This window comes from Anguilla rostrata, chromosome 12 (assembly GCF_018555375.3).
Source record: "Anguilla rostrata isolate EN2019 chromosome 12, ASM1855537v3, whole genome shotgun sequence".
Lineage (NCBI taxonomy): Eukaryota > Metazoa > Chordata > Actinopteri > Anguilliformes > Anguillidae > Anguilla > Anguilla rostrata.
The window spans coordinates 9,306,930-9,595,287 of NC_057944.1; the positions used below are offsets into that span (position 1 = coordinate 9,306,930).

At 47.2% G+C, this 288,358-nt stretch overlaps 6 protein-coding genes and 1 long non-coding RNA gene across 16 annotated transcripts in view; 2 read left to right on the plus strand and 5 right to left on the minus strand.

The window, feature by feature from the left end:
- Positions 1 to 23,121: 23,121 nt before the first annotated feature.
- LOC135236209 (uncharacterized) lies at positions 23,122 to 105,152 on the minus strand. 2 transcript variants are annotated; one of them, XR_010324528.1, is made up of 5 exons: positions 104,315 to 105,152; positions 103,684 to 103,730; positions 46,258 to 46,314; positions 26,070 to 26,118; positions 23,122 to 23,277 (listed from the first exon to the last, which is right to left on the minus strand). It is a non-coding gene; the product is annotated as an uncharacterized LOC135236209 (long non-coding RNA). The 2 variants fall into 2 exon arrangements; XR_010324529.1 differs by lacking the exons at positions 103,684 to 103,730; positions 104,315 to 105,152 and adding an exon at positions 88,199 to 88,333.
- Positions 105,153 to 107,127: 1,975 nt separating this feature from the next.
- LOC135235625 (ubiquitin carboxyl-terminal hydrolase 25-like) lies at positions 107,128 to 139,309 on the minus strand. Of its 3 annotated transcripts, none has more exons than XM_064301307.1 (24): positions 139,087 to 139,309; positions 137,248 to 137,325; positions 136,202 to 136,328; positions 134,148 to 134,253; positions 133,727 to 133,877; positions 131,615 to 131,701; positions 131,205 to 131,342; positions 129,852 to 129,922; positions 129,301 to 129,374; positions 128,677 to 128,825; positions 127,686 to 127,813; positions 127,304 to 127,399; positions 125,996 to 126,166; positions 124,818 to 124,942; positions 123,987 to 124,057; positions 123,056 to 123,284; positions 122,111 to 122,305; positions 121,651 to 121,790; positions 117,524 to 117,702; positions 115,953 to 116,031; positions 114,750 to 114,829; positions 112,257 to 112,380; positions 108,195 to 108,390; positions 107,128 to 108,054 (listed from the first exon to the last, which is right to left on the minus strand). In XM_064301307.1, exons 1-24 carry the CDS (start codon positions 139,126 to 139,128, stop codon positions 107,882 to 107,884), a joined length of 3,009 nt encoding a protein of 1,002 aa, XP_064157377.1. In that variant the 5' UTR covers positions 139,129 to 139,309; the 3' UTR covers positions 107,128 to 107,881. The 3 variants fall into 3 exon arrangements, with proteins under 3 accessions (XP_064157377.1, XP_064157376.1, XP_064157378.1); XM_064301306.1 differs by having other exon boundaries at positions 129,852 to 129,925; XM_064301308.1 differs by lacking the exon at positions 139,087 to 139,309 and having other exon boundaries at positions 129,852 to 129,925; positions 137,179 to 137,318.
- A 2,384-nt stretch (positions 139,310 to 141,693) lies between these two features.
- zgc:153372 (uncharacterized protein LOC767695 homolog) lies at positions 141,694 to 148,109 on the minus strand. 2 transcript variants are annotated; one of them, XM_064301310.1, is made up of 11 exons: positions 147,845 to 148,109; positions 147,421 to 147,475; positions 147,161 to 147,291; positions 146,713 to 146,863; positions 146,483 to 146,619; positions 146,095 to 146,164; positions 145,209 to 145,290; positions 144,008 to 144,139; positions 143,657 to 143,799; positions 143,299 to 143,421; positions 141,694 to 142,324 (listed from the first exon to the last, which is right to left on the minus strand). In XM_064301310.1, exons 2-11 carry the CDS (start codon positions 147,448 to 147,450, stop codon positions 142,178 to 142,180), a joined length of 1,146 nt encoding a protein of 381 aa, XP_064157380.1. In that variant the 5' UTR covers positions 147,451 to 147,475; positions 147,845 to 148,109; the 3' UTR covers positions 141,694 to 142,177. The 2 variants fall into 2 exon arrangements, with proteins under 2 accessions (XP_064157380.1, XP_064157379.1); XM_064301309.1 differs by having other exon boundaries at positions 147,421 to 147,491.
- A 9,550-nt stretch (positions 148,110 to 157,659) lies between these two features.
- nrip1a (nuclear receptor interacting protein 1a) lies at positions 157,660 to 212,140 on the minus strand. The gene is given in 3 exon segments (XM_064301645.1): positions 157,660 to 162,592; positions 162,595 to 164,675; positions 211,493 to 212,140. Coding segments are annotated over 2 exon segments (3,624 nt in total). The 5' UTR covers positions 164,203 to 164,675; positions 211,493 to 212,140; the 3' UTR covers positions 157,660 to 160,576.
- A 41,601-nt stretch (positions 212,141 to 253,741) lies between these two features.
- On the plus strand, positions 253,742 to 274,870 carry samsn1a (SAM domain, SH3 domain and nuclear localisation signals 1a). Its single transcript, XM_064303266.1, has 18 exons — positions 253,742 to 253,892; positions 255,889 to 256,044; positions 257,684 to 257,730; positions 258,698 to 258,738; positions 259,753 to 259,836; positions 260,380 to 260,477; positions 261,240 to 261,305; positions 262,948 to 263,074; positions 263,206 to 263,661; positions 264,948 to 264,967; positions 266,548 to 266,616; positions 267,914 to 267,988; positions 270,027 to 270,167; positions 270,661 to 270,787; positions 271,325 to 271,476; positions 271,976 to 272,182; positions 272,992 to 273,142; positions 273,739 to 274,870. The coding sequence occupies exons 1-18, from the start codon at positions 253,869 to 253,871 to the stop codon at positions 273,903 to 273,905; spliced, it is 2,208 nt and encodes a 735-aa protein (XP_064159336.1). The 5' UTR covers positions 253,742 to 253,868; the 3' UTR covers positions 273,906 to 274,870.
- A 1,413-nt stretch (positions 274,871 to 276,283) lies between these two features.
- hspa13 (heat shock protein 70 family, member 13) lies at positions 276,284 to 281,960 on the plus strand. The gene is made up of 5 exons (XM_064302005.1): positions 276,284 to 276,470; positions 277,095 to 277,438; positions 278,333 to 278,546; positions 279,215 to 279,382; positions 279,883 to 281,960. Exons 1-5 carry the CDS (start codon positions 276,446 to 276,448, stop codon positions 280,443 to 280,445), a joined length of 1,314 nt encoding a protein of 437 aa, XP_064158075.1. The 5' UTR covers positions 276,284 to 276,445; the 3' UTR covers positions 280,446 to 281,960.
- Positions 281,961 to 282,201: 241 nt separating this feature from the next.
- gdpd5b (glycerophosphodiester phosphodiesterase domain containing 5b) overlaps positions 282,202 to 288,358 on the minus strand; it is an 80,051-nt gene continuing 73,894 nt past the window's right edge. For 4 of the 6 annotated variants that reach the window (XM_064302001.1, XM_064302002.1, XM_064302000.1 and 1 more), the window contains 2 exons: positions 287,667 to 287,779; positions 282,202 to 286,202 (listed from right to left, as the gene is read on the minus strand). In XM_064302001.1, the coding sequence (XP_064158071.1) occupies positions 286,111 to 286,202; positions 287,667 to 287,779 (205 nt within the window). In that variant the 3' untranslated portion in view covers positions 282,202 to 286,110. Of the gene's footprint in view, positions 286,203 to 286,760; positions 287,030 to 287,666; positions 287,780 to 288,358 lie in introns of all 6 variants that reach the window. The other 2 variants (XR_010324466.1, XR_010324465.1) reach the window with 1 other exon arrangement.

A 288,358-nucleotide genomic window follows, 5' to 3' on the forward strand; every position in this document is an offset into this window, starting at 1 on the left:
ATGTGTGGAGAGGGACCTCCACCTCACCAGGGCGTGCTTCCTTCGTGAGGTAAAGATGTGTGAGAGGGACCTCCACCTCACGCAGGCGAGCTTCCTTCGTGGGTTAAAGATGTGTGGAGAGGGACCTCCACCTCACGCAGGCGAGCTTCCCTTTCGTGGGGTTAAAGATGTGTGGAGAGGGACCTCCACCTCACGCAGGGCGAGCTTCCCTTTCGTGGGGTTAAAGATGTGTGGAGAGGGACCTCCACCTCACGCAGGGCGTGCTTCCCTTTCGTGGGGTTAAAGATGTGTGGAGAGGGACCTCCACCTCACGCAGGGCGAGCTTCCCTTTCGTGGGGTTAAAGATGTGTGGAGAGGGACCTCCACCTCACGCAGGGCGTGCTTCCCTTTCGTGGGGTTAAAGATGTGTGGAGAGGGACCTCCACCTCACGCAGGGCGGCCTTCTCTTTCGTGGGGTTAAAGATGTGTGGAGAGGGACCTCCACCTCACGCAGGGCGAGCGTCCCTTTCGTGGGGTTAAAGATGTGTGGAGAGGGACCATTACTCACAGCATTTCATTTGACAAAGAGCTCGGACAGATCCCTCGTCCGAGGCTCCGAACCCCAGAGTTCCTCGAGGCGCCGTTGCGTTTGGCCAGGTGGGATCCGCCGCGTTCTCATTTTCATTTAGAAGCGATTTCGCTAACGTCCCGTAACCGGACACAGATGGTCTGGAGCGGGCGAGTTTCGGCCGCTCGACATCTGAGCCGCGTTCGACACAAATTCCTCTTTCGACACGCTTTTCTTGCCGCGGGTTAGCCGCGCCCCGGTGAACGAGCGCGCCGAACGCAGCGCAGAGAGAGCCGCCGGGGGGGGGGGGGGGGGGGGGGGGGCGACGGCGAGCGGGAGAGAGCGCACGTACGTTAAACACCGAGCGGAGGGACACGCTGGACCAGGGGGCAGGGGGTGGCGGGGGGGGGGCAGGTAGAAAGTTCTGGAACTCCGCACGAGGACACGCGTGAGCGAGAAGGTGTGCCCGCGGATACAGGCACGTACGTACGGGCGAGCGAGTACGGAACGCGCAGACGTCTGAAGGTGGGGAGAGGGAGAGGTTTTATTCTGGTTTTAAATTCGACGTTCATTTAGCTGAGTGCAGCAGCTCAGAACACCGGGTATCCCCGGGGGGAATTCACACTCCAAAGAAAGCGCGTCTCGCACTCCAAACCTCAGGTCTTTTCTCAGATCTGTTCCTTTTCTCTCCGTCCCCCTATTTCTATACACGAAAAAAGCGAGAGGGGGGGAAGTCTGGCTCCCCGGCCCTGTCTGGTCACGTCCGGCTCCGCCGCCGCTCGAGAAGGAAAGAAAAGATGGAGGACGTCCCGATGCCCGTGACCTCCGCCCGGGCCCTGAGAGCCCGGCTCGTGATTTTGGCTGGAGAGAGCTCACGAGTTAGGGTCTCAGGGAACGGGAGGGGGTCATACCAGTCCGCCGAGCCCAAACCCCGGCCCCCCCACCCCTCCCAAAATCCGCAAAGCCCTTTTGGTCGCCGGGCCGACTGCCCGGCCGCTCGAACCACGTGCTGTCTGGCCCCGTCTCTCCACGCTCGCCAGGGCGGACAAGTTAATATCAGCCCCCCCCCCCCCCCCCTCAGGTAACTGCACACCCCCCCCTCCCCCCGCACGCCCCATATTCGGACAGAGAGAGGATGGGCATCCTTACAGACCCTCGCATGGCACAGAGACCCAAACACACACACCGCGCACGTGCACGTGCACGCTCCTACAGCGAAAAAGGGGAGAGAGGGAACAGAGACAAAGAAAAGGATCGGGCGCGTCAGACCAGGAGAAAAACGAAATGACGCTGGGACTTTACTGAGCAAACCCAGAACAGCACAGCCTAGCCTAGCCTAGCACAGTACAGCACAGCACAGCACAGATCAGCACAGCACAGTCTAGCCTAGCACAGCACAGCACAGCACAGCAGAGCACAGATCAGCACAGCACAGTCTAGCCTAGCGCAGTGCGACACAGGTTAGCACAGCACAGTCTAGCCCAGCAAAGAACAGCATAGAACAGCCAAGCGCATTACAGAGACAGCAGCACAGCACAGCCCAGCACAGCTCAGCTCAGCTCAGCACAGCCCAGTTTAGCGCAGCACAGACACAGCACAGCCGGCACTCTCCCTTTGTGTTCGCTAAACGGAGGGGGGGGGGGGAGCCTCCCAGCCAGATGGTCAGTCCCTCGTCCCTTTGTCGTCCAGGCGGCGGGTCATCTCGCCATCGCCCTCCCCCCCCCCAGCCCCAATCGCTGCCCCCCGTCCCCGTCTGTCGGATAGCAAACGGCGACGGATGCGGAGGGAGACGGGGCGAGCGCGGGACTGGCGTCTCTCTCTCTCTCTCTCTCTCTCTCCCGCACCGCCCTCCGTCTCTCTCCCCCCTTTCCAAACATTTGACGAAAAAAAAAAATAAGAAAACAATACGCCATGCTTTCCCTGCCAGCCGGTCTGGCCATAATAAAGGACGCTTACCGTAAAGGAGCTGGAAAGACCGCCAAAAAAAGCCAAACGGAGAGAAAAAAAGCACGCCAAAGAAAAAAAAGCCAAAGAGAAGAATGCTTCTGTCTGGAGCAGAGCTTTAATCTGGGAGCGTGGTACAGTGCCGCCCCCCCCCCGCCCGCCCGCCTCCCTCCCTCTCTCGCCCCCCCCCCCCTCGCAGAGCAGCGCAGGAATAAGCTGTCATTCCAGCTGCGGGAGCAGCAGCCGCCGCCACTGAGCGCGCTCCGATCACCGCCACCGCCGCCGCGCGTCCCGCTACAGCCTCGGCGCCGCGCGCGCGCTCCCTCCCTCGCTCGCTCGGGCCGCGGGAACCCGCCGGCCGCGGCTCGCCCGCTCCCGCCAAACCCGGCAGCCTGCCGCCGCAGCGAAACCGGCAAACCCGCGAACGGCAAGAGCTACAACAAAAAATAACAACTATGTTTCCTTCTCCAGCCAGTCTCATTCTCATTCTCTCCACGTGGACTGACCGATCCCCCTAACCTCCCCCCCCCACCCTCCGCCCCCGCCCCCCCAAATCAGCCCCCAGTCTGTTCGAACCCCAGAATCTCCCCCCCACCACCACCACCACCAGAACAGAGGCGACAGCGCGGGATAGGGCTGCAGTCTGAGGCACAGTCCTGGCTTAGCACCTTTCCTTCAGAAAATATTTTAGGGAAAGGGGGGGAGGGGGGGAGGGAGGAGAAAGGAGCTCCAAGAATAGGAAGGGGGGGGGGTCAGGAGAGGTGAGGGGGGAGGGGTCTGAGGCTGAGGGTGTGAGGCCAAGGCGATCTCCCTGCATCACTGCCACATTGATCCCCACATTTATTACCTACCCCCCCACCTCCCCCCCACCCCAGCCAGCCCCCCCACCCCCCCGTCATCTACCAGAGACCAGAGACAGGTAGCGCAAGGACACCAGACCTTCGGCATCTGGTCCGGAGCTCCGCCTCTCCTGAAACCCCCCCCCCCGCCAAAGCTTCCGCATAAGACTCGCCGACCCTCGACCAATCGCGTCTCTTCACCCGGGCGCTCAGGGTACGAGGGGGGGGGTTATAATTGGCTTCTGTGCGCAGACTGGCGGTTTCAGTCGTTAACCGTTTATTTATATCGCTCCAGACCGACGGTGGGGGAGGGCGGGCGGTAAACACACCCTCGCGCCGACGCACGGACGCGGACAGACTCGCGGACAGACCGCACCGGCTCGCACCCCGTCCGAACTACGCCCCCGGATCACCTCCGCGGCGGAGGCGACCGGCGACTGGCGGCCGGTCGCGCGTCATTAAGCCCTGAAACGGGAGAGAGAGAGGAGCAGTCGTGGCACCGGCAGCGGAGGGGGGGAGGGGGAGGGGGTGGGAGCTGCGGCGTCTGTCGCAGACACGCGTCTGCTGAACGCATCAGCGCGCTCGCGGCTGCGCGGGTGACCTCGCATCACCTCGAGCGGCTGTCCGCAAACAACTCCCCCGATCCAGACGCGTCCCCGAGGGAGGGAGGGGAGGTCTCTTTATCCGACTCGGTTTTATATTCCCCCGACCCCCATCGCCCCGACTTAATCTGCCGACCCCTGACCCCCGTACCCACAATGCCCCAGGCGCGATAGGGTCAGGACCCCGCCGTGACTGCCAGACGGGCGGGAGGGAGGGAAGCGTCTGGCGGGCGCTCGTTGCTTATGCGCGTAACGCAAACGGCCCCGGCGACGCCCCTCAGCGGAGCCGCCGCCGCCGCGCCTGAATTTCGGGGGACCGGCAGACATGACGCGCGACGGCACAAAAGATGTCATTCTCACCGCTAAAATCCCAAGAGCGTATTGTTCTACCGTGAATATTACAAATTTATTTTTTTGGTTTTTAAAACACGGGACATTTCTTTGAGGGTTGGTAACCATAGTGACCAGGTTCAAGTCCGTTCACCTCAGGGTTTGGGGAAAGGGGGGTGGGGGGAGGCGTCAGAGTGAACAAAATCAATAAGAGCTTTAAACCAGAGCCGCTGATCAATCAAATCTATTACTCCAGTCCCCACGCCGGGGGGAACAGTCAGGCCTCACCAACCCCAACCCCCACCCGCCCACACACCCACCCCCGCCCCCCTTACCCCTACTGCCGCCCCCGCCCCCCCGCCCCGACGTCCGGATCAGCAGCTGCCACTGCGTGAGCCCCCGCGCATGGAAACAAGCTGAAATCACGCGCGCGGCAACACGCTTAAATCACCTCCACGCGTCAGGACGCCGCCCCGGCCTCTGCATTATTAACCACCGCCCCGGTCGAGTGTTCATTCAGAGCGATCGATCCGTCCTACGGTACGGTTCAGATATCGCCACCTTCTCCTCCTCCTCCTCCTCCTGCTGCTGCTACTACACGTAGCCGGGACCCCTCCCTCTCTCCCTCTCTCTCTCCCACCCCCCCCTCGGTCCACGGCCGACAGCGTACGCATCCCAATCCCCGGCGCTCTTAGCGTAGCCCAAACGGCAAAGACTCACGTCACACACACACACACACACACACACACACACACACACACACACACACACACACACACCCGCCCGCCCGCCGAGTCGCACCGCGCCGTGCCGTACCTCGGTATTCCGCGGTGACTGGAGCGAGCCCGTGGAGCGAGACCCTGCGCCCGGGTTTCCCTCCTCCTCCTCCTCTTCCTCCTCCTCTTCCTCCGCCGCCTGCCCCGCGTCTGACAGAAGCGCCGGCGTTCCTCATCCCGCCGCCCGCAGCCCGCTCCGCTCTCTCTCTCTCCCTCTCTCCGCCCCTCCGTGCAGAGCTCCGTCTCCGCCGCGCTAGCCGCTCGCTTTTCGGCCAGCCCCGCCGCTCGCGATGCTGCGTTTTCGCTTTTAATTCGATCGATCGACGATCGCCGCCGGTTTTTATCACGACTCACTCTCTCTCACGCACACTCTCTGTCTCTCTCTCTCTCTGGCTCTCTCTCTCTCTCTCTCTGTCTCTCTCTCTGGCTCTCTCTTTCTCTCACACTCTCTCTCTCTGTTATGCCTTATTTTCTCAGCAGATATTCCTCTCTGAGGCGAATCACACAGTTAGCATTTTTAGCACGTCAGCCTTTTTTTAAACAGCCCGGTGCATTTCAGGTTACTTTCGAGCACTTCTTTTTGGGGTTCGCCGGCACCCGTCGCCCCAAAGAACCTGAACCCGTTCGCCCCGGGCTACGGACCCCGGGCGATTTACTGCCCTGCCTCTGAACGAGCGGGAGAACATCCAGCAGCCCTCCCCCAAACCCCCCCAAACCCCCCCTAGCGTTGCTCGTCTGAAACTGGCGGGGAAGGCGTCTGCCCGCGGGGGAAGAGAGAGACGAGGGCGATCACCTGTCACCTGAAGGACGGGCTCTGTTCAGTACCTGCTCCCACAGTCCCCGACAAAGTCTTTAAAAATGAAAGGGAACTGCGGCGCAAAGTAAAAGAAAAAAAAAGAGAAATTAAAAAAAAAAAAACAAGGGAGGGGAAAAATATTGAGCCGGAAAAGCAGACCTAGCTGCATTGCAGCAGGGACGGGCGCGCTCACGAAACAGCCGCCGACGCCGGCAGCGCGAACGCAGCTGAGAGTCACGTACGCGGGAGACGGCGGCGGGCGAGGCCCGGGCGAGGAGACGGCGGGCATGACGGGCGAGGACGTGAGGTCGGAGGCGGTAAAGCGGCGCCAGCCAGCCGCGCGTCGGGGCAGTGAGACAGATGACCAAATTTACACGGAGCGCAAAACAGCACGGGGAGCTGAACGCAGCGCAGACGTCAAAGCGCGACGCGTGACCCACGACCGCACACAACTTACTCTGGGGGAGGGGGCGGGGCTTAGACGCCAGCAACACACAACCAAGAAAACCTGCATTTCATTTGTCAAACTGTCCTAATACCCTCTCAGGAGGTACTGTAGCGTGCGGGTTAGCGTTAGCTACATGAGGGCTGTTTGGAATACGGGGAGCCCAGAGACAGCCACTCCAGTCGGTGACTCCTGGCGAGCCAGACTTCGGTCTCACATAATCAGACTTCAGACTCGACTAGCAACTTGTCCTTAAACGACTCGTGCATCGACTCCGACTCGCCAAATAATAACTATTGGACGATAGGTCTTTAAAGGATCGGTGCTGTGAAAATCATACATGAAAAAAATGTTATTTGATTATCATAAAACCCTTCCCCCATACCTTTACGAATCACACTGTGCGCAGCTGCCAACCAGAACATAACGTCTAAACGCGACCGAGACGCACGGCGCAGCAAGACTTCGGTTTAGCACGTCGTTGCCTTTCCTCTTCAAAGACTTTACATCTCTCGGGCCAAACTAAAGCACTGCGACGTAAAGAACGCGACGCAGAAAATAACGTTTCGGATCGATGAAATCAAACTTTATCAGACACCAGAAAAAACACATCCGTGTCGCTCAGCGTTCCATCACCGGAGCTAGCCGCCGCTGTTCCTACGATAGCGCGTTAGCATGGCTCATTAACTTCACTCACGTTTCAGTGTACGTTTGAATTTACCGTTCGGTACGTCAGTATCACGGCAGCACACACAATTCCTCTGACACGGCTTCTCACAGCATGGCAAATTCTACCCTGCACCAGGCTGTTTGTTTCAGCGGCCGTCCCGATAGGTTCAAAAGAACTGCGCCGTCACATTCACTGGAAAACAGTAAGGCTGGCTACTGGTCATGGAAAATATTGGCCTCAGTTGTGGAGCAGTCACAGCAAAGTTGTCAAATATCATGGAAAACAGGACATGAAAATGGCAGAAATGTTGTGAGAAACATACATTTTTAAATTTTTAAAACGAAGTGATCGAAATAACATGCGCAACAGTAACAAGCACTTAAAATTTAAATAAAAAAATAAAAAAATCAGTGGGCAGTTTTCATTTTAAACAAATACGAGTAAAAACCACTGACAGGCTGCTGCACTTTGGTCCATCACAGAAAGAAAGAGCATGCTTTTTGCCTATAACAGAGAATACTCAAAATACTAAAATAATAAAACAGTGTGTCCATTTTTCTATGCTATGCATGGCAAATTGTGGTCACTCACTCACTCACTCACAGACGACCTTTGAGGGACGTTTTGTGGGACGCATGCGCAGGCGGTGCCAGCCAAAATGTGTCTGCGGAAGTGAGTTGCGCCGTGGGTCTGGATGGTTACGCGCTTGTTATTTCTTTAAAGTTTGTTTTGGAAAAACATGTTTAACACTGCAAGTTTTGAGTCTTCGATGCAGCTCCCACTGACAATGTTACTGCAATGGCAGGAGTGCCCAACATCAACGCTGTCGAAAGGGGGCGTTTGCTTCAAACGACTGAGGAGGACGGAATCTGTATACATTCTGTATGCACAATCCGTACCCGCTGTCACACTTCCTTTCTCCCAGCATTGGGCAATGTGTTTAAAATGCTTAGGCCTGTACACATCACACTGTAGGCTACATTAAGGTTGACAGTTTCCATTCAAAACTCCCAAAAAATCAGGGAAAGCAATAAAAAAAGGGGGAAACCGCAGAGATGGCAAAAAGGGTAAAGTCACAGAACTGGCAAAAAAAAAAAGGCATAAATCGAGGAATCTGTGACACCCGTTGATGTCCTAAAAGTGAACCTCAGAAGGGCTGTCTGTCCTAGTTGGCTGATGGTTTTGACACTGATACTTTATTCTGGGTTCAGAGTTGCGCAAATAATTAATCCACTGAGCTCGAAGGGAGTTAGTAAGGACTCAGAATTACAACTGTCAGATTTCACCACGTAGCTGAAATCTTAATTTCATTAAGTCCTTCAAAGTGTAAAGCTGTTGCTAATCATTACTTCACATACTTCTCATACCCTCTCTTGTGTATGAGTTGCCCTCATCACATACAGGTCGAGTTCTTATCAAGATTCCCTTGTTCTATAAAGGAAAATACAATATTTTCAAGTTCAATGCTGTGTTTTGTCCCTTCGTTTTGCAATATAGTATTATGCTTTAATGGTCCAGGCAACTGGATTCGAATTGTGATGATGTTCCCCAGAAGTGACAGCTGATTGTCTTCTTAATATTGATTTCAAGTTTTTAACCCAATTATAGCCATTAAATTGTAATGAACACTAGCGTTCCTCATCGCTAGCTAGGTTAGAGCCAGTGAGAGCAGTAACATTACAGTAGCAGACAAAACGAAAGAAACAAACAAACTAGCCTTTACCATTGTATAGTTAAAGCTGAAGATAGTTTAATGTGTAATAATGTTGTAACACTGAGCTACTGTACATTAGACTCAATAGCAGTCTTAAACTCCACACATTAAACCCAAATAAAGAAAGTCTTTGATTCCGCATGTCTAAGCTTGAAAGCTGATGGAAGACGTACTTACTGATCCACTGCGTTCTGCGACAAGTACCAGGCAAAAATGGGCACTCCAAATACTAACTGTACGCGTTATTGTAATATTTCAGTACCCATGGGCTCCAGAAATAAAACACATTGCTTGTAGGTCTCTTCATTTTTGTAAAAATGAAACTTAGCTTGCCTCATCCGTGCCAAAGTGGAATAATTTAAATATTACATATAGAAAAGATTCCACTGGTTTTTGTTATGTAACTAACACCCAGTTAACCCTGCACACTGAATATCTGGCTTTCGTCCAAGGGGGAGAGCAAGCCAATTTCGGCATTTTTTTTTTTTTTTTTTTTTGCAAGAATAATTTGAAATATATCTTTGCCCTTTGTGAATGCAAAAAAGTGCTAAAATAACACATCAGCAAATAATTAATAGATTTTGGCTTCCTAGGCCTTTAAAGTTATCATATACGTCTGGTTAAAATGTACCCTCATTTATTAATTAAAAAATAGGTAAATAAATAAGTACAGTCAGTAGGCAGTTAAAATTTCTTGAAACAGCCATATTATGATTTAGGCTGAGCAATTCTGGAGACTTCAGACCTGTCTGACTTAAGAACTAAGACTTGAGACTTGGCATGGATTCACCCCATAGAGACTTCAGACTCAACTTGGACTCTAGCTCAAAGACTTTGGTCTCGACTTGGACGCTAGTTCATTTTCTTCAGACTTGACTCACACTTGCACCTGATGACTTCTGAATATCTCCGAGGGGACGTCACCGGCGAGTTTGCACTGTACTTCATAAGCATGCTGACTTGAAAATTTACTGAACAGATCTTCAAAAGCCAGCGAGCAACTGCCAGGTACTTCACCCCAGTGACCCACCATGGGAAAAATAACATTGGGTATGTTTTTAAAAAAGCACCCAAAAAATAGCTAGATCATGTTGACAAGAATAAAACCAAAGCAACCGTTATTATTATTAGCAATAAGGATGGCGAAAGGAAGGTGGGGGAAGCCAAACAGGACCAGGGTTCACCCTCTGCTCCAAAGCCCAGCTGCACGGCCCTGTTTGCAGCTCCAGCACGAGCGCGTGTCGTGACACTCCATCCACCCACAAGCCAACCCCCCGCGGTGGCCATTCGATATGGGGGGAGCAGGAAGCAGGAAGCTAACAGGATTAGCTTCTTTTTTTCTTTTTCTTTTTAAAGTTCATCCTCCTCTCAGGTTTTGGTGGGACTGAGCCCACCAGGACGACTGCGACGATTCCCTCTTTCTGCTTCGCATTTTATCGTGCTTAGTTTCTCTCATTTATTAACGTGTGCATTACTCGTGTCTGTTAAGCTGACACGCAAAATGGTGTGTTACCTCTCAGACAGAGGAGTGGATGTCAGGGCGGTCTAAAAGGGGGACTGGTCAGGCCCCCCCCACACCCCCTTCCACGCCCTCCCAACAACGGAGCCAAAATGAAGTCCGGCGGCCAGGGGGGCGGGGGCGTCGGTCAGGGGGCCGCTCCACGGGAGAGCGAAGCCTTAATGGATATCACGTCGTGTCACGCCGGACGAGGGGCCCGCCCACTGCATCTTACCCGTCTCCAATCAATGGCATTGATCTCACCCCAGGGGTCAAAGGTCGCGGGGCCGCATCGATCCCGGAACGTTCCTGACGCAGCGAGCCAGAGCGCCAGCCCCAGACGGATCAATGACGCCTCCGTACGCCATGTATATATTACGGCTATTTACAAAGCCGAAAACGGGTCGCTTTATCGCATATTTCACTCGCGCCGAAAAGGCCGAGCCCCATTTCCATTACGTGCCAGTAAGGGCAAGGCCTGGTCCAGTGCTTACCTGCTGCTAAACGGCGGCTGCATCGCCATATAAGATTATTTTTTAGCGTGGGAAACAACACGTTTGAAGCTCTTTCACCGACAAACACAGTAAACACTGAATGAATAACACAAGGGGAAATGGACATCTACCTAAAATAAAATATAAAAACATAATGTGCTACCAGCAATGTCTTAATTTATCTTAGCTGTTAGCTCTTTCACCAACAAAAAAATAAACACTGAAAGAATAAGACACGAGGAGAGGTGCTGCATTTTACTGTTGAAATACTTAAATAAAAAAAATTTGAAGGTATGAGAAACATAGTGTGGTTGGGCATAGGCTAGGGTAATTAGCCATTAGTCCACTACTTACAGTCCCTAGAAAATAAAACTTATCTTGCCTCTTCTTGCAATTGTTCCATTTTAACACAGGATATTTTAACATAGGACTCTGTGGTTCATGTTGCACTATGGATCAATGAATTTGAAGCTCTTTCAACAACAAAAAACTCTGAATTACTTAAATTGTGTAACAAACAAAAGGTGCTGTTTTACAAAAACAGGTGGAGATACATTTTACTGTGACTGTCGATACTCTCAAATGCAAATAAAAACGTTTTCAAAGGGCAGCTCCTGTTTCACGACGATAAGCCTACAAATGGCCAACAAAGGTTGTCTGGCAAGACAGCCAAGCAAAATCCTTTGTAAAATATGCAATACAAATTCAATTTGATTGATCGATTGGTTGTTCATTCAGTTTAAGGGCGTAACTTTAGGCTGAATTTTGGAGGTAGAGATGATCATCCTTACTGGGGGGTCTAGGGGGGCATTTGATTCAGTTTGCCATTCATGTCACTCATGCCAAAACATCGATCCACCTAAAATAAAATTTAAAAACATAATTTTTCGACCAGGAACAAAGTCCTAGTCGTTTATCTTAGCTGTGTGCCGGCGGTACCGTATGAGACAGAAAAAGACCATAACCATCACCAGATGGCTTTCGAGAGCATTTTCACATTCACACAAAAGACGAAAATGTTATGACAGCACAACTTCGCCGTGACACTCGACTACGATGACAACAAACCGGATGATCGTATCCAGGGTGGGCGTAGGGACCGACGAAGACAATATCACTGCCGGTGGGAGAAACTCTTGAAAACCTTCAACACGTCAAGCCGTGAACATTCGCACAAAGGCAGCAAATTGAAATGTCTTTGTGAGCCTAATTGTAACAGTACCCGGGCAATAACACCACTAATATTTCCATTGTTAAAATATTTCTAGATATATCTTCATTAGCAAATTTCCTGAAACTGATTGGTTCCCAGAAAGAAGTATAGGTTTCCAGGATTATTGTGACGAAGATGTTTGCACTTACAGTACTTCAAAAACATTGACTGACTTTTCGTGAACAGCATATTTTGTGTTTTATTCTTGCTTCTTCTCCCCATAGCACGAAAAGGATTCAGGCGAACCGACAGAGGCTTCTCAGTGCGCGTTGGTCCAAGGCCTTCTGAGAAGCTAAACAAAGGAGTCCTCTTTCTAATCTGGTCATTTATTTTTTCAGCCATCTTATAAATGGAAACACAGCTGTTACCAATGGCTCGCAGGCCCAGAGCCATGCCAGCTGGAGCGAGCTCTGCTGAAACAGCCAGATTTTTCAAATTGTTCTCTCTCTCCCGGCAGCTCCCCGGCGGATCTGGAGCAACCGCTGGGGTCGGGGAGGGGGGGGTTGTTGGGTGGAGGGGGGGGTGCTCTTTAAATAAACCCCAGTGTTCGAGGCTGGGCTTTATCACCCTCCTGCCCCTGCTTTTTGAAACCTGTGAAAGGCTGAAGGCGGCCCCTCGGACCTTGACTGCACCCCCCCCTCCCCCCATCGCCACCGCCACCCCCACCCCAGTGTTAACGATGGGAGCAGGAGCCACTGGGAAATGGGCGGAGCTTAGGGCTAGGCTCAGGGTCCGTGGGTTTTCACTGGCTCGTTAATCAGTGCTAATTGCAGTGGGGCTTTCTTCAGTCCTCTGAGGAGAGCAGGACTTACGGGGTTCGCAGAGCCTCGTTCTGCATCACCAGCTGTCTGGGCCTGTCTGCAGCCCTGGAAAAGGGACACAGAGTCTACGCACCGTAGTTTCTGCTCTCAAATCAGTGGTTCATTTCTCAGGACGATATGATCACCGTTCCCCCACACACACAAGGTCTCCACCAAGGGAAACTCGATGATCTAAAGGCCAAAGTGCATCCATATATGTAGACCTGAGTTACCTGGTATGACACCATCAGGTGCACTACGTAACCACAGGCTATTTACACACAGTTTGGCAGGATGAAGACCCAGCTGTGGCGAGCGGGAACTGATTTGGGGAGCGGGAACTGAGGTGTGTGTGGACTGTCCTGCACAAGCTATAGTATGGACAGTGTGTTATCTTCCAAACGTTTCAATCGATTGGCCCCCAACATCATTCAGTTCAATCTGCATTTAAACCCAACGCAGACCATGAACCTGGATTGCAGCTAAAGGCACTCACTCGGTTATCGTCAATCAGGTCTGAATCTGTTTCTCCAGCAACAAACATAGAGGATGCACAGGATGGCATGGATGACTGTTCTTTAGGATAATGGCCCAGTTCTTCTTGACTGCATTACCTTTGAGTCGCTTTACACACTTGGACAGACCAACCAAAACAGCACTTAATCTCATACCTTACGAGAGCAGAGTAGAGGAGAAGCATTTTAGGGCAAGCACAGGCCTGAACTGTGGCTCATATTCACTGAAAGTGCAGTGGTGCAAGAGAGCGCACCAGATACTCCTTCCCAGCAACCAGCCAGTTGGACTTTGTTGATTTAAAAAGGTTGCGGGTACAACAGCCAGGGAATTGGTCTTTAAAACTGCCAGCGAGCTGGTCTACACAGCAGTCAATCAGCTGGTCATTAAAACTGCCAGCCAGCCGGTTTTTAAACTCAATGAACCCAACGTTTTTTTCCACTGCCCTGTTTTTTTTTTACAGATTAAACCGGTCTATCCAATAGATAGCCCCTCTTGCAACCCCTCATTTTTTTCCACAAGGCTTGCCCCTATGTATAAGTTTAGGATATGATATGGATTAATTGGTAGGCCCTATTATGGGAGGAAAAAATCATTTTTTCTTGAAAAATGTTTTCGCTGGAGTATATCTCCAAAACCAAAAGTGTTAGCACAGGTATACCATCTCACAGTACAAGAATGCCATGTACAAGCCATGTCAATAGGACATACTATTGGTTTATAATGTATAAAAATATCAGTACCTGGCGGAACCATTTTCTTTAATGTTTATGACACGCAAATCAATTCAAACAATAAATAACTACGTTTAAATTTAAAATACATTTGCCATGAACTGAATGATTAAGCTACAAGCTATTAAACCAGGTCCTAAAGCCAACAAAAGTCAGATGAATCCCAACACTGTTGGGAAACACAGGTCCTGCAAACAAGAAAATATGAGGGTCCTGCAAACAAGGAAGGTCCTGCAAATAAACCTGCAGCCCCTCCCTCATTTACGCCCTGTTCAGACGGGGTCACTCCAGCTAAAGGGAGGAGTAACTGCTAAAACGTCCATTCTTTACCCTCCTGTGTCTTCCCCACAAAGAGTCTGATGCAGCCTGAATTTTGGCCCCCGTGCATATCCTGGGGTGTGCGCTTTAAGTGGGGATGTGACAGGAACATGCTTGGACAGGGGTCTCTCCGAAAAAGTTAAAAAAAAAAAAAAAAAGATTTGTCCCATTGAACATTGAACTTGGGCACTTTTTGATAGTTTCTCTCTAGTTCTGGAATAAATAAGGCATTTATAGCTCAATTAAATCCCCCCCCCCCCAACAATAGACAAAATTGACTGAACCTATGCCATTTTACGACAATGGACAAAATTGACTGAACCTATGCCATTTTACAACAATGGACAAAATTCCCCCAGTTTAATTATATCTCTATGATGCTTCCACTAAATATTCCAGACCTGATTTTTAAGCAGTATGGCAAAATAATTAAAGACTTTCTCTGGGGAAAAAAAGAGGCCAAGAATCAAGTTGAGCAAGATGTGGACACCCAGAGATAGGCGTGGTCTAGGTCTACCTGATGTGAGGATGTACAATATATCCTAAAATGGCTAAACATTGGTGCAAGGTGAATCAGGATTTAGACTGGGTAACCATGGAGCAGAATTTGGCTTCACCATATCGTCCCATCGACATTCTCTCACAACTAGCAGGAAGAGAGTCCAACCCAAACCCCATAGTATCTCATTCAAGAAATGTCTGGAGGAAAATTCACGAAGCATATAAAATGTCGCATTTTAAACAATCACATTCCTCACTTTGGAATAATCCTGAAATACGTATAGGGAAGACAAAGGTGTACTGGAAACAATGGCAGTCTGCAGGGGTGAACACGATTGGTGAAGAATGGGATTTTTATGTCATATACGGATCTGAAGAAAAAATATAATCTTGAAAATGAAGGGAATTAATGGGGATTCTTACAAATAAGACACTGTATTAGCAGTAAATTTGATGTTAGTGATAATAATCCACTAAATAAATACTTTAGTTTACCACATGAAGTTCATACATCATCTGTGTTTTATAAAACATCCACACAAATTCTGGGTGACTCATGTGATAATCTCCAAATAATATGGCAGAAGGATCTGGGAAGTAATATTGAAGACAACGACTGGTCAAGGATTCTATCGAATGTAGGAAAAGTTGTTCGAGAGGCTAGAGGAAAATTCACTCATTGTACAAGATAATACACAGATATTACCTGACACCAACTAGGCTCTATAAAATGGGAATAGCTGATAATAATATGTGTTGGAAGTGTCAGGATGAGGTGGGCACATATCTACATATGATTTGGGAATGTCCCATGGTGTATCCATTCTGGTGTAAAATTCCTGAATTCCTAGAGAAATGGTTGGGATCCACACTACCCCCACAGCCACGGCTCTGTCTCCTCGGCGACAGGGCAGTGGTACTCAATACAACAAATAACGAATTTACCGTTATAAAAGTTGGTTTTATATTACAGCTGCCAGAATTCTACTACGTAACTGGAAAAACCCCAGAACCCCTGATCTCAAAGAATGGAATGAGGAAATGATCAAGATTACATTATATGAACACATGTTGGGAAGAATTAATGGTGAGGGAGAGAGACATGGGATCGATTCTGGACTCATGTAAATCTTAAATGAAAACAAAAACATCGACCTCGTACTGTACCTTTTATGTCCACCTTGTCTTCTGTTTATTATTGTTATCTTATCTTATATTATTGGAATTATTATTTCATTTTATTTATTTTGTATTTCCTGTAAGGAATGGCTGTATTCTAAAAATGTACAAAAATGCTGCAATGTACTGTATCTGTACCATTTTGCACCGCTTTGAAAATAATAAAAAATTTGACAAAAATTTTACAAAAAAAACAATGGACAAAATTGACTGAACCTATGCGATTTTACAACCATTTTGACTCTTATGTTCAAATATATTACATGAAAGCAAGTTAAAATGGTGTACATGTCTAAATAAACATTTAACTCACCACATTCGGGAGCCATTACTAATGAATTGTAAAGTATGCCCCTATTATCAAAGAGTTTCTATATTGCATGGCCACCATTCCAGTCCAAAGGCTTCAGGCTCACTTGCAAAAGAGATGTCATTCTCAATGTGACTACCCTGGTTAAATAAATACAAAATACATGAGTCAGCCCCAAAAGTGTGTGTCTAATTACAGATAGCACTGACTTTCTTTGTCACCATCATTTTGCTTCCGACAGAATTAACCAAGCATGAACATTTTTATATGGACCAATAGCAGCTGATTATGGGCGGGGCTTACAGCTTAAGTCTGCCATGTGCATACCGTTAAGCCCAAAGCCTTTCAAATATCTATGGTATCTGTGAACGCAGGGGCATCTATGGTATCTGTGAACGCAGGGGCATCTATAGTATCTGTGAACGCAATATCTATGGTATCTGTGAACGCAATATCTATGGTATCTGTGAACGCAGGGGCAAGAGGCTCAGACGGCTGATTTGCTTGATTAACAAACGTGACGTTTTGAGACGAGTTACTGGTGATCATCTGCAGCCAATTAGCTTTTGCCTGATGCAACACCATTTTGTTTGTTCAAGTCAAATAAACAATGTTCAATTGAACCGAGTGAAAATCAGTGACTTTCGTGGAAATGGCGTGATTAGCTGTACTTTAACTTCAGCGGGAAATCCGAGTGAACGTGGCTTATTACAGCTGAATTACCGCGCCACGAACGCCCGAATGAAAATGCTGCTCGTAAGCGCGTGCTTGGGTTCAGCCCTTTCTCACAAGCAGTCATTTCAATGTACTGTACGTACGCACTGGAAACTATTTTATAATTGCAGTCACCCCTGACCTTCTGCGAAATAACAGGTTTTTATAGAGGAAGGAGAAGTGGAACAGGCACATTCACATCTTCGCACCGTGGGCGCGGGTCGGGACGAGCCAATCCCTGCGCTCCGTGCACCCGGGAATGCGTAAAAAAGCACTTAAGTTCCACGAGTCAGGAGCAGGTGCAAAGTTAATGGCCAATCAGAAGCATCTCCGTGGGCAGACGGACAGGGCCTGTTGGACCCTGCTGACAAAAGGCAAGGGGAGGGGTTTGGAAAGGCTGTACTCCGCCCGGCAACAGAGCTGGGAAATGGAGCACTTTTATAGCACTGACCCCCAGCAACAAACACTAAGCAACAGCCAATTAAATAAATAAATAAATAAATAAACAATGACAGAATTACAGCTTTGAAACTGGAGTTAAGGGCATGGCTGTCAAAAACAAAGTTAACAGCCTTAAATCACTTGGGTCTCTGTCTCGCTCTCTCTGTCTCTCAGTCTCTCTCTCTCTGTCTCTCTCGGTCTCTCCCTCCCCATCTGGCTGTGGCCAGAAAGCACAAAGCATGAAGACGCTCACCGTCACCATGGCAACCCACACTGTAAACCAAAATGGAGGCGACAATAAAATAAAAAAAACCTCATAACTGCATCCCATCGGCCAAGTGACAAACCAGAGACGTGCTCTTCACACATCTCAGGAGCGCTAATCTAGGATCAGTATTTCCCTGTTCATTTCTTAGCATTATCCATCATGAGCAACAAAATGCACAGTTCCCAGATCAGTCATAAAGCATCTCAGATCAGCTTTCCCCTGTTCGTACCCTAGCCGAATCCATTCAGAGTTCAAAGTCGAAAGCTGACCTTGAATCAGCACTCAAACACGAAGATGCTTCATGAATACCGATCCAGACGCCACAATCCCCGGTCCTGTATTTTCTGGGTTTTTTAAGAGCGGTTTTACAAGCCGAGGCGCACGGCCGAGGTCCAGAGCACGGCGTCCCGTTAAATAGAGCTTTCAGAAGGTTACCGTGGGATACCAAGGGCCTGCACGCTGCATTCTGGGATTGGCCAAAACCCCAGAGGGGCTGGAGAAACCCCAAACGAACCCACACTGAGTTAGCGGTGCAGGGTAGTGACAGTCCTGCCGTGACCCCGTTCCCCCCATTCTACCCCGGTGACCGGCGCATCGACAGCGCACCGCTGCATTTCCACAGGACCGGCGAAAGGCCTCCGCAGCGCCCCCTGGCATCGAACTGAGGTAAACGCAGCCGGCAGCGGCCGCTTGGAAGGGGAGAAGCACGAAGAACGGGGACCCACTACGAGCCGCGTCGGGGCCCGACGGAGGCCTTCAAAGGGAAAAAGAACGACTGGCCTCACAAAAAAAGCCGCTCCGCACGTGTACGATAAAAGCATACGCAGAGAAGCGATGCACTTCTTTTTCTGTTTCGTGTGAAATTAAATAATGAGAAACGAGTCTGCGGTCTACGGGACTGCAGAGAGGCTACGACAGAGAGGATGATCCTTCCCGGCCAGTACAATCAACGCTGCAATAGCGACAATTTAACTTCATTTTATCCGTAGCTTGGCTACAAACGCATTGGGAGTAAATGTTGTTCAGAACGCTGACATTTTCATAGCTTTGAAAGTGATGTCAACACACGGCAAATTTAAAAACCCAAAATACTTTCATTGGAATCACGGCTCGAATTACGGTCACATCCACTGCGGTTCCCATCCCGTGGCTGCAAGCCACAGCTACATTCACAAATAATCAGACCGGCATTAGTCTGGATCTCGTTAAGAGCGTTTTTAAAACCGTTTTAGTACATCGGCTTTTCGAACAATGCGTCCCGCAGTTCCAGTAACCAGCTGTCTTTGGCTTCGCATGCAAATGGGCTGATTTTTTCACCCCGCTCCTTCTATAACGGACTGTGATTTTCCCTCTAGCAGTAGCGCCAAGACACGTCCTTTTGTCTAATTTCGACAGAATTTGTTATTATTTCAATCAATGGCTTTATTCGTGTCAGTTAATGGTTGCCAGTTGTGCAGAGGACCTTGATACTGATAAACGATAACTGCGTTTATGCTGCTTTGGGTTTCATGCCATGTTCGGTTATACCGGCAGCCAGTCCACAACTCTGTCCATGACATATTTGAAAAAAGAGTGCGGTAACAATGATCCAGAAGGGGAATTGGCTTGTAGCTTGACTATTCACAACGTGTCGCACAAGGCTAAATTTCAACCCCGCGATCAAAGGACCAGCTCAACACAACAGAAAACGGCCATAATTAATCTTCCGTGAAACCAAATCTCTCCCGTTATTTATTTTAGGGCCGCTTTTATTTTCACTATTTATTTTACAAAACGTGTTCGCGCGACCAGACACGGTGCAGGATTGTGTAGCTACTGGCCCGTACAGCACTCGCTCGGCCTTGGAAAACATCCATTTAAAATTCTATTTAGTATGTTCTGCTTCTACGGCATCCTACTGAGTCAATAAAGGCAAAACAAATTGCTTTAAAAAAAGAAAAGAAAAAAGAAAAGAGCCACTCAGCCACAAAGAAGCACCGCCTGCTAGGAATAAGGGCTGTACTCTAGTGAAGCACAAGCCGGCAATTTCTGTTTATTTTACCTCTACCAGAAAGAACAACTTATAAATGAAAGAGAGATCTCCAGAGGTGAATACCATGGAGCATACCATTTAACACCGCCTTGCTCCGACAGCGCATTCGAGAACATCGACGCGCTTCAGAAAGGCCCCGGAAACATACGTTCGATTTTGACGTTACGCCAGCCGGGGCCAAAGTTCCTACTACAGACGATTACGCCGGTCCGCCTCGCCGCTTTTCAAAACCGCAAAAGAAAAAGAAAAAAAAAAGAAAAAAAAAAAACCGCGAGGTCCAAGGAGGGCGACTCGCGGAGGTGCGGAAGACCAAGTGCGGTCCCTTTTCAAGAGCGCTTGGAGAGCGCGGAGAACCGCCCACGCGCTGAATTCCGCCGTCGCCGCTGGGTTCTAATAAAAGAAAATGAATTCCCCCCCCCCCCCCCCCAGCTAAAGGGAGGCTATCGCAGTGTTCCAGCACGCATTTTATGTTTCGAACGCTGCGGACTGCTGCCCATCTAAAGAAAAGTGATGATATTTCCATTTATTCAGTTCTTTCGTTTGCTCGGAAGACGTTGACCGCCTTCACCTTTTCGAACGCCGCGTTTATAATTTCAGACGGAACAGCACAGGGCATGGGTGTGAGCCAGTGGGACCTTTTCATAAACAGCCTGGTGGGGGGACTGTCGCTAGAGCTAGCCAACCCCCTCGCAATTACCCCAACAGCAGGGCCTTTTACTGGACCAACTGAGCGCTAGACTCACCTGCTCAAAAAACCTCACACACGACAGAGCCATCCATCTTAAAACTAGAGCTCAGACTCACAAAACCTCACACACGACAGAGCCATCCATCCTAAACCAGAACTCAAACTCACAAAACCTCACACACGACAGAGCCATCCATCTTAAAACTAGAGCTCAGACTCACAAAACCTCACACACGACAGAGCCATCCATCTTAAAACTAGAGCTCAGACTCACAAAACCTCACACACGACAGAGCCATCCATCTTAAACCTAGAGCTCAGACTCACAAAATGTTACACACCAGCATAGCCATCCATCTTAAACCTAGAGCTCAGACTCACAAAACCTCACACACGACAGAGCCATCCATCTTAAAACCAGAGCTCAGACTCACAAAACGTTACACACGACAGAGCCATCCATCTTAAACCTAGAGCTCAGACTCACAAAACCTCACACACGACAGAGCCATCCATCTTAAAACTAGAGCTCAGACTCACAAAACCTCACACACGACAGAGCCATCCATCTTAAAACTAGAGCTCAGACTCACAAAACCTCACACACGACAGAGCCATCCATCTTAAACCTAGAGCTCAGACTCACAAAACCTCACACACGACAGAGCCATCCATCTTAAACCTAGAGCTCAGACTCACAAAACCTCACACACGACAGAGCCATCCATCTTAAAACTAGAGCTCAGACTCACAAAACCTCACACACGACAGAGCCATCCATCTTAAACCTAGAGCTCAGACTCACAAAACCTCACACACGACAGAGTCATCCATCTTAAAACTAGAGCTCAAAATCACAAAACCTCACACACGACAGAGCCATCCATCTTAAAACTAGAGCTCAGACTCACAAAACCTCACACACGACAGAGCCATCCATCTTAAACCTAGAGCTCAGACTCACAAAACCTCACACACGACAGAGCCATCCATCTTAAAACTAGAGCTCAGACTCACAAAACCTCACACACGACAGAGTCATCCATCTTAAAACTAGAGCTCAGACTCACAAAACCTCACACACGACAGAGCCATCCATCTTAGAACTAGAGCTCAGACTCACAAAACCTCACACACGACAGAGCCATCCATCTTAAACCTAGAGCTCAGACTCACAAAACCTCACACACGACAGAGCCATCCATCTTAAAACTAGAGCTCAGACTCACAAAACCTCACACACGACAGAGCCATCCATCTTAAAACTAGAGCTCAGACTCACAAAACCTCACACACGACAGAGCCATCCATCTTAAAACTAGAGCTCAGACTCACAAAACCTCACACACGACAGAGCCATCCATCTTAAACCTAGAGCTCAGACTCACAAAACCTCACACACGACAGAGCCATCCATCTTAAACCTAGAGCTCAGACCATCACAAAACCTCATCTACACGACCAGACGCCATCCATCTTAACACTAGAGCTCAGACTCACAAAACCTCACACACGACAGAGCCATCCATCTTAACACTAGAGCTCAGACTCACAAAACCTCACACACGACAGAGCCATCCATCTTAAACTAGAGCTCAGACTCACAAAACCTCACACACGACAGAGCCATCCATCTTAAAACTAGAGCTCAGACTCACAAAACCTCACACACGACAGAGCCATCCATCTTAAACCTAGAGCTCAGACTCACAAAACCTCACACACGACAGAGCCATCCATCTTAAAACTAGAGCTCAGACTCACAAAACCTCACACACGTCAGCGTCATCCATCTTAAACCGAGAGCTCAGACTCACAAAACGTTACACACGACAGAGCCATCCATCTTAAAACTAGAACTGACTCACAAAACGTTACACACAAACAGTCATCCATCTTAAAACCAGAACTCAGACTCACAAAAGGGCCAAGGAAGTGCACCGTCCAATGGCAAGCACTGCCACAGGGAAGTGCATCTGAAGTCATTTAAAAAACATTTAGCCAGTGTTGATGTGCCCTTGGATCACTACCACAGATGCCTTATAAACAGGGCTACTGCAGAGGAATATCGCTCAGAGCTACCATCATGGCCGCCACCCAGACAGCATTTTGTCTATAAAGTACTAAAGTGTTTAGAAGGTCACAGTCACAATTAAGTTCTAACGTTCACAAGATGGAATTTCACTGGTTTAGCCCGATTAATAAAAATATACACATATTAACATTGATAATCAAACTCTCAATCTATACACAATCGGGCTGGTTAAAGACACCCAAAAAATGCTTTCAGTATGATTTTGACAATTAAAGGGAAAAAATCACTCGGTTCTCGTAAAATAAAATGAATCCCAGCCGCAGGCAGAGGGGAGACCATCACACGTTTACTGTTCTAAATGCCACAGATTGCTCCCCATCAAAGCCAATGTGATAATAAAAAAATACATATTACTATCGATTATGACTCAATCTATACACAAATCAGGCTGGTTAAAGAAGCCCAAAAAATTGCTCTTGTTGCGATTTCTGGAATTGAAGGAAAACGAAAGCGCTCTTTTTCTCCTTTGCAGCCGTGCGATTGGCCCGATTCCGCTTCGCGCTCGGCCCAAACAGACGCGGCGCACGCGGACGCGTGGAGTCGTCTGACTCTGGCTCGGTGAGGTGTTGCTGGACGACTCGAGTGCGCTCCAAGGAAAGCTAGAAGGCTGTATAGTTAACTCCCAGGGTGTAATTCTAAACCATACAACCTACTACCTCAACTCGGAAGCGCACGTATTCAGAAGCTGGGGGGGGTGGGGGGGTGGGGGGAGGGCCGACCTCTTCTCTTCTTCCTTTGGAAAAAGTCAGAGCCGTATCCTGTGCTTCCACGAGGCCTACACAGACGCACACGCTCCACCGCTTCCTCCCGGTCCACCTCTGATCCAGCGAGGAAAATCATAACAAAACAAAAAAACAACAAAAAAAAAAACAGGTGTTTCACACAATGTGAACGTGTAAGATGCGAAACTTTGGGCACTGGACTGAACGAGCACCAATCGAGACGCAGTGAAACACAGACGCAAAGCAGACTTGTGTGCACTTGAATTCACGAAAAACTCGAAATGAAAATCTTCTTTATTTCTAAAGCCTCGGTGACATATTTATGGAACATGACCGAAAAAAGAAAAGAGAAAATAAACTGTGAGCTTAAGTGCACAATGCTGTTAATTAAGAAGTGGGACGGGTCCTGGCATTATAACCGCCCGGGACATGACACGACTATCAGCTGGAACAGTCAGACGTAATGCTGAAAAACATCTGGATCATTTTGGATCTCTTAAAGCAGCATCTACCCCGTTCAATCCCAGAATTCCTTGGCCTCTGGGACTGGGCTTAAGTAGCGCTCATCCCGCCATTTACACCGCCCGAAAATCCTCCCCAAACGGCGTAATAAATAAAACATGCCCCAAGAACCACGAGCCGTGAGGGCGCAGAGACCCAACGGGGAGAGGATGTGGAAAAGGAAGAGATCGTTCGTCCTGTTTAGGAAGGGCACTGCTCTGTGAATTTAAATGAATAATAATAATAATAATAATAATAATAATGATTCAGGAACTCCTGCAGACGTATGGCATCAAAGGTGCGGTCCACAAGTCTAAAGGTTTGATGTTCTTATTGAAGAGGTAAATAACGCAGTTGTTCCTTCTGTTAAAGTCGCATCAGACATTTCCCCCCAATTAAGTTGTTTATGGAAAGAAGCATTACTGAAATCGGTATAAAAATATCTCATTAACTTTAAAAGCCTCAGAGCCCATGAACGGAAGTGTACAGCAAAGGAGGTTCTCTGCACGTACGTAAGGGTGAGGACACGAGAATGAACCTGCGATCCTGACTGGACAGGAAATGAGTGTTCCCGAGTCTGAACCGTGGCAGAGATCCTCAATCTTCTCATCACTGCGGCCACAAAAATTCGAAATAAAAAAACATCAATACCTCAAGCTCCTCGGATTCTCGTCGAATAAACGGTAGCCCCTCCCCAGCTGTGGCCATGGAAACGGCTTCCGTGGGTCTGACGTTAACTCCGCTGGGCAGCAATTAAGTTAATAAGTTTTTTTTTTTTTTTTTTTTTTTGGTTAAATTACAAATAAATTCACGAGGAAATGAAAGAGCCGGACGGGCTTGGTCTCCTGCGGACCTGCCAGGCCGGAGCTGAACCCGCAGCCCCAGCCCCGCCGTCTGAACGAAAAGCAAAGCGTGGGGACGGCGCTACCTCGCCGGGAAAGAGGACAAGCAACACCAGGGGGACACAAAACCGCCTTTTATTCAAGCGCTTGGCCGGGGAGAGAAAAACACATACTTGTACACGGCGGCAGCACAGCCCGAGCTAGAGTACTCTACTCTGGTGCGTTAAAAAAAAAAACAAACAAAAAAAAAAAAAACGTCAGGCTAGGGAAGAGGTTCACATTACCGCACAGCCAGAGACCCGTAGAGCGAGCTTGTGCGGTCAGATTCACCACAAGATCGGATCTACGGGTTTATGACAAGCGGCGCGTCCGTGCAGCACGGCGGCCTGAAACATAAATCAATCAACAAAAAAAATAATCTAAACACAACGACCGAGACAGCTCGCTGGTCCAGGCTGGCTAGGCCTAAAATAAAAAAACAAAAAATAAAAAAAACAGACAAACAAACACTGAGGTTAGCCAGGCGGAAAACATACATCAAACTGAAAAGAAGTCACACAGATAAATAAATAAAAATGACAGTGAGTGCTTTGTCAAATGTAGAGAGCAACGCAATGGGGGGGGGAATAAGCCACGCTCTCTGTAGCCTTGAGGGCTGAGCACTGCTGGTGAGCGCTGGGCACAATGCTATCGGCACAATGCTATCGGCGAAACGCTATCGGCACAATGCTATCGGCTCGATGCTATCGCCACAATGCTATCGGCACTCGCAACGGACGAAGATTGGAAACGTGGCGGAAGCGAGCCTCGCAAACGAAACGACACCACGGCCATACGGCGCAGCACTTCGCGGCAAATTCCCGCCGCATTCTGTAAACCCGACAAACTCCCGACCCCCCTCGCGTGCCCGCGGGCGCTTCGCGCGACGGAGGCGGAGCCTCGATTCCGTCTCTCGCCGCCGTATCGGGGCTTCCGCCGAGACGTTTTTTCAGAGACGCTCGAAAAAAAAAAAGGAAAAACGGGGCTGGGATACCGCGAGGCCTCGGCGGTCAGAGGAGGACTCGCTCAGCCGCAGACAATGGGCCTCCGACTGGCGGGCTAGCCGCGGCGCGGCTCGGCTCGCTCCGTCCGCCCCAAACGCACCCCCAGACCCCCGAGAACAGAGCGAGAGAAAAGCCACAATAGATAACCGCGCCGGACGCCTGATCTCCCTCTCGCCTCGTTCCCCCGACACACACTTCCCAAAAATGCCCCTTTTTTCTGACGCCGCGAAACGAAATCGCCGTCGCACGTCGTGACTGTTATTTTTTTTTCACACCGCGAGCGCTGAAATCCCTGCGCGCGTTCGTTAACGAACTCAACCTCGGATTGGATTTCAGCGAAGAAGGGCAGATCACTACCGTGTCAAAGACAGACGGGAAATCTTACAGTGTGTTAAAACATGTATAAAACGTAAGGCCTAAACACTCACAGCTTGTATGTACATACTGTGCATACACACATACAGAAATAAATACAGGGGAAAAAAACAGCGTTTACCTACCGGCCCAACAGTGCGATTGGCAGCCCCTCTGACTCCCAGACTTCTTTCACTGAAATGAGAAAGCCATACCGATTACAAAAAATCAAAAATAAAAACCACACGCTCTTTTTCTGGCGTACAGCTGAAGCCGAAGCAACAAGTGAAAGCAGACGACGGCCATGTGCTGAAGCACGTGTCGTTACGCCGAGCGGTAAAAAAAAACAAAAAAAACTGCGCTTTTCTAATCCTCGTCGCCGTCTCTGGGTTCAGGAATCACTCCGGATCCGCGTCCAAATCGCCGGCGGTTCGTTTCTGCTTCGGGTTCGCGGGGAACCCTGAAGCCCGGTCCGATCACATGCCTCCTTCCTGCACGTTCGTGACAGCGCGCACGGCTAATATTTTCCAGCGAGCGCTGGAATATCCCCCCCTCAAAAAAGACAACTGAAATAACCTCTCCGTAGAGAAGAGAAAAAAACAGAAGTTGCATGACATAATTCTTCTTCAAATACCAAATGTTTCCAAATATGGGCCAAATGGCACAGTGTTTCAATAAAAAACTATGGATTTAGCCTGAACTGTTCCAGGAGATACTAACTTCTATATAAGTTAAAACGTAAAACTTCTACTTTCAAAGCAATATGGCTAGTTCACAGAAGAAATGAAATGTTAAATTTACAAAAAAGTTGTACTCATTGTCTTGGTCACAAAAGCTCATTCATAATGAAATGTGACAAAACAGAAGACAATTTGGAAAGAGCAGCATTTAAAATAAAATTAGGAAAGAGCAGCAATTAAAATAAATATACCATTAAAAATGCATTAGTGTCCAAGCATAGCCTTTTCACAGAAATAAAGAAAAACAAACTAAAGCTAAAGGTTTCATTGAAACCAAGATCTCTGCATGAACACGTACAATGTATGTTTATGCTTCAAAATTATGTGAGAATAAAAACTGAAACCAAATTAGTTTCATGAATAAAATAAACTATTTTTATCAATAGGTATTGGCAATATTATAGCAATAAGCATAACTACAAAAAAATTTAGTTTACTGAAGCAAAGGAGTGTTGACACAGCCCTTAATGTCAATAATAAAATTAGGTTCTATCATTGTAAAAATGTTACTGTTACGGCAATAAGTAATTAAAAATTACACACATACTATATTCACACACTTTCATCCAACACCATACCATGTTTTTAAATGGACCTATGACAATTCACTGACTAATGTACATCTCTAGCATCACATGCTACAAGCATATCAAGCAGTTCCCTTATGCACTTCTGTAAACACAACATAATTATATTACCTTTTTTCATCAAGCATCCTCACTGTCTTCAGTTTATACATTAAAAGCTCTAGATATGCCCAGTTCAATGTCAAGAATTCCATTTTTTTTCAACTGATTATTTGTTGTTCATAATACACACTCCACGATGATGAAAAATATACTTTTTCACAAAGACAATTTATTGCCATGGTACAACGTTCAAAAGAACATCAGAAGACTCAAACAGCGTTGACACTTAAAAACTGTTCTGCTATAACACAAAACGTTTACAAAACCAAATATAAATGAAAAGGTTTCGCGAATGGGAAAAATATTTGCGTATTCACCAAAATTATTTGTGTGATTTCCCGCGCTCCAAAAAAGTCCTCACCTTCGAGTTCTTTGAGCCCAACATTATTTTCCTATTTATGTTTGGGTTTAAAGAAGCATACAACTATACATGCACATCAATCTCTTTTCTTGCAGTTTGAAGGGTTTTTTTTTTTTATCACGGAAGTTTCCATTTGGACTGAGGAACGCTCCAGTGAATCCCGGCGTACAGCTCGCACACAATGCCCCCCTTTATTCCGTATTAAACGAAAATAATTCAATTTAAATTCGGAGCGGAGCCGGCTGCGAGACACCAGGCATCATAAGATCCCCTCAACGTGACTGCCCCGCCTGCCAGGCTCGCCGGATATCAGGGCCAACTTCGCCGAGAGCGCGTCCGATTCTGTACGTTCGTAAAAAAAAAAAAAAAAAAAAAGCTGCGAAGAGCGACAGACCCGCCGGAGGCGGAGGAAGAGTGCGGAGCCGCGGAGGAAGAGCGCGGAGCCGCGGAGAGCTCGCGTTCAGCGCCGCTCCGAGCGCCCGAGACCAGCGCCGGCAGCCGCCGCACGGCCTCACAAACTTTTCTTTCTTCACCTCAACAAAAAAAAAAAAAAAAAAAAAAGGCTCGGACCGAGTTCGCCGAGCACCAGGAGAGACGCGGCGAAAAAAAGCGGCTTGTTTTTTATTTTTATTTCAACGCGATCGTTGCCCGGGGTACGTCCATCCTGAACCTTCATTCCTTTTTATTTATTTTTTTTGGTTTTTCGATCCGTAGACAATCGGCCAGTTTTTTTATCAGGCACTGAAAGGGTCAGGATCCTGGTGCAGTGCCAATGCGAGGGGGGGGGGGGGGGAAGAGAAAGAGGAAAAAGAAAAGGCGGAATGAAAGAAGTTGCATTTCGGAGAACTCGATCTCTTGCTGAGTCGGGGTAAAAAATTCAGCGGCGTATGATCCGCCATTTTCTGCGAGAACGCAAATGGGAAGGAAGGGGAGACGGGGGGGGGGGGGGATAAAAAACATTCCACAGACATCGCTTTCTAAGTTTCTCCCCTCTCCCTCCTGGCACCATAACAAAATTTCAGCCCGTACGGGTCACATGCTTCCCCGCCAATAAGCGCGCGCGGCGTTCCCCCCTCCGCCCGATCTGCTGACATGGCGAAGGCATCTTTTGTCTGGTTCTGAAACCTAGACTCAGCCCACTCGACAAAAAAAAAAAAAAAAGGAGAAAAAAAAAAAAAAGAGCTCAGCACCTTCATGGAGGGCGCGGGGAAAGGGAGGCAGTGGGGGGGGGGGGGGGTGGGGCGGGCGGGGGATGGGGGGGGGGGCGGTGGGAGTCATGGCAACATCTACCTGGCAGGCTGCCCACTTCTCCTGCCCGTCAAGCGGAGATGAAACCGCGTCGGCTAATGCGGTGATGAATAGGAATGCGCACGGCCGCCAAAAGTAAATCTCGCGCTCGCGTGGCGCACCTCCGTCTTCTCGGGCGAGACCGACGGGGAAACGCAACCTGAGAGAGAGAGGGGGGAATCTTTCCTGTTCATAACAGGAGGTGAAGTCCGGCGACGATACTTTCGTAAACAATAGCGATAATAGCGAATAGCGGAATAGCCTCTCCTCTCTTCCTTGTTCGAAAAAGCGTGGCCTCGCATTTGACCCAAAAAAACTGAGGAACAAGTCCTGAGTTCTAAGGACCGAAATCCTTCCCAGCCTGTGTATCTGCAGAGAGAGGAGCGGGGAGGAGGAGGGGGGGGGGGGGCTTTTCTCTCACCCGCCCCAGTGTGGGAGCATCTCAGGCTACATAGCTCTCATAGTTGTCGTGCTTACTCAGAGCACGCCCATTCGCCTCGCCTCGACTGTACTCGCGCCAGGGTTTTACTTCCCTCCCCGACGGCGCTCCGCTCCTCTGAGAGGTCGGGCCGCCGGCTGGCGAGGGGCTGAGAAATACCGCCGCGGAACCCGGTCGCCGGGGAGCGTTTTCCCGCTAAAAAAAAATGCGACGGGATGGTTCTCTCGAACGCGGCGGGGAAAACGGAGGCGCGCGCGCGGCGCGCTTTACGGCACCACGTGGGGCACGGATACTTCCGGCACAGCGCGAAATAGTTTTAAATTCGGTGTTAGCTAAATTTGACATTGTCTTTTGAAAACATGAAAAGATGCCATTCAGTTAAAAGGGAAGGAAGCACAGGAAAGGGGAGGGAGGGAGGGTGGGGCGCATTTTTAAACATTTTAGACAAGAAGCACATCTTAGTACAGGTAAAGGAGAAACTGAACCAAAGTACATTACATTACATTTATTTGGTAGACGCTTTTATCCAAAGCAACGTACAAAAAGTGCATTTCACGGTCATAGACAACTGCTAAAGGTTCAGTATTCACTTATTTTGTACAGCTATTTCTAGCCAAGAACACAGTTCACACAGTGAACACTATTCTGACCTAACCTCTGCAAAGCCAACCAGGCAGAAGAATAAGCTACAGTATTACAGTATTAAAGAAGCAGCCATTCAACCAACCCACAGCAGCACATGATACTGAGCTGAAAGACTCAAATGAAAACCACCCATGCGTAATATCATGGCGTGTTCCTGAGAGACGTCCAACCTTGCGACGTGCTTTAAAATATGAAAAGCAGAAGGAACCGTTTTTGATTTCGTCACTCGAACGTAAGATGAGAGAACCACAGCAGCCATGCTGAATGGTCTCCGTACGCCCACTAGAGAGAGAGACTGAGACTGAAACGTCTTCAACCGTCCCATTGCACACTTTACTGAACGCCAAGCTGCTGCCCCAACTTCATGAATCACACGGGACCCTTCCATCAGTTTTGGAGAAACATCCAAACACCTCAATGGCAGAACCGCAGCTTGCAATTACGCTCAAAGACAGTGGAGCTCAGTTAACGAGCGGACGAGCCTGCAGTGGGTTATGAACCATGGCCCTTCTCAAGCAGGCAGTGAGAGAAACACCACTGGACTGCGGAGCTAAAGACCAAGGTCCATGGCGAAAGGGCAGCGAGCATGTTCCCAGGGGAAACGCGTACACACGGACCCCTCAAAGGTAACCAGCCTCTGGCTACACTTACACGCCAAGAGCCGCGAGCTTGAGAACGGGGGTCCTGGAGGAAAGGAAATGAGCAGGGAAGAGTCTGACGGGACGAGACAGAGGACTGGAGAGCAAGAGAGCTCAGGAAACGAGAGGAGACACCAATAACGTTGGGTTGAATCCAGCTCCTGACCAACAGCATCAACCTGAATCCAAATGACCAAAAAACTTCAGCCCGAACCCAGCGCCGGACCGAAAATATCAGGCGAAACCCAGGAGCTCGCCAACAATCCAGTCCAGAACAATCGAACGATGAGGTGACTGACCGGTACCGTCTGGAGGATCCTCGTTTGAATCTTCAAAATTTCCCGAGTCAGTGCTAAGAACTATAAATACCGACTGGGCCTTAGAGGAGCGGGCACAACCGGCGATAGAGGAAATAAACAGAGTGCGCTCACGGGCATTCGCACAGGCTCCACACACCATCGTTTCCATCACGGCTCTGCAAACAAACACTCTTCACCGGAGGATAACAGCGCGCATTCTTGCACTCTGCCTCAACTCACGCCTGCATTCGGGAAAAAATATACCGCTTTCTCGTTTGGGTTCAGCACAGATAAGATAAGCAAGCCATCCCACCTGCCTTCCCATAATACAAACAAAAAAATTGTTTTTTTTTTTAAAGGAAGCACTACTGGTAAGATAACGGTGCTCAACCGTGATTTTGAGGTCACTGTACTGGACTCACCAAAGTCAAAGCAAAAGACAAATAGTGATATTTACTATGATGTGATGCCTCTGTAAGATTAAAAGTGCTTATTACATAAACATGTAAATCGAGGGCAAGTATGTATGTAGTCATTGTGGGAGACCTTGAGGGGAAGTCCAAGGTCAACCCGTAAATGAATCTCCACTGTGCGGCGCCTCTATCTGCTTTCCCCATCTGAATAAAATGAAAAATAAAAATGCATCAGGATGGCGGACTATCCACTCTCCTTTTAAAAAACAATCATCATAATCGCATGCCAATCAAACCAACACATGCCCGTCAGGAACATGATAATTTCATCGACTAGCATAGGCAGAAATGACTGAAGCCTCCCTCCGGTCAGCAATCCCAAGGAAAGAACTTGCCAGAACTTCTCCAGAAGCTCTTCACACAACAGCTTTAACCTTTCCCTCCTCTGCGCTGTCACAAGTACAGGGCAGATCTAGGACATCTTCACCTGCAAATCTTTACTTTGATGGCCACATCCTGCCCGGTGTTAGCAGGAATTTAATTAAATGCCTTATCGTTTTTTAACGTTAGCAGTGAGCCATCTTCTTATCGCCAAAGCTGGACATTAGAGAATGAAGTCAATGCTCCATCTTATCTTGTTAACAAAAAGTAATGAAATGTACAGTATAGGGGAAAAAAACCAGAGCTTTCTGTGTGTCTCAGTAAAGATGCACAGGGCAGAGAGCAGTGATGTATAAAACTGTGTCATGGCTGCCCCATAACGAGGCTAACACTGACGGCTAAGGTTATGATTTTATCACAGAGAAGAGGACAGTATACCTTAGATCGCTGGCAGAGGCATCCCGTGTCGATCAATTTCATACGCATAACTAAAATGAATAAAATCGGCTGATCAATCAGTCGGTTGCAGTAATTTCTCCACTGGTTCTTTTTTTTTTTAAATGTGGGCCTCTCCAGAAATGTTCAACTTTCCCCCGAAATCGCAGTTCCAGCGATCTTCCGTTCTCCGCGGGACCGACGGCGGGTACCGACCCTCCTCACCGCGGGGTGAGCTCTCCCGCGCGGCGCCCAGCTAGCTCACGCGAGCGCCGGCTAGCGCGCTCGCTAAGAGGAGGCAAAACGGGCGCCAGTGTTTCGTCCCCTGAAATTCCGACGATGGTTCGGATCGCGGAGTGCCCACAGCCTTGCCCGGCGGACAATCCTCCCGATTCACGGAGTGTCCTCGGTCAAACCGGCGCCCCTGCTGCCGGGGCGGGCCCGCTTAACGCCCACCGCGCATACCGTCCGCGCACGCGCACGCGCCAGCCGCGACACGCGCAGCAGAGCTGAGCTGCTCTCGCCATCAACCGATCAAACATTTTGACCTAATAAACCGAAGAACAAAAGATAACTTAATGAAGGATCATTAAGCTCTGAACAAGGGACCCCAGTCACAGAGCGTGTCACAAACAAGCGATCGGCCCAGAGCAGGTCCACAGTGAATACTGTACATTCAAAACCCCGATGACATCATCGCCCTCGGGACCACTGGGATGTCGCGCTCCCGCCAGCTGCGCGCACACGAACAGCAGCGAGATCAGCGGGGTTAAACCAGGACCGGTTTCATCCTGAGCGATGAGACGAGTGTGCAATTATCCACCACGCGACTGCAAGAGCTGGACAGCTTTTTACTATACATTCAGAAAGGGGGGACCACGGTGAGGTCTGTTACCGCTGCTGCTGCTGCTGTGGACCCTTTTTCAGGCAGCGGCTGAAGCGTCTATATCTGGATGAGGGGGCCACGTATCCCCCCCCCCCCCACCCCCAGTGGTGACATGGCCATTTTTATTCTTATTCTCGTACATGCTATATTCTGTATGCGTCCAATACACCTCACAGCCCCCGAAATTTATATGTAGCACCCCCCTGATGAGGTTTCACTTACCCCTCCTGGGGTGGGCAGTCACTGACGCTACAGAATCTATATCAAATAGCATTATAACTAAGTTATGCCGGTAGACAAATATCCTCACATGATACATCGTCTTTATAAAAGCACTACCTCTACCTTCTACGAGGCAGAACAAGCACGCACAAGTCACACTGTTAAAATTATTAGCTTAATTCATCCAGTTAATATAATTAATTACGAGGAGAATTTTGGAGAATTGCACTCAGCACTCAAGTATCAGCCACCTTTATTCGAAAATTAATTGAAAAAATTTTCATATCCAGTGTTAAGCCCCTGCCGCCCCCCCCCCCCCCACCCCCCCACCCCCCCAAAAAAAGCAATATTCGGTTAAGCACATTTAAACAGTGAGAAGCCCTTCTATTTGAGTTGGCTTAAATATAAGAGTTCCTAACATCAGGACTGCTTGCGCGGTAACTTATCTGTTCAAGATGTACAAAATCAACGTGAGCCATATGAACACTGTCAGTAGTCGGCGTCTGCCGCTCCAAGTTATTGGTTAGTGTCTTTTTTTAAAATTAAAACGGGTTATTTTCTTTCATTTTCAAATTTTACACAGGGAGCGTGACAGCCATAAGTTTGTTTACCTTCTTCCCGGTTTGGCCTCCTCTGTGACCGAGCGGACGACCCGACGGTCCAGAATGCCGCCGCGGTATCGGCAATGGCTAACGCATTACAAGGAAGCGCTCGTACGGGAATGCGTGCGCCGGCTCCATAACCGGGCTGTTTGCCGACGTTCCCTCAACGGATGACAGAAAAGCAAAAAAAAAAAAGAAGTAAAAAAAAAACACAAAAATAGAAAACAGAAACAGTGGTAGGAACACGGAGTTAACCAGCTCTGGTCGTAAAACCAAATCGGACCCCCCTTCTGAAGAGGCGGGTTCAGAAATATTCAGAAGAGAAGCTGGGGGGGAGGGGGGAGGGGGGTGTTATAAGTAGGGGGGGGGGGCCTGTAGCTAAAACTTTGATTACAGCTCCGGCCCCCGCCAAGGTTGTTAAAGCAGATGGGGAGAGGCAGTGAGCAGGAACATTAGGAACATGTGTCCCGTAGCGGAGAGCCCAACCCCAGCCCAACGCGCGGAGAGCCCAAACCCTGCCCAACACGAGGAGAGCCCAAACCCTTCCCAACATGCAGAGCCTAAACCCTGCCCAACACGAGGAGAGCCCAAACCCTGCCTAACACGCAGAGCCCAAACCCTGCCCAACACGCGGAGAGCCCAAACCCTGCCCAACACGCAGAGAGCCCAAACCCTGCCCAACACGCAGAGAGCCCAAACCCTTCCCAACGTGCAGAGCCCAAACCCTGCCCAACACAAGGAGAGCCCAAACCATGCCCAACACGAGGAGAGCCCAAACCCTGCCCAACACGCAGAGCCCAAACCCTGCCCAACATGCAGAGCCCAAACCCTGCCCAACATGCAGAGCCCAAACCCTGCCCAACATGCAGAGGCCAAACCCTTCCCAACACGGGGAGAGCCTAAACCCTGCCCAACACGAGGAGAGCCCAAACCCTTCCCAACACGGGGAGAGCCTAAACCCTTCCCAACACGAGGAGAGCCCAAACCCTGCCCAACACGGGGAGAGCCCAACGCGCCGTCGCCTGCACTCTCAGGCTATTTTCTCCTCGGCGAGCGAGAGCCCCGGGAGGGAAAAATCGAGGACGGCTCTCTCTCTCTTTTTTTCTCTCCCTCTCTTTTTTTTTTTTTTTACCCACAAGGCCTTGTTACATGCTCGGAGGAGTCAGGCGGTTCATAGCAATTACTCAAAAACTGACAGAGCTTACGACCCGCACACAGCCCGGCATTTAACTGACTGGAAATCCAGACTCAAGGCTGAATTCTATTCAAGTTACAAAAGCTTTCCTGACATGTACAACCCCCCCACCCCGCACCCACAAAACCCCACACCCTGCCCCCCCTTCACCCAAACCCCCTGTCAGTTAAGCTGAGCTGTTTTTGAAAGCAAACCCACAAAAAAAACCCCAGCACCTCAGTTCCTTCCCCTTCAACAGTAATAATAATAAAAAAATGAATATGTAAGTTACGACCGTCAGGCTTGTGGGGCTTATCTAAACATTAATGCACTTTGCAGAAAGTACATTGTCCTTGCAATTCTTTCTTTCCGCAAAATGCCTCAATTGCTTTTTCCTTTTTTTCCCTTGAAATTCCGCAGACATTTTAATGTGAAGCACTGAAAATCCAAACTATTGAGAGGATGTAAAGTTTAACGCATAATAATAACAATAATAATACATTATTAAGAATAATATCAGAAATAATACATCTGTGTTGCTTTTTAATATAGTTAACAAAGAGTGCAAATAGCAGCATTATCATTTTGTGGACAGGATTTTATTTTCAGATGGAATTTTTTTTTCTTACATATGCATGAAACATAATTTCTCTGAGACAGACTATCTTCATTTCCCAGCATATAGAACACGTAAATTTGCTTAAATAAGACCATTTAAATAAGTTTTTTAGTGCCATTTTAGCAAAGCACTTGGAGAGAAACTTATTTCAATCTAAATAATCGAGAAATCTTTTGTTTTTAATCAGTCCCCAGTCCAGGTCTAACGTTGACAGTTTTTGTTTTGTCCGTGACCAATTATAATAAACTAGCATCAGCCAGTCTGGAAGAAGAATGGAAAGTTATTCGCTCTCATCGCTCATCGAAACTTACAGCAAGAACAACAATAATATTCATTCTTGAAGATATTTGATGAGGTTATTCAGTTATCCGCACCTGTCTGGAAAGGACTGAATTTATTCGGTTTTTGGTTGAAACCCCAGTCTGGATAGGCCATTTTATAACCGAAGAGGCAGCAAGATGAGGACAGAGTTCGGCCGGCGAAAAAGACTCCCCTGGGAGGGAAAGTCCGCACCACTGCAAGCCAGACAGGGTACGAAAATGAGACAGGCTGCCCTGGGTATTTTGAGCCTGTGGAAATGGAGGAACAAACCAATTGCCCAGGGGAAAGGGGGGGGGGGGGGCAAACTGTCTGGGCATTAGTGGGGAATACTCCTCAAAATCTCAGGGCTTTATTTAGCTCTCATGTTCACTTTGCACACAGAACACTAGGACAACTTGTTATCAATCAAAATTATTGGATACTTTGCACATGCTGCAAATGCCTTTACCATTGGGTGTCTCCATTGCTAATTCTGACTGGTGACAGGACAGCGATGCTTTGTGAGTCCAAAAAGAGGCGGGGCTGTCACATGCTGTCAATCACTTATCAACTCATATCAACCAATCAAAATACTTCACTCTCCACAGCAACCGCTATGACTGGCTTCAATCACTAAGTCACATGATACAGTGACACATGATACAGTAAAAGTGGCTCTAGGGTTCCTTGTGTCATGTTTACGGACTCAGATATGAACAGAGACATCAGCTTTCTGTCAAAGTGTCTTATCGAGTTTTTTTTTTAAAGCGCATTCCTTGCTGGGGGAAAAGGCTTGTCAGAGATTATTTTTACACGGCTTGCTAATCTTCATCTCAAGCCTCCCCAGCTTGTTATCGTAGCTCGGGGGAACGATGAATAATCCCAGATAAAGTCATTTTCCCCTCCTTTCTGAGGGCCTCGCACCGGGAGGGAAGTTGTCTTTGGAGCCGAGCCAAAGGAACGGTGCGCGAGCGCGAGGGGCCAGGTCGCTAATTTAATATCTCCCCGAAGCAGCCACAACAAGCCAGGGATCGAGGAGCAACGGGCCGGCGAGGTGCGGCGAACGCGCACGAGCGACGCTCGGCTGAAGCGCTCCGGGGCTTTTCCCCTCGAGAGAAAAGCGGTAGTTTGCAGAGGAACCCTGCCGGAACCAAACTCAAACAAGCAAGCAAACCTTCGGGGTCCAAGTTGAACTATGCGGTTGTTCCCTGCACTTGGAACGGTACTTCTCTCTAAGGGTTTCGTCATACTTGTTCCTGGTTATGGTTATTACACTTTGTTGTACGTCGCTCTGGATAAGAGCGTCTGCCAAATGCCTGTAATGTAATGTAATGTAACTTAAAAAAAGAAAATACCGTTAAAAGAGGGCGTGGCAAATCAAGGAAATCAAGGACAACACATCGCACAGCTTCCACCGGAGGTGCTCCCCTTCACTGAGCCGGGTTCTGTACCGAATGGAATTCAACATTTGCTGCTTCAACTGAGCGGAGCTCTTTTGCAAGGCTTAACGAGGGAAATGGAGCAGCTTATTCAAAACCGGTGGCATTCCAAAAAAACTTCACAGTATTTGTTTTCAATTCAAAGTTTTGGTCATGAATGTAAAAAGCTATGTTCACAGGCCGTGTTCGTGAATGTAAAAAGCTGTGTTCACAGGCCGTGTTCGTGAATGTAAAAAGCTGTGTTCACAGGCCGTGTTCATGAATGTAAAAAGCTGTGTTCACAGATTTTTTTCGCACAGTGGGAGAACTGAGTGTAGAGCAGTGGAGTCAGTGGCAGGGAGGAACAGGTCATGTCTGGACCTGATCAAGACCAGCATGCTCTCTGATCAAGACCAAGAGCTTCTGATAAAAAGCTTGTCTCGTGTTCATGAATCAGCTGTGTTCAAGATCCACATGGTAACTGGTTCAAGACCAGGAGTCATGGCCAAGGGACCAGCATGCCACCTGATCAAGACCAGCATGCTCTCTGATCAAGACCAAGATGCTCTCTGATCAAAGCCAGCATGTCCTCTGTTCAAGACCAGCATGCTCTCTGCTGAAGACCACCATGCCATCTGTTCAAGACCAGCATGCTCTCTGCTGAAGACCAACATGCCCTCTGTTCAAGACCAGCATGCCCTCTGTTCAAGACCAGCATGCTCTCTGTTCAAGACCAGCATGCCCTCTGTTCAAGACCAGCATGCCCTCTGTTCAAGACCAGCATGCCCTCTGCAACTTTTGCCACGTCTGGTATGCCTTTTCCTCACCCATGCATTGACTCTGGGAGGTTGTTAGCACTGATGGAGTGAGGGGATGGATGGAGGAGGAAAAGGCTTGCAAGGCTGGAGGGGGGGGGGACGTTGGGGACGGGAGCCTGGCCCACTCAGCCACCCTAAATACTAGCAGACGTTTCCTGTGCAGCGGGCCAACAGACTGACTCTGTTTGGCCCCAGCTGCCAATCAACAAAGCAACCCCGCCCCCTCCCCTCCCCCAGGAGGCTGGACTATGAACACCGGCTTCTTAAACAGGACTCATTGGCTGCAGCTGTTGGCTCCGGGGGGCAGGGCCACAGTGGTGGGCGGGGCAAGCGAGAAGATGACCTACATCACAAGAGGGGAGGGGACTGTTATTTGTTTGGCGTGGGGGGGGTGGGGGTTAGCAGGGTTCAACACCATCATACCCCGGTGTTATAACCATTTCTGCGCACCGTTTCTCAGCCTACGCACACACAGGGTTGCTGGGCCGAAGCTGACATTCGTGTTTCCGTGGGGGCAGAGTGTTGCTGGAACCTAATCTGTGTCTCATGGCTCTACTTTACAGCTAAAGGGTAATTGTTTTCAGACTCGAACGAAACAACCGCAGCCGGCTTCGGTCAAACGGATTTTACTTTAAACGGTTTCGTTTCCCTCCGTCGTACGAAACAGTCATGTGACCAAGTGTCCAATTTGACTTTGGGACTAAACACCGCTGAGACCAAACAGTTTTTAAGAAAATATTTTTGATGCACGTGCAGCATGAGTATGAGTAAGTCCTGCAAATAAAAGGAGGCCTATGAAAACCCGACACTGTTGAGTGTAACTGTAATGCAGTAAAATTTGGAAAATGCCTATCAGCATATGTGGCCATTGGTGTCGGGTCTTCCAGTTGACATAAATATGACACACAGAGTAACTGCAGTACAGCTGTAAAACACAACAGCTGTTTTTCCATCATTTTAAAGCACCTGAAGATTTGAAAAAACCGATCCCCTCTCAAACGAAACAAGGCAACTAAAGCAAGCTGAACACTGAGCTGAACACTGAGCTGAGCACTGAGCTGAGCACCGTTTGACTGACAGAAGCATCTTATTCCGAGTCTTCCTCTTAGACATCCTTTAGCATGCAGAGCTGTGATACCACCAGCAGGGGGCACTTGTACAAACTTGACAAGACCAAAAAAAAAAAGTTCTTTTTGCTGCATTCTTCAAAAGAAAATGTCAGAATTTTTCATTCAGATTTTTTTAAAGATGTTCCAGGAGACAATAATCCAAATTATGAAATCTAAGAGCCAGATGATTCATTTTCCACAATTTAATCTTCATACTATTCGTGAATGACCAGGATTCAATCAAATGCACTCTGAAGATATAGGCAATTCCATCGAACCAAATCAAAACCTTACCGGCAGCCCCTTATCTACGGCTAAATGTCTTAAATTTCACGCTGTTACACATTTAGCAGATACTCATATCCAGAGCAGCTGACCCAACGCACATTCTTTCACATAGCATCCGTAACACAGTGGGATGCTGCCTGAAGCAGCACAGGTAGTGCACCTTGCTCACGAGCACCACAGCCAACGCCCACCTGGGAATTAAACAGACAACGCTGGAGCGACAAGCCCAGTTCCCTAATCCTGCTCGACCGCCTCGCGAGCTCAATATGGCCGCTTTGTTTGTTCTCTCTATCAGAAAACAGAGGGAGAAAGACAAGGCGCTAGCCAATAAACATGAGCTTTACCATGTGACTTATTCCATGGGTGGCATCTGGTTGGTCCAGCAACGGTAAAAACCCGTTCTTGTGTTGCATATAGCTTATTGTTGTGCGTGAAGTTTTAAAAAAAAGAGAGAGAGCGTAATGGTACTTTCACGCAAATGAAGCCATTTTGTAACTACATAAAACAATGCCATGTAAGGTCACCTCAGAGTTTGTGCCAAATACAGCATGATGTTTAAATTTAGCCCGATTTAAAGACACGCAGGTTTGCATATCGAATTCAGTGCTGCAACCGCGGCAGCGAATGGTTATTTAAGCCATCCGCAAAACCAGCCCATGCTGTTAGGTCAGAGTCATCCACAAAACCAGCCCATGCTCTTAGGTCAGAGCCATCCCAAAACCAGCCCATGCTCTCAGGTCAGAGCCATCCGCCAAACCAGCCCATGCTGTTAGGTCAGAGCCATCCGCAAAACCAGCCCATGCTGTTAGGTCAGAGCCATCCGCCAAACCAGCCCATGCTGTTAGGTCAGAGCCATCCGCCAAACCAGCCCATGCTGTTAGGTCAGAGCTCGAGCCAAACACCGATGCTGTCAGGTACGAGCCATCCAGAAAAACCGCCAAGTGCTTACGGTCAGAGCCACCCTTGGGCCAAACAGACAGCCAGTGCCCCGGGAGAGAGATGAGTCATCCTTTGGATGATTCAGCCGCCAATTCATCGTGTTCATTAAAGATGCCATTGCACTTTTCTAAAGAGCAGGAGCTTGAACTCCAATGCCCTGGTCATATTCCTATAAAACTCTGTCTGTCTGTCTGTCTGTCTGTCTGTCCACCTCTGCATTCCTCCTGTATCTGATTCGCTACAAAATCCCTGGCACTCTCGACTTGTGTGATTCCTAAATCACTGCAGAAGAGACCCAAGTCCTTAGTTTATCTACAAGCTTAAATAAAGGTGTGTGTGTGTGTTTGTGTGTGTGTGTGCATACGTGTGTGTGTGTGCGTGTCTGTGAAGGCATGCGTTTCTGTAAGTGCGTCTGTGTGTGTGTGCGTATGTGTGTGTGTATGTGTGTGTGCGTCTGTGTGTGCGTACGTGTGTGTGTGTGCGTGTCTGTGAAGGCATGCGTTTCTGTAAGTGCGTCTGTGTGTGTGTGCGTATGTGTGTGTGTACGTGTGTGTGTGCGTCTGTGTAGGCATGTGTTTCGGTAAGTGTGCCTGCGTGTGCGTACATGTCTGCAATAACACACTGTTAAAAGTTCTGTAAAGCTGATACAATACCGTATCGGACGTATGAATGTTAATTACATTTTAATCCTTAAATACACTGTTCAGATCCTGCAATTTTTTTCTTAATCTTTGACTCCACTTTAAAAATTCTTTAAAATCTTTGTCTCTCGAAAATCCTGACTGCAGTACTTACAAAACCAATCAATGGCTGCGTTTAGAAAGTCTTAAAAACCTAATTCCCAGATATAATCTGAGTAAAATGAGAGCAAAATCCAATTAGCAATTTTATTATTTCTTTAATCAGGCCAAGGAGACTAGCTGATTCTTTTAGCTACAAAAAAGTGGATGAGTAGATACACGTAATGAATTGCAGTAGTTCAAAGTAGTTTTTATTTCAACATTATTAACTAAATTCTGACTGAAGTTAAGGACTGAGGGTTCAATATTTTCTCCACACAAGGGCATCCATCCAAACCGGACTCAGATCTCAGAAGTGAAAACACTACAAAGAAATAAATTCTATGTTCGGACATAAATAAATAAAATTAAAAAACTAAAGACGGGCTTCTTTTTTGTTTGTGGTGCATGTTTAATGTGGAGGTGGGTTCTGTGGAGTAATGTCTGTCCTTGTTGGCAGTGATCTACGTGAGACCATCACTACTGGTGTGCGCATGTTAATGACAGTCTCTCACCTCTCCCACGTTCATCTATCGGGCAAGCGGGGTGACTGTCAGCAACCTGCCGGAATGTTCTGAAACGGTGCCTCCTCTGTACATAGTTTCAGCCATTCCACGAGGAACACCCCCCCCCATCTTCCCCCACACAGAGTCTGTCCATATTACATAGTCTCGTTTGTAGGAAATCATAAAGAGCAGGGTGAATACCATGAGGATTATATTAACGTTTGCATGCTTCCGACAGCCTGGTACATTCCCGGAGTGGACATTATAACAGCGTAGGTCTGACCCGAGTCCAAGTTCCACCTATACAATAATACTTATTGTCTGATTACTTAGAATTTTTTCTTGTGTCATCGTGTCAGCAGTTCCATATAATCACAAAAAAGCACAGTAATACAAAAAAAGACATAAAAAAACAAAATAGAAACAGAAATCCCAGGTACTGTAATAACAAGGAGGGCAGAACAGGTCTTACTATCAAATTCCCAAAAATGAATCTATGCAGTAAGAAAACTATGACCTACATAATGGGAAAATACAATTTCTGTGTACACAGACACACCTCTTCTCAAAATGCAGTCTAAGATACATGTTCAAATACGCAATACAACATGCTTATTCACGTTTTCCGCCACGTCGGCATGAAAACTGTAACTAGCGCGTGTCACAAGGAGTCAGTGTGAACGTCCGTGGAAAGTGTGTTCTGTACAAGTGTATCAGAGCTACACTAAAAACAGACATGACCTGAAATGACCCTGAGAAACGTCCCCTTTCCTTGGCGGGCTCCCAGTATGGATGTAGGCACATTCTCAAAATCTACTCGGTAACACTTTACAGTAAGGTCACACGAATAGGCATTAACTAATCAGGTTGTTAACTACTAACTACTAAAAAGTAAATCTGTACAAGTTGTATGTATTTGTAGATCATTGCTTCATGTCAACAACTACATTGTGTTATTCCATTATGAATTGGAATTAACTAAACATGTATGTTAATGTATTTGTTAATGGTCGACTAATTATAAGTTTGTCCTATGTTTTACTAATGTTTAAATAATCATGTAACTAATACATTTGTTAATGTATTTGCTAACTACTACTGACTCATGAAAAGTTCATTTCATGCTTAATTAATGTATTTTTGCATTATTAATTCATGTTAACAAACTACATTAGTTAATGCCAATTCATGTGACCTTATTGTAAAGTGTATAAAACTCCATAGTTTTGCCTTCACCAGGAGTGCAGTGTGGGCAACGCAGCCTTAGACATCACATTATCAAGCACGAGTTATAGCACCGGCCGATTCTGACCGAGGACACTGCATCGACGCAAAATAAACATTCCTTCAGCATATTCTCCAAATTAAAACCAGTGACCCTACAGCAGAGACCCTCCCTCGGGGGCCAGTGACCAGTACTGCTGGTTTTCATTTCTCTCCTCCAATCAGGGACTGAGTTAAACCTGACGCACCAGGTGAGCATAATCTCTGACCAATCAGAGGCCTTATCGGACAGTCGACCATTGAGGGGAGGTTGTACTGACCGTGAGGGCCAGACGTAGGAGGATATTCCAGTGATGGGGACAGGGCGGTGTGAACCCATAAACGTGGGCACCTATTATATGCCAACAATGACTCCCTGATTCCTACTACTCATTACTGTTTGTTGCGGAGAACAAAAAACGTCAGTGAAAACAAACATCGTTAAATACGGAATTTATGTTCCCCAGGAAACGCATCGCTCTAACTGACTGAGGTATTGTGAAGAGATTAAAACGATTTAGCGTGATTACTTCAGGCAGAGGGTGTATGTAAACCTAAATATTTTTCAACACACAAATTAAAGTTTGATCATTTTCAAATGGACAAACAGGGTATACATACAGTGTATTTTCTTTGACAGAAAGACTTCTCCCTGTTGACAGGGGTCTGACAGCTGTCAGATGAGTTGACACACTCTTTCAGAGTTTGCACTGAGCCACAAATGTTATTTACGATGAAATAAATCTACTACTAACTCGCTTCCATTTTTCTCTTGAACCGGGGTCTGAATAATACTTTGCTAATATAGTTAAAAATGTAAGACATATTTTACAATATATTACTTGGTTTAAGCATTCATGCCAGTACTGGTTATAATTGTCAAATGCTAATACTGTACATAAATAGTCACAAACAGACCCATAATTCAACATCGCAATTTATGCAAGGTTCAATATGCCAGGATGTTACAGAGCTACTGTACCCTGCTGGGTGCTGGACACAGATGCTAACTCAGATGCTATCTCAGATGGTAACTCAGACGCTAACTCAGAGGCTAACTCAGACGCTAACTCAGAGGCTAACTCAGACGCTAACTCAGAGGCTAACTCAGACGCTAACTCAGAGGCTAACTCAGACGCGAACTCATTGCACTGTGTTGGGTCCACAGCTACCTTACTTGGGGAACACTGAGATTAAAGCATTCAAGAGTTGCCGCTCTACGACACTGTCGATGACATAAGGCCTTGGAAGCGTGATTCTGAACTGTCCCGCGTCCTCTATGACAGACTGCTCTTTTATTGAGCATTCCAAACAGGCAGTGTCATTATCCCACATAGTCTTCCGAAGTTCACCTCCAAGTTCCCTCCGTTTAGCAGAACTAGCCTTCCATACAGCCCGGAGCCCAGCCATTAAAGGTTAATGCGTTGACTTGCTGTGAATCGCCTCAGGGTTACTGTCGAGAACAGAGGAAAGACGGGGGTCTCGGTTGCACGTGTCACATTTAATATCTTTCATTGGCTTAACAGGGCTCTTTCAAAACATGGGGCACAGCACAAGCGTTACACCAGTGTCTGGGGAGGGGCCAAACTATGACACGGAGGGGGAGAACGTGGCCCGAACAGGTCTGTCGAAGGGGAAGTCTGCTGGGTGAAAAACATTTAACATCAAAATAATGTTCATGTATATGTTGTTGGGCATATCTCACTGTGCACCGTGTACCGTTGATGGGCCGAGAATTACATGCCACAAAAGCCACAGGTTCCCTAAACAGGTTCAGGCCTACTGCCTGATGGCCTCACGCACCGCTTGTATCGCCTATGTCTCCATGAGCTCACAATGACCCAACTCCACCAGAAGCCTGGGAATTCCGGTGTTACACCGATGTGGCTGCAAACCGGAAGATTCCCTGGTTCTCGTTTCGATCAGCACCCTCAAACCTCCCCCTCACCCCCAATCCCCCACTCTCCATCCCAGCCCATGAGGAACATGGCATATCACAGCACCAAGCTGAACTCTGAACATCACTCAACATACTTCTGCATAGAGACCAGGCAGGTGAGTACATACCACACATAGTGCTATGAAGCATTATAACCATGCCACTGGGACAGTTCACACAGTCCACACTTTAAGGATTTTAACATACGTACGCCACTTCCTGTCCATGCTCTATTTTACCGCATACTCTTCGTACGCCACTTCCTGTTACGTTACAACTGGACAGCTGCGAATGCAAGACTGAATCTACACAAAGCCACCAACTTGTCTCCATGCATTCCATGGAACCTGTCATCACCACTGGGGGAAAAGGCCTCGGTCAGACACCTCCTTCTGAAGGGCAACCGTCTCCTGCAGCGCTGAGAAATGGGATATTTTTGGTCCAAAGGGACCAAGAATATCCGATCCCCCGACTGGCTAATCTTCTCACCGCTTCAACTGCCAACCTGTTTTTTTACTGTCCCACAGCCAATCGCTAGGCTAACCACTCTTAGCTTCAGCCGCCACAGAGGAGAAATAGGGCACAACGGCGAAGTCGAGCAAACTTAACGGTCACGCACCTGTTGCTGAAGGACATGGGTAAAATAACATTGACACGACCGACCGAACCAAACAAAGTTGTTCCCACAAGGCCCCCCCCCCCGCCTCAAACCAAAATAGTTCCACACTGATGGTCCCAAAGGCACAGGGAATAACATGGCTATGACCTGGTCTGGTATATTAAAGTGAGTCTGGGTGAGTCTTCTGCAAAAAACCAGGAAAAACATGCTAGGAAGGCAGAGCGTGGCGGGACGGGACCGTAAATCTTTCTCAGGGTCGAGGGAACAGGGACAGCAGGGCTCCTCTCTGTTTACTGACCTAACATGCAGCCCAAACATGGAGCCCAAACCCGGAGGGCAAGATCCCGGACGAGCCCCTCCACTTTTTACGATCGAGCCAGGACAGATCCACAATTTACCAGGCCAGGTTCACGGACGAAACCAAACAGAGCGCAACAAATAAACAGTGGCCCAGAATGACCCTGAAGCAACCCAGCGGGGGAACAACAAATAATCAGCCGAATAATTCGGCAGACATGGTGCTTACCCGTTATTAACGTTCATCTCGTTAAGGAGTCGTGGGGTCTGATGTTCAGTTGTGATCCTGAAAAAGAAAAGGGTAGATGTGTTCAGACTATCGTAATGAAAGCAATTGTACCTCAGCAAAAGAGAAAATCAGACAAAATTACATGTTATCTTGAAAATAAATGGGATGTATTCCAATATTTTTTTTGTGATTCGCTTTTTTTATCCCGATGCACGGAGCACGCACGGAAAACTAATATAAAGGCCACGAAGAGAACAATGCAGACGGGAGGACGGAATAAAAGAGCAGGGAAACACAGAAAGGGAGCCCCATTATAGGCCAGTCAATCACACGGTATTAAGCCTATCTACCCCATCACATTGTATCTGCTATTGGTGTGGCTTAAAAGAAGAAAATATGAAATGGATCATCCCAAGCCCCCTAATTACACAAACCCATACATACCACCCTTACAGCCCAGCCATGCACTCGTAATATTCCTTTGTGGAAGTAAATGTAGCCTGCCAGTCTATCTACGCGGACACTTAATTTATTGTAGAGTTCGATACGGTCACAACAAGTTGCAGCCCCAGACTGAGGCCCCTGAGCCTTAAAGCCGACCGCGTCGCAGTTTGCCTCCCGCTCAGCACAGCCGAAGTAAGAAGCTGCCCTTTTCAGAACATCTTTGACTAATTACCGCTGCTGCCGAATGATCCCGCAACCACGGCAAGTTAAAACAGAGAGAAGCCGGGCTTTTCCGAAAATTCGTTAGCGAACGCCACGGAGGACCCCGGCCGCGGGGCGTCTGAGTCCGAAAGCTTAGCCGTTCCGGCGCTAGCCTCCGTCTCGGATACGGCGATGGGGGACCGGGTCCTCCCTGCAGACGGGCAGCCATCAGATATCACCAGCCCCCCGCGCCGACCAAAGATCCACAGCAGGACGCGGTTTCGGGACTGTTAACTCCTGTGAGCCTTGCCACACCCAACAGTTATGCTTCCGGAGTTAAGGAAGGACGGCAGAGGTGAAAAAGGTTTGCGGCCAATTTCTGTGGCGAGACAATCCTCTCTGTGAAACACAAAAGCCTTCGGGCTCACCACAACGCACCACGGCCTCAACTAATAAAACCTCCAGGAGAAATACATCGAAAGACATCGCTACCCTGGACGGTAATGCTTCTACACAAACTGAAAATTAATGAATGAGTTTAAAAGGTACTCACACAGACTATTGTCAAACACCCCCTAGGGCAGTATTTATTTTAAGTTGCCGGGACACGAGTGACCTCCAATCAAACAATGATGACTTCCTCTCATCTCCACCAAGCAGCAGATTTCACGGACTTAAGGAAACTTTCTGTGCCCCAGCTGAACTATTAATATCTGTACTTCTTTTTAGAAAAAGGGCACTGTATGAGGTGTCACCGTCTGGGTCTGCAGGCTTTTTTGGGCTGTAACAGAAAGCATTAATTAATTTAAGAAAATTAAGCAAAACTACCTCCCTTTTCGCACCCCTGCTTCACGGCGAAGGTGGAGGCTGAATTCCTGCGATGGAGATTACGAGGCAGTGCAAACAGGAAGTGGGACAGTCCACAGTACGGGTGCCTGGTGTTTTCCAGCACGCTCCATCCCCCCCACCCCCCGCTGAGCAGCAGAAGTCCCGCTCCCTTTGTCTGCACTTAACCCCTTAAATCCCACACAAGAGGCCATTGAGCGGAACGTCACCAAACCCTGGGGTGTTGTTGTGACAGCCCTTTGTTTGGGACAATGGACTTAAAGGAGTTAGATATAACCTTCCCTCCTCCCCCTGAATCACCACCCCTACCACCCCGTAGCTCATCAAGGGTGTCAGTGTCCTCAGGCTAGCACATCCCTGGCTTAAATAAACAAGCAATCAAGGCCCAAAAGACGCCTGTTGTGTGTGACCGTCAGTTTGGCTTTGAAGCTTAGCTGCAGTGGAAAAGGACTGCAGTAAACAAGGGTCACAAACTAGACAGAAGTCAAACTGTTCATTGACGTCAAATAAAGGTGACTGCTTGGCAAATGAATAGTAATTAAACAGCCTTTCATTGGTTTCACCACCACAAAATGAGGTCACATGACTTCTGGCCACTCAAGCGCTTTCCATTACATCAGACAAGACACAAGTAGGCCTTATTTAGCAGCAATATCTCAAACAGCCAGACACAAGGGAAAACCCGTTTACAATACGCACTATGTACACATTAATGTATTTAATAAGAAAAAATACAGGTGCTGGAGTCTAATACTCTACAGGCAACTTAATTTGGAGTTTTAGAAATGTGAAGGCAAAAGCTAACCCGTAAAATTGCGAATACCGACACCAACCTTTCACGGTGATGCTCTTTTTGAAAAAGCGCCACAGTGTCAAGTGCAGCTCAACCATGACTAGAGACATCCATCCGTGGCATTGGACAAAAGTACAGGAGTAATTATCCATGTAGGGCAGTGTCCGCCGTAGTTACTGATCTGGGAACATCAGACAAATGGCACGAAGGTTCAAAAATAAAACGGCTCATAACAGTGACAGGAGAATTTGATGCGCAGAATGTTTTAATGCGAGCATACATTTGATAAGTAGTCTACTTGCTCTGGATACAGGGAAACGCGGAAAAGGCTCGCGCCTGAGCTGCAGCGATTGATAGCTGGCTCGCGGGTCTGAGGACAGTTTGAGCCGCGTGCACATCCCTGTCGCCCTAGAGACACTGCTGACTCCGGTGCTGAATTTAAGCGTAAGACTCGCCGTTTCTGACGAAGTCGTTCACGTTTTCCTCCACTAAAGACCATAAAACGTTGTTTTCTTCAAATAAAACTAGGATCGTCGGATACGCACTTCAACCCCATAAGCGCTATTTGCTTCCACAATGGGCATGGTCATGTTCAACCGAGCGGGAGCGTGAAAACTCAGCTGGTGTGATAAGGTCGAGCGTGAGCCGCGAAGCCCACTTGATCATCCAATTATCGTTTAACAGGGCGAAAAAGTTTAACACGGCGAAAAAACGCAGCTTCTCTCAGCCAATTTAAATATAGATTTTCGTTGTTTGTTCTGCAAAGAAATCTGCTGTCTCCATATTCGCCCCAATATAATAAAACACGAATTTAACAACAAGCAATATTATTAAAGACAAGGAGGTACATGGTCAAAATCACAACCAGTTTCACTGGATCTCATTCAACCCCTTACCTAATTAATTATCATCCAGGCTACGTGTGCAAAATCTGTGCGACCACAATCTTAGTTTTAAGCGCATTACAGTCAATAATTAAATCCATTAGCCGAGGAAATGCGGGAGGAAATCACCTTTCCCTGCCAAAGTTAAAATAAATCAGAGACTGCTGTCTTCAGCAATTGCAAGGGAGTCAAATAAGGTTACTAAGGCTACAATAACCCGCCTCAGAATAGTCAATTCTGTTGCTGTCTCCATGTCAGGTGCAGCCCTCAAACATCAACATTTCTGAGTGGACCAGACCAACAACAACCCAAAAGTAGCTTGAACTGTGTTTTAAAAATTTTATTCTAACACTAACAACATACTAATACAACATAATCATATAACATATTTTTAAGTGAACGATGGTAAATGCTGTCACCAATAGTAGCTTTACACCAGAACGAAGTTAAATATGTATTTGTAATACATTTATTCTTCAGACGCTGGTAAAATGTGAACATACTCTTGAGCATCCAAGAGAATTAAAGAACCCTGAAACATTTTTCTTCTAAAATGTAAAATCATATTAAAAAATAATTATTTTCCTAATATGTATAAAAAACACTGGCTAACCTGGATATTTGAACCTAGCAATAGGGACCAATATGTCCAATAGGGACCATATGTACCCTGTAAGAGCAGTTTTAACACTTAACAATTTTACTGTGCACCTTCAGAGAATGTTTTGAAAGATTCACGGCCCAGGAACACTGATCAGAAGCATTTTCCTAGTGATGACAAATGAGCATTCATGTTTGTGATGCATTTCTGATGAGGATGTGCGGCAAAATGTGCTTCTGAAGTCTGACAGGTAGCAATGAACTAGAGGGCTGGTGCTGGCTGAGATCTTAGAGGGATGACTCTGCATTGCTATAACTGAAAATGTAAAGCAATAACTTACATTCAATAATTAATACAGGTTTATTCACCTGTCCATCACAGGGCTGTGTGTGTGACAACTGCACTCCACACACTGGACAGAAGTTATTTGATCCAAAACAATATGTACACAAATAAAAGCAGAAAAATTCTCAATCCAATACTGTAATACTCAAAAAATATTATGAGACAGCAGTGGTTGGGCATGGTTTCCTATTCATAAAATGTCCCAGTGCTGTACATAAAGAGCAGAGCACTTATTTAATTGCTTTGCCCCCTGTGCAGTATGTAAATAAGCCTCAGTTTTTCCACACAGTTAATGGCAGCAGTGAGCATTAAATATACCCCCCGCATCCTCAGTCATTATACTGTGGTCAAGAATTATGGTGTTCTGTATTCAAAAGGCCCAGTTCTGTGGGTAAGTTAAAACATTTTCAGTCCATAACGAAAGTTCAGTTGTCATGGGAGGTTATTTTAACCCTGGTCAACTGAAGTCTATGACTTATTATTTAGAATACATTTAGGAAAAACACTCTTTGAAATTATTTCGGTACGTTATTTCTTTTAAAAAAATTTAAGTAAGTAAGAAGTAATGGTTCAGTCATGTGGCAATATGTGATTATGTGTGAAAATTTCTTGATGGCGTTCAATAAAAAATATGCATTTGATTATTTTATAACCTTTGAAAAATTCTGAATATGTATCAAATATAGATGTGTATACCTAATATTATGTCCATATAAATATTCAATATATGTGTATTACAATTATATACCCCAAAATAAAACAAGCATTTCCCAATGGTTTAAATTGAAATGTTATAATAACAATGAGTAATTTCAAATCAATTGTATTTATGCTACTGTATGTAGAGTCATTTTACAAGAAGTAGGCCTAGTTATGATCTTTTAAAAGTCCAACAACTGATTACGTGTCACAGTGTTTTGAAAGTTAACAAACATCAAACATCAATTACGGTAGATTAAATAAAGAGCAGCATTAACAATTTTCTGCATTAGCAAGTTTCTGAAACATATTTGAAATGATTATACAATTACTATTTGAAGTTTCTTTTAAATATTGAGGATTAATTATGAAATTTTTCAAGTAGCAAGAAATGAATTATTTTCTAGAAAGTATTTCATTGTTTCAAAAACACAGTCTTTGTTCCTGAGGTGCTATTTTGCTATTTGAGAATTCTTCAGATACCCTGAAAATGTCTTTTAAAATACAAATACGTTTCACACACATATATTTTTCATATACAGTGAGCTCCATAACACGTTTCTTTCCCCCTGAACTGAGCACTGCACGCCTAAATTTTAGATTAGTAATCAAAGAATACATGTGATTAAAGTGTACACGTTTTTTTAACACGAGGATGGCCAGATTTTAATGGGATGGCCAGGTTGTAGTTTGCAAAGAAGTACCTAAGAGTTCTGGAAAAAGGTAATGTAGACAGAAGAAAACAAAGATTCATTTGTGAGTGTAGCCCAAAAGAAACTACCCAATACCCAAAGTATGGCTCCTCAGGTACTGCTTCACTTGTCTTCACTGATGATGTAACTGCTGACATCAGCAGCAGAATGAATTCTTAAGAGTACAGAAACATCTTATATGCCCCCAAACTCACTGCTCGGCCCTTCATTCTACAGCAAGGCACAGATCCTAAACAAACTGCCAAAAAAAGAGGGAGTTTTTCAAAGCGAAAAACCTGAACATTCTTGACTGGTCATGTCATTCACCCAATCTGAATCCAACCGAACATGCATTTCATATTCTGAAGGGAAAACCTAAAGCAACTAGCCCCCAAAACAAGCAGGAGCAGGAGCTATTCTGGCAGAGCATCACCAGAGAAGATACTCAGCACCTGGTGATGGCTATGTGTCACAGACTTCAATGAGTCACTGCATGCAAAGGATATGTAACAAAGTACTAAACATGACTAATTTCGGTTACAAAAAATCAATATGTCCCAAACATCATGGTACCCTGAAATAGGGGGGCTATGCATAAAAAGTGAAACCAATGTGTATAAAAATACTCTTATAAATATAATGCGTGCTGAGAATGTGCATTTTAACCAAATGTGAAATGTGTTTTATTACAAATCTCAAACATTATATATATATACACAAACACACACAGGTGCTTATGCATATTATATATAAGTAAAATACATAGATACATACATACATAGACATAATGAAAAGTTATGGTGAGACTTTTCTCACTTCATTTCACATTTATGATTGAAAATACTCCAAAGGCTTTTCTGTGCTGTAGGTCTCCTTTGTTTTTGAACCTGTTCTGTCTTGTGTTACGCTCTGAGCTATGAAGCTCTTAAAAGGTGTGTGGAAGACAACGCAAGAAGATGACTGCGGGAAAACTGACTGAATGGATCAGAATAAATCAGTTTTATTTCAGCGTTCTCTACTGGGATTTAATGGTTTGGTTAAAACAAACAAAGTTGCCCTTAATCAGGAAGGCAATCAAGCGGAACCTTCTGGAATGGAAATTAATCCAGATAGATTCATTAGACAGAAATCAGGGACCCTGTCTGACCCCAGCCTGATAGCCTGACAAAGGATGATTGTATCATTCTGCAACCTTTTCCATTCTACTCTAAGGGGATGTTACACCCGTTTTTTCAGGAGCTATCCATTGCTACACAAAGGCCAGACGTGCAGACCGTCAAAAAATATAATCTCAAGCAGCAATCCAAAAAGAAACACAGTTCACTGTTCAGAGATTTAGCCCCAGCTTTCTTTCCCATTAAGTGTAGCATCTTATTACAGAAACACATAGCTGCTAAATGCTGCTTCTTTTTGACAGAGACTCACAGGCAAAGGGAAATGAATCGCAGACCACAGTGGTGGGCGAGTTAGCACGTATTATTAGCGCACAGGGCGAGTTAGCACGTATTATTAGCGCACAGGGCGAGACAGCACGTATTATTAGTGTACTGGGCGAGTTAGCACGTATTACTAGCGCACAGGGCGAGTTAGCACGTATTACTAGCGCACCTGTGCTGCGAGCACTGAAAAGAGGAGCCCGCTGTTTTAATGCGGAACAATTCAAGTGAGGCTTGGACTTACAAGTACGACTACCACAGAGGAGTGTGCAGTTTCTCAGGAAATCAGAAAAAATAATTAAGAAATGTTTAATCCATCAATAACAAACTCAACAGATGGCCCACATATTATTAAACAATTGGAGAGCACAGGAATTAAACAAAAACAAAAATTCCTAAGGCAGATTTTTTTTTACCACCAATAAAATCTTTTTTGACACTATTGTTTAAAATTATTTAATAGTTAAAAGTAACATGTCTGGTTGGACACTTATTTATTTTGTATTGCTGATTTTAATTTTGCCTCCACTGTATTTTTGACAGACATTTTACACAGTAAAATGTCCAGTGTTAATTCAACACTAAATAGATAACATTTGGTCCCACTGGGAAAAAATAGTGTTGAAACTGAAATCCATATGCTGGAATAGGTGTAACTAAAATCCATGTGCTGGAAAAGATCCTTTCAACATGCATACATTCACGACTTCATAAAGGACCAGTTCTTTTTCTTCTAGCCACTGGCCGAGAATTCCAGCTCTCTCATTGGCTCCAGAGCACGCACCAGGAAATCAATGACCACCAGCTATCCAATGACCTTCTATCTCAGTATCCATGTCTGTGATGTCATCACCAGAGAGCAATTCCCAGGCAGATCAAGCTGCAGGATTTTAAGACTGAACGCACAACCGGTAACAATTATCGACACAGCAAACATCCGTGCAGTGGTGACTCCACGCTAGTCACCGTTTGATAATACATGTGAAGACTAAGCATGAAATTGCAAACACCAACCACAACCAACTCATTTCATGAATTCATACTTGACACTGTATTATTCTACTGCTTGCACAAATAATAACTTCCACGGGTGTTCAACCGTTTTCATCCTTCACCAATATAAACAGACTTACTCATGAAAGAGAAATAAATTTAAAAAACAGGCAAAAAAATCCTAATTTTGTCCATCAGCAAGACAGACAGCGGGGGGCGAATAAGGGGGTGTGGGGTTGTCTCTGGGGTCATCCATTGGGGGGGGGGGGATAAGGGGGTGTGGGGTTGTCTCTGGGGTCATCCATTTGCCTGACAATTAAAAGCCCTCAGCAGCACCCGGCTGACCATTCAGCAAGCGTCTCTACATCACCGTCAGTACCAGCATGCATACTGAGAACACCGTCAGGTCCAGGCTCATACAGCCATTCACAGACAGTGACACAGACACATCTGCAACTGAGGCCCAAGATTTAAAAAAGACTGTGTGTGTGTGTGTGTGTGTGTATATATATATTTATATAAGAATTTAAAATTACTGGCTGCCTCATAAAACAGCACTTACAGTATAGAAAATAATCTGGCAAATACCTCTCGGTTCTTGCAAAAACACGATCGTAGTTTGTCAAAACTCTGGAACGGAGATAAAGAAACGAGACAGTTTTTAAGGTAATTCTGTCACACACTCTTAAGAGTTTTGGCTATACAAGAAACTCGATCCTATCATCTCATCTACTTGCAAGCCCAACATTCTGATACTAATTTTAGAGAACTGAAAGGAATTAAAATGGAACCACATCTATACTAGAACAAATGTAATTCATTAAAAATCTGAAAGCTTTTCATGAAACTTATTTTTTTAAGTGGAAAGGAAAGAGTGTGAAAACCAGTAATATAAACTAATATTGAAGAGAATGTCATAGTTTTTCCTTTTTAGATCCGGATTTTTTTTAATGTGTACTTTATTAATAAAAAGCTTTATTATTACTGGGCTTGGATTTTCTTAGCCAGCACTGACTTGTCAGCTGAATTTGTCTTTAATCATAAATCTGATTCCGTTGTCTTCCAGTTTTCTCTCTCATTTTACCCAGGGAGTCAACACAGCCTCACACTGCACCTTTTTTCTAATTCTCTGTAAAAAACAAAATCTGTGTGTGTGTGTGTGTGTATGTGTGTGTGTGCAGTGTGTGTGTGCGTGTGTGCGTGTGTGCATGCGTGTGTGTCTGTGTGAGTGTGTGTGTATGCATGTGTGCGTGCGCGTGTGTGGTATGTGTGTGTGTGTGTGTGTGTGTATATGTGTGTGTGTGCGTGCGTGCGTGTGTACACTGTGTGTGTGTGTGTGTACGCGCGTGCGTATGCGTGCGTGCGTGTGTGCGTGCGTGTGTACACTGTGTGTGTGTGTGTGTGTGTGCACGTGTGTGCTATGTGTGTGTGTGTGTGTGTGCGCGTGCGTGTGCGCGTGTGTATGTGTATGTGCGTGTGTGTGCGCGTGTGTATGTGTGTATTAGGACCACAGGCAGGTGAAGCCAGTCGAAGGCTTTCCCACGATCCCTGCAGAGAATCCTCAGCTCCGCTCCGTCCCCAGACCCCAGAGCAGCCATCTGTCTGCATTGTGTCTGTCTGGGAGGGCAAGCTTTAGCGGCAAGAACGGATTCAACATTCCAAAACACACACACACACGCCCGCGCGCGCATACACACACTGCACACACACACACACACACACACACACACGCCCGCGCGCGCATACACACACTGCACACACACACACACACACACACACACACACACACACACACACCCGCGCGCGCATACACACACTGCACACACACACACACACACACACACACACACACCCGCGCACGCATACACACACACACACACACACACACATACACACACACACACACGCCGCCGCGCATACACACACTGCACACACACACACACACACACACACACACACGCCCCGCACGCATACACACACACACACACACACACACACACACACACACACACACCCGCGCGCGCATACACACACTGCACACACACACACACACACACACACGCTAGCGCACGCATACACACACTGCACACACACACACGCCGCGCGCGCATACACACACTGCACACACACACACACACACACACACACACACACACACGCCCGAGCGCCAACACACACAGCACACACACACACACACACACACAAGCACACACGCGCACGTGCACACACACACACACACACACACTGCACACACACACGCACGCACACACACACACACACACGCCCGCGCGCGCATACACACACTGCACACACACACACACACGCACGCACGCACGTGCACACACTCTCCACAGAACACAACCCACAAACAACAACCATGGTCTTTACATATCAATAAAAACTAAAATCCACTGTTTCAAAGGAAGAGCTTAATTAATGCTCTCTTCTGAATTACTGGTGCATATGCAATGACATGCGCAGCCCTATATTAATAACTATACGCTCCAAAAATATTAAGCAGCTGTTTTTGACACATATTCTTTATTTTATGTGTAGGTAAAGAATATCATATTTTTGGTTGTGCGCTTTACAAAATTGTAACTATTGAACCCTTCTGGAAATATGTATACATTGTGGACTTTAATTATGATGGTTTCATTTTTGGACCTAATTTTCAGAGGAAAATTATGTTCTTAGTGTTTTTTTTTCTAATTCAATTTCATCTACAAAAAAACCCTAATCATAACTCTCTAAAATGAAGCAAATGCTTATTCACTTATTCTAAAGCAGACAATGTCCATCAACAAGAACATCCACAACAATGACAACATCAGTTGCTGTTCATCAGTCAACAATAATAATAATAATAATACTATTGAATGTTATTGAACGCTAGATTACCCGAAAAAATGTCGCTTCATGATTCATTGCACGTTTTGTCTTACTTTGGTGGAAATCAGAGGTTTGCTAAAGGAAATTTAAAACGAAAAAATAAAACCATACAAAAATGAAACGTTTCGGCGGCTCTGAATGCAATAGTCTCATGCTCTGTCTAACCTGTAATGAGCCAGGAGCCCAAAACAGGGCGGGATCCTAATTAAAAAGACAATCCCACCCCAGAAAATCTGAACAATGCAGGTTTCTATTGCCCTGTTACATAAACCTTGACCCCTTGACCTTTCTCAAAAAAAAAAGTGACAGACGAAAACAACAAACGAAAAACAAACCGAAACAAAAAAAAAAAAAAAGAATATCATCCTGTCTTTTTCTACACACAACAGAACTCCCATTTCGGAGGTCATGTGATGCACACACTTGTTCTTCCCCCTTTCTCTCATACACACACACACTCTCTCTCTCGCTCTCTCTCTCTCTCCCCGTTTTTACTCGTCCCTCTCTGCGATCGGCTGTGCGGGAGCGTTTGGTTTGGCTGGGAAAGGCGGCGTCGCCCGAGCGCCGGCTACATCCCCGGCCGCCGCCTGGACTCGCCGCGCGTGACACGGGCTTCGCGGGGGCATGAGAACGGAACCCTCTGAATGGTGAGGTCTTCATGCTCGCTCCGTAACCATGGAAGCAGATGCCTGCGCCCCCCGGACCCCCCCTCGCCCCGCGGCCCCCCCCCCGCCCGCCAGCCCGCCCGCCCGCCCGCCAGCCCTCCCTGCGCACCTCCTTACCTCCGGGCCGGCCGGCGGCTGCTGAAAGGAGACGCTACGATCGCGGGGTCTTTCTCTTCGTCGTGACCAAACTTGCCCCGGTCTTCAAAGGGAGCGATTCAGCGGCAAGGGGGGGTGTGGGGGCGAGGCGAAGGGCGAAGAGGGGAGGGGGGGGGGGGGGGGGGTCACCGGTCTAGACTGGCTTCCATGGTCCAGGGAGCAGCCTCGGGGTAACCCCCGCGCCCCTCTCCCCTGCTCCTGCAAGCCGCCGCGCGGCTGCCGACTGCGGGGGGACATCGGAGATCCGCCAGTGAAAAGGAGCCCCGTCCGATTTTTTTTTCTTTCTTTTTTTTTTTTTTGCCATTGTGTCTTTTCTTTCATCGATCGAACGAATATCGAACCTTCAGCCGGGGTGAGCGTGAAACAGATAGCTTAGTAAGCAGTTTTTTTTTCTCCTGTTCAAACTTGTGTCACGGGCCAAACGCCTGGTCTCCTCGCTCGGGCTTCCGCTCCCGTTTTGTGCAGCGTTGTTACGCCAGGAAGACTCATTTGCATGAGTTCTTTAAAGAAACATTTACCTTTAAGGAACAGAACTAATGCTCAAAAGTGGTCGATGTTATGATGGCTATTCCTTTAATCAAGCTTTTCTCGTGCATTCTTCAGTGTTGACTATTATTTTTGTTTATGTTTTTTATTTTGTTTTGGTTTTTTTTAACCAGATTTCAGTGATTGCTTTTTTTTTTTGCTTGTTGTCTTTTTGTTAACAGATTTAGTTGTTCATTTTGTTGAAAACATAATTTAGATGAAATTCTGGTCTATAAATTGATCCAATTAATACAGATTTAAATAACAATTTAATACAATTTTTGTTAATAGAGCAGTCACCATAAAAAATATAATTTTAAGAGCATACAAACTATCGATATTTTAAACTACTAATTTCTGTATAAAATATTTTGTAAATGTAGTCCAGTTTACTTAAACAATTTTTTTAATTTCCTGATCAAAGAAAACAATGTTCGTCATTTTTGGAGTCTACAAAATAAATAAACACTGCAATACTATACCAGGCGCTTGTTATTTATCTTATATTTATCTTATATTTTCCCCAAAAAATAACTGGAAGGTAAGTTGCTACGTTGCTTGTTAAGAGTACGGACGTACGTGGCTGTAAATGTTCTCTGTTTACACGTAGGGCTGGAAACAAGCGGCACCATTCAAGCTGACAGGGAAAAGGACTGAAGCCGGTCGCTCCCTTTCATGCTGATGACGGCGCGAATCACAAATAAGTTCCGAGACCGGAGCGTTTCCCCCGCTCCATCGCGCGCCATCGCGCACCTCGCGCTAGGTTCACCCGCGCTCGCGGATCCCTAACAATGGAAAAAGCGGCCAGAGAGCGAGAGCGCGAGGCAAAGGATTCAGAGATGCTCGAGCAACGGCGGTTCCACATCAGTCAACAGCGCGACCGAGCTCCGGCTCAGGGTCACAGACACAGAGGATGAGTGTGACCCGCACAGGCAAAGTCAGAGATAGGAAGAGAGAAAAAAACTGAAAAGAATAAAGGAGGTTTTCAGGACCCATGAACCATAATGGAGACAAAGAGGGCTTTTATCTTGCCCCAAGTGGTGGAAAGTTACAGCCAGCTCATTCACCAAGGCCCATTTTAACCCTGTTTAAAAACAGAGGAGGAGGATGGCATATGTTAATATATACTTATGAATATATATTTTATTTACAAACCCATATTTTAAGTGAAATTTTAAGGTGGGCTGGGATGCATTACATCATTTGTGCGGGAGAAATTCAGCAGCTGTTCGTCAAACAAAATAAAGACTTGTAACTTACACAGAGGGAGAGCGGGCCAGATGAAGTGCCACTGCACAGACGTTAAACTGATTTTTTTTTTTACGAATAAAACAAAAGACCAGATTTAATCCACGTCGGCATGGCGACTGCGTTTGCCGCTGCATGTCTTTCAACCAGAGGCGAACTGAAAGGGTGAGGTTCACCGCGCTCGACGCCAGGCCCCGTTGCTATGGACATGCCGAACGGGGAGAGGGGGCTGGACGGGCGGAGAGAAATCCGGCGGATTGAAAGACAGAGGAAGGAAAAGAACAGAGGGTCAATGTTCCCACAGCGAAGGAAAACACCAACGAGCCAGGACGGCCTGACTGAGGAGCAACAATCCAACACACACACACGCGCGCACACTCGCGCACACACACTCGCACACACACACATACAAACACACACACTCACACACACTCGCACAAGCACTCGCGCACACACATACACACACGCGCGCACACACATACATACTTGCACACGCACTCACACTACCGCACACACACACCTCATATTATCACAATAAACACAAATAAAACACGTATTCACTCAAACGTACAGACAGTCAGAAACACATGCAGACATACACAGACACACACATAAATGCACACAATTTCTCCCACACGTACAACATATAAAGCCTGTATTATACCAGTAAAATAAGACAGGTTGATAAGCAGAGAGGCACATGTTTCAATGTGTAAAGGTATAGGGAGCCTCAGTGAGGAGAACATTAACTTATCGTCAAAATATAAAATGAACACCGTAAACCCGTTATAAATATAACAAAGTACTTCTTCTAACTCAGTCTTTAAAAAAAGAGTGAAGCAAAAAATATAAAATAAAAGCAAACAAAAGAGACAAACAAGAAGACAATGTCAAAGGCAAAAGATAACTAAAGCCAACACGGTCATTTAAAACACTAGAGCCACAAAATGCACATTTAATTACAAATGAATAGGAATGGAGAAATGAGGGATTTCTGTTTGTGCAGTATTCCTTATCAGAAATATACAATGTTCACTAAGCCACAATTCAATATAAGACTAAGTAAAAATGTATATATCAAAACAATATTTTCCTTTTTATGCCTTTCCCTAAATATGTTTTCACTGCTCAGACCACCACTCAAGGGTTTAAATTCACCATCTCTGTACAGAAAAGTGGTGTTATTACTAATAATAAAAATTGTAAGAAAGAAAGACTTCTTTTTTTAACCAAATGAAAGCATCTTTTACCCAAATAAAATGTTATAAAAGTAAATACCTAAAATACATTTTTAAAAGAAATTCAATATAATCTGGCCACACTGCTTACATTTAATACATTTGTGCAAGAACTGTTACATATATGTAATTCATAAACAGTATTTTTTATTTGAGAATTCCCTTATGACTGGAACAAGAAAATTATTTTCCCACAGATTTTTGAGATAAACCTTTGTTTAGAAATATTCATATTTCACTACCTGAATATGTACATTGTTGGTCAATAAGAATAATTAATTAAACAAATTTAGTTAAATAATAAAATGAGAACAAAAAGTTACGTCAAAAATGTTTAAAACAATTATTCTAAGACTGCTTTCAAAACAGATCTTGAACATACATAAGACTTTTTTTTTAAAAAACAGACAGCCGACAGAAATTATCTAGAGTGTCAGGTCATGCCAGAAATAGTAAAATTAGACTTTGAAATAGATAAGATATTTTAGTTTTTTTTCTGAAAGTCATATGGTCAAATATTTAATCAGAATTAAAATCTAAATGAAAATGATATGTTTATAAGTAAACGAAATAATTTGACCAGACATTTAATCATGAAATGCTGATTAAAGACCCAAAGTTACCTTAAACTGAAACAAAAATTATGCGCACACATACGGCCATCATTATTGCGGTATTATAGTATTTCGTACCACATTTTTAAAACGAGTGAAAACTAATGGACAGTCAGACATTCTGAAAATAACATTTCAAGAAAGACTATTTTAAGTATAAAAATTAACAAGGGAAAATCAGCAAACAAAAAAATTAAGTTAAACTTAGCAACAACAAAAAAAAACTCGAATTGTTTTGCAGATTATTAAAACGGGGATGTTTTGCTTCAGTGTCTAACACTGAAACCAAGCTGAGTTGAAGTAGGAATTAATATTAGAACTCAAAGACAGAGAAAGTGGAAAACAGAACGGCGAATTTGAAGACGAATTTGTTTGCTGCTACTTGTATCGAACGAAAAAAAAACGTTTATTTCCATTGCCGAAATCCGTTCAGACTCGTGAAATGGGGCATGACTGCAGAACGAGCGACGGACTTTTCGGTTCGGGTGACATCATAAACGTGAGAGAGAAGAGAAAGGGGAGGGAGACATCGAGAGAGAGGGAGCGTTTTAGCGTTTAGAGTGTTTTTAGTTGAAAAGACGGGGTCGGTCCTGAGACGACTCTGCCACACGCGGAGAGCCACCCCGGCAGGAACAAAAGGTAAAAAGGAATCAGGGACCGTGCAAGCTCAATGTCTAAGCGCTTCCTGGGGATTGTTCCAGGGCCCCGTCGCTAACTCCCCGTCCCACTGCCGCTACCCCGCGGGACGAGCGCATCTGCATGTACTGTACCCTATCAGACCCGACACCAATATCCAAGCCTACTCAACAGCCTAAGGACATCTGATATTCTTATTCTTCTTATTATTATTATTATTATTATTAATCATAATAATAATAAATTATTATTGTTATTATTATTGTTGTTGTTGTTGTTTATTAATATTTTCGCTTCAATTATACACAACAGTAGGTTATTACAAAGTAAATGAAACGGTGGTAATTTTCAGTTTCTGTTTACATGTTTAATAAATAGCAAAAATATGTAAACTGCGGTTGAGCGACAGAATGAAACGTCAGGGCAACATTAAGGTTTTTTTATATGTGCAACTCTTATACATCTGAGTGAATTTAGTAAGCTGAAGGTACCTTACAAAAGACATTACTTTTCACAAAAATATATATTTTTAACAATATTACTTCAGCTAAACAGTAAAATTACTGGCATAGAATGTTCCAAATTCAAATATATTTCATGCTAACTTTGCAAAAATATTTACATCACTTTTGGATAAGGGACACAGCAAAAATAAGATATTATTCATCAAATACCTAACCAAGGCAGAAGATACAATTTTCACAATAAACAAGGATATTCCAGACATCCTGTTAAACCCGTCCGCATGTACCCTTACTAAACTCCATGTACAGCCACTGCACAGTCCTAGGGACAGCTTCAACTACACATACAGGAACAAATTCCTCATTCTCCCCACATTTTACATTTACATTTTACACTAAATCAGTGAGATTATTCAGTTGTTTAATTAGCTGATTCGGTCCACCCTCTGAAGCCAAGTCCAGCACGGCAGGATAAAACAAACACATCTCGCAAAACGTGCTTATATAAGAAATGTGCCAAAATAATGCATACACTACAACCGATACTCCCATCACAGCCACTGTGACATCACATTCTCCTCAAGAATATAAGAGAAAAGAAGAAGAAAAAAAATCAAACATCCACCTCGGTGCAGATGTTAGAACATGCAGGGCGGTGCACACATGGAGAGCCCAACCTCAGCAGCTGCATATGATTTGGGTACAGTCACGCTGTTCACACACACGAGCAGCGATAACTAGCACAGCCGCTCTTATCCTGCATTGCCCTGGCATTATGTGGAGCACCGGGGACTGGGATGTGTTCAGACACACCTCGGCCTGTCAGAGTCCCTGTCTCCTCCCTCGCGGGTCACGTGACACGCCGACAGCCCTACCATACCCCTCCACCGCGGAAGTGCGCGGCACCGCACCGTTAGGACGAGGGCCTGCTCCAAACTTCAGGGCCTGATCCATATAGGGACACAGCACTGCTGCTTTTACAGACACACCTCTACATCTGCCTGTCTGACTGACATCATGACATCATCAACAGAACAATGTTCACTGAGTGAACACTGAATATCCGCAAAAATGAGTACTGCACCTTATCGAACCTGCGTTTTGTAGTTGCTCCAATGATCATGATATGCACTTGTGTACGTTGCATTGGATAAACGCGTCTGCTAAATAAATGTAATGTAATCAACCAAAAGGTTGCAAGTTCAATTCCTTGCAACACTTTAATCTTGCAACACTGCCGTTGTCCCCTTCAGAAATGGTACTTGAACTTGAACGGCTTCAGTAAAAAAAAAAAAATCCAACTGTGTAAATGGATGCGATGTAAAAATGCTAACAAAAATATTGAGTTTGAGTCACTCTGGATAATAGCATCTGCTAAATGCCAGTAATGTAAAAGTAAGAGTTATGAATTATAGGAATTTAAGGTCAAGGAACATGCTCCAAATTCATTCATGACCAAAAATTGAATTTTTACTAATAAACCAAATGAACCTCATCTGACCACTGAACATCAGCCTTGGGCTTTTCCAGTTACCGTATCAAGATATTTAATTGCTTAAAAAATGTTCAGAATTATTATGAATCCTTAATTGTACATATGTATTAATTTTCCTTGCTTTAAGATTTGTTAAAGATGTGTCAAGTGAACTTTTCATTAGGCATTACCTCTTTGCTCTCAAATATGCTCTTAAACGCTGGGTTTAGTATTCAATAAAATCATACGTGTCACTCAGAATCAGACCACAGAAACGAAAAAATATCCAGCAGTTTCAATGAAATTGCAAAAAGAGATGATAAAATTATATCAAGTTACAACAGATAAAATATGCATATTTCATGAGGGAAATCTGATGTTTGTCCTGAAAAAAGAGCAACCTGAAACCAAGCTGACCAATCTTTTCTCTAAAATAGGTTACAACAGAATGTTTGTGTTCTCTCTGTCAAAGCATATCAACACCGCTTTACCACTGTGCCGTCTGGTGAGAGATGGAAACTGATGATCCGGTGGAATAATGCATTTTATTTTCACTTTTGTTTTAGCAGCTATCGAGCACTATTCGTCTCCCTATAAACGGCCCGACCTTCCTATTTTCCCCCCAGATAAGCCACCAGGCTTTGAAGCAGAATACCTGCTTCCTACTCCCAGGACAAGACCCCGCCCCCCCTCGCCATGGAAACAAAGGGACGCTGCCATTGTCTCCGCGCACAGAGGGACATTAAAGCGTTTAATTATCTGAAAACAAGCAAATACCCCCGCATTTACATGACAAGACACTCGCTCGCTCCCGGAGCGTGTTACGCATAAAAGCCGCCATTCGGCGGGCGGAAGTCGCGGCTCGTGCAAAAGGCTGGCAATCCGCGCCGCTCCGACAGGCTTAGCCACCCGCTTCTCCAATTAATTGCGTTTTAAATGGGTTTGACGCGGACGCGAATTAGCACCCGCCATTCAGCGGGCGGCGTAAACAGTCTTTAGCTCACAATTACGCTGGTGTTTCAAATTACCAGGCAGAACGATCTCGGAGCGTTATTGAAACAAGATAATGTTTTGTTTGTGTAACGACCAAGAAAGCACCCACCCGCCCCCCGCCCCCTGCTCCTCCCTGGAACCTGGAAACAAAAATATTAAAAAGTGAATGTTTTATTCATGATGAAATAACAAAACGCAGCACCCCCCTCCTCTGTGAAACCTCAACCTCAGGCCAATTATAAATTTCATAAGAATAATAATAACGTGTGCTATTATTACAGATTCACAATGATTATTAATGTACTGTTTAGCTATTTTATTAAACAAATACACTTTTTCCATATAAAAGATGTTTCCATATAGTCTAGATGCCAGTGAAACAGTACTCTAAAAACATGTGCATTAAGGAACAAAAAGAATGTTAAAATAAGCAAAGGTAGTGACAAATTATAAAAAGAGAAAATAATCTATCATAACCAGATCCTGTACTAAAAGAACAGTAATTAAACAAAATATTACATACGGAATTCAAGCCCAAAAATAAATCTGGGTTGTTTGGTTGGATGCATTACAGATGTTGCGTTATCTAACATATAAATGGTGTTATTTTTGCAATGTGAGACAGGACAGAAGAACTGCATACTGGTACATCATTTCCACAGCGTATTTATCTCATATAATATCACTGTATGACGTGTCCCAATTAAATGTTACCCATTAAACGTGACTGACAAATTCAACACAACTGAGTGAACACCATCTTGCTGGGTACACAATGACTAAACATGCAAGTCACTCACCCAAACTGTGCCAAACAATCACTGTTATTGCACAATTATTGATATGCAGGCTTCAAGAAAGTATTTTACATTGCACAGTCACATATACTGGATTTAAGTGAAAGACAACATACTGTAATAAAGATTGATATGTGACACAAACACAGGGGTCCCACTCTTTTCAAGACATTATTTCCCCGGACATTATATTTGGGGGGGGGGGGGCAGTTAATTGCAATAGTTCATGGGTTGGGTGGAGTGGGCTGCAATCACGTACTGGGTATGAGGGGGGTAGCAATTGTAAATGGCACCTGCAGTTTTGGCCAATAATGTTAGCAATAAAAATATTTTCCAACAAATAATTTTCTGGGACAGTTTGGTAATTTTTTCATTTTCCATGACTTTTCCATGACAGGAAAACTGTATAAAAATATTCCAGGTTTTCCCAGAATGAGTGGGAACCCTGAAACACAGCCGGGAATCCTTAAAAATGAACATAATCTGTGCAGTTAAACACAGGCATATTACCAGCCGGCCTCAGGGCGGGTCATGAAACCGAGTGTTGTGTCTGCCATTTTGCTTTGACTGACAGCCCTACACCAGAGAGGGCGAGTGTGCTTTAACAGGCCAAACCTATCGCGCGTGAGCTAACTAACGAAGCTAACCGAAATGGTGAGCGCCGCAGTATTAGAGGTCGAGGGACGGTAAGGATGCCCCTCTCTTTTGCATAGCGTGAGGTGCAAGCCCGGCTCAAGCAGAAAAGCCATTATTCCGTTACAAATGGCCGCTTTCTGTTTATTTTGGTTGGAACGAAAGCGACGAATGAACACCCAACAATATCTATAGAAATACAGAAATACAAACAGAACAATAACCGGGCACAGGTGCACATGTTCAAAAAGGAAACCAGTACCATAGTCAAGTACCATCAAGAGGAGACATGGGGGGGGGGACAGTTGGGAGAAGGGAGAAGACAGGGTGGGTACTGGATGAGAGGAGGAAGACAAGAAAGAGGGATGAGGGAGAGCCCGGACATCAAGAGAGAAAAGCAAGAAGTGAGAGATGGAGGAAGGAGGGGAAGAGAAGAGAGGGGGGGAAAAGCAGAGAGAGATGGGAGAGATGTGAGTTGGAGGAAGCAGGGATGAGGGGAGGGAGGACCGCAGTGCATTGTGGGCAGCCTGTGTGGCTCTGGTGCCTCTCTTTGTGCTGTGCTGGAATGTGCCGTCTTTTTATTGGCTGCCTTTGTGTTTGAGAGCCAGGCCCTCCTTCTCTCTCAATCCCTTTCTCCCTCTCTCTTTCTCTCTCTCTCTCTCTATCCTTTCTCCATCTCTCTCTCTGTCTCTCTCCCTCACCCTCTCTCCCCCTCTACCCCTCTCACTCCCTCTCCCTTTCCCTCTCTGTCCCCCCGTCTGTCTGTCTGTGTGTGTGTGTCTGTGTGTGTGTGTTTGTGTCTGTTTGACTGTCTGTGTGTGTGTGTGTGTGTGCGTGTGTGTGTCTGTCTGTGTGTGTGTCTGTGTGTGTGTCGGTGTGTGTGTGTGTGTGCGTGTGTGTGTGTCTGTCTGTCTGTCTGTGTGTGTGTGTATGTCTCTGTCTGTCTTTGTGTGTGTCTGTGTGTCTGTGTGTCTGTGTGTGTGTGTGTGTCTGTCTGTCTGTGTGTGTGTGTGTGTGTCTGTGTGTGTGTGTGTGTGTGTGTGTGTGTCTGTCTGTCTGTCTGTCTGTCTGTGTGTGTGTGTGTGTGTGTGTGTGTGTGTCTGTGTGTCTGTGTGTGTGTCTGGATCCGCTCAGGGTCAGAGCCACAGGGCTGCTTTCAGCTGCAGGGCCTGGGGAATGGGAGAATCAGCCCCTGCGCTGGCCTCCTCCTCAATCCTGAATAAACTGAATAAACCCACAGCCTGGGACTGCAGGACCTCATCAGCAATAAAGCACTCTGCTTTAACTCCTGCAGGGACTCAACAACCAGAGCCACCCTCAGAAACTACAGTCACCCCACCTACCCTCAGAAACTACAGTCACCCCACCTACCCTCAGAAACTAGTCACCCCACCTACCCTCAGAAACTACAGTCACCTCACCTACCCTCAGAAACTACAATCACCCCACCTACCCTCAGAAACTACAGTCACCCCACCTACCCTCAGAAACTACAATCACCCCACCTACCCTCAGAAACTAGTCACCCCACCTACCCTCAGAAACTACACACCCACCTACCCTCAGAAACTACAATCACCCCACCTACCCTCAGAAACTAGTCACCCCACCTACCCTCAAAACTACAGTCACCCCACCCACCCTCAGAAACTACAGTCACCCCACCTACCCTCAGAAACTACAATCACCCCACCTACCCTCAGAAACTAGTCACCCCACCTACCCTCAGAAACTACAGTCACCCCACCTACCCTCAGAAACTACAGTCACCCCACCTACCCTCAGAAACTACAGTCACCCCACCTACCCTCAGAAACTACAATCACCCCACCTACCCTCAGAAACTACAATCACCCCACCTACCCTCAGAAACTACAATCACCCCACCTACCCTCAGAAACTACAATCACCCCACTTACCCTCAGAAACTAGTCACCTCACCTACCCTCAGAAACTACAATCACCCCACCTACCCTCAGAAACTACAGTCACCCCACCTACCCTCAGAAACTACAATCACCCCACCTACCCTCAGAAACTACAGTCACCCCACCTACCCTCAGAAACTACAATCACCCCACCTACCCTCAGAAACTACAGTCACCCCACCTACCCTCAAAACTACAGTCACCCCACCTACCCTCAGAAACTACAATCACCCCACCTACCCTCAGAAACTACAGTCACCCCACTACCCTCAGAAACTACAATCACCCCACCTACCCTCAGAAACTACAATCACCCCACCTATTCTCAAAAACTACAATCACCCCACCTACCCTCAGAAACTACAATCACCCCACCTATTCTCAAAAACTACAATCACCCCACCTACCCGAGACACGCACATCCTAAACGCACACACCACACACACACACTCCCCGGACTGCGTGTGATTTCAGGCCTAGCCCTGCTGGAGTCGCAGGAGAAAGGGGGTAGGGGGAAAACCTGACAGGGGGGGGCGGTGAGCGACCCTGATAAGAGCAGTGAGGGTGAGGGCGCATCCTGCTCCCTGCATGCACCCCACTTCCTCAGCATCTCCCGCACCCCCAACACCACCATCCCCCAACCTCCTCTTCCACACCATGTGTCTCCCGACCCTGCCACACTTTCCTGCAAATCTATCCCAGCATCCTCCTCTGCCCCCGCCGCCTCGGCCACAACACACCCCACCGCCAACTTCCTGCCTGCCCAGAGAGGATCCATCGTCAATTAAGAAGGAGAGGAAACAGGACAGAGAGTGTGTGTATGTGAGTGTGTGTGTGAGAGAGAGAGAGCGGGAGAGTGAGTGTGTGTGTGTGAGAGAGAGAGAGTGGGAGAGTGAGTGTGTGTATGTGTGTGTGTGTGTGAGAGAGAGAGTGGGAGAGTGAGTGTGTGTATGTGAGTGTGTGTGTGAGAGAGGTGGAGAGTGGAGTGTGTGTAGTGTGTGTGTGTGTGTGTGTGTAGGAGAGAGGAGAGGGTGGTGGTGAGGAGGGTGTGAGAGTGAGTGTGTGTGTGTGTGTGTGTGTGTGTGTGAAGAGAGAGTGTGAGAGTGAGTGTGTGATGTGTGTGTGTGTGTGTGTGTGTGTGTGTAAGAGAGAGTGTGAGAGTGAGTGTGTGTATGTGTGTGTGTGTGTGTGTGTGTAAGAGAGAGTGGGAGAGTGAGTGTGCGTATGTGCGAAGGGTAGGGGGAATGGGAGCTAACTTGAGGCTTACATAAGACCCCCCCCCTTAAAAATATCCAGAGAGGAAGCATTTACAAAAGCACTACAGATACAAGACGAGCTCAGTTTCAAAATCTGACGGTATCTCAAAGCGAAGATAAGCGACAAACTTCAATCTGACAATCCCTCCTCTCCAGTTCACTGCCAAACACACAAACTAATAACTGAAATCAAAATGCACGTCAAAGACCTAAAAGAACCCAGCATTCAACAAGAAAAAGATGTCATCATCCAGCTCCAGCTCACCGCTATCGTGTGCACGTGAGTGCGTAAAAACAAAGGTGAGATAAAGTAAGAATGTTAAACGTGTGTCAACACAGCCGTTTCCTGCCACCAGAAAAAAAAAAACAATTAGCAGATTATTAAAAAGTGTCACAACGACATCTGCAATTGCTCTGGTTTGGTAATGAATTCTAAATCTAAATATTTTCCAATCACTAACATTTTTTGAAACTTGAATGATTCAGTTATCACAAATGAATACTACAATACTATACCATAATATAATACCATATTAGAAATTTTTTCAGAATTTTATTTACTAACATTAATTTTCTTTTTTTCCCCCCATAATAGGCAGTTGGGAGCAGACTACGTCAGTTAAAATACACAGAACAGAAACTACAAAAATGAATACTGTTGTTTCATCACAGTTTTGAAATGGTATCAATTAAAAGTACAAATTGCAACATAATTCTAAAATTTGCAATCTAACATGCCCGTGATCTACACAGGGTAAAAGAAAAATTCATGAAATGAGTTAAAAAAAAAAATTGATTTTGACAGCCATTCGAAAAGGGTGTCATAAACATGAGCAGTCCTGTTTGTTATCCGATCGATTGAAACATTTTAACCCAAACCCCGAAAAGCACATTGTTACGTGAAGCCTGGAAGGCAAAGAGGCTAACCGTGTGACAGAGAGGAGCAGGCACAGACATTACGGATAATGCATGGATGTCAGACTTTACAAGCAGTCGAACACATCCACACAGGCAGATCAGTGAACAGCTGCTTTCAAACAATGGGGCCTAGGCCGGGGGGCAGACTGAGGGGAGGGGGGGGGGGGGACACAGGGGGGCACAGGGGGACACAGGCCTCAGATCCCGATTTGATTTAATTTAATCGTCCAGAGTTTCAATTTATTTACCCAGCCAATAAAACGACAGCGCCATAAAACGCGGCGTCCAATCAGAGCGTGCCATGAGCCGTCGCTCCGCTCCGTTGGCTGGAGAGACGAGAGAGAGCCCGTCGGGGAACGTGAGACGCGAGCTGCGGGCCCACGTAAAGATGGTTTTCTCAGAAAATGTGCAAATTCGTGCTCGTGCACTCAACGACCTCACGCATGTTTCTCATTTGGGGGGTGGGGGGTGGGGGGATAGGGGGGGGATGGCACATCAGCTAGGCCCCTCCCACCCGCACCGACAGGGCCCGGCCAGCCCCAAACAATCACAGCTGAAATTCATTAATTATCCATGAGAAATTGTAATGCAATATGTCCTTGGATGACCCCATTCAAAACTTCTCCATTTTTTTTTCTTTTTCTGCTTTCTCTCTCTCTCTCTCGCTCTCTCTCTCTCCAGCGCTGGATCCTCACCCAAAACAACATATCTGCGTGCAACGTGAGAACGCTTTTCTTCTCTTTATTTTCCTTTTTCGTATTTTCTAAACTGCTGTGCTGGGAGAGAATTAAACGTGCTTCCCGGTCAGATGAAATAATTATTACGAGACACGTTCAGCGGTTTGGGTTGTGTCTTGCCAATCGTTGCGATTGTATTCCCCAATTCGGAGTGGCTAACAAATAAAAATGTTTTGGCAGGTACACAACATGCCACAGGAACTGCACAAGCACTGATTCAGCACGGTTTCCATGTGAACAATTACCAAAAATATGGGAAGACAATATTAATACTGCAGATTAACAAGCATTCTTAAGAACAACACGCTTTCATCACAACAGAATGCACATGAAGCGTGTTAAAGATGTGTCCCAGTCATACATGTTTGTACTGTGAGGTTGACAACACTCCAGAGAAATGTTCTCAGACACCAACAACCCCTCCCCAAAAAAAAAAACCCTCTCTATTCATAGGACATTTTCTGTATAAATATTTCATGTTATTAATGCACTGGAGACTGAGCTCTGAGTCAAATCTTTCAGGGCTTGATTTCACCGATTCAAGATGGTGGAATACCATCAGTAAACATCAAGCACATAAATGGCGTGGTTAATAATTAATGTGTGCGCAGTTTTAGATTAACTTCAGTGGGGTGGGAAAACTGGAGTCAGAAGCATAGAGGAAATCACAGCACGGATCCTCAAGCTTTCTTTACAGCTATATTTGCTTTCAATAACTAATTCTGCAATAATTCTACGTTTATTAAGTTTTAATACTGGCTTTCGCCTTGAGAATTGTAGCTTTTTTTTACCGTTCCATTCTGGCGTTGGCTTTCCGCACCTCCCTGTCAGAGGGCTTATTTTCTCCGTCTACATCCAGCGAAACGTTCAACGAAACGAGAATGACATCAGAAATCACTTCTTCAGAGAGGACCCACTCATGGCCCAGGGGGAGGGGTGAGGGGGTTCATGTTGGAGCTCTGCGGCGATTGGGTGGGGGGGGGGGGGGGGGTAGTGAAATTCTAGCCCTGCATTATGTCACCCCGTGCGCCCGGCTAGGCAGACCAGTTGCGAAAAAACGGAGCGGGCTCGGTCATTAAGACCGGGTCGGGTTACCTCGCGGTCTGGGACGGGGCGGGGCGGGGCGGGCGGGGGAGGCGGTCGCGGAGGACAGAGCCGGGAGGGGTTTGAGGTCGGCGCTCGTCCCCGCCCGGCCGTAACGTGCCCGCGTCTCTCCGTAAACACAGCCGCGCTGTTCACCCGATAGCACGCAGCGCCGCACCTCTAAATCACACTACATACAACCCAACGCTCAAGTGATATTAGATAAATGCATTTCACATAACCTATACAAATATGTATGTAGCCATGATATATATGTATATGGATGCATATACACATTTATATACATTTATGTATGCATACATGTCTAAATATATTTGTGTACAAATTATAAGCTTGGCTGTGTGTACACCCATTGCTGCCTATATACAGTCATATTCACATATAAAATAGATTCAAGAGACGTATTGCCCTGTAATTCATTAATACACAGACAAATGTACATTTACATCATTTTTGTGTCATTTTCGCGTCTAACTTTATTGCTTCCTGGTCGTGGGAATTCAGCTGCTACAGCACATCTATCACTGAAGATTCAACAAACGGACAGAGGATTTTTAATGTGTCTGCAAACAAGCTTGGCTGACATCTCCGTGCGCACAGAACCGGTTGCGTTGCGGGAATCCGTGGGAATCGAGCGGGAAAAGGCAAACTGCGGAAGATTACGCTCAGAACTTCAATTAATCAGAGAAGTAGTCACGACACAAAAAGACAAAAAGAAAAACCAGCAGATGACACAAAGATCACAAAAGTAAAATAAATAAATCAAAATCTAAATATGCATATCAGGTCGTTCCAAGCAATGTGCTTTTCCTTCTGAATTCTCACCTTTAGTGTTTACCTCGGTGCACTAATGTTCTGTTTTAATGCGAGAAACAGAACGCTCTGGTCCAGCCATTAATTGTTCAGTCTTAGCCGTTCAGGAGGCAGAGAGCCTTTCACACGAGCCGAGGTGTCAGCCTTGGCCGACGTCAAGCGATTTTCTTTCACGCGGCGAAAGCACTCGGAAAGCCTTCCGTCTCTCGAACAGAAGGCGGAAGCGGCGCTTGGTGACGCTTAGTAACGAGCCGGCTAGCGGCTAGCAGCCAGCGGCGCTGCGTTACCGACGACAACCGCCACGGCTTCGCTTTTAATTTATTTTGGGGCGAGCCCTCTCCCACCCCCCACCCCACCCCCACGTGCTGAAAGACCGGTTTAATGGGACCCAGGGACGGGGCACCAGACGGGTCAATACCAAACCAGACGACTAATTATCTCCCCGCCCGCCATCTCCGCCTGCCTGCGCCACAATGGCCCGGGCCTCAGCTGCGTCCAAACCTGCACCCCAATATCCCGGGGCACCCCCCCCCAGTTCACCCTCAGCGACAGAATCCACACATCCTACCTGCCAGATACGCATCCATTATGACAGCCCCCCACCCCTCCACCCCATTTTCTTTCTTCCCATTTTATTTTGATTTTTGTGCACGTCTGGACTCCTTGCTTAGAGCGCGGATATGAGAGCGTATGAATTCAGGATCCTTGATCTGGCATCACCACAACACAGCCCTGGACAAAGCAAACACACACACACACACACACACGCACACGCACGCACGAACACACACACGCAAGCATGAACACATATTCAACCTTTCTACTGGATAGTTGAATGCCTTGAGCAAATACTTTTTGTTGTCATTACTACATTTGTTTATCCGTTGTTATGGCCTTGATATGGAAAGATCACTGCCCTGTGTATTCGGTGTGAAAGCCAGAAAATTATATTAACCCAAGCATACTGAAGTACTCAAAGCTCACACAAACATTTTCAGTAAAAACTGCTTCAGTAAAAACACTAACTTGTAACTGACATGCTGCATAGTGAATGACATATTTGACAAAAATGAAGGAAAATGGATATCCACACACTGGACTATGGCTCCAAATACTTAATTGGCTAAAAAGCAACATCTCAACCCAACAGGGTCTTCATCAGGCAAAAACAGGTTGGATGTGCACACAGCTACTCTACTATATTTGACAAAAATGACATAAAAAAAGAAAAACTCAAACTCATGTCAACTCACATCAACCATGATTATATATTGAATACATTATTTCAAATGTCCCTTTTATGTGAAATAAATGACTCTCCAGTGTAATAGCAGTAAAACGTGTGCTGCAATATGCCCTTCAGTAATTCACAATGACTGACTGAAATTATACTTTGCCTTATTACCTTAATGTAGTTCATGCAAAAAATATATTCAGACTTTAAAAAAATGCTTTAATATGTTTGTAAATTTGCAAAACATGGATTTCTAAATCCTTGAACTGAAAAATGGTTTAATTTTATAAAAACATCATTAGATTACTTATTAATAATAATAAAATAATATTATTATATTATTATTATTATTATTATTATTATTATTAATAATAATAATATTACTACTAAACTATAAACTATAAATGAAGATAAGTGAATTAGTTGTTGTAATGCAAAACAACATTATCTTGTATCGAATCATTGTTACTTATTATTTTGATTCAACACAAAAAGAGAAAACAAACAATGACTATGTCTCTTTCTCAACAGGCCTCTGTCTCAATACCCACCATGCTGCTATAAACTAAATTCCTGCAGTAAAAGTCATATCAAAGAAGGGTTTGTTTCTACAATTAGGGAGATTATAATAAACAGAACCTGACCATAAGGAAAAAACGAGGATAAAACTGAGCCATTATGCCACTGCTGTTATTAATACCGTTTCAGAGCGCATACTCAGACAGAATGTCAGCAATACCACGTTAACGAAGTGATAATTGCGCAAGGCAGACGAAAGCAAAATACAGAGGAATTTTAATAGTGATACACCGACATGTTTTCCCTTCGGTCAATAGGCTAACTCTGGCAGATGTATTCATAAACTGCGTGACACAAGCTTTCATTTAATATAAAAGAAGCTGACGAACCCACATTTGATTTATTTGTGTGTGTGTGTGTGTGTGTATAGACAGACAGACAGACAGAAAGATAGATAGACATACAGACAGACAGATAAATAGCACCCCTGGCCACAACGCTATGAAAGAATTACGCAGCCCGCTTCACTGAAACAACACGGGATTTTAGCCACGCAGAAAAGAGCGTCAACTCCTCGGCTGTCGGCTGAAGAAGGCCAGGCTGAGGGGGTCTACTCTCCGACGCACGCGCGCTGGCCCGGGCGGCCTGCTCCCTCTGCCGCGTAGGGCCTGCCCGCACCCCCCCAAACAAAGCGCCTTTCATCCTCTGACTTCTCGCTCAACTCACAACCAGAAAAAGAAAAAAAAACAAAAAAAATAAAAAAATCCCTGAAGTGATATCCAAACACGGCGCGGCTTCCATTAATCACTTCCAAGGCGAGGCGGCCTTTAAAATGGCCGTTTGTGTGTCACCCCGAAGGACACGCTTCCAGGCGGAGAGAGAGAGGAAGGGTCGCACTCACAAGCCCGTTATTCATGAACAAAAACAAAAAGGAGAGAATTTATTCATTTATTTATTTATCTGTTTACGTATCTATCTATCTATCTATATATTTATTTATTTTAAAAGATGGCAGAGAGACACAAATAATGACAGAGAGAGAGAGAGAGAGCGCATAAAGGATGCATAATTAGCTCTATGGCAGGACGGACCGGGGAACTCTGGGGGCGACCCCGAGCGTGACCCCGAGCTTGACCCCGGCGGGGGGGGCGGGGCTCTTTGTAGCGGGCGGCCCGATGAATACGCGACTCTAATCACGCCCCCACGCGGGCTCAAACTATGGGGCGCGCATCAACCCCCCAGGGAGCTGCCTTCAGCGGGCCCCGCCTCGCACTAAATATTTGCCCAAAAGTGTGTTGTGTCTGCAACCCCCCCAACCCCAAAACACACACACAGCCGCCCCCTCCCATCACAAACACACCCTTTAAATACCACACATCCTAGTTGCTTCAAAAAACAAACTGAAAAGTCCCCCCCCCTCCCTAAATGGACACTAGCAGGGCTGTATAAAGGCCCCCCCCCGTGGTCTTTTAGTGCCCTAAACAAACGCGCCGCAGGTCTGAAACAAAGAGGCAGCACCCCTCCCTCGTGTGCGGTGTCACTGCTAATGAGAGAAGGCCACAGCAAGTGCAGTAATTAGTGACTTCCTCAACACTACTGCACTGCGTGTGTGTGTGTGTGTGTGTGTGTGTGTGTGTGAGTGAGTGTGTTTGTGTGTGTGTGTGTCGGTGTGCGTGTATGTGCGCGCGTGTGTGAGTGTGTATGAGTGCGTGTGTGCGTGTGTGTATGTGAGTGTGTGTGTGTGTGTGTGAGTGTGTGTGTTTGTTAGTGAGTGTGTGTGTATGTATGTGCGTGTGTGTGTGTGTGAGTGTGTGTGTTTGTGAGTGAGTGCATGTATGTATGTGCGTGTGTGTGTGAGTGTGTGTGTTTGTGAGTGAGTGCGTGTGTATGTATGTATGTGCGTGTGTGTGTGAGTGTGTGTGTTTGTGAGTGAGTGCGTGTGTATGTATGTGAGTGTGTGTGTGTGTGAGTGTGTGTGTTTGTGAGTGAGTGCGTGTGTATGTGTGTGTGTGTGAGAGAGAGATTTTCCAACAACTCTCATGCTTCTTTTTTCAAATATGCACTATGACATTAAGTAATTACAACACCAAGGAAAATGATATTTCCAGACCAGACTTAAATGGCACTCTATCCAGTATTTTCTGGTGACTGGTGACTGCTGTAACAGTTTTAAATTGAGACAGATTAAGGCTCTGTTCATATAATTCTGTTAAATATGAAAAAATGATTGGAAAACTAGAAATTTGACAAATTATAGTTTAAAATCCACATTTCCTGAAAACCCACCACCTGTATGGACATTCTCCAGAAAAATGCGTGCGGTTTTCAACACACAAAGACACACACACGCGCATGCACACACACACGCACACATTTTCCCGTAGAGTTTCACAAGATGAGCAACATTCATGTGACCATATCTCTAGTGCAGAAAGAGCCCCTTTCTTAACTGTTAATCATTTCCTCAAACCGGACCCCTGAGCCAAAACTACCCCAAGGAGGCTGGACCAGATCCAAACCTGCATAACCACGGACAGTAAGAACTCCTGTCTGCGACAAAATTTTAACGGTCCAATTAGCAGACAGCAGGTGTGAAGAACTCGTTTAATACTATACTAAACCAACCAATGGCCTGCAAGTATTCTGAAAGCTCTTCTGTGTGCTGGTTGGCTTGATACTCTTTGATAGGTGGATACTACTGTGATGTCACAAAAACGGCCACTTGAGAGCTCTAAAAATCTGAGTCACCAAAACAGCAGAATGAATACGAAGCACTTTGCATTTTAAAACATTCAACAGAAGGGGTGAAAGTCTGATATGTTTTTTTTCAACCGGATGGCTGCAAGTTGAAATGCCAGGTGGGGAGAGCTTCTGTTGTGACCCAGAGCTAAGAATCTACCGCACTTAAACTTCGGTTTTTAAAGAAAATATATACCTTTTAATGAATTACATGTAAAGCCCTGCAACTCAATCAAGACGGACATGCTCTGTCTCATCGTGGAGACGGTTCTTCGCGGTAATCGAACCTCAACCGTAATTCAGAATGTGACACCGATGGAATAATTTATGAAACAAAAAAAGAGAAGAAAAAAATCAAATTCACAAAAATATTTACAGAAATGAAAACTGAGCTGGGTGTTGGGCAGGACCGGTCTCTATTACTCATAATTTATTGCAAACTACAGATGGCTAAAGGTGCCAAAACAGACCACCAGGGGCGACTGCCACATACTGTTTAATATATTATATTTCAAGGTCAGAAACCTCTTAGGAGGATATTACTGGCAGCACATTTTCCCATTTATATTCAGGTATTCAGCAAACTGTCTTACCCAGACCATCATGCACAGCGTACAGTTGTTTATTCCATGTACAGTGGGACATTAACTGAAGCAATTTCTTGCAATGCATGCATCCCAACCTATCGGTTACAAACCCAGCTCCTAACCATTATGCTACATTAGCTCCCAGTTATATACACACACCACACAGCCTGGAAATCAATCCAGCAACTGGTAGGACTGCCCAGGTTGGGAGGGGTTCAAGTTAAGCCTGTGCTATGTCTCTCTCAGCACACAGGCCAGCCTGTGCTGTGTCTCTCTCAGCACACAGGCCAGCCTGTGCTGTGTCTCTCTCAGCACACAGGCCAGCCTGTGCTGTGTCTCTCTCAGCACACAGGCCAGCATGTGCTGTGTCTCCCTCAGCACACAGGCCAGCCTGTGCTGTGTCTCTCTCAGCACACAGGTCAGCTAGAGCTGTGTCTCTCTCAGCACACAGGTCAGCTAGAGCTGTGTCTCTCTCAGCACACAGGTCAGCCTGAGCTGTGTTTCTCTCAGCACACAAATCAGCCTGTGCTGTGTCTCTCTCAGCACACAGGCCAGCCTGTGCTGTGTCTCTCTCAGCACACAGGTCAGCCTGTGCTGTGTCTCTCTCAGCACACAGGCCAGCCTGTGCTGTGTCTCTCTCAGCACACAGGCCAGCCTGTGCTGTGTCTCTCTCAGCACACAGGCCAGCCTGAGCTGTGTCTCTCTCAGCACACAGGCCAGCCTGAGCTGTGTCTCTCTCAGCACACAGGCCAGCCTGAGCTGTGTCTCTCTCAGCACACAGGCCAGCCTGTGCTGTGTCTCTCTCAGCACACAGGTCAGCTAGAGCTGTGTCTCTCTCAGCACACAGGCCAGCCTGTGCTGTGTCTCTCTCAGCACACAAATCAGCCTGAGCCGTGTCTCTCCAGCCTGTCAGCTGCCCTCTCAGCACACAAGCAGCCTGTGCTGTGCTCTCTCAAGGCACAAAATCAGCCTGAGCCGTGCTCTCGAGGCAGCACGCTGGTTCCTGAGCGCAGCCGGCAAGCGCAGCTCAGGTGCGCTGCAAGAGTGGAAGAGAAGGGCTGGCTGGCAGAACGGGCATCTGAGGACACGCACGCTGGTCTGAGCCGAACAGGCCGTCTACTGTCAAATAAAAACAACATTTTTACAATGAGAGGAACAACTGGGAATGCATGTGGAAAAATAAACTTTTCAAGCGAGGAAGAAAAGTGACACGAATACCGATCAACATGTTTGAGAAAGTAGAGTTTTTTTTGTTCTGTCAAAATAAGACTGCATAAACATTAGCACTTTTCTAAAAGATAAACAAAAAAAAGGGTGGCAGTCTCTCCCAGTCCGCTAAATAAAAAAACGAAAGAGGGGAGGTCTCTCTCCCAGTCCGCTAAATAAAAAACAAAAGAGGGGAGGTCTCTCTCCCAGCCCACTAAATAAAAAAACAGAAGAGGGGAGGTCTCTCTCCGAGTCCGCTAAATAAAACACGCCAGCGTTTACAGCCAGCAATTCCCGCCGATCAAAATACACCACTTAATGACATTACAAACTCAAAGCAAGAAAGCAAAGGTAATAATTAGTGCCAATTTGCAGGTACTGAGAGACCAACAGGTCAGCTTAACTCATACGTCTAACCCCAGGCTCTGACTGAGCATCCAGCAGTTTTCTTCAGTTCTGCGCTGAGTAAATCTGTTTTTTCTTTTCCTCGGTGGAAAGAATGCCTTTCCTGGGCCTTGCTTGTGAAGAGGTAAGTGAGATTTGTGTTACTCAGACACAGAAAAGCCATAATTATCCCACGCAAATTTATTAAGATGTCTGACAATAGATCAAACACCTGCCTCTACCTTTTTCAAGTAGCTAACTCTAACCCCAACCCCAACCAGAATATCATCCTCCCAACCCCCCCCCCCACCTCCACTTAATTTCCTGGTTCACAAATGTTCACAAAAATAAAAATACTTAATCTCACTAATCTCACCTGCAGCACAGTGGCATAGGTAATGTTTCTATGTGTGTACTTCTGAGGTCAAAGTGAGCTAAGGCCACCCGCTATCCCCTCCCCCCACCCCGTCTCTGCTGCGTGCATTATGCATTACAGACTGCGCAGATTTCCATTCCCAAAAATAAATGCAGAATTTTTAAAAACTGTTACAAGAACCACATGTTAATTCTGAAGCACAGTAAAAAAAAGTATAATGATGAAAGTTCAACTGATCTGTAGTTTAAAATATGAATTTCAAATCCATGATTGCTTGCTTTGAAACAACTTATTTCAAATCTATTAGACCTGTACGAATTTGCAGTTACCGGGTGCATCTTGAGGGCATAAAGTGGGCAGTCATCCCATAATACATAGAACACATTCTGGGCAAAACGACAGTTTAGTTTCCAACGCCAACCGAAAGGCCCTTACTACTCACTTCCCCGGAAAGGCACCGTCATTTCATTTCTTAGTATTAAACCGGGGATTTAGGGTTTAATATCTAAACAGCCCTCAACATGTTTCAACATTTTCTCAGAAAACTTTGCGTGCTCGTTCCCATATCCTGAGAAATCACAAGTCACCGCAAGCTATTAACCCATGACCACAAGGACGCACTCCAACAAAAATAAAAAATATAACAAGCCATACCGCGCTTTTATTCTATCATGTTTATTCTCAAAGCTAGTTAATCGCCTCTGGTTGGTTAAAAGCCCCCCCGTTTAAAACACTTGGTGAAAAAAAAAAACTTTAAAACACAGGAAGAGAAGACAAGCAAGGCTCTCCTGTGCAAGCTCCGCCCCTTCCCCCTGTATGGCTGGCAGGTAGCCGGCAGGCCACAGAAGCTCCGCCCCCTGGTGCCACTGTTAATTGTGGTTTCCTTCTCTGCCCTGGAAACGTTAATGAGACTAATAATTTATGATCTGTGAGGCTGCTAGACGCTGCAAGCCAGAGCATTCCACAGTGTCAAAGAGTGCACAGGCACACGCACGCTCACACACACACACACACACACACCACAGAGTCTCTCTCTCACACACACAGGCGCACACACACACCAGATTCTCCCTCTCACACACACATTCGCACGCTCACTCACACACACACACACACACCACAGAGTCTCTCTTTCACACACACACACACGCACGCTCACACACACACACACCAGAGTCTCTCTCTCACACACACACACGCTCACACACACACATACACACAGGCGCACACACACACCAGAGTCTCTCTCTCACACACACACACTCACACTCACTCACACACACACACACACACAGGCGCACACACACACACCAGAGTCTCTCTCTCACACACAGCACAACACACAGGCACACAGGCGCGCACACACCACAGAGTCTCTCTCTTACACACACGCACGCTCACAAACACACACACACACGCACGCACGCTCACACACACGCCACAGAGTCTCTCTCTCACACACACACACACACACAGGCACACACCACAGAGTCTCTCTCTCTCACACACGTACGCTCACACACACACACACAGGCGCACACACACACCACAGAGTCTCTCTCTCTCACACACACACAATATACTCTCTCTTTTTCACACACATGCACGCTCACACACACAGGCACACACACACGGACGCATGCACCCCCCCAAACACACACACCACACACACAATATAATCTCTCTCTCACACACACGCACACACACACACAACATACTCTCTCACTCACACACACAACATACTCTCTCTCATGCACACACACACACCACAGAGTCTCTCTCTTGCCCAACCACACACACACCGAGTAGGCAAGGACAGCAAAGTCTCCCTCTGACACACAAACACGGCTGAATCCTCAGCTTGCTGACTGGCAGGCTCCTGTGAAGTCGTACAGTCAGTTACACGCAAGCTGTGCTCGCCGACCGGCCTTCGCCTGAGACCTGGGGTTCTGGGAGGCCCAGCATGCACTGCTCTCGCTCCTCAACTGGGCCCTCCTCCAGGAGGAGACGGACAGGCCCGCCCGTTACACGCACGACACGGAGAACGAGCTTCACAGGGCCCTTACGACAGCGAGAGCCCAGCCCAGCACGGGCTCACAACAGCAAACTCACCCCAGGAGGAGGAGACTAACTGCATACACCGTGTGCAACAGCCCAGACCCATGGTAAACAAACAGAACAGTGTGGGGGGGGGGGGGGGTTAAGCGCTCCACTTAAAAATGGGTAACGGCCCTGAACCCCTGAGATTGGGGCCCGTACTCATAATGCACCTCAGCAGACCAGGGCGGAAGTTCGGACGCGTTACAGGGACACCCAATTCTGCGTTCACCCTGATTTTTACAGCTAACAAACGGCAGTACTAACGGCCCACAATTCTCACGAACACCATTTTAGCTACGGAAGCAACCGAGGGACGGAGTTACGTGGAATTATTTTTGATTATATCAGGTACGATGGAGCGTGATTACAAAGCCAAGTCCACCAAATAAAATACAGCGAAGCGAATGTCCAAAATGATCTGACGCAAAGCGCACAAAGCTAACAACGCTATATGACGCAAAGCTGTCAGAGGTGCTCCTTCATCTGAGCTATCAAAACAGATCTGGGCAGGAACAAAAGACGACAACCACACCAAACTAAACTGATAAATATTCCATTTTATACTGCGTGCCCAAAGTCACACAAACTTGGACAAGGAAACATAAGGAGGCCTTTCATACTCAAGACTCTTTAAAATAAACTCTTTAAAATACTCCACAACTGGGAAATCAACCAGGGTAAACCTTCCCTCCCTCAAAAATAAAATATTTTTATTACATTTTATTTTGTGAAATCATTTAAGAAAGTTGGTCAGCTGAGGCCAAGTCTTGGGATACTCAAATATTCAACTTTTCATTTGAGCACAAATTAGTTACTTGGGGGAAGGGGGTGAAATGCTTTAGTAACAAGAAAGAAAAACAAAACAATTTCAGAAGAAAAATTGCCAGCGGTCCACTCTTTCTTATTAATGTTTAATAAAACATAAATAAAACAGCGCTACATAAAATAACAGTTAATTAGCTAATAGATGTGAATGACTGAATGAATGCAGGTTTCCTGTCTTAGTCTTCATTCACAAAAGGAGGAAGCAGAGTTTTTTAGTGTACTTGGCATGTAAAAGCAAGGTTCCATTTATTGTGATATTGCAATAACATGTTCACCAAAAGCCACAGCCACAGTTCACACAGCTGTGTGGCACACTCCGAAGCAGAAAACACAATGCCGCAGTTTTAAGCAGAGAACACACCACGTCAACAGCAGCTGGAGAACATCGCCTCCTTGCCAACGTTCCCCGTGCTGGAGAACTTTCCTCTCGAACCAGGTGAGGGGAGCTTGAAGGGTTACTGTAATCCGGCTGCAAACTTCCACCGCGGTCAGAATCTGTTTGAGACACTTCATAAAATGGCGTCGCTGCAATTCCTCAACGTGAAATGAATCTCCCCTCAACGAGGTGCGGGTAAAATCATTTTCCACGATCGGCTCAAAACTGACACACACACCCCTGGCAGTTCGCACTGTGAACGGAGACTTTCGTGTAAATTCATATTCAGAATGTTGCCGAGTTACGACTTGGTGGGGCGGCATTCCCCAGACCTAGAGCACAGAGAGTTTGGCACTTTCTCAGGGTTCCCTACAGAAAATAACCACAATGATCACACACGCTCAGCCCTTAAGAACATTAAGTTCTGTACCTTCTGACCTCCTGTAAACACACAGAATTCAGATACAACTTCACAGGTCCAAACAATAAACCCCCAAATTTGGGTTATTTCGTGTTCTCTCTCTTTTTTCTGCCGATTACATCATCACAATAGCCCCAGTCCAACGATCAATAATTCTCCCCATTGGACATTTAGCTATATCTGCCAATGACAACATATAACCAGTACTCTGTACTCTGATGAAAGTCACCAATTGTAGGATACTTGAACAGGCAAAATGGACATATAAGGATGTGCGTGAGATGCTATTTCAATTTCAGCCAACAAAGCACGTTTTTAATAACTTAGTGGTCGTCATTTTGCCAATAATAATTGCCAAAAACATTGAAACTATTGCTTTTACAGCTGCATAATCTTTGTGGGAAACTCATTTATATTTCTGAAATGCATCCTCTATCATTTCACATGCCAACCCCACATAATATCATTTCATGACTAGGGACGGGTATCATTTAGATTTTGATGATACCCGTGCAAAAACAATGAAACCTGAACCGGTAGTCCATCTTCTTTAAAATAACAAGCACATGACAACATTCAAGAATGTCTTTTTTTTTTTATTGCAAAGGCACGTCCCATTGTTTGAATCCTTTTGGGTGAAATACAGCCTCACTAAAGCAGTTCTGGCTGAATGGAAGCGAATCCTAGCAGCAATGCTCCAACATCTAGTATGAAGCCTTCCCAGTAGAGTTGAAGTTGATATAGCAGCAAACGATGGACCAACTCCAAATGAATGCTCATAATAGAAATGTTGGATGTCAGTTTTACATAGTTTTGACCAGGTAGCTTATGCACATTTGCATGTATGTGTACACACGTCTCTCTCTAGATTTAATTATCTTATGGTTCATAAATTCATATACATTCTCATTATCAGTTACTCATAACAAATACATTACAAAAAGAAATCATATCACAACAAAAATGTTTCAATGTACAAAAATGGAAAGTTACTCATGCAAACAAAGGACGGTCTATAAGTCATCGCAAAATCTAGGTATGCCACGAAAGGTACTGATGTCAAAATGGAGCCAAGTTACAACAAACAATATTTGCTATCTTAGCTAATAAAATTATAAATCTGTATTCCGAAGCAATGCTGAATGTGGGTGGCTCAAACTGTGTGTCATACTGAAGTGTCAAATAACAAAAATTGCCCCATGGAAGAAGACATAATTTTAATGAATGTTTTAAACAGCTGATGAAAACTTGCACTCCAGAAGGAATAAGTTTATACTTGGTTGTCAAGTTAATTCTAAAAAATATACAAGTTTTGGTATATGTGCAACTTAAAATAAGTATCAATTGCCAAATAGATACAGTACTATAGATAGATAAATAAATAGAATACTTTATTATCCTCATGGGGAAAAGTCTCTAGCAGCATTCACATTTACAAACAGATATTTATACCAAGTAACATGCAATCATTTACACTAGAGAAGGGGGGGCGGGGGTGAATAAAAAAATACAGATATTAAATACAGATAATATTTAAAGAAACATCAAATTTATTGTTTATGGGGCACATAAAGTTCAGACAAATGATTAAAATAGTATCATTTATTTTAAAATGTAAAATAACAGAAAATCTTATTTGTGATCACAATTCTCAGAACAAGATAATAATAGTACATTGTATTCATGAAGTCACGTAGACAACTGTTCACATAGTATAGTCACTTTAAAAAGTTTATTACAATAATAATAAGATTTTTCCACTATAAATTATTGCAATTTCACACTTTCATGTAAAACATAAACTTTGAAAGACCTCATTCTCTTCAGACGGTAAGATGAAAAAACACATGGCCAAGTTACATTACATAATTTAGGAAACATTGGGTAGCATTGCTTTGAAAGACAGCTTATTTAATTTGTGTGAGGTAAGACAGCCAATATTGTTTGTTGTAACTTGGCTTCATTTTGATATAAATACTTTCAATGGCAGGCATAGATTAAGCAAGTTTTAATTAATGGCTTGTAGACCGTGTTTTGTATGCATGAGTAACATGGCATTTTTGTACGTTAAAAACATTTTTTGTTGACATGAAGTTATGCAAAGGGGGCTGGATTCAAGTTGTGATTTACCCAGAGAATGGTATGAAACCAAACTAAATACCTTCACATATCCATTGTTTTCACCAAAATGGGCATTAATCCAATAATTCTTAAATACAGTAATATTTTTCAGTCATGAGACAATAACAAAAATTGTTAAGAAATAGTCACGCACCGGCTTCTTTAAAAGAGACAGGCATCAACCTTTTCTGTAATGTTTTCGTTCTGTTTTGATATGACATCTGCGCAGACGACATTTACTGAAACTACAGGCATTTAGCAGACATTCTTATCCAGATGCACGTACGCACAATGCCTACAGTTTTCTCTTACAAACAAACAAAGCAAACACCAGGGACTGAAGTGCAGTAATTCCCTAGAGGGGGAGGGGGTGCGTAAGGTCCTCAGAGAATAATTAATCATCAAGATTGCACACCTGACCCCCACCCCCAAATAAAAAATAAAATTTGGTTTCATAGTCAATATTGTAACACCGGAAACAGACACGCTCGACACAGTGGGCCGTGTGTTCCTGTATGTACAATTCAAGTTTCCCTGGCGGGGAACATATTATTCGGTTCACAGTCTTCATGCCCAAACCCCTCCACCATCTTTAGGAGAGTATCCAGAACAAGAGTTTGAGAAAGTGGAAAGTTATACCGAGTGCAAATGCTGTTTCCATTACAGGATTCTGCCTGGGGGGGGGTAACTGGAATGTGACACAAACTCAGTCCACCTCTCCTGTTTGGTTTCAAAACATGGTGGTGGCCTCTTTCCGCGCTGTTCCCTACACGCCTGAGCTCACTGTCCTGAGAAGACCGGGGGGGGACGGGGTGGGGGGGGGGAGTCTGAGGCGATAATGCTGCGAGTGCAGGTACGCCAGTCCTCCGAAAAATTTCACTAAAGTACAGAGGGCCCGCATTCGTCCGATTGCGCTCTTATCTTTACACTGCACCGCACGCAACAGAGGCACACGCTGCCCGCCTTTTAAATGGGAAGGCATGAAGCAAATCCACACACACTCTCAGTCTCAGCAAAGCTCACACTTACATGTGTGTGAGTGTACATGTGCATGGTGTTCTAAACGTTGCCTGGTACAAAATACAATGAAACGGATACCTTATGTTAGTCATCTTTTTCCAGATATCAACATGTTTTCTGTTAAAAAAAAAAGAAGCTAATTCACAGATACAAGCATTGCTGAAGGGAATTTCAACAACCAGGTTGGAAAACTCAGAACTGCGTCTCAGAAAGATCCAAAACAACCCCAGAACCATTCACGGCACCCCGATAGCCACGCTAAGCCGCTTCAGAACTGCGCGGGACGGCTCCACCACCACACAGGCACCTCCGTTCCCCCTCGTGTTCAGAGAGGGGCGGACACGTTGCCCCGCTAGCCTGCCGGCGCAGGTGCCGGAGAAAAAGTTTCTAAAATCTCCTTCGGCTCCACGCGCAGCCACAGGCAGCGTCGGGAGGAACTCGCGCTTTCCCACCGCTTTCACACAGAGCCGCGGAGGGGGAACTGGCTCTCCGGCGCTTCAGAAACGCAGTAATGTTTTTAAAACCCGCTGTGCTTTTCGGACCGGCCCGATTCTGGGGCGGATACGCGCGTCCGCAGCACGAACAGCCCCAGGCCCCAAACCTCCGGCTCTCCTGGAATCCCAGCACAAAGCTCTCCTTTGACTCTGACCCTGAAACTCCACACGCACCGATAAGGCTCCCCCTCTCTCTCTCTCTCGCTCTCTGCCCCTCTCCCTCTCTCTCTCTCTCTCCGTCCGCGGCGCGACGCACACAATCTCAGAAGCCCCCAAAACCGGAGCCCCCTCGCTCGCTCGAGCGTTTTTACAAGAGGATGCGGGGCGGAAAGACCCCAGAATCCCCCCGCTTTTCCCCGGCGCTCCACGTGTGCGCCGAGCCACGGTCCCTCCCAGCGCAGCGTTCGAAAGAAAACGGCATTGAGCAAACAACCGCGGGACAGAGAGAGGGAGAGAGCGAGAGGGGAGAGAGAGAGAGAGGGGGAGAGACGGGGAGAAAAAGAGACTCGCTCACCACAAAGAGAGGTCGACAAACGGCCAGAGAGGAGAAGAATTCCTTTTTTTTTTTCTTCCTCCGGTCCATTCTACACTGAGTTTCTGCCCAGTTCCCTTATTAGACCGAAGAGAAACTTGGAGCAGCTGAGTTAAGCCTGGGCCTCCCCTCCCCCTTTCCCTCCCCCTTTCCCTCCCTTCCTCTCCTCTCCCCGCCCCTCCCCGCCCCCAGAAGAGAGGAGAGAGGCGCTCGGGCCGCCTGTCAGGCTGAGAGGGGTGGTCTGCTTTGTGCGGCTGTGCACCTCAAACGTCCCTCCCCAATCACGGTCAAACGTCCCTCCCCAATCACGGTCAAACGTCCCTCCCCAATCACGGTCAAACGTCCCTCTTTCACAGACAAACATCCTCGTTCACAGTGACACAAAAGCGGGTGAGAGTGTTCTCCTCACACACACACACACGCACGCATGCCCGCACACACACACACACGCCCACACACACACACACACACACACACACACACACACACACACACACACACACACACAACACAAAGAAAAAGAAAGGGAATACACCGGTGATGAAGGGAGAGGGGTTTTGGCGTGGTGTGTGAGTGGGTGCTCTGAGGGGGGGTGGGGGGAGGAAACCGAGCGTAATCCTGGCCTGCAGTGACTTCCTCCCTCTGGCCTCTAATAAGCGGTTGCCCCGCGCTCCAGCGCTGGAATGCAAAGGGCCGCACTTCAGAGGCCCCGAAACACAAGCCTGCGAGTCACCGCACTGTGACCCGGGGTCAGACACGGCAAGAGTGTGTGTGTGTGTGTGTGAGTGTGTGTGTGTGAGTGTGTGTGTGTGTGTGTGTGTATGTGTACACGTGTCTGCATGTCTGTTCATATATGCGTGTGTGTGTGTGTGTGTGTGTGTGTGTACACGTGTGTCTGCATGTCTGTTTATATATGCGTGTGTGTGCGTGTGCCTGCACACAGCGTGTGTGTGTGTGTGTGTATGTGTGTGTGTGTACACGTGTGTCTGCACATATGTATGTGTGTGTGGGTGTGTGTGTCTGTGCATATATGTGTATGTGTGTGTGTGTGTGTGTACACACGTGTGTCTGCATGTCTGTTTATATATGCGTGTGTGTGTGCGTGTGCCTGCACATATATATGTATGTGTGTGTGGGTGTGTGTCTGCACCTGCACATACATTTGTATGTGTGTGTGTCTGTCTGTACATGTGTGAGTGTGCGTGTGTGTCTGTACATGTGTGAGTGTGCGTGTGTGTGTGCGCACACGTGCGTCTGTACATATGTGTGAGTGTGTGTAGAAAAGTTGGAAAAAGTGCTAAATGCGAGCTGCCAGAACAGAATCATTTCAACACATCAGGAACCTTAAGTGCTATAGGTGCTTTGAGCAGTAAACACAACATGGTTTTAAATTAAACAAAATACAAATGTATATGTGCATATACATGGTAAATGGTAAATGGACTGCATTTATATAGCGCTTTTATCCAAAGCGCTTTACAATTGATGCCTCTCATTCGCCAGAGCAGTTAGGAGTTAGGGGTTAGGTGTCTTGCTCAAGGACACTTCAACATGCCCAGGGCGGGGTTTGAACCGGCAACCCTCCGACTGCCAGACAATCGGTCTTACCTCCTGAGCTATGTCGCCCCATAGTCGCCCTGAGCTATGTCGCCCCATATATATATATGTATGTAATAGGGGTGGAGGGGTGGAGGGAGATGCCAATATTTGTATTTATATCTGTATTTCTTCAAAAAACAAAAATATTTGTATATGTATTTTTAAAAATTGGAAGTGGGTGTGGCCAGAATTGGGTGGAGTTTAATCCGGAAGCTGTATAAAATCTGAACCTTTATTTATACAGGGAAATCACATTGAGACAATGGGTCTTTAAATTAATTAATTAATAATAATAATAATTATTATTATTATTTTATTATTATTAATAATAATAATAATAATAATAATAATAATAAAAGCAATGAAACAAAATGCCAAAAACCGCTATTGTTCAGATATTAAAGTACTAAAGTCATGGTTTATGACTTCAATACTTCAATGACATCAATAATAATCCAGTTAATCAAAAGGTCATTTTATTTTTAAAGTTGTATGTAACAAACAATGACCAATATATTACATAGCCATAACAGGCTTTTACAACACTGAGGAAAACAGTCAACTCAAGTTTCAAATATTAACAAAATGTTTTTATAAATCAAAACATAGTTACTCATCCTTACTCTGAACTGCAGAGTATGAACTGCATGGACACCCCCCCCCCCACCCCCCCACCTCTACCTGAGGGACACTTAAGTCAATTATAAACTGAAAAAATAATCCCTCATCTTCATTATGTACAGTATGCTACAAACTCCTAATGAAATAAAAAACTACAGAATGTAAACCTAACGTTTTGTTGTTTTTTTGTTTGATAATACTAGTTCTCCCCTCTTTGCTGAAGCCCCACTTTACCTGTAAGTTTGATTTGCATAAGCTTAGATAAATTAAATTAAAAATCGAAAAGCTTCCCTGGATGGAATACATACGTCAGCTATTATGCTCTTACACAAAATTCACCAAGTTGTATATTGAGAAGACAAGCTCCTGCGCGTGTGTCGGATACATCCAGCATTACGGCATCGATTTCTGCACCAATAACGACCTAATTTGATAAAGATTATGAAACTGAATATTGCAAAACTATTTTCTTAAAATAAAGGACGCAATTCAATCAATTTGAGTTGCAAAACCTGGGATGAAACTCTTTTTAGATGAGTCTGAAATGAAAACCTGAAAAATTTGTCAACGTTTTTATTTCTAAATAGAAATATTCAAGGGAAAATGTATCTAGAAGAGCTAAAATGTGCATGACAAGACATAAAATAGAAATGGAATGGAAAGTAGTTAAAGAAATACGAAGCGCAATAATTTCTTCGGTCACAGTGAACTCAGCACATTTCTCCCTCCCCTCCCCTTGGAGTGTGTTTTTACACAGCCTACGCACCAACTCACTCCTCTGATCAATTCCACAGACGACGCGCAGCTTTGGTGGTTTGCTGGGACCGCACGCACACAGATCGGTTACATTTCATGCGGTCGTCATGTTGCTACTCTATTCAGTTTATTCAAAGTCTCAGTTTCAGTGGAAACCTGAAAATATGTTGGCACAGGGTTCCAAGCTTATCCTTTCTGTAACTAAAGCATCGACAATTACCCCTCCCCACCCCAAAGGCTTCATCAACTTCACCAGACGATTGCAGTGAATGAATTAATGCAGTCATGTGATTATATGCGCAAAGTAAATTACGATAGCGCTCGATTGGGAAACTTGTACCAAAAACGCTAGCCATTCAGTTGCTGAACAGCGTGCTGGAGCAGACAGCGACACGTTCACACCTGGGGAACAGCACCTGCTGTCTATTGTCCAGGGGTCGTGAAGAAAATGTCACAAACTGTCTGTATTTCTTTTGAGTCCATTTTTTCTAATCATAAAAAATTCCTTAGCCCAAAAATTTAGTAAAAAAAAAAAAAGTTGTGGAAAGACAATATAGCATTTACAGCGTTGCATGTAATTTTAATTATAAAGTCCCCAAAGTGCGATGGCATCGCTCTGGCCTATGTAGTATTAAAGGAAACTCCCACTCGCTGTCTCTCTGCAGGTGTGTGTGTGTGCGTCTAATTGAGATACTTGGTGCAGACTTCTGAGCGAATTGCATCAAAGAGATGGGGAAAAAAAAGATCCAAAACCAAATAATACTGGCCAAGTTCAGGAGGAGAAAACATTCAAGGAGAACGCGTTATTCAAGCATTGCCAAATATGGTATTTGTATTCGTTACTATCCCTAATATATATATATATATATATATATATATATTAGAACACTCGCCCAAAGTAACTATGCATACTATTCCCTTGTCACTCAGAAAGTTGTTGTCAATTTGTGGTAATTTCGCCACAAAGAAAGTGGAGAAAGCGTGAATGTACTGCGTGTCCCATCGCAGGGCACGGTTTGTGTTCTCTGGGGCTGCTCGCGTGACAGTGAGGAATGAGCGGGCCTTGAATTTCAATAAGAGCTTTACGGCCATCTTGCTTTTCCAGGGGGCTCAGAAGCTCCGGAGCAATTTCTCCCGGATCGATGAATGAAAAAGTTTGCCCGTATTTTACCATTAGCCCGCTAAGAAGCCACAGCGCTCCCGCCCCCTCATAAAAACATCAGGCGATAATGTGCAATCAATGCAGGAATGAAATTAAAGATATATAAAAAGCGCGGTGTGAGTGGCACGGGCTAAATCTTCATCAACGCAGAGAGCAAACAAAGGCACCCGCCCCTCCCCCGTTCGCTGTGCTAACTTTGGCGCACCGTTTACCCACAGTGCTTTGGGGGGGGGGGTGGGCAACGAAGCGCTAATGCTAACAGACTGCAGAAATAGTAATTTACTGCCAACCAGGAAAACAGCCAAACAGAAACCCCCCCAAAGTGGCTTTTGGGTTTGGAGAAATCGCCATGAGGGGAGAAGTTAGCCTGGAGCAAAACTGCGAATCGGGGAGACAACGTGACCCGCCGGCTGGTCAGGGGGGGTGTGGGGCTGGGTAGCGCTTCCACAAGCGTGTGCTGCCCGGGCCCAGTGCAAATTCAGCTCCGGGTTCAATTCAACAGCATCAAGTATCCAAGCAGACTGTGCCAAGTGACGACACACACTTTAAGGCAGAAAACAGTGCATGTACAAGCACACAAAGACATGTGTGTACACACATACTCGCATGCATACACACATACAAGCATGCACATGCACACACACGCGCGTACACGCACACATACACACACATACTCACACACATATACACACGCACACACACACACATGCACACAACACACACCACATCACACCACACGCACACACACATACACACACCACACACAGACTACCACCTACAAGGATCGTTGGGTTGGGTCGGGGGTTTTTTCCCCCAGTGCAGTCTGGTTATTTGAGGTGATGAGAGAGGGGGGCCTGGGGCTGAGTTCTGAGACGGGGGGAACAGAGCGGAGGAAATAAGGTGAAGAGCGGAGGGGGGGCGGGGCTGCACCCTGCGGACGCACCTTCAGCAGGGCCTGCTTAACCAAGGGCCCCGGGGGCCCCAAGGGGCCCCAAGGGGCCGTAAAACAGCCAGCTGGGCCTCCTCTCAGCCGCCGGGGAGAAATGAGATTCATGAGCCTTAAACCAGCGGGCTTCAGCACAGGCTAGTCAGGCAGGTCTGTGACACTTCTGCGTAAGCACAGAGAATGATCATATATAAAACAAAAACATTTCTAATTATATTACTCAGAAATAAACAAATACCGAGTAATATTATAAAATATGAAGTGTAGTATTATGATAACCTTTATGAATTACAGTAACACAAGAATACGTTATAATAAAGTAAGTCCTGTAGATACCATAAATAGCCAGTGATATGCTAACCGGTTGTTTATATACATGTATTTACATTTCACTTTATTTAAACTTTGCATTTACAAGTTTTTCAGCATTTAACAGAAAGGCAGTCCGGGTTGATGTGAGGGAAGAGCCAGGATTCGGTTAAAAAAAAAAATCATCATAATAATAATTTTTTAAAAAGGCCCCACCCACAGTTTTATGTCTACGGCGAACCCGAAGGTTATTAAACGCTGGCACGGGATCGGAAACCCGATCTGCCGTTTCTCCGAACGACGGAGATGCCCCGCCCGGACGCGCCCACGCGCCTTTCTTCACCTCAGCTGACCCCGTCACTCTCGGCGCGAGCCCAGAGACCAAACCGCGCGCGGGGTTCGCGTGGTGACCTCACGCTCACCCTCGCCGGCCAAAAACGGCCTCGTCCACGGACCGCCACGGGCCCGTGACGCGGGATTCACTTCCTCCCCAGTGTGACCGGACGGCCATGTCTCAACACCGCCCTCCAGACAATCACAAGACCTCACACCGCCCCGCCCAGGGGGCGAGGAGACTCGGCCACCCAGCGCCGCAAACCCAAAATAACCGAAAAACAACTTTCGCCGAAAAAGAGCTTCCCGAAAAATAGGAACGCATGACCTTCACTTACTCTGCAGCCTGAACTAGGCATATATGAACCTTGCTTCAGCACAAAAGCAGAACAAGCTAATAATAATACTTAAATGAGAAGTTAGGGAAATATATTCTTACGTTAAAGGTGCTGAAAATATGGGGAGATAAATAATTAAGACAGTGTAGCAGAACGGTCTGTAACTGCACTTGGTCCAAAATGTCAAGAAACAATAACTAATGAGATTTAAAGATTGGTGCTTCATTCCAGTCGTTTAGTTTTATGCAAGGCAGTGGATAACAAATTTTAGAACCCAGTTTGAAATTTTACAAAACAACAAAGATGACTTACGTGAACACACCAAGCACTCTTAAATTAGTATTTCATGATTATAATTATTTATTAAACAAGGCTATTTTTTGTGAAAAAATGAGTTTCTGCTGCTCCTGACAAACTGGACATTCTGAGCTGTACAAAACAGCGATGGCCACCAGAACAGCCAAGAACAACAGAGCCAAACACTGCCCGCATTCACCAGATAGTGCCTGCACTCGAAATACAGCAAATCATGTTCTGTCCCTGCTGGTCTATGTCTGTCACCTCTGATTGGTCAGTCTATGTTTGACCTCTATCTCCCCCTCAGCTGCAGGCACATCCCGCCCCCTCTCCTCCTACAGGGTGTGGAACATCCCGCCCCCTCTCCTCCTACAGGGTGTGGGGAACATCCCGCCCCCTCCTCCTACAGGGTGTGGAACATCCCACCCCCTCTCCTCCTACAGGGTGTGGGGAACATCCCACCCCCTCTCCTCCTACAGGGTGTGGGGAACATCCCACCCCCTCTCCTCCTACAGGGTGTGGAACATCCCACCCCCTCTCCTCCTACAGGGTGTGGAACATCCATGCAGCAAAGCCTGCTCACCACCTCTCACGGTACAGCCCTGCCTCCTCCTCGCATAGCTCTGCCTACACCCTGATTAAAGCCCCGCCCCCACAACTAGACAACCCCGCCCCCTCTGAACAAGCACAGCACTTAATATTTTAGGGGGATAGGCACAAGTACGAGTGCTCAAGGGATGGAAAGACTTGGGCTGTTCAAACTCCCAAAACTGTTTCCAGCACTCTAAAAGTTTGCCTGCACCATTATAAAAAGCAAGTGAAATAGCCTAATGGTTGTAGTTTCACCATTTGCTCTGGCACTGCAGCTTTAGCGGTTGGTTGTTTTATGGGAAATGAAGTTGTTTTATGGGCCTTTACTCAAATCCTTGCCATATAGCAGCTCTTCTAAAATGGGCGATTTTTCCAACGAGGTTGATGTCGTCAAGGATACTGTCAATGACGCTCAAATTAAGTCTCACCTGATTCAAAGGTGCCGTTTGTCAGAATTCTAATCAATATGACAGCAGGGTGTATAACGAGTGTAATGACTAATAACTGTTTTTATTAAAAAGCATCTTGACCTCTACACGAATAGCATTTTTTAAAAATGTAAATGCTGTGAGACCTATCTGACCAAAACTTTAAAAGTTTCATGATGGCAATTATTCTTTTCAATTGAGCATTTTTGGATTTGCAGTTGCAGAAATATGACATTATGAAATTAAACTGATTACTACACATAAATGGAAACAACATATTTTCATGGAAATCTCTAAAACTCAAACACAAATGCCAAAGTTTACTTTTCATGCGTGGACATCGGCCCTTTTTTGAATTTTTTCTTCGTTAAGTCGATCAATTATACGCGGAAGACATTCGGGAAACGAGACGAGCGGAAAAGTGAGGCAGAAACAGGAAATGAAACAATGGTCACTTGTTCCCCGTTTTTTTAACACGTCGACACCATGGATCCATTTAAATAACAGTGCTAGACAAAGAGATACATTTCCTCTCCCCCCCCGATCTACAGTTCGTCATGCCCCCCCCCCCCACCCAGGCACAGATCCCATGTTACAGGGCCCCCCCTCCCTGTAGTGGGAAGCCAGTCCTCGACCCCACGCTACCTCTGCCCATTCACCCCCAGGGGTCTCAACAGCCCTTGGTATAGCCCCCTATATGGGGGACTCCAATCAGTATTAGTGGTTGTCTGTACATGGAAGGATGCATAAAACATAACTTCATATACTTCAGAACAGCATTAGGCGCACATACGTTTATTCAAATCAAGATTATGTATTAAACCGATCATATTACCAGTCATATATACACTTGAGAAAACAGGTCAAAACTGTCTGACTGCAAGTCATGAAATTTGGAAAAGAAAATATTCTTCATCTGAAATTTTTTAATTTGGGTACCTCCTGGAACTCCTCTGTAGACCACTGCAGCTCTCACGCCCTTTCGTTGGAAACATTTGGCCTAAAACACACCCCAGTGGGAGCTTAAGTCCAATCTCTTACCTTCCTGCCAGCCCCCCAAAAAAGCTCCCCAGACGGTGCGTGGTTTACCAACCCCAAACATATTTAGGAATCGTTCTGCCCCGCCCTGCCCTGCCCTCCATCCCCAGGCACTAAACCACAGTAACTCAGATCATTTACACTCATGCACAGGGCTAGAATACACAATACCTTTCCTGCAGATTCATATTTAAGTCAAGTGCCCCACTGCAAGCTGGGTAAGTGCAGGCACACTGTGCAGTCACGCTGGCAGCTTCCTGAAAACACACAATCCCAACCAATCAAACGCGGTGCTTCTAGCTGCGCCAAGTCTTAGCGGGGAAAAGGGAGACTTACCAGCACAAGCTGCTGTGACTAATAACAGTAAGAGTCCGTTTGTTAGCGTTAGCCATGAGTTTGACAGGACTCTCCACCGAATGCAATGATTTTTACGTGTTCGGGGAGGGGGGGGGGGTTTGCAGCAGAAAATCCACACAGACTGAAGTACAGGGATCATTTTCAAATTTACAACATATTCAGTGAGAAAAAGATTATTTTTTCCTGGCATTTTTTTAAAATTCAAGGCCCAGTCCATCAACCACAATGTCCTTAGCTGACATGGCTGATGTCCAGCGAGACGCTTGGCACGGTCCGTAGGACGGCCTACTCTGGAACACCACCACCACAGCCCCTTCTCTACCCGTTAAGCTCTCTGCTTTCAACCTGCCTGAAAAAAGCAAGAACATGGAGGGCAGACTCCGCTCACCTCTAATGGTGAATATCCCTCATGAAATACAATTGTGTTAAAGTGATGAACAGTATTTTTTATGAGGCACAAAACAATGTATTTTAAAAAACTAGATATGAGTGTTGGTAATCTTTTTGTTCATCTTCCATAAAATAAAAACAGCCATTGCTAATCTAGTTGCCAGCGTTGTTATTTTTTTGTGGAGGTAATTTGGCATATAAATGGGTAAAGTTTTGATCGTCTGCCCACCTACAGTTTGATGTAATGTACGAGTGTCACTTCAAATCTTTAAAATCCATAAAAGCCAGGTAGCTGAACCAACTGTACACCCGAACAGCCAGGCAAAATAAAAGGAGGAATCAGTAATTACTACTCCTGTTTCACTTAAAGCGTTAAAAAGACTTGATATGCCTCAAAATACTCTCGGCAGCATTTTAAAAAGCCATCTGCAATTTCACATGATGAATTTTAAGCATAATTTTAACAGAAAGCACCTTGAGACTAAAATATGACAGGATCTCTGTGGAGCAAAAGGTAAAGGAATTATGATGATGATGGATTACCATTACTATTATTAGCAGTAGTGGTATTATCATTAGTATTAGCAGTTATTATTATTATTAGCACTTCCACCACTTAGCAAACCTTTAGCAATTCTGTTAATGCCAACCCCATTAGAATACAATGGAAATTAGGTCCAAGGTGAATTTATTTAAGGCATATCAACTAAAGCCATTTCCAAATCTACAAATATATGCCGATATTACATTAAACCAAAACTCTATTTTTATGGCACAGACTTTCTTTTAAATTCAGCTTTTAAAAGTAGCAGTTTCTCATTTGTTATAGTAGCAGTTATTCATCAGATTAACAAAGAGATTGCAAATACATGTTTAATGAAATGTAGCCATCACTGTTTTTCGGTACTGGATTTAGCTTTTTCATCATAGATATAAATAAATGAAATTTTCTAATAAATTCAGTCAAATATTTGATAATGTACTATTTTAAATGCAACAGCAATCGGAAAAACCAGGCCATAATTCAGTATAGTAAATTTGTGGAATACGTGAAATGACTGTGCAGGTTTGATTTCGGAATATATATGCTGAGAATTGCAGTTTACATGCTGGAAGCACACAAATCGCCTAATAAAAAAAGCCTTTTGCACTCCTGCAGTGTGTATCTATTTCCTTTATAAATAAAGCATTTTCCTCGATATTGGCCATTAAATTTGAGGACGTCCGCGCCTCGGATGCTGTTCCTGGGAAGATTTTAGTCTTTTTTTTGTTTGTTTTACAGGCATTTAGCAGACGCTCTTATCCAGAGCGACTTACAATGTACCCAATTATACAGCTGGATATATACTGGAGCAATGCAGGTTAAGTACCTTGCTCAAGGGTACAACGGCAGTGTCCTACCGGGGAATCGAACCTGCGACCTTTGGGTTACAAGACCAACTCCTTACGCATTATACTACACTGCCGCCTGCCTTAAGAAGAGAGCGGCCGACTGGCCTGTGTGAATAAGACCCCGGCGCGGGCGCGGTGCCAGAACCTTCCAGAAGACGAGGAGCCACTCCAGCGGTGTGAGGTGGCCCCCGAAGCGCCGCGCACCATTACAGACGACTCAGATTACGGGATCTGTGTCGGTGAGCGAACTCCGCGCTTAATCACGCTTAAATCTGTGCTTAATCACACGCAACGTCCACGGGCCCTCTCTGCTCTCCTGCACCAAACCCGTGGAAAATAACCTGCTTTTACCTCCGAATATACCCACCGCCCCTTCACCCCCCGAATATACCCACCACCCCTTCACCCCCCGAATATACCCACCACCCGTTCACCCCCGAATATACCGCCGTTCCGAATACCCCACCCTCACCCGATTACCACACCCACCCTGAATATACCCTCCACCCCGACTATACCCACACACCCCTTAAGCTCGAATATACCCTTCAACCCTTCACCCCAAATATACCCGCCACCCCTTCACCGAATATACCACACCCTTGCCGAATATACCTCACCAATTACCACCTTCACCCGATTACGCCACTCACTGAATATACCCTCCAACCATATACCCCTAATATACCCTCCACCCCTTCCCACCCTGAACCGGCAGTACACACACTCCCCTCCTGTCATACAGGTGTGAATGGTGCTGCAGAGGTACGTGTAGAAGACATTAGCACAAGAGCTAAAATAAGCAAACAAACAGGCGCGTGTGAGTCGGACAGAGAAGAGAGAGACAAAGGGAGACATCGACATAGCTGGAGAGGAGGAAAGAGAGAGAGAACTATATATCCTGGGGGGGGGGGTTGACAGAGACAGAGAGAGAGAGGGAGAGAGACCCAATATGCCACAAATGGAGAGATTTTCATAATTGCTTGGTCACTTGTGGAGTTTTATGTAGATCACTTGCAGTGAAAAGCAAGCATTGCGCCACTTCAACTTTACTTCTGCCACAATAGCGCAACCACAATCTATTCACACCAAGATGGGATTCACTGCAGAAAAACTCTCTCTTCAAAAAAACACCAGAACTACTGCCATTCTGACAAACAGATGCAAATCAGACATTATGTGTGTGTGCAGGGTGAGGGCTGGGCAGGAGAGGGGGAGGGGGGCAGCCAAGGTTAGAAATGACCTCAGCGCTATTCATTAATAAAATCACATCCAAGGCGAGAAGGAACAATGAGATATGGCCGAATGCTGCAGTGTCGGGGTCCGGCGCGCTATGCTAATGCAGCCCGGAGCAGACTGGAACCCGCGCCAGGTCTGAGAGCGCAGAATGAATCTCAACAACAATGACCGAGAAACCGGGGGGGGGGGGGGGCGAGGGGGCGGGGGGTGCAGAGGGGGACAAAATCCGCACAAAGACCCACCGCTGGATCAACAATGTCTGGTGTCACCCGCACACCGACGCGTCGCCGAGAACCGCTTTCCCCCGAAAGTGATGAGAAAAGAGGACTTAAAAATGAATTAATGGAAACGGGGAGGGGGTGGGTGTGGGGGGGGGGGGGTGGGGGGAAGGGGTTCACTGAATCTCATTTCATTTCCATGGCAGCAGCCTAACACAATCCTGTGAACGGGACTGCATTCAGCCGCGGACAGAAGTAGCACGCTAAGCGCCAGGCACGGATCCGAGCCGGGGAAGGAATGAAAGCGGGGGGGGGGGGGTGGAGGAGCAAAAGAGAGCAAAAAGAGAGGGATGGGAAATAAAGAAAAATGGAAGGCACCTGGGCAAACACCGTTTTCCAATTCCTAATTCGCCGACCGGAAAAATGAACAGATGAAGCTAATAATCCGTGCGAGGGGGAGAGAAGGGGAAAATGCGGTGGAGTAAACAAATTTCATTAGCGCATGATGTAAATCAGTCTCTCACCGATGCAGGAGCCAATTGGCTGGGAGGCGCAGCAGTGGCGCCGGATTGGCAGCCGGGGGTCCTGGGGACGGAGGAGGCGAGGCTGACGCCCCAGTTGCTGACGAGAGAAGCGAGCATCTTTAGTGATGCCACCTGGAGAGGGGGGGGTCCCCTAACCCCGCCCGCGTAGCAAACGCACCCCCCTTAAAAAAAGACCCCCAGTATAGGATGCACACAGGCTGTGATATTTCTTTTCTGTCAAACAACTTTCATTCTGAGTCTAAAACAGAGCCTGACTGGAACTGATTTAGGGCTTAAAAGCATCAGAACAGAATTATTCCACTGACATCAATCTGAGGCCAATGTTTTTTATTCTCCTCCCACTCCCTTTTCCTCATTGGGGAAAAGTACACCTTTGCAGACTGCTTTCGCTGCAATTTGAGTGAAAAAAAAAATTTCTTATGTACAAAAGTGTCATCTTTTGCATGCCTTTGTTTTAAAACAAAACACAAAAAACATTTAGTGGTACTAGTTTTGCCCTTTTTCATTATTTTTGCTTGACCACTGCAAGCTCAAACCCGAAAATCTGCAACCCAGTCACCGTTTCCTTTACTGAGTTTTCCAACCTGTTGCGTTACATTAACACTGTTACAACACTCGCCGGTGCTCCCAGCGTCGTTTCACGTGATCAATATAAGCATTCTCATTACACTTCTGAGCGGCGTGGTAAACGCACCGGACAAAAAACATTGCGAATATCTTTTACAGTTAAGTAGACTCGCCACCACTGAGAGAGAAAGGTAGCCATATCAACTTCACCAGACAATGACGCACGTCGAGCCGTCCCCTAGCCATCCACTTAATAACCATCAGCTATTGTCTGCTGCTCCCACTGTCCAATCACAGGCCAGCTCCCCCGCAGCAGAGACACAATAGGTGCAGCGGCCGTGCCGTCACGCCGGAGACCTGCAGTGGCCGCGGCTCACGGGACCTCTGCCGGAATACACGGAGGCATTTAACAATCGCTGCGACACAACCGCCCGAAATCCCGATCCGCCGCAGTTGTATGTGTTTAATTATGTACCGCCAGAGACACAATGCAGCGGTAGCTTTGCCGCAGTATAAATATGCGTAATTAAGTGCGCCGGACAATTACATTTCATTAGCAAAATTATTTACAATTGATTCGCAAACTATGAGCAAGAGTGGCCACCCCCTGCAATATAAAGGTACATTTAAACAAAATGTACATGTTACTGACACACACACACTAATAAAAAAAATAAAAGCTTTCTTTCTCCTGTTATTCACTCTTCTTATCATAAACACTGACAATGCAAAAATGCAATGAGCTTGGAAATAATTCCTGCTGGAAATCATTGCTGATACAGCCGTAAAACTCATTTGAGCTAAGGCTCATTTCACAAATCAAGCTTATTTCACCAATCATTCAGCAGGACACAAACAGCACTGGTGCATATGTAATGTTTTTTTTTCTTTTCCAAACCTTATTTTATCACAAAAAATTTTTTAAACTGATTTATGGACGCACAGCAGCATTATTCGAATAGATGCCACAACAAATATGGATTCCCTCAGGGAGAAGTGACCCCACCTCATTATACATTCATGAGTCTCGAGGCGCTAAAACGCGCAAACGAACTGGCGGGACCCCAGCGCCGAAGCAGTCGCCCAAATCCGTGGGGACCGGGGGGCTTAATGAGAAACGGACAGCAGCTCACGCTGCGAGGCGGGCCTCGCGATAATGTCTGGCGGACCGAGCCTGCAGCTCGGAACCATCGATTTCACAGACAAATTGAAGAACGTCATGTCAGGTGACGCGGGGATTGTCTAGACAGTCAGACAATGGGAGATTGCCCTGGTAACGGCTGCTTGTCATCAACGGAGTGTGGCGGCAGACATCTGCAAGCGGCCATGTTTAAAAAAAATAAATATAATAATAATAATACATGTGTCCATGGTGAAGTCGAGCACATCCCCTCCACCCCCCAACAGAAGAAAAAAATAAACAAGCAAACCACTGCCCGAGCCCCCAGCCCTTCTGTCTGACTCATCCCAGTATGGCTTTCTCCTCTTTTCCAAGCACAAGTGAAAGGGGTGAAATGTGGCGCAGTGTCTGCTTCTCAAGCCGATTCACTAAAGTAAACATCCAGCTGTTTATTGGACAATATCCCAAATAAATAGATAGATAAATAAATAAATAAGCTATGCAACATCAAAGTATGTGCCACGCAAATACGTATAACAACAAAACACATTTTTCAGGAACAAATTACACCAACGACAGCTGTGGATTGTTTTAGCACGGTTTAATGCACCCGGCCGGTTTCCTGGTGGTGAATACTAGGCTATGCACAGACCTGTCTGTGATTTAGACTTGTGTTTGATGAATGATGACAGCTTCACACGGCAGTGTCCCCGTGCTATACTTTTGCTTTGAATGGAGTGCTTGCATAGGCCGACGGGCGTTTTGAAGTCATATGGTGATGCCCTGTCACGTGTTATTCTCTTGTCCATAGTGTGCTTTGGCAAATGGTGAAGACTGACTTATACTGTCCTTAAAATAACAATAATAATAATAATAATAATAATAATAATAATAATAATAATAATAATAAATACACCGTTTTAATTTCATACGCGTATTTACCCTATTCTTAGGCCCTCAGCTGGTACAAAATTCAACTTTGACGCTCTCTGCAATATCGGTTACGCTTCTCACCGCACAGCAAAATCCATTTGACAAACCAATTAGCATTGAGAGTCCTGGAGGAAAAAAGAAACTATGCTGCAGCGCACCCTACTGGACACGTATACGACCCTAGAAACACATTTTAGCACTTGCAAAAGTTAGGTGAACACCCTCTTACTGAAGGGGAAAGGCTACTGCTTCTGTCGGCTTTTCAGACCGGTCCACCTGTGTACTCACCGGCACCAGGTTCGCGCAGCAGTTATCCGTCCCACCAACCGCCTTACCTGTTTTCGGAGGACCAAACAAATAAAAACGCTAATTAAAATGCATTCGAAGTCAATTCAATTGCTGTGCACACACCCAATAGCCTAAGAGTCTGGAGTACTTCCTTCCATTTGTCCCCAAAGAACACCGACATTCCATCCAAACCCCTTTTTTTATTTAAGGGATCTTGTTCAGCGAGTGCCATTCCAGGAGGACCACTGCACTATGTTTAAACTTAAGCGGGCAAAGCGATTGCGGTTTAGATCGCAACTTAAGTAATAGTCCGAGTCTTTAGTAAACAGTAGGCTATAGCGTGCGTTTCATGAAACAAACAGGCCTGTCATAAACAAATACATGGCCTAGTACGCCACAGTCATTTTTACGCCAACATGGACTAAAATATTAAGAATATGGTACGTAAATGTTCAGTAAACAAAACCATGACCGTGAACGCGAGACAGGTGTTGCATTCACCAAGATGGGCGTTGGAACAGGATTTGTCGTAAAGGCCTACCGATAAATTAGCAGCCATTTATAAATTCGACATTTGTGCTCTCTATTATTTAAACGTTTAATAGTCCGAACTTGCAGCGTTTATATTTACCTGGTCCAATTTCAAAGATGGATGCACTTCCGAGCTGTTTCCAATAAATGCGAGGCCAGACCGCAGGCTACCCAAACTTGCACACAAGATACTCTAACAGCAGAGAATTCAGCTAATTTATCCGCGGCTTCAGAATGACTGGAGGCTCCACTAGTATGTAGGCCCTACTTTACGCAAAACCTTCATAATGTATCTATAGGCCATCGACTCAAATAGACCCATAACAGACAATGTTGTGAATTTGAAGCCCATTAGCAAATGCTGGAAATCATATGGCCTAAATAAGTTGGCTTTTCGATAATGCGCTTTCGTTTAAAAAATATTATAGAAAAAGCATGTATTGAAAAGCATTAGGCTATGTAACGCGTTAAGTTATTAGAAATTTTTCAATAAAGCAAAAAAATAAAAATAAATAAAAACTGTTAACCTACATGCATAGGTCATTTTTAAAGCATTTTTAAAACTTACAACGCAATCACAGAGTAAAACAGAGCTAGGTGTACACAGTTATCAGTACTAACGATCAAACCAGAATCGCATATCGCCAGACTATCATCTATGTTACTTAGATAGGTTACAAACAGGCGACCTATTTGTGTGCCTGAATTGCAGACATGACTGACTAGTTTATTTTTCTACCAGTATGGCACACACACGGGTAAAACAACCGAGCAAACATGTTTATCTTATAGGTGCCAATATTTATTTATAGAGGTTTTGTAATAAATTGTCTTGTTACTTAGCTTAGCTACACTGTAGGCTACACCCACCACCTGAAGTTAACTTCAGCCTCCGCTCACAATTAGACATGCGAGGGCAAAACGATAGCGGAATAAATCCACATCCAGGAAGTACAAACATTGTGAGACAGCTTCGTTTCTGAATGGTGTAGGCTAAATGGCACATGGACAAGGAAAACAGATATCTGGATTACAGAGCACGCGAAATGAACAGATATGGAACAGAGAAAGGGGAATGCAAAGGCTTAAAAAACATTTAATCGGTGGAAAACCAGGATGTATTTTGAGTATTTTAAATATACAGAAATACCTCTTGAAGTATGATTATACAAATTACATCAAGATTGTTTCAATCTCATAAATCAAAAATGACCAAACGAGCCTCCTTGAAAGTATTTGACGTATTTGAAAAACTTTAAATGTAAAAAATTTGCATGCAAAAAAATTTAAAATGCATGCAATTGAAACACAGGCCATCCCTGATAATTAGGCAGTGTCTTGCTTTAATTAAAAGTAGGCTCATTTCCAAACGAAAAAGTGGAAGGCTACGACATTCCTGGAAGGGGATTTCTAACCAGTAGCCAAATCCTAAAAGCGGCAACCAGAGATGCCCTTCACTCAAGATAAGTCGATTGCTGTACTTATCATATATACTTAACCTGAAGCTGTCCAACGGCGGGTCTTGTGCTTTTGCCAGTGATGGAAGACGGTAATAGATGCACCATGCTGGCAATACTAAATTAAATTTTGATTACACTGCTATTATTTCTGATAGTGCCCAGGGCCACAGTATAAGCATTATTACAGGGACCAACTTGAGATATATGCTCTTTTCTCAAACGCAGATGAAGCATCATTAACATGTCGAGAGCACTTCGCCCCGCGGCACCACCTCTTCACGCGCCGTCTTGCCTCGCCAGTTGAACTCTGAGGTAACTGCGTTTTCATTCTCACAGAGGACTACGGGGGCTGCCACCTACGAAGGACATGCGCTGCCTTTTCTCACGGGGAATAAACCCGCTGCGACACAACACACCGTCTATACCGCTATAAAAGATTATAATTTCCACGAAACATTAAAGAACACAATTTGCTCCGTTTTGTGGCCAAACGCCCGAGGTGGGAGACGGTGCCATACAATTTAAAAATATTCTGTCGAACGGCAAAAACATGTCACGGATCTGGCGACACCCTTTGTGCCGCCAAGTGAGTCACGACTCAAGAACACAGACAGGGCGATTCTATTACGTGCAGAACAATGCTTCTTATTTTGATAACCGGAGGCTAATCTCGGATTTTCCCGGCCCGGCATTAACAAGATTTTAATTAAAACCGATTGCCACGCAGAACAGTGATTGAGTGGCTGCCCTCTGAGCTGCGCGCGAGGAGGGATCGATACGGGCAGACCGTCACGGAGACGGCCGAGATATTGAAAGACAGACGAAAGAGACTCGATACGGCCGGGGTCTGTGCGATAAAGGGCAGAGGTGAAAGTGGTGTTGCGGCCATAAAGGCTTTGCGGTCACCACTGGAATAACTCCGATCAATAGCGAGTCTGATGAGACAAAAGGAAAATTTAATCAAATTGTACTCAATGACCGTGCTTATCGGGACAACTTAACTGCTTGTAGTTGGATGTTTAAACATAACGCAACGACACTTCTTGGTCAGATAAAAAAAAAAAAAGTAAAAGAGCTGAATAATCTCTGACGTCCCGACGCTGGGGTTTATTGTTTTATGCAATTGTTTGAAAGGCTGAAATTGAAATGTCAGTGATTCTGCAGGGACGGGGTGCAAACACACGCTATAAGGTATATTTGTTTTCATAGGCGGAGTTCCATTTAATTACGGTCTCATATTCCTTGTGCATCACAGTGCTAAAATGTGAAGGTCAATGACAAAATACGTGACTTCATGAGCCGTTAAATTGGGCCGTTACCATACGCTGCATTATTTGAACCAATCAAAATGTTTGGTGTAGTGCTAGAAAGTAATTTTTATTGGCTGAAATAAAATAGCAGCCGCCAGCACGTGGTAGTTCTACGAAAACAAAGCAAGAAAGTCAGAGAACACTGTCGGGCCAAAAATGGCAAAAAAATAGAGCTTTATTTACAGGCCACAGAAAAAAATAAAACAGGACGGACAGACATAGCACATGCGGTAAAGCTCCCGGGTTCACCGCGGTCGTCCGGACGGAGAACTCAATCCTGCACACGGAGCAATTGATTAAACAAAAACACAAATCCAAAAAGCTCTTTCATCCTTCAAGAAAATATGCAAACCTGTGACTGAAAACTGCCAGAGCAAGCAGAGTTCTTCCTTTTAAACAGAAAAGGTTTGTGTGTGTGCGTGTGCGTGCGTGTGTGTGGAGAGGTGCAATACAAAAATAAACCTGAATTATTAACTCTTGCAGACTTTGGCTGTCGCAGTGTTGCATATAGTATGGTGTTCTTCCATTTGTTATTTATTATTATTATTTTAAAAACATTTATTCCCCATTCATGCTAAAAGAGAAAGGTAAAACAATATTAATAATTATCATAATGATTCATATTATTAACCCATAGCAGCAAAATAAAATTGAACCATCAAAACAGAAGTAGCCAAAATAAGAGAGAGTAATAACCGCTTATGTGAGTAAGGCACAGGCAGAAAATCTGACTGAGTGCAGTTCCTTGGGGCGGGGACAGTGTTAGGGTGGGGTGGGGCCAGTGTCAGGGTGGGGCAGGGACAGTGTTTGGGTTGGGGCAGGGACAGTGTTTGGGTTGGGGCAGGGCCAGTGTTTGGGGGGGGGGGGGGGGCAGGGGAGGGGCTAGTCCCACACGGCTCATGTCTCGCTGGCGGACGTGCGTCTCAGGGAGGCTATGAGCCGTCTGAAGCGGTCGCACAGGTCCCAGCTGGACCAGGGCGGGACTTTGGGCGGGTCCTCAAAGCTGCAGACCTCCCCGGAGCAGTCGAGCAGCCTCGGGAGGACGTCCGTCAGCTTCTCCAGGAGGGTGGCTGCGCGACATTAAAGGTCAAAGGTCAATTCCACACTCGCCACGCCCATCAGACCAACGCTGCTGATCTCGCGTCTCAGGATTCTCCCATAGAACATAACCAACACAGGGTGGAAGTGAAGGAGCCATTTTGGGACCTACGTTCCATCTCCTGGTCCAGGTAGGAGCACCAGCGGTTCCTCACGGCCTCCACAGTGACCAGGTCGTCCTCCTGGGTGTGGTCAGCGAGGAGGAGAGGCAGGCACGGCACCACCAGCTGAGTGAGGATGGCCATGCCGGAGCTGACGGCCGCCTCGTCGCCCGTGCCGAAGAGCGTCGCCGCCCGCTCGTTCAGCCTCTGCAGAGCACACGGGCGTTACGGTCAGCGGCTCCAAGCCCCGCCCCCACAGGCTGTCACTCCCAGCTCCGCCCCCCGCAGGCTGTCACTCCCTGCTCCGCCCCCACAGGCTGTCACTCCCAGCTCCTCCCCTTGCAGGCTGTCACTCCAAACCTGATTGACACATACACAGCCATAGACTCTAGCTAGAGGTGTGCTTGTAGTTGAGAACCCTACAGGATGGTAGATCTCCAAGAACTGGATTAAGCAGTCCTGCTCTAGCTGTTGGATGAGGTGTGGCTTTGTTAGGTTTGGAGTGAAAACCTACAGGATGGTAGATCTCCAAGAACTGGATTAAGCAGTCCTACTCTAGCTGTTGAATGAGGTGTGGCTTTGTTAGGTTTGGAGTGAAAACCTACAGGACGGTAGATCTCCAGGAACAGGGCTGGGCAGCCCTGCTCTAGCTGTTGAATGAGGTGTGCTTTGTTAGGGTTGGAGTGAAAACCTACAGGACGGTAGATCTCCAGGAACAGGGCTGGGCAGCCCTGCTCTAGCTGTTGAATGAGGTGTGCTTTGTTAGGGTTGGAGTGAAAACCTACAGGACGACAGATCTCCAGGAAGAGGGTTGGGCAGCCCTGCTCTAGCTGTTGGATGAGGTGCGCTTTGTTAGGTTTAAAGTGAAAACCTACAGGATGGTAGATCTCCAAGAACTGGATTAAGCAGTCCTACTCTAGCTGTTGAATGAGGTGTGGCTTTGTTAGGTTTGGAGTGAAAACCTACAGGATGGGTAGATCTCCAGGAACAGGGTTGGGCAGCCCTACTCTAGTTGTTGAATGAGGTGTGCATTGTAAGGTTTGGAGTGAAAACCTACAGGATGGTAGATCTCCAAGTACTGGATTAAGCAGTCCTGCTCTAGCTGTTGAATGAGGTGTGCTTTGTTAGGGTTGGAGTGAAACCCTACAGGACGGTAGATCTGCAGGAACAGGGCTGGGCAGCCCTGCTCTAGCTGTTGAATGAGGTGTGCTTTGTTAGGGTTGGAGTGAAACCCTACAGGACGGTAGATCTGCAGGAACAGGGCTGGGCAGCCCTGCTCTAGGTGTTGAGTGAGGTGTGCTTTGTTAGGTTTGGAGTGAAAACCTACAGGATGGTAGATCTCCAAGTACTGGATTAAGCAGTCCTGCTCTAGCTGTTGAATGAGGTGTGCTTTGTTAGGGTTGGAGTGAAACCCTACAGGACGGTAGATCTGCAGGAACAGGGCTGGGCAGCCCTGCTCTAGCTGTTGAATGAGGTGTGGCTTTGTTAGGTTTGGAGTGAAACCCTACAGGATGGTAGATCTTCAGGAACTGGATTAAGCAGTCCTGCTCTAGCTGTTGAATGAGGTGTGGCTTTGTTAGGTTTGGAGTGAAACCCTACAGGATGGTAGATCTCCAAGAACTGGATTAAGCAGCCCTGCTCTAGCTGTTGAATGAGGTGTGCTTTGTTAGGTTTGGAGTGAAACCCTACAGGATGGTAGATCTCCAAGAACTGGATTAAGCAGTCCTGCTCTAGCTGTTGAATGAGGTGTGCTTTGTTAGGTTTGGAGTGAAAACCTACAGGATGGTAGATCTCCAAGAACTGGATTAAGCAGCCCTGCTCTAGCTGTTGAATGAGGTGTGCTTTGTTAGGTTTGGAGTGAAACCCTACAGGATGGTAGATCTCCAAGAACTGGATTAAGCAGCCCTGCTCTAGCTGTTGAATGAGGTGTGCTTTGTAAGGGTTGGAGTGAAAATCTACAGGATGGTAGATCTCCAGGAACAGGGTTGGGCAGCCCTGCTCTAGCTGTTGAATGAGGTGTGCTTTGTAAGGGTTGGAGTGAAAATCTACAGGATGGTAGATCTCCAGGAACAGGGTTGGGCAGCCCTGCTCTAGCTGTTGAATGAGGTGTGGCTTTGTTAGGGTTGGAGTGAAAACCTACAGGACGGTAGATCTCTAGCTGTTGAATGAGGTGTGGCTTTGTTAGGGTTGGAGTGAAAACCTACAGGACGGTAGATCTCTAGCTGTTGAATGAGGTGTGCTTTGTTAGGGTTGGAGTGAAAACCTACAGGATGGTAGATCTCCAGGAACAGGGTTTGGAACCGCAGCTTCAGACTAACCAGACACTTTCACGTTCTTTCTTCCCTCTCTACTCCTTTAGCGACAGGACGTTCCAGTTAATAGTGTAACGCAACAAGAGAACTTTTATTTGATTGGTTCAAGCAAGCAAGCTAGCAGCTATCACTACCCTAGATTCTTTTGACTGGGGATCTCAAAACTGGTTTGTGGAGGACCTCAGTGTCAACACGTTTGTGTGGTTTCCTTGCCCATCAAGGGTGGGGTCAGAAATGAGAAATTTTGGCTACACAAGACACAAAATACAGAGCACTGGATGCTCTCTTTGCACTGGCGTCAGTGTTATCTGTGCTCGTCCCTTTCAAATAAACCAATAAAGTTTTTTTTTTTTTTTGTTAAGCCCTTGAATATTTCATGAGCAAATGAAAGAAATGGCCTTTTTCTGGAGCGGCGTCTCTTGGCAGAAACGGAATATCGGAAAAGGTTGCCGTATCGTGTTGATTTTATCTTCCTTCTCCCCTCCGAGACAAAAGCCAGAAGCGAGCGAACGTGGACCGCGGTATGCCGCCGAAGGTCTGCCTGCCTGCCCGGGTCCGCTCCATCGGGCCAGGGTTGATACGGAGGTCAGGCCAGGACAGGGGAATTCAGCGTGCTGGGCGTGTTCCCTTTTTTCCCAAAACGCCTGCTTCCTCTTCCAAAACCAGGTCACGAGAAGCACAATACCGGGGGTCGGGTTACAGGCGGTCCCGCGACGGGCACGAGGGGCTTTCCTCCGTAACTTCAGCAGAGCCGTCTCAGATTCGCTTACATATGAGGCCTGTGTGTGGGTGTGTGTGTGTGTGCGTGTGTGTATGTGTGTGTGTGTGAGTGTGAGTGTGTGTGTGTGTGTGTGTGTGCGTGTGTGTATGTGTGTGTGTGTGAGTGTGTGTGAGTGTATATGTGTGTGTGTATGTGTGTGTGGATGCGTGTGTGTGTGTGTGTGTGTATGCGTGTGTGTGTGTGTGTATGTGTGTGTGTGTGTGTGTGTGTGTGCGTGCGTGTGCGAGTGTGTGTGTGCGTTTGCGAGTGCGTGTGTGAGTGTGTGTGTGTGTGCGTGTGTGTATGCGTGTGTGTGTGTGTGTGTGTGTGTGTGTGTGTGCGTGTGTGTGTGAGCGAGTGCATGTGTGAATATGTGTGTGGATGTGTGTGTGTGTGTGTGTGTGTGTGCGGTGCTTGTGCCAAGATTACACACACAGCTGTGCAAAGATTGAACTCTCCTTCAGTCGACGCTGAAGCGTTTCGTGTTGTAGAATGTTGCCAGGGTTCGGCTGCTCACAGCAGATTTGAACCAGCTCCCCGATGACAGAGGCGTCTGTTTCAAAGCCAAAGCTTTACACGAGAAGAGGTTCATTTGTCATCGTGATCCGCAGCAGCATGCAAGAGCACGTATCCCGCATGCAGGCCCCACTGATATCTGCAGTTTCTTTTTCTCTCTGTTACTTTTGTAATGCAGTGGAGATGCAGCACTAAAAACCTGCTGTTCAACCACAGACCTGGGGAAGCTGGCCCCGTACGTACTCCCATCCAATCACTGGCTCGAACTGAGCGCTTGATGAACCAATCAAAGATTTAACTTGTCCTTACACATAAACGTACATCCGTTATTAGGTACAGGCGGCCTCTGCTCCCATGCAGTTAGCGGTCTGGACTTCACGGATTGGCGGCTTGCGCACAGAGGGAGCCGGTGACGGGGAAACGGGAGGTCAAAGGTCAGGGCATGAATAACGACCCAGGCTGACCCCGGCCTGCACAGGACTCACCAGAAGGCAGACTCGCCTGTAATAGGCCAGCACTTCCTGGCTCTGGCCTCCGTAAGGACCCTTCGACAGCAGCTCTTTGTTCCACTGGGAGGAAAATACGAGGTACACCAGGGCGTCCGTGTAGCTAGGGAAAGAAAGGCAGAGAAAGGTTGCATGCAGACATACACGCGCTCCTGGGGGGGGGGGGGTCTCGTTTTGTCCCTCACAGTAACACCATGAGTACGGGGTCTGCAGACATGGAGTTTGCAGAATCTGATGAGGTTTTTGTTACACCTTAAAAACAGCAAACAGTTCAGACCCAGGAAACAAAGTGAGGTCACAAAAACAAAACCAGCAGCCCTGTAGCACTAGAAGACCAAGACTGAACGCCTCCACCTCTGCAAGACCAGGGCTGAACACCTGCAGCTCTGTAAGACCAGGACTGAACACTTGCAGCTCTGTAAGACCAGGACTGAACACCTGCAGCTCTCCAAGACCAGGACTGAATACCTGCAGCTCTCCAAGACCAGGACTGAACACCTGCAGCTCTCCAAGACTAGGACTGAACACCTGCAGCTCTAGAAAACCAGGACTGAACACTTGCAGCTCTGTAAGACCAGGACTGAACACCTGCAGCTCTCCAAGACCATGACTGAACACCTGCAACTCTCCAAGACCAGGACTGAACACCTGCAGCTCTCCAAGACCAGGACTGAACATCTGCAGCTCTCCAAGACTAGGACTGAACACCTGCAGCTCTAGAAAACCAGGACTGAACACTTGCAGCTCTGTAAGACCAGGACTGAACACCTGCAGCTCTGCAAGACCAGGACTGAACACCAGATTTTATACTCTGCTCTGATCTACAAGTGGACCAACTTTGGTGTACAATGAAATAATTAAGCCAGCAGCAAAAACACCAGGACGCAAAAAGGCAAATCTCCCAACCCACCAAAAACACAAACACTTTCCTTCAGCACAAACACCAGGACCCAAAAAACGGTGAATCTCCCAGCCCACCAAAAACATAATCTGCAGCCAGAGTGTGGGGTGCTGGAGACTTCATGCAGTACGCAGCTGCTAGCGTTAACAGAGCCAATTAGTGGGAGAGAACACAGGAGAACAGGCACAACACAAACCAGCACAGGAAGTGATGGCTTTTAAAACAGCGATTTAAAAAGAAAAAAAAAAAAGAAGCAGGCTGTCCTCACTTGACCTGAAGACGGCGTGTGTGCGCATTGCAGAGGGAAATGCAGCCCGCTGTCATTAGACCCACAGAACACTGATCAGGGCCAGCGCTCGAAAGGGCAGCAGTCAGCTCGCCCGGCAGCGGGGGGCGGAGTCCAACCCCCCTCCCCCTCCCCCTCCCCTCCCCTCCCCCTCACCCTCACCCCAGCAGTGATGGGTATTGATCCACGTCCCCGGCCAATTCGCTATTTATAGCGGCAAAATTGAGAGGAGCGGGGGCGGGGTCGACACGGGGGGGGGCAGGGGGGTTTGAGAGACTGCTGGTGACAGGAAATGATGTCAGAGCTGAAACCGAACGGCAACATTCAGGCTTGGTGTTCCGGCGATACGGCAGGCAGAGAAACGGCCAGAAGCGGGGGCTGCTGGGTGTGGTGTTCCGCATGCAGTAGCCTACATTCACGTATTTTAAAGAGACAAAACATTTTGAGGCGACCCCGCCTTCAAATCAGGTGACCCCACATGGGGTTGCAACCCACAGTTTGGGAACACCCTGGCCTAAGAAGTGGCTGGATGGTAACAGGGGACATCCCCGATTAGATGAAAACTAAACTACAGGCGGAGCTAAATATCAGTGCTGAAAGTCCCAGCAAAAGCTCACAGACAATCACATTCAGCTGTGCTTATTGTCTCACGTTCGTGTCTTCAGAAAAACCTGGTGGTATAGATACGAGGAGGCGAAACACTGAACGTGCGTCTGCTTTTGGCGATTAAATGTTAATTACAAAATGTTTCACTATGAAATGATGCCACCGTGGACAGAAAGCAAAACGCATCACCCTGAGCTCTATGGTTCAGCCTAAGCAGCAGAAGGAATTTCAGAGGACTCTGTCGCCCTCTACTGACGATAGTGGGGACTCCAGATTAGAGTGGGATTCGTGGAAATTTGTGGTAACCAGGCACAGATAGAACCGAACAACAAAAACAGTCACCGAGTCAGAATCGGCTTGAAATGTAACCCTTCAGACCCCGTTAAAGTTCTCGCAGATTACTGACCATTTTAGAAGAAACAGGCTTTTTTTACTTGTATTTAGTAAAACTGACCTTTCATGAAGATCGCTTTGCTAAGTTTCATCGCAAATTCTCAGAAACCTGCAGGGTTTTCAAATTTCACTGGTAACTGAAGAGATTCTAAACCTGGAATGTGACCCAAAGCCTGCTGCGTGAGAGCGAGTATCGGGACCGCATTGAGCCGGATTGAGCCGGTCGGATCCAGAGGGAGACGGGCCAGGGTGAGGATAATACAGAAACAGAGACAGAGACACACACCTCTTCTTCTGGAACAACTCCACGCCCGTGAGCAGAAATATGGTCCCCGTTATGAACTTCTCATAATCCTGGTGCCACATCTGGAAAGGGGGGGGAAAAAAAGAGGAGGTGCAGGGAGGAGGAGTTAGGAAGTTTCCCTCTGGGGATTAATATCGTTACAGGAGTGCCATCAGCTGCAAAGGAGCAAAAAAAACGAAAACACTCAGAAGAAATTAACGCTTTCTTTTGCACCAGGAGTCATCGCACAGCTCTCAGAACTGCAACTCCTCAATCGGTATGACGTGCCAATTGGTTTCATCACACACAATTAGAGACTAATGATAATAAGCAGGTTCAGCTGTACGTTCGAGCCGAAGGATTCAACAAGTGGGGAAATGATTGTAGACGGCACAGCTTCTGAGCTCAGCACCAAAACTTCACAATTCATAAAACTAGAGAAAGACTTTAGGCCTTTCATTCATCACACTAAGATGTTAATTATTCATTCATTTCTTTTATCCTCTCCTGGTAAAAAACTCCATTGTAGCCTCCATTTCAGCAGGCAGAAACCTTCAGTTCTCAAACGAAAAGATGCCAGAAGCTAACATGCATTCTGATCACAATACAAAACTGCAGAAGCTAACACATATGCTAATTTATAAACATAGCATAAAAATAACAAACATGCAAATTACAACACAAAGCATGTGGATAGCTAACACACATGCTAATTACAACACAAAGCATGTGGATAGCTAACACGCATGCCAATTACAACACAAAGCATGTGGATAGCTAACACACATGCTAATTACAACACAAAGCATGTGGATAGCTAACATGCTAATTACAACACAAAGCGTGGACAGCTAACACGCATGCTAATTACAACACAAAGCATGTGGATAGCTAACACACATGCTAATTACAGCACAAAGCATGTGGATAGCTAACACGAATGCTAATTACAGCACAAAGCATGTGGATAGCTAACACACATGCTAATTACAGCACAAAGCATGTGGATAGCTAACACACATGCTAATTACAGCACAAAGCATGTGGACAGCTAACGCACATGCTAATTACAGCACAAAGCATGTGGATCGCTAACACGAATGCTAATTACAGCACAAAGCGTGGACATGGGGAAACAAACATACAGAAAAACGGCTGGCGGGCAGCTCAGAACAGAGAGAGGCTGAAGGTTACGGGCTCGCTGACCTCATACTCGTCCGTTTCCGCTTCGTCGGCTTTCATGAGGTTGACCTTCTCAACGGCCAGCATGGCAGCAGCCTTCAGCCTGCAGGAGGAGACACAGCACAGGCTGGTTTAAGCAAACCATCCATTATCTACACCGGCCTGCAGGAGGAGACACAGCACAGGCTGGTTTAAGCAAACCATCCATTATCTACACCGGCCAGCAGGAGGAGACACAGCACAGGCTGGTTTTAGCAAACCATCCATTATCTGTACCGGCCTGCAGGAGGAGACACAGCACAGGTCGGTTTAAGCAAACCATCCATTATCTACACCGGCCTGCAGGAGGAGATTAAGTGCATAGAGACTGCTGCTTTGTGACACTGAAGCCCTAAAAAGAACAGTGACAGTGATGCTGGCGGTTAAAATACTCCTGCTTTTAACCAGGAGGTTTCAGGTTCAAATCCCCAGCGGGGCCCACTGTGGACTGACTTCTGTAAATTCACAGCTGAATAAGTAAAAACGGAGGAGTGGGCAGACGGATCCAGCTTCGAGAAGCAGCCAAACATAAAGCAACCTTAACGGGGAGATCTGAGAGGCCAAGCTCGTTTTCACCGTCCGTCTTTCAGGCGAGATTCACTTTTATGGGGGGAGGTGCAAGGTAATAACCTTCATTCATAAAAGCACTTTTCCTGCTAATCGCACAAAGTGCTTTCCAAACAAACACAGATAAACGATAAAAGAATAAAACGGTCACAAAAGGCCATAAAATAAAAGCGATAAAATGAGAAATAAAAGACAAGTGCAAAGATGGAAAATTAGGAAGTGAAGTTTTACGAGGTTCTAATGTTCCACAGAGCACGAGCCCTGATTTCTCTCCTCCTCTAGTTCTCAATTCTGACAGAGGGAGCAACGAGGAGCTCTTTGGAGGAGAATCTAAAGGAGTGTACTGGGGTGTATGTATTTAGGTCAGCGATGTACTCTGGGGCTAATCCAATGAGTGCCTTGACAGTTCTCAGTAAAATTTTAAATTCAATTCTGAAAGAAAAGAGGAAGTCAGTGTAAAGAGGTCAGAAGTGGGGCTGTAGTTAGAGTTAGTTAGTTATACTTTGTTGACCTCATGGGGTAATTTGTCCTCCTGCATTTAACCCATCCTAGCTACTTAAGAGCAGTGGGCAGCCACAGTGAAGCGCCTGGGGACCAACTCCAGTTCTGAGGCCAGTGCCTTAGTCAAGGGCAACGGCAGGACTATCCCTAACCTGACACGCATGTCTTTCGGTGTGGGAGGAAACCGGAGTACCCGGAGGAAACCCACGTGAGCACAGGGAGAACACACACAGCAAGGATCTGGCCGGGACTCAAACCCGCAACCTCCGTCTTGCGAGTCCTATCGGTTTTGGTGGGGGGTCTAGCAGCAGAGTTTCAGACTAGCTGAAGTCTGTGAAAGGTGCTTTGTCTCACGCAGGAACACAGAGAGAGTCCACAAACGGAAGTAGAACAGACAGTGGGCACAGGGTGAAATGCGCCAACTGTCTGCATTGGCGGGTTTTCCAGCCAATGGGACACGGGCCCAGGGTCCAAGACGGCGATCGTACCGGTCGTCTGTCCCGTGGCTGCACCCGGCAAACTGCTGGAACACAGTCCTTTCCAGAACCTTCTTCGGCGCCTGGTTCTGGAGGAAGTAGACCACGGGGTGCCGGAGCCGATAGTCGTTCTCGGGCGCGTGGTTCTTCTGGGCCAGCTTCACCAATCGGGCGTACTCAGCTTTGATCGCCTGAGGGGGGGGGAGGAGACACGGTCAGCGGTGCAGCTCGGCCTCCGTACCAGCAGAGGGCGCCAGTCTCTGGTGCAAAGTAGCGGCCGATGCCAGTATGATACCTCCCCACCATGTTTGATCTGTTAATGAAGCACTGGCGTGGGACTGACAGTTATGTGCTAGAAGTCCTGAAAATCCTTAATGGAAGCCTTGTGCAAAAGATGCAGAACTGTAAACTGTAAAAGGCCTAAGTTACTGTTTGCTCAGTCATGCCTATTCCTCAAATGTCATCAAGAACAGAAAATATGAAGACCATTCCTTTTAAGACCTAAACCAATGAACGGTTCAGCGGTTGAATTACAAAGAGAAGGTTTAGAAAACAATTTCCTTGTATCAGCTAGCAGAAATATCTTTCCAACACACTTCTTTGACCCAAAGCTTCAAAGCAGGCTCCTACCAGATGATGTAGAATGAAGACCACCATCCAGTTCACAGCTTAATCAAATAAACTAATTAAAAAACCCTACTTGCACAAAGTAGCCCCAGGACCAGTTAAGTGAAACACCCACCTTCTTAATGTGATACTACTGGATCCACTCATAATTTTAGCCTAATACACCATTTCAGCTTAGCACAACACACAAATCAAATACGTTGTTAGTCACTGATTAAAACATATAACAAAAGGTTTGGCTCAAACAATTAAGAGGAGGTGTACACATACAAGTTTAAAGGTATGATTCCAGTTAGTGGCCTAACTATGGGAGGAACCCCTGCCTGACTGTCAAAATCTGCAGCCAATAAACAGAGAGCACGAAACACACCAATGCAAGAAACATTCAAACAATGCCCCACCCCACAAAAAACTCACTAGATATTTTCACAGAAAACAAAGGCACTAATCACCAGCGCTGTCTTTTGGAAGAGGTTCCTTTTACTACAGAAATGGCGTGTAGTACGTTACAGCCAGAAAAAAAAGGCTTTGGCAGTCCGTGCAAAAGCAGAAAGACGGATTGGAAGCGTACAGATAGAAGAGCACTGCAGGAAAAGCACAAGAAGAGAAGAAAGGAGGTACCTGATTGGACAGCTGGTTCTGGGCCATGCCTCTCTTACGCACTCCTGGCCTTACCATTGGTCACTATTAAAATCCTGCACAAAAGGAGGCCGGCAACTTTGTGCTCCAGGACGAGCGACAGGGTGGCGCGTGATTGGGCGGGACGAAGAGGGGGGAGGGGACTGTGCCTACTCGTGTACCGTCCTTAACCCTCAAAGAGACTTAATGAGGACAGTGCAGTGGGAAGCAGCGATGGAAGGGGAGGCCTCTTCAGAGACACTTAAAACTGCTCTGGAGGGCCAGGCTTTCTTCTGAACGCTGTGTCACTCACACCGAAAAAACGCAGCCTTAAAAAAAAAAAAACCTCAGCGGTCTGGAGAGTGGAGCTCTAACGCTCACGTAAAACGTCTCTCGCGGGGAAAAGCTCTCTCCTGCGGCGCACGTTAAATGCCATTTACACCGAGGCGTGTGAAACGTCACGGACCGTCGAAGAAGCAGACCCGTCCGTGCGCCTCGCGGCAAAGGGAGGGACTAGAGACGGGCTTCGCCGTTTCACAAATCAAGGAACGCAGCCGCGTAGCCGGCAACAGCTGAAAGCGTAAAGCCTTTTAATTTTCCAATAATCTATGACAAGGCCAGCGTTAAGGACCCTGCAGGGTGTTACACTCCAGACTGGGCGTCTCAGGACATGGAAATCAGCACACACAGAGAGAGCTCGAAACAGATCCTCAGCTTCAATATCCGTCCAATAAGAGTTTTAATAATTCATTCAGTCGTACATAAAAACACTTCAGCCAACAACAGCGGATTCATTTGTCACATAAAGAGCAACACGAAGAGATTTATTTATTTAGACTAAATCAATTCTGTCAAGCCTTCGCCGTCAGCCAGAGATCCATTGATGTGTTCAGCTTATCTGAACTGTATTAAAAACAAGCTGCAAAACGAATTTGGATTGATTTTATGCACTCTAACTAAATCTCCCCTGAAGGATATCACCCACAATGACGCAAGTTCAATAGTCTGCGTATCGGACACAGCGGGAGGAAAGCAGAGCAGTTTAAATAAGAGCAGGGCTGCTCTGATCAACAGATACATCCGCAGGACAGTCAGAGCGACTCAGTTTCACTGTCACAGTCCAGGATTTGTACAATGTCATCATTGCACCCAATCGGCTGGGCAGGAGGGGGAGGGGACAATTCCACCATTGGCTGAGCTGGAGGGGGCGGGGACAATTCCACCATTGGCTGAGCAGGAGGGGGCAGGGACAACTCCATCACTGGATGAGCAGGAGGGGGCGGGGACAAATACACCACCAGCTGAGCAGGAGGAGGCGGGGACAACTCAACCACTGGCTGAGCAGGAGGAGGCAGGAACAATTCCACCATTGGCTGAGTGAGGGGCGGGGACAATTCCACCATTGGCTGAGCAGGAGGGGGCAGGGACAACTCCATCACTGGCTGAGCAGGAGGGGGAGTGGACAACTCCACCACCAGCTGAGCAGGAGGGGGCGGGGACAACTCCACCATTGGCTGAGCAGTAGGGGGCGGGGACAACTCCACCATTGGCTGGGCAGGAGAGGGCAGGGATAAATCCACCATTGGCTGAGCAGGAGGGGGCGGGGACAACTCCACCATTGGCTGAGCAGGATGGGGTGGGGACAGCTCCACCATTGGCTGAGCAGGAGGGGGAGTGGACAACTCCACCACCAGCTGAGCAGGAGGGGGCGGGGACAACTCCACCATTGGCTGAGCAGGAGGGGGCGGGGACAACTCCACCATTGGCTGGGCAGGAGGGGGCAGGGACAACTGCACCATTGGCTGAGCAGGAGGGGGCGGGGACAATTCCACCATTGGCTGAGCAGGAGGGGGCGGGGACAATTCCACCATTGGCTGAGCAGGAGGGGGCGGGGACAATTCCACCATTGGCTGAGCAGGAGGGGGCGGGGACAATTCCACCATTGGCTGAGCAGGAGGGGGCGGTGACAACTCCACCACCAGCTGATCAAAAAGGGGCAGGGACACCTCATCAGCAGAAAGGGACAGGTTGCCCATTGGCTGAGAAATAAGAGGCTGGGACATGTTGCTGATAGGCTGAGCAGAAGGGGGCGGGGGCATGTTATCCATAGGCTGAGAAGGGGGCAGGGACATACAGCCCATTGGCTGAGCAAAAATGGGAGGAGGACTTAGGGCGTCTGTCTCGACATGGGCCTGACAGGTAAGGGGTATGGTGGGGCCCTCATTATCAGGCTGCAGAAAGAAAGAAGGAAAGAAGGAAAGAAAGAGAGAAAGAGAGATGGGGCCAGAGTGAGAGAAAGCAACTCAGACGATGGAGGTAGAACAAAACAGGAAATGAATGGAAAGACAGAACTGATCTGAAGAGAGGAGAGCAGCATGCACATCCGACTCTACACGCCTACGCTGCAATCGATGCTGCTACCAAAACACAGCAGCCGGATACCAGCAGAATCTACACAGACTGAGTCCCTCCCGAGGACCAAAAGCTACTTACAGGGACTCAAACAGACCGCGTATGATTCCCGCTCCCCAACTTCTCCCCAAACTTCTTCTGTACACCCCCCAGAGCCTCGTGACACTTTCTGCGTTTCAATGAGCACTGGCATCCATTCCACTTCTATGCGGTCAGTACAAGCGCTGAACTCGATGTCAATTAGCGAACTGGAAAACACCCTTAATTTCAATTCATTTCCTGAAGTGCCTGCTTTGAGCTGTAATTGACCGTGACCCTGTTATGAAGAGTCGCATTTTACACCACATTTAAGTCCAGTTTGAGCCGTGTTCACGCGCGAGTCACGCGTTCAGGCTGTGTTGCCTGGGATGGGTACGGGTGCAGCAGGCTGTGAGAGGGGGGGTGCGTGTGTGGAGGGTGCGGGGCGGGCGGGGCTTCCTTACGGCGGAGAGCAGGGCCTCGGGGGTCCGCTCCGGGTCCTCGCCGGCGGCCTGGGACAGCGCCCTTTCCACGTCCTCCCTCCAGGCATCCAGCGCGCCCGCCGTGGGGGACGCATCCACCGAATCTGGGGCCTCCTGGGGAACTGCAGAGTACCCCGCCGCTGTTACACCACTGAATATACCACTAACACACCACACTTAGACACTGCAGTCTATACCATTAACACATTGTCACATAGACCACTAACATACTGCAGTCTACACCATTAACACACTGTCAGTAGTGTTTGTCAGTGTTGTGTGGTTTCAGCGAAGCTGAGCAGCTCTACTTGCGCACACACGTTCTCTCTCTGTTCTGTGTCAGCAGTGTTTTCAGTGCTGTGTGGTGTCAATGCTGTGTGTTATGGCTTTAAGTGAAGCGGAGTGGCTTGGTTTGAGTTTTCTCTCTCTCTCTCTGACTCACCTGTGCTCTGGGCGGGGCTCGGCTCTGTGCTCCCAGGCTGGGGCGTCCCCTGATTGGCCTGCTGGCTGTGAGTGGCGTCCCACTCCTCCAGCTCTTTCTCGAACAGCTGGTTGTCCTCGGTCACGTACGCCCTCAGGTCCGGCGGCAGTCTGTCCAGGACATTCCATGCCTGTCCCGTCTCCTCGTCCACTTCCTCTGGAGACAGACAGGGGGCACCAGCAGGCACACATCCTTACTGTCCGAGCCAATCACAGCGAGCGTACTGAAGACCAGCACATAGCAAAGAGCAACACATTCATACTCGCTCACTCATTCACATTCACACTCATATTCACTCACTCACATTCATATTCATATTCATACTCATTCACATTCACACTCATATTCACATTCACATTCACACTCATTCTCACTCACTCACTCATATACATACATACATACATTCAGGGCTGTTGGACAAAGCTTTACAGCCTATAACTCAAAGGATAATTAACCAAGCACAGCAGAAAAGTCTGAACTGGCAGAAACAGGAAAGCAGCAGGAGACCCTTACTGATACAGTCCAGAGTAAGCCCACATCCTCAGCACTGCACTGTCAGTCCTTAGCATGATGCTCCACTCATATTCACAACTCTCACACTTGCAACATGGGATTTGTACATTTTTCACATTTAGATTATATTCTTCAAACCATATTCCTTGTACACACTTGGGGCATGAGAAATTATTATTATCAATTATTATTAGGTATTAGGGAGAATAATTATAATAATAATTAAAAACAAATTATTATTATTAATAATAATAATAATAATAATAATAATAATAATAGCAATAACAACAATAACAGTAGTATTGCTATTATGCTTATTATTATTATGCTTTTTATTATGATTATAGTTTACTATGAGCTGTATGCAGCAGGCAGGGCGCTCCCGCGGGTTACCTTGCGGCCTGCAGGGGGCGGCGGTGCTGACGTACATCAGGCAGTACGCGCTGGCGTTGCGGTGCCCGCCGTAGGACTCCTGGGCGAGCTCCTCCCAGGAGGCGGCGGTGACGGCGATGTCGTTGTAGCGCATCCAGCAGCGGTGCTGGGCGCTGTAGATGTAGGCCCAGTAGTGCCCGGTGCACGCCTGGCCCTCGTGCACCAGCACCGCGTGCAGCCGGTACGGGACCTGGGGGGGGAGGGGGGGCGTTTTTTAAAGCCACTCACATTTACAGCTGCTCATCACACATTTTCATATGGAAGCTGTTTATGTGGCTGGACATTTACTTGAGGAATTCAGGCTAAGCACGTTGGCTCAAGGGTATAACGGCTGTGCCCTAACATGGGAATCAAACCGGCAACTTCTCAGTTAACAAACGCATGTCCCGATACACTACGCTATAGTGCCGACCCTCGTGTGGGAAACGGCATGATTGGGGCAGGGGTGAGGCAGGAGCAGGGGTTGGGTGGTGAGGAGCAGGGGTGTGACAGTGAGGGGCATGGGCAGGGGCGGGACGGTGAGAGGCGGGGGCGGGGCAATGAGCGGCAGGGATGTGGCAGTGAGGGGCAGTGAGGAGCAATGAGGGGTGGGGCAATGGGGGCAGGGCATTGAGGGGTGGGGGCAGGGCAGTGGGGGGCAGGGGTGTGGCAGTAAAGGGCAGTGAGGGGTGGGGGAGGGGCAATGAGGGGTGGGGCAATGGGGGCAGGGCATTGAGGGGCAGGGGTGGGGCAGTGAGGGGCGGGGAAGGGGCAATGAGGGGTGGGGCAGTGAGGACCAGGGGTGGGGCTGTGAGGACCAGGGGTGGGCCAGTGAGGACCAGGGGCAGGGCAGTGAGGGGCGGGGGTGTGGCAGTGAGGGGCGTGGCCTGCGGGCGGACGGAGACGCGCTTGCCTGCATCATGGCCGCGTCTGAGATGACCCGCTCCATGCTTCCGTGTGTGCTGGCGACACGCCCCTGCAGCTCTGAAACAGAGGGGACGGGGGGGTGAGACTGAGCCCCTGTCCAGAGGGCGGGGGCATGGGGGGCTCCAGCCCGGGTCCTGGGGTGCTGCGACCTGGCAGGGTTCAGTTTTGCGGTGTTTATGCACTTGGTCCACACACTCATGTACACACATGCAAATATTTTGTCTTCATACAGGCGCATCATGTCTGCACATCTTTTGTTAAACAGCTGAACAGTCCATTTGGGTGAGCTTTCTCAAGGTTAAGCACACAATACGACCCACCTGATAAGGTGGGCGGGGCAGATGAGGGCGGGGTGGGTGAGATATGGGTGTGGCAGGGTGGGGTGGGTGAGATATGGGCGTGACTGGGTGGGGTGGGAGAGATATGGGTGTGGCAAACGAGGGCGGGGCAGGAGACATATAGGCGTGGCAGGCATGGGCGTGGCAGACGAGGCCGGGTGGGAGAGATATGGGTGTGCAGGGTGGGGTGGTAGATATATGGGCATGACAGGGCAGGTGGGAGAGATATGGGCGTGGCAGGGTGGGGTGGGAGAGATATGGGCGTGGCTGGTGAGGGCGGGGCGGGAGACATACAGGCGTGGCAGGCATGGGCGTGGCAGGCGAGGGCGTGGCAGGCGAGGGCGGGGCAGGCGAGGGCGGGGCAGGCGAGGGCGTGGCAGGCGTGGGTGTGGCAGGCGAGGGCGGGGCGGGAGACATATGGGCGTGGCAGGCATGGGCGTGGCAGGCGTGGGCGGGGCAGGCGAGGGCGGGGCGCGTACCCTGGATGTCGGTCTCCACCTCGGTCCTCCAGCGGCGCAGGCAGTCCTCCAGCACCTGCATCTCCTCCGGCGTGATGTGGCGCGGGGCGGGGTGCGTGGGCGCGGGCGCGTCCTGCGGGGGGGCGCTGCGGGGGCCCCCGAAACGGAAGCAAATCAGTCAGCGTAACGGCACTCCCCCCCCCAAAGTGATTACAATGACACTGTGCAACACTGCTCACCCTGGGCAGCTTCCACACTGCATTACATCGCTGCGTTCGATAGGCTAATAAGATCAGCAGTCAGTACAGAGATCAATAACACTGGTCAATAACAGCGTGGCAAGAAGCGCTCGATTCCACTTCACTGTTAGGACGCATCCACAGTAAACTACCCGCACAAACATTCACCTAACACTGACTACGTGTACATGCACACAATATTCTGGTTATTGCCCTTGTTCCAAATAAGACAATAACCCGAATAAGCTGTTTACATGGCTCCTGAGATGTTAATGTTCTTTGAATATTCATGTTTACGTCCAGACTTGCAGTCCGATAAAACATAAATTGGCCACGTAACGTTACATCCCTTAAGCTCTCTATTCACTCGTCAAATTATTTTTTAAAGTAGGATCATTTCTCCCTTCATCCAGGAATGTAGTGTCTTTTTTTTGCAGGGCCCCATCCTTGTGCCCTGTGAGCTGCTAGCTGTCTGGCTCATGTTTAAAATGCAATGGGTAGCCTAGCAACAGCAGTGCTGAGCGTAAACAACACCCTCAGGCCGTATGAGTTGCAAACTGTCGTGAAAACCCAACTGGAGATGGATATTCTGAATAAACTGCATGCATGTCCAAATGCCACTCTAATATCCGGATTAAATACCCGCAACAAGGCCTTATTCCCGAATATACCATATTTGAAATAAGGCATTTTCGGGGTATTTAATTAGAATGTGTTCTTTACATTACCCATATCTTATTCAGGATATTGTCTTTTTCAGAATAATATTGAAATGCATGTAAACATACCCAATGACTGCTACAGTTCTTTCTAGGGATGCACTGAAATTAAACATTTTTTGGCAGATTTTTAGGGGCCAACACCAATACGTGGCCAAAATTTAGGTGCACCCCAAGTTCTTTCTGTGGTGCAGCCACAGAAAGGGTTCAGGCCCGCGAACGCGAACGTGATCCCACGTACCTCGGCGTCGGCTGCGGCAGCGGCGCGTTCGTGCCACCGGAGGGCGCTGCGGTGCGAGGATCCTCCTCCTCGGAGGGGGGGAGGCCGGATTTGGTGGAGGCGAACTCCATGGCGTACTGCAGGACGTGGGCCAGGGGCAGCCTCTTGGGGCCCGAGCCATAGCTCAGGTACCTTAGAGAGGAAGGAAGAGCAGCCGTTTCCACAAACGAAAGGGCCCACGCGTACTTTTTTCCCCACTGCTTGTTTCAGACGCTGATGCTGAGGGAGATCTATCTGAACGCGCAGTTCCAGTTATACGGCTAGACCGGGTAAAAGCACTTCGCCCTCACGCATAACATCCTCCCCCGATCTTCACTCTGACAACGCGTAACAGGAAGTCAGAATGCGTGGCATCCCTTTGTCCTGGCGGGCCTCTGAAAGGCAGAAAAGACTCTGAAGAGCACTTCGCATTCTGAACCCGCGGGCTTCACGACTCAAAAGCCAAGCCGCTCGGCCGTAGCTTTTTACCAGAGCTCTTAACGAAACACAAACAGGAGAATCTTAATGGCGAGATCAGCCCATCGAAGCTTTGAAATATCAAATTCCGGCTAAATGACCCGATCGGTTTTTCCACGCTTTAACTCGGTGTGAAAAACGTCTCCCCAATATCATGCGCCTTTAACTACTTCCGACATGTTCTCCGTTCAGAATCTCAGAAATATGTTCGCCAGTCGCTTTTATACACCCTTTTTGACAAACGTAAGCCGCTCGCTGAAATCCCCCTTAGTCTAGATTAGCTCTGAGCTGGATGAAAGACAACAGTGATTATTCCTCTATCGTGTCAGATTTAGCCAAAGTAAAAGATCCGCTGACACATGCCTCTGGATTAGGAGGCCGTGCAGCGTTGCGGGAGCGTTGTGAGAGCGTTGTGGGAGCGTTTTAGGGACGATAGCCGGGTACCGTACCTCTTTAGCTGCTGAAGTAGTTAGGAAGCGGCGCAGCGTTGTAGGGGCATTTCAGGGACGCTAGCCGGGCGTAGCGGGCGTACTCTACCTCTCCAGCTGCTGCTGTAGTTAGCGCAGCGTTGTAAGAGCGTTGTGGGAGCGTTTCAGGGACGCTAGCCGGGCGTAGCGAGCGTACTCTACCTCTCCAGCAGCTGCTGTAGTTAGCGCAGCGTTGCGGGAGCGTTGTGGGAGCGTTTCAGGGACGTTAGCCCGGCGTAGCGAGCGTACTCTACCTCTCCAGCTGCTTCTGTAGTTAGCGCAGCGTTGCGGCAGCGTTGTGGGAGCGTTTTAGGGACGCTAGCCGGGCGTAGCGGGCGTACTCTACCTCTCCAGCTGCTGCTGCAGGAAGGTCAGGTGCTCCCGCAGCCTCCGCATCTCGGCCCGCTTCAGCTGGGTCGCCTCCCTGTTCCTGTGCATATACCTGTCACCACGGAAACGGGGAAAAACAAACTCAAACACAAACTCACTCAACAACACAGCCGTTCAGTTCATCTGTGCACTCAGAACTTTGCCAAGCGTCAAAACCACCTTCTCTCTCCCGATTGGCCAGTAGGGACCACTGAACGCGGCTTTGGTTTGGAATACTGAATCAGACATTCCAAATGGGTGGGAACTGGTCATGTACCACCCCACGTCGGGCGGCAGCGTTTGAAAAAAAAAAAAAAAGGGGAAGCGGGTTGAGGGGTGGGGTGGAAGACTCAGCCCACCTGTCCATGTACAGAACGGAGGGGAACTCCAGCTTGCTGTGGATCTTCTCCGGCCGTCCCATCGCCTGGTTGAACTGAAACCTGGAGAGTTCAAAGGTCAGCACCGACGGGAGCTCAGTGAACCAGCGCTGAAAGACAAAAGGAGAAAGAGCTTCCAGCTTTCACGGGCGCAGACTATTCAATGCATTCTAATTTATTCACCTTTTACGTTTTCATGTTTTGTACCTGCCGTTCTCTACGGCTCAAAGGCTGCATAGCTTATATAGTCAAAAGCACATTACGTGTGGGAAAATGACTAAAAAAACAAAGGAAATGAACTCCAGCAGAATTTGACCAGCTTTAATGCATCAGGTTTGTCTCAGAATGTTGGTAAATGTGCCACCTTCAGTGTTGAGTTTCTGTTACAGACACGTAGAGCTGCTCTCTTTCGAGCAGTGTGAACCTCGTTCCCTGAAGGGAAACTTTTCAGTCAAAGCAGCTCATCATTTTACCGACTCTCACATCCGCAATGCTGCTTTAAAAGTGATCATTAGCTCCCTCTACTGGCCACCAACTGCGCAACTGAAATGTTTCATTTTAAAGGCAACAGGACGGAGTGTGGCACAGTGGGTAAGGAACTGCACTTGTAACCGAAAGGTTGCAGGTTCGAATCCCGGGTAAGGACACTGCCGTTGTACCCTTGAGCAAGGTACTTAACCTGCATTGCTTCAGTATATATCCAGCTGTATAAATGGATACAATGTAAAAGTGCTATGTAAAAAAAAGTTGTGTAAGTCGCTCTGGATAAGAGCGTCTGCTAAATGCCTGTAATGTAATGTAATGTAATGTAACATGCAGAATTTATTTCTGTTTACAGCCAGAAAACGTCACATTGACACTGCAAAAACAATAACCTTTTGTTTTTTTCTTCAGTTATACCTCATGTTTTATTTAGTTTTTTTTTTTCTGAGAGAACAGCTAGATGCGCATCAAAGGGACTGGCGCAACTGACCTCTTGCCCGGATTTCCCAGAATTCCCGGAGTGCAGGGTCTCAATCTCGCCCTCGATGGTGGCCGCCTCCAGGCACTCGTGCAGGTCCTTGAACCCGTTCACCTGGAGGGGGTACTGGCCGAACATCTCCGTGTTCTCGAACCTCTTCCCTAGACAGCAACGCACGGGGACACGGGTGTAAGGCAAGGGCGAGCTCCTTCTGCCTGGGATCTGAAGCTTTCAGGCAGACCGTAAAGGTGCAGGATGCAAGCTCAAGAACACGTCTGTACATACTTGGTCGAATTTTCTTGACATCCCGATAGATATCAATAAGTTAAAAGCTCAAGGGGGAAAAAAATCAGATCTCTTGACTGCCCCAGGCTCTGAAATCTGCCACTCTAATAACCAATCAGGATAGCTCTCTGAAAGGAAGCTTCCCAACCTGCCGGTCAATCCTGCTGCATGTTCACAGCGCTGCCGGAGCAGGCAGGCTGGGGCTCACGCATAAGCGCGAAGCAGAGATACTACAGAGATGGCGCTAAAGTTAACTAGCGCCACAAATCTAGCTCTTTCTTTCTTGTCTCTCCGAACGTACGTACCGTACCTTTAAGTCGAGTGGGAACGGTCAAGTTTCTTTTCTCTCACCTTCAAGCACCCCCAGTGCCAAGAACTGCCCGTAGAAGAGCTCCACCAGCGGGTTCTTCAGCTTCTCTCCCTCCCTGATGAAAACGGTAGGAAGAGCAGAAGGAACGATCACTTCAAATAAATACATCTCTCAATAAAATTAGCCTTTTGTCCCTGTCACCAGGACACTTGTGAAACGCCCTTTTCCCCCGCAGTGACACTCTATGGTACAAACTCTGGATCAGTACTGCTACTCTCCGGGTCTGCACTGTTCTGGGATCAGCTACGGCCTGCTGAATGAGATCACGTGTTCTTTTGAAATCAAGGTTCACTTAGAGTCATTGTCTATAAGCCAAAAGAGACACAGGGTTGACTTATCATGTTGGTTCTCCTGTATTCATTTTGTTTTAGCTCAGGTCCTTCCTCACAGGGGTGAATGGCACTAAAATGGCAGTCATATCCAGGTATGTACAGGACACAGCATGGACCGTGTTAAAAGGACAGGAATGGTGAACTTGATAGCGCTGTAGGAGAGCAGAGAGCCTCTGTCCTGCGCCACTCGAGTAGCTTACCGCTCCTCCTGGACCTGGAAAGCGTCTTCCAGCCAGTCCAGCAGCCTGTGGGTGAACTCACTCACGTCCTGCTGCTGACACACACGCACACACAAATATACAGACATAGAAGAGGATGAGCAGTAGACCACGCCCCCTTACAGTTGTACAGTATATCACACAGACAGGTGGGCCGCCATGCCAACCCACTGCTGAACAGATGCTTCAGTGTTTCGGGCTAGTCTAAGGCATAACGCTGAGTAGATCTACAGAGTGAGAACAGCAAGCACAGTTCATGTGCCGCACTGAGCAACTACTCCAAACACTAGAGCGTACCTCTGGTGGGATACCCTCAGTGTGGGCTGATGGGATACTGTGGCCTCAGTGTGGGCTGATGGGATACTGCAGCCCTCAGTGGGGGCTGATGGGATACCCTCAGTGTGAGCTGATGGGATACTGTGGCCCTCAGTGGGGGCTGATCGGGATTCACTGTATGTGCCCTCAGTGGTGGGCTGATGGGATACTCCCTAGTGGCGTACTCAGTGGGGCTGATGGGATACTGCAGCCCTCAGTGTGGGCTGATGGGATAGCCTCAGTGGGGGCTGATGGGATACTGCAGCCCTCAGTGGGGGCTGATGGGATACCCTCAGTGTGAGCTGATGGGATACTGTGGCCCTCAGTGTGGGCTGATGGGATACTGTGGCCCTCAGTGGGGGCTGATGGGATACTGTGGCCCTCAGTGGGGGCTGATGGGATACCCTCAGTGTGAGCTGATGGGATACTGTGGCCCTCAGTGTGGGCTGATGGGATACTGGCCCTCAGTGTGGGCTGATGGGATATGCCTCAGTGGGGCTGATGGGATACTGTGGCCCTCAGTGGGGGCTGATGGGATACCCTCAGTGTGAGCTGATGGGATACTGTGGCCCTCAGTGGGGCTGATGGGATACTGTGGCCCTCAGTGGGGGCTGATGGGATCCTCAGTGGCTGAGTACTGTGCCCTCAGTGTGGGATGGACTGGCCCCATGGGCTGATGGATACTGTGGCCCTCAGTGGGGGCTGATGGATACCCTCAGTGTGGCTGATGGGATACGGCCCTCAGTGTGGGCTGATGGGATACGGCCTCAGTGTGGTGTGGGATCTGGCCCTCATGGGCTGATGGATACGTGCCTCAGTGGGTATGGGTCCTGGTGGCATGGGATACCCTCAGTGTGGGCTGATGGGATACCCTCAGTGTGGGCTGATGGGATACCCTCAGTGTGGGCTGATGGGATACCCTCAGTGTGGGCTGATGGGATACCCTCAGTGTGGGCTGATGGGATACCCACAGTGTGGGCTGATGGGATACCCTCAGTGTGGGCTGATGGGACACGGTACCTGCTGCGCCCCGCTGGACTTGAAGGCCGTGTTGAGGATCTCCAGGGCGCGGGACGGGTCCACGTACTTGCGCTTGGACGCCAGCATGAGGGCGAACAGCCGCCGGAGCTCCCGCACGAACAGCACGCTGGGGCTCTCCTGGGGAAGCACCAACCAATCAACACTCTCCTCTCCCCTTCGTCAAGCTCCGTGACTGGTTGAAAACCATGTGACTGGTGTGGGTGGCAGCTTGTGCATTTCTAAGTTCTCATAGGTTTAGTCCACTGTAGCTGTGCTGGGGGGCAGGGGGTGGGTGGATGAAGGGGAAGGTCAGCGCGTACAGAGACACGCAGGTGAACAAACTTAATTAAAGGCCCACTCAGTAATGTCAGTTGGAAATCGGAGGGCCGCGTGTGTGAGTGAGGGCTGACCTGCTGGTTGCGCGGCAGGTCCCCGGAACGTTCCGGAGGCGCGTACAGCAGCACCAGCCTCTGGAACTCCAGCAGGTGGAAGAGAGACTGAAAGAGAAAGAACCAGAAAGAAAGGAGATGCATTGATGACATATTCTTAGTTACTCCAATTATTCCTCTTGCCTTGTCTACTGAACTTGAATGTACATACACACGTACTGTAGTTACTGTAAGATAACCAGTTACAAAATGCATACTTTTGCTGTAATCCCAGATATATCATCGACAAGTATAAAGATCGATCAGATGGATACTTAGTATAAAAACACAAGTAAATATGCATATCTCCCCTATTATAATACATTTTGCACATGAATACTGAACTGCACTTTGTAGTAACTGATGTCTTTGTTTAGAGGAGAGGAGCCACTTGGCTCACGAGCTGGGGAGCGGATCTGGGATCAGGCGGGAGGGACGTGCGTTCGCTGACCAATGGGAAGCGTGCTTTAGCGCGGGCTCAGACCTGCCGCCAGGGAGGACACGGTTGGCAGATCTCCCAGAATGCAGTTCCAAACAGACCAGTGGGGCAGATCCGATTCAACGGGGCAGGGCTGATCTAACGAGCCTCCGACAGCATCGGAGGCTTGGATTGAGCCCAGCTGGCGAGCCCCGCTTCCTGGCTCGCCTGTATCAGCCAACGGGGACTCACGTTGTTAGCAGGTGGACGTGCAGCTGTGTGACCGGCTCCTTGTTTACTGGCTTCCCTGCCTGATCGGTGCTTCGAGATAGCGGGCCTCCTAGTTATTAAATCTGACCCATGAAAAGTGGAAACATTTCAACCATTCGGTATCCAAAAGTGTGTTAACGTTCACGGGGAAAGTTAATCATCTGGAATCAAAGCAGCAGCGAGCTGGCTGACCCTTCTCTTTTTAAGACTGCAGATCCCACCGTTAACCACCTGCTTACAATCCTCCTTCTCATCCAAAACTAAGCTTTTTTTGTGTTAACTTGGCATCTCTCGTCAAATGTTTTGGATTCAAATACTTTTCTATGCTTTACGGATCTTGTCTGGTGTATTGGAACCAATGAAACACTCCCAAAAAGTGCAAACCCGGCCTCCTGGTCATACTGACAGGCTCAATTACACCAGGCAAGATCAACAGAGCACAGAAAAGTATTTGAATCCAAAACAAATACGTATTTGACCCAGGTCTGGACCCCTGCTGTTGGCTCAGGAGAGTGAAGACAACTCGCCAAAGCCATCAGGCCGTCACTTGAGAAAAGAACAGTGCGATCCCCGCCGACGGAATCCTTCCCATATATCCCCGGGGCAAACCGAAACCAAACGTGCGCCTCCCCCGCAGGGCTGCCGGGCACGGTTGGCACCGAGCGTCGCTTTTGTCGGCCGAGCCACCCAGCAGCACCGCTCTCCCTTCTGACACCGCACTCTATTCAACGGCAAATTCTAAAAGCCTTCCAAAAAAAAAAAAACATTCAGACAATTATGATGGTGTCAACGACTAAACAACTCCCTCCTGTCTACCTCCAGTCTGCCAAATCTCGGTGAACGCTGGATGCGAGAAGTGAGGTCACGGCCCGCTTTTGTATCGCGGCCAATCGCGGGACTCCGTGTTCCCGGGACGTGTCCCGACGGCCCCCCCGTGTGTGGTCTGAAATGGAGCCCTTCGGGGTTTGGATAATATCGCTCCTCCCCTCCCTCACCTGAAGTGGCTGGCTGTTAATCTTCGTCCCGACTAATAATAGAACTCCCGAGAAGAAAACCCGGCCCGTTCACAGGGCGTACATTTCCTGTTGAACTAACCCTCGATGCACGTTGTGAAAAGGACTTCTGCAAAAACCTGGAACTACCTGTGGGAGACCAGCTGAAACATTAATTAAGCTTTAGGTTACCTTTACCTTGCCATATGAGGGGCTATACACACACACACACACACACACACCTGTGTGTGAGTGATCGGCAGTATGGGAAGCGGAGAGCTGTGGGTTCACCTGGATGACGGCGCTGGACCAGCAGGTATTCTCCAGAGGGACACACACACACACATGCACACACACATATACACCTGTGTGTGTGTGCTAGGCAGTGAGGCAAGTGGAGAGCTGTGGGTTCACCTGGATGACAGCGCTGAACCAGCAGGTGTTCCCCACGTTCTTCAGGCCCACGGGGCAGGAGTCCTGCCGCTTCCTGTCGTGGGGGTTGGGCAGCTCGCTCCACGGTGTGCTCTGAGACTGCTTGTTCGCCTCTAGGCTGGCCTCCAGGACCCTGCGGGGGGAGGCAGACATGTAACGCAAACGTCCTCCTACGCGGTCACCTCCCCGCTCTCTCTGTCTCTACCGTGTCTGCCGGTGACCTCTGCGAGATTACGTTCCTTAAAAGGACAGAGCAAGGAGGGCAGATCCTCTCTGGATAGAAGCAAAGGCTCCGTCTTAAAGAAGCACAAAACTTTTAGCCCGGGAGAGAATCCGAACGCGTCGTTCCCGGAAGGTCAGCGCCGTGCAACCCATCGGCCAATCAGAAAGAAGGTCCGCCCACCTGCTGATGGCCTGCTCCTCCTCGGAGACGCCCGTCTCTCGGAAGGCCTCGCTGGATTCGCTCAGGCTGAGCGCCAAGGCCTTCTGGAGCTCGTCCTTGTCATCGCCTGCCGTATCAACAGACAATCTCACAAGATGGCCAACCGCATTCAGACACATAAGACACAGAGTCTTCAGACTGACCACACGAAAGTTCTGCCTACTCTAAGCTGAAATGTTCGCATCTGATGCATCATACAGAAGAATATTCATGAATGTGGTATGGTCAAGGACAATAAACAGCTGAAGTGGACATTGGGCTCACATCTTCATGAATATTCAAAAAATATATAATATACCACATAAAAATGCATTTCCAGTTGTATAGCCCACCAAATAAAATAAATCGATGGATGATATAAAAATAGAATCTTAACTAATGTACCGAGTTTAAATTTACTGTCAAGCTTTCCATACTCTCAACTCCTCTGACAAGCATTAAGCCTAATACCTTAAAAGGATAACATGCTCATCACATTAATTCAACAGCTAATTGTGTGTAGCTACCCCGTGATGAACCGACCACCAACACATTTATCAGATAAATGTGGTACAAGTTATGAATTATTCAAAACTGCAGCAGTGAAACTACATCAGACGCCAGGCCTCCCTCGAATCATGACTTGGTAAGGCATGGAAGGTGAGGTACTTCTTGGACCTTGCTAAAACTCAGTCAGGCTTCCGGGTTATTCTCCCTGAAGAACGCTCCACGATGGACCAACGAGCTAGAGGACGCAAGGTTTTGTGGAGATCTTGTGGGTTTATGCAGGTCTGTGGAGCATGCTACTCCTGCATTAGCTTGTGGGTTACAAACGCGTGACAACAGTGTGCTCAGATATATTTAACCTTCTTCCAAGGCCATTCAAGTGATCTCCTTTTACACTACAACAGTCAGCTGATTGTAACCTCAATCTGAACCAAGGGAATAAAAAGCAAAAAACCATGACTCATGATTGAAGAAGTGTTACGCAAGCACCTGGATGAGCAGCATTACTGCAAAGCAGGGGCTTCTGGGAAAAAAAAACCCCACAGGGGTTGAGTTTCCATGAGAAGTGTGGCAAAGGGGAGAAAATGTACATGACACATCATGAGAGGGCTTACAGGCCTGCGCAACGGTCGTCCACCTGCAAGGGCGACTCTGCCCAATATTCCCAATTTGACACCCTGCTGACAAATCTACCGTTTCCACCATAATTCTGAAGTCACAACGGAACTATTTAAGACCTAACTGACATTTGGGAATCTTTACTTAGTCTTTAGTATCATCTGAACTGAAGCCTGCATTCAATTTTCTGAATCTATGCTCTACAATTGGGGGAAAGGGAAAGGGAGGCAGAACACCAAAGTGACACTGTCTGAGGGTGGTAATAAAATAGTAATAATAATAATAATAACAATAACATACAATTTATTACATGATTTTTCTTTGTGCGAACAATTTCAGTTCTACACGAGTGCAGTAAAAAGCATTTTTTTAAATGACAGGAAAGTGAAATAGGATAAAAAGGACAGAAACAATGTAGCGAATAAATTGGAAAAATAAAATAATTTGACTGACAAATGACGACAGGTTTAATAGAACGCATTCCAAAAAAGATGTGGTCTGCGATGATACAGGTACAAGATTAGAAATGAGAAAGCTAAATGATCCTAAAGGTAAGGCCAAACGTGTTAAAAAATTATTTTTGGATGGATTTCCCCAGGTGTGGGAAATAGACTGGAGGAAGGGTGGAGAATGAGGCAGGGGTTCCAGCTTCAGTCCTGCTGAACGTAGGCAGATTGCACGTTTGCTCACGGAAAGGATGGGCGTTTTATTCAACCATCTCACATAACGATCTCAAGAGAAATGCCCATTTTGCAAAAAACCAAAGGTCGACAGGCTTGAGTTACACCCATTTACTCTCATTACTTTAATAAAACGTTTAGTCGAGCAGTGGAGACACCTCCCTGGACCCTGACAGATGACAGCCGTTACGCTTCCCGTTACGGTGCGTTACGGGTCATTACAGCGCGTACTTGATTCGGCGTGGCTCCCTGCGTCCATCTGCGCCGTCAGGAAGTACGCAGATTCGTTCTGCGGGAGGACCCTGCCGTTGTTGGCCACGAGGAGGGCCACCGCTTTGGTTAGGTCGCCGTTGCAGGCCTACAGGGAGACACGAACAAGGAGCAGACACGGTTAGCCAAGCCGAGCTTACGCCATTAAGCAAGACACAGACGAGCAGCACGCGCGCTAAATGTGTTAGCCACAGACGAGCAGCACACAAGCTAAATGTGTTAGCCACAGACGAGCAGCACACAAGCTAAATGTGTTAGCCACACCGGGCTCACGCCTTCAGAGCTGCCATTATGACATCACATCGAGCATCAGACAGGAGGCGGGATGATGTTGTGGATGTGAAACCTACAGGCCCTAATTCACAAAACCTCTCAGAGTTTGAGAGCTGATCCATGATCAGTCTGGCCTTTTAACTGAAAACAGATAACATGAGGAAATGGAGTGCAGAAGATTGGTCCTTCAGCTGAGGAACCCAACTGCCAGCACACTCGGATTTCAAAACTTTAAATAACGGCTGGTGGATGTGGTTTGGCCAGCTCCGACACCGAATTTTGCATGAATCCTCTGTAATACTCTTGAGGAGGAAAAACATAACTTCTTCCTGGCTCATTTAAAATAGTAGTTTTCATGCTCCCATTTCAGGCACCCATACTCTCATTGCAGCAATATACAGAGTACATTTTAAATGAGCCACCAATTTTAAATGAGCCGGTAACTGCTGTATTTTTCATGCATCCATTGTAATACTTTCAAGAAGAAAAATACAAGTCGCTGACATATTTTAAAATGTTATAACATACTCTGAGTTTTAAAAAAGAAAGTAAAAATAAGAAAATATATTTCCGAGGGAAATTAGGAATTCTGTCTTGGCAATGACATTCTGGACTCCTAACATTGACAGCTGATCAGGCTTTTGCGCATAATGACTCGAGCTTACATTCAGGCTGGGTGAGCTGATCCAGCATCAGGTTGCACAGGGATCGTATCTCAGTCAGCGGCGCTGTACCTGTAAAGCGTGCTGCAGACGCTGCGTGTCCGTGGTGCCCGTCGCATCTCTCAGCTGATTCAGGAGCACCTGCTGATACTGCGGGCCAAACACGCAGACACAACGCAGACACCAGACACAACGTCAGCAGCTCATATAAACACGTGCACGTGGTGTAGCGGGTCACAGCCGCGGAAAGACAGAAATATTTCCCCTATTTACAAATTAATTTCTTATATTTCCTAAATGACGTAAATATGACATTCTGTTAAACCTTATTATTCGATATTCTGTTAAATGGCCGCATGCCATATAGATCCACAATACAACGACAGAAAGAAAGAAAATAAATGTCTTGTCATCTCACATTTGGAAGCCCCTGGGTTTGAGCACTCAACTGGAGCCAAATGTCTTTAGTTCCAAACCAGGGTGAGATATTGTAATAGTGTTCTAGTGCAAGATACTTTATCTTAATCTCACCAATTTATATCCAACCGTCCAAACGCATATGTAAATGTGCGTGTTTGTAAGGCACTGTAACCCTCAGCAGTGCTATCAAGCCGCATGCAAGATTCTGCTCAACGGACATTTGCATGAAGGGTTTTGGGTGCAAATATAGGAACCTGGGTGAAGTGCCTGGCAACAAACCATAGCACGCAAGTGCAAGTAATCCGTGTATCCCCCACACATACGTTTTGTTAGAATAAGACATGCAGACTATAGGTAGCGAAACGATAGTTTAATCCAAATTTACGTAATTAATGTTACTATGTGTTAAATGGCTATAGTACTACAAAAGTGAATGTCTGATAGCTAGCAAAACTTGACGTAAAAGACAGTCCTAGGAATCCAGTTGGACCAGCTAGGTACAGAACCAGAGCTAACACCATAGAATTCGTGGCACACCATCTAATTTGTGCTCAGTGAATCTTTAAGCAGCACGTATGCCTCGCTATTCGTAAACAAACATCTCATAACGGTAATTTGAGTATGTAAGCATATATCATGACAAGGCATGAGCGGCGTGGCTAGCGTGCTAGCCTAGCTACAGAGGCAGCGAGCGGTGCATTGCTGTCACTCGCTGACAGTTCGTCAGCTCCCTGCTCCAGTGCCCTAAATTACAGACTTTGGTTTTGAACGTGTCCTGTTCTTTACTTCAGAATGATTCATCCACTAACTAACTTGCACTAACTAGCTCACTAACTTGCTAACTGGCACTGTTCACTTACGCAAGCCACTTTGTTAAGAACTGCTTCAAAACTATCCTGGCTGTAGCTACAGCTACCAAGCTATCGCGTTTGGAATGTAGCGAAACTATTACTAAGTCTGTCTTTCACTTTCTTTTTGACAAATGAGCAACACGTTGCAATGTTTGTATAGCCTAAGACTAAAGTTATACGGAACAGACAATTCGGCATTTAATACTACGCTAGCTAGATAGCTGCATACGAGGTTAACTTGCTGGTACGTTCGCTTAGCCTCGGACTATATTAGTATTCATATTATAAAGCGCGTTAAGTAACACAAGCGCAATATTGCTACTTCGCTAGTAGTAGCTTGGCTATATCAAAACAAACGGTTGGGATTTCAAACACTGACATTAATGGCTGCTAACTGCTATCGACTGATACGAAAAAATATTTGCTCAACTTGGTGAGTATATGTGGTGATTATACAGCTGTAACAATTACTTGGCGTTTGCTAGTTGGTTTAAATACACGAAGTGAGATACACTTGGTAGTAAGAGGAAACCAAAACTCTGGAGGTACTTCGGCTAGCAAACCAACTTGCCCGTCTTTAGCTGAGTTGAGTTTTCCCCAACGAAATGTAACTTAGTGCGCATTACCGACACAAACTTGCCTTCTGAGAATGATGTTGAAGGACATTCTGCTCCACGGTCATGGCAGGTACAGAGTGAAATACAAACGAAAAAATCTAAAAACTTAAAGAATAAAACTGTTAGCTAAAAGTAATACGAATAAAACATCTGGCGGAGACGCCCACAGCATGAACGGCGGGTTGGAGAGCGTCATTGGAAATGCGAGTTGCGGAATACGTGTAAAACATCAACACAATCCATTTTTCATGTTCCATTAGTAGAGCCTTAGCTAGCAAATGGCCATTACGTAATCGTACTTCTACAATCAAGACTTCACCATAGCTTTAGTATAGAGGCAGACCGTGCAGAATTAAGGCAGTGAAGTCCCATTGATATAAACTAAGTTATGCCCTGTGCTCTGTTTACATATTAGCACTTGTGAAACTGTTAGTCTGGGTCAGACAGATCCAGGACATTACTGAGATTTTACAGCAATAAAATAAAATTCATGCAAAAATACTCAATGTATGTTTATCTCAATTCCACACACGTACATACACACGTACATACAGACGGGTGACAAATTAAAGGAAAAACCAATATAAATTGTCTTAGTAAGGTTTTGGGCCACCACAAACCGCCAGAACAACTTCAATGCACCTTGGCAAAGATTCTACAAGCCTCTGGAACGCTAATGGAGGGATTGAACACCATTCTTCCAAAACATATTCCCTCATTTGGTGTTTTGATGATGGTGGTAGAGAGCGCCGTCTAACACGTCGGTCCAAAATCTCCCGTAGGTGTTCGACAGGGCTGAGATCTGGTGACTGCGAAGGCCACAGCATATTATTCACATTATTTTCATAATCAACAAACCATTCAGTGACCCCATGTGCCCTGTGGATGGAGGTATTGTCATCCTGGAAGAGACTACTCACATCAGGATAGAAATGTTTCATTATAGGATAAAGGCAATCACTCGGAATAACTTTAATGACCAAGCCTTCCTCCATGACTCACATAAGAGTGGCATAGCAGACACCATCAAAATCTCAGATGCAGAATTGGGTTTGGATAATTTTATTAATGCTTCTATTTTAGTGGTGGACAAACAAGCCCCTTTTAAGATATTTTAAATAAAAAAATAGATCCAATCCTTGGTTTACAATCAATTTTTAAAAACTCTCTGCACAACTAATTGCAGAATGCATATCTCACGTTTTTAACCTTGCTATCACCCACTGGAATAATCCCTAAAGCCTGGAAGACTGCTAGTTCTGTTCTTCCATTACATAAAGCTAGTGAGAGGACTCACTTAAACAACTACCATCTTATATCCAAATTGTGCTTCCTGGCTCAAATTCTGAAATATCTGTGCTTAGCCCTTACAAATCTAGATTTAAGCCTAACTATAATGCTACTTCAGCTATCTTCTTGGTTTTAAATGACATGGTATTAGATCTGGATAACAGAAAGTCCTGCGTCGCTGTTTGTATTCCTTTCTAAGGCCTTTGACACCATGGATCACTCTTTGCTTCTGGGTTGTCTGACTCGCATTGGCGTCAGCTGCCCTAGCCGTTTGTGGTTTGAGAACTATGAGTGATATCCAGTCAGACCTTTTACACAAAGGGCGTTCAACATGATTCTGTTTTGGGACCAGTACTGTTTACAATTTTCATTAATGACGTCCTCTTTGGATTAATGTAAATTCAATTTTCATATAAATATCTAGGAATCTGGGTTGATGATAAACTTGATTTTAAATTTCACGTTAATAAACGAGTAAAAAAAAAACTGAGGATAAAACTAGGCTTTCTATACAGAAATAAGTTCTGTTTGCCTGGGCTCCACAGAAAGAAAATAGTGGAATCACTATTTTTATCTGTACTGGACAATGGAGATGTAATCTAAGGTCAAGCTGTCGCTACTACCCAGAAAGCACTAGATACTGTTTACCACTCAACGCTAAGATTTATCACTGGTGACAGGTGTAACACACACCACTGTCTCTTGCATACAAACGTTGGGTGGCTGTCACTATCGGTAAGAAGAGAGCATTCTTTTTATTTATTTATAAAACATTACTGAATAAACAGCCAGCTATATATATATCATCTCCATTAATCCAGTACACTAACAGTCATGGTACACATTCTCAAAACAGGCTTACAACTAAATGTACAACCAGTGAGAATCGACCTTGCCTTCAGGTATTATGCCCCATACATTTGGAATAAAATACAGAACACTTGAAGTCTAAAATCACTGCTGCCACTTCACCTGGTCAAAACTCCGATCTCTGAGCTTTTTAAGTCTGCGTGTAATTGTTTTTCATTTCTGTCTAAATTTAAATTTAAAATTTTATTATTTATAGTTTTTTATTTCTGTTGCGCTTACTTCCAATTATTTCTACACTAAATGGTTAAATCTAGTGTTTTAATGTCTGTAACTCGACACACCATTGTACATGAAGATTCTTCCTCCATGGTTTTTCCTGATGAAATAAAGTTTGGATGATCAATGACTGAAATTAATCTCTCTGTGTCATTCTGGTCAGTCTGACCCAAGCCAAGCACATGGGTTGTCAAGAGGATCCTCTATGTGTTGTGACTTCTGGCGTTTTAAAAGTTAAAATAAACACACGCAAGTTGAATTAATTTTTGAATGTCAAGGAGAGTTATGTTAAAAGAGAGCCTCGGCTGAACAGTTTATGGTCAGAAGGGTATAAAATTAAGGGAATGCACTTGAATGGGACAGAAGCTTTTCTTTAGAAGAACTTAGCTGGGATTTACTGCCAGGTGTGTAAACACAGAAAACACTATTTTAAAGAAATTATTTTGAAGAAAGAGGAAATTACTTCTGTAGCACCTCGGCTGTTTAATTCATTTGTTCGGCAGTTTCATCCGGAACCACGAATACACACTCACACGAACAGTGGCATCAATAATCTACTGTCTAACAGAAACTACAGCTTCAGAGATAAGCATGCTACTAACTTTGTGTGACATACATGTCTACGGTCTAAAAATGTAGCTAAAAGCATCACTATTTTGCTTTCACGCAATGTGCTTACATTGCATACAAAGGCACACAAAGCAGAACATTCTTGCCCACTTCCAAAGGTTGCCATGCCTATTTCCCACAGCTGCTTGTGCTGTTGGTCGCCTCACAGCCTCCAGGGGGCGCCCCGTCACAGCCGGCCTTTTCCTCAGTCTTAGAGCACTGCCTGATGGAGGAGCCCAGCTTGTCCGCCAGCAGGAACGGGTTGAGGTGACAGTACTGAAAGGGAGAGGTCAGCAAAGTTGAGCACAGGGGGATTACCTGGCAGGGCACCTCTTGCTACACAGTCAGGACGTTGCCTGGCAATTCTCACTGAACACCCACTTAACTGTTAAGGTTTTTCCACAACAAAATTTTTTTTTATGTCAGTTGGCTTCTGACATGTCTTTACCTGAATGCTCCCATGACCACATGATGCCACTTCATACACACCTAATCCAACAGTACACTTTTCCTGGGGTTTATACTATGACATCACAGCCCAAGATGGCTGTTGAGCATAGAGGAGGTTCTCCCAAGCGAAGAAATGCATCTGCAGCCCAAGAGCATCGGGTATACGGTATCGGTATACGCCAATCAAAACCTTTCAATCAAATCAAATTTTCAAAATTGCAACTATCAACACTGTCTAAATCATTAGTAAAATAAATGATTTGGGCAAATTAAATACAGTGATACTGGCTTGGAAAAATGTGATTCCTCCTGAAAGAGTTCATTCCTTACTAGAAGTATATATATAGAAGCGGAACGCATTCAAATGAATGGCATAATTTAATTTCTGTCATGAAAATGTGCTCATTACTGGCATTGTTTTTCATCTGCAGAAAGAAGCTATTCGCTGTCATATTGAAGAGATTCATGTTTCCTGTCACCTTGTTTACCTGAAAGATTTTACATAAGGCATTTAGCATAAGACGATGCACAGATTTAAACCAAAAATAGCTTTTATCGACTTGATAATTATGCTGAAAAATGGGGACAAATAACATGACAGCAGATTCTATGAACGTTTCATTTATGACAGAGCTTATTATCCTTAGAAACCGAGTCCTTTGCTACTACACGGACGGTATTTCAGACAGCATTTCAACAGGAACGATTCCACCCTCACAATTCAGCTGTACGTCCGGGTTGTTGCTACATCCAAGCAGGCTGCACCGTAATTTCAGCCCCCCCTCCGAGGAGTCCGTTACCTGGGGCGCGTGGTCCTGGCTCGTGGCCTGGCTTTCCGAGTCCTGGATCAGGAAGTCGGTCGAGTAGCGGGAGGAGCGCAGTACGGCAGCCGCCTCGGCGTCGACAGGAAGCGGCACGTCTCTCTGCAGGGGGCGCACAGGAAGTCAGAGGGACCGAATATTATCTGTGTCCAGGGCCAGGCTGGTAAATAAAAACTCTGATCTGTATTAAGTCTAGGTGCAAGACGCTGTGTGCTGCAGTTAGACTGGAAGGTCTAAAGGTTTTTTCTGTAACTGCATTCCCTATAAGCGGCGCGTGACGCTTCCTGAAACCTTTTTAACCGCTAGCATAGCCAGCGAGGAGCCTCGGCTGGCCCACCTGGAAGGAGTGCGAGGCGTCAAAGTCCAGCTGGTCGCTGTGGTCGGGCACCGTCCCCTTGTACGTGACCTCCGCCCCCACCGTTACCGAGCTTTTGGGCAGTTTGAAGAAGCGGTAAGTGCCAGACGCGTACCTGATGCCATCTGCATGGAAGGAAGCAGGAAGGCGGGGGCAGGGTGGGGGTGTGGGGGGGGAGGGGCAGTCCACAAACAGACAGAGGTCACGGAATGGGGGGAAGAGTCTCCTTTTGATACACACTGGGCTGGACCGCAAGCAACCAACATTCTGATTGACATTTCAGGTTTTTTCCTGGCAGACGTGGCGGGCCCCGCCCCGTAACGGATAAGGTACCGGTTTTCCTCAGGAGCTCGGCGTTATGGACCGCGATGTGACTGGCGGCCAGGAGGCGGGGTGTGCTGAAGCCGATGTCATGCACCAGCGCGATGAGGTCCCGCCAGTAGAGGGCGCCGCCCATGCCTTCCCCTGTCACAACACAACAGCGCGCAGTTTCTTCACCCTCTTTTCTTTTCTCATGTTGTTTTGTTTCAGGAAATATGGCCACAAAAAAGGACAAATCCTACAGAAGTGCAAAAAATACTGAATTCATTTAGAACATGGGGCGACATAGCTCAGGAGGTAAGAGCGGTTGTCTGGCAGTCGGAGGGTTGCCGGTTCGAACCCCGCCCTGGGCGTGTCGAAGTGTCTCTAAGCAAGACACCTAACCCCTAACTGCTCTGGTGAATGAGAGGCATCAATTGTAAAGCACTTTGGATAAAAGTGCTATATAAATGCAGTCCATTTACCATTCCTGATGCACTGCTCAGTGCGCTGTTCTGTTTTTATGACATTTATTAATACAGAAAGGACTTTGGGCCTATTGGTCAATGGACCTCAGAAGTCTGACAACACAGAGAAAAACCTTTGCCCATATATAGATTTCCAGATCAAAGGATAACTTATCTACAGAGAAAATGAACACAACCGTTCTTGTCATAGTCTGTGAATTCTGACGCCGCTTTCCAACCATTACAATCATTGTAACAGCAAGCTGCTGTTAATGCTATTGTCACAGCTAGCCTGGCAGTTCATCAAGCTGGTCAGAGCTACCGTTAGCCAGCAAGGAAATTCAAAGAAAGTACTCAAATAACTTAAGGAAATTACTAATGAGAACAGCAATAATAACAACGACAAAGATATTTACAGCGATATATACAACCGTACACAATAAAAAAAAAAACCATATCATTTATTACACTAACGAGTAACTAACAGGTAATTACGTGGCCATCTTACGAAGACAAAATAAACTTATATAACTAACCAGCAGGTTATTGTCAACTGTTTGTTTCCAAACATGCCCACAACAGCCATCAACTTTACAGGCACTCTGTGCTTACACTGTTTCTTTGATCATTTAGGCAATGAAGTTTACACAAGTCTCTCCAAGAACTATAATAGTACAACAGAGTTAAGACAAAATACTAACCTAAAATTTTGTTTGGAGACGAAATAACACATCACAAACACTATTAAAATGACTACGCATACTTACTCCATAGTACTGGATCTTCTTTCAGATGTTCAGGAACAACTTTGTCTGCATACATATCACTAAAATAGAATTCTCCACCTTCCTATAAGACAAGAAAAATTGCATAAGAGAAAATGAAGTAACATTCATATGAATTTTGCTTTAACATTTGCCATACTGCAGTTTTTGTTTGTTTTTGAGAGGCCCAGACAATATTTTTGTGCAACACTTCCACCAAGACTTCCAGAAGTTTCTGACCAGCAGCTTTAAAATGGCTGCCATAACACCATTCAGAAGGTCACGACCTAAAGCAAGAAAAACACTTCCAACTTCCAAACACCCCGATACCAGTTACTGTAGAGCTGGCTGGTCATCAGACTATTCTGTAATTGTCAGTATAGCTTGCTGGCTTGCATTTTTTTTTAAAAACTGTCTCAGTTTTTTAAAACATATTTACAAAAAGTGAAATAATATTTTATTAAACAACCCCAGAAAGTGAACTATCCCTTTAAGTTAACTTTCCTACTAGGCTTTGTTCACTCTGAAAAAAGTCACAAAAAAAAGTGCTTATAAAGGCACAAACACTTTTATCTGTGCTGGCACCGTATGGGTACATAAAAATGTATCCCTAGCCAGCAATATGTAGTTTGTTTGTAACTTTTTTGCTTGTAAAAGGTACTTATTAGTACCCAAACACAATAGCATTAAGAACAAATATGTTGGTCAACCTCCACTACACCTTTATTTCTCAGTGTTGTGTGCATTTGCATCAGATGGAAAATGTCTGATTCACTAAGTCATCGCATGGCCAACAAAATCAGAAGAGTCATAGGTTGCTCTACCATGAAAATAAACTTACTACAGAACTGGTTATCAAGGAATTGTGCCCGTATGGGGAAATGATTACCTTAAGGACCCTGTATGCCTCTTTCATGACAGCCTTCTTATCTGGACACAAGCACATCACACAGTTTGACCTTGAAAAAAAATGACATCTTCATTCATCTCCGTTACACTGAAATGAAAGGTATAGAACTGCTCTATCAAATAACAGCATCTGGATAAGAGCTCCTGCTAAATGGCTGTGAAAGTAACATTTGGTGATATTTGGAGCTGTGTGACCTATTGGCGGTTCCTGACAGAAACAAGTTTTTAAATGCTTCGGAAAAGAAAGGTGCATGCAAGCACATGCCTCTTACAGAAGACAAAGTGGCCTGTTCTGTCAGGAAATCCCGCGGATACAAATGACAATAAACGGCAAGGCAAGGTGCATGCTGGGAAGGCGTTTCGTTTACACTACGACATCCAGAGAGTCGCTCTGTATCCCAGCCTCTCCCAGCCTCTCCAGGTATCCCTGGACGAAGGTGGTGTTGGGTTCCTCGTAACCAAACGCTTCCTGGTGGTACTTGATGTATTTACGCGATGCCGAGATCTAGAAGATGAAACAGCACAGAAGACTGAGTGACGCCGTCATGAACAGACCCGGCTAATTTAGCACAACACGAGGGGCACGTGGTCGCAGTACCAGCTCCTCGGTCATGTCGATGCCAATCACGTGGCCGCTCTTCCCCACGAGCCTGCTAAGGATGTAGCAGTCTCGTCCAGAACCGCTCCCCAGGTCCAAGACCTTACAGCCTGTCAGCTTTTCTGGAACCACTATGCCACATCCAAAATACCTGCAGAAAATAATTAACATCCCGACTACAGTGCCAACTACATGCCTCAGGGGCCAGGAAGAAGGTTGCCAACCAAAATATCATATCCGTCCTCCCTTCCATTCAATTAAAGCAATTCATACAGAAAATGTTGATGTCCATTCAGTTTTGTCTTGAGAGGCCATGAACCACGCCTGTGAAGGTAGACTATAGGCCTACATCTGATAGTTATGTGGGGTTGCCTTATAAAATGGAATTAGAACCAAGAAAATCATAAATTATTAATGGCATAATATTCTAAGGTATTAAAGAGGTTACCTTTTTGACACTTCTGGGTGGACCAGTTTGAGGGCATCTAACGCACTCTTGGACATAGGGCGCGCGGGCATCGTGCATGACGCACTTGTTTGTAAGTCTTCGGACGTTTCTAGGCGCGAGCCGTAGTATTCCTGCCCAGAGAAGGAAGCGGTAAATACAGTCATGAATAGGAAACCCCTCCTTCTTTACCTTAACATTTTGATCAAACTTAAACACATATGCAATCGGAAAATGTATTTCTCTTTAATGAACGGGGATACCTGAACATTTTTATGCACTTGAGAGGCCATGTCGTTAACTGCGTTCAACTCCGAGCTGCAAAAAACACAGACTACGTCATTTGAAACGGTCACTGCCTTGACATTTCAGGCCGCATGGTACTTCACCTGCAATACTTCAGTATGTCAATGTAAATGCTATGTTAAACATTTATAAATAAATAAGTTGCGTTAAGTCGCTCTGGATAACAGCGTCTGCTAAATACCTGTAAAGTAATGTAGTGTATCGCTCTCTTGTAATGGTCCAACACGGCCGCAAATCGACCCTCTTATTCGTGTTATATACATGTAAAATACTTCACAGCTTAATAAGCAACTACTCTAGCGAGTAGCTGTCAATTTCCAACAAAATATTCTTTAAAAGTTAGTGTTTAGGCATGGAAACTAGGCATGAAGACAAGTTTACCTGTGGACTGTAGTCTCCAGTTCTTCCCTCTGGATTTATGCAACTGCTGTATATCAATATAGATAAGGAACAAGATCTGTGGGGGTTGGTAGGTACAGAACACTATGCTGTTTCGAACATAGAGCTTACATAAGAACCGGAGAGGATAGAAGGGGGCAGGCCTACGGTTTCGAAATACTGCTCCGAGCATCGAGTTCATTGATAGAGACACACAAGCCCCGAGGCTTGCATCAAATCACGCCAATCCGAAGCTTCGTTACGTCACAGTTACGCCTTTTTGGTGGTGTCTTGCTAAAGGCTGGCCATAGGCTTGCTGCTTCTAATGCCTGTTCATGTGTCAGCTGTGACATATCTGGGATCAGAGGTTCTTCACTCACTTATAACTCTCCGTTTCGGTGTACACGAGAAAACACGGAAAATTTGCGCAAAACTTCTGTTTTCAGGTTACAAGCTAATCTGGAATCAGAAGTTTTGCGCAAATTTCCTGTGTTTTTTCGTCTCACCTACAAACTTCCAGATGTGTCTGATTCAATATCCCACAGGTTCGTGGGTTTCATCAGAGGTCCGAGACATCTGAGATTTTGTAGAGAGATAGGCCTGCTATTAATAATGGAAGGTTCAAGTAAGACGAGTTTTGCATGCGATCATTTCCAAGAAGAGACCCTGTCGAAGGCGCAGGGCATTATTAAAATAGCTTACACTTCTTAAATGCTTTGCTACTTGCGGTAAACACATCCCGATATTAACGTAGCCAAATGAACCTGCTGTAAGCTCCAAGCTGGGCACATCTCAGGAGCATAACCAGAGTCACCAAAGCAGTCTATCAATGCTGAAACATTAATCATAAAAAACATCTGCAATTATTGCAATGTCCACAGGTGACATCGGCTAATGGGTATGTAGGTGGTAAGGTTAGTGAAAGGTATCATCTCGTTGCAAGGTAGCACTGAAAATGTACAAAATAACTTGATAATTATAGTATGGCTACAAATAATAGGAATAACAAAGGTGATCAACTCAAGTTGGCAGCTATGGTCTGTACTTGTGTGTACTGATTTGAAATTTCAACTATGGGTGAAAAATTCCAAATAATTAAATATCTTGCATTGTGCTCCTCATTGCGAGGATCAACAGAGAAAAGATGATGCTTATGCTTGAAACATACAACACAATTTCATTCACTTTGAATGTCACATCACTTTAGCATCATGGCAATTTATTTAAACGTTTTATAATATATCTCGTGTGCAATACATAAAATTACAAAACTAAATTTTACAGTAAGTCAATAGTAGGTGCAACGTGGATGTACCATTTGGCCCACAGCAGAGGTCGTGGGTCGATGCATGCCTTTCCTCAGGGTGCTCTAGTTTCCTCCCACAGTCCAAATACATGTAAGCAGGCTAATTTGGAGACTCTAAATTTCCCTAAATTGTGAGTGATAGATTGGTGGCCGGTATCTCTCACCCAATGCATGCTGGGATAGGCTGCCAGCGACCCAGCCCAGAAGAAATGTGTATAGATGATGGATGGAAGTCAAGTGGGTTCACTCACTGAAACTCATAGTTTCACTCATTTTAATTTATCACTAATGTGAAGAGTAATGACAGGCATATTTATTGACCACGAGATGTCACTAGAGAGACAGGTGTCAAGCGATACAACCAACACAATCGCTTCAACAGTGTCATTGCTTCGGAAAGCTTTGCTATCACTATATTACTATACTATGCATAGCCATTCAATGTAGACAGCCACAGTAGTTTAACGAATAAAATATGCGTTCATATGGGAAAATGGCAATTTCTGATCTAAATTTAACAAAGTTTGTGCAGTAAAAAGACACATTAAATTGTACCTAACCCAGTGAATGTACTTTTTCAAGTTACTACCTGGGGCTACAGTTTTAAAATTGTCCTCTTACTTAAAACAGGTATAAAAAAGGAGATACAATGCAGCAGTTATTGTCCTGTCCACTAGATGGTAGTAGTATACCATTTCTTCTCAACATTGGCATGTTTTACACTGGATTTCATGAAGTCTTTCTCAGCAGTTTGTGTGCGCTGCTCTCATGCCCTTTCAGCAAATACAGCCATGCACAGAAAGCCCCAGCTTCTCTACTGTAACTTTTCATTAAACATTTTGATTACATACATATGCAATCGGAAAAGATATAAAAATTGCTCTTTCATGAAAGGGGACGTCTGAAACAATATATTTACATAACAGCAATAAGAATAGGATAAGGTGCTTAGTAATTAACAAATTTTGTCTATTTTTAATTAAATCAAATCCATTGTTCTCTCTCTCTCTCTCTATTATGTGTGTGTGTGTGTGTGTGTGTGTATCAAAAAAAAAAAAAAAAAATTTTAACACTTAAGAATTTTAACACTTGCCTGTTACAGAAAGTAACCTTAACGTTGAGGCCTAGTTGTGCACTGTTGCCATAGTGACCCGAGGGGGCTTTGATCATGAGCAGATCTAGCCGTTTACCTTTGACAGTGGTTACTCGGACAACTCAGTCAAAGTATTATTAGAAGGTCCTGTTTCCCGTCCATACAGTGACCTACTAGGCGACGCCAACCTGGCCCGGCCCACAACTTTTACTGGAGGGTTTAGCGTACGTTCAAGTGTTCAGACGGCAGGGCAAGTCGTTTGATCGGAGGCTTCTGACGAGGATAATCTAATCAGGGGATGAATGGGGGCCTCTCAAATCCAGTTTGCATGTTGCACGGGGCAAATGGCGAGGTTACGGTCAGTCCCCGGTGTTAAACTGGGGACAGCTGAGCCGACACAAGCAGGATAAAGTCCCAGAAGCATGTTCTAATGAATAAGGACATTGTAACTCCTCCGCGCTGTGCGATTTAAACACTATCGTTCGACGTTAAGCAGATTTGGTCATGATCTGATCTGACCTCCATGCGGCCTCAGCGCCGCTTCCTCACACAGGCTGAAAGAGCAGCACTTCCCCAGGACGGTTACACACGTCAGCTTTTAAACTTGTTTTGAAGCAGACGTTTCAGGAACAACCTGTTAAAAGGCTCTCTTGCCCGGAGAAAAATACCATTTGTCGACATTTTTTTTTCTGTTCCCTGTTCTGAGCAGATTTAATTTTAGGCTTCCTTCTCTTAAGAGAATAACCACTCCGACATGCGCACACTACTTTAAAAAATACAGTGACCAATACTCTCTGCACATCATAGCAGTGTTATAAATCGAAGGTTTTTAGCGGTTACCGTAGTAGTTGTAAGAATATTCGCATTACAGCCTGAACTTAATAAGATTCCCTGCATAAATTCTCAAGTGATACACCATATAAGAGCATTATCAACACAAAAGTAGCAAAGAATAGCAATTTATTTAGCACTACAACAAAGTAAAACTAGAGGCCCAACGCACACTGTTGCCTGTGCTGTAAGACACAACAAAATAAACTCTTAAGTTATGGTAGTAGCCTGCAGTGGATGGACGGTTCATTGGAAGGATTATTCTAGATATCTGGAAATATTTTCTGGATCTGTCCATTTTTTGCCATACCATCAACTGTAAAACGGCTTTGACTTTTACACAGCTTTGGCAGTGGATCCGAGAGGTTAACTTTAATGCAATATTGACTCCCTGCTTCGTCTCAGAAGACTACTCTACCTCAGCTGCCATGTCTAAGAGGGGGATAGGATCTGAGTTATGTGTCCGCTGAGTCTTAAATAATAATAATAATAACCAGTGTCGGTTAACAAGGCGTGGTGAGCGGGCACACCTGTGCTTTGCGTTTTTTTAAACGGCCTGTGATTGTAATTCACTTCTGTGGTTCGCAGGAGACCAGCAGAAAAGAAACAGCCGCCACGTTCCCTTTCTCGGCCTCTGCGAAGACCGACACAAAGAGACACGGCGAATTACGGCGGCATTTTTGACGTCGGGCTGAAACGAAGCAGAAGCCTCCCCCCCCAAAACGCGTCAGGCTCGGCGGACACTGCGAGATTGTTCCAGAAGCCCGCGCAGAGCTTGCCCTTTTCCGCAGGGGCTTTGGGTGGTCGGGTGGTCCTCGGGCAGCCCCTCGGAGGTCTTCTTGGTTTTCGCTTTTTTTTTTTTTTTTGGCCGGCTAATTCAATTTCTATCGTCTGAATCTTGGGCGACCCTTTTGGACTCACGTCCGAAGTTCACGGCCACCGGGGGCGGGGCCGGGACATCAAAGGCACCATCTGCACGCGCGTCGGGACTCCAGACAAACGGACGATTGTCGGGGTTTTTTTTTTTTTTAAAGCTCAACCTTGCTATAAGCCTGTGACTTATTTGTTTAATTTCCTTCTCTTTTTCTCTCTCACAGCCAGAGGAAGCCGGGGAGGTTATTGGTAGTGCAGGGCCTGATAAACACAGTGGGAATGAGAAGTTCACGGGTGGACGAAAGGTCAACTGAAGTTTAAGGAAAGGGTAATCTTCAGAAGATCAAATAAAGTGGAAATTGCTCTTGGGGGGGGGGGGGGGGGCGGTGGATGGGCAACGTGTCCCTGCCCCCCTTCTCCCCATCCCCACTGTGAAGACAAACCCTCACTGTTGTCCCCCCCCGACTCCCCCTTGCCCCCCCCATCCCCCCCCCCCCCAAACAGACACACACACAGGCCCTCTTCTCAGCCTGCGTCCAAGCCGAGTTCCTGTTAACCTCTGGCCGTTCGTGAACTTGCCAAGATCTTCTGGTGAAAGCGGGCTATTCCGAACACACATGGTCCACGGTTAGTCATTTCCTTGTGGGGAAACAATGTTAACTCCAAACATTAAGGCTCTTCAAAGGCGGCGCTCGAGATTAATGCGGCCTAGAGGTCAGTAATCCTGAGCCGTTTAGCCTAAACGTACCCAGCGTGACGCCTGGCTATCCACCCCATGCAATAACTACATTTTTTACCCTCGATTACATTCTAAGTATGCATTGTGCATTCTCTTTTCAAAGCAGCTGTAAGTCCTACACAGTATTTTTACACGCATTTAGAAAATGGCCCTTAAGTTGTGGTATTGCCTAAGTAAAATCAACTCAACACCCACACCAGTGTTTTCAATGCATACGCTTGATATGTTACTCTTTCTCTGGCTTGTTCATAAAAACAACTGAAAATCAATTACAATAAATAACATAAGCCTAATATTTCACATTAAAATATTCTAGACTGTGGTAGCATATACTAAAACTGGTTTAAAATACATTGGAAATTGTTCAGTGTTAATTCTGAGTAAACAGTCTATCAAAATACAATTTGCTCTGTCAACTGAAAAGTATTCACGTGCCATGTTTACTGTGTCATTTGTGCAACTGACAATAGTGGTCTATTAATTACAATTTATTTCAGGGCACTTAAATGTGTAGTTTTCCATGTACAAAGCAATACATACAATAAGGGTAACACTTTTTATAAATGGTCCTGCATAAGAATTTGCATAACTTCTTTTTAAGCACTTTATAGACATTCATTTTTTTTTTTTTGTCTATAATTTAACTGTAAAAGGACGTTTGGGGCGTGCCACTTGCTACATCTGTGGTGACATAACAATCTATATGCCTGTCTGCAGTTATTAGCACAAATGCCTATGAAGTTCTTATGAAGAAGTTATAAGGCTCTTATGAATGACCACTCCTAGAAGGCATTATCACACAATCACCGTGTTACGTATCACAAACAATGGAATTAGCTCTCGTGTTTCATGTATCTTCAAAAAATGTACAGGAAAATGCCACACGTTGTGTATCAGATTTGAACATCCGTCAGTGTTTTAATCAGAGAGAGAGAGAGATAGAGAGAGATAAACTACCGAGAGGACACTGATCAGAGAGATCATGTGAACAAAAAAAGGTGTCTGGAGCTTCATTGTCCGTGGCCTTGCTACTGCAGTATAAATGTGTCGGCCTCATTGTTTTTTATTGCAAAAAATATATTGTTAAACGGAGTACGGCTTTACTCAAGAAAGGGGACCGTCTGTCTAAGATGGAAGGTGACTGACAGCATTGAAACAGTGAATACATAAGCTAACCATGCGTAAATAATAGAGAAAATTAGGTCTTTTGCTTCTAGAATTGAAAAAAAAAAGCCCAACCATAATATTACTTTTAAATCATGTAAATTGAATGTGATTCGTTGGCAGCAACAAACACAGCCGAGGCACAGGCCTTGTAGATTTCACCCGTTGAAAAGAAGAAATTCTGATGGCTTGAATTCTCTTTCTTTGATGAGTGAGAGAATTGCGCACCTCAGGAAGGTGATCTGTCTTTCCTCACAACAGTCACTGCAACCGAAGGAGAGCACATCTTATACCCGTCTCCGTGTCTCATACAAGTCTGCTCAAAAACAGCTCACTGGCTTGGGTTGTCAAAAAACTGAAGGTGCCTTGGGAAAAAGAAGAAGTCTTTCTTTTGTGAAAGCCCAACATAAATCTCTTGGGACTTGACGGACTGTCATATTTTCAGTTCCATCTTCCACAGATCAAATGCAAGGGGAGGACAGCCAGAAAATATGAGTTATCAAGTTATAAACAATGCAGCTGATTAACTGCAACGAAGACAGGTAAGATGGGGGGGTGGGGGGGGGGCACAACTCCATAATACCCTTTTAATAATACCGTCACCGTCTCAGTCAAAGCCTCCACAGACCGGAGTTTCGCACCCGTCTCTCCTGCAAAGATTAGCTTCGTAGCAAGTAGAAAACTGAAAACCTGTCCGCTGTTTCAAACAAATGATTCCGAGGAAAAGTAAAAGAATGAAAAGTTTATCACTGTGAACAGCACAAATGAACCAAAACACCAGCAGAGATGGAAATGCATACACACTGACAGCAGTCAGAGGCCCAGCACCCTGAATAGTCCTCTCCTTTCTCCGGTCCTTCACACAACACAAACTCCTCTACTCTTGTTTACACCCAAACTTAACGAATGCTGCCTACACTTCGATTCGCTGGATTTAATGCAGTCGCCTTATTAAACTTCCCAGGCTACCGCTTCCTATCCTATTTTATCTGGTCCTCTAACCCGCCCCTGCCTTCACGCGAGTTTATATTGTACTCGTTGTATTTCCTGCTGCTGCCAAGTGCTAGTTTTAAGATAAGAGCGCAGGAAAACGTCCCTGTTATAGCCCCCAAAAATATATACGTCCAGGCTGGACACAAGAAACATGCATATCAAGATAACTACATGCTAAACCATAGATTAAAAATATATTGAACATATTTTAATGCCTCGTAACGGATTTTGTACATGAAAAATAGACGCATTTTTCCTTCGTGCACAATTATAGTGCACCGACTCTCACAGATTGTAAGAAAATCCCACAGTAATGAGGTGAAAGTGATAAACGCATTTTCAAACATACTGAAACATCCATTTTTTAACATTCTACGCATTCCAGTCGAAGGCTGCACTGTAAATGGGAGGTCTGCATCTATTTTACACAAAAACCATAACCTAGGAACAAACAGCTGCTCATAATAGACAGTCTTTTCTACCCCCCTCCCCCCCCCTCTCTCCTACACACACGCACAAAAGCATGACCCAGTTCTAGGTCTACAGCTGCAGAAATCGCAATGAAAGATCAGACTCAGAATCAGTTATGCTCCACAGATCTGAAACAGACTTCACTGCTGCCGGAAAACAACACGGGCGCGCGCATAAAAACGGCACCCTCCAACCCAACCCCCGACGCATCTGGTGCTCCTGCTTTAGAAAGGAGCCAGGCACATCCGAGGGGCTTGGGCAGGAACCTTAAATTACATTACATTTATTTGGCAGGTGGTTTTATTCAATGCGACGTTCAATAAGTGCATACCGAAGGTCACTGGAACGGCTAAAAAAACACAGGTCCGATAAGGTAGGCTACAATACTCATTATGTAAGTTATTCATAGCCATGAACACATTAAGCCCAGTTCACGCAGTAAGCATAGGCCAGGCCAGGGCGTAATGTTAAGTCAAACTAGGAGGCCTGACAGCAAGCTACAACATCAAGATAACGATGCAGGCGCAAAGCCCCCGTCCTCACTCGACCAGTAACGCCACTCGTTTTATTGGCTATGTTTTAATATATTTTACACACCGCTCTGCGATACGTATTTAATTAAATGAGCCGAAGGATCAGCGAGAGCCAGCTACCCACGCCCTCCAGGTTGCGAAACGGCAAGCAGCGTCAACTTCTAGATTCACCCCACGTCATACATCAGCATTAGCTGCATCGGCCAAGAATTAATTCTGTCACAGCACCGCCCGCCTCCCCCCGCCCGTATCCCGGCCTGGTGTCATTTCCTGTCTTTGTGCGCGCCGCAGCTGAGCTGAGGGGCTCGAGACTGCGATCCGGGAGGTCATCCTAAGAGGAACTAACTCATATTTAAGATTCAGGAGCATAATGGACCTCGCATAAAACAATGGCAAGAAAACGTCCGCCAGAACAGTAATAAACAGCATAAGAGTACAAGCACCTGGGTTAGGGGGTCAAGTTCTTATCTATTCATCCAAATCAAGGAATTAGCTCAACTGATTTATTAAAATTACAAAAGAATTAGGAAATGATCTTGCAAATGGTCAGAACATTTGTCTTCCTCTATCACCATATATTTGTGACATGGAGGTGTCTAAAGAAGTTGATTGACGGGGCTCCCGCTTCCTGTTCCTCCGCACCGTGAATAATTCCACGCCACTAACCCTGATGCCCCCCGAGACGGGACCACCCCTTTGCTCACGAATCGTTTCATTTTTCCTTGTCTGGATACGGCAAACGGTGGGAATTGGGGTCAGGACTTGGGGCTCAGCGGCTAAAGTAGGTCAGCCAAATGTGTCGGAGTCGGCATCTGAGGGAGACGGCGCTGTGTGCTTGCGACCGTTCTACCAGTTCTACGCAAATATCGCGTTACTGTTACACAGAAAGCAACTTTTACAAATAGGCTACCTTCCAGGGAACAACTATATTATGACATGACAGTCATGACATAAACAGTTTAGCCAGCCAATCTCAAAGACAATTACTATATTTTAATAAAGCCAAAAGTTGTAGCCTATGTTTGAAAACATACAGATTTAAAATTTCAGAGTTTTTAAACCAGCAGGCTGTCTCCCATCCTATCGAGATATTTCACGCTTTTTATTTCAGCAGCGATCGGTTGGGCGTGGTTCACGGAAACGTACCAGCTCGCACACTTCTGCGCCCTCCAAAGACGACGCACAGAAAGTTAACAACCGTGTGTGACGCCCCAGTTGACCTCTTGTGCCACAGTCTACCAAAATCGAGCTGCAGAAGGTGCATGGACACCAATGGCGGGAACATTCCTGGTTTCCTTAACATCAACATTTCATCCGATGCTCTTATCCAGAGTAACTTACAGCATACTGTATAAAATACGGTTAGAATACCAGTGTAGGCACTAATTTACTTACCTAAGTGCTACAGTGAATGAGTGCTACACTGAGAGGGAATATAACATCCACAAACGAAGACAACAATTACAGATATAAGAAGCTACGACGTAAAACAACAGTGCGGGGAGAGGAGACGAGTGTGGGCCCACTGAGCTTTGAGGAGTTGGGCAGCCATCTTGTTCCTTGGTATTTTTGTAACGTGTTCATTGTGATAACTAGGCAAGAAATACTCTTTAAGATTGATGCTGACGCGCTGGATTAGAAACAGAAGATTGAGGGACATTTGAGAATTCATGTCAATAAAAAGGTATCACATTATAGTTGCGCAGGGCTGGGGCACTGCTGCTTATGTCCGAGTGATCAGGGACATGCAAAACCTCACGTTCTCTGGTACAGGGAGGGGAGGGGGGGGCAAGGGTAAAAAGAGGAAATGACTCCTTCTGTTTATTCAAATTGTGCATTTCAGAACTTTATTTAAAATCTGTGCAAGTAAACACCAAAAAAAAAGTATAATAAAAAGACCCAAAAGACGACAAACAACATAATCATATATTTAAGCTCGTCACGTCGATAGAAGATTGGACGTTTGTCCTTAAAGCCAACCAGCAGACAGGAACACAGCAATGCACTGGGCTTAACCCCCCCCCCCCCCCTTGTATGCACTGTTCTGAAACCCCCCGCACCTCCCCGCCCCCCCATATGCACTGTGCCACATACTCTGCGACTGGGTTTGGACTAATGCCAGTGGAAAAAATAAGAAACTAAAGAAAAACAAATATTTAATGCACATTAGTCTTTTTAAGTTTAAATATTCGCTTCTCGGTCTATGATTTCATTTACTGACTGCTCGTGTTTTTTAGTTTTTATTTTTTTGAGTAAAGACAGCTCTCTTGTGGTAAAAGACCGATATTTAAGACTTTTTAAATTTCCCCACATCCAGTTTCGATACACAGGGACATCCCATGCGGCATGCATGCAAACAGGCAGCAGTGTCGAGCATCAGACACAACATGTCGTCCAACAGAGATTATCAGAAGCTTACCACATAGTGACACATGCAAAACAGAGGAAACAAAACGAGGGAGAGAAACCAACAGGTCAAAGGTCACAGTCCTCCAAATGCAGTTATGTACACTTGTTTAAACAGTATTTACATTGGCTTAGGGAATTGTAAACTATTACATCTTATCCTCTTTCTGGTAAACCATATAAAATAGCCATCTTTCAAAAAGAAAGCATTATTTACACAAATATATATGCATATATATGTGTGTGTGTACTTTTTAAAACTCTCTTCAAACCTAATTCAATGTAGGCTGTACAATATCGGGGGGAAAGACAAAATATTTTACAGAATTTGGAGACCTCACAATGTCCGAACACCCTCTGTTGTTGTGGAGAATATGTGACCACCGAAAAGACAGCAAATATATTTCCAGGACGAGCCTGTCATCCACCAGTAGGACGGCAGTATCATACAGACCTAAAATACAATGTCGTCATTTCAAAGACAGCTTGGCATGTTTTTTTCCCCCCATTTGCCAATGATCCATTGAGCAACAATGTCAATGTACTCATGCCAAGGGTCATTTATAATATTGGGGTCGCATTACATAAATATAAAAACACTGGATACTCTCTAAACTCGGGCATTAAGAACATTTTTTTCCAGTTATTAAATTAAAACCTTTTTTCTCCGAGCAACAATCCCATCACAACCTTATATATATTGTCAATTTCTATCAATTCTCTTTTTTTTACAATTTGTCTTCAGCTTTTAAAAAATGACTTCACTTGGCTTGGCACAGTTAAAATGCTACAAAGTGTTTTATACAGAGCAAACGGCTTCACGGAAGAATAATTAACATACAAAAACAATGACCAAAAGGCTTTCGGCAAAAGGTTTTAAAAAGGAAAGCAAGATCTCAGATACGTACAGATAGCAAAACACCCAACTCTCTTCTAATCTGCCCAAACTCAGGAAAAGGCATCTAAACACAGACAGCTTCATTCCAAATAAAGAGAAAAGTAACTGTAGTTATTTTGCAAGGGGTGACTTCACTGATCCAAACTCTAGAAAAATCAGTCCCTAGACCGACTCCACTCTTTCTGAAACTCGCATTCCTACATTTGGGCTCAATGATTGTGTAGAAATCTATGGCACATGCACAACCTTCTACAGGTTTGAAACACTGCGTGATACAGACAGATGATAAATTATGTATGCGTGTGTGTGTGCATGTATGTGTGTATGTATACGTATATATATGTATGTGTGTGCGTGTGTATATGTATATATATGTATGTGTGTGCGTGCGCACGCGTGTGTATGTGTGTGTATGTTTCCTGTCGGTGCAAGTGAGATGCAAATGTCTAACCTGCATTTTGTTTGCTTTATCCCTACTGGTATGCTTTCTGCCACTCAAGTGAAGGACATCAGACAGCAACTGAAATATATTTTGGCCCTTATGATGTATTTTATAAATGTGGACCTAAATAAAGAATTAATATTTATGTATGTATATGTGTGTGCGTGTATGCAATTCCAGTTATACAGCTATGTAAGGTGTAAAAACAGATTGTTCTGTTGACATTTCTAGACATTCTTTGCCCTCAACACAGTCTAGCAACTCAGAGTAGGTACATACAAGTATTTATTATTACTATAATTATATCAGTGGGGGGGAATATGTTCATTTTTTCTGGTTTAATAAATGCAGGTTATTCTGTTTGTTGATCATCTAACGCATTCTCTGAGACCTGAGATCCGATCTGACTGAAAGCATTTTGGTACAGCAGCTCAGTCAGATTGCAGAAGTGATGAGCCATGTGAGAGATATTTGTGATGACTCCCCCCCCACCCACACACACACACACACACACCAAAAAAGGGTTCCACAAACAGCGGCATGAGATCTAGCGGGAACATAACCTCATCACGTGATGCGTGGGCGATTCTTGGAAAACCGGGTACCGGGAGGTAATTCATTTTATAAACTTCCGGATTTTAAAAAGTTCATGCAGGTCAAGCTTAAATTCTCTCTGTTTGAAAAAACATGAGTGGCAAAGAAACGAAAAAAAAAAAGCTGTAAATGATTCTGAAGTAATATTTCGAGAGGAAAAGACGTGCCGTTTTTTTGTTTACTGTACGGTCAGCGTGTGAGATTCTGAGAACCTGGCCTTCTGTAGCCTCGCTCTGGCCACCGCTTTCTTACACCACCGATAAAAACCAAACGCAAATAAAAGCAAACGATAAAAGCAAAGCGTACAAACAAAACAATAAAATAGACCTTAGTCTAGATATAAGCTTTTTCTATTTTTTTTTCTTTTCAAAATGGCCGTAATTGTTTAATGACTAGCATTTCTCCAGTGAGCCGTTGAGCCTCTCGACGGCGCCCTCTGGTGGCCCCTCCGGCTGGTGCGGGTGGCGTTTGGCGTTCAGTTTGTGGTCGTCATCCTCGGCGAGGGGGGCGGGCTCCTCCTCCTTCACCCTGGGCTGCCCCTGCGCCCCCCCCGCGCTGCAGAGCGGCCCCCTGGCGCCCCGGCCCCCCCGGCCCAGGTGGCTGTTGCTCTTCTGCAGCATGTAGTACAGGATGGGGTTGGCCTGGGTGAGGCGGGGCGAGTCGGGCCTCTCCTCCACACCCGCCGCCCATCGCGCGGTCCCCTCCGCCTCCGCCTCCCTCTTCACGGGGACCAGGTTCGCTTTGGGGGAGTCCCGCACCCCCCAGGGAGGAGGCGAGGCGGAGCGGGCGCGGTCGGCGACCCCCGACCCCTGAGGGGCGTGGTCCCAGGGAGAGGCGGCGAGCTTGTGGAGGTCTGAGGGGCGGGGGGCGGAGGGGCTGGGGCTGCCCCGGCGGGGCTGCAGCTGGGACAGGTCCTTCAGGCAGTTGTCGGACAGCAGGAGCTGCTTGAGGACGTTGAAGCCCCCCCGGGCGTCGGCCGGCGGGGAGTTCCCCGCGGGACCCCTGCTGGGGGAGTCGGGCTCCATCAGGCTCCCCCCGTTTTGGGTCGCCAGTCGTTCGGGGGACCCCGAGACCGAGCGGCGGGCACCGCCGACACCGCTAGCAGCGCTAACCGGCCGCTCTTGAGGGAATCCCTCAATGCAGACCCGTCGCTTTTTAGGGATGGGCGGAGCCTGCGGCTCGGTGGGCGGAGCCTGGGACTCAGCGGGCGGGGCCTGGGGCTCGGTGGGCGGAGCCAGCGGCTCGCCGGGCTCCTCCTTCACGGCTGCAGCGACGGACATCACAGCCCCAGTCGGGGCGCTCACCGGAAGGCTCCGGCACCGCTGCCTCAGCAGCTGGCTCAGGAGGCCGTCCCTGGGGACGGCGCCGGGGGACCCGGGCTCGGGCTTCACGTCCGCGGGGCGCGCGGCGGCCGACAGGGGGCGGAGCGTCTCGCCGGCCCCTCCCCCCCAGCTCGGCGGCGGCGGCTTCGCCCCGTCCTCGCCCTCGGGCGCCGCCCGGTCGTCCTCCTCGGGCTCCGTCTTGATCCTGACGTCCGGAGGAGGGCTGTCGCGGCGATTCGATTGGTCGGGCGCGCCCCCGCACGCCGCCCTCTTCCTTCTCCCGCCGCCGGCCGGGGGCCTCTCCTTGCCGCCCGTGGCGCCCAGGAGGAGCTGGAGGACCGTGCGCCTCTCCAGGAGGCTCTGGATCTCCGAGGGGGGGTTGGCGGGGCTGGTCCGGGGCGCGTCCGAAACGTGGGACCCGTTGCTCACGACGGGGGCGAGAGGCATGCCGGACAGGGGGGTGCCGTTCCTCAGGATGGGGGTGTTCAGCCTCTCCAGGAGGGTGACGGGGGGGTCGGCTCTCAGCCTGGGAGGAGGGAGCGGGGTCTTCGGGGGCGTCTGCAGCCCGCACTGGGCCAGGTTCTGCAGCAGCTTGCTGGCGGTGAAGGCGGGCTCCCGGGCGTCGCCGTCCGGGTTCGAGGGGGCTTCCGACTTGCACAGGTTCAGGGGGGCGGACTGCGCGGGCGGGGCGGGGCACGGGCTGTACCGGGACGCGCCGCCGTTTGAGTCCACGCCCCGGGCGAACGACGGGGGGGCCTGGAACCCGCGACCGCCCGGCCCACCGTGGGGGCTCCGCCCGCTGCTCTCCTCGGGCCTGCACACCGGCGTAAGTCTGCCGGCGGCCGCACCCGGAGCCACGCCCAGACCCCCGGCTGCCACGCCCAGACCCCCGGCTGTGTGGGGGGGCTGAAGGGCCGCGCCCTGCCGCGCGTCGGGGCTGTCCGAGCTCCTCTGGCCCCTGCCGCCCTCGCCGTTCCGGTGGTCCAGCAGCAGCTGCAGCAGCGTCACCTTGTGGTGCGGCCTGACCGGCGCGGCCGTCTCCGGCTCCTTCTTCACCGCCACCGCGGCGGCGGCGGGGGCGGGAGGGGCGGGGGCGGGGGGTTCTCTGGCCTCCAGCGGTTGATCAGGGACTCCGTCAGCCTGTCCAGGGAGGAGGAGGACGAGGAGGAGAAGGACGAGGAGGCGAAGGAGGAGGAGGAGGAGGAGGAGCCGGGCGGGGCCCCCGGGGCCCGGCTCCGGACGGACAGGTCGATGGGGGAGCCGCTGGAGCGGGAGCTCTCCGTGTCGCTGCCGTCCCGCGGCGGGAGGAGGCCGTTCTCGGGGCTGGAGTACTCGCCGTCCGACGGGAGGGGCGAGCCGCGGGCGGGGCGGGCGGCGCGGTCCTCGCGGTAGTCCCGCGGGCGGGCGTGGCCGTGGGCGTGGCCGTTGGCGTGCTTCTGCGCGTGGTGGTTGTTGAGCAGGTGCAGGAGCAGGCTGCTGCAGTTCTGGGACGGCCGGGCCGAGCTCCGGTCGAAGCCCCGCCTCTCCTTGGGGGGCTGCGGCGTTCTCCGGGGCGACGAGGCTCCGCCCCCGGGCGACGGCGACAGCGCCGCCCCGTTTCGGGCGTTCGGGGAGGCCAGCGCGTCGGGGGAGGGCCGGGTTGCCGGGTTGCCGGAGTCCAGCTGCGACTGCTGCGTCGCCATGGCGGCCAGCCTCTCGCTGGCCGAGCGGCCGGAGAGCTGGGCCTTGAGGGCCTGCTCGCGCGAGTACTGCTGCAGGTGCGCCTCGCTGCTAAGCAACAGCGCCAGCTGGCTGCAGGCCACGCTGGGCCTCGGGGAGGGCGAGGGGGCGGGGCTCGCCCGGGTGTTCACCAGGCTGGCCACGGCCTTCAGGCGCGCCGCGCAGGACAGCGAGTCCGAGGCGGACGCGGACGCCGCCGCCGCCGCCGTGCCGACGCCGGCCCCCTTGCCGCCGCCCGTCGGGGGCTGAGGGGACGGGGCGAGCCTCCCCGGGGCGGGCCGCCGGCGGTAAGGCACGCCGCCGTGGCTCTGCGTCTTGCTCTTCTTCAGGAAGCCCTTCAGGCGGCTGGAGGCGGCGCCCAGGCAGGGGCGGGGCTCGGCGGCGGCGGCGGCGGCGGCACGGTCGCGCTCCCCGCCCTGGCCCAGGGGGGCGGGCTCGGGCTGTTTGAGGTTCTGCATGATCTGCTGGGACAGGGCCACGGTCTGCAGCCGCGAGCTGAAGGACTGCAGCAGGGAGGCCAGCAGGGTGCTCTCCCCGCCCTTGCACTTCGGGGAGCCCTCCAGAGCCCCCCCGCCCCCGCCCCCGCCGCCCCGGAGCGGCTCCCCCCGGCCCCGCCCGTTCAGCGCCGGCGCCGGCTCCGCCCCCAGGGCCCGCAGCCGGCCCGCCTCCGGCCCGCCGGCCCAGCCCTCCTCCGAGCGGAGCAGCCGGGCCTTCCGGAGGTGTTGCGAGGCGGCGGCGCCCCCTGCCGGAGGCCTCCGGTCCTGCTCGGGGCCGGCGGCGGGGGCGCGCCCGTCGGGGGCGTGGCGGGACGGGGGTGGCCGCGGCTCGGGGCCGCCGTCGCGGCCGCCGGCCTCCGCGCGCCTCGCGCCCGTGGCCCCGGGGCCCCCCGCCACCTGATGCATGAGTAAGCCTTCCAGATAAGTTAGCACGGCGGAGTCCTGGTGAGTCTCAGAGCCAGGCTCCTCCCCATGAGTCATGTTCAGCGTCAGGGCCTCGCACCTCGGACCGGCTCAACCACCGCTCACTGAGAAACAAAAAAAAAGGACGGAGATATCGGAGTTTTGTTGCGGAATGCAGTGAAAATTCAGGCTGAGGGTTTAGAGGGGGGAAGGGGATGGTGTTTTTTGACGTCGCGGAAGCGACGGGGGGGCGGGGGGGGGCTGAGGAGTTTCGGGGGGCGGGTCAGGCCCCGCGGAGGGCCTCCCGGCGGCTGCTCATCGCTCCAGCAGGACGGACCGAAGGCGCGTTTCGGGCGCGGCGTCCTTCGAGCGGGGCTACTCCTGCAGGACGGGCGGGGGTGCCGGGGGACTCGTCCTGGACCTCGGCGAGCGTCCCATGACGGTGGATTTTTGAGAGATCTTCTGGGTGGCCTCTCAGGTGGCGGGTGGGACTTTTGGGTGGGTGTCTCTTCCTTTTCAGGCTCTCCAGATTTCAGACTCCCACAGAGACCCTGCAAAACAACACAAACAACATGACGTGAGAACTACAGATTTTTTAAAATATGCCCCCCACCCAAACCCCAGAAGCCAAAACATGACATTCATTCAGGTGCCCCTCTCCTAATACCACCCCCGCCTGTACCCACCACTCCAAAATCAGTAGCTCATACAACCCCGCTCCATTTCAACAGTTCCACATTCCCCATGTCAACTAACCCCCCCACAACTCCTCCCACATCTACCCCCTCCCTAATCTTTGCTCTAGACACCAGAAAAAGCACTGTCATTATGACAAACGCAATTAACGAAAGTGGCATTAAGGAACATTTTTTTTCCCAATTAAAAAAAAATGAAAGTCCAGGGCTAAAATTTGGCCTAGTTTTTTGTCGAGTCGTTTCACAACAACTGGAGAAGATGGTTCAGTCCTCCTGGTGCTTCTGAAGCAAGAGTATCAAAAATAACTTCAAACAATACTCTAAAACAAACTATTTTAAGGCTTTATTTGATTGAATCATTAGCACGGGGATAAGCCACTGTCTGGCAGGAGGGGATTCGCTGGGGAGGAGAGAGCTGAGCTCGGGTTCCAGCTGTCAGGACCGTCTCGCCAACTTAGCAACTTTGCTGCCAGATAGTGACTTTTAGGAACCCTCCAGTGGCTTTTCAGACACCCCCCCCCCCCCACCCCAGAGGCTTTTTTTAGTGAACTAGTGGATTTTAAAGTGACAGCAACCTTTAACGATTTCTGGCCCGGACACTTTTTAAGCAGTTTTAAAATACAGTGCAGTCTGGCAGTATTTGGACAGTGGCAGCATTTTTGTTATTTTGGCTCTGTACTCCAGCTCATTGGATTTTAAAATATAAGAATGAATATGAGATTAAAATAAAGACTGTCAAATTTAAAATGAGGATATTTACATCCATATTATCAGGTGATCAGTTTAGGGGAGCAAAAGCAATTGGTCGGTTGGCTGCCCAACTGTTTCTTGGCCAGCTGTGTGTCATTGCATCATTAGTTCATGCACAATAATGCTAACAAAAGGTCTAGAGTTGATTCTAGGTGTGGCTTTTGCATTTGGAGTCTTTCTCTCAACATAAGGACCAAATACATGTCAATGCCACTAAAACAGACCATCATGAGCCTTAAAAATCTGAATAAATCGATCCGAGACATAGCCAGAACACCACGACCACGAAAGACCACTTAGTGGATGAGCAAAGAAGGCTTTCAATTGTGAAGAAAAGCCCCTTTTCAACTGTCAAACAGAACAAGAACATTTTCCAGGATGTAGGCATAGATGTGTTAAAGACTACAATAAAGAGAAGACTACACCAGCATAACTTCAGAGGGTTCACTGCAAGATGCAAACCACTGGTAAGCCACAAGAACAGAACTGCCAGATTAGAGTTTGCAAAGAAGTACACACACCAGCCCACTCACACACACACAAACCAACCTTACCCACACACCAGCCCTGGACACACACACCAGCCCACTCACACACACAAACCAGCCCTACACACACACCTGCCCACTCTCATGCACGCACGCATGCACATAAACACACACACACACACACACACACACACAAGCCCAGCACACACACAGATCAGGCCTCTGTGAGGACCAGGAGAGGAGGGGCCTTTGTGAGGACCTGGGGAGGAGGAGGGGCCTTTGTGAGGACCTGGGGAGGAGGAGGGGCCTTTGTGAGGACCTGGGAGGAGGAGGGGCCTTGTGGCCTGGGAGGAGGGGCCTTGGAGGACTGGGAGGAGGAGGGGCCTTTGTGAGGACCTGGGGAGGAGGAGGGGCCTTTGTGAGGACCTGAGGAGGAGGGGCCTTTGTGAGGACCTGGGGAGGAGGAGGGGCCTTTGTGAGGACCTGAGGAGGAGGGGCCTTTGTGAGGACCTGAGGAGGAGGAGGGGCTGGGGGGAAGGAGCCCGGGAGGACACATCACCACCGTGCCTCCTGCTTCTCCGGCTCCTCCTGAGTTCAAAGTAACGCAGCCAGAACAAGCTCGCCTAATCTCATTAATCCACATCACAGAGGAGACCGTGACGGATCCATCGGCACTTCCACACAAACAAGCAACAGCAGTAGCAGCAGCACAGCACAGCACAGCACACAGGGCAAAACGCCTCAGTGGAACATCTCACCCAGACGATCCGAGTACAGCAATCGCAAGCGTTAGAAGCCCGTCTACACACACTGCGGGTCTTAAAGGCTGCTCTGACCATGACGGCCATATAACGCCTGGCCAATGAGTGTCCTGAATACTGTCAGTTAGTGCAGTTACACGCCCTGCATTTTGGAATCGGACCTGAGCATGGGACAGTGCCGACTGTCCGCAGGCCCACAGAACGCACACGACAGCAGTTCCTAAATCAAAAGTCACAGAATGAGATAACTTTCCCTAAATGCAAAATACAGCAAGTACGATGTAAAGCACGGTAAATGTGACGACTGGTCCATTGCTGTAATATAAATATGATGACTGGCTAATGGAAACACACAAGTGTTATCCATCTTTTAAATATTTCAGACTTGCGTTTACAAAGGAGATTCATTTCTGAACTATTTTTGTTTGAACCTAATTAAAAGGGAAATTTTTCATATTAAAGGCATACTACGCAGGATATTTTACCCTTGCTGTGGTCCTCTGTTTACAATCAAAGTCTTTTCCTCCGTCTTCAACCCCTCCCACTCACTCCTGAGTACCCGACTGAGTCACTGAAAATTCATTAGAAAGTACCAGTAAATTTCTCCCATCAATAACTCTAGACTGGACATTACATTGACCGCTTGGGACCACAAACCAGACACAAATAATTTGAAAACTGGACATTCCGGTCAAAAACTGGACGACTGGCAACCCGAGCTGCAAAGCTATACGTAACATTATTTACAGGTCCAACAGAACACAAGCCAACTCCACATCACTTTTCATCCCCTTGGGGAACTGCAGCTGAAGCTACCAAGGAAAAGCATTTCCAAGGTTAACACTAGCTCTTGAACGAGCCCCGTCGGCTTGTCCTTTTGCTTCACTGTATCTGGACCACTGCAGCGGCCAGCTAGCTAACAACAAACACTGAAATCTGATCCCAAACCACAGGCTCTGCAGCCACACCCACCCCTCCCCACACAGAAAAGAGCACCACATACTGTAAAGTTCAGAACACATTCAGAATAACACCAACAGGTAGCGGTACACAAATTCAGCAAAAGTGCGTGAAGACACAGGTGGCCAGCGCATCATAGATATGCCCTGGTTATTTCATTATATTTTCAAGGTAAGAATCTTGCATAATATGGAAAAATACATTAGATAAAGGTGGGATCTTAGTAGCTCAATAATATATAAAAAAGCAGAACCTGTGAAAAGGACCATCAAACCTGTAAAGCTAGCTCCCAAATAATAACCTGACTGAAAAATCCAAACAGAACTGCTGACAGACTCCACAAACCCTGTCAAACATACCACCCAAAATGACCCGCCATGCACTGAAAATCGCAACAGCAAGACCAGGTCAAAACCTAGTATGTGGCTGGACCGACCGACCAATGGTGTAACTTCATAACTCGGACGACCAACGGTGTAACTTCATCAGTCAGTCACAGACATTCACGTTTATAGGGCTGGCCGCGCTGTTGCGGTCCAGCCAAAAAAAAAAAAAAACGTTTCCAGGACGAAGAATTCTTTTTTAATCACAAGGCCTTCTAGATCAGACGAGAGAGGAGCTTATTCTCTGCGCTCCCCCTCCCAGCTATGTGGGGGGGGGGTGGGGGATGGGGAGGGGTTACAGCTTTGTGACACGCTCTCAATCCACTACAAATAGGAGCGCCATCAACCTGAAAGCAAGCAGGCCAAGATTCCAGCCCTGACTGACGGGCAGATGCCAAGGCCACTCTCCTTTTCCAAGGCCCCCACATCCAGGGGGGAGCACCACCGACCCTCCCACACTAATTGGCACCTGGCACGGCAGCATCTCGAGGGTGGGGGGAGGAAGGGGGACCCTTTCGCCGAAATCCACCACCACCCCCCCCACTCCGGGGTCCATACTGGTGTGGCTCTGTGACAAGGTCACATGATTTCCAGGGATGTGACAGCACTGGGGGTGAGGGGGGTGGAGGGGGGGGTCTCTTGGAAACCTGGGGCCTGGAACCTGTCAGATGCATAGAAACTGTGCTTGTCTCTACAGACAGGGGAGGGAGTCCCAAAGTCAAAGCAGCATCCGTTAAAGGTTAATTAAATCTAATGCTTCCGATTTTCACTCCATGCCAGCAGCTGTCTCTCTGTCTGTCTCTATCGGTCTGATGTCTGTCTGTCTCTCTCTCTCTCTCTCTCTCGGCCTCTCTGTCCATCTGTCTGTCTCTCTCTCTCTGCCTCTCTGTTCATCTGTCTCTCTCTCTCTCTCTCGGCCTCTCTCCGTCCATCTGTCTGTCTCTGTCTTTCCTGGCATCTCGGTTTCCATCTTTCGGTCTCCCCGTCTCCCTCTCTCTCTCCATCTCAGTGCCTCTGCGTCTCTCTGAAGGTCCCTTCCTTCCAGAGGGCACACAAGCTCCTATATGTAGTGGAACCTGCCCCCCTTCCCCCCGCCCCCCCGCCCCCCCCTCGCCGCTGCTCGCCTCGGCCTGTTGCTAAGCGCTAAGTGGCCCGGACGGATAATTGATTTGGGCAAACAATGATGACTCTCCACTCCATACGGCTGTCGATATTAGCTGAGCGCTGAGCTAATGGGAAACACTGCAGCAAGCAATTATGTTCCCGGACGCCAACAAGAACAATAACAACAACAGCAACACGGCTCCAGAGTTCACACACTTTACCTCCAGCGGGGGGGACAGGTTTAACCCAAACAGACTCTTTAGCATGAAATAACAGTTTTTAATTCACAATCTTTTTTTCCAAGGCATAAATGTCTGTTGTACAACCTCATTAAATAACACGTGACGCAATATACCTTTTATATAATAATTATTTTTCATTTATCATTTTTACCAGTCTAACTCATAAACAAAGCTATCCATATGAAAAATAGTACGTTGAAGTATATCTGAAGTATACTATTTTATACTTAAGAACACTTGAACTATAACTGAAGTGTACATTAAGCATGCTGAGAGTACTATTTTTTCATATGGGCACACAGAGACTCAATAGGTCTCCAGACTCAGGCTCATTGCTTAATAATAAAGTGGAAATATTTTGTTACACAAATAAAAACTCCCAAGAATTTTCTTTTATAAACTGACATCTGTGCTCATCTAGTCTTTTCATGAATGTTGAGAGTTTCAGTTAAAAAGGCCGTCCGAATATCGGCCTCGAATTAAAATATCGCCCATCCTCCGACTCAAAGCTGCTGCTCACTGCACACTCTCGCCAAAATTCAACACGCTCGACAGAAGCTTTGACACATCAGCAACTCGCAGGAAGCGAGTTTCACAACGAGTGTCAAGATTCTGAACAATGAATGCCAATTATGTCCGTCAAAAAAAAAATAAAAAATAAAAATTAACGAATTAAAATACCGATTTTTAAAAAAAAAATAATTCAAATAAAACCTCTGATAATGGCAGCCTTGCTGAGGGCTCAGATCGTACGTCCGCAGAGCAGCTCTGAAGGCGGCTGAGAGCACCGCGTTGTTGATCAGGCCTAATTGCCAAGTCCCCGCGCTGCAAGGTCAACTGAACTGGCTGCCCTCGGTCTGACCGCGGCGGCTAATTAAAGGTAGCTTCGCAGAATCAGGGGCGGCTGACATTTCCTGCTAATCTCGGGAGGCGGCCTCCCGTTAGGACCGAGTTTATTTTCCGGACATTGTCGGATCTGGCCGACGGCAGCGGGGCGGGCGCAGGGACAGGGGAGAGAATTAAGAGCACTTTCCGTTTTTCTTCTGGAAGACAATTTTTTTAAAAATCCCCTATTTTTTTTTTTTTACTTTGAGCTGCACGTTTGAAATGTGTTCGTAGATGCGTCAGATCGACCGGAGGAGGGGCTCACGAACGATAAGAAGGGGGGCGATCCTGCCGAGCGAAGGCTCCTCACTGGCAGTGGGCTATTATGGGCTTCCCCCACACGGGACGTCACGCCACACCCAACACCTGCAGATTTAGGATTCCCTGGCAGTTTGTGCACAACGCTGAACGTCCAGAAAGAGCACACGTCTCCACGCAGGCTTCAGTCACGAAAGCGGAGTGCTTGAGAATCCTCTCATTTTATTGAGATATTGGTCTCATATTATTTTCCACATGCCGACACTCTGAAGGCAGCAGAGGCCAGAGGCCACCCCACCCAGCGAGAGCGGTTCCAGAGAAAAAACCGAAAAACAAAAAAAGAGCCCAGAAGCTGTCTGTGTAAATGAGCTCAGCTTGAATCGAGATTAACGGAAATCCTTTGGGCTTCAAGGAAATTTGGCCTCTTCGGGCGTCTGTGAACGTCACCTTTTTTAAGGCGAGGAGGCGGAGTAACGTCACCGGGATGAGTAAGGGCTTAAAGGCACGACAGCAGAAACGATCGTTTCAAACTTATTCCAAAAGATTCAGCGATTCTCCGCATCCGTCTGCTAACAAGCATCACTATGCCAGCGACAACATCCAAAAAATCTATAATACACAACAGCTTTTTTATTAACATATTGGCATCATGTTGGCATACTGGCATCATAGGGCATCATGACTTGCATCGCAGGGAGGAATTAAAGTGTTATTATATTTCCCTTCCCCTTTCTGCCATGTTTTTTCCTCATTTCTGCCTCCAGTGAACTCACATCTGCGAGCGACGACTCAAACAACACCGCCACCCGCTCGACTTTGTAACCCCGCCCCTCAGTTTACGGAGAGTAGCCCCGAGGGGCCGAGCGAGGCTTTCGCACGTTCGCGCCTCGTCCCGCTTCAAACGAACGCGGCGGTGTGTGTCCACACACCTCCTCCTCCTTCTACTGCTGGAGAGAGCGTCCTGCGGACCGAACCGCCACCCTCCAAAACACGTCCGCGCTGACGAGGAGCCGCGCGGGTTCACGTTCACAAGTTTGATTTTGCGAGAGTTCAAAGTTCAGACAACCCGGTTGCCCTCAGGAGGTCTGGAAAAGCGCAGAAATGTGCTCACGGAACCGCTTTTATTTTGAAAAACTAGCAGATATGCCGTTTAGCCTTTCCACCGTCCAGCAAATCCCGTGGTTATTATTTTTTTTTTTAAACACACAACGGAAGGGTTGCAAAGTCGAGTCCATTAGTCCGGATGGGGATTAGCGAGTGTGTGAGAACCTGACTGCGTTAGGCTCTAAAAAGGTGTGGGAGAGCGGACTCAGAAGCATTTTAATGCGTGCGTTTATGGAGCCAAAGGCCATTATGGGGGGGAGGGGGGGGGGGGCAACGGCTCTGGTGTACGCGAGCGCACAAAAGCAAACCGAACGAGATGTCGAGCAATGTGACGTCACCGAGCAATCGCCGCAGTTACCCGCCGTAGTTAGACACCCTGAGTAAGAACGAGCGGTAGAAAGAGGAGGCGTCGATTCCCGCACGCGCTGGAGCAGATAAAAACGCCGCCGCTCGATAGCCACCGCGCCTCAAACGAGCGGGACAAGATTAATTACCCCCCCAAAAAACACCGGCTAATAAACGACTCCCCTTTTCCAGGAATTGTAACCTCATCTGTTCACCAAGCTATTTAAAATGCATGATGGGAGAAAAAAAAAAAAAAAAAAAAAGCGTGCGGGGCCCGCAGTTAAAGTCAAGGTCAGTTGCCGCGGCGAGGCGGCGGACTTGTTGCGACAGCTGCTGCCGATACGAAGCTTTCGCTTTTAATAAAAAGCGACGAACCCGCCCCGCTCGTGAGCGCCGCCGCTAACGTTCGCTTAGCGGAGACCGCCTCCATTTTAAGAACCAAGGTCGGAGTTTTGAGGGGACAGCTCACTCCTGCAGTTCCTATCATTTTAGACTTCAGCGCGCATTTCCATTTGGCCCAGACAGACCTACCGGCCTTACAATTGCAGGTATCGGATCAGGTATAGGGGCAGTTACATGGGCAGGTATAGGGGCAGGTATAGGAGCAGTGACAGGGTCAGGTATAGGAGCAGTTACAGGGTCAGGTATAGGAGCAATTACAGGGTCAGGTATAGGGGCAGTTACAGGGGTTGGTGAATATTAAAATATATTCAATGTGGTGTAAAATTATGAAATATACTACAAATGCACAATAAAGGCAGAAAAACAGAAAATAACTGTTGGTTAATATTTGTTCGTGGAAATGGCAATAAAAACAGACCACCAGACCTGGGTCAAATACGTACTTTTCTGTGCTTTACTGATCTTGTCTGGTGTATTGGAACCCATGAAATACTCTCAAAAAGTGCAAACCCCGCCTCCTGGTCATACTGGCAGGCTCAATTACACCAGGCAAGATCAACAGAGCACAGAAAAGTATTTGAATACAAAACAAATACGTATTTGACCCAGGTCTGCAGACCGCACTAAACAAACCACAAGACAGCTTAGAGAAACTGACGCACCGTGGTAACCACTCCATCAGAGTGGAAAATTCAAAACTGCCAACTGCCAAAGTACAAAGACACAATATTCCACGACTCAGCCAATGAGGTCCAGGGCCACTCAAATAAGGTTATCACACCCCCCTGTTTTTCTTGTAAAATAAATGAATGGATATCAGTGTGCATCTGCGCACGAGCTCATCAGACATATACACGGGTCATCGTCCAGCCAATTACAGCCCTGAAACGCCAGTGAAAACCGGGCCGTACATAGAACCCACCTACGAAAACAAAAACCTGGGGTAAGGCCACGAGCCTCTCATCCGAGGAGAATTTCCTTTTAAAATTAAGCACGTGTTAAATTTAAATTTTTGCGTTAATTCGTGTTTCCTACCTTCCAATCAGGTCTGAGACGTCATTCGCCCGGAACGAGAGGAAAAAACGCATCGAAACTTTGACTAAGCTGCATTAGGCGCATCAGACAGGAGCCACTACAACAGCAGCAGTCCCTGTTTGTACTCACAGTATACTGAACTAAAAGCAGGTAAAGCTAACGTTCAGGGCCTCTTCTGAAGCGCGTCAAGAACTCAGACCGATCGGCTCGGCCCGTCTCTGCGGAAGAAGACGAGTCTCGGGCGGGGACAGGGCGGAGGCGCGCCTTTAAGGTTTGATTGATCGGAGGCGCGTGCGCGCGGGTTCGAGAGAGAACACCCCGGGGGCTGCGTTTCCCCACTCAGCCGCCTGCAGAGCAGCGTACCTCTCCCAGGTTCACTCAGAGCCCCGACGCTCGCGCAACCGCGCGCATTTTAAAACCCGGGATCGCAATCCTCGCGACGCAGATTGAAGTTCGCGGCCGCCTTTTCCGACGCGCCAAGGCGGACCGGATTCCCAGTGCCCCGCGTCGCGCCGTGTTCCTCCCGCTCGCCTCGCTCTCTTCCTCTTCCTCAGGAGCCTCTGCGTTTCACGACGGGAGCCGAGCGTGGACTTAGCGGCGCCGCGACACCCCTTCGCTGACCTTGAGCCACCTCCGAGCGCGGCGCTCGGGACGGAGTTAGCCGGCGCGATCAGGGGTTCGGCTAACCTCACACATCGTCTGCGTCAGGGCAGAGGAAACATTAAACTCACACTCCCGCCACCACACTGGCTCTCTGCAAAGCCAGCAAGACGCAACTGCGTACAAACACACACAAACACACACATTACACAAACACATAAAGAGACACGCTACACAAACACAAACACACACATTACACAAACACATAAAGACAGACGCTACACATACACATAAACATACACACTACACAAACACATAAAGACAGACGCTACACATACACATAAACATACACACTACACAAACACATAAAGACAGACGCTACACAAACACATAAACACACTACACAAACACATCACACACACTACACAAACACAAAGACAGACACTGCACAAACACATAAAGACAGATGCTACACAAAGACATACACACACTACACAAACACAAAGACACACGCTGCAAAAACACATAAAGACAGACGCTACACAAACACATAAAGACAGACGCTACACAAAAGTGGTGGGTTCTGGGTGGTTTATGTATGAAGCGTCTGTTTTTGGTCAGGGCGCGTTTGTTGTAAATGGGCCGGGTGGTGTGCTCAGAGGTGAAAAGCTCACAGAAATGCCACGCTCGTCGCCAGTGAGTCAACACAGCGCCCTGAACGCTCGCACCACCCAGAGTTTACTGTAAACCGGCACGGTCTAAAACAACCATTGCGTCAGGCCCTTAAATGTCACCCTGGGCCTCCCCCGCAAACCCTCCTCAGCCCCTGCTCTCAACAGAGTAAGGTGAGTGTGTGTGAGGCGGAGTCTGGCCTGTAGTGTGTAGTGTGTGTGTGTGTGGGGGTGTATGTGTGGAGGCGGAGTCTGGCCTGTAGTTGTGTAGTGTGTGTGTGTGTGTGTGTAGTGTGTGCGTGTGTGTGTATGTGTGTGTGAGGCTGAGTCTGGCCTGTAGTGTGTAGTGTGTGTGTGTGTGTGTGTGTGTGTGTGTAGTGTGTGTGTGAGGCGGAGTCTGGCCTGTAGTTGTGTAGTGTGTGTGTGTGTGTGTGTGTGTGTGTGTGTAGTGTGTGTGAGGCTGAGTCTGGCCTGTAGTTGTGTAGTGTGTGTGTGTGTGTGTGTGTGTGTGGTAGTGGTGTGTGAGGAGTCTGCCGTAGTGTGTATGTGTGTGTGTGTGTGTAGTGTGTGCGTTGTGTGTATGTGTGTGTGAGCTGAGTGGCCTTAGTGGTGAGGCTGAGTCTGGCCTGTAGTGTGTAGTGTGTGTAGGCGGAGTGGCCGCAGTGGTGTGGTGTGAGGCGAGTCGGCCTGCAGTTGTAGTGTGTGTGTGTGGTGGTGGTGAGGCGAATTGGTCCGTAGTTGTGTAGTGTGTGTGTGTGTGTGTGGGTGTGAGGCTGAACCGTCTTATGTGTAGTGTTGGTGTGTGGTGGTGGAGGCTGAATCTGTCGTAGTTTGTATGTGTGTGTGTGTGTGTAGTGCGTGTGGCAGTAAGATGACAGATGCATAGAGCTGGCTTGAGTTAGCAGGGCCTGCTGCCAGCCTCTCTCTCTCTCTCCTTCTCCCTCTCCATCTCTCTCTCCCTAACTCGCTCGCTCGCTCGCTCTTTCCCTCCCCCTCTCTCTCCCGGCGGAGCGGGTCAGGGACCGCGGGGCAGCTCCGGCGGTGCGGGGAGAGGGAGCGGCGCTTTCGGAGCCAAATGGAGTGAGATTGGACAGGAGCTATGATTTGTGTGTGTTCGCCCGTGATCGCGACACGGGCTAGATGGTGCCGACATGGGCGGCGGGTGAAAAGGCCGGGCACTGCTCCCCCCCACCCCCCCCCCACCCCTTCCCACTCCTCCCCCCACACTCCCCACCTCAACCGCTCTTGCTCCATCACCCCCCCCGCCCCCCATTCCCACCCCCAACGTGTCTGTTTACAAACGCGCTTTGCACCCGAGGAGGGACATCAGCGTTGGGTGAGGCACCTCCGGCCCCGCGGATTAGCACATCAAAGCAGGGGAAGTGCGGTAGCCACACGAATGCGTGATCCTGCCCGAAGCGTGCGGGGGGTGGGGGGGCTGGGGGTCTGGGGGGGTAGAATTAACCCCTGATCAGCGTACGGGTCACAGACTCTACGCTCAGATCGATACGGACGAACGGGGCACGGGGGAAAAACCCACTGAAGCGCGCTGCCGTGTAAAATGCAGAAATCCTACTCGTGATCGTCCTTTCTTCTTTCGTCAAACCCCGCGGTAAACCAGGGAAGCGTAGCTTTTAAAATGAAGGCACCCTGACCGTCCTCCTTCGAAGGCGGGCCACTGTATGTCCGATATGTGACAGGGATAAAGTTCCTTTGTGAAGAGTAGGGTCAAGTTACCAACAACGAAGCGCGACTGAAAACATCTGTTAGCGTACGACTGGAAACAATCTCAAATCTATAGGCCTAGTTTTTTTTAATATCACCGCTATAAAGATGAAAGCATCATTACAAATAATTTTAAAAGCTGTAAAGCTGAAGGACATTAGCTTCACAGCTGAAAGATGTTGCAGCAAATTGTCTTTGGCAAACATTATCTTTAGCCATCAAATTTCCACCTATTTAACATTAGCTTGATCCTCGGCATGATATCACTGATGGAGATATAGATTTTTAAGTTGCAGATAGCTCTGTTGGAGATATTTGAAAATATCTCCAACAGAGCTATCTGCAACTTAATTTGATTTCCATCGTTTTTGAAAACACTGAAATACTCTTGTACGCAACAACAGCAGGTTTCTTACATTTAACAGCGGTTTAAGCAGAAGTTTTTCGTGCATTCCGCCACCTACAGGACTGGAGTGTACTAGCTGCACAAATGCGCATTTCAACAACGGGTCAGTCAATCAGCCAGTCAGCCACTTACAAAACTGAGAAACTCAGCCACACACTACATACAAATCAGCCAGTCAGTCACTTACAAAACTGAGAAACTCAGCCACACACTACATACAAATCAGCCAGTCAGTCACTTACAAAACTGAGAAACTCAGCCACACACTACATACAAATCAGCCAGTCAGCCACTTACAGAACTGAGAAACTCAGCCACACACTAAACACAAATCAGCCAGTCAGTCACTTACAAAACTGAGAAACTCAGCCACACACTACATACAAATCAGCCAGTCAGTCACTTACAAAACTGAGAAACTCAGCCACACACTACATACAAATCAGCCAGTCAGTCACTTACAAAACTGAGAAACTCAGCCACACACTACATACAAATCAGCCAGTCAGTCACTTACAAAACTGAGAAACTCAGCCACACACTACATACAAATCAGCCAGTCAGTCACTTACAAAACTGAGAAACTCAGCCACACACTACACACAAATCAGACAGTCAGTCACTTACAAAACTGAGAAACTCAGCCACACACTACATACAAATCAGCCAGTCAGTCACTTACAAAACTGAGAAACTCAGCCACACACTACATACAAATCAGCCAGTCAGCCACTTACAAAACTGAGAAACTCAGCCACACACTAAACACAAATCAGCCAGTCAGCCACTTACAAAACTGAGAAACTCAGCCACACACTAAACACAAATCAGCCAGTCAGCCACTTACAAAACTGAGAAACTCAGCCACACACTACACACACATCAGCCAGTCAGTCACTCACAAAACTGAGAAACTCAGCCACACACTACATACAAATCAGCCAGTCAGCCGCTTACAAACTGAGAAACTCAGCCACACACTACATACAAATCAGCCAGTCAGTCACGTACAAAACTGAGAAACTCAGCCACACACTACATACAAATCAGCCAGTCAGCCGCTTACAAAACTGAGAAACTCAGCCACACACTACACACACATCAGCCAGTCAGTCACTCACAAAACTGAGAAACTCAGCCACACACTACATACAAATCAGCCAGTCAGCCGCTTACAAAACTGAGAAACTCAGCCACACACTACATACAAATCAGCCAGTCAGTCACGTACAAAACTGAGAAACTCAGCCACACACTACATACAAATCAGCCAGTCAGTCACTTACAAAACTGAGAAACTCAGCCACACACTACATACAAATCAGCCAGTCAGTCACTTACAAAACTGAGAAACTCAGCCACACACTACATACAAATCAGCCAGTCAGCCACTTACAAAACTGAGAAACTCAGCCACACACTACATACAAATCAGCCAGTCAGCCACTTACAAAACTGAGAAACTCAGCCACACACTACATACAAATCAGCCAGTCAGCCACTTACAAAACTGAGAAACTCAGCCACACACTACATACAAATCAGCCAGTCAGTCACTTACAAAACTGAGAAACTCAGCCACACACTACATACAAATCAGCCAGTCAGCCGCTAACAGACTGTCCGAGGCCGGCCTGTGATTACAGCTAAGGCCTGCGGGGCAACAGGTGATCATTTCACAGAACGACAGCTGCTGAAGTAAGAGTTACAGGGTTACCATCGGAGAGACCACAGCCCCCCAGCGAACAGCGGAGGGGGGGGGGGGGCAGGACGTGAGAGTCCCAGTGCCGTCTGAGAGCACTGCTTTCTGAATGCCCAACGGGATCGTCTGCTACAGAGTCCTCAACGTTTAGGAACACAAACTGTTCCTAAACATTCCTCTTTTTTTATTTAAAAAAAGGGAGATTGGACAGTACGCCCTCCCTTTGGATGTTTTTGAGCTTTATTCAATGGGGGGGGGGGAATCAGAGGGAGTCACAGACAGAGAAAGGACCAGAGAAACCTCAAACACACAGGGGGACATTCATACTGTACAGTAGGTACTCCTTACGGCTGTAGAGTAGGTAGCCCTGATGGCTAAGCCTCACTCCTCTCCAACTTTGATATAATACCGCCTATGAAATGCTCAAATATGGGACCACAATGTTTTTTTTAAACATGCCAAGACACCTGCAGGCACACCATAACTAGTGCACAGCATGTCGGTGCGGTGCTCACTTTGACAGGTGTTAATGTCTGAGGAAAGTGCATCATACACAGAAAGCTAGTTTGTGAGGAATCTCATAATCTCCACATCAACCCCTCCCAAGACCCACAGCTGAATCACCTCATTAAGAATTCATGCATACTTCAATGCATCTATTATTTATGTATCTGTGTATTTGCTTCGCAGACACCTTTCCTGAGGGCAATTCAAACATCGAATGTTTCACATTTTGTCAATAAAGTTTGACACTCAATGGGCCAATGGCAGCGCACCAACTGAGGACTGAACGCGCAATATTTCGCCGACATTTCTCACTTCCTTAAGCACTCCATCAGATGACCGAGTACCCCCCCCCCCCCCCCCCCCCCCCCCGCCAAGCGCAATCATTCATAATCGCTCTAATTACAGCTCAAACGCAAACAGCGCCGCCGCCGCAGTCCCTGTGTACCCAGGAATTACCGCCGTCGCGGTCACACACAAAGCGGTTGGCGGCGGTGTCGCCGCGGCAAACCCAGAACCCCGTCAAACGGAGCGGCGGGTGCTGCTCACACACGCCCCCGCGGGGGGAACGGCGTGCGGCGCGGCGGGAAGAATAAACCCCGCCTCGCGCCGGAGGAACAAAAGGCCCGGCGCTCGACGGCCAGCCTCGGAGGAGAGCCGCGCGGCGGGTCAGGCGGCCAGACGCGGAGGTTAAGCCAACCGGGGGGCGGTGCTCTTACGTAACGACGAGCGCAGAGACACACAGCCCTCAGCCCGGCCCTCTCCTCCTCCTCCTTCTCCTCCTCCTCCTCCTCCTCCTCCTCCTCCCCACAGCTACGATGCCCAGAGCAGGTAGAGTGGAGTAATCAATTTGCTCTGCAGGCACAGGCACTCGGCTGGAATACTAATGTGGAGCAGCTCTCTCTCTGACTCTATTTCTCTTACTCTCTCCCTCTCTCTCTCTCTCTCTACCCCCCTCCCTCCCTCCCTGACGCACTCTCTCTCAGTCTCTCTCCCTCCCTCTCGACCCCCCCCATGCCCCAGCCCCTGACAGGTGTAAGGACGGGGGCGAGGCGTCGTCTTCGCAGATAACTGCCGCCACAAATCAAGCCTGCCTGTGAGAGAGGCGCGTGAGCTGCAGCTCCGCTCCAGACCAGAGACGCGGCGGAGAGTGACCCAGCAAGGTCAGCTCCAACCTGGAGTAACCCAGCAGTCTGAGAGTGACCCAGCAAGGTCAGCTCAAACCTGGAGTAACCCAGCAGTCTGAGAGTGACCCAGCAAGGTCAGCTCAAACCTGGAGTAACCCAGCAGTCTGAGAGTGACCCAGCAAGGTCAGCTCAAACCTGGAGTAACCCAGCAGTCTGAGAGTGACCCAGCAAGGTCAGCTCAAACCTGGAGTAACCCAGCAGTCTGAGACGCGGCTGAGAGTGACCCAGCAAGGTCAGCTCCAACCGGGGGTAACCCAGCAGTCTGAGAGTGACCCAGCAAGGTCAGCTCAAACCTGGAGTAACCCGGCAGTCTGAGAGTGACCCAGCAAGGTCAGCTCAAACCTGGAGTAACCCAGCAGTCTGAGAGTGATCCAGCAAGGTCAGCTCAAACCTGGAGTAACCCACACACACACACACACACACACACACAGAGCAAATACACACACAAAGAAGGGTGAGTCCATCAGAGTGAACTAATTATTCACATTTACTCCTGATGTATTTGTCATTTTTTATATTTGTGCTTTGAGGGGTAGAAACTGGGAGGCCAGACAGTACACAGCAAGTAGCCAATCAGCTGCCAGTTCTTAAGGCTACTTGTGTTCTCAGCCTTTGGAGCGGTTACATTGCGGCACATATGCTAGGTTTTGTTATTCAAAGATGGGGAAATTGTGTGTGTGTGTGTGTGTGTGTGTGTGTGTGTGAGAGTGTGAGTGTGTGTGGGGGGGGGTGGTCAAGCAGTGTTGAGACCAAAAACAAGCTGAGAGAGGGAATCTATGCTAAGCTAAGATAGGTTAAGCTAAGCTAGGCTAAGATTACCTAGGCTATGCTAAGATAAAATAATTTAAACTAGGTTAAGATTGCCTAGGCGAAACTATGCTAGGCTAAACTAAGATAGGTTAAGATTACCTAGGCTAGGCTAGGCTAAGCTAAGCAGAGATGCACAGGTCCTCAGCTGCTGAGCTGTGCCCTGGGGGGGACGGCACAGTGCCCTGGCATTCGAGCACTGCTGCTATACTTCTCCCAAGCGGAGGACACAGAGAGAACACAGACAGAGCGACCAGCGGCACAACACTGGATTCGAAAAGGGGGGGGGGGGGGAGAGAGAGCACCGAACAGCGCCATCAATGGGTTACAGATAGCGCTTCTTGACAATACGGTAAGAAAATTAATCTCCTGTGTCATTGTGAGACCATGAGAAAAGAACAGCCCTGGAGCATGGAGAGCGGGAGGGGGGGGGGGGGGCGGTGGAGAAGGAGAGCGAGGCAGAGGAGGAGAGAGATAGACAGAGGGGGAGGGAGAGACAGAGAGAGGGAGAGAGAGAGAGAGAGAGAGATAGACAGAGGGGGAGGGAGAGAGGATGCCTGCCATTGCAGCAGGAAGATTTCATTACAGTACATAACGAGCGTGATTATCCACTCTTAACGAGAGGACGCAACCTCACCTTGCCAGCCTTCAACACAGCAGGGGAGGCAGAGAGAGAGAGAGAGAGAGAGGGGGGGGAGAGAGAGAGAGAGGGGGGGGGGGGGGAGAGAAAAATACAACCACCATTTAAAAAATACAAATTCAGATCCAGAACACACTCCGGAATCAGCTCCTGTCAACTGCCTACTGCTCGAGCAACCATGGAGCATCGGAGAGAGAGAGAGAGAGGGAGCGAGGCAGACGAGGAGAGAGAGGGGGAGAGAGGGAGGGAGAGTGAATGAGGGAGACAGAGAAAGAGGAAGATGGAAGATAGAGGGAGAGGGAGAGAGAGGGACAGGGAGAAAGAGAGGGAGACAGAAAAAGAGCGAGAGAGAGAGAGAGAGACGGCAACAAAACACCTTAAAAAAGGGAGCAGGGAATGGTATCAGAGGGGGGGAGGGGGAGGGGGGCAGGGACAGCGCCAATAGCATTGCCCTTGACACACTGACATCAGGCTACTGTCATGTGACACTCTGTCATCCGCCACCTGGCAGAGCGTCCACCTTCTCACGACCTCATCCTGCAGTGACCCGCGGCGCCGCGCGGAGCGGGCGGGGGATGGGGGCGGGCGGGCGGGGGGGGGGGGCCCTCCCACTGCAGGGCGGGAAGGTCGAGCAGGTCACCCTGTCCTCATCTGTAATCCGCTGCCATTCGTCAGCGGGCGGGCGGCGGGCGGGGGGGGATGGGGGATGGGGGATGGGGGGGGGGGGAGAGAGGCAGGCCGGCTACAGGGGGAGAATGCCCAATTAAGCAGCTGTCACACAAAGAGGAGACTGCGAAATCATCCCGCTGTCACACGGGCGTGCGCAGCTGCGGGTGCCAATTACCATGCCTTAACCGTTTCAGCGCTGGGGGGTCCGGGGGGGGCGGGGCGGGGGCGGGCCCTTACCTCTAGTCTCAGCTGGACAGGAGCTAGAGGTTTTCAGGAGACGTTTTTGTTCTGGGTTATAATTGTTTTTTGTTTTTTTCTTTGGAAAGAAGCCTTTGACCCTTGTTCTTAAGATTGTTGTCTTTTCCGAGACGCCATTTTGTTTTGGCTACATTTTGTTTTCCAGCTCCCCTGGCTTGTTCCCTTTTGGGGAAACGGCATTTATTAGAAGTTTTTCCTCCAGCACCTTCTTTAGTCCTCGGATGTTGTTATTAATATGCATTTTTCTTGCCCTTATCAGGGAGACTAGCATGGCAGGCATTTCATATTCACTAATGGAATGCAGGTTATGCACCTTGCTTACATAAGCGAACAGCATCAGCGTCTTTCTCAGGATTTGAACTCGTGACCCACTGGTTACGGGCCCGTTTCCCTAGCCGCTACGCACACCGCTGCGAGGCTTTCTAGCCGTTACACAACGGCCTGCTCCTGACAGGATCTTAAAATGTTCCCCCCCAACTGAATCCACAGAGGTAGCGCTGCTCCGTATGTAGCAGCAGGGCTGAGGGTGCTCTGGAAGCTTCGGATTCGGCAATAGCAACGGGTTCCGCGCGATGCGGCCCCGCCCGGAAACCAAGCCCCGCCCCCACACGCGTTCGCCGCCCGCCGCTGCGTAACTGGAAAGGGCCGAGCAATTCCTCCCACCTCAAGGTGGCGCTAGCGTGCGGGTCGCTTCCTGCCCCCTGAAACCCCCCCTCCTACCCCACCACCACCACCACCCCCGCCCTCCTGTCACGGTCCCGTTATTTATTCCTTCCAGCACCGGGGAAAGAAAACGGCTGTGCAATTACAAAAAAAAAAAGGGGGGGGGGACGGACGGACGGGAGGGGGGGGGGGGGCTATGAGTTTTAATCAGAAATAAATGAGACTCAGGAAGGGGAGATTTGACTGGAGGCTGAGTAATCTCTCCACTCTTAATTAAATGATTGAAGAAAAAGAGGGGGGGAGTTAAAAGGGAGGGGAGGGGGGAGCGGGGACAGGCTAGGCCCTCCAGTCCTCCTCCCCAGATACCGGGAGTTAATAAGAAAGCGGCGCGCGGTCGTCTTCCCCCCCCCCCCCCCGTCTCCGCTCCCGAAAACGTGACCGCGGAACCGCGGCGGGGTTTCCACAGAGATTAGAGTCTGAGGGCGAGTCCGCGTTCCGCCGAAACTCTCACCTACCGGGCCGCCCGGCAAACCCCACCACCCCACGTCCTACAGACCGCTCGAAAACAGAACGCATTCCGCGGGGAAAAGTTCATTTGTTTGTCGTCTTGATTTTCGTACTCGCGACACGCAATCCCCCAGCGAAGGACTGGAGCCCAGCTAGCTACGCGCGTCGTCCCGGCCGCGCTGGTGTCGCGGAGCTGCGGGGGGGATTTAGGCGAGGGTGTTCGGTTACGCGCGGGCGCTAAGTAGCCGCAGGTCAGCGCTCGTAACTCAAGTTCGCTCAACTCAACAGGTGGCACGGCAACCCTGCCGCCCCGCACTACGGACGAAAATCATCTTCGTTTTATCGCAAAGCACGCTGTAAAGACAACATTATGTCATTACGGTTCTGAACGCATGGATAATTGAGATTATTAACTGATAACTTCCATAAATATTTACTTCATGGGCGTAGCGGAGTTTCAATAGCACTTTAGACCAGGATAGTGTTCATTGTTATCAGCTAGAAATAGCTGTACAAAATAAGTAATTGTACCTTACTGAACCCGTGTTCAGCAGTTGTCTACGATCATGAAAATGCACTTCTTGTACGTCGCTTTGGATAAAAGCGTCTGCCAAATGAATGTAATGAAATGTAACTTTCCTGTCCAAGCACCGATGAGTCCACGTCAAGTACAAAAACGGTCGGACAGCACTCTGTGTGGGAAGTACACTGGCTCACTGTAGGGAAGGGAAGTGAAGAGTCAATCCAGGGCTATATTTACTAAGGGTCTGCAGGGCTTTCATAGACGCGAACAAAACAAAGAGCACTTCTGCATATTCACCAAGGTGCCGCACCAGAGGTTTGCGCTGGCGAAACGAGAAATGCAGCACCCCTAAAATCTGCGTGTCTGGGTTAATGCGTATGTATTTTAGGGCCGTTCTGGTGTTAGACTGCAATAACACGGGAGGACAGAATGGAAACGCATGCATATGATCCGCTACAGCTGATTTATCATGGCTGGTGTCCGTTGCGTCCGTTTCTAAATTTCTGGGAAAAGCAGGTGGCGGAACTTCTTTCCAGCGAAAGATCGGCATGGCACCAGTTGCCTTTCTCAGGAGGAGACGTGGTTAGCGTGGTTCGCTTGGAAAAGGAGAGAGTCTTTCTAAATCGAGCGTCACTTTTTACCACGTCAGAGGAGAATGTGACAATATGCGACATGCTCCAGAGTCATTCCGTATTCCAGTTACTGGAGGAGCTCGGAAACGATGTAGAGCCAATGACCCCGACGAGGCCACCCCGTCGCTGCAGTGCCAGAACCCCCTTTCCACGCCGCATATCCTGGCTGCAGCCGCGACGCTGGCTGGCCGCGTTTCTAAACGCTCTGTCGCTGGAGCGGGAAAGCCGAGCCGGATCGAATGTCTCGTTACATCACGTTCCGGAACAATCCACAGGCCCCTTCTGAAAACCGAATGGGGATTTTACACCACTGCGAATTTCCCAAATGCGTCAGGTGCAACTGACTTGTCACATGTTCAACTGATCAGAAAATCGCGTATATGAACAGAAAGCGCACACATTATGTCAATGTCCATGGTTGTGTGTGACTACCGAGAGGTTATCGCAAACATGGTTGCAAATGCACATGTGAGACCATCATCTTGAGGAACAGCCACCTGTTCGAGAAGTAGAGAGGACTTCTGACAAACCACCATCTCTTGCAGGCGTGTCTCCAAACTGAGGTGGCGATTCATGCCATCCCCAACACTAACCCATCAGATAAATCCAACCAAAACTTGATGGAACAAATCAGACTTCGGGAAACCAACCTCACAAACTGTAACTTCCCTTTTCAGACAATCGAAAGAGGAAGATACTGGACTCAAGACCAACTCAAAGTCAGTATTACTCTACATGGGCTTGCTTGTACACACCAAAGACAACAGACACTGAAAAACCAGAAGCATTCTTTGCTGACAGCAGTTCATTGTGATTAGTTTTTTCTACATGTACTATAATACCTCAAATATAAAACATTAAAAGGTCCTTTCCTGCAACAACTACCAAAAAAAATAAATAATTAATTTATCCTTCCGTAAGCCTTACACTGACTCAGTCAAGCAGTCAGAACAGTCGTCATGCCAACACCACCCTGCACCCCTACACTGTGCACCAGGCGCAGGTGTTTACCTGTGAAGGTGTACACGCTGTTCCTATAATTCCACTTAGCACACGCCCTCTTAAACCCTGTTCCCATAATTCTACTTAACACATACACTCGTAAACACACACACACACACAGACTCTTTAAAAAAAAAAACTCATACACACTATTAATAACACACACATACACAGACACAAACACACACACACAGACAGACACACACACACGCGTGCGCACACACACACAAACACACACACACACACAGAGTTCCTTTCACCAGGTCCACACTCGGTAGGCCGAAGCGCTCGCAGCGCCCGTCCGCGCGCGACGCTAGCGGCATGCTAACGGCCCGCCCCCCAGCCCGGGAGCCACGGGGGCCGGGGGGCTGTTCCGAGCCGTGGCCCTGGAAGAGCTGACGGGACACTCTCCGTCAGCCTGACTTCCACAATAAGCACTTTTGAAGGACTGGGAAAGGCGAGGGTAATAGATCCAGCCGGGAGCGGGGGCGGCGCTCCCCTCCGGACGCAGGCCGGCGGACGGGCCCCGGGGTCCGGCCGGGCCACGCTTAATTACCGCCGATAAAGGCCGGATTAGGAGGTTAATGGAGGGGCGGAAGCCGCTCGGAACGGCCGGGCAGCGCAGCTCAACTTCCTGTGGTGGAAGCCAAGGAAAAAGGTTTTTGGGTGCCTGTCCCTTTAAATAATTCAAACGCCTCCCTGCTCCCTGCTCCTCTCTCTCTCTCTCTCTCACTCACTCCGTTCCTCGCCCGCCCGCTCCGTCTCCGCGCGTGTCCGTGAGCCACAGAGCCGTTTCCCAGCCTTGCGGCTCGGCGCGGTGCATGTGTCCTCTCTGAGGGACAGCCTTATCTCGCCCGCCACAAAGGAGCACAACAACAGAGAAAAGGCCCAGGCTCTCTCGGCCAATTACAATTCTGAAATAAAACGTGCGTCTGGGGGGGGGTGCTGAAGCGCATCGGCCCCACCTCTGCCTGCTCGTGTCACCGGGCAGGGGCGCGACCTTCAGCCGTGGCACCGGAGGGGGGGGGGCTCACAGCCGCCCCCGAACGGGACCAGACAAACAAAAAAACACCTCAGAGCCCCGCCCCTTCTCCAGCCCCGCCCCCTCTTCGACTTATTTGGGTCACAGCGGGAGGTGGCAGGGATTTGGCCAAATCTTTTTGCCTGATGGCAAGTTATTCCACCCCTCACCCACCCACCCCCCCCCGTCTCAGTCCCCGTGTTTTGTTGTTTCTAAACTGCAGGCCCCGCCCCTTCCTGTGGGAGGAGATGCCCTGATGCGGCTACATTACGCTACATCACATTTATTTGGCAGACGCTTTCATCCAACGCCACGTACAATAAGTGCACACCAAAGGTCATCGGAACAACAACAAAACACAGGTCGGATAAGGTACAACGCTCATTATGTAACGGTTATTCATAGCCACGAACACATTAAGTCCAGTTCACACAGTGAGCATAGACTAGGTCAGAGAGTAATGTTTAGTCAAACTAGGAGGCATGACAACAAGCTACAACATCAAGATAATGATAGAAATGCAATATAAGTGCTGGATGGAGGTACGTGTAACATGAAAGTGGTGCGGGAACAAAGTATAAGGATATAAGTGATAAGAGTGATGCTAGATTGGGAGTGCCCTGCAGAGCGGTGATAGTTAGTCCAGGTGTCGTCTGAGGAGATGCTGTGGAAGGTGGGCTATGGTACATGAGTCTGAAACTGGTTTGAGACACGGTCAGGCCACAGGATACCCCATATCAAACGCAGCGAAATATGCAGGAGAATCCCAGAACTCTCTGTTCATTTTCACTCACTTTCACTTCTGCCCAAATCTGGGAAAAGCACCAGAGAAGCCAAAGTCCAGCCAGTCAAGCACGTAGGCCTACAACCTAACAGGATGACTTGTATGCATATTAAACAACTTCAAATGTCAGTGAGCAACCCAAGGAACCCTTTCGAAAATGAGAAGGAACAGGCCTGCATTTTACAATTTGTGCAAGTCCACCCGCTACTACTACCCAGGAGAGACGGCACAAGCGGATTCAGTGGACACGCGTCTAAAACAAGGCCCCAACAACGCCATCCTCGCCTCTTAAAGAAGGTGCTAGAATGTCCCACTCCATGGGCTAAAACAGAGCCCTTAAGGGACTAGTAATTTGACCGTTCCGGCGCATCCACTGCAGATAGAATGCGTGGAGGGTTTCATATATAATTTTCAGAAGGGGGAAAAGCACCCTCAGTATGAACATAAATTTTATGATTTGATGAAGGAGGTTCCTGGAGGCGCCACCCGGCTTCTGAGGAAAACGGGGCCTGAAACACTATAGCTCCTCTACTGCAGTCTGCCCTTAGAGCCAGCTGCTCCTGTCCTGTACGCGGGTGTGTATGCGTGCACGTATGTGTGTGCACGTTTGTGTATGTGTGCGCACGTGTGTATGCATGTGTATGCATGTTTGTGTTTATATATATATGTGTGTGTGTGTGTGTGTGTATGTATGTGTATATGTATATTCAATTCTATTTTATTTATTCGTATAGCGCTTTTTACAGAGAACTGTCACAAAGACACTTTACAGAGTAGCAAGGCAAGAGACTGAGCAAAAAGAGCAAACACAGGCCTCAACCCCCAAATAGCAAGTATATAAAGAAAAAAAAATGAAGGTCACTGAAACAACTATAAAACACAGGTCGGATAAGGTACAATGGTCATTATGTAACAGTTATTCATAGCCATGAACACATTAAGTCCAGCTCACACAGTAAGCATGGGCTAGGTCAGAGAGTAATGTTAATTCAAACTAGGTACAAGTGCAGTATAAGTGCTGGATGGAAGTATATGTGTAACATGAAAGTGCCACCAGAACAAAGTGGAAGGATATTAGTGATAAGAGTGATCTTAAGATTGGGAGTGCCCTGCATGGGGGAGATAGTTAGTCAGGACCTTCAGACCACGGTGCAAAACAGAGCAAAACGCAGGCCTGAACCCCCAAATAGCAAGGACATAAGGTAAAAAACTCCCAGGGGGGAGAAAACCCTCAAAAGGCGCCGAGGAAAAAACTCCCCAATGAGAATAAATCTCAAGAGGAATCCGGCTGTAGAGGGGGAGCCCATCCTCCACTGGCCAGCCTGGTGTAAAGTAGAAGACTGCAAATAAAATGGGTTGAGCAGGTTACAGCTGAGGTGAAAGCTAACAGGAATGTTAGAATGTAGTATGTGTGTGTGTGTGTATATATATGTATATATATACACACACACGTGTGTGTGTATATGTATATGTGTGTTTGTGTGTGTGTTGGCTGTCACTCAAACAGAGGAGTGGGTTTCCCCACCGCCGTGCATCATGGGGGTTGTAGTCCCGTGTTCATTCTGCGCCTGTCCCTGAAATGACACGGCCTTCGGGGAGGCCGTTTTGGCAGGAGAGAGAGAACAGACCAGCCTCTAACAGATCCCAGCACATGGCCCGCCCCGCTCGCCCGGGCCAGGCTGGCGTCACACGCGGAGCGAGAGCCCGAAATCACGGGTCACCGTGCCCCTCGCCCAACGAGCCACGCGTGTGGCCGCCCCGTTCTGCCCGAGTCGGCAGGGCCTGGGCTGGCCTCGGCACTCAGAGCGGCCGCCCCCGGGTCGGGAGCATCACCCAACAGAAAAGACCACACCGCCCGACCGGCAAAGACCGCCAAACTCACCGGCTCCGTTTTTCAAAAAGCCATTCCGAGGCATGTTTTCCGGCGCGTGTAAAGGCCTTAGACAGGAGTCTTCTCCGACGTCGGCCATGTCGCGTACAGAATTGAGCTGACGACTGCATGAACCCAAGGACTGTCAGGGACCCTGACAGGGAACATAAGTGCCACCAGAACCTTCGGCATGGTGGTCAAGGTTTCAGGGGGGGAGGTCACGACTGTAACACTCAACTCATAACTCTCTTTCAGACAGCCTGCAAGACAAATGGTGCATTTCAGAACGGTGTGCGTTTCGGAATGGTTTCTGTAGGATGACTATTTAATTGCCTGAACACAGTGTATAATCTATAACTGACCAAAAAAAATGAGCTACTATTGTCTAACTCACATGGATTTTCATAGTGAAGCTTGGAGAACGCTGGTGTTGATCAAAGTCCTTCACAAACAGCGACAGACAAAAAGAAATTAACGATGTTGAAGTTCTCAAAAACCCACGCAAGAGCATAAAAACTGACAGGTACGCGGTTCGAGCAGCGACGGCCACGTGGGAATTTTTTTTTACACGGCTCTCTTCTGGGTAAGTTATTCCGAGCTTTCATCCTGTCAGAATCGCTATGACAGCGGCTGTCGTGGTAACCGGCTCTCTTATTCCCCCGGCCTGGCACGGCGGTGGGAGGGAGCGCTGGCAGAGGTCTGCCCAGCAGGTAGAGGAAGGGGAAGCGACGCTTTTATATCACACTTAACGCGGAGAAAATGAATCCAGGCAGAGGCAAGATTGCCCAGGAGGGCGCGGTGCAGCTGGATATACTACAGCCCTGAGAAACGGGTTAAACGCCCTCCCGGCCTTCATAACTCAGGCTGCCGGCCACTGAAAGGCCCGGGTGTTCCGTCGCAGGGATCCCAGGCCCGGCCCAGGAGAGCAGCAGGGTCTGCTGGGCTCCGCCGACACGCTTAAACGATCAATGAAAGCGAACGCAGTGACCTCCTCTCACCTGCTTCCTCGGGCCTGAAGCCGCTGCCAATTTTGGGGTAAAAGCAAAAGGGAGCAGATTCTGGGGCCCTCCAAGAGGAGTACTGGGGACCCCTGTAACCCACTCACCACTCACCACTCATCACTCTCCCACCTACACTCTCGGCCCCCTGTGCAGGGAGAACTGCGGCTGAAGTCTACCACTCTTCCAACATACTCAACCCAGCACCTTAACACAAGCCAAAATAACTGAAGGAACCAATGCAGTACACTTTCAGTGTGTGGTGTTCAGCCCATTATGGTGTAAGATCACAAGTAAGTGATTAGAATGTTTTTACCTGAACATTCTAATGTTAATGTAACAATCGCTACTGGTAACTGAAAGCAATGGAGTTCTAGAACACGGACTTAGTATTTAGAAAAATATTGCAAAAAAAAAAAAAAACCAAGCAAAGGGTTAATTTGCTGCCAATGGCAAACAAAGGGGGCATAATGCATCTCGCGTCCAACTTCAACCCTTCCCATGACCCTCCAGTGGGTCCCGACGCACAGTTCAGGAGCCGCCGACAACATCGCCATTGTGTTCAGACAAACGTAGATTCTTAACCCCAACCCAACGCGGACTTGCGTTTGCCCTTTCACCGTCCCAATGTGCCCCGGACACACACAGCGGTGGCATTCAGGGGAAAAGCAGCAGCGATGACCCGTGTGCCTGGAAGTGCGTAGGAGCGGAGAGCCTGGAGCCGGCAGCCTGCAGCCGCGCACGCCCGCCCCGGGGTCAACCTCCGACGGCTCGGCGAACCGGGAGAATACGGGTCACCCTGACCCACTTTTCTTTCTTCCTTCCTTCCTTCTTCCCTTTATTTTCCTTTGTTTCTCTCTCTCGCATCGCAGAATCGCGGAATGAATTCCACGCGAGGGCCTCGCGAAGCTTGACGCCGACCGCCTTCGCCAGCCCCCCGCAGAGGAAGGACGTGGCCCTCGTCCCCTCAGGAGGACGTTAAGGCCTTATCGGCGAGCCCCGCCTGTAAGCCGCGCGCGCCTTAATTAAACGGCGCTCCCGGCCCGAGGGCTGAGGCCGCATCGCCGCTTCCTCGGGCTTCGGCCCGGCCTCTCCCCTCCACCGGAGATCGTTTCATTCGCTAATGGCTAAAGGTTTTTTTTTTTTTTTTTTTAATGTGCAATAATAAAATCCTCATCCTTATTACAAAAAACATATTGAGCTTTACGCTATCTGAAGCAAAGGCATTCTCTGTTCGTTAACTTCCGTTTCCACGGGCGCGCCCCTCCCGCAGGCAGGCCGTGAGGGGCGTGTCGAGGAGGCGGCGTCTCCGTGGCAATGTCCGCTGCTTTTTTTCACGATTACGTCCTGGAGGCACGGCCGCTCGGCACCAACCACGCGGTGTCCGGTGTATCTGGTTTGAACGGTCAGGCTCTGAACCAACTGTGAGCCTGACCAGAGTCCGCCCAAACATCCACAGATGCGCTTTCCTAATAAATGCCTCTGCCGGGTGCTACTGACAGATTGCGATCTCAAGTCAGGTCCGATTGGAGGTCCCAACTAAAAGCCAACTCAACTAACGCGAGACAAAACTAGCTAGAACCAATCGGATTGCAGGAAAAGCCAAACTGGCAAACCAACTTCTCTTTTCAGACACTCTAGACGGAGTTTATGAGGTCAAGACAACGTTTACTTAAAACCAGACGATTCGTTTTCCCCTGGGTACAGACGAGCAAGCGGTCGCCGGCGGGTTTTTCGTCCGCTGCTCAGCCGCGGCACGCGGAGCAGCGGGCGGGCCGGAGCAGCGCTGGCGTACGGCGGCAGGGGGCCGCGAACACGAGGAACCCCGGCCCTGTTTACAGCGGGGATGACAGTCCGGCGGGAATAAAAATAGACGTTCGCGGACTGGAAAAGCTCCCCGGCCCCCCGCAGTGAGGGACGCTTCCCGGGCCTGCCCGCATTCCATCTGCCCCGCGAACTGCGGCCACGTCCTCCGGCCGACCTTCAGAGCCCAAACTGCGAGGGAGGGTGACCTGCCGCTAAACCCCCCACCCCCCCCCCCCCCCCCGAACCGTGCTGGGCCGATAAGCGCCCTCTGTTTAATTACATCCCCTCCGTCTGCTTCTGACAGCGCTCCAGGGCCGCCTCAGACCTCGGCGAGGATTGTTCCGGAAAGTTCTGAGCGCGTGCTCTGTTAATGGGTAAGGAACCACAGGTTCGATTCCCGGTAGGACACGCCGTGTACCTTGAAGATTACCTGCGAAATGTGCATGCAATGCCATGTAACTGCTACTATGTAAACGTGCTGCAATTGCTTATGTAATAATATCACTGTATAGGATGCAATGTAGTAAAGCTAATAAAAGTTGTGTAAGGTCTCTGATACAGCATTGCTACATGCCAATAATATAAAATGTGTGTGCACTATGAACAGAAAAAACCCCTCTGTGCCCACGCTAACTTTGTCTGGCCAGGGGTGAAAAGCTGCCACATCCCATGCACAAGCCTAGTATATAAATGTTTATGGGTATTGTAGTCTATGGCCTCTCTTACACCGGTTATTTTAACTGACGTGTAGCTCCGCCCCCTCAACACTTTGTCTGCTCTTGACGCAAGCAGCAGAATAGTAGGGGTGGCACTGCCTACATCTACGTTTTATTTGATAATTCACTCTGCGATGGTAAAAAAACAAGACCAGGTCAAAACCTAGTATACGGCTGGACCTCAGACACTTCATCCGGCCGACCAATGGTGTAACTTCATAACGCGGCCAACCAATGGTGTAACTTCATCACTCACTCAGTCACAGACATTCGTGTTTATAGGGCTGGCCCCGCTGTTGCGGTCCAGCCAATAAAGAGAGGTGGCCTCTCACAGGTGAAGACCGGCGGACTCGTCAGCCCACCCGTGAGCGGCTACATCAGCCATGAGCGAGCAGTCGAGGGCCGTACAGACCTAATCCTCCACGTTCTCATTCACAGCGGAAGTGGGGTGAGAGAGGGGCTTAATTAGATCGCCGCCCTTATTCCGGGCTGGAGGGAAGTCGGTGGGTCAGGCCTAATCTCCGGCTAATCGACCGGGTCAGTGCCCGGCGACCGGGGGGTCAGGGGGCTGGGGGAGGAGGGGGGGGCCCGGTGGAGCCGAGCGGTCCGGCCTGACACGACGAGCTCACACCGCCGGCACCGCGCGAAACACCGACCCCATCGTAGGGAAGGTTACATTACATCACATTACATTCATTTGGCAGACGCTTTTATCCAAAGCACAAAAAGTGGATTTCATGGTCATAGACAACTGCTAAACACAGGCTCAGTAAGGTACAATACTTATTTTGTACAGCTATTTCTAGCCGAGAACACAGTTTAGTTCACACAGTGAAGGTCCCGTCGTGCTGGGGGCGGGAATGCCACAGTCCGTACCCGCCGTGTGCAAGAGCCGCCAGCAGTTCGGTAGCACCCAGCCACACGGCTCAGTAGTTTTTAAATCTGTGGTCACGAACACCGGGACGCTAAAGCACAGCACTGCAATATTAGCTCGTCTGCCGGTCTAAAAAGGTTTAGAAAGATCAACATTAAGAAGGATTTGGATAGCGAAGAGGCCAGTTGCTTCGAACAATAAAATACAATAAAATCAAATTCAGAACAAAAAAAACACAAATGACGGGTGAAACTCGACAGATTTTACCAGACATTTTGTCAGAAAACAATCAGGGAGGCAAACAGCATTTCCAGTACATAACAGTTTGATCCATTCCACGTGAAGCAGGTGACTGTAACCAGCCAGCTGCTGGTTTAATTCCGGTTCACTCGCCTGTTTGTTGTAACACCTGGAATGGCTCAAAGTGCGATGCACTGGGAGCTCTAAGAAGAGGAAACAACTTGGCAATAATGGGTCTACTTTCATCAGAAGCAGGAGTTTGGCAGTTGTGTGGCTGACAGGTAGACAGAAGGTCCCAGTACCACAACTGAAACAAGATTGGGGTGAGGTAGAGGTGGGGAGATATGCTTTTCGGCTCCTGACTCAAGCGTCACAGAAACAATTCCTGCCCACTTATTCCTTCAGTTTGCTGACAATTTTCTTCCTTGAAAATCCTGTGTCAACTCTGCACATCCTCTCATTCAAGTTCGTGTGCTCTGCTCACCCCAGCTTGGCGTATTGAATTACACCGTTTGTTTGTTTGCGAGGAAGCGTCCTCCGTGGATGAGTCGGCACGCTCCGCGATTTTTACGCACTGCACTCCTGCACCGCAGGAAGATTCCGGGAGCGCTTCAGGTTAAGAGCGTCGATCAAAGCGGGAACAGTGCCGTTCCACCAGCCGTTTAAAACCTGCCGCGTTCAACTCCAGCCCTCAAACCTCAATTCAGAACCCGACACACGCTTCAAAGCTAGGGTGGGTTTCTACACAGACTATGAACTTTCAGGTAAACTGATACCGAGTATGCATGATTTGAATTTGATACTACAGCGGGGCTAGCTGTAGACGCTGATGCCGATTTCTGCAATATCCACCGGTGCGTATGATTGGCTCGGGCTTTTATTCTGAAGGAATTCTCTCCCTCTACATGAAAAATGAAGGGCTACTTGGAAATACCTTGAAAAACACGCCGTGTGTTGACAGTGTGGAATATGCTGAGCAGGCAAGGCACCATCTTTCATTTTCATTTATCAAACTTAGCCCAACTCAAAGCCAACTCTCGCCAGCAAGCAGACTGGATCTTCGACCCACTGTGACTCAACAAAACCACGAAAACCTCATCAGTCAAAAAGCACTGAAAACTGGACAATGAGACACTTTCTCTGAAATACATTTCACCGTTTCTCATTACAACGGGCACTGTCAATTCTTACAGATTCTGCAGCGTTCACACAGTTCACCCAGCAGATTCATTCAATATTAGCCTATATACAGAATATATATTCTTACATTTATATGGCACTTTTCCGAATGCTCAAAGTGCTTTACAGTGTAGGGGAAACTCACCTCACCCACCACCAATGTGTAGCACCCACCTGGGTGATGCACGGCATCAGTTAGTACATTTTGCGGTGATATGAGGCAGTGCTTTTCCGTAGAGGAAGTCAGTAAGGTGAGGAAGGCCCGATAAGATGAGATAAGTTAAGGTAAGATAAACCTTTATTGATCGCCGGAGGGAAATTCAGGTGTCATAGCAGCAACAGCAGTGAGAATGAAACACAGCAGACGTACAGGTAAGAGTAAGAAACATATGTACAGACTATCAATAAATGTAAATGTACAGTGAATATCCATGTGCAAGTGCGCCAGTCAAAAGTCAAAAGTCAGTAACGGACAGTGCAGGTCCTAAAGTTCTCGTATGGGGGGGTCAAGCTTGGTTGTGGAGCCTGATGCCGACTGGCACACAGGACTGGCCGAGGCGCTTTGTGGTGTGCCGAGGAGGGATGAGTCCGTGGCTGAACGTGCTCCTCATCCTCGCTAGCTCATCACAGAAGGGATGGGAAGGGTTCTCCAGGAGAGCGTCCAGCTTCCTCCAATCAGGACTGCTGGTACAAGCAGGGTCCCTTCAAGACCGCGGGGGGAAGTCACACGTCCGTATGGTCCGAATGTCCCGTGCTCGCCGTTAAGCTTTCCTACGTTTCTCCCGTCACGTTTTCGAAATGATCTACGACGCAAACTCAGCCCGCGCCGGACGCGTCTGGCAGCGCACAGATAAAGTTTATAAGGTCAGCGAATTCCGCGTGACTGTTAATAACTCATCAAGCGCAGCTGCAGTAGCTGCCGGAGTAATTATTACGCCTCGCTTCGCTGGACGCGTAATGGCGTCAAAATAGATAAATAAATAAATAAATAAATAAATGAAACGCGCTCCGGCAGAGGCGAATAACGCGCGACGCGTGTCGTGCTGATTTCGTTATCAGCGGCGCGGGTGCCGCACGAGCGGCGGGTCCATCGCGGCAGAACGGTTCGTTAGCGATCGGCGCTAACGGTTGGAAAGGAGAACCGTGGGCACTCTCACGAGGGCTAGCAACGGGAGGCCAAACGGACACCGAGGAGGAAGAACCAAATTCTATCGCCAACTCATCGATTTGAACAAATCTTGGTTTCGTGGTTTTTGCTACGAAGTCGATGAAACATCGCCCTCCACGAAACCTCCCCCCCCTCCGGTAACTCTGACGCTTCTCTCCATCCACTGAGGAGAGGTCTCTCAAACAGCCACCGTCCATGAAGCCAGGAAGACGTACGCTTATCCGCTGAAGACTCCCGACGGACCGAGGGAGGCATTAGGAGGAAACCGCGGCAGCGACGTGTCGATGGTTCAGTCGATGTAAACCTGGTTAAGCGAGTGGGAGGGCTGAGAGCTTCAGGTCTTCCGGTCAAAATGCCAGTAAAGGTCAGAGTGAGCGCGGCTCTCAGAAAAGCTCAGCGAGCGTCCTCAAACGGCTTCTGAGCTTCATCAAGTTCCTTTTTTACGTTGTACAGGAAGCGAAAGTTCCCCGTGTGTCGAAGAACGGAGCTCCCTGTCGGTGTTCATCACCACGCATGAGCCTGGGGTAGGCGAAACGCCCTTCATAATTAACCCCAAATCGCTGGCTTACAGAAGATCGTACGACTCCAGGCCTGACACACCCACTTATTAAACTCACCAGTCCGACCTTGGGCCTCCAAACAGGATGACGACCTTGAACCCGAGAGTGAGAAGGGACAAAAGCCCAGGGCTGAGCGTGCAAGAGCCCGCCAACCCGCGCGTGCTCGCTAAGGCCGCATCACCGCCTCTCCGGGTCGCATCACTGGAGACGCGCACTGAGACACTTCCTTTATGAGTGTCGTCACAGCGTCGTAAATGATCAGGCATATTTACTTAGGGGCTGATAAGAAAAGAAGACGGCGGGGGGGGAATAAATTACAGAAACAGGCTGCTCTTGTTTTTTTTGGCAGGCTTCGGGTTCCTGAAGGTGTGAAGCGGTTCAGCCCGAACCGAGACGCATTCATCTTCCCCGGCTCCGCCAAGGGCACCCTCGTCCCGGGCCCCCACGCCCACCCCGCCGCCGCGCCCACCCCGCCGCCGGAGACGCTCCTCCAGCTGCAGAGAAGGCCCGCGGGGCCGCGGGGCGGGGGGTCGAGCGGGCGGGCTTGCACGACGTGACGGAAAAGCGCGCGAGAGATTCTCTGCTTCCCGATGTGGGTGGGGGGGGTGGTCTAAAGACACTCGCAGGGGTCCGGAGGGAGGCCCGAACGTGTAAAAGACGGCAGGGGCATAAATGGCGATTACCGTAATGCCGTTCCCACCGCGCAGGGCGCCAAATGCTTAGAATCCAAACACTGTGCTTTACCGAAACGTGTGTGTGTGTGTGTAAAACACTGTGCTTCACCGAAATGTGTGTGTGTGTGTGAAACACTGTGCTTCACCGAAATGTGTGTGTGTGTGAAACACTGTGCTTCACCGAAATGTGTGTGTGTGTGTGTGAAACACTGTGCTTTACTGAAATGTGTGTGTGTGTGAAACACTGTGCTTCACCGAAATGTGTGTGTGTGTGTGTGAAACACTGTGCTTTACCGAAATGTGCGTGTGTGTGTGAAACACTGTGCTTCACCTTCATGCACTTCGTCCAAAAGCACAACCGCATGACGCAGAGAAGGGGCGTGTTCAGCAGTCTGCTGCCCTGACTTCATCTCAGAAAGCCGACCCCCAGCCTGGCAGCCCACAAGACCCGCAACAGACCCGCCGCCCAGGGGTTTCCGCTGTTGCCCAGCAACAGCCCGGCTCTGCCGCTTCTGCCCCCCATCCCCAAAACGGGTTACCAGGCTAGCGCGGTTCGTTTCAGACGGAGCCCCAGAAAGTTACACGAGTGAGAAAGCCCTCAAACGTGAGTGGAAGTCTCGAAATCCCCCCAAAATCTGCGTTCTAACGTTCTCCTCGATCACTGCTCAGTTCTGACACACGTTTCCTAAATTAACACCATTTCAATTTTTAGAAGAATCAAGCATCAAGTTAGCACGAGATTACGCGCAGGTAGGCAGAACAGTTTCTTTGTCTTTTCACACGTCTATCATAAGAATGCAAACGAAAACAGACGAGTCGTGTCCCAAGGCCTTTTTTTAAGAGACACAGCTTAACTGTGGTTAAAAATGTCTGCAGCTTCAATCTGATCAACATCCCCAATCTACACGTACTGACCCTGATTACCATAAGCTGTAAAAGTTCACTCCATTTCCAACAGCGACAGGCTCGTATATCCAAAACTGCTAAGCAGCTAAGCCGCACCTTCGGATCACTACTGATCCTTATTTATAAAACAGTAATGTGCAGGAAGGTTTTTTAAGTCCAATTTTCAGCGTGCTACATTTAAAATGACGACCAGCTGCACATTTATGCTGTGGCTCAATGAGCAAAACAAAAGAAAGAAAAGTGACTTGATGAAAATCCTTTGAGTTGCAATGATCATTCAGTCTTTGAGGAACAGTGATCAACACCTGAATTTTCATAACAGGCCTCTGAAGGCACGACTCTTGAATTTGTTCATGCCCACAAACAGTGCTATTTTTTTTCCCCATCTTTGCTTTGTAGGGACACTGGTGTGTCAGAGAAAACCGCGAGCAACAATTCTCCTCCTCCCCCCCCGTCCCAGAATTCCTGCCGTCCCGGTGCTACCGGTTCCCCGCGCGTCTGAGGTAAGTGCCAGAGTCGGGCTCGTTCTGGCTGAGGACACTCTGTGCCCTGTCGATTAGCGTAAGCTGGAACACGCTGTACGGTCGGGCGTGAGACAGCCGGGGAAGGACGGCGCGGTTAGCTGGCGGTTCCTCCGCGGGGGGGGGGGTGGGGGGGGGTCAGCGTCGGTCAGCGCAGACGTGTCGGGGGGGGGGTGGGGGTGGGAGGGGGGCTTAGGTGAGGGACGTGCGGGACGAGCCGCCACCGCCAGATCTGGAGCTTAGCGGCGGATCCGCCCTGAGCCTGCGCGGATTCGGCTAAGCTCCCCCTCCAATCAGGCGAGAGCGCTGTCAGACGCGCCCGGTTACCTTTCAGCACGACCCCTCACGAACTCTTTCTGTTTTCACTACCTTCAAAAATTGTTTGTAAACATCGGCACGGAGCGTGGGGTCACACACAGTGTCCCCTCTCCTGCCGTTCGGTGACGCTAAATCTATCATTGGATTTCAAGTTTTAGTTTTGATTTTAAAAAGCGCTGTACTCAAACATGAGCCCGAAAGTCAACTACTGTGACTCTAATGAACTGGAAGACCGAAAAACAAATTTAGATATCTTAAAAGGAAGATCATATCAGTTGATCTGAAGCTGCAGACAGGGCATCATATCTATCTCATCACACCTAAAGCCGCGCCCCTTTCTGTGACCTCTGTTTAAACGACACAGCAGCGAGCGCACCAGAAGCTGCCCGTCTCTGTCCAACTCGCGGGCTGAAGAGGTGCGAAGAGTCGCTGCGTTTAAAGCACTGACCCTGGAACACGGTACACCTCGGACGCAGAACGATAGGAGTTTGAAATTGACGAAGGGTAAAATGATCCTGCATCAGTCATCGGAGGCACTGGAATTACCCCGGCGGAAGAGAACGCGTTCATTTTGGAGGCAGCGTGGGCGTTGTTTAAGGTCTCGAGAAAAGGCTTTCGGGGGCTACCCTTTTAACTTGACCCAGGAACCAGAGTAGCGCAGATCTTTATCGGAGGAAGAGGATGTCTGGCGTCCCACGCAAAGTCTGAGAAGAACATAAACGTTCAGGGTGTTGGGCTCGAACAATATTTCCCCCTCACCGGTTCAAGCAAGTCTTCGGCGTTAAGGCCAAACGTGCGAACAGCAGGCGCCCTCCCACATTAACACGTATGGCTATCTACGCGCAGGTGGCCAACAATAAATATTATAAATACGTGTAATATCTACCCTTGAATTATATATGAAGGGCAAGCCTTGGCCTTGGCGGGGAGCAGTTCCTGCTGGACCCGTGGCTGAATTCACTGCGGTATACAGACTTGCTTTTCGCTCTTTTTTTATGTCCTGGCAAACGGGGCGCTCCTGGGGCGGCTGTAAATCCACGACTCGCCCCCGAGCGCCGCCGCCGCTGCGTACGCGCCCGTCCCGTCCCGTCCTGTCCCGTCCCCGCCACTCATCCATCTTGCCAGCCGGTCATAAATTCTTTTTTAAAAATCCCCCTTTTAGTTAATTGCTCGGCAAATGTAATTTTTAAAAAGCTTCTAAAAGAGGAAGATATAATTAATCCAGAATCTCAAGCCCCCTCATAACCCACCTCTTGCCCCCCACCCACCCCCACCCCCCCTCCCCCGCCCCTCCGCCAAAGTCTTCTTGCCTCAGGCTGAGTACTGAATGTGTGTGGTGTCAGATTCCTGCATTAAACTAAAATGATTACGCAAGGAGGAAGCTCTTGGGTACTCTCTCTCTCTCTCTCTCTCTCTTTCTCCCTCCCTCACTCCCCCTTTCTCTTATCCTCTCTCCCTCTCCCTTCTCAATCCATCTTGCTTTCTCCCTTCATCCCTCTTTCTAGATTCATCTCTTCTCCTTCTCTCGAGCCTTCTCTCCCTCCCTGTCCCTCTCTCCATTTTCCTCCTTTCTCTCTCTCTCTCTCCCTCTATAACTCCTTTTCTCCCCCGTCCTCCTCTCTTCCCCTCTCGTTCCACAGCTTATTGTATCAGACGCGATTGCCCTTGCCTGAGCCGTGAAGGTTCCGGAAAAGGACAGCCTTGCTAAGAAGTTCTGAAGGACGGCCCCTCTCTAATAAGGCAGTGCTGCAGTGCCCTTGGACTGCGAGTCCTTCCGCCCGGCGGCTCATGCATCAATCCGTCAGCTTACGCAGGCACGTCTCTCCAACCTTCACCGGGCCGCGGGAACCGGCCCGCATTTCGGTTATCCGCCCCCACCCCGCAGTCCCCGGTCTCAATATAACCTGCTTAAATTAAGACAAGAGTTGAGTAACGGTCCTAAACCTGTTTTAAAAAAAATTAAAAAACCGCCACCCGACCGGGGCCATTTCAGGCCTTCCATTCAGCAGGCGGTGGTGTGCTATGACTCACTGCTCTGACCTTTACCTTCCTGCCCACAAAAAGGGGACCGTTAAACTGAAATGAAAATGACAGTCAGAGCAGAGACGCGTGTTTTCTTTGAATTCGGGCAAACAGACAAACAGACCAAAGCAAACCCAGTTTGAAAGCAGCAGAAAGCCACCACCTTTCGGACTGCCTGTCAAAAATGTGCAGCCTATTTATAAAAAGATGCGAATTCAGACTTAACTGCTAAAGCAATCTTAATTTAAGTAACATTACATGTAGGTTTACTGGCAAATCTCACTCCCAGTTGTACACTGTAATATCTGGAACAGTAGATGTCAGTAATAAGGCTTTTGCTTTTGTTTCAGTTGGATTGTGAAACGACAGGCTATTGTTATCGGACAGGCAACTATCTCCTCGAACAGCTTTCAAGCTGGATGCACCCAACCGACTCCCACATTACAACTAAAGGGAATTCAAAATCGACCAACAGGGGGGTGCTGCACGTTCCAAAAAATTATATCTTGGACACCAAATGGCTGAATGAAATGGAAGTAGGTACACGTGATTGTTGCACAGATATGAGTCGAAATACCAAGTTTGGTGCTTTAACCAAGCTTTTCGGTGCTTTTACCGAGTCAGCGTGGCAAATGACAATGGTTTTTAAGCCCAAAGAGGTGTGGGCTGATCGCTAGGAGACTCATTATGGTCGTCTGACGCTCCATTTGGAACTTCTTTTCGAATTTCAACACCTGGAAACTGCCTAGGAACTTCGTCCGCAGACGCCGAGCAATCACACTCTGCATTTTCTTTCAGGAAATGCATCCCTGTAGTTTAAACTGCTCAACACTCATCTCAGATCAAGACAAACAAGAGACCTTCTTCTCTTCCAATTTCACAACACGCATGTTCACACAGAGGGCTCCACATCCAGACCCTGTTCGACATAGCAGACATACTGTAACTGTCAACTTTGGAGACGCAACTGAAATGAAACCCATTTTAATGAATTTCCTGCAGCACTATGGTATAACGGACAGCCCAATACATTTCTGCACGTCAGTCAGTCGGTTTTGGTAAAAATAGGCCCTGAACAAGTACTGCCTGAAATTAGGAAAGGACCCTGAAAGGAATTCAGGGGAGGGACGTTGGTTGTTTCACACTCTGGCGTATGCGTGCGTGTTACACGCGCTGTATGTGAGCCGTAAATCACACACACACACACACACGCACACACACACACTCACACTCACACACACACGTAGCACACGGGTCCGACCCATAAAAATGTCACAGCCCCGCAGCCCGGGGCCCAGAGCTGACATTTCTACATGGCAGACCCCCTCGGTGGCACGTTTCCGTGGCTGACAGATGACCAGTCACACGGGCACAGTGATTTAAGACACCCTTTTCCTCTCCTCCTCTTCCCCACCTCTGTTCACGCCGTACCCCAGTCCGGGAAGTCCTGCCTACCCTCGTCCCCTTTAGATAAAAGGGAAATAAATACTAGGAGACGCGGGGAGCTCTCTGACGTCAGCCATGGCATTAGCTGTACGTCTGGCTTACTCCTCTTAATCTGAAGTATTCTTGCTGAGGCGGCGGCCTCCCATTGCTAGCCACCAGTTAATTTATTTACCCCCCCCCCACCCCCCAGGGATTTCTTAATTTAGCCCAATCAGTCGATCGAACTTGATAATCAGAGGGCAGTGTGAGGAGGGGGTGACTGCCCTCGTGTCACAAGCAGTGTTCGGAGCTGTCCGCCATCTTGGAAAGGTCCGTTTCATGACCCCACCCCCCCACTAACCCCCAGAAACCCTGACAGAGGACAGCCGGTTGGCTGTGTTTTATTGCTTTGTCCTGCCTATGTCTGCATGAAACACACACACACACACACACACACACACTGTATTTGTAAGCACTACATAACAATGTTATGACCCCCCCACCTCCACAGGGCAGTACCACAGGACCCACCCCCCCCCCCCCACCCCCACAGGGCAGCCCCCAGAGGACCCCCCCACAGGGCAGTACCCACAGGACCCGCCCCCCCACCCCCACAGGGCAGCCTGTAACTGGAAGCAGGGACTTGGCTAGTTATTTGGCTGTTATCACAGTGCAGGAGTGACTCGTGCGGTCGGTCGGGTGGACGCAGCCAGCCTACGCCCCTGCACACGGACTGAGCTTCTCCAACACAACGGCTGCAGGGCTGGCCTGGGGGGCCTTGGGGTGGCCGAGGGGGGGGGGGGTAGAGGAACGGAGGCTTGCTGTACACATTTCGGAGGGGTCCGAGCTTTCGCCTGAACCGATGGGGACGCTGCACTGACCGGACAAGGCCAGTGAACGCAGCCCAGTTTAAATCTAATGAACTGCACCGATTATTACACGTCACATGTTCCATCGCTTTAGCTGTGCGGCTGGTGCTAACTAGCCATTACTAACATGTTTACGCTACGACATGGTTATGAATGCATAGCGCCTGCTTTATGAAGCTTCAATTAATGTAGACCGTCTTTAGAGGGCTTTACGTTCCCCTGCCTCATCACACCCCAGTGAGGCCATTTCATCCCTCCATCCATCCCTCTCTCCATCCCTCCACCCATCTCCCTCTCAGGGCCTCAGGTACAGGGCCGAAGTCCAGCGCACGTCGTTTACAGCACAACTCCTGACACGGAAACTGAAACGACAACAAGCGGCCGTTTGGCCGCACGCGTAACCCGCCTCTCCCGCCTGCCCCGCCCTCCGGGGAGCGTGACTCACTCGCGGCTCCACGCCGCTGATAGCGAAAGCACGGTCGCCCCTGCGTTCGAAGCCTAAATATTTACATTTTTAAAAAAATTCTCCTGAAAACTCATTAAGCAGCACCACCAAGTGCAATCCTATCCACACACACGAGGCCACGCAGATACAGAGCACCGGACTCTGCTGTTAACAACCAGAACGTCACGCCATTTAACGAGCAGAGGGGACGGAGGAACACCGGAGTATCCGGCGAGGCTAAAGAGGCTGTGGACTCCCTTCACATTTACGGGCTTCGGGTTCCAAACGCTTCCGCAGAGTTGGCCTCCTGCAGCACAGCGGCGGGTCCATTCCGTACAGCGCAGCTGAAAAAAGCTTGGGCTTCTCGTTATGACAGTACAGTGTTACTAAAAGTACACGAGCCAACTTTAGCAATACAACACCCTTTAAACATTTCTCTCTATAAGTACACACGGGCTACATAATGTCATGGCTCACGATTCCGTTTGGCTCCAGAATATATTCAATAATTCATGGGAGCTATGGATTGCCGTTGAGTTAGCTAAAGTAAGAATTAATTCTCATTCCGGTCCTGCTTCGTGTATCTAAATAAAGAGGGACCTAAACTTGGGAGTCCTGGTCTCTTTCCGAGCGCAGGCGAGGCTAACCCCATCGCTGCCGTTCCCTAATCAGGCGCGGGGGCGCAGATAAACTGCGCTGTGACGCAGGCGGCGCGTCACACGCCTGTTTTACCGCACCTGTCCGTCAGCGGAGCTTCCTGGCAGCCGTACGGCGCGCTGCAACAGGAAGCGGTTCGGCGCACCTGCCGAGGTCAGCGCCTCACGACGGCAGGTGTCCGCGTTCCCCCCTCACGTCACCGTCACATTAAAGCGGCGCAGAGGACGCGGAACATTTCCGAAGCAAAAAAAAAAAACAGAGAACGGAACTGTTTACGCTGTTAACGGTAACACCGACAGGCAAAAACACTCAGTTACCTTTAGCTGCCTTTTCACCTCTTTACAAAAAAACAAAACAAAAAAAAACAGGTGTTCGTTTGATAAACGAAAAAGAAAAGATTATTTACAACTGCGTGTCAGCCAGTCAGTCAGAGACCGTTCTCCCCCCGAAATGTACGAAGCACCAGGCTTCACGCTCGCCGCTCACTAGCCAATCAGAAACCGCCCAGAGCTTCAGTTCTGCGACAGGAGTCGGCTCACCCCTGAGACAGATTCACGGCGTCTCTCCCCACCGTGGGGGGGGGGATAACCAAACAAAGCCAGTAAATGACACACTTCCCGTTCAGATAAGGCGCTGGTTTATCTGCAATAATCCAAGATGGCCACGTACTTTTGACGTTCTGCGTGTTTACTGGTGAAGCAGAAAGACAAAACAGAGGCAAAGTTTCCATCCTGCAGGATCTGCTGAAAACACCACTGTGTCCAAAAACCCTGGGACAAGGGGTCGGTGTGGGAAGAAGCACACGGCCCTTGGTGGGGGGGGGGGGTTAACACAGGTTGGGGCTCTGGGGGAAGAGGACACAGATTGGGGCCCTGGGTTGGGGAAGGGGGGGAGGTCCGCGCCCGGGGGGAGAGGACACCAGGTAATGTGGGACCATGGAGTAAAACTCCAGGTGTATAAAGGGATAATGTGAAACTCGATGTGACGGCTCCTTTCTCCTCCAGAGAGCCTGAGTCACGGGGAGGCGTGTTTAGGACAGGTTATCTGGGCGTGTGCCGTCTCAACTGGTATAAAAACACCTGTCTGGCCAAACACCCATTACTGGAACTGGCCCACATTATACTCCGCCCACCATGTGCTGCATATGACGTCACTTCCATCGACATCAAAGGGTCGAGCAACGAACACAGAAGTGTGCCGGTGATCGGTGATCACAGGCAATGTAGATGCAGACCTAAAAGAAACACAAAGAAAGGACAGGCAGTGGAGCCTCAGCCTAACGCTGCAGGTGAAGTCTGGGTGGGGGGGTGGGGAGGGAGGGGTTATTCAAACCTGGGCAGAGCTCTGAGCTCAGGTACGGCGTGAAATAATGACGCGCGATACGCACGCACCACCACACACCGACGCACGCCGCATCCACGGCTGCCGGCCGACACCGCGAGAACTCAAGAACACCGAACCGCCGCCGCCAGCTTCGGTTTTACCGCCATCCGACACTGACCTGGTTCCAGCCGTACGGCGGAAAAGCATCGGTTACACCAGATCCAGAAACCTGCCGAATAAACGTAATATCTCCCCCCATATTTCTCTGAACCGCAACCACAGGTTTAAAGACCGGGAAAAGAGCCTGTGGGTCTTCAGGACCAGGGTAGAGCAGCCCTAACGGACGAGGGCTGAGCGTCACGCGTCAAACGCACCGCCAAAGCTTCGGTCGAACGCAGGGCTGGATAAACACCAGGGGACTTCAATCTCACATCCATTTCTAGCTTACCAGAAACTCCGCAGAACGTCAGCAAAACCTCTCATTTCTTTCACACACACTGCCAAAAATCTACTGCAACTACGGCACTCAATCACTACGCTGTGAATTTTAGAAAGAAAAGTGAGCAGCTAAAAATGAACAAATTTTAAAAGAAGTTTGTTGTTATTAACAAAAACTGAAAGACAGACTAAAACTCTCTCTCCACAGATGTATATACACTCAATGGCCACTGTGTTAGCTACACCTGCCTGCTAACACAAATAGCCTGATCCATCAAACAGCACATCGTGTGGCTGCGACTCAGTATATAAAAGCACGCAGACGTGGTGAAGAGGTTTAGTTATTTGACCAAGACGTGTGATCTAAGCGACCGTGACGGCGGTACGACTGTTGGAGCCAGACGTGGTGGTTCAGGCATCTCAGAAAAAGCTGCCCTCCTGAGATTTTCACACAATTCAGTCTCTACAATTTGTAGAGAACGGTGCGATAAATAAAGACATCCAAGCGAGCGGCAGTTCTGTGGGCAAAAACGCCTTGTTAATGAGACAGGTCAGAGGAGAATGGGTAGATATTAAGTTAACAGAAAGGCCTGCACAGTCCCCTGATCTCAAGCCAAGAGAGCACATTGGGATAATGTGGAAGGGTAGGTTTTGCAGCAGGAATCTGTGGCTGAAAAATATGCAGGAACTGCACGACGCCATCAAGTCAGCATGGACCAAAAGCCCCAAGGCATGTTCCCAGCACCTTGTTGAATCTTTGCCACTAAGTACTAGATATGTGTACCTGGCCACTGAGTGTGTGTGTGTGTGTGTGCGCGTGCGGGCATGTTTTACTATCTTTGTGAGAACCAAATGTCCCCACAAGGATCGAAAGATGAGGAAAACTACGCAAGATGGGGACTTTTTGCTGGTCCCCACAAGTTCAAGAGGCTGTTTTAGGGTAAGGACTTAGGGTTAGGGTTACAATTAGGTTAAGGTTAGGGTTAAGGTTAGGCATGTAGTGGTTGGGGTTAGGGTTAGAGGTTACAGAATGAATGTAAGTCAATGGGAAGTCCTCACAAGTATAGCAATACAAACATGCGTGTGTGTGTGTGTGTGTGTGTGTATGGCTTACTTAAAACAGTTAGTTGCGGTTAAGTAATTTGATTGGGCAAGAGCCATTCCATGACAGCATTTGAACTGTTTACCGTAACGCATCACTGTTTGTATTTTAATTGATACATTTCTACACAGAAACGATTTTTTATGGAACCCTGAAGGAATTATGTTTGTTGGCAGAGCCAAATAAATGACAAAATCATAATTTGTTGTCTCAATCATTCCTAGAAAGACAGTTTGCAGGCTAGAAGACTGTTGTATAAAAACAATATTACACTCAAGGTTGTGCTGTTATACTGCATATCAGCACGGCTGTGATTCACTTGTAGGCACAAGGCCACAGGCCAAATATATACATATACACACATACATACACATACACACACATTCATACATGCACATACACACACAGTGATGTGCAAGAGTTTGAGCACTGCTGGTCAAAGTGAATGTTTGGTTCAAGATAAAACGAGCTCAGCAGGGACCAAAAGTTAAACATGATATATTTCGCTTTTGTTTTTTACTTGCTGAATTTAACACATTAAAAAAGAAAAGTAAATGTGGCATGTGCAAAAGTAGAAATACTTAGTAATGCCTCCTTTGGCAGAAATCACAGCTTACAAACGTAGCCAGCTAACGGTCTTTCGATTCTTGCCTAAATAATTTTTTCCCCACTCTTCCTTGCCGGACACATCTAGTTCAGAAATATTCTCAGGTCTTCTTGTATGCTCTGCATGTTTGAAATCTCCCCACAGATTTTCAGTAATATTCAAGTCTGGGAACTGTGAAGGCCATTCCAAAAACCTTTATCTTTCACAACTTTAAAGTAGCTCATGGTTGAATTTGAAGAAGGCTTAAGTTTTGGATCACTGTCTTTGTTGAAATATCCAAACTCTTTCCAGCTTCAATTTCTTCACTGATTCTGGGACACTACCTTCACTACCTGCCACACAACCCCAAAGTATAATAGATCCACCGCATCCTTAAGGGTTCGAAAGGTGTTTATTTCGTCAACTGCTTCCTCCGATTTTCTCCAAATGTATCTTTGGAGGTTATAGCCAAAGAGTTAATTTTTTGCTTCATCAGTCCACGGCACTTCGTTCCAAAAAGTCTCTGGCTCATCCAAGAGTTGTGTTGCATAAATTCACAACTCTTAGGCTATAGCTAACTTTTGGGATGAGACTGCAGGAAAGGTTTCCTTTCAACAACTCTTCCACGCAGCTCAGTTTTGTATAAGCAACACCACACAGTGAAACAGTGAAACAGTGCTCCAGAGTGCCAACAAACCTTTCTGCAGCCCTTTGCAGTAATACGTGAGTTTCGCTTCGCATACCTGACTAGTCTATGAGAAGTTCTATGAGAGACTTTCCTTGGTCTCGCAGATCTCACCTCAGCTTTAAGAGCCTTCCCTGAACTTCTATTTCGTAATCATATTTCGGACAGTGAAAATTCTATGCTGGAAGGGTGTAGATATTTTTTTACAGCCTTTCCCTGCTTTATAAGAGTCAATTATCTATAATTTCAAGGCCTGCTTTCACTAGGTCAGCTGCTTAGAGAAACCAACGGTTGTTCAGAGTAAGCACGATATTCGCTAAGTTCTGGAATTGTCTTCTCCTGCCTTAATTTAAGGCATAACAAGTCAAATTTAGAGACCTTTTTTTAAAAAAAGAAAAAAAGTGAATAAACTGGAAGGGCACCTAAACTTTTGCATATGCCACATGTATAGTTTTGTTTTAAACTGTCAAATTCAGCAAATACATAATAATTGTGAATAAAAAATTTCAGAGATATGTCAGGTTTAAGTTTGTACCCTGCAGAGGTTTGTTTTAACTTTATTTCACTTATAAATTCAACAAAACATGCAGTTTGACCAGGGGTGCCAAAACTTTTGCATACATGGTTTCAGCTTCCAATACAGTGCTTGGCTTACAATTGAACACAGTAATAGCATCCAAATGAATCACATTTTTTCTATATTAGTAACACAAAGAAAGAAAAAAACAATAAAGTGGCCATATAAAATAATACTATGAACTGATACCATACAGTAGGACCAAGGGAAATGGGTTTGAACCAAAGTACAAGACTAAGTACACAAAGAGGAATGCTTTTGCTTGGAATGATTGAAACAGAGCAGGTGCTTCCATGTTGTGAAGGGGGAAGTTGGGACTCCCTTTCGATGCACCTGAACCAACAGAAAGAGGTGTGGGAACAGCCCCTCCCGCGGGCCTCCTGCGGCCTTTTGACCTGGACCTTTGCCTTCTTCAGTTCGCGTATTGATCGACATGAGAAGACCACCACATAATCACTCCCGACGCCGCAAATCCAAAAATCCATAAGTCTGTCATCTCCACACTCGCGTGTCACCGCGGAAGAGCCATTTAAAACAACTGCTGTTACTCCACGTTTGCTTAATTAGTGCTAATCTTTGCTTGTTACTCTTATTCGACAATGGGCTGCACAAAAAGACATAAGACGTTGCGGGTGATCAACTATACACGACGGCATTATTCGGGGTGATGGCACCAAACAGTCACCAGAATCTCGAATAGGACAGTGCATTTCACAGACATTTCTGTTCTTCATTGATCTCCGATGCCCAAAACCAAACACACTTCCGAACAGCTTCATGGAAGCATATAGACGAAACAACTCCAGTTCTTCTTCAAATTAAAAATATGCGTAAATTATGATACCATTAAGAAAAAGTAGTAAATATGCAAGTGCTAATTCTGTGAGTATCCTTTCACGGTAGGTTTGCAATGCAGATCAAGACAGTCTGCAGAACCTATGCCAAATCTTTAGCCTGCTAGTATGAGCAGGTCAGGCGCTAGTTGGCAGAAACGAACATAATAATAACAATAATTATTATTATTATCATTTAGTATTATTATTATTATTATTATTATTATTATTATTAATAATAATAATAATAATAATAATGATAATGATGATAATAATAATAATATATTTTGTTATTCTTTTTTCTTCATTATTTGTATTATTAGCGGACCTTTTTCCAACGGCCAAATGTCGTCAGATCGTAGGCTACAGATATTGCTCTAATCAAACCCATTTACTACTTAACTAACATAAAATAAAAGACTGATTGCAATGAATCGCCAACAAGCACGGTAGACTAAACAAGCACACACAAACCAGTTACATTTTTATATTTTGTTTATTATTTATTTTTGTAATATTGTGATTAAACAATTCTGAATCTATCGGCTACTCCAGCGGCACCGCGACATGAGCAACCCGTAGCTGATAAGAACGCAAATTTTTATTGATAAAACGAAACAAAATGGAATCTGCATTCGCGTTCACCCCACGGGCTTGACACAACCCCACTCTCCAGTCATATGTAGCTTCTAATTTTCCAAGTGCACCCCGCTGTATAGCACAAAATAATTACAACAAAGCAAATGTAGTCCACACACTTAAATCGGGACACACGACACAGCAAAAATATAAAGCGCATTCCCGATTTATACCTCGTTATTTAACAGCTTCCTTCCAGTTATCTACAGTCGTTTTACACGTACCTGCTCGACTCTACCACAGCGCTTCGTAGAAAAACACGATGCATCTTTCCAAACGAGAATCCTCCGAAATCCTCCACTAGGCCCAGTGTACTCGTATTTTCTTTCGACGGTGTCGATTTAAATTATAGTGGACCGGTGAAAAACTAAATTCGCTCTGAAAACGTCTCGATCTTGAAACGAAACAATTGAGCTCCGCGCCCAGCACTCGGGTCTGACGGAATTGTTTATTCAAGGTATCCCCGGCACTCTGCAATGCAATATTCACTCCTCCTCTCTTCTGCGTGACGCAATTCTTAAAGGGCCACTGATCTTTCTGCCCTGATCCGTGCCAGTCAGTGTCGGATCTGATGTCAAGAAGCTTTTCTATATCACAAAAAAACTATAAAAGCCATTAACTCTATAGTGGGGATTAAGTCCCCAACACACAAAAAGAACCTACCAACAAACTGAATGCATTAACACATTATCTTAGTTTAATGGCAAAGTGGAAGTGATCATATTTACAAAATAATATTATTTCTTCACTGTAACTAGACACGCAGTGTTTCGTTGAAACTGAACTCCATAACCTTATGAGCAAATTAACGAATAACTTGGCCACGTGGGTTAAATCCAAACGAGTCTCGCGCTGGGAGTGTGCTCTCCAGGCGCGTTTGGGTTGGGTTTTCACTGTTCTCTTGTGAATAATAAAAAAGAAGTTGTTAACCTTCTTGTGACCCACCCGGACCCACCCCTACTCCAGGGCAGGTCCTTTTTATTTATTCAAGAAGGGCAGCACATTTCCTGCTCCCCCTGCGGTGACAGGGAGCCTCCCGAAACGGAGCTGCGATTTCCGCGCGAGAGCGGGAGGAACTTGCCTACGCAGCTGTAGCCTGTGCCCGCTCCTCCAGAATGCGTAAACCACACTCGTGTGGCGGCAAAAACGCGGCAGCAAAAAAATACGTATAAACTCAACCTAGAGCAAATAAAAGATCCGCTTTTTTAGTGGAAATCAAATCGAGCGGTGTGCCTTACATTCATTGGTATCAAAGTGGGTTAACACAACAAGCATCGTGACCATCTTGTTAAGATGCTAAAAGGTCACTTCGAAGCCCTGACCAGCTAATTTATTTGCCAAGTAGAAGTGGAGAGTAGATGATTATTCATGAATAATGTTTTTTTTTTTCATTTAAAGTAATATTTAATTAAGCATGTGATGGACAATTTCTATTTATAGCCAGTTTATTTGTTTTCTGAAATGGTGAACAGCTAATCAATAAGAGAGGGTCTTTGCATTGTGATAAATGTACTTGGAACTGTAAATCTTTTTAGTGGCGCTGGTTTAACTGCACACACTGCGCTGTCTGTTCTGCTTAATTTTTTATGTTGGATGTTCTCCGTGAACAGATTTGAACTCTGTGACTTTCCACTGCTTGTGGAAATGCACTGAATCAGCAATTTAATCTGTATCTGGCCTCAAAGACCTATGAACTTTACTGACCTTTCCTCTCTGTCCTTTAACCCGAAAAGGCTCTGAGAACTTAGCCACAAGATTCTCCTATTCATTTGGCTATTCATAAGAACCCCCGACCTCTACCCCACCAGCCTTTCACAGAAATGCAGGTCCATGAACCTTAACCCTTGACCTCGACAGGGAAGTGTTTTTTCCCCATAGTTTTTTTTTTTTTTTTTTTTTAAAGAGAAGTGAAGTTTATTTCAGAAGTCATCACCTTGTGTAAAACTGAACAGCTTGCTTCACTCTACTCCACAGATAGCAGAGGGAAGGGAAAGGCTCATTTACTGAACAAGAAATGAGTAGAAAAGGGCAGCATTTAGGGTGACCGTTAAGTTAACAGCCTTGTAAAAATCATTTGTACTGTTTGTTGTGGCATCCTGGTGTTTCATAGGTCACTGTGTTTATTGGTCATGGTCACGCTCCAGGAACGGCGTCTCTTTCCTCACTCAGTAATCCGGCGACCCCACTGACAGCGCACTTTTCTCACCAACTGAAACCCGCCTTTGCCCGCGGCCACATCGGGTCTGTACTCCAATTGTGAGCCTACATTGGGGACCTTCTGCATTAGAACCGTTACACCACACACACACACTCCCGCCTGTGCTGCAATTAATTGAAATCAGCTTAGACAAGAATAGCTGTCAGATTTTGATTTGCCTGGGCATCTAATTATTAAAGGGAGAAATGTTGGCAGATGAGATTTTGTAATTCCTATTTAGGACTGGGGAGACCTCAACCCAAAAAATGCAACAAAAAGACAGTGCTTGTGGATCAACGTCAAGAGAAGTTAAATGTTCATTTGCTTTTTTTTTGGCATGAACTAATGATGACACATGGACCATGCTACATAATTAGGAGATATTTTAAAATAAAATATTGGATTAGAAGGTTCCCGGCTCCTGCTCATTGTATTTTACATAAGATAAACACCCCCTGCTTCTGCTAAACGTTCCTGGACTCTCATCTGACCCACTATCATATCTGGGGGTTGGTAAAAAATACTGTAAGTGTGGTTAATTTTTCTGTAATGAATCAGTCTCACCTCAGGTGAAGCTGACCTGAGGCTAAGGTGTGTCAGGTGAAAACGTCACAGTACATTCTCCCGCTGACACCTGTCGAGACTGAAAAAAAAGAGTCAAACACCTGGATACTGGATATGGGACATGAGGGTAGCTGAGGTTATTCATTTGAACTATTCCCAATTGTTTTCTGAAAGTCAAACAGTTCTCTTTATCTTGCATATTGTGCGTTTTAAATTCACACAGGACTGAACAGTATGAGGTCAGAGAGGGTGTACGCTAAGCCAGAGGCCTGGAGGCTCTCAGGCGGTTTAAAGGTGTTAAAAGGTGTTCGCCTGGAGCGCAGGTTAACTCATACAGGTTAAGCATCTCACGCTCTCTTCCGTCTGTTGTCTGTCTGTCAGTCTTGTGACTTCAGGCGCTCATTATTTTTCTCGTTTGAGAGAGCTGACTGATAACCTGCAGCTGAATTAACAGAGTGCAGACTGACAGACAGACAGACAAGAAGCTCAAACTGAGTTCACACGCCTGATAACTCCGAGAAAATATGTTTGTAATTTTTTTTTTTTTAATCTGTGTTTCTACACCTCCATCAAGGATTGTATTTAAAAAGTTTGAGCATTCTTTTGAATTTTCACCAGGTGTGGGCTACACCATGAAGCTGAATGACAGTTCACTTAATGAACATCAAATATAACAAGCAACATTTCAAATTGGTTCCAATTAATTGTTTCCAGCAATAAACACTGTACCTGTGTGAGCACGACAGCTGATGTCAGAGTGATGGACTGACAGTTGAATTTGAATTTAGCTGACTGTGACCAGCGCTCTGTAGTGCTGTCACACATCAGACTCAGTCCCACAGGGATAGGGTGGTAACTCACAGTGTCTTATGGGTTTTTGCTGCAAAAATCGGCCACTAGTCCCTCCCCAGGCACTGCCACTTACAGCGTAGGCTTGACACCAGACACTCTACCTCTAGTCTGCCAGATCGGTTTCTGGAAAAATGCTCAACTCTGATTGGTTCTACCAAGATGATTCATCAGATGCAGTATCCAGTCATTGGTTTATTAGCAAAGTACATCCCTAGAAAGTAGGCAGATGTCAAAGTGGGCAAAATTTGAAGTGTCACTATCAACCTAGTTGTTTATATTGTACCATAAGATTATGAGCCAGACAGGTGTGGCTACCTGCACTGCAGGTTAATGGATATCTGCTCTCCTGTGCTGTGCTGTTCGGCTGGAAGTCAGAGGTGGAAAATCCAGGTTCAGAAAGTACAAGTCTTCCCCAATATATTATTTCAATCACCTGGACTTGCTCATTAGCCCAACGCTTCAGCCAGGAGGTGGAGCGAATGAGTGAAATCAGCTGGACGAGCCAATGGGTGGAAGAACCACACGGCAGGACTTTCGACTTTCAGACCCCTGAACTTTCCCCCTCTGCTGGCGGTGTGCAGAATAGAGGCTGACTGACTGACTGGTGCGGGTCTCAAAGCTACACACCCAGCGGCAGGGCTCTTCAGAAGGGTGCGGGAGGAACTGAAAATTAATCCCAGGGGTTCAAAAAAGGTGGTCTCGGTTTTTTGTTTTTCATATTTAAAAAATACTGTGCAATTCTTGCACCAAAATGCATGTTTTCTTCAACAGAAAGAAAACAAAGGCTCCCAATATCAGTTAACATTCCACTCATAATTAAATGTCCTCAAACAATATTCAGCATTTTTCAAATGAGTATTTGGGTTTCTGTAACAATACACAATCAGGCATTATCAGTGCAGATATGAACTAATCCTGCTGTACTCATTAAAACAAGCTGCCAGCTCGGTACGTCTGACAGAGACACATTCCCATCCTTTACATGAAAAATAACTGTTTAGAAACAGTACGCCGTTGCATTATTTTAAGATCCTACGGGTGACAAATGAACAAAAGCTTAATAAAATTAAATCCCGCTGTCACGGCAACACGCCCGTTCCCGTAGGGCATACAATTTCAGATTTACCGTTTAAGGTTTAATAGCAAATGTCTGAATTGATTTATCCACACGCGGCAGATGCAGGCAAAGCATCTCCAAAGCCGCGATAAAGTCGTTCGTGCGGCAACGGCGGTTCAGCTCATGGTTACTGGGGCAGATTAGTGGTCCACTTTCACGTGAACCCATATGGGATGGCCTGTGGGATTGTTTTTTTTTTTTTTCATTCTGGGATTGAATTTGATATTGCATGTACAGTATCTGCACCCTATTCACGCCACCAAAAAAAAAAAAAAACACCGCCCACATGGCTTTTGTGTGATCCATTCTTCCTGAAATATGACTAACGGCCACATAAAAGGATCTGTGATGAAAAGCTGTTGTCTCTCTCTCTCTGACCCATAGGCAGGAAAACAGGACAGGCTTCAGACAGAAGTTCCTGGTAGTTCCAGGGAAAACAGTTTAACTGCCAGGAGACATTGGCCCTTGAACTTGCTGGCTTCTGTGATGATTACTTTGTACAGGAATAGCAGAGGGTATGGGACAGGAAAGCAGGTGCAAACAGGGATACAGTGGAGAGTCAGAGAGAGACAGAGAGACAGAGAGAGAGAGGGAGGGAGGGAGTAAGAGAGGGAGTGAGAGAAAGAGACAGAGGACCTATTCACTGTAAGATGCCCTTTGGACTCAAAAACAAAGGTGGCTGGGTTAGCCTTAGAACCCAGGACGGGATTAATAAGTAACAAGTTCAATGTTGTGTTATTTGGGCCACCACATTGACAGTTGGGAGGTGGGGGATTTTGTTTTTTTTTTTGAGGGGGGGGGGGGCGCACAGGGGCAGATTGCTAGAGTGAAAACATGCGACACAGGCACGGCCACCCCTAACCTTTTGGGGGCGCTCAGTGAAATTTTTATGTAGGCCCCCTTCCCCTTGTATTAACATAATATATTGTGAACATGTGGGGGTGATATATGGGGGATTGTGATCTCAGACCAGTGGTGGGGGTTGAATTGGCCTATTGAGTGACTTTCCCATACCACCCCCCCCAATATGCATCCACAGGTACAGTATGATATCATGGTGAACCAATGGGAGGAAGAACAAAAAAAGAATTGTACAACTCACTGTTACAGTGCCTCCATGTGATTGTAGGGCAATGAACACCTCACACACACACACGGAGGTGAGTGACGGGTCCAGGTGCCAAAGTTCACTGCCAGTGATCAAATCAGTGTGGCACAAGCCACAGGCAGAGACTAAAAAAAGTATACATTTTAACTTAATTAAAGAGGAAGTGGGAGATTTCTCCAGAGAAATCCCAGGCTGCTGTAATTACAGAGATAGAGTGGTAATGAAAACTTACAAGCGCAACGTAGGTTTGCCTCCATCTTATTGGCCTTCTGTTTTGACTCTTTAAAAGATGTTGCCTGTATGCTTCAGATAGGATGAGGTCACTAAGGCGACCTTTGCCCTCTGACCTTGGGTCCCATTGAGACTCTCAGGGCGCGTTCCATTTCTTTTCACTCCTCACCTCCTTTCCTCCACTCTCCCACTCCACTCGTCTCCTACCCGGAGGTATGTGGAGGATAGGAGGGGAGTCCCAATATTGGAGGAGACGTGTGAAGCGCACAGAACTTTACTGGTGAAACAGCTTCAAACTCGTCTGCTCCAATATTGGGAGACTGGAGGGAGGGAGGACACAAAGATCGGTTTCCGGGGCATGGAGGGGACGAGGTGGTAGTGGAGGAATGGAGGATACGTTTTTCGAGTATTGGGACGCACCCCTTGTTTGCAGGTTTTATACTGTGAGTGCGGGACCTTCTTAAATGCTTAAAGCGAGGGACCCAAGCACTATTACCAAACAAATAAAGTTGCAGAAGAGAGGCTATCAAACCATGCCATATGTGCGCAGATGCTAGCCATACTAAACCCTTCTTACGCTGCAAGCCAGCCATCGTTATTTCACAAAGAAATTCAATATTCATCGCTCACGGATGTGGGTCGGACACCCGCGCTTCACCGGACGAAAGCTGGTTATTATGACAGCTCAGGACCCTGAGAGGGACAGGCCTGAAGAGGCAGCCCACAGAAAGGGCGCCCTCTGGTGGCGTGGGAGGACCAGATAGAAATGGACAAAATGGAGATGTCAGTGATATTGCCTGGTAGGAGATAAAGTGCTGATGGAGAATCAATACAAGGCAGGCGAGGGAAGAGGAAGACTCTTGTCATAACAGTAAAATAAAACGATAAGCAATGTGTGGCAGTTTGGAGAAACTGACAGAAAACAAACCAGAATCTGACAGGGCTCTTCACTTGAAGCAAGTGAAGTAACTGTCAAATCCTTTAACAAGCAACTTCAGAGGAACACTCTTGATAAGTGTACAAAGGTATAACGTCTAATGTTTGAACTCCGTACAACAGGGTGACCTGATATTGTTTTCTTGAACCATTCTACTGCCTCCAGATAAGGTCAGCTTTTCAGGACGTGGGAATTACTGTTGAGAATAAATGAAAATATATTACATTGAATTAAATATGTTTTTAGTTATGTATTGTTTTGAATAAATTTGCATTGGTGACGCAAGCTTTCTGTTTACTGCATGTAGTGAATTAGTGGATAGGGGCTTTTGTGACAAGCTGTTTTTGGCTGAGCTCTAAGCAATTAATAACCGGAACAGTTTTGAGACGGTCGAAATGCACAGAATCTGGTTCACTGGGGCGTTGCGAGGTCTGCAGAAACTGTTTGATCTGCCTTGAATCTAGAGCACGGAGGAAACACACACAGAATGCCAATCAGGTCCCAAACAAGACTGCCACAATGCCACCCGCGAACGAAAACCGACACATAAGATATTTCTCATACGTGAACTACTTAGGCAGTCAAAGCAAAATGCATGTAAGTATTAATACCCAGCAGAACCTTGTCAAAAATGTATTAAACAAACAAAGCAAAAAAATGATGATTAAAAAAGACTATGGACAGAATGCTGAAACACATTTAAAAAGCAACCAGCACTGCAAAGAAGAAATAAAAGTCCAGTGAATAGGGTACAGTATCGGATGTGGGTCTGTGCATCAGAAGAAGAAAAAAACCTTAAGTGCAGCGCCCTATTGATAAAATAAGTATTTCTCGAGCCTTTTAAATGAATAAGGCTATTCCAGGGAAGAATGCCTGTGTTCTGATTGGAAAATATGACCCATTGTGTTGATTCTTGTATTTTAACAATTCCTATGAACGGGCCAGCACCTTAGACACGTCGCCTCGAGCTGTCTCCTCTTTGAAGTGAGACACGTTTATATCTCGAGGTGGTATAGAATGGCGTGTGTATCCCATTTCTTACTGTATGCCCTTTCAGCCTTGCAAATGAGATTTAACTCAAAAGGTTTCCGAAAGAACCCAGCTTAGGGCATGAAAACGACTGGCACTTGAGATCAGAGGGAAAGCGTAGGAGAAAACGGGCTGTCGCCTGCTCACGTGCTCAACGTGCAAGTCAAAGGGACTTAAGGACGTATAACGGAGTCATTGAGCTGAATCCTGGAACATTGCGTACCCTCCTACATCTGTGCCATCAAAAGCAATTATTTACTGACGGCTTTTACTGCGTATGAAAAGGGACGACCTATTTCTTTATAAAAGGTTAAATGCATTCTAATGAAAAAGCAAAATCAATGTATCTCTTTGGAAATCCACCAGAACCGGAAAATAAATCATTCGTTTTCATTATATCCCCGGTTACCCGGAGACAAACAAATGCAATTCTTTTTTGGGACTGACCTATATTCTTCTGCAATAAAAACAGGCTTCATCCGCCTCATCTCCCTCCAAATGTGAAAAAAAAAACGGGTCAGAGCAGATCCACATGTGCGTGGCAGCGTGCCGTGTGAGAGAACTAAGCCGGGAGAATCAGACAAGACGTGTGGACCCGCTCGCATTGTGCTGCGTTTGTTCATTATGCTCGCGTGCATTGTTTCCGCATCTTGTTGACCTACTTTGTGCTCTTTGACTAATCCCTGGTCGTTCCACGGGTGGTCTTGGTGTAGCCATCCCCTGGCTTCCTCATTTGAATATCAGATGGCAAGAACTGGGCCCTTTTTTGAAAAAAAGAGGAACAATTGTAAACTGCCAAGGGATTTGGAAGTGGAACGCCAGCCGTCACGCACCAGGTTGCCAGGCGCTCGTGCGGATTCCGTTTGGAACGGCGCCTGTTTCGTTATCTGCACTTTTCTTAACCAGGACTTTCCCCGTGTTTGTGGAGTGAATGTAACAACAGTTGAGATGAGAAAGTGTCGGGATGAACCCGCTTGATGTTGTTATTGTTTGCTAGTTTTAGTGCCTTTACATTAACGACATTAAAGCCGGATTTTACTGGATCATGAGTGCTGGCAGTAGGGTTTTCGGGGTATTCTCGTAGTCACATACTTGGATCTTCCTTCACATTGTAACACGCAATAGCTCTCTTATTTAACATTTTTTTGCAGTTCTTGTTTAATTCTACAGTCCATATATTTAACAACAATGCATTGTGTGTTATCACCGCCTATGTGAAGCTAACACCGAGAACATTTTTCTCATGTGGTTTGTAGCCGAAATACCTAAAAGAAAGTAGAACGACACAATATGTAGGCATAGCTGTACTATTTAATTGATATTTATGCTAACTAGAGTGTGTAGAATGGATTTCAAGGTCTCGTCTTTCATTGTGAAGGCACAGAAAACTTTTTACTTGAATTTTTTTCTAGGCTACTGAAAACAAACAGATCCCCGAGGACCAGTAATCGTATTAAATATTTCCACCAGTAATTTTTCATGATCCCTTTAAGTTTGCCGAATCCCTGGCTAATAAATTTGATTTCGCTCAGCCCCATAGCCTCTCAAAAGGAACCAGGCGTAATTACTGAACTGATGTTTAATTAGGGCAGAGGGAATAATTAACCAGACCGCAGCTGATGCTGCTGTAAGCGCCTGTGTTCAGTTCCTCTTTCAGTTCCTGTAATCCCCCCTCCAATACATAAATAATAATCAGGAAAACAAAAATACGGGAAGGAAGTGAGAAGCCTGCATTCGGTGAAACAATAATTACCACCCGTTTCTATTGTTCCTCTGCTCTCAGAATGGACAAACGTCCCAGCGAACGGTGTTACTAAAGCTACTTCCACTCAGTCGAGACTGAGCGTTTCAACCCTTCTTCTTCAGAGAGTTATAGTGTGGCAAAAAAAAAAAAAAAAACCACCAGGAGAGCTCAACACTTCAAATGACAGTCACACAAAAATCTTTATCTCCCGATGTACTGGTGCTGGGGCTTTCCATCCTCATGGAGGTGGGTTACAGGCCACTCATCTGGTGTGGTTTAGACTGACCCTCACCACCCCCCCCCCACCCTTACCCCCACCCCAGCAAGGTCAAAGGTGAAGCTGCTGACCTTTGGCAGTGGCTCGGCAGGCCACGTGGGCTGCGTTTGGGGTTACCCCAGTTCGGGCATTCAGCTGCCCCAGTTACTGGCTACCAGATCAGTGGGGAGCCGTCTGGGCGGTTTAACACGTCCCTGGCACACTGGTGGGGGGTGGGGGTGGGGGTGGGGCGGGCTTTATCCCCGGTCAGGCCTTGCAAGCACCAATCATATGCAAGAGCAGAGCTGGGTTCATACCCCAGCTGACCCCCCCCCCCCCCATAGCCACGACCCCAATAATATGCAATAATAATAATAATAATAATAATAATAATAATAATAATAATAATAATAATAATAAAAACAACAACAACAATAATAATGTCTTGATATGACAGCTCTTTACAATAAAGAAAATAAAATAATTTCCACCACCGAAGACTCTCGGTCTCAAACAGCCATTTTGTGCCAGAAAGCTGCACACAGATCAGCTTAAGTGGACGGAGGGAAGCTTGAGGCAACTGAATTACGAGTGGGAAGGTGGGAGGTTTAGAGAGTCAGGATGGTCCTGTTCTGTGTGATAAGCTCCACAGGAAAATACGACACACATATATTTAACGCATTATGCTTATCCAATTAAAGCACCTAAATTATGAATTATGTACACATGAACAGATAGCTTAGATAAACAGTTTGTGCAGCTCTGGATAAGAGCTTCTGCTAAATGCCTGTAATGTGATTCTGTCCCCTGAAGACTGGAGATTCAGCATGTAATGCTTTCTGGAATGCTCGGATAGTTTAAATCTGAAGTTACTCAACCATCCTCTATCACTCATGGAAAAAAAAAGAAAATTATAATTTTGCTAATTTTTTTGAACAATTCTGTTTCTTCGCTTGCTTTCTACCTCAACCTCATTCTTCTGAAAAAGAAAAATTTAGCAGGTGGCAGCGTTGTATTGACGCACAAACTGAAGACATATACAAACGCTTAATATGGTCACACTAAACGTTTCTTTAAAAAAAAAAAATTAATAATGCGGTTTTTAATGCTTCGTGTATAACTGGATATTATCGTAGTGTCGATTTTTATTGTAGTTCACTATGTCGCAGTGCTGATAAGGATCATTAACATTAAGATCATTAGCAGTTGATTCCTCTTTGCTTAATCGCAACTAATGTGGTATCACTTCCTTTGCGCATTGTACATGAAATTATTCCAGTTATAATGGCCAAAAAATGGTTTTAACCCATCTTCAATTGCTGCTTTATATTCGGAATGATTAAATGCAACTCAATCCCTTTAGTTATTATTCAAATTGTGTTTATGTGAAAAATGTAAAGGCAAATGAATGCTTTCGTATTCGACAGAATAAAGAATAAAAAACGGAGAGATCCACTGCTGGTTTTATGCTTGAGCAGATGTGTACAATGACAGCCAATCTTTTTCAAGGTGTCATGCCAACTTCTGTCCTTGATTCATCGGTTAATTTATTATTATTTTTTAAAATCTGACATTTCTTTTACATGCCAGGTCAAAACACATTTTACTGTGGTGTGATATAAGGCTTTAACCAGCACTGCTGTGCAGTTTGTTTTATAGAAAATTATGTCGGGATAATTGGTCGGAACAAAAACCAGCAAACGTGTCGGCACGTGGAGAAAGGACTTGTGACCCCTGCCCTTGGGCTTGTTAATGAAAAAAAAAACAGGTTCAGGGCCATTATCATCTGAAAGGTGCTTACTCAGTCTCTCCAGCGTCTAGCTTACTGGACGTCACTGAGCTGTAGCAAAAAAAAAAACATTTTAACAATTACTGCAATTACACCGAGGGCCAGTAACATCTCTCAATTTATTGACAGTAATTACAGAGACGTGCAGAGAGCAGTCGCAGTTTAGACGATGTAAAAGCAATGTTTAGTCTTGTATTGTTAGCGCTTTGTTAACGCTGTGTAAAATTTTTTGAGGAACGCGCTGCAGGCTTATTTTGGATACAGGAGAGCATGGGGCAGCGTCTGTTTAAGAAAACTGGCTGTTTTTTTTGCGGTACAAAATTACATGCAGATTATGAGACCGGGGAGGTAAAATAAGTAGCCTGACCTTGCACTGGTGCTGAAACACAATCCCCTGAATGATCCATGGGTCACTAACCTTGTGCTTCATATGATTATTAGGTCTCTCTCTCTCTCTCTCTTTCTCTCTCTGTCCCACACACTCTTCCTCTCTATGTCTCTCTCCCCACCTCCCCCCTCTCTCTCTCTCTCAAAGTCTTCTCCCCCGTGTGACTTAAAACAGTGTAGGTGACCGGTGGTGGCTTCAGGTGCAAGGTTACCAAGAAGGCACAGAGTTCCATTCATTATTGGAGTGTAAAGCTAACAAAGCTGACAAACTAACAGTCAGATGAAAATAGAGCCCACTGCACAGACAGAGGCGGCAGGAGTGAGTAGAGGAGAGAGGTGTGGAGGTAAAGTCAAAGGGAAGAAGGTCGGAGATGGGAGCAGATTCTCAGTGTGATGGGGTCCAGCTGGTGTCCTGCTGAGCGAGCAGAGGGACACTACAGTGAGGAGAGCTCAGAGCAGAGGATGGTGTCCTGCTGAGCGAGCAGAGGGACGCTACAGCGAGGAGAGCTCAGAGCAGAGGATGGTGTCCTCCTGAACGAGCAGAGGGACGCTACAGCGAGTGAAGCTCAGAGCAGAGGATGGTGTCCTCCTGAACGAGCAGAGGGACACTACAGCCAGGGGAGCTCAGAGCAGAGGATGGTGTCCTCCTGAACGAGCAGAGGGACACTACAGCCAGGGGAGCTCAGAGCAGAGGATGGTGTCCTCCTGAACGAGCAGAGGGACTCTACAGCGAGGGGAGCTCAGAGCAGAGGATGGTGTCCTCCTGAGCGAGCAGAGGGACACTACAGTGAGGAGAGCTCAGAGCAGAGGATGGTGTCCTCCTGAACGAGCAGAGGGACACTACAGCCAGGGGAGCTCAGAGCAGAGGATGGTGTCCTGCTGAGCGAGCAGAGGGACACTACAGCCAGGGGAGCTCAGAGCAGAGGATGGTGTCCTGCTGAGCGAGCAGAGGGACGCTACAGCGAGGAGAGCTCAGAGCAGAGGATGGTGTCCTCCTGAACGAGCAGAGGGACGCTACAGCGAGTGAAGCTCAGAGCAGAGGATGGTGTCCTCCTGAACGAGCAGAGGGACTCTACAGCGAGGGGAGCTCAGAGCAGAGGATGGTGTCCTGCTGAGCGAGCAGAGGGACACTACAGTGAGGAGAGCTCAGAGCAGAGGATGGTGTCCTCCTGAACGAGCAGAGGGACACTACAGCCAGGGGAGCTCAGAGCAGAGGATGGTGTCCTGCTGAGCGAGCAGAGGGACACTACAGCCAGGGGAGCTCAGAGCAGAGGATGGTGTCCTGCTGAGCGAGCAGAGGGACACTACAGCCAGGGGAGCTCAGAGCAGAGGATGGTGTCCTGCTGAGCGAGCAGAGGGACACTACAGCCAGGGGAGCTCAGAGCAGAGGATGGTGTCCTCCTGAACGAGCAGAGGGACACTATAGCCAGGGGAGCTCAGAGCAGAGGATGGTGTCCTGCTGAATGAGCAGAGGGATGTAAATGGTAAATGGTAAATGGACTGCATTTATATAGCGATATATCCAAAGCGCTTTACAATTGATGCCTCTCATTCGCCAGAGCAGTTAGGGGTTAGGGGTTAGGTGTCTTGCTCAAGGACACTTCGACATGCCCAGGGCAGGGTTTGAACCGGCAACCCTCCGACTGCCAGACAATCGGTCATACCTCCTGAGCTATGTCGCCCCTGTTGCTATAGCCAGGGGAGCTCAGAGCAGAGGATAGAGGAAAGATGGCTGACAGAGGGCTCTCTCTGGAGGCTAAATGCTCCCAGTAGAGTGCCATCCTCTGGAAACAGGATGAGTGGGATGTCCAACTCATCAAGAAAGTTAGCCAGGGGGCCTGGATGGATGGATGGATGGATGGCAGAGAGAATTTAACTACACACATGCACAGACACATGTACACACACACTCACCCACAGTCACACATAGGCACGGGCACATACACAGACACACACACAAACACACACACGCGTGCACACAAACACACATGCACACTCACACACTCACACATGGTCACACACACACGCATACACACATATATGCACACACACACACACATGCACTCATCCACACTAATACACAAGGATACACACACGTACACACACACGCATGCACACACACCCACGCTCACATATGGGCGCGCACACACACATATATGCACACACACGTACACACACACACGCATGCACACACACCCACGCTCACATATGGGCGCGCACGCACACACACACACACACACACTCACTCTGTCAGTCTCTCTCAGTCCTAAACTCCGGGCTGTGCTGTGTACCGTTCCGTGTCTGGGGAAAGCCTGCGATTTGTGCCTGTCGTCTGGCATCCTCTCCCCACAGATTCACTCCCTCCCGCCGTTTGATAACTCAGCGGCTTTACCGGCCGCCCGGGCCGAAGAGAGAACGCGCGGGTCCGTCGCCGCGGCGACACCGCGACTGACAGGTGAGCGGCAGCCCCCCCCGCGACCGGCGAGCCGCGCTACGAGCTGCCGAAACCCCGCTGAGAGAACGCCAGCGCCTCAGCAGCCTCCTGCCGCCGCTCACGCCTGACGCCTCACCGCTGCGGGAACACGCCGGGCAGACTCCACACACACACACACACACAGCGCAGGTATTACCCATCATCCTCGGCAAGGTTCCGCCCGCCGCTAAGCTCTCCTGAACATCGGCTCGCTAAATTGCGTCATTTGCTTAGCGGACGCCGCCATCTCGGGCAAAGATAACCCGCTCGACCGCGTCGTTCCCTGTAGGCGCCCGATTCACCATGCCATGAACATACTGAATGAAGGAACGAACGAATGAATGAATGAATGAATGAACAAATGAATGCATTTATATAACGCTTTTCCAGATGCTCAAAGTGCTGTATGGTGATGAGTGGGAACTCACCTCACTCACTGCTAATGTGTAGCACCCGCCATTTTGTGCCAGAACACCCACCGCACATTAGCTACGGTGGAGAGGGAGAGAACTTTTAAAAAATATATATATCAGGGGGTGATTAGGTGGCAAGTTTGAGAGAGCCAGGGTACTCTTGGCCTTTTGATCACTGAGACCAGATAACACAGCCTACAGTATTCAGACGGACTGAATACTGGAACTGTGACAGTCCGACGCAGCACCGGCACAATGTTAGCACAGCTCCTAACTGTAAGAGAATAATTAAGCATATGTTTTAATATTTAATCTACTTTCTTTACGCGCGAGCGGTGCGTCTCATTCGTACACTGCATTGTCAAGGGCATGCGGGAAAAGATTTGACCTTGCCGGAAAAACCCCGCCATCGGCAAACGACTTTATCCAGGTGGGTTCATCACGCTCAAGGTTATTTAACGGCGGTGTCTGACCCAGAAATGTAAGGCGGAGCGCATTTACAGCGTGGCCTACATCCCAAACGCTATGCCGCCACCACGTCGTGTAGCCGCCCCCCCCCCCCCCGCTAAGTCAGTCATCACCACGCTAGGGCACCACCAAAATTAATTCAGTCCCCGCGTAACTGTTTTAAAATGAGCCGGGAGGATCATAGTGCACGCGAGGCCATTGTCTCCCCTATTGCTCTCTGGATAAATGCACCACCGGTGTCAAAAGACAGAATGATGATTGCTTTTTTAAAATCTCATCCAGATTAAGTGAAGGTCAAATGTGACTACAGAAAGGGAATCTCAATGCCATTTTAAACACAGAGATACTGTATTAACTCCAGAAGTATGAATTAAACTGTAACTTGCATCCAAAAGCAAATAGGTACGTAAGACAATGCACGCTCCCCTGTAATGTTCCGTTTTTGTCCTGCAGCACAGCAAATGCTGGAGCCTATCCCAGCATGCTTTTGGCAAGAGGCAGGAATACACCCTGGACAGGCTGCCAATCTATCGCAGGGCACACACACCATTCACTCTCACACTCATACCTATGGCCAATTCACAGTCTCCAGTCAGCCTAACTGCATGTCTTTGGACTGTGGGAAGAAACCAGAGTACTCGGAGGAAACCCACATGGACACAAAAGTGAAGGAGAGCAAAGGTTTATGCACAGCAAAAAATGTATGAAAAAGGAAGCATGCTACACCCTGGGGGCACTGGGGCTGGGGCTGGGGCTGTTACATTTACATTACAGGTATTTAACAGACATTCTTACACAACTTTTTACATAGCATCCATTTACACAGCTGGATATATACTGAAGCAATGCAGGTTAAGTACCTTGCTCTAGGGTACAATGGCAGTGCCCTACCTGGGAATCGAACCTGTGACCATTAGGTTACAAGAGCAGCCCCTTACCCATTATACTACACTGCTGCCCTGTTAGGAGGACTCCAAGGGTCCTGCCTGACAGGGGCCTTCAAAAAAAATAATAGAACAGGATTCTCTGGGGTGGAGGGGCCCAACGTGAGAGCTTTTCACGGCACCCAAAATCCCAGGAGGCAGGATATGGACGTACAAGTTATCATTTTATCCTTATTACATATTATTTTTATGAGCAATGCTAAGCGTTCTGTCGTTGGCCCCATTCACTCTGTGTGTGTTAATTAGAAAACTCCCGTTATGCGAATCTGGGGGGAAGGCTCTTCGATCAGTGTCGCTATCTTGTTTGCGCCTGCCGAAGTCATCGACGTTTGGCTGTCAGGCCGGGCTATCTGCGTCTCCATCGCCGCGGCCCCTATCGGCAGAACGTCGGCCCAGAGGCTCAGATAAGCTGGCTCGGTAACTCCGCGCCGCCCCGACGGTCGATCCGCCATCTCAGGACGGGGCAGGCTGCCGGGCCCCACAGGACCGACCGGACCCCACAGCGAAATCTCTCTCCCACCTGCACACTAATCAATTTACATAATGTACACCTAAGAACAATGCGTTACATGCGTTAGTGTATTTGCACACACTGTACATGTGAACATTTACACTTCACATCTGGGTTAAGTAAAAAGAACATAGGGCTTATTTAACACAATGAGGCAGACCTGTTATTGTATAAGTATTAACAGCCATAATTTTCAGTGGTTACAGAATTTGCTATAGCGCCACCTAATGGCCAAATGGTCTCAAATTTCACAAGCTAGTACCAAGTCATAATAATAATAAATAATAAATAATAATAATAATAATAATAATAATAATAATAATAAATGCACTTATGCAATTTACTGTTTTAGTCATTCAGTTTACGCATTTCACTAAAGGGACCTTCAAAAGTGAATGTCACATGCTGACACTACCGCAACTATAGATAATTCTTATTATCAGTTTATTTTCAGAAAAAGAAAAAGGAGAAAGAATATAATTTACTGGAGACTTGAGAAATGAAGGTCGAAACCATAACTATTTGCCAATCAGTTTACGCGGCTGACAAATGGGTGCGTTTGAGAGAACATCGGGTAAAAGGACACAGTGACAGATTTACGCAGGCACCACCTGACTGAAGCCTCCAGTGATAATGAGGCAGCGGCTCTGACGCGACTCTGGACGGATCCCGGCTCCTCCCGGGGAGGACGGGGTTAAGGCGAGCAGCGTCTTATTTCCCCCTGCTTTCCTGCGGATTTCAGCGCAAAAAAAAGAAGAGAAAATAACCTCTGTGAATTATTTAGTTCGCTGACCTCTGCGGGGGTGGCAGTGGGAAGGGGGGGGGGGGCGATTTTGCGCGAAGGTCGTTCGCCGCCGTAGGAGCGGGCGCAACAGCGGGCCGGCCGATCCTTAGGTGACAGCTGCAAGGTCGCACGTCTCCCTCCGGTTAATAATATATTTGTCACACGCCGGGGTGTGAGGTGCGCGGGGGCCCTTCCACTTGATTAGCGAGGACCAATAAGGGCTGCCAGAGATGATAAAGGAGATATTGGCTTAAGGAGACGTGTCAGATGTCTCCGGCGCCGCGCCCTGCTCGTCCTTGTTTTACCGGCGCGGGGAGGGAAGGCTGCAGCTCGTCCGCCGGGGGAAGCGTAGCGGGGCTGGCCCAGCCTGTGAGCGCCGGCACCGGGCTCGGCCGTGGCTCTGCCACCCTCCCCGCAAGTCTCCCACGGGGGGGTCCGGGTGTGCTTTTATTTATTTATTTTTTTGACAGGGAGGTGTGAATGGGATTAATTTATTGTCCTAAAATTGTCGTGCTTCATAAAGCGCCTAAACTTCAGCCAACTTAATGGCATTCGTTTTAAGCAAAAACACAGTTAAGACTGCAACAACAACTTTATGCACTTCTTATACGGTGCGGTTAAATCACATTACAAAAACAGACAGGATAGTAGACACAAAAGGCAGTGGAATAAACAATCGTGCAATTTACTGTATTATCCATATTTCCTAAAGCCCACATAATGCTGTCATAAGATTGATATAGCATCTGTCATAACCTGTCAAGAATGGTCGTTACTTCTTATGACAAACTGCACAAATGTGTCTTAATGCATTCGTTGTTTTATTATTGTCTCTGTTATTCTACTGAATAAGATTTGCCGTGTACATCATGGCTTTGTTATGACAGTTATCATCATCGTAATACTGTTGAGTTGTTATGTCAAGCATTGGGTCATGCTTATGACAGCATTATGCTGGCCTCACAGTTAAAGCAAAGTGTTGGAGAAACAGTTAAGATTTTGCATTATTGCATTGTAATTTTTTTTTATTTTGCTTGGGTGTGTCAATAAAAAAAGAGAATGCAGCCCTAAATCTAGTTTACTCTTATCGAGTTGGGACTCTACCTAGTTTGGGGGAAAAGTGGTTATTATTGATTCTGCTGTTAAAGCGGTTGCCAGTTGATAGATTACAGCTGTAGCAGTCGGACTGCAGGACTGCAAACAGGATTGCGGGGTGGATGGCGTTGTCTCTGCGTTTATGACGGCATCACCTTGCTACATGTCACAAAAGGAGGCCGCCGGTTTCCATGGAGAAGGGTCGGCATTTACCATTATTCAAGCGTCCGGGCGAGAGGGAGACAGCCCGCGTCATGACAACAGAACATGTGTATGTATGTGTGCATGAGTGTGTGCACCTGACTAGGTGTGTGTGTGTGTGTGTGTATGTATGTGTGGCTCTGTGTGCATGTATGTGTGCACCTGACTGGGTATGCGTGTGTATGTGTGCCTGTGCGTGTGTGTGTCTGTGTCTCAGAGTGTGCGTGCGTATGTGTGAGTGTGTGTGTGTGTGTGTGTGTGTGTGTGTGTGTATGTATGTGTGCACCTGACTGGGTATGCGTGTGTATGTGTGTCTGTGCGTGTGTGTGTCTGTGTGTGTGTGTGTGTGTGTGTGGGTGTGTGTGTGTATGTATGTGTGGCTCTGTGTGCGTATGGTGCACCTGATGGAGTATGCGTGTGTATGTGCCTGTGCGTGTGTGTGTCTGTGTCTCAGAGTGTGTGTGTGTGTGTGTGTGTGTGTGAAGCCTGAGGACAGAGGAAGTCAATGAGAATGCAGCAGACCCAGTGACATTTAAGTAACATTGGAGCAGCAACAGGGCTTGCGGGACCCCTGGGGATTACACCCCCTCTACAGCAGCGAAACAGCCAGCCTTCAGACGCGAAGGAGACGCACTTAAGGGTGCAGGAAGAGTACTCTGTTCTGTTTATCCCCCCCCCCATCCCTCTCCTGTAGACTGCCCCTCGGATGGGAATTTAGAGTTTGCTTTTAAAACAGCTCTGTGATACTCATAAAGAAAAGGCCGCAATTCACAATGCGCATCAATCTTATTTGTCTTTGTGGCTGAACATTAACTTCTCCGTGTCTGTTTGCTCGGAGTTGGATTCTCTGCGGCAGACCTCAATGTCACAGCCAGTCAACTGAAACACCGCACACACTCAGATTCATAGCCCAGGACAGCTACTGCAGCGTGGAGCAACCTTGCAAACTCAAAGGGTCCATTTGAGTTTAACCATCTCCACCAAGACTACCCCCCACCTTCGGTAAACCAATTGATCATACCTATATTAGCGTTAGCAGCAAGTTAATACCACATAATGAACAAGCCATTTCCACAGAAATGTTTTTTTTTCTCTAATGGTTTAAGATATATCTACGAAAATCAGTTTGTCATTTGGGGGCTGCATCGTAGGATGTGGATTTTGTTGTTTCAACTCAGGAACGCGTTTAAGATGAAACAACTTGAGTGGTACAGACAGCAGCGCTGCAAGAAAGTCAAAGTTGCTAGTTTGCTAGGACAGCCCTGACTTCACAGGAAACATTCCTCCTTTGGGAGGCGGGGTGTGGGTACACTCGTCCCCCATCGGGAAAGAAAAGTTTTAGACGAACAAAAATTGTTTCCTTTTTTTAAAATGGATCACTGAGCTGGGGAAAGGTTCCTGGGACGAAGAGTGGTTTCTTCGGGGACACGGCCAGACAGTTTAGCTTCCTCCAGAGGTTTCCCCCAGTTTAGCTTGTGGTTCCAGAAGCTTCTGGGGCCTCAGACACATACTCGTCCTCAGGGGATGTCCAGTCATCCCTAACTCCTTGGGAAGGGGGTGGGGGGGGGGGGGTGTCATCAGGCTCCACAGACACATTTCTATCAGTTTCATTCCCTCATTCTTTCTTCATCTGGCACCTCACAGCACAGCTAATACATATTACATTACTGATGGTTTACACATGCACTGGGGGCAGTGTGTATGTTTTACTGTACCATACCGCCTTGAACAAAATATCACCATGGGCTGGTTTTCATTTATTTCATCTTTTCACCCTTCTTTTAGCGAGAAAAACTGAATCTACCTACAGCGAGTGTACAAAGAGGAAGGACGAACAAATGAAGGACAAAAGAATGGAAATCTCATGTCTCCACACAGGGCGAGCTCATCCATTACACTCCAGCATGCACGAGGTCGATTATAAAATGGCGGACAGGCGTGGCTCCCTGTAATTACAGGCTAGCAGGGCTGACAGAAGGGACTGCGGGGACTTTGAAAGTTGGTGGAAGCTTCACTGTCCAAGACGGCTCAACCTGCTGACGTTTCCCCAAGCAACAGAGTCTAAGGCAGGAGGTTCTTTTACTGTGAAAAGATGCCCGAGTCAGCACTTTCCACTTCCACCAGCTACGTGCGAATTGATTGACTCTGTGCAGGAGTCATGTTCTTTCAGCAAAATTTCATGTACCAGCAGACTCTGTGCCACGGTGTGTGCAGGGCTATACCGGGTATACTTGGTAGCCCCACACCTCATCAGGCAAGTTTACATTAGCATTTCCTTGTTTTGCTCGCTGCAAATACTCAGTCATGTGCTACCCCATGACCCTCTGTCCCATCTCAGGCTGTCTCAGAGCTCGGTGCTCTTGCCCTCATGCACAGGAAAAGCGGCTGTTGAAGGCAGGAGAATCTGAAATGACTGGGCAAGCTAATAACTTTCCCCGGGCACCCACCATTTTCTTGCTGCGGGGGAAATCCATAGCGTCCGATACCACCCGTTCCACAGACCCACCAGACACCAATTCCTTTCATCCGCTCTGCTTCTTAAGTACAACTTCCTGTTGCTTGCAGGAGTTTCCAGTACCATTACAGTACAGAATATCTACTGGCAGCAGTGTTGTACCTTGTCCTGCTTCTTTATGAACTTCAGAGGATAGATCAGAAATGAAATGTTTCATCTTCAAAGGTGGAGGCAGAACTTTCAGAACCGAGGGAGCAGAGTGTTGTCTGGAGAGTCTAAAAAAAAAAAAAATCTGTTCTGAGACTCGGCGCTAGCCAGCTCGCACGCTCGTTTCATCTGGAAACAATTCACTGTAGCTCCCAGGCGCGGGGGTGCGGAAGGGCCCGGAAGGTCAGCTCTCAGGTGCTGTTCGGCCGCCTTTGAAAATCCCCGAGGCGCAGGGGTCCAAGGTCCGGGGTTAACTACCAGAAAGCAAGAGCCACGAGTCCAGCCAGGTTTCCAGAGGCCGATTCTTTTCCAGATTTCTTTTTCTCTGAACATGTTTTTACCTCCCAGATCTCGTGGTTGCATCCCCGGTTGGACTCGGTGTTTGTAGGTCCATCCCATCGTGTTAGCCAGCAGTTCAGGCGAGCGCAGAGCGTGCCACCAGGGGCTGCATCTTTCCCGCCATGCGGCGCACCAGCTGCGCTGCGCAGCCGATGCGCCAGAGGGCCGCACTGCGCAGTAGTGCAGCTGCGCTGCGCAGCCGATGCGCCAGAGGGCCGCACTGCGCAGTAGTGCAGCTGCGCTGCGCAGCCGATGCGCCAGAGGGCCGCACTGCGCAGTAGTGCAGCTGCTGCGAGTGGACTGCAAGCACGCGGTCCAGCAGAGGAGTCGCCCATGCTCCCGATGAGACAGGCAGAACACCGCCAACTCCCTCCTCCCTCCTCCAACCACCCTCCTCGGGCGGCATTATGGCGGACTATGCACAGCCTGCAGTTAGAACAAGGCGTGGTCAGGACCAAATTCCAGACAGCGGGGTATAAGGGAACCTCACTCGCTGGAGAAGGAATCATGTCACTGGATCCACCAGCTGATTGCCTCCTAATTTCTATTCCTTAGAAAGTGAGGATGTCTGTGGGAATATCATCACCAAAAAAAGGGCACCAGAACTACAGCGAATGCGTAAAACTGTTTGAACACACAGCCACTTAGTTTATACACAATGCTACCAAACCTAAACGGCCTCACATCCAGTCTGTGACAGTCCACGGTCTGTCTCCGCGTCCATGTGACAAACTTCATCTGGCTTCCCTGCTTTGTATTCCAGCCCATTAAAAAAAGATACCTACACTGTAAAGGGTAACCACCTCAGGGTAATCACAAGGACAGTTATCAGGCCGGATGACCAAAAGAGCTGCAATGATAACCAGGAAGTTACTGGGGAAATAGTCTCCTAAGACCTGGTTGTTGTACCCTCGAGCAAGGTCACTTACCTGAATCACGCCTTTAAAGTTCCAGTATGCATGGATGGACTCCTGAGATGCAAGCTACAGTACGTACCGTTGTCGGCAGAGCAAACGGACGACGGAACAGAACTCACAAAAGCGCTGAAATGGCGGCCTTCCCTCGTGCCCTTGGAGGAGAGCGAACGGATGTTTCCGGGTTTGCGTTGTCACCTTGAAATCAGCAGCCACTCCAGGGCCACGAGAACCAGGACAGATGAGCCGAACTGCGCAATCAGCTGCTTTAATTGACCAATTAAGTGCGGAGGAACCACGAAGGCCCGAACACCCCCCGAGGACCTCCAAGGACAGCCGCGTGAACGTCGGCGCTCGAGGGCTGCCCAGCGTGGGCGAGCAGGGCCTTCCTCACGCAGTGTGCCAGCCTCACCGGTCTTCAGGCTTCAGCTGCCAGCTGAGGGTTCCGGTCCTCTCCATGTCCCTGACCAGGCAGAGCCACCGATAGCGCCGAAGCTTTGTATTGAGCGATATCAACCGGCAACGTCGCACAAGGACGGCTAGGTTTGTAATGCTACCCATTCAGGACGGCCGTAGCTGATCTCAAATGGAGTTCAGGTTTCTCACGTTCCTTTCCACAAACAACAGCTTGCTTGGTTTTAGATGGTTTTCTTTTGATTTTAAATTACTAATCCCCCCCCTCCTCCAAGAACCAATTCAATTATTTTAACGCCCTTTCACATATTTAGCTTTTGCCAGTACTATAATGCAGTGCTCATTGCAATAATGAACTTTGAGTTCTATTGCCAGTGAACGGCTAGCTGCTCACCAGTCATTTAAATTTGAAACTAAACATTTTTTTTGTCCTACTGAGGGTATTAGCTAAATAAATGTGTTGCTCAGAAGATCTAGCACACTGCAAGCGACAGGCAAGTATTTACGTAGTTCTCCATAACATGCGCATCTGTCAAATAAAAGTGTGATTGATACAGGAACAGCAGGAATCGATTAAATTTTAATTGAGTGTTCTTGGAAAAAAATAATTACATGAAAGGCGCATTTCTACGTAAGAACTGTGTGATTGGAGGAGCTGGTGATGGGCAGCAGCGCTGGAAGATCTGCTGTCTGCTCGCTCTCACCCCTGGATCTGGGCCATCACAGGGATCTTCCACACCCCCTGGAAGCCACCCCCCCACACCCCTTCGGAAGCCCCCCCCCCCCCAAACGCTCCTGCTTCAACAACAAAATCAGTGTAGTGGTGCGATTGGCAGGCAGAAGACAAGGGGGGGGGGGCTGGTGGTGAGCTGGTAGAGCGAGTTCCATTTCACGCATCACCGGTCGCGACACAAACACTCCGCCACTCTCTCTGTCCTCACACCCCGCCCCCCCCCCCAATCCCTCCCGTGACCCACCCTTCCCCCCAGAGGACGATCCCAGAGTGCACTGCGTCTCGTGCGCCGGCCCGGCGCGGACATCGATCCGCCGCCCAGCCTGCGCGTCGTCCGCCCCGCCGGTGCTCTGACACCGCCGCCGTGTCCTTTCTGCCCGCTGGGTCCCCGTGATGTCTCCATTAAAGCCGCCGCGCGACGTGAGGTATGCCAGCGATGTTTTACATGGGCGGTGTGGAAACACTCCCATCACCCTTCCTTTAATTATTGCCCCCCCCCTCCCCCCCGCCACAGAGACATTTGGCATTCCAAACAGCGTACCGATGACACAGGCTGGAGTTTTTGGAATTCGTTCCAACTGCAGGAGCTGACCGGCAATTATCGCCCTTGCTGTCGGGTCGAAGGAGCGTCGCTCTCTCGTCTGTGCCGTCTGGACCCGGCCCCAACAGCGATTTTGGACTTGGGACACAGCGGCACCTTCACACTTGTGGGGTGAGGACCTTCCCCAAGGGGCACTTTTCCAGGAATGTGGGAAGAGCACAGATTCTCTACGGTAACCAGATGGCCCGCTCCCGTGATACTGCCACCGTCCTTGCTCCGGCAGGCTCCTGGTTAGGGAGAGGAGAGTTCTGTGTTGTGTTGCAGCCTCATGAATATTCATGCGCAGACGTCCCTAAGAACGGAACATCTACTGCTCCTGGACGGTGCCCTGTTTAATTCATAGGAAGCATGAAATCGGAGCGTAACAGCTCCAGTGGTAGAGAGCAAAGGGTCAAGGTTAATGACGCAGAGCTGGTAAGACTGTGGAATCCGTAGCTACGGTCTACAGCCAGAGCTCGCGGGGCAGCCCTGTGGCCATCTGGGGAACTGCATGTATTCACCCATGAATGAAAAGACTGCCACCGCATGCTTCCAGATGTGCTAGCCATTAGCTTCAGCCACGTCGGCCAAAGGCAGCGTTCTGCCCCCGAGCTAGCCGAGCGGCCCCCAGCCGCGCGGTCAGCAGAGCCGGCCGCTGACGCTGATGCGCCAGGATGTGGTCAATGCGGGTCGCGCTGAAGAGGCCTCGGGTAGTTCACCCATTAGCCTCCTGTCACTCACGTGTCACTCACAGGCCACGCCCCCTTCCCCCACACTCCAGGAAGCAGAGACAGAAACTGTTCCTCTCATCTGGATTTGACTTATTTAAGTGAGTTGCTTAGCAACTTTCTGTGACAAAAAGTCAGCGTGGAGGTCTGTTGCTTTCCCTGAATCAGCTGAGCCTATTTTACCGTAGGGAAACCGAAATGGTGGCTTGCTCCTGCAGCAGAACATCTACTTCACTGGCAGCAGAAAAGAAAAAAAGCTGAGAGGTATGTCAGAGCTCAGCGCGCGCAGCGCTGCTTGCCGGTGACCTCAGTGCGCCAGTAACGGCGGGCTCTCTCGCTTCCAGGCCGCGCGGCTGCTCGACCCCGCCCCCGCAGAACAGAGCGGCGGAGCAGCGTGGCGCTCGTTACAGTCTCCTCTCTCCGGCCGGCCTTCACCCCGCCCGGCTGCCTGTCGAGCGGCGAGCGGCGAGCGGCGCACGCCCACACACAGAGAGAGCCCTCGCAGGCCCCTCGCAGGCCCCGCCCCGGGAACGAGGACAGAGGTCGGCGCGACCCCGTCGTCCCGCGCGAGCGTAACGGACCTGATAACGAGCGGAGCCGAGCGGAAACCCCCCCCCCCCTCCTCCTCCTCCTCCTCCTGCAGCACGCGACATTCCCTTTACACGGGCGTGACCGGCGGCTCCGCAAACCTGAGACAGCTCTGCAGAAGACCGCGACAGACTCGTTATTATTATTTATTTTTGAATATATATTTTTTTTCTGAATGAGGTCAGCAGAGGGTACTTTTGAAGACCGCCGGTCAGTGGGGTGGTGACGGCGGTTCCGGATTTTTCAGAGAGGATTCTGACCTGTGTTGCCTAATCAGGTGCCAGGGAGGGCCGAGGGGTACGCTGGTTTTCATTCGAACCAATCACTGCACCTGCTGGTTTCACTAATTAACACCTTCAACCAGTGAGGAGGGAGCTAATTAGTGAAACAGCAGGCGCAGCGATTGGTTGGAATGAAAACCAGCGTACCCCTTGGCCCTCCCTGGCACCTGATTGGTTCTGATGGTTTTGGTAACGGGTTGTCGTGATCTCAGGCCCCACGCTTGTTGACCTCTAACCCTAAACCTAACCTTGACCCAGCTTCCTCCCCCGACCCCCTTCCAGAACCTTTACCTACCCCATTTAACCTTATTTTAGTCAGAGCACGTCTGGTGGAAAAAAAAGCACACAACCTAATCTGTTCGGCGTGTTAGCTGTGTGGTTTTCTCTGTGTGATGTATTTGCTGGCTGTGCTATTCTGGCTCATGGTTTTCACACATACAGCTGGATGCTCACTGAAACGGCTCAGGTTAAGTACCCCTCAGAAGGACACAACAGCAGTATCTCACCAGGAACCTGGACCAGTTAGGTCACAAGCCCCAACTAATCCAGTGCACTGTTCGTCCCCTTCAGCTTCTGTTTAACAGATTTACTTTCCTCTCTTTTATTTTCATTTGTTAAGAGGACTGCTTACTAAGTGAAAACAAAGAGTTAGTATGCGGCCATGCGCTCATAACCCATCCATGCATAATTTAACCTGCTTATTCCTGGTCTGGAGCCTATCCCAGCATGCAATTGGCAAGAAGCAGGAATACACCCTGGACAGGTCACCAATCTGTCGCAGAGCAAATTCAAACCCAGGACCTTGTTGCTGTGAGGTGAAAGCTCTACCCACTGCCACTTGTGCCCATAATGATTTGATGGTGTGATGTATGAACATTCTTTGTATCATCCCAGGATGCAGTTCCCGGAGGATCCGTCCTGATTCTTGAAGACCCCTCATGGCGATACATATCCAGTCATGGTTTTAATGTTATTTTACAGAATAAACATTCACAAGTCAAGGAAATTAACCAAACCTATGTTCGGTGGCAGGATGTCCAGAGCTGTGACTCCAGTGACCAGGAGGCTGCAGGTTCAAAGCTTACATTTGCACCCGCTGAGCCCGGAGCAAAGTTCTTCGCTCAGAACGTGTCATCGAATACCCGTTCCCTAGGATCCACACCTCGCAGGATTCCGCGAAGCGTCCGCGAGGCGCGAAAGTCCCCGGCCCGGCGTGAGCCCGGCGCGGCGAGGAGAAAACACGGCGTTCCCCCCGAGGGCGCTAAAAACACCCACGCGCCCTTTCCCCGCTGCGTGGACGACCTTAAAATCAGCCCGCCAGACAAGAGGCGCAACTGCAATTTCACTGCGTATTACGCTCCACAATGTCCTTCCCCAACCCCGAATCCCCCCCCCCGCTCATATCGATCAACGCCATTCAAACGGTTATGAAATATTTAAGTGGGGGGGGGGGAGTGGGGGAGGGGGGAATCTGGAGGATAACATGCATGGCGTGACTCATTTCTACATGTTTAATTTAAAAAGCCACTTATGGAATTTGCAGGGAGAAGGCGAGGAGGGGAAAAAAATAAAAAAGCTATCCCACAATGCTGGAAATACCCAATTAACAGTGCGCAGGAGCCAGCTGAGAAGTATTTGGGGAAATCTAATTCCTTTTTAAATTACTCCGCTAAGGGGAGGAGGCAATGAGGCCTTTTTATCTGAAACTTGCCGGGAATAATTAGGTTATTGCAGACACGTCTGTTGTTGCCCAATAATGAGGCCGGTCTCTGATGGATTCGCACGACGGCGTTTCGACCTTGAGGAGCGCGCGGCGGGCGCACGATTGATAACTCCGACGGCCGCGGGCGGAGGCGGGACTCGGGCCCGCGGCGGCCCGGAGCGTCGGCGCGGAAACGGCGACGGAAATCCAGGGCCCCGCCACGGATCCGGAGAGGGGGAGGGTGGCGGGTGACGAAACGATCTGGGGTCTTCAAGAAGACAATGTCATCATCCCTTCTTCCTCCCCTCTCCCACTACCCCCCCCACCGCCATGTTTTATCTTCCCTGTTCTGTTGCCCGGTGCTGGCGGGGGCGTATGTGAGGGGGGGGGGAGGGGAGGGTGAGTAATTTGTCCACTGACACATCCCCTGACCTTTTTGCTAGACCTTGAGGAAAAACTGATTTTTCCACTTCAGAACTGCCTCCCCTCACCGCGCCTGACAGCCGGAGCAGAGAGACAGCACTGCCGGACCCAGGAAGGGACTGCGTCTATTCTCTCTCCGCACGCCGCCGCCGCGTCTCCGTGGGCAACGCGGCAGGAGAAACCGCCGCTTCGCCTCGGCCGGTGAGCCCAGAAATCCAGAGTCCTCCCGTTTTTTTTTCTCCTCCCAGAATGCCTCCTGTCAGAAGGAGCGCTTAGTTTGGCTCAGTGGAGCGAACTGACACCTAACCACACAAGCTTTCTCCTGGCCTCCTCCTAGCATTTAAATAAGTTTCAAGTCTTTTTTTTTTCTTTTACATTCTGAATGAAACAATAAGCCCTGTGGAGTTCAACATTTATTTATTTTATTTCATTTGTATGTATACGGGGATGGGGGGGGATGTTGGGGACAATAAGACAAGACAAAACATGGCCTTGGCCCAGCTCATACAATCTGGTTTTCAGTTTGGTATCTGTTCTACAGAGAGGGGGAATGAAGTGATTGAAATCAGATCTTGCTCTGCGTTAAGGACAAGCCAAATTAATTGGGCCTGGACAAAGAAGAATGTAGAGCCTAATGATGTATTGCAGACATATCATAATTGTCTATTGTGAATGGCTGTGTAAGCAAAGTAAAGCATTTCATGCATTAAGTACAGTTTAGTGGTAGGAACAGACGAGCAGTGTTGGGCTGAATGGCCTGTTCTCGTCTTACGTTATGTTATTTCAGACGGTCGACTTGCGTAGTGCGGTTTATTAAACTGTCTCGGGGCTCACGAATAACCCCCGAAAGCTGGAGTTAGGGGATTTGAGAGTTATAAAGCCATATACGTCATAGAAACAAAAAGACGACCCAACTTTAGATTGCGGCATTCAGTAGGATTTCCACGTGTTAGCCTCGCTAATCTCTTTTCTCCGCCAATTCAATAATTCAGTCTGCTAGAGAAGAATGGGTAATTGATGACCAGAAAACTGGTTTATTTTGCGATCCTATTAAAACACGTGCATGGCGTAAATGACGCTTTCCTTTTGGAAAGGTGGCAGAGAACACTGCAGTAATCGCGGGCAGTTTGTAAATTTAATTACACAAGGCATCGTGGGAATTCGCAAGGCTGGCATCCAATCGGAGGGGCGCACGCGATGTTGCGGTCGGTTTAGGGCGAATTTGTCCTACTTTTTTTTTTCTTTAGGTAAATGGAGTTTTGGAGATGTTTATGCACCGGGGGAAATTTTCTTTTTTTGTTTTAAACAATAGGACTCCAGCTGAGACAGAAATAGGGCACAAAAGGATTAGCGGCCCTATTTTTCTGCGACAAAATTGAAACATCAATGTTCAATTTTAATCCCACCCTAGAGTATCAAGTACCTTTTCATATTTGCTTACAGTGACATGATGCAGAAACATTATGCATAAGTCTGAGTATTAATTTGCCACAATGTACAATATCTAAAAATATATATGCCCGTATCCCTAATGGTTTATGTCTTAAGCCATCTATAATAGTATAATTATACCTACCTGAGCTTCAGAAAGGTGTTCTTTCAGGCTCGAGTGTATTCAGACCCTAATCCCTGATCAGTATGCAGAACTCCATTCAGACACGAGCCTGTGATGTAAGAAACACGCAGCGGAACACCGGAGACGCCACAGAGAGGCTCTGTTCACGTCGCATTAAAAACAACTTCAAGAAGCGCATCCTTTTCCCCACTAGAATACCACAACAGAGACTCGTCTTGAAAAGGCTGCCTTTGAAGTCTTCCTCTGTGTGCGTGAAGGGTCCGTTACCGTATGCGCAAGTCAAACCCTCATATAAACCAACATTGACAAACTGTATACAAACGGCGAAGCGATAACGCTAATATGAGCGAACGTGGAATGATATACGTGTAGGAATCTGGTAACATATAAAGAATCGCAATGACTTAGTGAGCAAGGAGCCGAGACAACAACAACAAAAAAGATCAAATGAATCAAAGCATTAGAAGCTGTGTGTGTGTTAGGGATGTGTGTTACAGGAAGTGAAAAGTGCGTGTGAAGTCTCACACTTCACTCATGAAATGTGATATACGTATATAATCAGCACAAGTAACGAAAAAGGGATGTACATATTAATATTGCAACCATAATGGGCAACAATTTCTCGAAATGAATTTGCTGCCATCAGCTTGATGCTAACATTATGGGATACAGGCCCAATACTGGGATCCAACATTTATACATGTGCGTATCCTATGCAGTACATCAAGTGAAAATGTCTTTTTTAAAATCATCATTGTTAAGCATGTGACTCGTTATGTAGGCCTCAAATCAAAAACTGAAGCAGTTCAAGGGTTTTTTGAGCCGTAAAAGGGAAGGCTCATCTTGCCAAAGTTTTTTCTTCATCTTGACGTTGGGCTGAAACGAAATCTCATCTTTAAATTCGCCAGACTGATTACTATGTGCGATTAATATAAAAGAGGGCTAATAAATACGAATGGCATCATAAAACACCAGCAATGATTTCACTTGGCCCCGCGTTCTGCGGCTTTACGGACAGCCTGGGCGCGCTCCAGTGATTCTTCCCGTCTTAAAAAGACTTCTCTCTCTGTTCGCTCAGATTTGCCTCGGCTCTGACCCCTTGGAGAGGAAGCGAGTTAGAGCGAGCCTTCCTGGCTCCGGCGCGGAGCACACCTCCAGTAATTAGCAGCTGCATCTCCAGACCTGCGGAGGATGAAAGGGCTGTACCCTGCCTCGAGGTCACAAGGGGGGGGGGGGGTCAAAGGTCGCTCAGGGGCCAACACAAGCAGAACAACTGCCAGATCAAAGGCGGCGCACAATGCACTGTGACATCACAATGGTGAAAAGAATGCCGTTTCCTGTTTGAGGTGAGCTCCCCTTGGCTGTGACTTTTCACACTGTTTTTTTTTTTAATATTCTACTGCAAATACGTGGGAAAAAAAAAGAATTTAACACATCAGAATACTAAACATTACGACGGTTAGCAAATACTCTTTTTCTCTCTGGCTTCCTATCGTGGCATTTAGCATTCTGCACCAGAAACGAGGCAGGGGAGCAGAGAGAGCGCAGACAGCAGTCGCATGCTGGTGAGGGGCCTATCAACATTACGTCCGCGGCTGAAGGGCAAACGCTCACATTAGGAAGGCATCTCTGACTGTCATTCTCAGAGACAACAGGCTCTCTGCCCCATTGCGTCCAGGTCAGGCTGATCCAGGTGCTGAGCATACACCCCCCCCCCCCCCACCCCCACCCCGATCGCCTCGTCCCATTACCCCCGCTTCTGCCATCTCCTGGTTGTCTGACACGTTTCATTCCGTCTCACAATCACATCAGCCGTCACAATCAGGCAGCAAAACTGCGGGCAAGGTCAGAAATCCGCTCATCTTCATCAGAACTCACCCACACAATTCTTGATATTCACACTGCAAATAAACCACCAGGTCATCACAATCACGATCATGAGTTAAGATCTCAAAGGCAGGGGAGCACATGCAAATTTGCATTTGCGTTTACAGAGGGAGATCAATTTGGGGGGTGGGGGGTTCCGGTCCAATTGTAGGGGCTGTTGTGCTGAAAGGACTCTACGTCTCAGGGAGGCACACATACACCCCTGCCCCCCAATGCCTCTCACAACAGCGCCTCTGTTCCAGAATGGGGCAGGGGAGAAGATACAGCTGGCCTGTACGGGGGTTTCCCAAAAACTGGCCGTGGTGAAAAGGGCGGATGTGTTGGGTTTGGGGGGGGTAGGGGGGGGTGGAATTGGGGGTATGGGGGTAGGGCAGAGTCTTTATTTATTTATTTTTTTTAACTGCTGGACCTCCACACTTGCACCTGCTGAAACACCAGTATGACTACAATCACAAAAAACCCAGTCATTCCCTGACAGCGCCCACACTTTCATTAGCACCAGTGCCAGCAGCAAGGACCACTGCTGGCCCTTACGACGCACAGCAACCCTGAAACAAAACGCAAAGGCATAACAACTGCACATTTGTTCCAACGTGCGGCTGCGGTCCGGCCAAAACCTCATTTCCATTCGTTTTGTCGCTTCAGTCAAGTTCTCTACCAGCTCGACAAAAATGAAAAATGTCACATCTTAGCAGCTAATTCAGAACTAAATGTGTCTAAGCCACAATGTTGTGTTGCTAAATGTTTTCGCCAACCAATATTTAACACTCGTTTTGTTGTCTAGATGGTTATCTTGAAATGGGAGGGTCAGGCATGAAACTAGCGATAAGTGAAAATGCAGTGACTACAGCCGTGTCCGTCGTATAAAAGCTACAATCAAATACTCCACAGGAAACGGCTACCTGTCTACAGGTCATATCTTGCAGAGAGAGAGAGAGAGGGTCAATGTCAGCTGTCCCAGCCCTCTGTCCTTCTGAGTAACGAGTGGAGGCGTGAGACCTTCTCACCACATGCTCCCAGAGCGTGGGACAGCACCGAAAACACAGACAGATATTGAGCAGATGAAGACGTTCCATTAGAAACACACTGAAAAAGCTTGTTTTACATTACAGGCATTTAGCAGACGCTCTTATCCAAAGCGACTCACACAACTTTTACATAGCATTTTACATTGTATCCATTTATACAGCTGGATATATACTGAAGCAATTCCAGTAAAGTACCTTGCTCAAGGGTACAACGGCAGTGTCCCTACCGGGGAATCGAACCTACAACCTTTCGGTTACAAGCCCAGTTCCTTACCCACTGTGCTACACTCCGTCCTGTTTGTGAAGAGCGCTCTCTAAAATCACATCACCTGGGGATGAGTTAATGAGAAAATAAAGAGCCAGGAGGCCACAGGTCTACAGAGGTGTACACGGCGATGGAAGGAGCACCAGGCGAAGACAGGCCTCACTAATGCTGTCTCTGTAAAGGGGTTGGGGGAAGGGGGGCATGTATTTGGGAAAACTTAGTAAGAGAGCTTGGAATTACCCCTCAGGTAAGGAATATATTGTTACATCGAGTGTTAGCGCACTGCCGGTTACGTGGAACCTACTCCTCTCCCAAACCCACCTCGGGCTTACATGTGGAGTCCTAAACACCCAAGCTTAAAACTACTGCTCAAAAGATAATGGGGGACAGCTGGTACCACCCCCCCCCCCAGCTGGAACCACAATGTATAGGTGTGCACAAAGAAGACCGATCAAGAAAGCTCAAATGTTTTACTCAAATTTGGGGAGGATTAGCAATAGCTCTAATCTCTGTATGCGGTACATCAGTTACATCAACTTTGTTTGTAACGAGTTAAAGTGGTGCTATGCTGACTTGCATTGTCCCTACCAAAATAAACTATATGAATGAACGAAGCCAAGCCGGAAACTACGTGGGACCACATATGAAGACAACTACAAAGGAGCTGAGAGCCGTCTTAAGGAGGACCGTCAGACGTAAGGAGGACTGACAGCACCTTAGCAACAAGGTCATATGGGGTCCAACCGCCCCGGGCAGGGTTCTTAAAGTGGAGGGGCGTGTGAACGAGCGAGCGAGCTCGGCGTCTGCGGCGTCTGCGGCGTCTGCGCTGAGCGGACGGCCCCCTTCCATTACATTACAGGCATTTAGCAGACGCTCTTATCCAGAGCGACTTACACAACTTTTTGCATTTTACATCGTATCCATTTATACAGCTGGATATATACTGAAGCAATTCCGGTTAAGTACCTTGCTCAAGGGTACAACGGCAGTGTCCTTACCCGGGAATCGAACCTGCGACCTTTCGGTTACAAGCCCAGTTCCTTACCCACTGTGCTACGCTCCTTCCCAGCGTCGCGAAGACTCAGGAGGTCTCCTCGGGTCTTTGGGAGGCTCTCCGAAAGCGCACCGGCCTGGAGAACCTGACAGTAACACGAGAAGAGAAGGAGAGAGAGAGAGAGAGAGAGAGAGAGAGCAGGCGGGACCGGGTCAATTCGACCGCCATTCCACCATTCCGTTCGGACCACGGGACGCAGCAGTGGGTCAGGTCCGAGGTCGGAGCCTGTGCCGAAGCCTCGATTAGCCCCACCCCCACCCCCCACCCCCGCCCGTGCGTAGAAGCCCTGGCGGTATTGCTGGGAGAGCAGAGCGAGCCTTAAATGGAAGCGGAGCGGGCGGGAAAGGTCACCAGAGGTCAGCGGTCTCGCATACCTCGGTGTAAGCGAGGGGGGGGGGGGGTGGGGGGCGGGGCGCGGCGTCCTTCGCCGTGGGGCTCCTCCGCGTTCCCGTCCTCTGACGCCGGGGCGTCGACCTTCAAGAGGTCGCGGGAGGGGGTCGCGGGGGGCCTCGACCCCTTGAGCAGAAACTCTCAGCGCACCAGCGGCGAGAGGGATGCAGGGGGGGTCAAAGGTCAAAGGTCAGGGAAAGCATGCAGGGGCCTGGGACTTCTCTCTCTGTGTTTATGAACCAGACTCCCGTCTCCTGACCCAGGAAAGGAATGTTCAGCTGCACAGTGTACGTGCGTCCTGCTCGAGTGGGTTTAGCCTGACTGGAACCGAAATCTGAAAAATACGCTTCGCCCCGTTGTCTCCTCTGGGGGGGGGGGGGGGGGAAGAAGTGTTTAAAGAACACCTGGCTCTCAGAATGCCTTAATTGGATTTACACATCACTGCTACAACCTGCTTATGACTCAACTGTGGAATGTGGGGGTTGGGGGTGGTTTTATACGTGCCTGAAACTATCACCATGAATAATTTACAAACCACCATGCCCCCCCGACAGCCTCAAAAGAAAAGGGAATCTGTCTATTTCTTGGTAAAACCAACATGCAATACAATTATCAGATAAAAAAACAAAAAACACATGGCCCTACACACACAGGCACACACACACGCACACACAGTCGCTCACACACACACACAGACACACAGGCCTCCCACCTCGACCCCCCCCCCCCCCCAGTCAGACCCCCCCGGTCCACAGGAGCGCAGTGCGGGGTTCGCTTGTTAGCAGACTCGCACATTCCTCTGGTCTGGGTGACATCACACAGTAAATCAGAGCCGGAGGAGCGGGCCTTTCCCACGGAACCCGACACCCGCAGCACACTCCCAGCGTTCCGCTCCGCTCCCACCCCATCCGTCTCCGCGCGTTCGGGCACGACGGGAGCGCGTCTTCCCGAAACTCGCGGCCGTCCCGTCGGCTTCAGGGAAGCCTCACAAAAGGGGTGTGAGTAAGCATCGGCTGCGTCACCCCGAGTCTCCCCGCCCTGACGCAAACAGAGGCAAAACGCAGCTGGGGAAGCAGAGACGGCTGAGTGCGATGATTCAGAAACTATTTCCCTGAAAAAAAAACCCTGAAGAATGTAACTGGAATTCAGGTGATTCATTTTAACAGGAGCTCAGAACTGTTGCAGCTCCCCAAAGGTTAAAAACAAAGTGCCAGATAAAAATCCATAAACAAAAAGCTTACATTATTTTACTTATTATTTTATGCCTAAGATCATGTCTGCACACCAGTCTGGCTATCAAAAGCCAAGACAGAATCACCAGACAGACCCACTCGACCCACGCCTCGAACCTCACGCTCACGTGAAACGGAGCCGTTTAAGGAGGACGTTTTCTTTTCGGGAAAAACAAGCGACTGTGTGTGTTTTCCTAAAGCACACACGTGTGCAGAGCCGGCTGCGATCGAGGCATGCGCGAGTTCGTCCGGTTGCTAAGCTCGCATTTTTAAACCGCGTCTCCGCTTCCCCTCTCCCCCCCACCCCCCGCACGCCGTCCATAATCTGCTGACAAGCCGGGGGCCCGAAGATTAGAAAACCGCTTCATTACCTTCTGACACATCTTGGGGCAAATTTATGAGGCGTAATGCAAAAGCCTGTTTAGGTAATTTACGGACCCCGGGCAAGGGGACGGGGAATCGATGGCTTTACGGCCGGGCCCCAGTCAACACGGGGTTATGGCTGGACCGAAGCGGCATTACGCGCTCCCTTCTGACCCTTTGACCTTCCCACACCCGCCCCGTCCCCACCTAAAACTGGCACGCACGCACGCACATACACACGCAACAGAAAGTTCGCGTTCATGTCCTTTACTGCAGGCTTGTTCCCGATTTCCCGCACAAACACAAGCGTTTATCAAATCTAATCATTCTGGTGGCTGTGCCTGTCAGGGGCTAGGAGTGGAAAACCAGCTTCAAAAAGCAAGGGCAAAGACTCGTTTCCCTAATCTAGTAAAAGCAGTGTACCTTATTTCATTGGGAAATAGAGGCTCAGCCCTATCTTGAGGAAAACACGTTTCAGCAAAACTCAAAGAAAGGGTAAAATCCATTGGTGAAAGGCTTGAATTTTTAAATTGAAATTATAATTAAAATTATATTTTAAAAAATATATGGTTAAAGTAATGCATTTTTATTTAACATGAAATGGAATTAAACATTCACTAGGCTAAACTGCACAGAATGCTGTGTGTAATCACATATTTTGGTCATGAAAGATTTTCAGTGTCTGTTCTTAAAATAGTCCTCTTTTGCCACTGAATGAAAGCAGCTAGGAATTTGAACCTGATGGGAATGCAATAAAAGCTACGACACTGGCACCTGCTGGACATAAAGGGAATCATCACCACCGAATGAAAAAAACAATAATCGAAGAATTTTCAATCAAAAATATTTCTCTCGACTACAAGAGAAGATATATTCACTAAATTTAGCAATTTAATGTTCTGAGGTGTGCTTCTAGGAAACATGCAGTCATTTGTTAAATTACTGCATAAAACTCTAAAATCATGCATCTGGAATTCTTCTCATGAATTACAATTTTCAAATAAGTATGCATATCATTAAATATATTTAATATATAGATTATTAAACTGAAACAAGTATCAAATTCACAACATTGAAAAGAGAGGTCTTATCGATTAACTGAATTTTCCAGCTTTTCAGAAAGTGTCCAGCAGGGGGTGCTGCTCAACCACAAGCAGATTTCGTTTTTTCCTCATGATTCATAATCAGCTCGTCCTCTTCAGGAGTAAGAGCACCGATTCGTTCAGAAAGTTTTTCAGCTCTTTGTAACAGACAATTATTCAGGACTGAACAGGGAATATAAGTAGTAACACTAGCAATGTGATTGACATGAATTTATAACATGAAAAATCATCATCATCAGCATCATCATCCTCAATGTCATAAGATGGGCAGGGAAAGATTCATTTTTGCAGTTCTACTGAAGGACCAGTAGATGAACTGAGAGCTGAGACAGACTAACTGGAAAACCTCCCATCTTTTACAATAACAGTCAAGGGTACTTTAATGTCATTAATCAGGACCTTGGTTTGACACCCCATGCAGAAGGCTCTCTCATAAGCCGCCTTTCCACCGCATGGTCCCGGCTCAACTCAACTTTACTCTACCTTTTTTGGTTTTCCATTGGGCAAAAGTTGTGGATAGTACCTGGTACCTGGTACTTTTTTTTGGTATCACCTCTGTCGAGGTTCCAAGCGAGCTGAGGCGATACCAAAAGGTGACGTGAAAACACTGCAGACCACTGATTGGTCAGAAACGGCAGTTTCATGCGGCGTCGCTATGACGACCAGCTACATTGACGGGGGTACTATCTGCAGTGGAAAACAAAGCACCTGGTACCAAAGTCGAGTAGAGTCGAGTCGAGTTGAGCCGGTACCATGCGGTGGAAAAGCGGCTATACTGTAGCACAGTGGCCCCATTACTCTAATGGAGCATTGGTCACGTTGCCCCCTACTGGCTGGCCAGCGCCACTTACAGCAAAATGAGTCAGCCAAGAAATTACATTCAGTTAGCGGACACCTTTATCCAGAGTGTCTTACAGTGTAAGAGAATGACAATGAGAAGATGAACCTGGAGGTTAAGAGCCTGACCGGCATGTATATCCCAGCTAACACAAAACGTCCTCAGAATGTTGGTGTCATGTAGTGGCAATGTTATTATATTGACAAAACATTCATTACATTAAAGGCATTTAGCAGACATTCTTATCCAGAGCGACTTACACAGCATTTACATTGCATCCATTTATACATATACATATTTATACTGAATCAGTGCTGAAGTACCTTGCTCAAGGGCACAATGACAGCACCCAACCCGGGAATCAAATCTGAGAGCGTCAGGTTACAAGACCAGTTTCTTACCCATTATACTGCACTGCCGCCTGTAACATGGTGATAGCCTGTTATGTTAGCCTGCAGTGCTCCTGGATCAGCAGTAAGTAAGCGTAGAGGAAAGCAGCCCCGCAAACACCCATGCACAGAGTAGGGTAACCCTGTCTGCTTTTCTGAATACTCAAAAGCATGCATCAGTGAACAGAAAGAATTTAAGCGGGCAAAAGTTGTTTTTGATCCAAGCCTGAAGCTTCAGCCTTATTATTTCCTGCAGATTAAATCTCTGCGATTGCCTTTTAGGTGAAGATGAAAGTCGAAGAGAGCAGTGAACTTGCCTCGGTAAAAAACACCACTGAGACGGCCCCCTTGGCTGCTGTTCTAGAAACATCTCTGGTGGAAAACGTGGGCCGGTTCAACAAACCACTTCAGAACACTTCCTCTATCGGTTATACTCACGTTCAAGAGTTCCATCTGAAAACATCCCCCTGCACACAACCCACACACACCGAGACCTCGCCCACGGCCTCACAGTTCTATTTCAGCATGTTTGTGTCACAACATTTATGTTAAAAAAAAAACAGAGATGCTATCTCTCGAGACCACTGGAGGGAACGATGTAGGTTACGCACACATCCACAGTGCCCACAGGTTTTTATTCCAGTCAGCCTCCTTCACACTCAACTCATCCCATCATTAGTAGGCAGCCAATCTTTCTCTCACAAGTTCTGATAGTGTTAGTGGCGTTGAAATACATTTATAATGCCATTCCCCAGCACTAGATTTGCCAAATTAGTAAATTCTTCACAATGAATTCTGTATCGATCACCCACTGCACAGTAATATACTTCAACAAAATTTCCCCGCTGACACATTTGAGTGGCATACTTTGCTCCTATGAGAAAATCTAGAGCTGGACTGCCCAACCCTGTTCCTGCAGATCTACCATCCTGTAGGGTTTCACTCCAAACCCTAAAAACCCTTTGATATGTGAGGTAGTACGAGACAGTGTTTGGAATCATTAAACGTCTTCCGCGGTGCAAAAGACCAGGGCACCCACATCCCATAATTCACTGCGGTTGACCCAACGCCAGAACTAAATAGCCTCAGCCTCCTCAATGACAGATACATTTTGAACAAATGTTACTAACAAAGGCTAGTACAATCATTTGAAAAAAAAATTCTAAATACTGGCTAAATGAATATTTAGTTGAAAACAAATCTGAAGGAATTCTCACTGGCATTTGAACTGTTAAATACTCCTGAATACATCTGAGAATCTCAACGTTCTGACAACGTGAATACATCTCAGAATCTGAATCTGAATATTTTAGAAATGCTGTTGCATTTCTGAATTCCTGCCAGAAATGTATGTTCTAAAAGGTACTTTATAGCATAAAAACTGGTTTTTAAGTTTGGGGGTGGGTTGTAAAGAAAATGACAGAAAAATGGTCATTCTTCACATTTACGATGCAATTTACTTTAATAACGATGTGACTATTGCTCACAGCTGGCCAGATATCAGTATTAAAATCCTCTGGAGTCATCACTAACCAACTGGATTAGAACTCTTCTGTCACAACGGCTTTCAATAATGAACCTCAACAGCATTTATTTTCCTTTATTTTCATCACTAGCCTACTTCCTTATTACCCTACTAGGATTGAGGATTTGCAGCTATGTAAAAATAGCTCTGAGGACAGCCACGGCGCTCCACTACGACGCTCACGTGCAGCAGGCCTGCAGTTCATTCACCTCCGTAGACCTTACGCAAAGACGAGTAAAGACGAAACAAAAGCTGAGTTTTCGGAAAGCAACTAAGTGTCATCATTTCCATCTCTCATAATCCGAGAGTTTCAGAGATTTAAAAAGGAAATGATTAAAATTTGTTGCCTTTGGTATTAATTATATTTTTCTAACAAGGGAATGGATAGGATAACCTATCATAGGGAATCATAATATTATTACATAACAGTTTGCTTTGTACTTAGCACTTAATTACCGGTGTGCCACGTGTTATGGGAATCAGAGCGGGCTGCTACTCCTGATGTGCCCAGAATTCCCCCTCTCAACAAAGCCACCAATCTGTGCTGATTAATTTTTTGTCTGGCAACCATCCTAAGCTACTGAAGGCTACATCAACATCACACAGTACCTCCAGTGCCATGCCAGAAACAAAATGGACTGACTAATTACATTGCCTGCGGTTCTGCACAGTCGCTACACTTGGCTAAGTAAAAACTCAGAGAGATAATATTTGAATATACTCTGTGCAGTCGAGTTCATTTGTAGCCAGTGTTAACACGCACATTCATTTCTGTCCTCTCAGCAGTAAAGAAACATTACAGAGCCTTCCACAAAGGTTTACCATAAGGCCTTTACACGTCAACTGGGAAATGCACAAAATTTCCCATCGTTCTCAGATTTCTCCACCATGTACTACAGGTTCTGTGACGTCGGCGTCCGGATTGCACCACACAAGTGGTTTAGTGGTGCGTGGCTGTGCAGGCCAAATTATATAGCCTGAAATTGCTGACTGCAACCCACACAAGCTTTGTGGTGATAATTTCAGGTATTTTTGACCCATTTGGCCTAAGGAGCTAAGAAAATAGGCAGTTAGAACGTACCCAGAGTAGTCCACTAAGCGCGTGAGATAGTGACACAAACTGTCCCCCATTCATTCACAAAACATGACTTGTCAAAATAACACAATAACTTAATAATAACAAATAAGCACATGGGGAGACACTAGGCAAAGGAAAACACGTATTGCAACTGCATTTTTGTGTGGGGAAAGAAATGATTGACTGTGTGGTTACCACTGACTTACAGCGAAACCTGTGGTTGAAACACCTATACTGGGGCCAACTGTACTGGCGCAAGTGAGCAACGTCTCTCAACAAGACCAGGAAATGAGCTTCAATAACAAAGCTCGGGGGTCTTTCCATTCATTTTCTTTTATCCTTCCTTGTCTCCTTGGACCTCGCCCGACCAGGAAAGGACATTCCAACCTGTTAAATGCTCCTTGAAGGAGTTAGGAGCAAAAAGCTAGGAGACTCCCGAAGGATGCTAGAGCAAGGAAACAAGTACATTCTTTGTGGAAGTTTTATGGAAAGTCTGACGTATAAACGATTGACCTGTGGATCCACCTCCACCCATCTGCCACGTCTGTAACTGATGTGGCTTCAAATTGATGCTCGGCTGCACAAGGACGCTAACGCTAATACGCTAACATTTGCCTAATACTTTTGTTACTTGATTCCTCCATTCTTGCATCCTTTCCTTGCTTCCTCCGATGGGTGGAGCAAGGGCTCATTCCAATCACTTATTTTTACTTCCTTGCTCCTTCTGTCCTCCCCTCGCTCCTTAGCTCCACCCATAAAAGGAGGCAAAGAAAATGTGAGGATGGAGGAATCAAGGAAATGTGCATGTGGGTCCTTTGGATGCCCACTCAAACCATCTACAGACACTGCACTAATTACAACAGTAACACAAAACCGCAAAAATAGCACAGCAGTTTTTACAACACAAGACCAATATCATGAGTAAATCCCATGTAGTAAACAACGCCTACGGCAGCCATTCCAACTAAAACACCGCTGTATAAGCATGTAGGGTGGTCATCAGTGACACACCACCACCATGAACACAAACAGCTGCACAGACAACAAAAAACACTGAAAATGTTACAGGGCTGGAATTACAACAAAATTATCAACATGCAGCTAACAGAAATGATCGCAACAACACAATGACTGACAAAAGAGATTTAAAAAAAAAAAAAAACCTAACTGCATTGAAGGACACGCAGCACATGAGGTTTTATGTTTGTTGTCGTATGCACCCCGTAAAGTCCAAGCGTGTGCGAGTCGCTGATGCTGTGAGTCGCCTCGTTGGATTAAGGGAGGGATTTCATTTTGTGTTAATCTGCGGGGCAGGAGGCAGCCCGGAGAACCGAGGCTTCTGTTCGTGTGAAGGACTCCTACGCGCCTCCATCGTCTCCTGCTCGCGCGGGAGTGACTTCACCCCAGAATGAACCTGTTCTGCTTCTCCCTGGTAAGTGAAACTTTCTCCTCCCTCCCGGCACCCCGCTTGCTTAACGAGCCGCGGTTCGTATCGCGCGGCGATTCTGACGTTGCGGTTGGCGGTTGACCTGAACAGCGCGGAATGTGGCTTCAATCAGAGCGAGACACAAAGGGTCTGCGCACCGTGGTTGTTTTTTTCCCGGGAAAATTGGTTTCCAGCCTCGCTAAATCAGCGCGTTGACATTGGCTGGCTGACAGGTTTGAACAGAGTTTTGGAATTGGCGAAGTGCTTCTGAAGGAATTGCTGCCGAACACGAATTGCGGGACACCCACGGGCATTTTAACAGGCGCGTTGCCCCTTTACTACTGTGTGTTTGGTGTTATTTGTAATTGAAAGTGAACCGTACACAAATAAGTGGACTCGGGCATGTCATATCAATTTTTAAAATATCGTTCTCCTGTGCAGCTTGACTTTCATATCAGGGTTATTTACTCCGTTTCAAATTATACAAATCTCATCTACAGATGACACATTTAAATAAATAAAACCAAGAATCATTGTCAAAGGGAAGCAGATATTAAATTTAAGCAACCAGATGAAACGAGTGATGAAATGAGGTCTGATCGTCGGGCAGACGCTAGGGACAGTGTGCAGGCTTTGAGATGACGCAGTGACCGGTTTCCAGCTCCTTAGATCGCAGGACAGCAGGTCATGCCCGGAGATGAGATATTTGTACTCAATCCCCTGCAGTCCACTTAATTGCAGTCTTGTTGTTGGCCGCCATGTGGGGTAGGTCAATTTATGGGCACACAGCTTTTGAAAAAATAGTTTTTTCTTTTTCTTTCTAGAGATTACTTGATATTTAGGAAAAGTGTCATCTTTTCAGAAAAAAATACACTCCACTATTCACATATTTTGGTATTTCGTTCTGTACACTTTACTGTTTGGGGTTCAGAGAAATATATAGGTTATTCTGTTTAAAGCGAATGCTTTTATGGTTGCTAAATATGGTTTGTTGAATTGTTATCGAATTGAATATATGAACATAAACAGACGAATGTGTTCATCGGGATAACTTGCTATTTAACAAACCGCGATTATTTCTAGCACTTCTCTTTATACTGTTAATCCAAAGCATGAACTACGCTTTTCCTGCAGCACTGCCGCTTTTATTGACCGGTTTCAATAAATGTATGTTTTTTGTTTTCCAAATCGCTCAGCCTCCGAGCATCTGTTAAATTGCACAGGAAATGTACTGAAATCACAGCTTACGAATCAAATAGCCTACTATAAAACTCTGCAGCTGCCGCTGAGGGAAAGGTCAGTGACACTAGTGAAAAAAATGTAACACATTCACCATAAAATATCTGTGTGGTGTTGAAACCTTACAGACCATGCTGGGCTTGTCTCAAACTCTCAGCTATCGAATATATAGGCAGCAAGCACATGGTTGACACCCAGGTGGTCAATGGGGGACATTTCTGAATGTCTGTACCTGTATACCTCACCCATCACCCACCTCCAGCTTTTAGCAGAGTGCACACAGGCTCCTGCGAACACACCACCAGCTCTCTAAAGACACCTTGGTGTGCTCTGGTGACAGTACTTTCAGTTGTGCATGTGTGATATTTGTTCTGTTCAGAGGAGAAGGGTGGGTTTAGATGATGGAGCAGCTGGTGAGATTTTCTTCAGTCAGGGAAATGTAGGGTGAACTGAGCATGTGCCACCTACCCCCCCTTAGATATTCCTCAGTGTGTGGTTGGTAGGTCAAGGGTCTAGGGGTGTAAAGGCATTTTGTTATCTGATTAGGCTTCCGTCAGTTTCATGCACGTGTAATGTGCATTTTACCTGCAGCGAGTATTGATGCTACGTACAACTTCTTTCACTTCTGTGAAAACGCTGGGTGTGGTGTTGGTGGGCTGAGAGGTGAAAAGGGCCTTCAGAGACACATTTCAGCTGTGCGTACCGTGAGGCATACCTGTGTAGCGTACCTGTGCAGAACACCGCCATTCCGGCTCCGTTGCAGGAGGGGTCCATGGACAGCCTGTACGAGGCGGTCCAGGACGGGGACGAGGGGCGGGTCTACACCGTGCCCAGCCGGTCCTGCAGCCGGCCCTGCAGCCCCGCCGTCGCGCTGGACGAGAACGCCAAGTGGCGCGGCTCCGAGCGCTCCATCTCCGCGGTGAGTGTGGGCGTAACCCTGGCGATGGCGCCGAGATCACCTCCCACGGTCCCTCCCAGTGGGGCCACTGCAGATGCTTCTGAGGGACCTGGACCAATCAGATGTCAGGGACTTTGATCAATCAGACATCAGGGACTTTGACCAATCAGACATCAGTCACTTTGACCAATCAGACATCAGGCACTTTGAACAACCAGACATCAGGCACTTTGACCAATCAGACATCAGTCCAGCAATGGTCAAGTTTGATTTTTAATTGCTTGCCTGCAGCATCAAAAAATATCCATAATACTACAATTTATTGGATACTGTATTAAAAGCAAATCAATTCATTCATGTAGCCAAACAACCAAATTATTTCTTGATTTAAAACAGGGGTCCTCAATCTTGTCCAGAAAGGCGTGTGAGTCCAGCTTGTCCAACAAGCAGAAAACTGTTCACTATCAACCTGAATCTTGCAAGCACCTTGATTAGTAGAATCAGGGTGTAATGCCAGTGGAACAAAACCGCACCACAGTGGCCTTAGGATAAGATGAGGACCCTGATTTAAAACTTCAAAGAGATTTTTGTCAAAGCATCCAGTAGTTTAGTATATAGCCAACACTGTATATGCAAAGTAAAGTTTCCAGCAAAGCAGGTGCATTTTCAATAACTTAATATTAATTTATAGTTCCTAGATCCAATATTCAAGAAATATAAGTGAAGTTTTGCACTGACGGAGACAGCTACATGACTACAAGGTAGACTGTAAAACCTCAGACTGCTATTGCAGGTTTCGTCCAGGCAGGGGCTTGTTCTGCGGGGCTGCAGCTGGGTACTACTGGAGTCCTTTCAGAACAACGTTACATGCAGCAAAATGATCAAGCCTACAGCCAAGATGAATGATGGTCAAATTTAGACAGTGCTTTGTATGCATAACTTGGCATTTTTATACGCTGAAAACTTTTTTTGTTATTATATACTTCACAAATGGTGATAAAAAATATGAAATTGATCCAATTTGGTATTTAACACAAAAATCTAATTTTTCAATAGCAAATGGTATCTATACTAGTATGGGATGACTAATCTGATACATGATAATTAAAGATTTGGTCTCATCCCTGACAGGTATAAACTCTTGTGCACCTGCTAGTGCAGGAATTACCTTTAAATTAAAATTAGGACTGGGTGAGAAATAGAACACAACAGCTTTTCAACAGGCAGCAATGAACCAAAAACCTGGGAGCCAAGCTGACCTGTGAATACAGTATTGCCAAGACAAAACTAATCGCACACAGAGAGCGGAGTTCCAAATGAACCCACCCCATCCTGCAGGGATCGACATAACAGTTATAAACATAGGGGATGCCATCAGGACAGTGAAGTCATGGCTAAATATCATGCAGCCCAATTCAATCTTATGACATGGTTTCATGATGTCAGTAAAAGAACGTACCTGCAACAGGACAGATAACCTAAAAAAATATTCACTTTTTGATGAATGCAAACTGACTTGGAAGTCGGTATTTGTCTAATATGAGATGCCTGTGTGACCGTTATTATAAACCATGCATTCTATCAATATTTCTGATGGTCAGATAGCAATGTTTTTTTACACAGAAAAAAACTGCTCACTTGATATTTTTCCCCCTCTTAGGACCTGTCACAAATCCACGCTACCAATTCAAAAAAGAAAAAAAGAAAGTAAGTACAGGTTCTTTTAATTTTTTTGTCTTGCAATTTCTATTACAGGACAAGATGGCTGGTGTTTTCATACAAACCAATGAAAGTGAGGGTCGTATCTAACATGCATGCTAAAATGGAGGCTATGACCAACTGTCTCCCCGGAGATAAAGCTATAAGCAGCTCTTTAATATTCTATCCTTGCATTTTGAACATATGTGGCTTTGACAGTAAGCCTAAAAATGTCTGTTCATATTGAAGTATGATGTGAGCTCATTTCTCATGCAATTGCAACCACTGAAACATTAAAAAACTCTAGGTACTTAGCTTTGTCCGTTAACACTAATCAGGGGCGCATTTTGGCGAAAGAATGTTGAACTAAAGCTGCATTTTATTTGATAACGTATTTGTACGCCTGTTAACCCCAGACAAACCGTGCGGCATGTGGTCACTCGCTCAGTGGGGTAAGAGGATTCGTTCGCTGTATTCACTTACACGCGCCAACCGCCAGAACACTTTGAGCTCTATCGCAAATTTCTCAGGACGTTGAATATTAGCGACATGGGAACAAAAGCGGATCCATTCCCTATTTGCAGTTCAAGCGCCTACAGGTTCCCGGGGCAAAAAGATAATCTTGCGCAAATGATGCACTCACTACTTGGTCCTTGACCGCGCGCTGTGACGACCATGCGGATTACGCTACTTCCTTGACCCGTCCGTTGTAATGCCTGCTCAAACACTACGCGAATGGCGGGATTACGGCGCTTTGTTGATGGGTGGCCCGGCTGCTTGATCAAAAAACGACCGCTGCTGTGAACAAAATCCCTTCAAAACAACATCCAGCAACCCTCATAATTCCCCATATACAAGCCGGTTTACTGGTAGAACAGAGAAGTAAGAAAAGTTAAATTTACTGGTAGAACAGAGATGTAAGAAAAGTTAAATTTAATTGTGAGCTGTATCTTTTGTATGCTTTCTCCTTTTTTAGACCTCTTGTACCAAAATCCATGTCGGACAATGAAGTACTAGGTTTGTATGCGCACTGGTATTGTTGCCAACTTTTACATTTTATTTTCTAAGTGGTGCCTGATCAAGAATAGAGAATTTGTACTAAGTCTCTTTAATATATATATATATAAACACACAGACGTACATACATGCACACACATTGTATGACCAAAAGTATCTGGACACCCCTTGGTCTGGGGCTGTTTTTCATGGCTGGGTTACATGCTAGTTCCAGTGAAGGCAAATCACAATGCAGGGACATTCTGGATGATTCCGTGCATCCAACTTTGTGGCAGCAGTTTGGGGAAGGCCCTTTCCTGTTTCAGCATGGCAATGCCCTTGGGCACACAGCAAGGTCCATATAGAGATGGTTTTGTCGAGATCGATGTGGAAGAACTTGACTGGCCTGCACAGAGCCCTGACCTCAACCCCATCCAGCACCTTTGGGTTAATTTGGAAAGCCAATTACGAGCCGAGTCTAATTGCCCAATCAGTGCTCGACCTCACTAATGCTCTTCTGGCTGAATGGAACAAATCCTCGCAGCCATGCTCGACAACCTTGTATAAAGCCTTCCCGGAAGAGTGGAGGTTGCTATAGGAGCAAAGGGTGGACCAAGTCCAATGGTCATATGTTTGGATGAGATGTTGGATGTCAGGTGTCCACATACTTTTGGCCATGTAATATATAAATATATAATTGGAGAAATTAAAAAAACAATTCCTGATCAGGCATATATATGTGTGTTTTTGACTGATGTGATGACAGAAATGCCCTACCCCCTTTTGGGACCTCCCATCTGGGTGTAATCATTTTAAAGGTGTGATTTGGATGTTTTTTGTTCTTGCTTTAATCCCTTTCTAGTGTATTGAAGGCTTATACCAAAAAAAAGAAAAAGGGGGGGGCAGGGTTAATGGAGTACAGTAATAAACTATTGACCGTCTGGCTCCTAAAAACCTGTATGCTTGTAAGCACTATTACAGAGTTGTTATTGCCCCCCCCCCAAATCCTGACTTGTTCTGGGGTCCCTCCCACAGATAACACCGACTGTGCTAACGCCTACTGGCAAACTGCCAAAAAGAGAGAGGATGTGGTCCACATCAAGAACAGTCAGAATGAAGGTAAATGATCTGCTCATTTCTCATGAAAGCAATTGCCCTTTCCTTCTGGGTCACTCTGGGATACCCCCAGCAGATCCCCTTAAACCCTGTGGTACCCCGTAATGTGCAAGAAGGCAAGCGATCTACAGGGATTGTTCTGCCCTTTTGTAACTGGACAAATGCTTCAAATCACTGTAGAGTAAGGAAATCCAAATTAGGCGGCATTATGAAAATAAGCTTTTTTAAGCCTTTGGATGTCTGCAGTAGTTTATTGACAGCTGGATATTGAGAATATTGAGAAAGGGAAACACAGAGCTGAGTGTCTAGTGCTTGTAAAATATCTATGGCCAGACCAAGCAAGCAGCAGGTAAAATGACTGTTAAAGACATAGAGCATACATAGGAACTGGAGAGAGTAGGAGGGGCCAGTTGGTGAAGCCTAGGAAATAATGGGAAACAGCCTCTATAAATGTCTATGGTTTTTTGTTAAGGCTCAGCATGTCCAACCAAAAGCCTTCCCTGGGGTGGGACTCCATATTTTAACGATGTTACCTGTGGCCTACAGAGCTGGGGTTAGAGCTGTTACGGGCCAGTTTCCAGACAGGGGAGGACGGACTGCGCCAACTCAACCCACACAGGAGGGTGGCAGAACAGACCATTCAGGTAAACAGAAAGTCCACCATTTCCAGAACCTTTCACCCAGAGGTGGCTTTTTACTAAAAGAGATGGGGCTAGGGTTTAGCTGATAAATCTTTTCTACAGTACACTTTGTGCTTTTCACATTAAATATTGGAGATAATGACAAATATAATACATCATGTTATTACGATTGTTCAGAAAACAATGTCTACTTGACATTGTTCCTTGCTTCCCTTCCTCCAATCAGACAGGACTTACTGCACTGCCCCTGTAGTTCCGGTGCAGTAAAGAACGTTGTTATTGCTGATGCTTATTGCATCGTAACATGCAAAGTTGTGTTAGGAAAAAGATTTGCTTCCCTGAGTTTATCCATTGAGTCAGGGCCACAACAAGAGCTGCAATTCGCAACCGATTCATTTATTTTCAGCAAAACTGTGACTTGAACTTTTCAACGTGCTGTTTTAGATTTCAGCGCAAGTCACAGATCTACTTTCGATTTGGTTACCATTTGAAAATAAATCCCCGCAGAATCGTCAGAATTTTGAACAAAACATGTCACCAAGCAAAAGGTACATGGCATTCTTTCATGTACTTTTCAGATACCTTTGTCCTGAATATTGGTGGAGGCAGATAAAACAGTCAGAAATACGCAGGAATTCCACAGCCAGCCGTGGACAGGGTTAAGAGTATGTGAAGTGATCGCCGCAGGTGAGGTCACCTGTGTTAGCGGTCCTGTTTGTTGAGTGCGGTCCCTAACCCTAACCCCTCCCCCCCCTCTCATCTCAGCAGGTAATGAGCTATGGAGCCTGGAGCCCCGGCTGGGAGCCACAGAACAGCTGGCAGCAGGACCCGGTCAGTTCCCCGCGTTAACCCTTTACGGTCCACCTAGCGCCCATCCCCAGTGACACGCTTCGCTTCGCTAATGTTTCTGCCAGTTTGAATCTTAGTGGCTGCAGTGGAAGGATTTAGATTAGGTGGGTTCCCTCTTGGGGCCCAGGACGCGCTGAGTGAGCGGGTACATCGCCCACCATCCGTCCCTTATTAAAATGGTGCCTTGCATATATTGAAATGGCGAAGGCTTGCTAACGTAAGCTAGCATAAGCTAGGGCTGGGTAAAGGAAAAGCTAATGGCCGAAGCTGGAACATTCACAGACAGGGTGATGGCTAGCAGGATATTGCACAGTGAGCTGTAAACACGAAGGGCACTCGGTGTGAAAGGTAAAGGAGTTTTCCCCAAAGCACGGCGGTCTTTTAGGATGAATGACGGCAGCGCGTAGCTCTGGAGGTAATGCGGCGCAGATGGGACTGAGCCTGGTAATCCCCTCCTGCCCCCACCGCTGAGAGGGTTTTCCTGGGGAGAGGGCTGCGCTGGGGGTGGGGCGTGCAGCGGTCCCGCTTCAGTAGGTCCCGCCAGCCGGCCAGCGTCCGCGAAAGAGGATCAGTGGCCAGCCATCTGCAAGCCACGCTGCAACTCTCTCTCTCTCTCTCCCTTTCTCTCTCTCCCTCTCACTCTCACTCTCTCTCCTCTCTCTCTCTCTCCCTCAATGTGAATTAAAATGAAAGATTTCAGAGTGAGCCCAATGGATTAAAATCATAACCCTGGGAAAAGCACTAATAACAGTTCACAGCAGTAAAAAAATAAACAAAAACACCCATTCACAATATTCATTCACATTTATGCTAATCTAAGTTTTATGTCTCAGACTGTATCTCCTGTACACACAGTCCCCAGGTGTAGGTCACAGTAGGGGGTGAAGAATCCATGACAGGGTCCTTTCCTGTTTTCCAATTTCATATGTCAAATCAGAAATCGAATAACGGTTCATTCACAGGATTTATTTTTATTTAACCTTTATTTACCCAGGGTAGGTTCACTGAGCACGGATGCTCTTTTGCTGGAACGCCCTGCTTCACACTCATACACATTCACACCTGGGAGCTGCCCAGTACAACCACAATCCTCTATTGTTGGCCACTGAGCAGCTCCACTGGAGGGAGAGAACATTTTTTTAGCCAATTAAATCAGGGGATGATTATGTGGAAAGTTTTTTTTTTTTTTTTTTTTTGTGAGAGCCAGATTTGGGATTTTTGGCCAGGACACCGGGGAACCCCCTACTCTTTGCGAATAGTGTCATGGGATCTGTAATGACCACAATGAGTCAGGATCTCGGTTTAACGTCTCATCCGAAAGACGGCACCTCCTACAGCACAGTGTCCGCATCACTGCACTGGGGCATTGGGGTTTATTTGACCAGAGGGAAGATTGCCCCCTGCTGGCCCACCGACACCACTTCCGGCAGCAACTCAGTATTCCCTGGTGGTCTCCCATCCAAGTACTAACCAAGCCCACACCTGCTTAGCTTCAGCCAGTCGGTGGGAGCAGAGTGCGTGGTGGTATGGCTGCTGGAAGTGCATCAGGATGCAAGTGCTTAGCGGTGGCCCTCTTTGTGACCTGGTTTGAATGCGGTTCTTGTGTCTTTCTGCCCCTGGTCAGACCCCAGAAGGGGACAGGGAGAGGCCGGAACCCAGGGGAACTCTGCGGAGGGCGCAGAAGTCAGGGCGCTCAAAGAAGGCCGGCCTGGGACAGCGCGACAAGGCCAGCAGCCCCTTCCAGACAAACGGTACGTCCCGTAAAACAGCCATTTTAACCAGGAGGTCACAGGTTCAGACCCCTGGTGTAGCACAGGTATTTTCAGACATGTTAAGCACAGAGCTGCGTTGTTATTTGAACTTCCTACACTTCCTGGAACAGGTCACCCCCCGGACCCCATTTTTGGTGATGATGCTGCTGCCGCCTCCTGCATGGGTCTGCCGAAGAAGGCGGAGAAGAGGCCGAACACCCCCCAGCAGGCCCAGGAGAGCTCCGCCCTCTCCTGCGCCCCCGGCCCCACCCCCAGCCCCACCCCCGGGGCGGCGGAACGAGCCTGGAGCGGGCCCGGGGCGCCCCCCCAAAACCGCCAGCGCTGGAGCACGTCCGGCGAGTGCCCCTCGCCCTGGGGGCGGAGGCGGCGGCGGCGCCTCCTACCACACCTGCCGCCGGCCGCTGAGCGAGTACCGCACCTACGCCTGCGACTACACCCTGCCCCGCGCCCCGGACTGGGACCGGCCCGACAGCGCCCCCTACGGGAGCTCCCGCCACTGCAGCCAACCGCCGGCCCAGCGCGTCGCCCGCTCCGCCACCGACGCGGACCTGGGCGACCTCAACGACGTGAGTCAGCCCCGAGGGATCCTGGGTAAAATGTTCTACGGGTGCAGGTCGAACCCGAGTCAGATAACTGCATTTTGAAGGAGCGGGGATGTCGGACGCTAGCCCCGGAGGGAACGCGACGTCTGCTGGTTTTTGGGGCGTTTCAGCACTTAATTCATTTATTTCAGTCACTGATTGGGCTAAGCGAAGGGCAGCCAGTGTTACCAGCCTGTCTTTCACCGTCTGGGAGTTTTGGCTTCTTTCTGACAAAACTTGGGCTAGTCAAACCAAAGGCCTGTCTGTTACCGTCAGCGTCACAGAACCTCAATTAGTCGCCGAGTTACAAGACACACACGGCACACTGAGCTCGACGACAGCTGTCAAGACGCGTGTCAAAAACACAAAACACGACGCACTTAAGTTCACATGACGCAGATGATATAGAGAGGGCTTTGTGTGAGAATATGACATAATGAGTAGGCGAAAGGGAACTCGAAGATCAAAGTGAGAATGAAAAAGGGAAAGAGAGAGCAGGGCGTATTCAGCAAAGCAGTAGGCTGTGGGTGAAGTCCACGCCTCATAGCACATAGGCGTTGTACTATTTTAAAAATCTGCGCTTTTGAAATGTGTTCCTTTTACAACTCCGTGCGAGCGTGTGAAACTGCGGTGGCCGCACACTCTCCTGAGGACACTGGGTAGCAATATCACAGCTCAGGCCTTAGAGAGAGTTACCTTCGTCTGTTGCTTAGAAGGGGATAGCACAACCAGTGCATTACAGACAGGGCTGAACACACTTTAGGCTTACTGCGCCTCAGCCAAACAATACTGAGCTGCTCACAGCCAGATGCAGTCAGTATGTAAATATCAAATACATAAATTACTGTATGCTTAATACTGCACGTTGGCCACACTGTTGTTTCTCATTAACAGATATAGATTTAGCAAAAAACGTGAATACAATAATGTATGCTTTATACTGTGCCTTGGCCAAAATTATGATTACAAATTGAAATACAAGCTACTTTTGGATTATTTGAAAATATTAATTCCATTTGTCCTTCAGGAATGTACAAGAACATGTGCTTCCACATATTAAATCACAGCGTTGGGCTCTCTGAAATCATTCTGTGAGCAAAGCTGCAGTTTAAAAAAAAAAAAAAAAAAAAATCAAGCGTTGACCGTTTTCAAGAGCTCTGAAGGCCCGAAGAAATGGATTATGACCGATAATCCTGGCCTGAGATTCCAGCTCCCCAGATTACAGCGCGGGATTAGGCGATGTTGCTGTCCGTGGGGCTCGCCTCTCTCAGTCCCACGCAGCCTCACTCCGGTGGGCTCTTTGCTCAGCCCCTGTGACATCATCAGCGCGTCGATTCAGGGACACGAGCACAGGAAGAGAGAGAACCTGTTCACACATTGCGAACCCTTTATTTGCCGAATGTGAATGTGGTGAACGTCGATCGCGACGTAGGAAAGTCTACATAAAATTCATACACGTTGCTAAAGGAAGGCTGTATCAGCCTCGTAAAATATAACAAACGAACATCTAAATATTCAGTAACTACGTGCGTCCAATTCAGTATTCTGCAAATCCAATGTTCTGAAGCATGCAGGGAGAGACCGTTTCTCTCAGAATAGAAAAGGGGACAACATTACAACCCCTATCAACACATTTACTCAAACTGTGATTGAACAAATCGCTAAAAGTTGTAAGTTACAGGAATACGTGTTATACGAATAAACAAACACAACTTTGGAGCCTTCCGGAACCCCAAATCCGGAACCATCCTATTCCCTCAGGGCACTCAGAGAATGCTTTGTACCATCCCATCTGAAGGTCACAGAGTCACACAGGGGGGTATGGGTAAAATGAGGTAGTACAAAGGTAGTCAATTTCTGCATTTGGGTGTCACGTTCCCGGTCATCAGATGGCAAATTATAAAGTTTTGTACGCCTCTCGCTCCGCTTCATCAGGGGACACAGGGACAGGGGAGTTTTTTGGACTTGTAGTGTCGGTAAAATAGGCACTAACGTTGCAAGAAGTATGGCAAAGGAGGAGGAGTTAGGCATAGATGTGTGAGGCCATGTAAACATATGGTGACAAGAAGGTTATTCCCAACTAGAAAGTTTTTTTTTTTTTTTTTTTTAGACTCATCTGTCTGTATACGTAAGCAGACCAGATGAAGTTCTTGCAGCAGCCGGGTTCCTGCCTGCGTGCGTAGTTTGTGGTTTAAGACTTCCTGCAGCAATGACCAGTCCTTGAGAAATGAGGACGGAGGTAGAGAGTGAGTGAAAACCTCCGTCTTACCAAATGAGTTGCATCGTAGCGGACTGTCTCATTCAGCCCAATGCCCCAGAGGATTATAGTTAAAAATTTTCCATTTTGAAAGTAAACCCCCCCCCCCCTCCACCCAGCCATCACCACCCACCATATCGATCGCCCAGATAATTCAAATGGGTAGTTTCAGATTTCATTTTTATTATTTTGTCAGTAAATTGTTCAGTGAAATAAATCGACTCTTCGTTATTCTGTATAGAACATAACTTGAAGGCTCTTTTCCAAAGAAAATAAGAAGCAAACAAGTGCAGATTAAACCAGTAAGTAAAATTCTATCCGTGAGGTGCTTTCACCAGTAAACCAGGAACTGTGTAGCCGTATTACTCGAAGTGATGCCGTGCCTCGATACGAGTCACCGCAGTGTCCTCACCACAGCCATTCTGAGGTGTTTTTCCCCCGCCAGACAAACCCTTCGGCGGGTCGGCAGAAGGTGTACTTGCTCACATCCTGTTTGCTATGAGGAAGTCCCTAACCGACTTCTTCCCTCCTGAGCGATTAATTTGCAACCCTGAAGCCGGTGAGGTTGGTCAGACTAGACAGGGGCTCTTTAAGATTATTTATAACTGCTCAAGAGAAATAAGACGATGCTTCAGAGGAAGGGATCGAACGTCTCGGATAAAGCCAAGAGCAGCAAGCCAAAGGTAGGCCACACTGCATGAATGCCACTGTTAAACTTTGTTAACTCTCCTGATATGAAGTGTTTGATACATCTAATTTGTTCCCATTTCAAGTGGGCTTTTAAAAAGGACTTTAATCATTCAATATCAATCCTTTAAAGTTATTCCGTAGAGTTTTTATAGTGATCAGATGGGATTTCAAAATGATTGGCTCTTTTGAAGTTTACATTGCATTTTTTTGATAAAAATCTCAAGAAAGAACCAGATGTAAGAGGAACCAGAGAGGAGAATGGCGACATAATGACATAAATAACGTCAGCCGGAGAAAATTACACAAGTAACATGTCACCATTGACCCAAAATCCTCGCCAAAAAAAAAAAAAAAAGTTTTTTACTTTGTAGGATTGATATTGTGAGATACTGTAGAAATATTTAATGTTAAACAGGCAGGGTATTTAATACTGGTGGCCATCGCTTGTATGCGTTTTGTAGGTCAAACACATATGAAATTCGAGCTAGAACTCAAACATTCCAAGGTACGACCAGGATAATGAGCGGGCGAATCTCTGTCCGAGTGGGTCAATGACCAGAAATGAGCTGGGGCAAATGACAGATGTGTGGTCAAAGCCAGTTGAGGTCCGGTCAGTCACTCGTAAAGGACAGCCGCACTAACAGATATCCGGTCAAAGCCGGTTGAGGTCCGGTCAGTCACTCGTAAAGGACAGCCGCACTGTTTTTTTCTTTTTTTCCCCCCTGCTACTAGCTTAGCCCTGGTATTTAATGGAGATTATAAGGATTATTGCCTGATGATAGAATTACTTTATTACACTGATGCAGAGCTGACAGGTTTTAGACAGATTAAAATACTTTTAAGTTTATGAAAAATATATATCACAAAATTACAAGGACAAAAAAACAAAAGCATTACATCCAACTGAATTAGGTGCCTTTTGAATTATTTTTTATGCCCTTTATGCAATTTTTCATGGGTTCCTGTGCCAGTAACTGACACACAGTGAACCAAATGGAAAACTCAAAAATAACACTAGCTACTGTGCACAGCAATTCAACAAACTCCGAAGCCACAGCACTGCTTTTACAAAAGGACACTACGCCTCGTGTGTACCCGATGGAGTGTCTGGATCTGTGCGAGCACGATTCTGTACATCCAGGAGCAGCCCTCCTCTGTGTTATTCCACTGATCGCTTGAGAATACGTAAACAATGCGTTTAGCCTCTCCATGGATTACAGGCCTGCTGACGTCATCGCGCTCGCGCTCGAAATGCGCTAATCTGCCATTTCTCCTCTCCTGTCCCTCTAGCGCTCCACCAGTTTTGGCCGATTCGATGCCTTGAGACAGCACCCAGTCAAGACAGAGGAGAACAGCGGCCATCTGGTGGGTAGCCTACCTTATATAAATTTAATCGTGTAAAAAGCCATTTTCTATTGAGTTTCTATCGAGTAGAAATGATATGTAGACGAGGCACCGTCTCACTCGTCAAGCGTAGTCAAACAATCAAAACGGGACCTAGCCAGTAAAAGCCTACACCGCACGCTAACAGAACAGAACACATCGCAACAAAAGCACGAAGATTGTAAGCAAACACGTGACCGCAACTAAAGTGTAACAGCAACAAGCATAAATAAATGTAACCAAGACAACATGAGAAGAATAACAAGGACAACAGCAGGATAACAATGGCGTGGATACACAGCGTGAATCTGTGACCCTCAGAATGAGGTCTGTTAAAAGAAAAGTCAAACTAAATTTTAAAAATCCAGCAGCTACAGCCTTATCTGTCAATAACTGTTGATCTGGCCCCATGTTTCTTTGTTGTAGATCTCTCCAAAATCAAAATATTAAAAAAATAATAATTTGCTTAGAATTAGTTGAATGGAACTCAAACCCCCAGCAGACCACTTGAAATAGTTTAAAATACTGTCTTGTTAGTTTATAATCCAGGACGCTAAAGATGTTGAATGACTCTTATTGCAGCATCTTAAACAAAACGTTTATCTCGTTGACAATAGACCGGAAATAAGAATCGGACTAGAATAGTTTCTTCTTTTTCAGTTACTTTTCCGCTTTATGAATGTAAATATCTCAGAGATTAAATGAATAAATTTAGCGTGGCATAGCCTGGAAGTGAGTTACAAAAATGCCTCAACTCAAACTCCCCATGCAGCACCAGCATTGAAAAGTAGTTTAGAAAATGGACTTAGTCTTATATAGACTTAGTCTTATATTAATCTGCAGGTATCTGCTTAAAGATGGATTGAATGACTCTTTAATTGTCATGCCAAAAATCTTTAAAAATACAAAAACATTTTTTATCAATCGTTGAACAATAGAACCATAATGAATAAACATGGAACTAGATAACATTTACAAAGGCCATTCTATTGTGTGCTTCCCTTTTCCTGCTTGTTTGTGGAATGTAAATTATCATCGAGAGGAACACATCGGTTTCAAACTTCTGTCCTCTCAATATCTTTGCATGCGTGTGTGCATGTGTGTGTTCATGCTTGTGTGCACATTTTGTCCACATCTGTGAGCACAGTAAAGTGGTTCAGTGTTAAATCGACTCTGTGTACATTTCACATCTCTGTTGGACTTCTACAAATGGAGTTAAGTTGTTTTGGCTCTGAAAGCTTGGAGTTGAGTTGTGTTGACACTGAAAGCTGGGAGTTGAGTTGTGTTGATGCTGAAAGCTGGGAGTTGAGTTGTGTTGATGCTGAAAGCTGGGAGTTGGGTTGTGTTGATGCTGAAAGCATGGTACTTTGTCCTCTCAATAGCTTGATGTTGAGTGTTTTGATCTGAAGCCAGTAGTTGGTCAGTGTTAATCGACTGGGTATTGCAATTGTGTTGACTTCTAAAGCTGGAGTTAGTTGTTTTGCTCTGAAACTGGAGTTGGTTGTGTTGAACTGAAAGCTGGGAGTTGAGTTGTGTTGATGCTGAAAGCTGGGAGTTGGGTTGTGTTGATGCTGAAAGCTTGGAGTTGAGTAGTTTTGGCTCTGAAAGCTTGGAGTTGAGTTGTGTTGATGCTGAAAGCTGGGAGTTGGGTTGTGTTGATGCTGAAAGCTGGGAGTTGGGTTGTGTTGATGCTGAAAGCTGGGAGTTGGGTTGTGTTGATGCTGAAAGCTGGGAGTTGAGTTGTGTTGATGCTGAAAGTTGGGATTGAGTTGTGTTGATGCTGAAAGCTGGGAGTTGAGTTGTTTTGGTCTGAAAGCTTGGAGTTGAGTTGTGTTGATGCTGAAAGCCGGGAGTTGGGTTGTGTTGATGCTGAAAGTTGGGAGTTGAGTTGTGTTGATGCTGAAAGCTGGGAGTTGAGTTGTGTTGATGCTGAAAGCTGGGAGTTGAGTTGTTTTAGCTCTGAAAGCTTGGAGTTGAGTTGTGTTGTGTTGGTGCTAAACTCATTCTCGAATGTGCCCAGCCTTCAGATGGGGAGACCGGAGCAGAGGGCACCGACCCGCAGAAAGCAGGGGGCCTGGGGAAAAAGATGCGGGCCATCTCCATGACCATGCGCAGGAAGATGGGCAAGAGGCACGCCAAAGCCTCCTTCTCCGAGGAGCCGGTGAGTGAGGGGAGGCGCTGACCGGGAGGGATTAGCGTGGCTGTAGTCGAAGGTGTTTGACCTGGGACGGTCAGCCATTCTTAGACTGCAGCTTTACATAGACAGCTTTACGTGCTTACGTGCATCTGCAAAAAAAAGAACGACCCCAAAAAGGGCCAAGGCCTATTCATAAGCACTGGCCTATTTAACGACTTGCCGGGTTTAACAGCCAGCCAATCAAATACCCTGACAGTGACACGGCACCTTCTGAAATCAGAACCACACGAGGACAGTAGAGTGGATTAGAAACACCTCCTGTGTCTCCTTATAGGAGGGGGGGTGGGGAGGGCGCGCTGGGATTATCCATGACCCTGTTCAGGAAAAATCTGCACGCTCACACCAAATGGGTCACAGAGCACGGTTTAACAGTCCGGCGGCTTAAATCTCGACTGAGCTGACGTCGGACTGGGACCGTCCCCCTTTCGTTGACCTTTTTTTCTTTTTTTTGTAAAAGGTCCAGGGCGAGGACGACGCTGACAGAGACCACGAGGGAGAAGCGGAAAGCTCGCAGCCTTCGGAGAAAGGGCCGGCAAAGACCAGCAACTCCCGAGAGAGTCTCTACAGCAGCCAGAGCTCCTCCAGTGAGTCCAGATCTCAGCTGAGAGAATGAGGCAGAAGCACAACTGTGTTTCCTGTGCTCTCCAGCAGGGGGCTGAGAGAATGAGGCAGAAGCACATCTGTGTTTCCTGTCCTCTCCAGGACAGGTCTGACAGAATGAGGCAGAAGCACAGCTGTGTTTCCTGTGCTCTCACACCTCAAACCACAGGAAGTGTTAAAAATAAAAATCTTGTGATGCACCTGCCAGTTTGTTGAAGGCAACTAGGGACAGTTTTGTGAAGAAAATTAAACCCAGGGAGTGTCAGATTGGACATGCAAAGCATTGATAAATCGCCTCACCAGGACCTAAGAATACTTTATCCGCCAATAAATTTCCTGGGAATTTATTTTTGAATAAGTATTAGCTTTTCTCCTGAAAATGATATTTTAAATCATAAATTTGCGGTTAAATTTATATATAAATGAGCTTTGAGCGATCTAGGTAAGCTAAAGTAAACGAACAATCTGTTTATTTGGAGTATTGTCATGGGTGAACGCTGACCTCTGATGCGGACACACAGGTGGGGTCACCAGTGGCTCGGACGGCTCCGGCGCCCGAGACAGCCTCAGGCTGGAGGAGGACGTCCCGTACACGGGCCAGTTCTGTGGCCGCGCCCGCGTCCACACCGACTTCGTCCCGAGCCCGTACGACAGCGACTCCCTCAAACTGAAGGTACGCAGTTCAGACCCTGGCTGGCCCGCTTGCCCTCATCTGAACAGAGGAAGAACACAAGACCATCATGTTTAAGGCCATACAGCCATACAGCCTCTCAAGAATCATAGTTTTACCTACAGTCAAGAGAGCATGAAGTGGACAGAGGGAGAGTGGTCTTATGATTGACATATGCACTTGTGTACAGTGTTCTAGCTAGTTTGCTGAAGCTAGTTTATACCCTGTCTATACCTAATGGTAACCAACCCTGCTCCTGTAGATCTAACGTTACCGACCTGTAGGTCTTCACTCCAACCCTAACAAAGCACACCTCATTCAACAGCTAGGGTTTTCACTGAGCTGCAGTTGAGTCAGGTGTGCCACAATAGGGTTGAAATGTAGCCCTAACCGGATGGTAGATCTCCAGGAACAGGGTTGGTTACCACTGTCCTAACCCGTGCCTTGTAAATGCCTATCACACCTGTCGCTCACGGTTGGACATTTACCTCCCCTCTCCCAGGTAGGCGATATCATCGACGTCATCAGAAAGCCCCCCATGGGGATATGGACGGGGATGCTCAACAACAAGGTGGGGAGTTTCAAATTCATCTACGTCGACGTCATCATCGAGGAAGTGGCGGAAGCGCCGAAGATAAGACCCCACAGACGGAGCAAACGGCCACGCCCCAAAACATTACAGGAGCTTCTGGAGCGCCTCGATCTGCAGGTGGGCATTGTGGGGCTGCGTGTCAGAGCCATCCTAACCCTGCACGCACGCGGCAGGCATGGGGCAGGCCATCATTTCAAATACTGTACCCCAAACTACCACTCCTGGATATTACTGAACATGTTAAACAACAAACTGTTTCCACCAATATTCAGAACAAACTTCTTATTTCATGTTTCTGCTTAGGCTAGCAGCAAGGTTTGCTTAAGAGAGTTTTCACTGGCATCTGAAAAGTATGTTCCAGTACGTTTCACAAACAAACGCACGCACACACACACACACACTATAGATTTCTGGTTTATAATTTAACAGTTTAGAAACTTGCTCAAAAAAAAAAAAATCATCCACTGCAACATAGTACCTCATTGTAAGAGCTAGCAAAGAGTGCTTTTTGCTGAGCTATTATAAAGACATAATATTCGTAGACATATTCATAGAACTCTTCCTGGAGGGCCAGTGTACATGCTGACTTTGACTCCAACCAATTATTCTTAAATGCCGATTCACTCCTGTACTGGACCACAGTGAAATATTCACACGTTCAGCCTGTGGCCGAATTTCAAAATGGCAACCAAGTGATGGGCCAGTTTAACAATTAACAGCAGAAATTCCAAAACAGCCCTAACCCTCTCCCTGTGCGCACCCTGTTCTCCTCACGCCTGGTGAGGTTCTCAGCAGGCTTAGTGGGGCAGACAAGCTAAAGGGGCGTAGCGTGGGACACGTGTAATTGGGCTGCTGGTCCCTCTGCTGCTGACGCTAAGGCTAACGCCGAGCGCTCTCTCTCTCTCTCTCTCTCTCTCGTGCGGCAGGAGTACGCCTCGTCGCTGCTCTTAAACGGCTACCAGACGGTGGACGACCTGAGGCACCTGAAGGAGAAGGACCTGATCGAGCTCAACGTCTGGGACCCGGAACACCGACACCGGCTGCTGGCTGCAGCGGAATGCCTACAGGCCCCCGAGAGTGAGTCACAATAATAATCATAATCATAATCATAGTAATAATGGCTTACATGCTCAAGAGCGGACCAGCAGTGTCCCAGCTGGGCATCAAACCCGCAACCTTGGCAAGCCTAATCACAAGCCCGGTTCGCTAACCATTATACTACTCTGCTGTTCCGTTAATATAGTGCCTTTCATCTCAGGATGAGCAGTACGTTTGCGTGGCAGTGGACTGGGTTATTGCAAATAGTCCACATTTTTAAAAGTATCCCTTTGTAAAGTTATTTTGTATTAATACTCCAGTCAGTACTATAAGGATGCCGGTTAACCAGATTTATTTTTGGGGGAAAACAATTATATTTTACTGAAATGTAACAGCGTAACCTGTGCTTGTGTCACGTATTTTACTTCTCGCCAAGTATAGATTTTATTTTTTTTGCTCCTTATCTGATTCAGAAAGATCTATACATTACCCAAGTGTTTATATTTATGGGAAATTAATCTTGCTCTAAAAGGAAGTGAGCAGTGAATAACAGGATGTGGCAATGATACAAATCGAGGATTGGCGCATGTTGCTTTTCGCACCTTTTCTGACCGCTTTTGCTCTCTTTCCGGCAGACGAGAACGACAACGAGGGGCAGGCCGTTCCACAGTCCGGCTCGGAGAGCCCGAAGGCGGATCAGAGCGACTGTCCCAGAGACTCCGGCTGCTACGTGACGCCGGAGAGCCCCGACAACAGCAAAGAAGAAGAAACAGAGAGTCAGACGGCGTCGCCCGTCACTTAAGCCATTCAGTACTTTACTCAAAAACAGACGCATTTTTAAAATGTCCATTTGTACATACCTTATGAAAATCTGAAATGTGGACTATTTAAGGACTGCCTATTTGACAGGCTTCATCAATTTCTGGCCTTTGGTCATGCTTTGGTTTAATAATTTTGGTTTGAACTTTCACTTTAATTCAATGTTATTTTTGAGCCTTTTTTTTTTTTTTTTGCTTGTTCCTGGTATAATATTTTAGCAGTGTTGATTCCTTGATTGGGTATCTATCCAAGCAGAGTCCTGGTCAGACTATGTGTTCGGGCTGTGTGTTTCAGCTTGACAAGTCAAGAAGAATGCATTGGTGAGATCCAACCAGGAGCCATCATGCATACCCAGAACCCTTAGTCATGTTGCATAATTTGAAGGACTGTCTTTATTATGATGATATACCAGGCTGAATGGTATCAGATGGGAGCAGCATGCTATACCAATTATTTTATTATTACTACATGTGCATTTATGTGTTTTCATTGTAGCTTTTTTTGGGGACCGTGAGATAAAAAAAAAATGACATACACATGTAGAACTGAAATCTAATGATACATAGAAAAATACCTAGGATTATCAATATTTGTTATTTTTGTTGCCTTGCCTTTAGTTTGGTTATCAACAATTTGTCGGTAACTGTAAGCTAGCTACATACAAATCACCTCACTAAACTGCATTTTTAACCAAATGCGGTTTGAGGATGGTGCAAAGTAGCCTATGTGTGTGGTTTCCCAGACGTCTGTGAGATTTCAATTAACCATGTATATATAGTTGGAACTCTAAGACTGAAATCTAATAGACAGTGGAAAAGCAACGGCATTATTTCTGTTGGATCTGGTTTGCCTTCCTTGTACTCGTATGTAGACAATGCAGTGTCCTCATGTCATCATGTGTTACTTTTCAAAATGGAATATTTTTCCAAATAAAATTGTCACTGTGCAGTCACCTAGTAAAAGTCTGTTCATCATGCAAGACAAAATATACACTTGCAGTACATAGCATACAGTGTTAGCTACGGTGCCCTCCATAATGGTAGCCCAAGGAAGACCTCTACAGTTGACGACCGAAGAATTCTCATCATAACGTAGAAAAACCCCCAAACACCTGTCTGACAGATCAAAAATTTTTAAAGTGGGAAAAGTCCTCACTGGCCAGGTGATTCACCCATAGTGAATCCAGTTGAAAACGTGTTTCATATGCTGAAGAGAAAATTTAAAGCAACTAGCCCCTGAAAAACACTGGATCTGAAGATGGCTGCAGCACAAATCTGGCAGAGAAGATACTCAGCACCTGGTGATGTCTATGGGTCACAGACTTCAAGCGGTCATTGTTGCATATCCTTTGCATGAAGAGTACTAAAACGTGACTACATTACATTTATTTGGCAGAAATTTTTTATACAAAGTGACATGTAATAAGTGCATACCAAAGGTTGTGCATATGCATATGACTAATAAGTAATATGCATGATGAAATAACTTGTTTGAGTTCAAATTATTCCACTGCAGGATCAAGGCCACTTCATTTTTTCTGTTGACATTTAAATCTGATGGTACGAATTAAACTGGGGACATGCATGAAATGTCAACAATTTACACGACGTAAATTCTATTTTTTTTTTTTTTATTAAGTCGGCAGCATCCAATAAATCATTTAGCTTCTGTTTTTATTTCCACACATGCTTATTACAAAAGGTATTTGGCTGTTCAGTAGGGCAGAAAAGAAAACAACTAAGTAAACTTGAGACAATTTCAGACATAGTGAAAAACAATGTTAAACATTTCTTAGGAATCTGTATATACAAACGATCTTTCACGCGCGCGCGCACACACATTGTGTGCAAATGAGTACGAAACAGTTCAACGGGTACAACTGGGAATGCGCTAGGATTAGGTATGTTGAAACAGTTATTTCGAAAATGAATCGGTTAATCTTTTGGTGCTAACAAATTACAAGTAGCCGACTAGATTTTTTTAATCTGACGGCACGAACTATATTGCGGACAATCACCAGTACAATACTGGTAGTCTGTGGACATACATAAACAAAAAAACACCAGACACCAGAGTTACCCGTCAACTGGGTTATATACAACAGTGCACATACAGTACACAATCCCATATGAATACAAGAGCAGCTGAGCTTTCATTATCGCATCCTTCCCCTCGCTTCATAAACTACAGAGCAGCTCATTTTCCACAGGTTTTGCACAAAACCGGAAGTAATACATTTGTAACTCGCACCACCATCTGACACCACTTTCTGGTTAAATAGAGAGACGTAGCGCTCCAAGCCGCGTTGCTTTGTGGGAAACGCAGTTTCATAACTGTATAACAGACACGGATGCCATTACATTGACTGTCACATTAAACTACGGCATCCAGACATCAGTACTCAAAGTATAGCTGACGTGGTTTACATTTATTAGATGACGGACTTGCCGGTAACTGTTGATGTTGCTGATGTTTCTTTCCCTTAACCGCATCTCATGATTCGCAAGTTTACGTTTGTAAAGGATGGCGGGCGAAATGTCAATACTTGGTAAGATAATATTTACCATTCTTATGAAAAAAGAACAAGAGCTCTAGCAGCGGACAGTGCAAAACTCGTTTAGACAAGTCGAAACATAAACCTATCCAGCAGTCTAGACTCTAGTTCAGTTAGCTAGCTAACGTAGCTGACTATGATGTTCGAAGTATACCTTGGATAACATTTAGTAACAATAGCTATCCAATCATAATATCATGGGTCATAGACTAGAGATAGTTCACGTATGTTTCCTGCTAGATACGTCAGTTAGGCTACGGATATATAGCTAGCTAGCTAACGTTAGCAATTTTAATGATCAGATTGTTATGAAGGCTGTCTAACGTTGACTAGCACAACAGATAAGAGGGATGTTTACAGGAAATGCAGTGGCATGATTACTTAACGGTAATGGCCTTTACAAAGAATTGACGTTTTTTTCGCGGAAGCTGGATTTCAAGTTATCGTGAATATTTCGGTTTCGATGTGACAAGCTTCCGTTCAAAATTAAAGTCAGCTTTTGCCCAGTGTGAGTTCACGTCAGAAGTGTGATTGTTTGATTACCCGTTTCCTAGACCATTTTTAACAAACGTTATACTGATCCGCCTGCGCTGTTAAATCATATAATCATGTTAATAGGTTCTACAATCTTGGCCCTCTTCTTGGCGGGTTACCTGGGGCAACAGTACCTTCCACCTCCCAAGCCCACAGTCATCGGTTTGGATCTGGGGACCACGTTCTGCTCGGTGGGGGTGTTCCACCCCGGTGTGGGAGACGTCGAAGTAATCGGCGACGCGGAGGGTCGAAAAAGCATTCCCAGTGTGGTATCCTTCACGCTCACTGAGGTCCATGCGGGATACGCTGGCCAGGAGCTCGCGGACAGTAACCCATACAACACCATTTACGACGCCAAGCGGTTCATTGGGAAAATATTTGATAAACCTGAAGACCTGGAGCGAGAAAGTGCCCGATATCCATTCAAGGTAGCAGTCTTGGATCGTTGGTTGTTGGGCTGGGAATGGACAAGTCTAAGATCATACTCTTACACAGATAATTGTCCTCAACCTGCATTCACTTAGTTCCCTGAATTGGTAACCCATTGATTAATTATCCAGTAATTGGTTCCAACAGGTTTGGCTACTTCCTTTTTAGGAATTTCATTTTGATATAGCATTTTTTTTCTTTATATGGAAAAGATATGCAAAATTTACCCATATCCAAAAATACCAAAACAAATTAGGAGAACGCTTTTGGATTTCTTAAAAAAGGTTTATTCAGACAATAGACTTGCTTGTTATAAAACAGCCATGTTGAGGTCAGTAACCAGGTTGAAGGTATATTTCTGACACTTTTCCTTCAAGCTCACAAGTAATCAGTATTATTAGTATTTTGATATATAGGGTATATGTTAGAGTTTGAATCAGAAGGCGGAACATTTTCTTCCGATAGGTGAGCCTGTTGCACTGTTCACCTAGGCTCTTCACCTGAATTTGGTTTATGAATATGTAAAATGTACAATATCAAAGTTCACCTTGAAGTATGAGGGGTAACACAGTAATGAAAATTCCTTGGTGAAAATGGCGGTGATGGAAGTGCAAGTGAACTGATAAAATCGCTTTTAAATTATTTAAAAAATAGACGATAGAAGTAAATGTGATTTTACGAAAACCTAAATGATTTCATTAAGACAGTCTTGATACGATAAATATTCTCCACAATTTTTCTTCTGTCAGTTTGTTTACCGCTCGCACAACCTTGTCTTTTATTGTTTAGCGAGTGAGCTAGTTAGTTTTCAGTTGTCAAAATTTGTGATAATTGCACGTGGTCCCCAACAAATCTATGAAGTGAATAAATAAAGCTCTCTGCTGGCGGTCCAGGTGGTCTACAACAACGGGAGCGTGGAGTTCCTGGTGTCGACGAATCGCACGTTTGCCGTCAGCCCGGAGTTCATCAGCTCCCGGCTCCTGCTGACGATGAGGAGGATGGCGGAGAAGCAGCTGGGCGTGCCGGTGCGGAAGGCCGTCATCTCCGTGCCCGCCGAGTTCGACGAGCGGCAGAGGAACTACACCGTCAGGGCCGCGAACCTGGCAGGCGAGTCCGATTCGCGAGCTGTGCCGGGGGGGTCGTCCCCTTAAGACACCAGCGTAACGTGTGGACAGGCCCAAAGGTCGGGTGTTAAGGGTCAAAGTCCTCAACTTACCGTGGGCTACTGTCCACCAGTAGCATCGATCAGGGAGGGAGAGTCTCCATCTCATTGGGTGCCAGGGTCGGCGGCAGCTGCACTCTTGAGTGTAGTCAGAGTAGTTCGCACATTGTGGGTAGCTCATGCATGCTAGTCTGCACGCTGCACCCTCATAAACCGACACAGGAAGTGGCAAAGACAAGATGGGCTTCTGAATATAACCTGACCTGGGTCAAATGCATGCTTGTTTTGGAATGAAACGCTTTTCTGTGATTGCCTGGTGCAGCTGAGCCTGTCAAAAGGCCTGAAGGCAGGGTTTTTGAGAGTGCTTTATAGGTTACAATACACAAGACAAATATTTGAATCCAAAACAAATACACATTTGACCCAGGGTGGAACACTGCAAATTTGGGGGGAGGAGTCAGGTTTAAACATTAGTAAAAAATAAAAAAACAAATAAAAGAAAGCTTTTGATTTGATACGGTTTTGCAGGGCTTGTATGGTAAGATTAAGCTCTTCTCTATCGGTGCGTACGGTCTTTGTAAGTGACGACCTTCTCTTACCCGCTGCACTCCAGGTTTGGACATCCTGCGCGTGATTAACGAGCCCACTGCCGCCGCAATGGCTTATGGGTTACACAAAGCGGACGTGTCCAACGTGCTGGTGGTGGACCTGGGAGGGGGCACCCTGGACGTGTCCCTTCTGAACAAGCAGGGGGGGATGTTCTTCACCAGGGCCATGGCAGGTAATTCCCCCTCACCGACCCCCTTCTTTAGCCCCACCCCTCATTTTAATTCAGAACATTCCAAATGCAGTTTTTTTACATAATGTCGGATTTGTGCTGCTTCAATATTCTGACAAGCAACGGAACAGAACAGGAAGGTGTGTGTAAATGCAGTCTGTGCAATGTTACGGAGTTCGTAGTCAAATGTACGGTTGCCGCAGACCCATAATCCCTCAGTATCCGACCATGTAGGGCAGTGGTAACCAACTCTGTTCCTGGAGATCTACCGTCCTGTAGGTTTTCACTCCAACCCTAACAAAGCACACCTCATTCAACAGCTAGAGTTTTTGCTCATATGCTAATTAGTAGAGTTAGTGGTGCCAAATTAGGGTTGAAATGAAAACCTGCAGGATGGTAGATCTCCAGGAACAGGGTTGGTTACCACTGCTGTAGGGTGAAAGAGTGTCGTTGTAAAAGGAGGCGGAGCAGAACCAACATTTTGTTGTCTTGGGTTTCCCTAGGGAACAATAAACTGGGCGGACAGGACTTCAGCCAGAGGCTGCTGCAGCACGTCGTGGAGAAGGTCCGGCAGCGGTTTGGGGTCCCGCCTTCCCGCAAGGAGGACGTGCACCGCCTGCGGCAGGCGGTGGAGGCCGCCAAGCTCGACCTCACCCTGAAGCCCAGCGTCCTCCTGGAGGTGCCCCTGCACCTGGAGACGGGCGGCCCCGGGGCCCCGAAGCCCGTGCTGTTCCAGGAGCCCGTCACCCGGGAGCTGTTCCAGGAGCTCAACGCCGACCTCTTCCAGAAGATCCTGGTGCCCGTGCGGACGGTGCTGGCGGAGGGCCGCCTGGGGAGGGAGGAGGTGGACGAGGTGGTCCTGGTCGGGGGCTCCACCCGGATCCCCCGGATACGACGAATCATCGCCGAGTTTTTCGGCAAGGAGCCCAACACCTCGGTGGACCCCGACCTGGCCGTGGTCACGGGCGTGGCCATCCAGGCGGGCATCATGGGCGGGGCTTGGCCCCTGCAGGTCAGCGCCCTGGAGATCCCAAACAGGCACCTGCAGAAGAGGACCTTCCACTGACAGGGGCAGGGTGGCGAGGGCCAGGTGATAGAGGAACTTTTTTTGTTTTTTTTAGGGTCCATCTCTGTAGCAGCTCTTCAGGGTGACTCTTGTGCTGTGCTGCAAGCTGTGTTTGAAAGGCCTGCTTCCTCCCTGCTTTCACCCCAGTCTGAGGCGCAAGCAGGACGGGACAGAAAATCCTGGCAGCCAGCTGGGACCATCTCCATCAACAAGCTGGACCTCACAACGAGAGGAAATCCAGCTGTGTGTTGGTTCACACACCTGGCAAGAGAGGCCAGTCAGCTTACTGAAATGTTTTCAGAAGGAACTGAAATACAGTATGCATAAAATAAAAATTAATTGAATTTAATACTCTCAAACAGAGCGGGAAGGTATTACACATAAGCATAGGCCCTGTCTTTAAGGGCTGTATTTAAATATCCATTCCATGTGTCTGAATAAGAACACAGTCGACGTTACTGTAGGTAAGAAACCGATATGGCATGTGGGAACATGAGTTTAAAAAGTGAACTCCTTGCTGGCCGTCGCTGTTGCACACGGGGTCAAAATGAGTTGCGGTGTCCATCGCAGCGACGGTCACAAAGTGAAAAATAAGAAGGAAAAAAAAACGGAAAAACGAATTTACCACAGGACTGTGATTAAAATGCATAATCCGCTATTTATTTATTTATTTTTAAGTCAGTGTGCGATGTCTGCGTGAAGAGTATGTTGCCTTTTATTTTTGTGATATCCTCCTTGGACAGCCCAGGGAAGATGGGCCAGTGCCTTTGGAGGAGGCTGCTGTACGGGAATCTCGCACTCTGTGTAATTCGTTAGTAGCGATACCAGGCAGAGACCCAAGGTGCCGCATGACACACACCAGGTACTACAGCAAGGGCTAAAGCAAACGCATTCGAAAAAAAAGCCTGAGGCTAAATAACTGATAAAAAAAAGCAGGGTGATTAACTATAATTAGGCCAACCAGTATTTGGAAGCCCCTCCCACCCACGCCTTCACCGTTTGTTTTGTGTGCATTCTGTAGGGGCCACTAATTAGTGTATTATTAGTGTACAGGTGTGTGGAATCAAGAGGACAGATTAAAAACTGCATAAATGAAAAAGTACACGAAAAAGTGTATTGCTATAAAATGTCCAATTACAAGAATCAAGGATGCCTTCAGACTTAAAAATATAGATTTAAGAGCATCTTGGTGGAACAATTAAGCTTTTGAGGGTATTTGGATTTTTTGCACTCCCTTAAAATCCATATGCAATGCATTCCGTTATAACTGTTTTATTACTGATACTGTATGCGATCAGCACAACATTTTTGATGTGATGTGCGTAATACTTGCAGTTCTTAGTTTACCATGAAAAAAAAAAAACTTTTATGCTCAGGTGCTTGTCCAGTTGCAATTAAATGCTAAATGTTTTGTTCTGCTACACTTCCAGTTTTGATTTAAGCCTTTAGGAGTTTTAAAGGCACTTGGAATATTTTGGTATATAATGCATCATTAAAGCACTGTTGCCAGACTAATTTCACTGTGGTGTTTCGATGTTTAAATTTCAGTACCTACTTGGAAAAGAATCAAAATTTCTTGACAAAAACAGTTTCACAGTCTCTTGTGCTATACGTCCATGACCTGATAACATTGTGGAACGAGAGCGCCCTCTGGTGGGCAAAAGCTGCTGGAGCGCAAACGTACTGTTCTTGGTTTGCTAAATAAAATGTCTTAAAATGCATTAGTGAGCTCTGCAAAATGAGGCCACACTCAACCTCAAAATGCAAAAAGAATTTATTGCACACCCCCCCCTCAAAAATAAACAAAACAAAAAAAGTGCAACATATTGTCACTTATAGAAAGAAATGCATTAGCAAGGTAGCTTTCTAGTTCCTTATACTGTCCAGTTTTAATTCCCTTAATCAATAAGGGAAACGTGCTGAAATCATTCCTAGACACTGAACACTTCAAACAATGGCCAAGTGCATAAACCCCCCCCCCCCCCAAAAAAAACAAAACAAAACAAAAACAAACAATAAACCCACTCCAATAATAGATTTTTTTCAGAATACAGCACTTAAATTATTTCAGTTCAAAACACAAGTCTTAAAAGTTACAAAACTGACATAAAAAGGTTTAAAAACAGAATTAAAAACAGTGTTCCATGAATCATTAATAGAGATAGGGTCTGTAATCAAAATGTTCAGAATGTTCCTGCAACGTTCTGGAACTGTTTCTATGTCTAGACAACGGATTATATGTAATTTCATAAACAGAAATATAATAAATGAAACTGGAATTTATCATGAGCGTTGGTTAACACTGCATTCTGAATGAGATTAGTTTATAGTAAAGTCAGGGATTGCGTATGAATATGCAAAATTATAACAATAAATAAAAAATAAAAAAGAACACGATAAATGAAGCCAAAACTCTCTGAGATGTTTCCAGAACATCAACTGGAAAAGTTCTACAAAAATTATGAAGATCATAAATGCGTATTAAACTTCACAGGAAACGTGGTTCAATCGTAAGACAACGTATCACAGCAATTAAAGAACACCACCTCCAATGCTTCGTTAAAGCGGTCCACACTGCAATTCTTAGCATTTGCTGTTTAAAGTTGAATCCAAATGAACTGCCAAGACTCTAAACTAACTTATGATTCATGTATGTACTGGTAAAATATAGTACTGTGTCACAGTTAATGCGTACAATGTCCTGGTCATGATCCAGTTTATCTTCAGTGGGCTGGCCGATAAACAATTAGAATATTGTGAGTGCTGGATTATGCTCAGACACTGATCTGCTATAACTATTAGGTGTATGATGAATTAATCGCTTCCGGTGCAAATTTTCGGAAATGCCCACTGAGGTTCCTTGACACGAGAAAATCACTTTAGTACTGGAAACGTCTTTAATTAGCCTTCTAACTCACGCAATAACCTTTAATGAAAGAGTTGCCTACCGCACAATTATTGTAATTACTTTGCAAATTTATTTGCAGTACTGCATGTGATTAGTTCAGGTTAATAACCTCCTTAACATGAATGTCACAGTCCACATAGCCACCTTAACAAAAAGAAAAAATAGTTAAAGCATATTTTCTCATTTGCAGCATATTTGCATTAATATGAGAATAGGCTATATACAGTAATGTTCTACTGGTTTTTTTCTATACTATGAGAAATGTTTAGAGAAAAGCGAATTTACACCAGCGTTACTTATTATTTCAGATGAAACAACTCGATGTGTTTACAAAGCAGTCTCTTTTACAGGCGAGAACAAGTACGAAAACGTTTGTAGTGAATCTAAAGCTAGACATAACCCTCAAAGCTATCACTTATTTGTTTTTTGTATTTTATTTTATTTTTTTGTAAAAGGCATATATTTAATGTCAGCCGACAAAAAAATACAAGATCACAACATTTCACATTATGGGTTTTTTTTCTTTTGAAATGACTGAAGCGCCACAAACCAAGTTAATTGTAAAAATAAACCTGACCTTTGGAGAAAGTTCAGAGGAATACTTTTAACCAGCTACGGACTATTTACCACAGTGGAACTTCATATGAGTAAGACCATGCTAAGGCAGCTTGCACAAGGTCACGCTAAGAATATATGTAGCACACCAAATACCGCAATGTGGGAAGAACACCTTACGCGCTATCACTACGCACATCGCGATGCATCACGACAAATGGACACATTCACTCCAGGCGAGAGAGGTACTGGATGTCTCCAGTTAACGGCAGCTGTGCTACAGTCTACAGTAGAATCACAGCCAATGAGCATTTATACCTAACATCACATACTGTGCAGTCTGGGCATTTGGACAGTGAGACAATTTTTTGTCGTTTCGGCTTTGTACTCCAGCACATTGGATTTTTTAAATGAAATGTGAATACGAGATTGAAGCGCAGACTGTCCAGTTTAATTTGAGCGCATTTACGTCCATATTAGGGGAACCTTTTAGAAATCGCAGCCCTTTTTATAAATGAGTCCCCCCATTTTAGGGGAGCAAAAGTAACTGGACAGTTGGCTTAAACGGACGAACAGAACAAGAACACTCTCCAGGGTGTAAGCATAGATGTGTCAAAGACTACTATAAAGAGAAGCCCACACCAGCATAACTTCAGAGGGTACACTGCAAGATGCAAACCACTGGTAAGCCTCAAGAGTTAGAGTTTGCAAAGAAGTACATTAAAAAACTAGAGTTCTGGAACTAATTCTAATGGAGTATTATCCTGTACATTATGGAAGAAAAAAGTGAAGAAAGAAAGAAACTGCTCATGACCCAGTGCACCCCCCTCATCTGTGAAACATGTCCTAGTCATGTATGGCTGCCAATGGAACTGGCTCAATTGTCTTCATTAATGATGTGATGACTTCTGAGGTGTACAGAAACATCACATCTGTTCAGGTCCAACCAAATGCCTCAAATCTCATTGGACGGCGTTTCACCTTGCAGCAGGACAATGACCCCAAACATACTGCTAAAGCAACCAAGAAGTTTTTCAGGGCCAAAAAGTGTAATGTTCTCGACCGGCTAAGTCAATCTCCTGACCTGAATCCAACCGAACGTGCTGAAAACAAGACTGAAGGCAAAACGCCCCAGAAACAAACAGGGGCTGAAGACAGCTGCAGTACAGGCCTAGCAGAACATCACCAGAGAAGACAACCAGTGTCCGGTGATGTCTATGGGTCTCAGACTTCAGGCAGTCATCGAATGCAAAGGATTTGCAACTAGGTACTAAATATGACAACATTATTTAAGATTATGTTAATTTACCCACTTACTTTTAGTCCCCTAAAATGGGGGAACTATACAGAAACAGAGCTGCAAGTCCTGCACAGATCACCAGATATGAATGTAAATATTCATTGGTTCATTTCAAATTCAATGTGCTGGAGTGCAGAGCCAAAACAACACAAAATAGTGTCAAAACACTTACAGACTGCACTGTACACAAAATATACAAAAAATAAACCACACTGGAAAAAAAAAAAAAAAATCAAAACCACATTTTCATTTCTCTAACTGTAACTTGCACCTCTCCAAGGAACGGCAGACACTTAAGTACTTAAGGTTTGTTTGTTGCGTCTGTGCAGGCCACAGTGGGCCACGTTACACACCGTAGAGTCCCCGCAAGGCAGAATCGCGCACGCATTTCACATAACAGTGATCCAGAGGGACGACTGACGGTCGTACGCGTACGCGTTCCTTAATGGAAAGAATATAAATATGCAAATGAAATCATGAGCGAAGCGTTTGTAAAAAAACGGTCATGCGTTGAAGGCCCAAGAGGTACACAGCTGGGTTGGCTAATCCAAGTGCTTTTCAAAACATCAAAAAGGTCAAGGGTGCAGGCTTTAGACTTTGAATTTGGAGTCTAATCTGTTTGAAAACATGTGCTTGTAGACCGCCAAGCGCACTTAAATCCTGCCATGCAAAAGCAGTATTTTTACATTTCCAGTATACGCGCAACAGTTGGGTGATTCCAGAACAGCCAATCAGAAGCTTTGACGAAGGGACAGAACTCAGTTTCCCAGAGTCCTACATGCATCCAAACTGAACACAAGAGTCCTGCGTGCTCCTGTGTCCACACGTGTTCTTTTTGTCCGATTCCTGTTGATGTCCGATAAGTCCTCCGGGCCAGTGTGCGTCGGTGTGGGTTGTCCTGGTTACTGGGCGATGCCCTGGTTCGAGTAGTAGTCGTATCCGTTTTCCGCGTACACAGACAGCTCATCCGAATCCCCTATGCCATTGCTCACCTCTGCCAAGAGGGGGCGCAGTGGGGAGCGGGGCAGAAAGAAAACCGTTATTGCCTCATCGCCAGCACAGATGAAAACGGGGAGGTTACTTCTTCAGAAGGGCAAAGCCATGCAAGACACTTTCACGCACTCTGGACTTAACTTTGCATCAGAGCTCTGCAAAAAGCTGCATCACATTTTGCATTCTGAACAGACAACACTAAAAGAAATCCCAAGACTGAGATATACTACATGGCCACATGTTTGTTATAGCCAAACATTGGCTCAGGGGTATCCATCCTCCTTTTGGCTTTGAGTGGCATATTTATTTATTTATCTATTTTACAAAATATCCCTTTTCTTCCAATTTTACACTATACATTCTGTTCATCTGAATGACCTCTGGAGGTAATGTTTTCTTTAAAATTTGCCAATCAAAAGTCAAGATGTGCCACAGCAGTTAGGCCGAACGTGCCCTCCCTTTTCAAGGAACGGAAGCATGCGGGGATCTTAAGAACAACGCCTGTCGAAGTCCTGGAGGTCATTCTTTAGCATCTACATTCCTGCGGCAGAAGACTCACCTCTGATGAGGTCATGACCTTGCCACTGCAGAGCCAGAGAGGCTGCCACAGGCTTCAGGGGGAGGTGGGGGGCTGGGTGTGGGGGGGCAGCAGGCGGTTAGGGGCCGAGGAGGCCGGGAGTGTTATGAGATGAAATGGAGGGACCCTGGAGGAGGTGGAGGAGCAGGTGGACGTGCAGGTGGAGGTGGAGGCGGAGGTGCAGGCGGGTGGGGTTGGGGATGGGGGGCGGGGCTCGTGACCCAGCTGGAGTGCCGGTTACTGGCGGTTCCCTTTAGGGCAGTCACACATGCAGAGAGCATGCATCAGCCCCGCGGCATGCATCATACACACACAGTGCAGTGAGAAAGTATATACTCCCTCCCTGATTTATACTGTTATTGCATATTTGTCACACGGAACCAGAGTAAACACAAAACACATTTTTTACACAGTTAAATTTATTTCATGAAAAACGTTATCTGAAAGCATTCGTCTCTGTAATTGCGTGACAAATATGCAATAAGAAGGGAGCAAATACGTTTCACAGCATTGTATATATATATATATACTGTATATATGGAACACACATTCATAAATTAGAAAACAGGACCAGAAAATAGTAAAAAAATAAAAAAAAACCATGACAGTGTTATTTAAAAAAATAAAAAATTAAAATATTAAAACCCTTACTCAAAAGTGGGTACTGCCAACATGCTATGGCATAACTTACCTTCATTGGGGTGTGCTGTTTTTTTTATTGCCTTTTTTTTCCCTCATCAATTTATCAAACTCTAATACGGTTGAAGAATACAGCTTGCGGCATCAAAGCTTGTCGGGTTCAGGAGGGCACAGCAGCCCTCTCCTGGCGGAGTGGACTCGGTGCGGGCGCTCCCAGGACCCCTCCCCCTCCCCCCTGTAGGTAGTCACCTGAGAAGATGAGCTTCTCCTTCATGATGTTGACGTCGCGGCTGGACCTGCGGACGGCGGCGCTCAGCATGATCTGCTCCGGGTTGTAGCGCTGCATCCCGCTCAAGCGCCACCTGCGAAGCCATGCACACGGGCGCGGGGGTCAGGCCTGCTCGGGCGCCGTGCGGTAACGCTGCCCCTAATCCCCAACCGCCCCCCGAGCCCCGCCAATGCGCCCTGCGCCCTGCAAGCTGCACCCTACTACGCCCTTCCCTCTCCATCACCCAGGACAGGTAAATGGCACCCACACCCCCCTTACTGACTCTATTATGTCTGAACCCTGGACAGAGGATGCCCCTGATTACCCAGTGAGACAAGTTGCTTCAGTGATGTAAAAGGGCTCATTTGCTTATGAGAGCTACATAATGTCCCTGGCTTAGGAGATCTGCTGAGCAGGTATAGAATGGTATATTATTTGTGTAATGTAATTGTGTGTGTGTGTGTGTGTGTTAGAAAGAGAGTGAGTGTGTGTGAGAGTGAGTGTATACACATACGCTAACTTTGTTTCTTTTCAGTGTAATTGTGTGTTTGAGTGTGTGTGTCTGTGTGTGTTTGTGTGGGGGGGTGTAGTGCAGCATCATTTATTGACGCTGATCATTGGCCTGTGTGCACATACTTAACATTTCATGGAATAACTAGAAAACACAGTCAGC

Excerpts from the sequence above, each read along its gene's own strand:
- LOC135235625 (XM_064301306.1), bottom strand. The coding sequence starts at position 139,128 with ATGACCGTGGAGCAGAATGTCCTTCAACATCATTCTCAGAAG. Across the intron at positions 131,702-133,726 it reads GGTTCAGCGCTGTCATCCAG|TCTCTCTTCCACCTGCTGGA; the intron begins GTGAACCCACAG and ends TTTCTCTTTCAG. Across the intron at positions 108,055-108,194 it reads CCTGGACCAGGAGATGGAAC|CCACCCTCCTGGAGAAGCTG; the intron begins GTAGGTCCCAAA and ends AATGTCGCGCAG.
- zgc:153372 (XM_064301309.1), bottom strand. The coding sequence starts at position 148,043 with ATGAACTCGATGCTCGGAGCAGTATTTCGAAACCGTAGGCCTGCCCCC. Across the intron at positions 146,165-146,482 it reads GACTCTCTGGATGTCGTAGT|GTCAAACTGTGTGATGTGCT; the intron begins GTAAACGAAACG and ends TTTTTTTTCAAG. Across the intron at positions 142,325-143,298 it reads GCCAGGACCACGCGCCCCAG|TACTGTCACCTCAACCCGTT; the intron begins GTAACGGACTCC and ends TCTCCCTTTCAG.
- samsn1a (XM_064303266.1), top strand. The coding sequence starts at position 253,869 with ATGAACCTGTTCTGCTTCTCCCTG. Across the intron at positions 256,045-257,683 it reads CCGAGCGCTCCATCTCCGCG|GACCTGTCACAAATCCACGC; the intron begins GTGAGTGTGGGC and ends TCCCCCTCTTAG. Across the intron at positions 260,478-261,239 it reads TGGCAGAACAGACCATTCAG|CAGGTAATGAGCTATGGAGC; the intron begins GTAAACAGAAAG and ends CTCTCATCTCAG.
- hspa13 (XM_064302005.1), top strand. The coding sequence starts at position 276,446 with ATGGCGGGCGAAATGTCAATACTTG. Across the intron at positions 276,471-277,094 it reads GGGCGAAATGTCAATACTTG|GTTCTACAATCTTGGCCCTC; the intron begins GTAAGATAATAT and ends TCATGTTAATAG. Across the intron at positions 278,547-279,214 it reads CAGGGCCGCGAACCTGGCAG|GTTTGGACATCCTGCGCGTG; the intron begins GCGAGTCCGATT and ends GCTGCACTCCAG.